Genomic DNA, 288,358 nt, shown 5'->3' with positions numbered 1-288,358 from the left:
CTTTTCACCGCGAACGTCTCCCTTCCTTTCCTACGAGTTGGTTCCCCCGTGAGTCTTATGCCGTTTCTTCTTATCTAGCGGTGCTGTTTGACCCCTTCTAGAGAGATGCCAGCTACGAGATAACGTCCGTTACGACGTTTCGCATCCGCGCGTTTCGCGCTCGCCTGATAATGAAGAAAAGGCGGAAGTGAAAACTTGACCTGGCATTCTCTTATCTGACAGTTGCATTTCTTTGTGCGGCGGAACGTCACGTGATCTAACGAGCTTCGTTTCACGACGTAACACGATTATGTGCCTACTCGTACTTTCTAAGGATCGACGAGTTTCCGCGGAGCTTCCTCTCGAGCTTTTCGCCTTCGCGTCATGTCCATCATGACTTCCCCTTTCCATCGATATTATTTTATCATTACTCATGTCATCATCTTTTGCATTATATCAATTTTATTTATTATATCGAAAACCAGCTGTTTTTGTCACATTTACATTTTCCTTCCTTTCCGTTATATTCACGTTTTTTTTTCTTTCTCTCTCTTCCTTCGTCGAATTTATTTCTCTCCAAATTTTCACGATTCATAAGAGTTACTCCTTTCTCTGTCACATGTAGGTCATCCGAAAAATTTCGTTTCCTTCGCTTTTCATTCAGTTTGCCTTCTTTCCTCTGTACTTTTTCTTTTTCTCAAACTAGAACTCCACTTCTTTGTCTCGTTTATTATCGGGTCTCCACTTCCTTCTTTCTTCATCAATATTTCTTGCGCTTTACATTTTCACATTTTCTCTCTCTTGTATATCACGTGTTTATTTCTCTTTGAGTCCCCTGTGTTTTTCCTTCTTTCAACACAATCCCTGTTATACAACCTTTTTACTTTTTCCTTCTTGTTACGTTTTACCTCCTTTTTTGTCCTTTTTGCCTTAAAACGACGCTTCATTCTTTGCACTCGAGACTCCGGAAACGCGATGCGTTTTTCGTTACGCAATTCCCGAGTGAAAATCAGTTTTCTTTATCTAAGAGGCTTACTCGCGCTTTTTTCTTCACCTTTCCTTTACATCCCCTCCCACCCCTTTCTCATCTCCCATCATCTCTTCGCGACACCCCTAAAAAGAGCCTTCACCGACGAGTGGAACATCTTCTGCTACTCATTATATATGCGACGAATGCTCGCGTCTCCTCACTCGATTTCCTTTTATCGCGTGAAGAAATCGATCGCTTTTCTTTTACTCTCCTTTATTCTTTTTTACTCTCTTCTTTACTCCTGAAATTTTCGTTCTTCGACTTTCGCGCTTTCTTATCGTCTAGCGATCTTCACGGAATGACTTTCCCGTCAGAACTCGTAACAAACGCGTCTTCTGATATGTCATCATAATGCAACGTCTTATTAAAAAAAAAATCGCCATCAGGAAGTCGAGCTTTCTTAAGAGGCTTCCGATTCACTCTCTTAGTTTTTTTCTTGTTGATCGCTTTCCTTTGATTTCTCGCCTCGCTGGCACGTTTCATTTTTTCCTTTGTTACATAAATAGAAGAAATCGTCATCGTTTTGTCGTGTAACAGTTTCTGCATTCGTTTATAGATTGAGGAGAAACGTGGCACATTTAAGCTCTATCGATTAACTTGTTATAAATATTTTATAGAAGAAATAATCGCGCACAATATTAATTCTTAACAGATGCTATTTATTATAGAAATTTTCATATTAATTATATTCTATTCTGACATTTTCCACACACAAGACATTTTATTTTTTTAAATCTTCTAAATCTAATAATTAATATTACATATAATTTTTATTTTTTTATGTAATAAAAAATATCTTTAAAAAATATCTTTATTTCTTTATGTAATAACCTTGTAATATCTGTTGAAAATCGATTTTTAATACCGAACAACTTATATATGAGCTTAAATTATTAATTAGGTTTCTAGAAAATTAAGATCATTTCACCAGATTCATTTAAGATTTCAATTTCAAAGATATACTTTTATTTTCATATTTTATTCACATTTTCAAGTACATAGCAAATTTCTATTTTTTCTTCGCGCTCGTGTCGTATTTGACTAGCAATTTCACAGATAATAGGTCATATTTTAAAATGTGATCCGTCATGACGTTATATTCAAAAAGCGTTCTCCGAGACTACTAGACGTGCAGATCCCTGTCTAGATAGATAGATTTGTGCCAGGATGTCGCGAAATTCTTTCGCCCAAGTGTACTGTTACTAACCGCGCAATCGCGTCTACTTTTCACGCCATCGCGACAGAAATCCCAGCCGAGTGTTTTATATGATAATGTACAAAGGATAATATTTCATTTTTTAAGAAGCTTTGCCACATATCTTATCTAACCGACCCAGTTGACCCCCTTGTTCTTTGCAAAAGTTCGTTTCTCTTTCTCAAAAGATACTAGTTACATAAAGAAATTTAACCAAGCCTCGATTTATTAATCTGATACAACAGTTTTCTTCACAGGGAAATACGGGTGACATAGTTTCAAACTCATTTTTAATTAATTAAAGATCCAAATCTACTCTAACAATATGAAAAATTGAATAATTGTTAGGAATTTTTTTTGAAGAATATGTGAAATGATCCTTTTGACGTTTTACATATGTTTTTATTAATATTTATATTGTTATGATCAAACCCACGAATGGGCCAAAGGAAAAATGTGACTTATTTACCCATGACACACTTTTATAGGTTGAATCAAGCGAACCGTGAAGGACCTGACACAGGTTAGCGAAATGGTCCCTTTAACTCTATATATATATTTTTTTTTTAAACTGCTCACCGGCCTTTTACTTAAAGGAATTTAATCATTTTTACATAGGACAAGTTGTGCGATCTCGAGATGTAGAGAAAAAAATAAGTTAGACAATTAAATGAGTCATTAAATTAAACATTATACTTTTTTATCTTTAGAAATTTAGAGAGAGATGAAACATGTGCACATTTATAAATATTTTTAAAATATAATATCTTAAACTCGATAGAATTTTATAACTATGTGTGAGTATAGTGCGAGTGTATGTGATTTCCTCGGGTGTTACATTAGTTCGGAGATCATCAATATGACGGAGAAAAACTTTACATTAAGATTTTAGGCTCTGACCGATCAATATAAATATTTGTAGCTGATTTGAAAATAATTAAAAGAAATAATTAAAAGAAAATAATTAAAATAATTAATAGAATAAATAGAATATAAATAAGTATTAAAAAAAATTAAAATGTGTATCTATGAATGTAAGGCAAAAGAGTAAAGGATCAGGAATTTCCGAATTGGACGATGGAAGCAATTTCTTCTAGAGCACCTACATAGGAATTCCAGTGGGAAAATGATAACCCGAAAGATATCAGAGGTTGAGGACATGAGAATGACTTTGTATCAATATCCTGTAGTTCTTCATGGCCCAGAGCTCACACAGAATACATCTTCGGATATCGATTCAATAATGAAAGAGAATTGCGACAGGAAATATCGCAATAAATCAGAATCGTTGGATTCGAATTCTCCGCGATCATCCGCCATTTCTTCGGGATCGCAAAATTGCTCCTCGAAATCGTGCAATCCCCTTTCAAAGTCGGGCAGGTCTCTCGCGAAGTCTTCGAGAGCCTCTTCAAAATCAGCGATTCTTTCCTGAAATCGCTGAATTCTGAAGGAAAAAAAGAGAGGAAGGAAAATCTAACAAAAGATAATTACAAGGATGGGGAAAGAAGATCTAAATTTCTAATCGAATTATAAAGATATACCAGTTGAGTTTCTTTGATAGTCCGTTCAAAGAACAGCGGATTTTATTTGAAAGTTTTAAAATTTTATGTAAACTGACCACCTTTAGGTTTCATTTTATCACTATTATTTATTAGTATCCATAAATTTTAAATATTTACTACATCCATGGGTTAGTTATATTTTTTGCTCGCTATTACTATTGCTAGAAAGATTCAAGCCTTTTAAAGATTGAAGGTTATCTTTGGCAGTTTTTATTAGAAGAAAGAAAAAATCGTGGAGTCCACCGGATAAAACAATACATTAGTAATTTTAAATTTTGAATATTTAACTTCTTTTTATTCATGTCTCTATGTAGCTTGTTAAAAAATGCATGGTTCGACGATGTGGTATACTGTAAATACTCTTCGTATAATTGAAATATAAATTCGAGATTTAATTTTATTCTAAAAAGGTCTATAAGATATTTATGGAATATTAAACCTAATTTCATTAGTGAAAATTGGAAAATAACAAATGAGTATCATTTTAAATAAATTAAAAATACATCTTTTTAGCTTTATATATGTTTTTATTAATGTTTAAACAGTATGTATTTTTAAATCTTGAATCCATTAGCTTTTTGTTTCTATTCAATATGAGCTTCTATATATAACATATTTAAAAATGCATGGTTTGACAAGGTAATATGTTGCTTCTAATATAATAATTTAAAATGAGAAAATTTGTTGAAATATTTAAATTTATTTAACTAGAAAAAACTAGTTTTATTCTGTAGGCTATTCATGGAATACCAAATTTAATTTTGTTAGTAAATATTGATTTTGTTAAAATAAATTAGATGTTCTAATTTTGTTGAAATTTTTTTACTTCTTCAAAATTAGGAAAATATTAAATAATTGTTTATATATAATTCTAACTAGGTTCACTGTCACTACCTAAAAAAGTATTCTATTTTATTTAAAAAAAATTGAAATTATTCGATCTATTAATTTTCAATATCCATCACATCAGCTTTGAAAATAATGTACATACTCTTTCAGAAAATATAAAAAAATGATTTATTTTAAAGTAGACTGATATTTAATGCTTGCGAGATTACATTTTAGAAATTTCTCATTTCTATTCTTTTATAACTATTTATTAATATTTATAATTATTAAATGATATCTATTTTATTATTAACTTTTGTTTTTATTTATTAATACAAGTACTTTTCAAGTCTCATTTAAAATAATCTCCGATAAAATAATATAAACGTAATAAATACGTAAAATAATATATGTTGTAATTTAAATTTTGAAATTTTAAACTTTCTCTTAATTCAAATATATTTGTATCAACAACTATTTAATATGGCTGAAATAGATAGACTTTTTGGATTTCATCAATCAAAACTTGCGCAACACGGCGCAAGTTACGATCTTCAGAGATTGACATTTTGCTCGAGAGTGAAAACTTGTTCCTAAATCCATTTAACTTCCGTGATATTTCCGATACATTTTTCTGGACGGACAGAAAGTAATTATTTCGATTCCGGAGGGAAATGCGGAACGTGCACAGGACGCTCGAAGGCGATCTAAAAATCAATAGTCACGCTATGCGATTCGCGGAACTTTCGCAGGCAAAAGCACGTCTAAAGTTTATACTTGTCGCAGAGCAACGATATATCGCGGTAGAAAACTCGGAGATCTCGGCGTCATTTACTTTGACGCGGTCGGCGACTGATTAATGAGACGGCGGGAATTCTAACGAAGTCGCGACACTTTAAATACCGCGGGAGATCTTTGAGCTCTGTGCATGTCGCTGACAACCTACAGTGATTTATTGCGCTATTTATGGGATTATTTTTGCGGCGCGTAGTTTTTTTTTGCTTCTTTATCAGCCCTTTATTCTCCATTTATACGCGTTGTACTGTGATTAAATCTGTGTTCCGTGTAGTGTTTCATTCTCGCGCATTTTTCCTTTAATTTTATAAGCAGGCGCGAATAAACGTATTGTTCTTCAAAGTTCTTTCAAGTTTCGTGCATAGTAAATGGAGAAAACACCTCATAACAAAAATATTTGTTGGATGTAATAAAATTGGCCTGCAAAAATCTTGTAATATTTTTACATAAAAACAATGTTATTTATAAAAATTTTATTAAAATTATTATAACAATCATTTCTAGCAATATTTTATATTAATTTTATTTTTTAATTATTTTTAAAATTTTTTAATTATTTTTTAACACAGTTTATTGTTAAATTCCCTCTAGTTGATTCGACACCAATTCATATATTCGTTAGTGTAAACTTGATATATAACTCAATTAAAAAGAGAAAACTCTAACAAACATCGGTCAACGTGATTTGGCTTGCAAAGCATTAGTTTTCAACTTTCTGAAATTGATCTTAACGAGGCTTTAGTGTACATAAAGAGAAAAAACTTGTTCATTTACATGGAAACTTTTAAACGAAGGTTTTTAAAAAGAATATGATAGTTTTGAAACAAGAGTTACGAAACGCTCAATAGAAAATATTAATTAAATAATATTTTATACATATCATTTATGATACAATAATGTTTTAGTCGAAGAATGATATGAATTTGTGGGAAAAGCGTGGAAAATTGATCCTTGTGAAAAGAACATTACGCAAAATATTATTAAGTTACGGATTTTCAAGGTATTCATTTTTGATCATGTACATCAGCGATATCAAGAGAATCAAATCACAAAAAAATGTTCTCCACATCTAAAGATAACTTGAATAAATTATTACTTTAGGCCAACAGAAAAAGATAAAGCACATCTTCGCTTGGTAAACACGAGTTACTATAGGCATCATTTTATTCTGGTCACAGAGCGCACTTTTTCTCTCAAACGTCTTGAACCTACGGTCTGCCAAAGGGATGATACCGCGGTTGGACGGTGTAACAAAATAGGACAATTGGAACGTGAATTCACCTACGCTGGTAACGCGATGGTGTGAGGTCAACGGTATCGTAGGTCGATAAACCACCGGGCGGGCGGCGATGTGGAACTGTTCCTGGAAGTGGTTACGGCGCCGCATCGGTCGGCCCGATTATTTATGCAGGGAGCGTCAGCCCATTACTTCGCCTCTCATTTGTCAGACGCAGTCGTTTGTCGGAAGTTCGAATCTCGTTACCTGCTTCTTGACCTTCGTGCGATGAGCACACCGTCGCCATTTAGGGTTGCACGATATACCATAATATACCATGACTGGTCTTGGTATTGTCTCCTCTCATCTTGTCTCTTGAAATTCGAGGCAGGATCGTGACAAAATTTTTAATTAGTTATCACAAGACAGTACCAAGATGAAGATTATCAAGATTGTTGATCTTATCAACATTATTGATTCTTAAAAATAGCTAAAATTATATTGTAAATTTATATATGCATATTTGTAAACGCATTTTGACATCATTATATGCAACTGTCTTTTTTAAAATGATAATTATAGTTGTTTGTAAATTTATAATTTTCTTAAAAATTATATGTTTTCTTTACAGAAAATAATTGATTTCTCTCTAATTAATTATTTTACATAAAAATATTAAGGTAAAATAATCAAAAAATGAATATTTTATGAGATATTTTATAGTACATGTAAAATTATAAATAAAATTATAAAATTATAATTATGTTAACTTAAAGTATAAAATAATATTCGTAATATTCTCTAATCAATTTTTGGCTATTCTATCTTTATAATTTTTTACGTGAAATATATTGTAAAGAATCGATTTATATAGACAAATTAGGGTAATTCAATTTAAAAAAAGTAGATTGACCTGCACATAGTTTTATCATCTATAATCAAACTAATATTCCTATTTTTCCCGCTCTAAACCTTACAATTTTTATTTGAAATATTTTTGTTTACCAGACTCTCAGAAATATTTGCCTAAGACATTTAAAATGGGATATGAACATGATATATATAATATTATATATATATATATATATATATATATATATATATATATTATATTTTAAGAAGTAAACAAATATATAAAACTAAATATAAAAAAATATATAAAAATTATTTTAAACAATTGTTCAGTATTAGATAAAAATTGTTGAAAATTGAGATAAAGGCAATATCTCTCTCAATACGATATTTTTACAAATATTATCTTAAGTTTTATGTCACTCTACACTCCATTATAAATCCGAAATGAATCAATAACTTCTTGTCTTATTAAATTTGAATGCTCGGTTTCCAAATATAACACAAGCTTGTTTTGTAATGGAATTATTTCTGACATAATAAATCTTAGTCGTAAGAAGAAACCTAATTTAAATATTGTACAACTTTTTGTTAACTTTTTTAGAGTATATTTTTTACTCCCATTTTTATTTAGTATAAAAATCTACATATCTTTTATATATAATTTTTACTCTTCACACTCTAAAAATTTTATATAGAAATTATATTTATACATTTCTAATTTATATATATATATATAATTTTTATATATATAATTGTCTCTCTCATTTTACTGATGTTTATATTTACTGATGTTTTCATTATACGTTTTCAATTTATTAACGCGTCTAAATGAGCGCTACCTAATTTTGCGTAGTAAAAATCAATCTTCATAAATTATTTAACATAGTCGATCCGGATTATAACGCAAGAGATAACGTCTTTCGCAGTACCCGATCCTTCAAATATCAATGCTAAGCTAGATAAGAGAATCACGCTGCTTTATCGGATAATCGGATTTATTATACCACTTCCTAGAATAAAGCATAGCATATTAAATGTTCAATTCGCTTATGAGGTAAAAATATCTCTTTATTTTTGCTGTTCGATCAAAAGCAGACGTCAATTGTAAATGTATAATCATAAAAAAATTATAACAAGTATTTAATCGTAGTATTTTTTTATATTTGATTTGAAAATAGGTACACATATTTCGCATAAAATTAAAAAATTATATTTTTTAAATGTATTTTAAGAAACGTAGAAAAAAGATAGTTTTTTTATAAATTTAACTTTGCAAATATAAAAATTTGAATCTATTCTTTTACTATACTCATCTTCAAACTTAATAAATGATATAAAATGATATAAAATCACATTATTAGAAAAGCAAAGAAAGTTTTAGTAAATTCGAATGTCCTCAATTTTCACAGGACAAGAAGTAGAAAAAACAAAATAGTTACAAATAAAAGGGAGTTCAATTCTTGCCTATGGAAATTCGGAAAAATTTCGGTAAAAAATGGAATTATCAGACAATTTAAGACATGATCTATGATATACGTGCAGTAAATCACGCATTCCCATTGCAGAGAACTAGGTTCTTACTGCGAGAATAGGATAAACGATCGCGATGAGGAATCGGTGGCGGGGTGTGGGCCAAGTGACTGATGATAAATTGGCCAATTCATCCAATTTATCGTCGCATCCGTTGAGCGGTTTGACGGACATTTATACCGTTCAGCGAGTCCATTTCAGAATCGGCGAGAGGGGCGGGCTTACGATCGGTCAATAAACATTGCTCATCTACGAAATTGCGACAGGGAGCTCGATGTTAACCGATTTGGGAATCATCCCGACAATGGAGCCAACAAAGAAGCTGTCACGTGTATTATACTGTGGCACGATGCGTATCACCCATGGCTGCAAATGTGCACGTGTGTTTGGCCGATATACAAGGACGATGCGAGGACCAAACCTCTGGCTGCGAGAGCTCGCATGATCGATGTGAGCCCATCAGATGAGAATGGACCGGCTAATACTCGCGATAGCATGGACCAGCGAATATGCAGCTTCGCCCACCACCTGGGCCACTACCTATTGGATTGGCCAATTCGATTAACCACTCATTAGAATGGATAAGTGGCCTTAACGGCACGAATGCTACTCCCATCTATTCGATCGCCTGTCTCCATTTGAATTATCGCCCTAAATTATATATCTATCAGATATGCATGTAAGGTAACATCGGTCATCTATTCACTCTATTCACTTTAATCGTATAAAATATTGCAAGTGGCTCTCACAAAAATAAGCAGATATCAGATAAGTTATTTTGTTGAAAACGCTCGCATTTGCTGAAAACAGTGGCAAATTACTCTAGTAATCTTATTTCGTTTTTCTGTTCTTTATTAATGTTGGATGATATAAATTTTTGCATTTACTATAATATAATTACTTAAAAAACGAGAATTACGCTTCTTTAATTCATAAACGTAGCACACATAAAGGTGTAAATACGCCGTGCGACTCGCATATTTAACAAAAATATTTGGAGTCTAGTCACGTTCAATTACCATTAATGCGCATTAAATTCTAACGCCGCGGGCTCTGCACAGGAATTAATGGAATCCTCGACAAACCGTGATAATTGCGCCCCGTTAATTCGCTAATTGCGGTTTCTCCAGTTTCGCGCTTGTCGTTATCATCGGCGTAACGGCAGTGTCGGCGGGCTTTGTAGCTTCGGCGGAGAATAATATCGGATGAAGTACTAGCGGGCAACTTTGTTCAGACGGTTTCGTATTTGCTTGTTGCTAGGAATTTATCGCTCCCGAAGTGGCTTGATTTACTCTTGCCAATATTACCGTGCGAGATCCGCGTTTGCATTTCCGACATTCCCCACTTTTGCAACTTTAAACATCTCAAGAACGGATTAATAAATCTACACGATTCAATTTTCATTCCAGCTTCGGTTCTCACATCGGCATTTTAAAGGAACTTTTTAGGATTGCATGAAACCAGTTCTCTCGATATTGTCTTGTTTTGTTTCGAAATTCGAGAGAAGATAGAGGCAAAATTTTTAATTAAACAAATTTTGAAGCGATTAATACAATAAACAAAAATCTTACACAATTATTTAGTTACATAAAAACTTTGCATACAATACATATTTTCTGATTATGTGCGTTTGAATGATGCCTGCATTTTAGCATCACTCTGTGCAACTCTATGTAAAACTCTATGTCTTCGTAAAAACAAAGAAAATACATATATATTACATATATATTGGAAAATAAACGAATGACAAAAATAATAATAATTATCTTAAATTATATTATGAAGATTATGTTGAATATTATTTTAAATGTAAATATTCAATATTAGATAAAAATTGTTAATAAAATCGAGACAATATAAAAATTCAGTTAAGACTAAGACAATTTAAGTTTTTTGAAAATTTTCAATATCAAATATTTTTACGAATATTGTCTTGTCTTGAGTTTTATGCAATCTCTTGTTCTCAAATATATACATATATAAAGCAGTTTTTCTATAAGTCATTCTATCATAATCTCGAGAATCTCGAAATATTATTATTTAATATCATAAATGATACTATTAAATTATTATTTCACATTTAACTAAATTACTATTTAATGGAATATAGTATGTTGAAATTTTGCCTTTGATAGAAAATAAGAAAATTCGAAGTTATTTATGTATGTATAATGTACATCGAAGTTATTTATGTATGTATAATGTACATATGCACGCTGATGTATGATATATTTTACCTTTTTTTAGATTTTTCCAAAATTAATTAGTGACCATATCGATTAAGGTAAGATTTAAAAATCGACAAGCAAATAAATCTGAGAGCAAATAAATCTGAAAGCAAATAAATCTGAGAGCAAATAAATCTCGCGACAAATGACACAAAATAATAATCATTTTATCTTAGATAAAGATTCATTAAATATATTATTTTAAACAATTGTTAAATATTATTAATACCCAATATTATTAAAATTAATAAAATTATAAAATGTTAATATAAAATCAGAACAAGACAATAGAAGATGAAATTTTTACTATAAAGATTCACTCAAGACCAAAATAAGATTTAAGTTTACCAAATTTTCAATATCAATACAATATTTTTACGCATATTGTCTTGTTTCGAGTTTTATGTAAGCCTAAATAAAAGTCCAGATATTGTAGATAATGTAATTGGAATATTTCCTATCCAAAAAAATAAAAATTCCACATGCATAAATTTAATAAATTTTTTCTCATGTATTTAAGAACCGGTACTCCCTTTCCCCGAAGCGACCTGTATAGGCGCACGTTTCGCGAAAGTAGCGATGCCGGGCGTCGGGCCAGACGGCGCCGGTCTCTTATTCAGAACGCATAAGTTATTCGTTTAGCCTGCGACGTCGCGCGGCACCATCACGACGGTCCGTTGTACGTGGCTGGCGTGTCACGAGAGGCGCACACGGCCGCGCACACGTGCACGGCCTGCTAAAGCGAACTTATACCTGTCTGGGAAAACTGCTTCGCAGTGGCGTATTCAGCGAGTAGGCGAGGAAGACAGTCCATTTCGGTCGGGAAATGTCATTACACAAGTTTATAAACCGAATGGAAAATTCACCAAACTATAAAACGAAACAATTGCAAACAACATATTTTCCGACGGGCCCCATTTTAAGTTTTCGAATTATTTAACGATGCCGCAAGGAATTAAAATATCCAAAATATCGTTCAAAAATTCAGATCAAAAAACACATCTGTTCGCGAATATTTTATACATATGGAATATATGTTGTGCACGTGTATATTTCTCTCCTCTATTTCAATTTAATATTTTATATTTCCTATTTCGAGTTCTATTAAAATTTATCCCTTTTGGCATTTCAAGAGTTAAATATTTTCTTTAATCAAATGAAAAATTCATTTGTTTATTAATATATAGCTTCTTCTTTTTTGATCCTTTGACATTTAAGTATTTATTTTTCATTTTAAATATTAAATTTTAATTTTAATGGAGTTTTCAAACAAAACAAAATGTTGTAAAAACACAAATGTTCTAAAACGAAAAAATCCAAGCAGAAAATATATAGTTGTGAACATATTGCAAATATCGTATCATGTAAATATATATATATATATATATATATATATATATATATTGTATAAATTTTTAAATTATTCATGGGAAATGGATCGAGGATCGAATTTATCTCAGGTGACAGATATTTTAGATACGTCTATGCTTGCAGCTGCCTGCCAAAATACTCGCATGTGCTACGTTTCGTATTTCCGCGAAATGATCGCCATAAGAGCGAGCGCCTAGCTCGCATTAGCATTCTTTTCGTAAATTCAAGCACCGACAGATACGTTGAAAGATGTATTATCCCGCTATGTAAACGCCATGACTTCTCTCGCGTATCAGTTTTTCGCTGTAATAAATCGTTGTTTAAATTTTGACACGACTTTACACGCGTTCGAATTTTATTACATCGCAAGAATTCCGCGATCAATCGATGACATGAAAAATATGCATACCTATTGGCCATTTAGATTTATGCGAGCTTTCAATTATGATAATTTCATTATCTTCTGCTTTTAAGCAGGGTGAGTTTGAAAATGTAAGAAAGGATTCTCTGTTGAAAAATTAAAATAATAATAATGTCACTTATATCTCATAATTTATTTGATCAATATTTTTCATTTGATTAATCAGATATTTATTTATAATATTTTTCACTGCTTCTGTAAACGTTTGGCCTACACATATATATCTCATACGCTTTAAACGGAGACTCTAGAGTAAGATTTTATCTTCTTGCATCTCTATATCTCTGCGTTATTTGTCAAACTTTTTCTTTCTTAAATTATTTATAAGACTATATAGTTCTGATATTTTTTATGAAGACATATTTAATCCTCCATTTTTCGCGTAAAGTATTATCATCTGTATCACACGTGCCTATTACTGAACCCCGCGCGGGAAAAAACTCAGTGAAACATTCATAAACTAGCGAGGAAAAGTAGCTGTGCGAATAAACTCTTACAGGAACAACTTATGAATAATGGTCATAAATGACTGGAGTAGTAATAGTCAGCATTATGTCTTACGGGCATGCAAGAAATATGTAATGGTCGATTATGATTTCGAATTATTTCTTACCAGGAAATATGCGCGCAAATGACGCGCATTATTTATTTTGCCATCATCTTTGTAGCTTCAATTATGCTTGCGAAATATCGTCGTTTAAGAATATCGTCGTCGTAAAAAAGCGAGAAGAGAACAAAAGGAGCTATTATCACGTAGTTATGTATTAACGCGATTGAACGTGTACAAAAAAAGCGCTTTATTAAAAATAAATAATTTTATACATCTTAAAGAAATAAATAAAAACATAATTTAATAAATAATAAAATTAAAATCAATATATTTAAATAAATTATATTATATTCTTATAAATAGAATTTAAATAAATAGAAATTACTATATTTAATAAATAGAAATTACTATAATTAAGAAATATGATAAACATGGTTATCTTTCTATTTGAAATAAAGCACAAATTGTGTAAAAATTCAGAATAAAACTTTACTTTATTTTATTTATATTTATTAACAAAATGTGAAAGAGATTCTAAACTCCCTGAATAATATTTTAGGGTCTAAGATCTAAGTAATAATGGAAATTGATTGAAAGATGCAGTATAATATATTTCCAATCACAAATCAATAATACCTGTAAAATTATCTTTCAGGAAATTAGTAATGGTTCCGTTACTAATCTCTTTTGATGCATTAAAATAATACATTATAATAATAATTGCAAAATAGGAAAATAACAGTTCCGATGAATGTTCGTCAAGTGAATTAAAATTGCAGATTGGTTTTGGGCGAACGTGCTCAATTTATTTGCGGCAAATCGAGCGGGATTAATTAGGGTGATTAATTTTGCAAAAACAACCCAATTAGAGAATCCATCACCATTTTTCGAATACCACATGGCCTCGTTTTCGCGCGAATACGACGAGCGTCATAGTCGCATTAATATTAATAAATGGCAGATATTTCCCCGATGGCTCGTAATTATTTGCGATTTATTACATCAAATGTAAATTGTGATCGCGATTTGTTAATCGCATTTGGCGTCCGTAAAAATAAAACGTGTCGCGGGGGAGCGAATAATGTCATCTGTTTAGATTGTCATATTCTAATTACTATAATATTAAATAATTAAATATAATAATTTATGTATTTAATATTATATTATTGTACGTATTTTTTCTGAATCATGGAAATTACATAGCTTTCTTTTAGAAAAGTAAAAAATTTTACTTTCATATTAGTAATAAAAGGAACTTAATAAGCATTAATTAGCATGAATTAAAAGCACATTACTTTTTAATGTAATTTAAACGATATACGGTTAAGATACAATTTGTCATACGTATGTATATACACATTTTTTTCTCTTTTTATCATGTTTTAACATTTAAAAAGCATTAGCTATTTTTAATGTCAACCGAATTATCTTATTACGAATGTATCGCGTTTTATTGCACAATACATTTTCAAAATTAATTTGATTTTATTATTTGAAAGAGTTTCACTTCGCCAATTAGATCTAAAGTTATATACCGAGTATGAACAAAAGTTTTTTCAATTATATCGCGGTTCGTTGAATTAAGCTTATTATTTTCTTCGCAGCTTGTTTAAATAAACTTTTAACGTGGGAAGCTATCTCGGGTTACTCAGCGAATATTATAGAAACTAAACGTTTACATTTAATTTTCAAAGATAACCCAGACTGCTTCGGATAAAAGTGAATATACACGTGACTCGATTAAACTTTCTCGAGTTTTAATCCTCGGCTTACGAAGAAGCTACGCACACTACGTATGTATGCTCACTCTAAGTTCTCTCTTTGCATTATCTAAAAATATGAAATATTAAAGAAATGGAATATATATATTTGATATATTTAATCTATATATTGCATAAATTTATATTTAATATATTTTATAATGCAACATATTGAATTAATATTCAGATTTACACACAATATTAGCTATATTTATATATTTCATCTTGGTGTATCTCATTTTCTTATGTAATTGCTTGAGTTTATCAATAATTATTTTTCTATCAATTTTTCCGACAGACTATGAGCAAAACATGAGAAAAAAATTACAAGAGTTTTTAGTAAAGCGAAGAAAAGAAAGGAATGGAGCGAAGAAAATCCTCGGGGAAAAACATCCCTTTCAATATTTCCAAAAAGTTAATTTCATAATTGGAATATTTTAATTATTCAAAAATTGACGCAATTATTATATAATTCTAACATAAGCAAATCTGTATAAATTACAACTGTCAGTAAAATCTATTCATTATAAGTGTACTTTATATTAGTTTAAACAAATATGGGATTTATTACATTATATTTATTATCCTATTGAAATTCTATAAATTTATCAAAATGTAGGTAAAGCCTGGGTTAAGTAAATCTCAGGTAAATCTTCAACAATGCAACAGAGGGCCTCTATTCCCGTGATAAACCGCGGGATACTATTATGATAACATTATTTATCGCTCAAATTATATAATGCTCGCCCTCATAAATTACACGCCAAGATTTCGAACGCGTACGTCTCAGCTGTCCTTCGCTTTTCTCTGTTCGTTGCTCTTCCTCTTACTGCATCCGTTTTTCACTCACAGCTCCCTTTTCTTTCTCTTTTCCTCTCTATTACTCTCTTTCTCTTCCCATTCAACAAATTGCTAGGGCGCCTCTCGGGATTTATCGTTTTTCCACTGGATGTTGCTTTATTTATTCCACATTCTTCGTGTATCAAAAGAGGACACGCACACACTAAAATATCATTGGATACACACGACGAGAGAAAAAGAGAAAGAGAGAGAGAGGGAGAGAGAGAGAAAGAGAGAGAAAGGCGTGCATTCTCACAAAGCGATGAGACGAAAGAAAAATGCGATAATACGAAGAGCTGAGGAAAATGACGGAAATCGAACAATGGCGATGAAAGAGATGAGATAAGAGGTAGCGAAGATGGTAGCGGATGCAGGCGGGGAGGGAGGGAGGAGGAGGGAGTGAGCTGTCACAGCTCCTCGGTATGCAGATTTTGCCGGGAGGATCGCGGTATTTGTAGGCGACAGCCACTGAAACGCTTCGCATTTCCTTCGACCGTTTTATGCCATTCCCCGTTTTTGCGAGGGCGATGCATCGCGTCGAAAATTTACGTTCGAAATCCCGCCATCCGCTCTCTGACGTCACTGACGAAAATCTCATAGCGAATATCAAATGTATACATTCCCCGTTTTCATTTTTTTTTTTCGAAAAAAAAAAAAATTTATGCATCGCTATGTTCCCGAAAATTTGTGCGAATCGATAACTGTATTGAGTATTTCGCGTAATATTTCACGTATGCCCGCTGCGAAATTTCAACATCGTTTTTAACAATAATAAAATAATGCTACCAGAAAAACAAATTTACAGAGAATATTATATATTTTCTTGGAATATCTTATAGATTCTTAGAATCTTCAAAAATTATGCAATTTAATTTCTTTTAATTATATTTAATTTCTTTTCTCGAAATTTTATCGAAAAGGATGTTTTAATTTTAATTGATAATGTCAAAAATAGACTACTCAGTGATTACACGACAGTTTTAAAATTTTATTTTTATTTTATATATAAATATATAAATAAGACGCTTTTAATTATTATTATAAGATAAAATATATAAAAAATATTATCATAAATACGTATACGGATACAAAAATATAGATTATATACATAATATAATATATATAGTACATTATATGTATAATAAAATATATACATTATATAATATTGATAAATTCCGCTGAATGATAAATATTTCAATATTTAATTTTACGGTAAAAGAATGTGGCTCGGTATTTCGTTTGATATTTATCAAAATAAATGTATATTTGCACTACATCGTAATGAATAAAAATGGAAGTTTTTGCACATCGTACGCTCGTTATATCCTAACTGGATACGTTGATTAATATTTCTTGCAGTGCAGAGCGATAATTAGCATTGTTCTGGCTCCCACATTCTGAAAGTTACGCACAAAGCACGTCAAAGCGAAATTACACATTAATTTTGACATTGTAATTGGCGGTTACATCGGCATTCACAATGTGGTTACATTGCCTTTGACGTTTTTCGCTCATCGTCGACAATCCATTATATTGTAGAACAAAAAGATGCAATGTCATAGTCAAAATATTTTTCTTCAAAATTCTTGCTGACGATCCCAAATTAATCTCAAAAAATACGTATGATGATAAAAGAAAAAAATAAAATATAAAAAATTTGAATTTATCAAATATTATTAAGTAAACTTTTTATCTTCAGAAAAGATATTCTCTTTTAATCTCCAAAAGAGAATTATCAATTCTTTATCAATAATTTTTTTCTTAAACTCGTGAGAGTTAAATCATTTATCGTTAATTTTTTTATTATTTTTTTATTAGGTTAGGCTATTTTAAAAAAATCATTAAATAAGTTTTTTATCAAATTTCGCAAAACAGAAAAATATTCACAAATAAAGAAAGAAATCTACGGGAATAAGAAATACAATCGATTTTTTTTCTAAAGCACACGTATCTTTCGCTGATTCTCCAAGTGCAATCGCATCTATTAAGATACAGTCGATCGTTTGCATGAGCTCGCATTGTCATTGGACTTGCGGATGAGACTTAACGTTGATTAATGCAGCGTCACCGAGACGGCGCTATTTTAATCCGCTTTGCTAAATTATCGCCATTAACAAATTGCTTGGCCCTAGCAACTCTACGGCACGGTGTCTGACGAGAGCGAGAGCGCGATTCCAGCAAGCTGGAAAGAGACAGACAGACAGAGAGAGAGAGGGAGGAGGGAGAGAGAGAGAGAGAGAAAGGTGGCATCCCTGTAGGATGCGTTCACGGCAGAACAGGTATTTACTAAAGGAGAACGTGCGAACCGGTCCAGAACTCGGCTTTCCCGGCGACTTGGCAGAATCTGAGACCAGATCAAACACTAGATAGGATTACGAAGCTCATCGAAGTCACTGCGATACACCTTATATAATACACAGCGGTGTCAAAGTCATTAGATCGAAACTAAAGCTTCGCTTGTTATTTATGTATTAGTCGTAGCAAAATTGCTTTGCCTATGGTAAAATTTAATAAATATCTTTAATATATCAATAAAGAGAAAAATATAAAATTTTAAAAGTTTCAATTCTTCAATTATTAGCAAGTAAAATTTCTGCCCTTATTAGAAACAATTAAAAATTGTTCTCAATTCCAACAGAAAGTTAATTAATTTAATTAATTTTCGAATATTTTCCTTTTTTCAACTCGTCAGTTATAACAGTAAATACAAAGTTAAAATAAAAATCCAATCTTACTGATAGACCTTTTAGATATAACGATATATATAAATAGAGAACCAAAAACAATTTTTTAATTTTTTTATTAGAGTGTACTCTCATTAATGATATATAGGAAAATCTATTTTTAATTTTCAGACAAGTATATTTTATTTTAATAAAAACGTAAAATTTAAAAGACTTGAATACTGAACAATTTAATATAAAAAATTATTAAACTGCACTTATTTAACTTTTCGCCAAACTTTCATTAGAACGAAAGACTTTTATTAGAACGAAATAAATTTCATGATATTTCACAATTATTGAAAAAAAAACAATGCATTGTTCTTTATTATACATAATGTACATTTTTCTATTCCTATATTTTCCCAAGATTCGAGAGCCAAATTGGAAGTGAAACAAATGAAACTCAGTAGTACATTATTCTTCCTGTAACTCGTTACATTGCTAATAGATTGCATCGGTAAAAAATTCGCAAATGAATTTTCGCTCCATCTCGTATCGCATTTCGCGTACCATTTATTCATGCATATCGCATTCGACTTCATTTACCAAAATGGTAATGCAGACTGATGAGTACTAATTTTCCGATAACGATTTTCAAAATTTCCACTTTATTCGAGCAATTCTCACGCGGTTATAAATGCTCGTAGTATTAATTTTAACTGATATATGACCGTTCTCCGATTTGTACACGCTTAAATTGTGCCGTTAGTTTAATATTAACTTTGATTATCACAATTTTCGCCTAATTATGTAACTCAATCTATGAATTACGAGCTAGAAATAACTTTGACTTGCTTTAATTCGCGACGAAGAGTATAATATTAAACAGCCGACTCGTAAAATGACATACGGACAATTATTTAGCGTTATATATAACGTAGACACAAAGCAAAGTAAATTTGTATTTGCTACATTAAGTGCAGCTAAAATATAATGATATATTATATATATATATATATATATATATATATATATATGTTTTATTAAGTATCAGATTTTTATGCAAAAACTTTTTATTGAAAAAAAATTAATAACTAAAATTTAAATTATTTGATCCCCAATATATATTTATATTGCAACAATATGCATTTTTTATACGAAATAAATGTAAAATAACAAATATATATACAAAATATATGTCAAAATATTCTTCTAAAAAACTATCTTTTATATAACGTTTGTATATATTATTATATGAATTTAATTCATCTTTGAAACTAAATAAAAGTGCATGTTTTATTATTTGATTTATATTAACACAATTAATATAATTAACACAATTATTTTGAAAATTTATAAAATGATTTAAATTATAATTTTTAAAATAAAATGCTATTTTATTTTAATAGTTAAGCTAAGTCATTTTATTTCATATAATTTGTAATATTTTTCAAAAATTTTTTGATAAATATATAAATTTAAAAAAATAACTGTGTTAATTATATTAATATATTATATCAATATAAATAAAATAATAAAATACACTTAAAAATGTATTTATAATATAATATTATAGTTAATTTTTTCCCAATATTTTTGAAGACCGTAAATTTGTTATGCTTGAGAAAGTTATCTTGTATGCAAGAAATGAACTAAAAAATAATAAGAGAGAAACTCTCTAATTTTATAAAATATGTAAAATTGTTTAAAATATATGAAATATATAAAAATATGTAAAAAATATGCAAATATGCACAATATGTACAATTAAATATGCAATTTTATTTACTTTTTTTTAAGACAAATTTTTTTTTTCATTTGTTTCTTAAAAAAATATACAATTACATAAAAATCTGATATCTATTCACTAGATGATAAATCGAATTTTTGAAACAAAAAGAGAGATTTTACATTTCGATTTTAAATTTTTCCAAATGAAACATTGTAGAAATTATAATAAGTAACAAAAATTTTGCTGAAAGTTTTTCCTTTGAATATTATAGTAACTTAATGACTTTAGCGAGATTTTATAATTCACAATTTCTATTATGGAAAATAAAAAAATCGTGAGATGAAAATTTTTATCTCAGATTATAGAGAGAAAGGGATCTGCCTTTAACGTTTCACATATTAATCTTCAATCAACCATATCAGATAAATGAGATCGTTGTCTTGAGTTCTCACGTGAAACCGCAAATTCCTATTTCATTTTCCCGTATATATCATTTTCTTTCTTTTCTTTCCCTCATAATCTTCCAAACGTTCTTCTTACGGCGTCCTTTTTCTCGTCCACGCCAATTCTTCCCATGAAACGCTCATTGTCCTTCCAAATGGCGCTTTTATAGCATCCCTCTCTTTTTCTTGAGCGCGATCCTTTAATCGCGAGCACGCGAATAGATTCTTCAAATCGAGCGTACATCAAAGATTCGTGCTGTGTATGGGCGCGCGTGCGAACGACAGATTCGATTTCCGGCTTATCTGCGAAAACGAAACGTAGACTTCATAAATCCTTTTTGTCGTTTTAAAGGGAACATATTTGTCGGTGACGAATCGCGTTACATTCTTCAGAATTGAGATGAAACCCGTCAGAATAATTCTCACACCGCGGTAAATGTTGTGTACAGTGATTGACGTTCATCGTTCTAGAGCAATATCTGCGAAAAGTAAAGCGGGCTCGAAAGTAATACGGAGAAAATATCACAAGCTTTGCGATGTCTCGCGAAACATTTGTGAAATGGACAAGTACTTAAGGATCTAGTCTACTTTAGCAATATAAAAACTTGATAGAATTTAGAGAAATTTAGAGAGAATTTAGAGAGAATTTAGAGAACTTTTAGAAATTTTTTTTCAAGAATATATATGTCTGTATATTATTGATTGTATGTATGTATGTATACAGTAAAAAATTGTGCGTCCATGTACATATTAAAATTTTCTTGTGTTACCACGTTTTGATTAGTACTTTAATGTAAAATTAACATATAGCTTATATGTTATTATTTTTATAACGTTTTCATGTATTACATTTATATCAACTTTATAACTTAACACTTTTACGTCTCTTAGAAATGGAATATTATTTTGAGTATTTTTAACATAATCATTTTAAATAATCAACATGTCTAAAATCAGTTTAACATTCTAAGAAAAGTTAAAATAAATCTTCCAATAATCTTAAACTTAAACTATCTTAAACTTTGACATACAAAATAATGAAATTTATTAAAATCAAATGTTTCTATTACAAATAATTTAAGTTAAAATAATTACTGTTATATGTTAATGTCCTACAACAATTCTTATGAGTTATTGTAACTATTTTTTCACGTGTAATTTTTAATTAATTTGTATGTTATTTTTACATTACACTTAAAGTCACAATAACAAAAATAAATATAATGTATTGTGTCAATTATTTAACATTTTTAGTTTGTCAATAAGTAACATACGACGAATGAGTTATTTTAACTTAAGAATAAATGTCCCAGTCTATTTTTCGCTGTTTATATTAATATTTTGTGTATATATTTGTATGTATATATTTATATATTGTATATATATTATATATTATATACTGTATATATTTATATATTGATATTTAATTATTTTCTACTTACTTAGTATACAAAATACTCGTGAAAAGTTATATTTTCATTTAATTATGGATTTTATTTTCCAAAATGAAAATAATTCTATTTAAATCTTAAAATAAAGAGACCAATCTATTTTAAAGATATGAAAAATAGATGATTTTTAAAAATTGATGTTTTTTTTTAAGAATATTAGAAATTTATTTTTTTCTTTTTATCTTTGCATATATTTTTATTGACGTTTAAATAGTAAGCGAGTATTTTTAAATCTTACATATTTAGTTTTTGATTAACAATATGAATTTCTGTGTATAACATATTTAAAAATGTATAATTTAATAATGTAACATGTTGCTCCTAATGCAACCGTTTTAAATAAAAACTCAGAATTAGTTTTATTTGACTCAAATCTTTTTCATACAATATTTATAGGATACAGAAACTAATTTTGTTGGAAAAATTGAAAAATGATAAAATAATATCATTTTAAAATTAGATGTTTCAATTTTGCTGAAACATTTTCCAATAAATCCTCGAATATATTTCTCGGATATTATACACTTCTAGAAAATTTAAAAAGAAGGTCAATTGATTTTGACTCTCTAAAATAGACTGGACTCTTAACTGTTCTCCGATCGTATGAAAACAGTATTTTGAGAAAAACATGTTAGTGTAAAGTTTTGCAAATCCATTTAATGACACGCTTACTATCCTATATTTAAAGTCTTAAAACATCAATTTTGCGAATTTTAAATCCTGGAATATATTCCTCGGATATATATTATACACTTCTAGAAAAGAAGGTCAATTGATTCTGACTCTCTAAAATAGACTGGACTCTTAACTGTTCTCCGATCATATGATTCGAATTACTTTTCTTATGAAAGCCAGCAATACACGACTAAGGGACGAGGGACAAATAGTGTCCGAACTAAACGAAAGCGATAACCGGCGAAGTCGTAGTGAAACTTTACAGAAAACAAAGTTATCGTGAACAACTTATCTGAGATGAACGAATAGAAAAAGCTGAAGGGGTCCCATGGGGAGATTTCGCGCACGCAATCGTATACCTACCGCGCGAAAAGCGAATGGAATTTCGCGGAAAAACTGTTTGTACATGACTAGCTTGATAATAAAAACGCATTTGTTCGCTAGGGATTAAAAAAATATAAATAAAAAAAATTTGCGGAAAGATTCTCCTACAGAAAATAATGAATGATAATGCAGCGCATATTAAATGCACATCACGTGATAATTCGAAAAATATAAATAAAAAAAATGACTTCTTTTTCTTAGAAATTAAATTTTTATTATTTTTATATTTTTTATTATTTTTATAGACTTTTATTATTAAATTATTATTGTCATTCGTCATTTATTTTATGATTGAGTATTTATGATTAAGTATTTAAGATCTTCAAAGTTGAATATTTTTGTTTAATTATAAGTAGTTGAATGTCATAAATGCAATAGCCATTTCTCATATGTTTAACATATTGCGTTTAAGAGAGAGATATATATAAATAATTTAATAAAATATATAATTAAATAATTTAATAAAATATGAATAAAATATCTAATTTAATAAACTATATATTGTTTCTAAAAAAAGGGAGGGGAAAATTGGAGGGGAAATAAAATGAATAACGTTCCGAATTGTTTAATATCATTTTTCCAATGCAAGATTATCATACGAAAAATAATCTTGATAAACAGTTGTTCAAGAGAACATCTGCGTAATCCTCGGCGGCGAATAGGGCCGGAAGCTTCGTCGGAAAGGGCGGAATTTCGAGCACTCTCTAAGTACCTTCTTGATTTACACAATCACTCGACTCCGCCTGTCGGTAATCTCCCTTCCCTTTTCCTCGTTCTTGACCCATAATCCATCTCTCCTCAAGTGCCGACCATCTCCCGAACTTCTCCCCCAAAGATTACCACTCTTCTCCTTCCCGCCCCCGCCACACTTGGTTCGTTTACCCGTGCACTTTAGGCATGCTCGTCCCTTTCATCTCAACCAGCATAACTCCTCCGCCTCCTCCCAGATACTTCTTCATGCCGTTAAAGCCTTCCGGTCGCGTGTGCATGGTGTGAAGTTGCACGAACACGTTCGTCGGTTTATCTGCAATTATGCGTTTGCAGGCACCGCGTATCCTCCCGTCCCTTCGGACCCGAATTTGCGAATGGATATATGTGCAAAAGATTTAATTCAAAATATAATCGGATGTATTATTATGCGCGTAAAAAGCGAGCGTTTGGTGTCTCATAAAAAATCATAAAATTGCGAGATTATAGAAATGGAAAATAACATATATTTCTGTAGTTTTTATCGTAAAATCTTTTTTATGAAAAATTTTATGAAACAATACGCGGGAATCATAGTATTCATCGAATTAATTTTACCAAAAAAGAAGCACGTATCATTCGAACGAAAAGTATTAACGGTTACTTTTGTCGTGATATTCATATAGTTTAAACAATGAAATATTATTTTCTAGTTCCACAATATGTTATGGAATCTTTTTGTATTATAAGCAGCGAGCAGAAAGGATTTTTATCAACGCATATTTATTGTCGAATCCTTCTCACAAATGATATTGCTTTCAGAAATTCCATATAGCTCGAAACAAGACAATATTCGTGAAAATATTATATTCATATTTTCGACAGCTTAAATCTTGTTATGGTTTTGAATGAATCTTAAACAAAAATCTTTTCTTATTTCGATTTTATTAATATTAATAATATAATAATATAATATTATAATAAATGTTTATCTAATAAATTAAACACTTGTTTAAAGAATAATACTTAATATCAGTTTTATAATATAAATTAAGATAAAATTATTATTACATTTTTATGTCATTCGTTTATTTCTCAAAACATTATATATGTGTATATATATATATATATATATATATATATATATATATTTTTTTTTCTTTTTCTTTACTTTTACGAAGACACAATTGCATCGACTTATATAATTATAAAGTAATACATATACTATTTACAAAGTTTTATAATATATAGCTAAATAATTGTGAAAAAATTTATATAATTTTTATTTTATTTATTATATTAATTGTTTCTAAATTTGTTAATTTAGATATTTTTATTTATTGAATACAATTTGTTAAGTTCGTATATAATATATATAGTGATTTTTTCCCCATCTAATTTATAAATACATATATTTTAGTATCTTTTTGCTTAAATTAATAATCTTTACAATCTTAGTTTTATCTTGAGATTTAATTAAAATCTTGTCTTATCTCGAATTTCGTGTCTTATCAAGACTCTTGTATCGAGACTATTCTTATTAAAATTATTCTTGATATTTCGTGAAGGCATATTCTCGCGAGATTCTCTTATCGAAATTGTCAAATAACAGACGGCAGATTGTTATAACGCGAGCAATGAAATATTTTATGAAGAAGAATTTAGATTATATAACAAATGAAGAGGGATTTGAATTTCTTTTCGCGATAAAGAAAAAAATACGTGGTAATTGCAAAATATAGCGACTATTAAATTCTTCTAAATGAAAACATTGAATTTCTCACGCTTATACGCAGATATACAGGGGAAAGTTTCAAAAAGTAAAAAGTTAGTTGCGAACCTCTGTTCCTTCCGCATCTGCCTGCATAAACCATCGTATTTACCGGCGTCCCTTGGCGCGTGTACGCGTATGTATGTGTGTTCACGCTTGATTCCGTATTAGTATCCTCTTATACGAGAGAGGAGAAGGAAACTTAATATTCGCTTGTTCGTGCGCAAACACACATTGCCCGTACGCACACAACAAGATTCTCCTACTATTTACCCACCTTATAATCCGGTATAGTCCCGGTTATTCGCATCGAGCAAAAGAGAAAAGCACGGAGATGCGTATCACCCTCTCCTTCCCCTTCCCTCCCCGTTGTTATCCCGCCGACAAACACGGGATCGTGCATCGTTCCCTAATTAAACGCCCTGCGAATGCGATTTGAACTACCTTATAGACGGCTTTAGAAGCGGAGGCAAACGCGCGAGGAGTCGATGTATGTAAGAGAATAGCATGTATGATAAATACAATTTCATTTGTGATATTGTCTTATATAGAACATATTATAAGTCTCAGAATTTCATATAGGTATGGATTTAAAAAATTTCGAACGAAGTTTTCTTAATGAAATTTTCTTCGAATTTTTTTTATAATGTTTCAATATCGTGTGTACGCATATTGTGGGGAGTGTATTAAAAAATATTTAATTCTGTAGAAGTAAAAAATATTTTTCCGAAAACGGATTTTTTTTTAATTACAAAAATATAAATTTCAATTGTCATTCATTGCAGAGACCATAAACAACTTTAGATACGTGTATTAATAATTATTACACATGCATTACGCTAATTGCATGCAATTATTAATCACAATTATTTATAATTAATTATGAGAAAATGAATAATATATATTATATAACTATATTATATTGCATAATAACGAAATTGGTTGAGATAATTAACGTCATATTTTTAGAAAAGATCTTAGAATTAATAAAACCTTCACAGATATAAATATTATTCCGACTTCTCTGTTTTGTTTCCTATATTTTATTTTTCTTTTTTGATAAAAAAAATTCTCTATTGCAATTAACTTAATTGGGCTACTAACACAATGCGATACTTTCGTACAATTCCACTTTTGTTAAGCAAAACAACGTGCTGTTATAAAACACAATTGTGAATTCCGGAATTTGAGGAGACTCAGTAGTCTCGCCAGGCTTTTCGCTCTGACCCACAAATCGCCGTTTCAAACCCGAAGCACTTCTCCTGCAACCACTCTCGTTCTGTATCCGCTAAGCGGCAAACTTAAGCCCTCGAACAGCCCTTTTAAATCCTACGACTTACCGACCTGTGAAAGGAAGCCGAAAAGAGAAAAGGAACAACGACGACGACGACGACGACAACATCGCAAAAGAAACGAAATACAAACTTTCAACGTCAAAGTTATTAAGCGAGCATAGTCAGCGAGCGTTGAATTTCGCTCACAGGTGCACACAAGTACACGCTATCACTTTTTAATGACATCAAATTAATGATATCAAATTAATGACATCATTTAAAAATCAGTATTTATACACTCAAGCGAACCGCAACAAATTGGAAAATCATGAAATGCAAAATTTCATCACTTTTAATAAATGTGTTTATCGATTGTATTAATAATTAATAATCGCTTTCTCGACAGTTGCTTACTTTTAATTTTCAATTTTTTAATATGTACTGAGTAGTATTTACTGCTATCGTTGAACATTGAATTTTTTTTAACTTGCATTTTGACCTTTGATGCAATAAAATGAACTTTTTTGCCATTAATTATTAGCAAAAATCTCAATTGATCGAGATTAAAATACGAAATATTTATATCAAACACAAAGCTGTATCAAACTGAAGATAAAATATTCGTAAAAATATTATATTGATATTGAAAATTTTTGAAAATTTAAATCTTATTGTTAGTCTTAAGTGAAATTCTCTTTAACAAATTTTGGTCTTGTATTATCTTGTCTCGATTTTATTAATAATTTTTTCTAATACTGAAAAATTGTATGTATATTTAAAATAATCTTTATATAATTTATCTTTATATCTTTATACAATTTAAAATAATTATTCATGTCATTCATTTACTTTCCAAAATATTACACATACATATACATATATATTTTTTCGTTATTTTTAGAAAAAAAAAACAATTGCACACAATCAGAAAACTACGTATATTTAGCTGCACAAAATTTTGTGTAGCTAAATAATTGTATAAAATTTTATATCATTTATTTTGTTACATTGTAATTATTTTTAAATTTATTAATATATGTAATAAATGTTAACAATAATAAGTATAATGTTAAATATGTTATAATAAATTCTTATTTATTAAATACAAATTTTTAAATTCATATAGTTTTAAATTCATATATAATACAATGTTTTTTCCCATTTACAATAATTTATAAATATATATATATATATAATAAATATATATATATATATATATATATATATATATATATAATCAAGACTCTAAAACAAGAATCTAAAATTGATATCTCGTGCAACTCGAATTATACATAATATATCAGGAACTAGAATTGTATTAAATAATAAAATTCCATTTACTAGAAATGTCATATAATTTATAATTTAATGTGATTTATTTTAGATCAATAAATTTTAATAAATTGGAATAATTGAAGAATCATATAAGTAGTGATATGTATTATGTTTAATACATTTGTATAAAATTTCAAGGTTCAATTAGTAGCATAATTTCATGTTACGGATAGATTTATTCATGAGTCAGTTTTATTTTATGCTACCGTGCTTCTAAATTAATATCTGTGCATATTCTGCAATAGGAAATAATTCATTAATCTAACACAAGAAATTCTGAATCTATATATACAAGACTACAAATAAAATAATTTAATTATAACGAATACTACAAACCACAAATATATAAAGAGTTATAAATAAATTTTATTTAAAAATTCTACAATATATATATGAGTGTAATATATAGAACACAAAAGTTCAATTACGTGAAAAAATTTTTTTTAAATCCACTTAACAAATTTAAAGAAAACTGAACATATAGACGTTTTCATCACATCTATGTTTAAAATCATTTAATAAAATAAAGTTTTTAATTAAAAAAATGCATGACCAAAGTAATCGTTTGCAAGTAGCCGACGAGTTCGACGACCGAGTCGTGATAAAGAGACGTCGAAAACACGTCTTTCGGTGAGGTGTCGCAGAAGATGAACCGAGGGATGGCAAACGCGAAAGTGACGAGAAGGGAGTGAGTCTCGTTGAAAGGTACAAAGAAAAGAAGGTGTAGTCGAGGGGCCGTCTAATGAGTAAGCGTCTCGGACGAGGATAAGAAGTCGGCCGGAGATTAAAATCGAGAAAAAAAGTAGCGACGATGCGGGGATGAGGGTGTTCCGAGGAGGAACAGGAGAGGGGAGGTTGGAGAGCACGGCGAACTGACGCGTCTTAAAATTTTAATTTCGAGGGATTACACGGGAGGGGGGAGGGGGTAAAATCTATTTTCTCGTGTTCCTCGCACCGTGAGGTACGAATACGTAATCCTTTCGTGAGCGAGGGGAGTATCCTCCACTTTTCCTCGACAAACCCGTGGATCGAAACGTTACCGTAGCACGGAACATAGGAAGCTCAGTATTTTTTCCCGACATCTATTATCTTTCCGTTATATTGCAGAGAAATGAGAGGTGGCAGAAACAATGCAAGCGATTGGAATGTTTTTTTAGGACTGTAGACGCACTAAACAAAAGCTCGAATTCTTTTTTTCGCGTTTGGCAATATTCAAGATGATAGTTTTCTGTTGCAAAAATTTTCGCGTGTTATTTCACTCGAAAGCCTAGAAAATCTCCATTTTCCTCCACTTTACAAGTGATTTTATTTGTGCAATCGAAAAAAAGTCTGTTGCATCGAACAATATATTTTATCTCTTTTTTTGACAATATACGATTATAATAAATATACGATTTAAATAAAAATCTTGATTTAATAGCATATTCTCGTACATTTCTCTTAAATGCTTGACTTTTTCACATGTAACTGTGAATGATATTTTGATTCCTGCGTTTTCGATCTTCGCTTTTTCAACTTGTGCCAACAAATGAGCAAAGAACGATTGTTAATTAGACGCGCCACTTTTTATTTCGTCGAAAGATAAAAGGTTACTTAAAACGAACGAGGCAACAAATGGGATTCTTACAGAAAGGTGCCGAGTTTTTCCCTTTTTGTCTGTGTTTCGCTAACGGCCAGACGGTAATTAACTGTTATAATAGGATTAAAACGCTGCATAATGGCACCAGCCGACTTTTGGTATCGCTCGTAGGATCGCCGACGACAACGTGAAGCGTTCTAAGGATAGAGAAGTTTCATGCAAGAGCAAAAGAGAGCCGCTTACTACATTCGAGATATCAGGGTTGAATACGGATTACAAGAATATATAGGCTTCTTATATAGGATTTTCGAATACGAAATTTATTCACAAAAGAAATCTTTGTGGAATATTTATCATTAGACGTTGAATTTTTATGTAACTAAATATTTTTTTAGAAAGCAAATTGAAAGAGATCAAAGTGGAAAATTGTCTTATAGAAAAAGCATTCTTAAAATGCAATTAATTGTGTATATTTGCCATCATATCATTATTATGATACAATATATTCTAATGCCATCATATCATTATTATGATACAATATATAAGAACATATGCATATATATATGTATATAGATTTTTAAGTATATGTAAATTTGTAAATTCGTGTTATATCGTGTTTTTCATTATATTAAAGAAAAAAATACTAATAAAAATTACATTTTAAATTTTATCACATTTTTGTAACACATTAGAGAAACAAGATATTTTTTTAATAAATTTATTAAGAACAAATAATATCTTTTTTCATTTTGAAACATTTTATATAAGTATCATATTTCAATTTCTTCATTTCTCTTTTATTTCTATAACTTTTGATTACATTAATATTTGTAAATTTATATATAACAGTATATATACAATCTAGTACTATATGTTTACAAATATTTGTGAAATAAAAAATTACAGAAATAAGAAAGAAGTAAAAAAATAAAATGTGTGTACATATACACATATAATGTACATACATATATATACATATACAATACAATAAAAAAACGTACAAATATATATGAAAAATGCTTTTTATGTGCAATTACTATTGCATACATTTATTGTTACATTAAACATAATAATTATATTCGATTTATTAATTTATTACTGCACGCACAGCACGATTGTATGCAGATAATTAGAAGAGAAATGCTTCCATTGTGGCTGCCTGCAAGAACAGCGCGATTAATTCGTCGAATTTATCCGTGGATGTAGCGAAAATCTATTTTGCGAAACATAATTTATTTCGCGGGATATGCCGCGCGTGTCTCGCCTGTGGCATAATTGCATTCTGAAACATCGCAACGCCCCACGCGCGAGTAAAAGTAATACAATAACGCACATTAGTTCTGGATACGCGCAATTTTGCCACTGCTTTTCGTTACAGGAAAGATTACCATCCCCGCTTCGCAAAGTTATTGTGTTTAATTTGTGAAATAAAGCGCTATAAACGTGAAGCAAATGATGCGTCTCCGTTTTTATACACAAATGTACGCGCGCGCGACGTAATCTTCTACTTTTGCGTCTACTTTAAAAGCACAAAAAATCGATCTCTTACACTTCCTGAAAGTATAAAATGTTTGAAGAATATATCTTGCAATTTTATCGAAAAATTCGCAAAATGGAGGAAATTATAAGACTTTGAATAAGAACTTGAATTAATCTAATTAGAATATTAACAAATAATATTTATTATATTTGACCATCGATAGATGAAAAAGTTTCAGTGAAATTGAAATTTTCCAGTTTTAAAACTGACACTACTTTTTGTTATCTTTCAACTTTTTCTAATAAAATTAAATTCAGTATCTCATAAATATCATATCATATGAAAATATAAAACCAAAATTTTTTTTTTCAAATAATTACTATAAAATCATTTTTAAATTTTGTACAGAAATTTATATTAAATAAAAAAAGATAAATATGCAAGATAAAATAAATCATTAAATAATCACATATTGTTTAAGCTTCAATAAAAACATATATAAGATGCCAAAAATATTAATTGCTAATACTTTTAAAAAAATTCATAAAAATCATCAATGTTTTATACTGCTAATCTGGTCCTTTAATCTATAATACGAGTATTCAATATAATCTTCTCATGATTAAAGTAAACTTTATGGGAATTACTCAGAAATTTATGGACATTTATTGTTATTGTATAACTGTATTGCACAGGCAAAAAAACTGTAGCGCGCGTGATTTGTAAAAGTAAACGGTGCAGATAGTCACCCGATGCAATGTCTTCGCGTGCGTGACTGCATAGAAAAGAGTGGCTTACAGTAGAGGAAAAGCAACGTAAAGCCGGTTAAGCCTTTCGAGCGGGCGCTCTGTGGTCTTCGCATTTGAAGTCTGTTGTTTTGCCGTTCACAACCCTACATATTGTCTTCGGAAAATCCCCTACTGGATGAAAGAAGCATTCTTTTCGTCGTCCCCTCCATCCGCGGGAATGCACGATGCGCAACTCAGAGATTTATGGTAAGCGCATCAGTCCTCTCTCCTTCTTTCGAGCTGCATCTCTCAAAAATTCAAAAAGCGGAGGAAATGCGTGAAGCGAAAAATTAATATTATTTATTTCGAAAACAAACAATGGATTCAATGGTTTAATTTAAACATTATTAATTTTAAATTTTCATGAAATCGGAGTTGCATTAGCTTAATGATAACATGCAATAAATATATTGAATAAATGGATAAAATATTTCTAGAAAAATTTGCATAAAACATATGCATAAATTAATCTTAATTAATTTATACATATTTATGACGATGTGAATAAATTGTGTTAATTATTTCGATAGCTTATATTTTTAATTAAACTGTTATAGAGTATTTTGTACATTTAATTACCTCCAATTTTTACTCTAACAGTATAAAAATTTTGTTAAAATATTTTTAGGAATTTTCTTTAAGAAAATTAGAAATTGATTTCTTTAGCATTTTATATGTATTTCTATTGATTTTTAAACAATGGTTATTTTTAAATTTTGAATATTTATCTTTTTCTTTTCAATGTAAACTTCTGCGCGTAGTATGTTTAAAAATTTATTTGATAGTAATTATTTAAAATAAAAAAACTCTATATAGTTTTATTCCATATGATAAAATTATAAGATAATGAATTTAATTTCATTAGAAAGAGTTAAAAAATAACAAAGTAATGTCAAAATTACATATTTCAATTTTTCTGAAATTTTTTCATTTATCAATCGTCGAAAAAATATTAATTATTAAAAATCTGATTAGGTATCCAGTATCCCCAAAAAAGAATGCTCTTTCATTTAAAAAAATTGAATTTTGCAGGAGCAATTTGAAGACATGCGCGCTATCCTATTCAAAATCTTATAACTTCGTCAATTTTATAAATTTTTCAATAAAGCTTGTGAAGGACATACTTTTAGAAAATCGTTTTTTTTTTGACGCTCTAAAATAGAAGGCCTTTAAAATACACAATACAATCGCGTTTATTGAGCGAATTTCAATCAAATTTCGCATTCACGAGGCCGCAAATACGCTTCACGCAGCAGCGAATGGAGAGCTCGACCTGATGGGACTAAATATTCCTGCAGAATCTGCAGATACAGACACGCGGAGCTATTACGCAGCTCCAGCAGCTAGGCGTCAGAGCATCCAGGAACAATAACTACAATTTGTTGAGAAAGAGCCGCAGCTCACGGACTCCCACCGGAGACTTACGCTCCGTTTTCAGTTTCCCCGCCGTTTGTTGAAGCTCTCCATTTTCCTCCCCTTCTCTTTTTGTCTTTCACCTTACTAAACTCTCAGCAGACTCACTCGCAAGAGCTTAATCTCGACAGTTTACGAGAGACTATAGGAATTCCAAGCGCTGGAAAAAATCGTGTCTCTCTCTCTCTCTCTCTCTCTCTCTCTCTCTCTCTCTCTCTCTGCTTCTCTTCATTAAAAATTTGGATGAATTCTATCATGTTATAATTTAAAAATACGACGAATAAAATTTTATTTGACTTTTTAATATATAAACGTAGAAGAGAAGATTATTATATTATATTTATACGCTATTTATTATATGATGTAATATGTAATATCGGGGAAAGCATCACCTTTTCGACCACATACGTTTCAACTTGCACCAATGGCTAGCAATTTAACACACTCTATACTCAAAATTCCATACGAATTTTAAAGGAAGAAAATAGGATATTTTATGTCTATCGCACTTTTCGAAGAGAAGAGGTCAAACCGAGAGAGACTTGCTGAAAGTGCCCGAAGAAAGAGGAGTGGTTACGAGCTTTCACGCACGAATGATCGAGAGCTTTTACTGAGAGTCAGTCAAATGTCCTTCTTTTCAACTGAATGCCACAAACTCTCCTTCTTGAAAAAACTGCGTAAATTCGGACGCTAGCGTTTCTTCAATGTGTAATTATAATATTAAGTACTCTGATAAACTCGACTTAAATAAGCTTGATAATAATCGACTTGATAATAATCGATAAATTAATAATCGACAATCAATTTGCAAAACAATTCAAAACTTGTATAAGTTAAGCTTAAAATTAAGGGAAAGATAACAATAAGAGATAACAAACTTATTTTTAATTTATTTTACTCGTAGACATTTTTTAGAAAATTTTAATTACAAAAATGTAATACTATTAAATATTATGAAATTTGATTTGACAGATAATGGAAAGATAAATATGTTTGATATTTCAAAAATATGTATTTAAAAAAATCGATATTGTATTTTTATTCTAATAAATATATTTTAATTAATATAAAATTATATATTTATATATTTATATGTGTTATTTTTATATGTTATATATAATTAATATGTTATTTATATAGAAATTTTTTATCTTTAATCATTAAATTCAATATAATTTAATATACAATCTTATAAATATTAATATAAATATAAAAGGAAATATTATATCAAACAATATATACTTTTCGGAGTAAAAAAGCCGAAAGAAGAGACTTGAACTTCGAAATAATATTTTGACATTTGCATCTCACGAGTAAATTAAGCGCAGAGCTCGAAAGCTGGAGATTCGTAAAGCAATTGTCTTGACGAAGACACATTAGGTGCAAAATTTTAATTGTCGTCAGGAATCCTTCCTGAACACAAGGTAATCGCAACTCTAGTATTTACGAACACCATCACGAAACAATGTCGCTTAATTTTCGACGCGATCGATGCGAGTAAGTGGATTTGTCGTCACTCTGTTAGAATTGCAAATTTCTAAGCATCGTGAAAGCTTAATTTTTAAGTGCAGAAGTCTTATATACATAAGACGAAATTGCGTAATGAGACGCGCAAATTTATGAATTTTCGGAAATTTATTAGTGAAAAACGTAAAAGAGGAACTATTAAAGAAAATAATATAAAATCTAATCTAATGAAAATAAAAATGTAATAAAATCTGATTGTTATATTTATTATTTATATTGAAAGCTTTCCATTTTAAAAATTTAATTTCCATAAAACCAGATCGCCAAGTTGTACTTGAAAATTGTTACTTAAAAAGTACAAACTCACGACGCATGGGCAAACTTATTTATACAGTTGTGCGTGAAATTTTTACCGAAAAATATTATATATATATATACTTTGAATTCGTGAGGAAATGCTTCAAAAGAATTTCATAGAATCCGAGTGTGGAAACGACATCCAATACATTCGGTATACGACAATATTCGTAGACAAAGAGCGTAACTATAGAATGCGTGCAGCCGAATTCTCGGTTAGTGAAGGTGGTTTCGGGGCATAACGCGAGCCCGCGACAAAGTGAAGAACTCCCTTCCTCTCGAATCGAACTTCGACGGATCCTTTGAACTTCATATCGTCTCCGTTTGCAAGCGGTTTACGTACGTCGGCAAGGAAAGCTCCTTTCCATACGCTCATTAGAAGGACTCCGTTATCGGAGGGCATAGAGCGCAAGTTTGCTTTGATGGAACTTAGTAGACTCCTTCGTGACCAAATTTGAATTCAATTAAATCATAAGTCCAACGGCGAAATGATACTTAATAAGATGAATTAATGAAAACAACTCGTAAAAAACTCGAATTTTTCACAAATATTCTGATGTGAAGATTCTTAGATGCAATACAGCAAATTTTTATTAACAATTTATAGAGTAAAATAATAATACCCTTCGTATTTGCTTAAATTAATAAATTACATTTATGATAAACAGATTGTATTTGAAATTTATGAAGTTTAGTTAGTTAAAATTTATATGATGCTTTACTATTGTTAAAATTATTAATCGCACCAATTTTTGATTAATTGAAATATTCCAATTAGGAGATCAAATTTTTAAAAATATAGAAAAGGGCATTTTCCCCCAGACTTTGAAACATGCTTCATGTAACTATTATAATAATCAACAAAAATAATTTATTTTTAAATTAGAAAATTTGCGATGAAATATAAAAATTCATATTTTAACTAAATAAGGATGTTGATTGAATATTTATTGAAGATTGCACACACATTTTCTTCTATTTCTTCTAAAAAATCATTGACTTATTTATAGTGTCTTGATCTTTGTCATTGCATCTAAAAATGTCTTTTATTCTGCCTTTGTAAGTCCTTTTTTTATAGTTTTGCTCATAGCCTGTCAGAAAAAATGCTGGAAAATATACTTCAACTAGGGCATTTTTGCATTTTTAAAGTATCCTCATACATATCAAATAAAAAACATTTGTGATACAGCTGACATTTATATTTTCAGAAATATAGTGAAAACGTATATAAACATGACAATTATTTATGAAATAAAAAAATGATTAAAAATATTTAGCAACTATATTTTTTTAATTATGAAAATTTTGTCATTTTTATAATGTAAAATCACATTCAGATTTTGTGAGATTTGCCGGTTGATTGTGTATCTATTATCTATCAATTTCCGTTTCAAAAACACTTATTGATGCATTAATTATTTCTGAGCAGTGAGTGACGTATTTTCTCTGGCAGAGAAAATATATATATTACATTTTTTTTATTCTATATTTATATTTTTATATTATATAATTAATTGTGTAATTAATACTTGATAATATTTTTATGGAAGAAAATAGAAGACGAAAATATAGTCTAAACATATCTTGTTTCTAATTAAATCGATTTGCTATTGATATTTTCTCAAATTGAAACTCCACGATATGAGATGTTCTCGAAGCAATTCGGAAAGGATTAATTAGCTCGACCACATGGCAAGAAATATGGGAGGTCAAATCTGAGGAAGCGTTGCCGCAGTTTCATAGCAAATGTTTGATATGCGAAGGTCTTGCGAATAAGCCGCAAGCTCTTGTCGACGGTAATCATGAGACCTGCGCTTTACGTCGTGTACATAGTGTCCGACCGCAGAACTGCTTGTATCACTTGTTGGTGGGTCTTTGCCACCAAACTACCTGCGCCTGAAGAGACCGTAACGCGGAAGTACGAAAACGCGAGACGTTGATGAATCAATTCAACGCCGCGGCCGCGAAGACGTTCTTGAGTCTACAAAATTAAAGCGAGATAGTGGTTGTCCGTTATTAGAGTTTCTTGACTATAAGAGAGGCTTTATTAAACTAATAAATTGCTTTATTATGCTAATTAATTAATTTAATTTAAAGAGAAAATAAAATATGAATATCTACTCGTGCATATATACAATATAAATATAGATATATTTAAGGTAAAAATGCATAACAGATTAGGCAACACCGATTTTATTGTCACTTGGATATTGTTGTCATTGTTATAGAAAGTTGTTACGCACACATATTTATTTACTTATTTATTTATTCATTTATTTAAATTGAAAATAGTTAAGAAATTTTTCTAGAAATTCTTTTTAATTTCAAATTCAATTTTCTAAGTTTCTCAAGAAAGAATCAGAAAATAATTAAATTTATATCATCATTTTCTAAAAATTAATCTAATAAATATGGTTATTCATAACAGGAAAAGGACTTTTTTTACTTTATTCAAAGAAGAAAAATAGTAAAAATTAAATGAATATAATAATAAATGATAATATCATAACAATATCGAATATTATGGAGAACGACAGAAAGAATGATAAAGAGCCCCTTAAATTCGATTACCAAAATTCGTGATAAAAAAAACATGAGAAACTTGATTTTGAATTCCATGGCTTTCTTTCTTTTTCATCTGACCTTTCTTCATCTTCTATCAATATGTCTATCTCTACTTTTTTCGATCTTGCCCGGTCATGGAGGCATCGCAATGAGAATTGTGTTTTGTGTGAGTCCTCCAGGGACGCATCTCGACGGGAAATCTCAAGTCTTTATTGCATGAAAATAAGGAAAACCAATGCTACACTCTTCAACACCAAGAGTTTACATTTTTTATGCGAAGTTAATAAAATTTCTTTGACAATCGACGGAGATAAAATCATAATGATGTTTTTTACAAGCAATAAATGATGTAATTTTTAGATGAACTTCGATTTCTAATTTAACATTTCTTTGTGACATGTTTTAAATCTCAATTCAAATTGTTTTTTATCACAACCACCTAAATTATTATCAAACACGCCGTTAATTTTTCGAATATAAATTAAATATACATTTATATTTATAACAAATGAGAGAATAATTGCTGTAATATATCATTTCAAAAAATAGAGAAATTTTATTGTCTATTTGATAAAAACAAATTTTAATTTCTGACGATATTTTTCTTTTCTGTATTAAAAATATAACTGTAATAATCTGATATATCTATTAGACTCCTGAAGATTTACAGAATATCTTATATATATATATATATATAATATAATATATAATATATATATATAATCATTTTTTTATTTTTACTTATTCTTCTCTTTTTCCAATTAAATATCCGACACAATTCTATGCAAATTTGAACTCCTCAAAAATAAATAATCTGTTCATCCGCGCCTTGTTCGGTACTTCGATCTTTTTGATTTCATGGCGAGTGATTTTTCTTGTATTCAACGCACACGATACCGACGAAAAGCGCAAGAAAAAAAATCGCGGGCGTCCATTAATCCCGAATGATCGACGAGCACTAGCCGATCGACACGCTATTGTGCTACCACAAGGATAAAAAAATCGCAAAAAGAGAGAGAGAGAGAGAGAAAGAGAGAAAGAGAAGGGGCGGGGAAAAATCTCGCGAATTAATTTCAGGTGTATCGGCACCCTCCTCTTGCTGTGGTTTACTGATAAACTGCGGGGATTAAATACTGCAGCGAGAGCGCGGTCGGGATAGGTGGCGGGAAAGGGAGATAGGGGCAAACGGAATAAAAAAATCGGTCTACATCGGAATTTACAGCGCTGCAAATGGAGCATTTTGGATGTACGGGCGGCCGGTCGAATCAGACGAGTAAATTCTAAAAACGGGGGATTTATCGAACGGCTGATTTCAGTGCGAGACCCATGCTATTATTTTTCTACTAGCCATTCCATCGATTTAAGCAAGCGAAAAAGCATCTGCTCATAATCTTAAATTAAATGTTCGTATGAATAAAAATCCTGAGATTTCTTATGAGAAAATATGCATTTAAAAATATTTTAAGTAATATGTAATTACGTAAATGCATCTCATATTATATATTATATTGGATATCATATAATTTATTATATTACATTTAAAAAAAATGTGATTACTAGACATCAGATATTTTATGTAGAAATTTATTATTGGAAAAAATAAATGATTAAGATTTAGATTGTTTGCAATAAATATCCAACGTATTTAAATTGCAACTTATACCAATATATACATTTTTCTCTAAAATATATATAAAATGTATGTCAAATAAATATTCTTATACAAATTATTATTTGTGACAATACATTTTATTAATAATGTTTATCAATGTTATTATATGAAGGATATTCATCTCTGAAACTGAATAAATCCAAATTTCAAGTGTATTTTTTAATTATTTTACTTATATTGATATAATTAATACAATTAATACTTTAAAAATTTATATATCTATCAAAAAATATGTATTTGTGAAAAATGTTACAAATTATATGAAATAAGATGATTTAAATTATAATTCTTAAGTTAATTCTTAAGTTAAGATATTTTCTCAAGATTAGAGAATGCAAATTTGTGAAGCTTGTCTGAGAAAATTATTTTGTATGCAAGAAATGAACTAGAAAATAATATATATATAAAACACACTAACTTTTTTATAATGTAAAATACATAAAATTGTTTAAAATATATAAAATATATAAAAGCAAACAAAAAATACAAATATGTACAAAATATGCAAATTTGCACAAAGTATGCAAATATACACAAACATGCAATGGATAAATATGCACAATTAAATATACATTTTTAGAATGCTTTTTCAACAAGAAATTTTTATTTTAATCTTATCTTTTAATCTATCTTCGAAAACATACAGTTAATAGAAATCCGATGTCTAGTGATTACACAGCAATTTTTTAACTGGCTATATATTGATTAAAATAAAATCAAATAAAGGACATATTTTTACAACTAAATTAGATAAAACAAAATATACAAGAATCAAACATTAATAAAAATTTAAAAACAAATGATTAATTACAATCAGGAAAAATTATTGCCCTCTCTCTTCTTTTTCTTCTTCTCTCCCTCCGCCCTTCCTCCTTGTCTCCTTTCCTCTAGTATTAGCTTATTAATTTAATCTTTCTTAAAGTTTAATATTGATGGTATGTTAATGTTACGATATATAATTATTCTTCAAAATGTACTCGAGCGAACTGTTGGATTTTCTATGCTATCAGATGTCTCTCCAGGGCTTAATACTCTTTCGGTCGACATACCGTGATACAAGCGTATATGACCGGATACATTATACGCATGCATACGCACGTATTTCGCGCATACAATCGCGAAGATATCCGAATTTCGGGGCTTGACAGCTCGACCATTATTTACAAGCCACGGAGCATACCGTTATATACCGGGTGTACGTAACGATAGCGGTGAGTAGACCGAGAGTCGATTACGTGGATTGCATGGCTATGACATGTACAATACCGTGACCGTTTATTCCCAATTGTAGTTCTAACATAATGGGAGTCTGTGTCGATTCCCTCTAATGAATCTTGCAAGACAGAGTATATTCGCTGGACATACACATAATCAGAAGAATGCAGTTATGAAGGGTTTTAAAACTGACGGATTTATACTTATTGGTGTCTTATATGAAATATATGTCTATGAATATTCTCAAAATTCTATGTATGTATATATTTCATATTTAGCAAGCTTCATAATTATTCAAATATTAACGTAACATAAAAGTATTAGAGAATACGTAATAGTTGTAATACGTAATAGTTGTAATTATACAAATTCGAATTTCAATATTTTAATTGTTTCAAGTATCCAATCCGAGTATTGTTAAAAAACTCAAACCATTTTAACCTGCGCGAAAGATATAATCTGAAACTGTATGAATCACAACAAAAATGATCAAAAAAAAAAAAAAGAAAGATTGCCACATTTTATTACAAGCAATATTTAGGAAATAAAATCTATCTTTTCATGCAAATTAAATTGTGGTTGTTTAATCGTAAATTACAAACTATTATATAAAATTCAGCTCTATATAATATTTAGCTGTCGTACAAGTATATTCAAATGATTCTTTCGAAATGCTTTTATCTCATAATAATGAGTATTAATAATCGAGAGACCTTACTCTGAAAGCTATCTATTTAAAATACAGACCGCACGAGCACGATAGAGTAGCATTGATGTTACAAAATACTCTTCACAAGGAAAATCTTCACAAAAAGGGAAAGACTCGAACGCTTCCTTTATGAACGCCAGAAAATCCGCACAAGTATCTCTGTGTTGAGCCAACTTTATTTCAACATATAACCGGATAAATCGGTATAATACATCCCGCATTTGCTTAAATCAATATACATTCATGAACAGATTTTATTGAAAATTGAAATTAACAAAGACTGATTAATATTACAATTAATAATGCACCAACTTTTGATTAATTGAATATTCCAATTGTAAGATTAGTATTTTGAAAATATTAAAAAGAGTGTTTTTCTCCGGATGAAAAATATCTCAGATAAGTATAAAAATAATCTTTTTTTAAATTAGAAAATTCGATAAATAATTAATAAAAAATAAGTACTTTGTAAATTAGAAAATTCGACAAAACATAAAAATTTATATATTTTAATTCATTAAAAAATATTAATCAAATATTTACAAAGATTACTTTCTCTATTTCTTCTCAAAGAAAAAAACATTGACATCTATTTATAATATTTTAATCTTTGCTTCTAACATTATTGCGTCATTGTTTCTAACAATGCTTTCGCCTTTGTAATTTTTCTTTTATACGTTTTGTTCATAATCTTCCACAAAAAATATATAAAAATGCCATAAAAATGCCATAAAAATGTTATAATAAAGTTATAATAAAGTTATAATAAAGTTAGGTGTGAAGCATTTTTTTAAAAAAAGTATATCTTACATATAAGAAAAACATTTGTATAATTATTGTCATGGGTTATATTTTATAAGTTATATCTTAAAATCAGTAAAAACGTAAACAAATATAATAACAATTACTTTTGTAAAATGAAAATTAATTAACATTATTAACTAACAAATTTTACATTTTTTTCTTAAAAATTATTAAGATTTTGTAATTTTTTAAATGTAAAATTTCGCATTCAGAATAATTCTGCGCAGTTTTCTCGGTTTCTTGATTCAGTTATTTATATATCGACTCTTTTTAATGACATTTATTAGCAAACTTGTTATATCTGAACACTGAGTGGGATATTTTTCCTACTGGAACATATTACACCGTTTTACTCTAAATAACGGAATTCTGACTCTTCCATAAAATCATTTTAAAAAAATGATTCCGATAATTTAAGAAACAAACATTCGAAATATAGATGAACGTCTTTCTAATAAGGAATTTTTAAGAAAAATTTAGCTTCATCTATACATTTTCGACATTACCCTGGCCGCGTCTCGCACAGATGGTCGATCGGTTCGTCACCCCTTTTTTACAAGAGACTGGTCTGGCGATGGTTGGCTTATGCTAGAGAGAAACCCACTCGAAGTCGAGGATCCTCCATCCGGCACGTACGTCGAGGTCTTGCCCGTCGCCTCGTCTATGGAGCTCGGCCAGACAGACTTGACGACAGTTGTTAGCGGAGAAGCACGCGACACACTCGATCATCACGGCCGACTTTCCACAGAAAGAAGAGTCCAGAGAAAGAAAGATAAAAAAAACCAAGGAAGTAAGAGAATATCATTGATTTGAATAAACATCTGAGATAATCGGACGAATTTTTTAATAAAATAAAACGAAAAATAATCCGCAAAAAAAGCGAGGATTATTTTTCGTTTTATTGTATTAAAAAATTCTTTCGAAAACTAATAATGAATAACGATGAGAAAAAACACTGCATATGACTTTACTAAGTAAAGCACATTTTGTGGATAATGAGGAATAATATTATTATTTTGTAAAAGCTGTTATCAGAGAATTAAAGGTGCGCGAGAGAGTCGGGAACAAGAGAAACGAGTAATCCCGCATTTCATATATATAACCGGTCGTAATGGCGATGTTCGAGCGGGAGGGCCGCCGATGCTTTTCCCCGGGGTCCTTTGGAATAGCATTGCCCTGGCTTTAGCGGGAAATCACTGTTGGTTATGATATCACGCTACTGAATCCTCCTGGGCTATCCCCGCCTACACATTTCCGTCCTCGCGGACCTCTTTTCCTTTTGGCTCTCTACCGTACATGTATCTATCTTACATTTCTCTCCGGTCGTCATGTCTCGTCCCTTCCGCTCTTCTCGACATCTCCCCCCGGGCAGAATATTGCCGGTAGCGAGCAAACCTTTGGACAAGAGGGGGTTTGCCCGGACAGATACGCGAATGTCAAAAGAATATGATAAATCAAAATACAAGGAGAGAATAAGGAAAATTATTATGCAGCTCTGTGATGCAGCGATGTAATTTTCTTATGTAATGTCGCGGTAATTATAATAACGTTAAAGTACAATAATGTCATTATTATAATAACGTTATAATTATAATAATATTAAGTATATAGAGATATAAAAAAAATAAAATTTTTAACATATGGTTTTTTGCAATTAAACCACAATTGTTTTCATTTTCCATTTTTTTTTAATATTTAATATCCTTATATTTTGATTGAAAGTTAATTTTATTTTAATATTATTTTTGATTTTTTAGATAATAGATTGGAACTAACATTCTCTACTTTAAGTATGTAGATTGCATTTCAACTGATTATACAGTTATGTAATTATTATTTTCAATTAGGTAAATTTTCCAAAAACAAATCAGAATTGAACTTAAATAAATTTATTATTAAAATATTATTAGATATTATTAGATATTAATATATAGTGTATCATTAGATATTAATATATAGTGTGTGTAATTTAAAAAATTTTTTAAACCTTTTAGCTGCTATTTTAATAAAACAACAAATTAAAAATATAAGATCTTTAGTATTTTATTTTTAATTTATTTTTTCGAAAGTAATGTAATGGATTAATGGAAATTTTTTAAAATGTTTGATATTCCAACATGATATAATTTGCGTAATTTTCAATTCGATGCAATACAAATTTTTGTTCCGCATCTAATTAAAAATTATTTAAATCATGTAATGTTTAATATAATTGGACGCAAAAGTCTCATTAATCTATTAAAATTACTTTCAAAAAAAAATAAATTAAAAATACAAGAACTTTAAAGATCTTTTTTTTCGATTTTTTTATATTAATAAAGAAATATGAAGAAAAATAATGTTATAAAAGAAATAAAAAATAATTTTTCAATGAAAAAAAAAACTTTTTCTTCAATGTTTGTTTTCTATTAGAAAAAACTGTTTCTTACATTTTTAAATATTATGCTATTAATAATTATCAAGAAGTTTGCACGAAAATATTTTAAAACCTACGAAAAGTTTAGTGACATAAAAATGATATATAACTTTTGTGCATTTCATATACATATCATTCTATAATTTTATTATCTTTTTTATTCTTTCTAATATTAATTGAATTATGAAAAACAATACTTTATATAATCTACATTAGATTTATATATGTGTGTATGTATGTTGTTTTATACACATAATATATGTAAAACTTTTTCATACGAGGGTTTCTCTAAGATTAAAAATTTTGACATTTACTTTCAATCCTGATATAATCTATATCGATACTTTCAAACAAAAGCCAATGTAATTCTGAAACTTGAAGATAAAAGGAGGAATATCTCGTATCTATATATGTCTTGTATCTATACATAGAACATTTCCTTTCTTCTATTTCCAAGCCAGAGAATGAAATTGGTTCGCCCGTTCCAAAGAAATGATCGAACACGTTCTAAGATTGAACATGGGACAAAAAATCCAAGTGAGAAATAAAAATTTTATTCAACGTCAATCAAATAAATTTATTGCATTAATTAATTATTTTGACAAAAATACTATATTTTTATAATTGCTTTGTAGTTGTAAAGAGAGAAATATATCACATAAAGTAATTAAATTTTAAACGAAGCATTCTTATAAATAAAAAAAATTCAAATGTAATTTAAAATATTAAAGTTTTTCTATGCAGCTTCTCTTTCAAAACATGGAATTCCACTTTATTCTTTCAAAATTTTTCAGCATATTTTTTTCTTAAAACAAGTCAGGTCGGTTAAAAAATCAGTTATAACGCAAAATAAAATAACATGCTGAAATAAATTGACTTGTAAAAATTGAATTCTTCAGACATTATTTTTGAACCATTCAATGTATTAAAAGTCAGATATAACAGATTTTTTCTTTTAACATTTTTGTCGATAATTCTCTTTTCTTTTGTCGGATAAAATAATTCTAAATTATCTCTCAGTTCACATTTTTTATTTTATATTTAATATTAAATACTGAATTTCAATTTTATTTTTAATTTTAATTTTGATTTTGATTTTAATTTTAACTTTAGGAACTAATAAGTCGCAATCAAAGTTGTCTTGTCTTTAATTCTTATTTTTATTTGTATTTAATATTACTTTTATTTATTTATTTATTTAAACTGTAATGCTGTTATTTTTTATGTATAACTGTAATTTTTTAAATAATATTAATCTTATATTAATACTACGATTAATAATTTTAATACTGTTATTGCATTCTTTAGCAAAATTTTGTTTGATCCATTTTATATTTCCTTTCAAAGCTTGTAATTTCTGAAACTTTTTTTCTAAAATCAAAAACAAAAAAATTGTAAGGTGTGATCGATTAAAATGGGGGACGTCTATATATATGTATATTATTTCTAGAAAGCTGTAATATATAAAACATTTACGATTAAAAATCAATTTTTAAATAATTACAGTTTATTCAAGTCACCACACACGTGTCACGTGTAAACCATTCTGTCAACTTTATCAAATTTGTAAACAAATAATATCAAATTAAATATCAAATTTTTAAAGTGAAGAGGATTGAGTTTATATCTTTTGTACATGTGTTCTTGCAACGATCACTGATCGTTAATTGCATTTTATCGATGGAACAATAAGTATTTATTCTAAGAAAATGTAATATCGCAGGATGTCAGTTTGACAAAACTGGCGACGTAGTGGATAAATTCAGTCAGTTTGACAGACCAAGTGGGAATTGAATCTTGGGCCGAAGAAGGAAAGCAGAGAGAGAATGAGAGACTGGCGACAACTTAATGCATCATGATGGTTTCATCCGCGCCACTAAGGGCAATCAGCAATAGACGGTACAAACCACTTACTTGGTCTACTTAAGCGCTGGTTCCGCCCTGCTGGCTTTCGTTGTCTGCCCGAGAGAGGAAGAGAGGAAAGGGAGGTTGGCACACGGAAACGAGCGCAAGAAGGAACCGACCGATGGCTGGGATGGAGCGAAATAAAAACAATCGCAGATGCCTGGCTGCAGTCAGACTCTCGACGCCGTATAAATGGCGCACGACGATTACTTTCGCGACTGGTCCCTCATCTAAGAACGCGAATGGGCGTTAAACCATCATGATAAATTTCGCTCCTTTGGAATCTCCGTAATCAATATTGATGGGTCTCTCCTCTATTTATCATTATTGCACTTGATAACTAATTATTTGTTTCTATATTTGTTTTCAATCCGTGTCTTTAGACTTTGGATAGCTTCCAGTTTTACATTTATAATTTTTGTATAGTGTAAATGAACTTCTTAGATAACTAAAATAAAATGTCTACAATGTCTGATATATAGACGTCCAATTTTGATTGATCATACCTAACAATTTTTTTTGTTTTTGGTTTTTAAACAAGTGTTTCAGAAGTTGCAGGCTTTGAAGGGGAACATAAAATGGATCAAACAAATTTTATCAAAAACATTTTGCAGATTTAGAAGGCAACTTAATTTTTTTAATGGAACTAATTGTTTTATGTAAATACAATTTGTAACTTATAACTATATATTTCTTTAAAAAACTATCTTTTTTGCATCAAAATTGATTTACTTTATTATTCTATATATAAAAATATAAAGATCTTTTTTTTATAAGCAATATATTTACATAAAAACAATTAAAATAGTTTGAAAAAATTTGATCCATTTATATCTCCCTTAAATCCCTGCAATTTTTGCCTGAAGCATTTTTTTCTAAACTCAAAAACAAAAATATTTTAATCGATGAAAATAGAACATTCTATACAATAAGGTACACAGGTTTGGCACATGCGTATTATACACGTTCTTTAATCTTTTCTTTCTTTTATTCACATATATATTTGCATACCATTATTTCTTATAAAATATAAAATATCATATTATATTCTTTTTTATTTCTTTTTTAAATATTGAAGAAAAAATTGCTGAAAATAATTATATCTTTCGATCCTTTTTTTTAATTCACATATTTTGTGCAAAAATTGATTTATGTTTATTTTAAAATTGATTTATGTTTATTTTAAAATTTAATAAATATCTAATATTTGTCTTAAAAAAATTATCTTTTTAAATAATCATTTGTTAATATTTAATGATATTTATAAACATTTTTAATTATTAATCATTGCATAATTATCGCATAATTTATGCAATATACATCAGATATATTTTCCTTTTCTTTTCGGCGTCCTTCTTATTATTTTATAAGCATCTTACTTCACGAGGTTTCCGCCTTTTCCAACCGCTAATGCATCTCTCAACGCACCTATTTCCCTCGCAAACGACGTACAAATACTCTTCTCTCCTTCCTCAAGTATACCTGTTCGCTTGTCGAAAGAGAAAGACGGGAATGGGAACGAAGTGATTCGAGTTTGCCTGGTCCAGATTCCTCTTGTAAATACCAAGTGGTACGCGATGGTGAGTATATATTCTATCACCATTGCATCGGTGGTCTCGTGCACGTCCGTGTGTCCGTGTCTACCGTCTGTTTCTACTTTTACGGCTTGCCGTACAGTAACGGCCCCTCGAATCGCTCAATTCAAGACGAAATTAAGAACTAAAGGCGCTCAAAACAATTAGAAGCAGCAGAATGAATGCTAACAATCGCCATTTCGTTTCAGTCATTAGAATGTTAAATGCGTTATTCGCGCGTTTTTCCGACTTAAAAGGCAGAATGGCACGTTGTTCTTGAAACTTAACATCAATGTACATCGCATATATTAAATTTGTAAATCAGTTTTACACAAGTCGCATATATAATGAACTATGTATTTTTTGTTAATCTAACATTTCCACTATTAAGTAAAGTTCTAAATAGAAGTAAGAGATTCGTGTGATATCAGTTAAAAAGAGTTAAAGAAAGTTAATAGGACCTGCACACGAAAATTATTGCATAATATAATTAAATAATACATAAACTGTTCACATACAATATTGAACTCTATCAAATATTTCTTGATTCAAATTAAATCCTTTTCATGGAAATTCAAACATTATACAGAAAAAAACAAAATAAATAATAAATTGATTATTAAGTCCAATGTAGAAATACATAAAAAAATAAATTTTTCTTTTTCAATGAAAAAAAATATGTTTTTAACGTTTATTTTCTATTCGAAAAAAAGCATTTTTTTAATTTCTACTATTATAGAATAAAATTCTATCAATTAATTAATAGCATACATACATACATATACATATATATAATTTCTAAATATCGAAAAATGCACTTAAATCACTCACTTTTTTAATATTTATTAGAGAAATACAAAAATAGAAATACAAAAATAAATTATCTATATAAATATATTTTTCAGCCTCTCTAGATTTTACATTACCTGCTTAAAATATATTAATTTAATTAATTTATTCAAAACTATTAATTATTGAAAGGTGAAATTTGTTGCGCGCACATGCAATAAATAATGTACATATATATGTATTATGTACACTTAATGTGTATAAAGATTAACGTTTCGTAAAATTTTAATTATACATTTTGCAATGCAAAAATCAATATTGTTGTTTATCATTTCAAAGCCATCAGCATGTGTTCCATCAAAAGAAGAGATGAGTGGCGCGAAATCTTGTTAACTCAAGAGTCCCAAAGTATAGTAGGTGATAATGTAATATACATTCACGAGTGCCAAATCAACCCTTTCTATTGTTCGACAAAATTTGCCAGAAGGCACAATGGAGCGAATCCTCCGAAGGTTTCCTCTCTTTCTACTCTCTCTTTCTCTTTCTCTCTCTCTTTCTCCCTCTCTTTCCCTTCTCATTACTCTCTCTCTTTATCCCTTTTTGCCCCCGTTCTCGTATGTTCCATCCCGTTTCTGTCTCACAACAGTCATACCGGCTCGAAAAGCCTTGTAGATTTATTTCCAGCATTTAATTGGCCCATTTCTCTGGGGTCACCAGCCAGGGCATTCAACAGAGTAGGGGCTGAACTTCCTCTCGCCAATCCCTTTATATACTTAACCCTTTTATTGTGTCGAAAATCCAGTTCACGTATTTATTGTACTTGTTCAAATAACATTCCATCTCATGATTCTTTTCATACAAATTAATATTCACTTCTCAAAAAATCTCAATTATTTTATATCCAAAAAATAAATCCAAGGAACGAGTATTTTTGTTTAAAAAAAATTAATTTTTTCATATACAAATTTAATTTATTATTAAATATTTTATGATTAAATATAATATAATTATAATTTTTATATTTTGTATATAACCTATAAATTTTATATATAACTTTCATTGTATAAAATATTTATTATAAACTTATAAAATATTTTTAATTGTAATTATTCTCATTGATGCTACTTTATATCTTAATTTGTCTCTTGTTTTTGTTTTGTTTCTTGTAACAAAATGTTTATTCATTTTCCTAATTTGTTTATATATTATTTCAATTTTCGGTCGAACTATAATTATAAAATTTATTTTTATTCATTTTTCTAATTTGCACATTAATTAAATTTCAAATTGAAATATAATGACAATCACATAAAAAAGTTGCATCAACCATAATATTAGCTTTTTGCCCGCAAAGACCAATATGTATCCTTCTAAAACCATATTTATTCACCATGTCTTCTTCTACACATATAATAAATGGCGGACGATTGCGGTATTTGCTGAAAATCATAAATTCCATGATGAGGGATTGATCCGTCAGATTGATGGATGTTAAAGTTGCGTCAATATATGTGCGAGTCTCCCGGAAATTGTTTTCTATTTTCAAAACACAAACGCAATTCCGCGTTCAATATGGTCGTAAATCAATTCTCGTATCTGGTCGCAATAATTCCGACGATCTTATTGGATACAGTAGACGATGCTTTCATAAAACGAGAAGAGAAATATTTTACATGCTTCTTCGAATCCCTCGTTCGTCCGTCTCATTTCATCCTGATTTTCCACTTGTCGACTCACACCACCACTACCACCATCATCGTGAAGGACTTAAGCCCATTGATCACGTGCTCGATTACTCGGGGCCGGTTGCTTGCCAGACACTCTCGGGGACAGAGCCATTCCCTTGCATTTGTCAGCCCGTCGATCGTTTCTCTTTCTTCCCGAAACGCTCTCCTCTTCGGAGCAGCAGCCGGACCATTTCTCGAGAACGCTCGCGAATCAATCCCTTCTCGAGCTTGGAACGTAGTTTTCTACCGTGCTGCTTAATGGCAGCGTTCCTTATTATCAATTTTCCTTCACTCACCGAGGAAATTGCCGAGAGGCGCGAGATTTCTCTTCCTTGGTATTGTCGATCGGGATGTTATTGAGCTCGGCTCTCCGTGATAAATGGCGAATTGGTTGTATGAAGATATTAGTTTAATGGCATCGTGTTTAAATGAACTAATAAATTTATCATCGTCATCATTTACCATCAAAAAGAAAAGATTAAAAGTAAAAATAAAGAAGAGAATATTTTGCTAATAATTATAAAAAAATCTAGAAAATCTAAAGATGTAAAAAAACTTTGTTTCTTTCTAATAAAACTTTAAATAAAATTTGATATTTCTTTTCATTATTTATTTTAATAATATTACTTTTCTTCATATTTCTTGGTTATAATAAAAAAATTAAAATTTTATATTTTCAATTATTTTTTTTAGAAAGTAATAAATTAATGATATTTTTGCAGTTGAAATGATATCAAACACGATATAATTCTGACGATTTTCAGTTAGATGCTTAACAAAAATTTTTATTATGCATCTAAAATCTCATTAATCCATTAAAATTACTTTAGAAGAAAAACGATAAATTTAAAATATAAAAACTAATTTTTTTAATATATTATATTAAGATAGTAACTAAATTACATTTTTAAAAATTACACACAAACTATGTTTTTGTATCTACAATAAATACAATATAATAAATACAATTCATTCAAGCAACTATGTTTTTGTCTTTTATCTACAATGAATACAATTCATTCAAGTTTAATTTTGATTTCTTTTCGGAGAATTTATCTAATTAAAAGTAATAATTATAATAAATATAGTCAATTTGATTCCATTTTCATTTAAAATAGTGATAATTCAAACCTATCATAATAAAAAATAAAAAATAATAAAAAATTAACTTGCAACAATTAAAGATATTATATAATATCTAAAAAAAATTTAAGAAAAAACAAAGCTTATTTTTTTTACAAATAAATTATTATTTCATTAAAAAATTTTATGAAAAAAATATTTCTTTTATTTATATCTCTAAGTAAATTATTAAATTAATAATATATATGTATATATATATATATATATATATATACATAAAAAAAAATATATATATATATATATATATATATGTATATATATATATATATTTCAAAAATAACATTTTAAATAAATTAAATAATGTGAAATAATAATCTTAAATAAAGCCAAATAAAATTATAATTTTCCGTATGCGCACAAAAGGAGAGAATCGTCCGGCAAATTTAATCCTCTTTCATTTAACGAGCTGTTAATTAGCGCTCTACGTTTATCACATACTTGATGAATAAAAGGCCCGCCGATTCTGTCCCCCATCGTTCTACTATTTATCGCCCGGTATTTATTGCCGATAACCGAGCACTTTCGTGCTCGTTCGTGGCTTATTTAACGCCACATAAAACTGAATAACGATCGGTTTTATCATCGCTAATTATAACGACTATATTATGTGTCTCATTCACACGCAACGCCGTCTTCCAGATTTATCAAATTTATCTAATTACAATCTTTCGCCATATATGAAGTATCTTAAAGTATATTAAAAAGTATATTTTTAAATATTTGATATATTTAACAGATTAATTACTAATATTGATATATTGATTTTAGTTGCAATTTCGAATAAACTTTATTTAATACTTCTACAAATTAAGACCAATTACTAATATGCACAATACTAAAAATTTAATATTGTATTAAATTACGTTTCATATTAATAAAAAATAATTATGATGATAAAAAATTGTAGAAAGAGGTTGCAGTTTTATGCATACAATTAAATTCTTTTTTTGTATAATATATGTAAAAAAAATTCTTTTGCGTTGAAATAGTTAAATTGATTTAAAAGCTTTCTTCCTATTTTTTTTTTTAGAGAAAAAAATTTATTCTTTATATATTCTTGGCAATATCTTTTCTAATATAAAATATGTTAGTTGTAAAAAAAAAGAAATTATTAAGGACTATCGAAAATTCCTTTGCCTTCTACAATTCTGCTTTGCGAAAAGCGGAAGTATATAATTCGATGTCCACACCGAGAGAAGTTTAACGTTCTCCGAGCGATTTATTACCAGCTCGAGATAGAAATTCTTCGCATGCTTAAGCAAGTTAATTGACAAAGTAAAGCATTAGTTTCTGATTACTTTAGAGGACGCTAAATTTTTGATTGATGTCTGCAAGTAACTGTACGCGCGCTTGGTAATTACCTACATCATATTTTACAAGCAAACTTAATCCGATTAAATTCTAACATTGATCAATAAATTACTTTTTATTAATCCAATAAATTATTTTTCAAGAAAATTTCGAAAATTTCTTTTTCTATATATTAAAATTCAAGAAATTTTATGCTAAATTCGATTTGTGTATGTGTGTAAAAGATATAGATGAGAAATTAAAATCTCTTTTTACAAATTTTATGAAATAAGAATATTTATCTTTATATTTATCTCTTTTCTTTCTTTTATCTCCTTTGAAAATCTTTTTCATGCAAATTTATTCGCGTTAATTCGCCATCGCAAATGATTCGAACAATAGAATAATACATTCTAAAGTTTGACTTATGGTAATTTTCAAAATATTTGTCTTCGCATTTAATGTCAATTCAAGACATTTGCATCGAAATCTAAATTTGCATTATTATCAAAATAAATGTTTATTACAGAAGTGGAATAGGATTATTCGTAGGGGTATTTAGAACGATATCGGCATGTGCGACTCTTGCTTTCTGATTCGGTTCGCGAATTCGAACTTCGTGAAATTCGCAGAAATGATATTATCTCGTTTACTCGTGTGCCCGTTGCATTCCTCCCTTCAGAAATTCCGCAGAGCGATTTCATTTCCCTCCTCTCTCTTCCCTTCCCCCGCGACTAACTCTTCTCGGGAACAGGGGTAGTGGAAGATGGTGAATGCGCGCAATGACGAGAAGGGACGGATGCGAGATTCGTAACTTTTACATGTGTCTGGGTGGGACCGACTTCCGCATTTGTCGACAATGTCTTCCTTCTGTCGCGCGCGTCCTCCCCCCTTTCCCATCACCCCCTTCTCACCCAGTCATTCTCCCATTTTCCCCTCGGGAGTCTGCGAAGTCCCGAGACACTTGGAGAAAGGAATAAAAACGTCGCGAGGGATGAGAGAGGTAGCGGAATACACGATCTATACAAGGTGGAAGTCCGTAACAACGATGTGTAAGGAATAGGCCGGGGAGGAGGGCAAGAGTTCGAGGTCAACCTTGCGGAAAACGTCGAAGTAACGTCCCGAAATATTGCGATTCCGATCACACAGCTCGACCTCCTGCAGCGCGTGTGAAAGAGAGAGAGAGAGAGAGAGAGAGAGGGAGGAGGGTTGGAACAGGGATGATAGTAGATAAAGCCGGAAGCGAGAGAATGTGCAAGTTCCTCCGGCGCAAGAAACCGGAGTTTCGTGACTGACCTGGTCGCGTCTCAATCCCCCTACCCCTTCTTTCCCCGCTCCCCCTGTCGTTATATAAAGAGCAAAAACAGGCGACAGTGTTGGCCTGTAAAACACGCCGAAGGAACCGACTATGGAACCGACAGTTCCATAGATCGCTGAATCGCACGGCCTGACTTCGCTGTAAAAGCGCAAACGCAATAATAACTGTCACGCGTAAAGCGTCAAATATTTTTCACACACTTTACGTATTTCTTCCCTCTCGTTCATTTTTCATTCTAAATAGCTAATATATAAATACGTAAAGACCTGTATAGGATGTGATGAAGATGCGAGATGAATGGCTTTTAGATACTTTAGAAATTGTAGAGTATCTCTTTACAGACTTCAAAATTCTTTCCTCTTTACAGACACAAAATTCTTTCCTTTTTTTACTACTTTTATCAATGTATTTCGATTATATTTTTATTTCCAAATATGTGCTCACAAGTTATTATTTATTTCGCGCATTTAAAAAGATATGCTTTTTAAAAGATATGCTTTTTAAAAAGTATATTTTTGAATATCGATTAATATATGTACATATTTAGCCTCTTATCAAATTTCGAAATTCAATTTGATTCGATATAGGAGATAATATTTGTGATATAATCAAAATATTTCTTTTTGTTATTTGTGTATATTATTTTAATTGTAGCTGATTTTATTTGCAAAAAATTACAGATTAATATAGAAACCTTCCACGTTAAATAATTTTTAGAAATTATTTAAGTATTCATATACAATCAATTTATTCATTTGCCAATTATTTTTTCTGTTCGTATATCAGCTTGTTAATTTTGCATTTGGAATTATTTAATATAACAAATTTCTTCTTAACAATCATATATTTATGTAAAAAGTCTTAAATTATCAGTTAGAGAAAATAATCGTAAGGGATTAATTTTGTAGAGAGAGAAAGAGAGAAAAGAGAGACATCGTCTCATCAAGAGGGAAGTAGATAAATGCGCAAAGAATTTTCTGCCTGGCGGAAAAACAAACTTCGTTGCGAGCTCGTCCGTCTGCAAGTTTTCCGCGTAACCGCAAGGGAAAAGAGGGAGAGGAAGGACGCGGTCGCTGCTGCCCGATTGATTCTTCTTCTTCTCGTAGGAAAGTTCCCGACTGCGAAGCTGCCTGGCTGCTGTTCCCCAGGGAATTTTATTACGCCAGGGACACGCTTATCCCGACCGCAGATTCGCGCTAACATATCTCTTTCCCCGTTCATTTCTCTCCCCCTCCCTCAAACTCCGTCGTCGACCACTCGATAGATTTAGGAGCAGGAAAAAACTTGAGGATCTTTCAAACTTTACAACTGAAGAAACAGGAATTACATCAATGATGCGGGATAAATCGGAGAAATAAATAAATTCAAAGCCTGCGCGTCACATAAAATGATAAAATTACTGTATGGTAAGAGAAATTATATAATGGATACATATATACTTGCATAATTATCTGTGTCCTTTATATAATGGTAGAATTAGAAGAAAACGAATCTAATTATATAAGGAATAATTTTAATTAAAATTATTATTTGTTAATATTATTTATTAACGTGATTATTTTGAATTATTATATTAATATATTATTTATCAATATTATGAATTATACTTATGAATATACTGTATTATAAGAATATATAATATAATATTAATGTTATTAATATTATTATATAATATTAATATATAATATTAATATATAATATATAATATAATATTAATTTTATTAATATTATTTAATAAAGAATACTTTTAATTCTATATTAAAAATATATATATTTAATGTTATATATTATATTATAAATATATAAATATAATATAAATTAATTATATTATAAGAATAATTAATATTATATATTTTTGAAATGAAGAATATAATGTCTTTTCTGTTTTATTATAGTGAAATTTTTACGTTAATTCCTTTTTAAAAAATTTTATGACCGAATTTTATTTATAAATTTTATATCTATATAGTACTAATTTTTTCGTATAAATTTGATATTGCAATGAGACTCCTGGTTCGTTATAAACGCGATCTTTGCAAGAATACAAACAGGACTTTTTTGACAAATAAAGAAAGAAAATAAAAGCACACACACACACTCGTTGTTGTATACTCTTCTCGTGCCAGAAATGAGAAATCCCGGCGGAACCAACAGCAGCCGAGAGGCTGCTTAGCCTGGAATTCCGCCGCGACTAAGTATAATAGAAGTGAAGTCGCGGAAACGCGGCACGCGGCCTACTGTCCTTGTGAATAGAAGCTTCGTTAAGCTTTGTCTGGGCAGAGAGTAGCTTCACCCTCGACTCTGAACTTTAACTCTGCTTGGTACTATATCCGCCTATTCTCTTAGACCTTCTCCCTTCCCGAATTAGAAGCATTGTTTGCGAGGTAGAATGCGAAAAGAATTTACAGCTAAATTAGCCAATTTCGAATTATAATAAATAATAAATAAAATAATAAATAATATAATAAATAAAATACATAAATCGGATTCGTAATTAGGATTGCACAAGACAATCAGGAAATGTTCATAAAAATTCTCAATGCTTTTTGTTCATAAAAATATTGTATTGATATTGAAAGTTTTCGAAAACTTAAACCTCGTCTTGGTCTTGAGTCTAGACGCTTTGTGGCAAAAATATCGTTTTGTCTCGATTTTATTAATAATTTGTATCTAAAAAATTATTTAAAATAATATTTAACACGATCTTTATGATATAATTTAAAATAATTATTATTGATCATTCACATTTAATTATCAAAATACAATATATTTTTACTCATTACGAAAAAGCTATTGCATATAATGATGCCAGAATGTAGATGCAACTCATATACATACAAAAAGAATTAGAAAACTGTCTACATGTGTTATGCGTAAAGTTTTATGTAACTAAATAATTGTGTAAAATTTTATATTGTTTATTTTATTTATATTATATTAATTGAAATATATCTTTTACATAAAATATACTTTCCAAAAGCGCAATCTATGGACACGAATATTTGTAAATATAATAAAAATATCTAAATGTAAATCTAAAAATAGCAAAAGTGATAAAGTGATAATTATTACGCTGATAATAATAATATTAAGAATATTATATAATTTATTTTCTCAGATGTTAAGATATTTCGCTAAAATGACGTATTAATACTTTATTGAGAGGTTTAATACCAAATAATTAAAGGATAAACGTCAAAAGTTTGGATGCAATAAGTACGCTTTTCAGAGGAAACAGCAGGCAACATTAATAAGACCGCGATAGGAGCTATTTATGGGTGATGGATACAGCTCCTTCATTTCTCCTCCTTCATTTCTCCAGGAAAATCCCGAAATGAATGTTCCTTCTTGCTCCTTAAATCATTCGAAGTGGGAATGATGTTCTGTCTTTAAAGAGACGGTTCTCTCGTCGGAGGACGAATTAAACCGCCATTAACCTTAAGGAAGCTGAGAACCGGAAACGCGCGGAAGTAAAGGAACGGCAGTTATGAATGAACGACTCTTCTTCCGTCAGTCGATAAGTTTACAATGAAGAAGCAAGGGTTCAATGTTCAAATTCGATTACCTCCAAGTGGTTGTTTGTGTCGATTGCATTACAAGAGGGACGGAAAGTACACCAATTTTAGTAGAGAGAAGATTCAAATTGGATGCAATTAGACTTGGAAGCATTAGAGGGATTTAGATTAAACGTAATAATTAGAGAATCGGGAAAATTAGATTTCCGGAAAATTTCAGATTTATTATGCTTATTAAATTTTTATCCATTATTTTCTTCGATCCGTTATTACGTTTAGATATTTTCAAATAATCATATAATTTCATGAGATTCAATATCTATATATATAAGTATATATGTATATATACAGGTTATTTGGAGGTAAAATATATTTTTAGAAGGAGATAATATATTCTTTTCATAAATGAATTTCTCAATTTGAAATTTTCAAATCTTCTTAAAATAAAAGTATAATACGTTCCGACAGACAAAATGCTTCATTAATTGCTCAGACATAATGAGCTTATCAGTAAATGTTACGAAAGTCGATAAATGACAGTATACAATCAACTAGGAAACCGCATAAAACTTTTGAGATTTTGCATTTTAAAAAATTAAAAAATTAATAATATTTTTAAGGAAAAAATAGATAAAATTTGATAATTAGTATTTTTAATTAATTTTCATTCCATAAAAATAATTGTCATTATGTTTATATGTTCTTACTGTATTTCTGAAAGTATAACTTATAAAATGTAATCGATAACACATGAAAGGAGAGAAAAATAGCTGTAAGCAATAGCAAAGATGAAGGCATTTTGTCTTGTCGAATTTTATAATTTAAAAAAAATTCTTCTTATTAATTATAATTATCTGAGGCATTTTTTTCCACCAAAGTTCGAGAGAAAACCTTTTGCAATATTTTCAAATAGTTGATCTTAGAATACTTTAATTAAAAATTTATACAATTATTAATTCTAATATTAATCAATCTTTATCAGTTTCAACAAGCGATAAAATCTGTTTATTATAAGTGTATTTCATATTGATTTAAGTAACAAAAATGTGAAGCGTATTACATTGCATTTTACCTTATATAAAATTGTAATTTTAAATTTTCCATTTTAAAATGCTCGTCAAATACATTTTATCAGTTTTCAGATGCATTTATCGTATTCCTATTCCGTTCCAGTTTTTAATTCAACTTTTCAAGTGCTCCAAGATATCTTTTAGAAATATATTTACATGCCTTAAATCCTTATATAGTTTAATCTTTGAAAGATTAAAGTCATATAACAATATAATGGAATAATTAATTTTGCTTTTGTAATTTTACCTTTCAACTTGCAACCTTGATCTTCGTTTTATCCAAATTCTTTACTGGATTTCCAGAGTTCGTAAATTTTCGAGAGTTTCATAACTCGCTGCTTAAAATGCTTCCGACATCTTATGATGCGCACCGTCATCTTTACATCACGCCACGGAGTTCTTACGCACTTCCTCCTCGTCTACATCATTCGTAAAAGCCGAAGTTAACTTTTGTCAACTTCACCGTCGAGAGTCAAAGCTATGTGACGTGAGAGTCGCGTCTACTTACAATTTAAACGCAGTCGCGCATGTTTCGCGTCACTCGTAATTTACCGTCTTACATCGACGAGATAGCGCTTAAAACAGACTCTATTCTAACTTCCGGTCAGGTCTGAAAGTCCCTCGCTAGTCTATGAAGTGCGGAACTCCATGAGGAAAGGAGGAGGGGAATGTGAGTCACGAACGCGCCATTAAAAGGGCGTCGTAACTCTTCATCCCATCACGAGGCAGCGGGCTGATGCCCGAAAACTTTCCAAGTACCCGCTCTATTTTCCTCGTAAACGTAAATCTGGGTCAACGATGAACCGGTTAAACGAGGTAATATCGAGGTAGATACGATTTTATGCACGGATTAGTCGTAAAACGACGGCTCCGTAGTTTTCTCGTTGGTTACAACGAACTCAGAACAGATGTACAAGACGACTGTCGAGTTCGAAGATTGCCTATTGCAGTCTCTGTGTTGACTAATACATACATATGTGCAATAAAAGTTCTTTTAATGAGCGAGTTAGTTTTAATTCGAATAATTGATGCGCATAATTAATAAGTCAATCATTAAAAAATTACATGTGGAGACTCTTATGCTTTTAATTAATATAATATATAACTCATATATTAATTAACGTAAAATTTGAAAAATATCTCTTCTTTCGAGATTTTTATTTTGGTTTAGTTGCCATATTTAATCGAGCATGATACAATGTTATGTGTGTGTGTGCATAAAAAATTATATTATCTTCAACTTATTTAATTTATGAAGCTTTATTTATTTCGTTTACTCGCGAGGAAAAATATTCACAGAATTAAATTTCTTCAGGATTTTATTACTACTTTTATTACTGCTTTTACAATCTTGTTTAAAGCGGATAGACTTCGAGAGAAAGGTAAATCATGAAACAAGTTGTCATTGAGTGACAGGACTTGGTGTAATTGGTTCGAAGGCGATAACGGTGACGGAATTCGCTACCGCAGTTATTACACACGAAACCCGAAACGCCTATCGACCGGATACCGGAAACTTTCAATTCGCTTCCGACCGCGTCATCAAATGTGTAACCTCGTTAGCGTTGGTCAGACTTTGTGTTTATTTTGAGAATGGTGCCTGAAAACTCTCTCTCTCTCTCTCTTTCTCTTTTGGCAAAACGAATAATATCAATCTTTGCTCGCTTTCGCAATTTCCATGTTCACATCATATCGAAATGATCAATCAAGATTACGCAACATTTCCGTACAATAAATATGTAATATATTGTATAAATTGCGCGTGACTTGCTCTATGCATTAGGCAATTTTTAATCTTTTTTTTAAGGTATCTAAAAAACATCTTTCAAATTTTGAAATATCACCAGGTATAAAGCATACATTTAAAAAACCAGCAAAGATATTTATAAAAAAATAAAAGAATAAATAAGACAACTCAACTTTTTTTAATTTAAAAGAGAGAGAAATGAATTGTGATCAAAATATTTTCAAATTTTTTTTGACACCTGCTATGTTTTTTTATAAATATACACAGAAAAAAAATATCAAATCAAAACTTATATACTTAAACTAACGCGGTTCATTGTTTCGTATATACGCAACAATTTATAATCTTCTTAGGAGAATTTAATAATTTTAAATTTCAACAATATTATAGTCTTATTTTAATATTGTAATTGTCACCTCAAGAATATATAATTATTTGATTCTTAAGAAAATTATAATCTTTGATTTAAAAATGTTACTTTCTATCCAACATTGTTTCTTTTCCATTCAAAAAAATTAAATCTTAAATCATAAGAATATATTTTTCTTGATTGAACTATATAAAAAGGCTTCATTCAAGTAAGCAATTATTCAAGCAATTATATTTTTCTTTAATTAACGCAATATAATCTCATTTCAAGATTTCCATGTTAAAAATATTTTCAAAACAAGAATGTCCTTTTCTATGTGGAGAACAACGGGAAGTGGAACCGTTGAAAATCATTCTAATTCTCGTAAAGGGATTTCCCGCATGCATATATATATATATATATATATATATATATATATATATATATCTTCGTCCTTCCACGTAATCTAAGCTTAACTAAACTCGCGGTAATAGTCTTTGCTGTTAATCGAAGCTCTCCGCTCTAGTGTTTCGTATCTCGTTTCCGGAAGTTGTCTTGGACGATGACGGCGTGCATACGGTGCGATTTTGCCGTCGTTATCCATCGGACTTTGTCGATGACCCTTTCCCCTCAGAACGCGACGCAAAGGCTCGATTAAGGCGTTATCCAGTACCGCATGAATATCAAACTTTGGCCGGGAATACTCCATCGCTTCATTCCCTTTACATAACTTTAGTCGAGAATATGCCGAGAGCGATACACCCGACGTCACCTTCAACCTCAGAGTCTTTGATTGAAGTCCGATACTATCTCCGCAGTTACTATTCTTAATTAATGAACTGTGCTACTATTCTTAATTAGTCATTTTCTTAACAAAAATGTTGATTACAGTCTTCAAATAAGAGTAATAATTAAAGATTTCTTTAGCAACGTAAGTTATAAAAAACAAAATAGATGACGAAAATGCTTTCTTATCATTTCTTTTAATTTGAATTTTTTTTCTTTAACATGTAAAGTTATTCTTTCTAAAAAGGGATGCAAATATAAATTTTTTACTTATTCTTTAAATTTACATTTATTTTTTCATCTTTACATATAACCCTCGTAAAAGCATGCCTCATATTATGCTCGGTCATTACTATATCTCGATGTATTATCCTTTGTCTGTTTCAGAAAGGGATCTTCCTGTATAAATTCTCACCCGCTCATTTACTCGTGTGAAGTATCGGTAAAATTAGGTTTGCGCGAAAATGGACACGAGGTACATAAGAGTTTGGCAGCTCATTTTCCCATCCAGACGAAGAGGGATGTTCCTCCCCGGACGCGTGCAGTGCGATATGAATACTGTATGAAGACTGTATTAAAGTTGGCGCCGAGGTGCTATAATACGTTATAATACGGACCACACACACAAACGTACTTGCCATCCCGAACACGGGGAAATGTAGCGGCGTCGCCCATACATTCGTGTTGCATACAATTTACATAATGAGTATCCATCTGCCTGGAAACGTTCGTTTGAAAGGGATCAGATGAAAGTTAAACGCGTCTGTGTTAAACGTGTCCTCGTCCAATGTACGAATTCTCTCACTCGATCCGTTCCGTTTGTGCGTACCTGATCTCGTGTGATATCGTTTAACAAATTTAACGTATCCTGATTCTCAAATAGAGTTACACGAGAAATTAATCTTCATATTGTCTTGTCTTGTCTCGAAATTCGAGACATATCGAAACGAGATTTTTAATTGTAGGATGCGAAATGGCTAAGAACAAGATAAGATTTAAGTTTTAGAAAAAAAAGATTTACTTAAGAACAAGATAAGATTTAAATTTTTAAAAATTTTCAAAAAATATCAATACAATATTTTTATGAATATTATCTTGTCTTGTGCAACTCTACCTTCAAGCATATATAAAGTAACCTTTTTTTTAGTTTTAAATCTAAATTAAAAGTTATTCTACTATACACTGAAAAAAAACTTGGTTGAAAAAGACAAAATTTGTTTTGCCCAACTAAATATTGTCGATACGTTCAAATAAATATAACTAAAATATTCCGAAATAATTTGTTGATGTAAAAAAAGCTTATTCAAATCATCAAAACAGAGAATTCAGTACAACGATGTACAGTTACTACAACAGAATATTTGTTTGCAATATTTAACAAAATTTTTTTTTCAGTGTATAATTTCAAAAATCAAAGCGGTATTATTTATTATATATTAGCGTTATCATCATAAATTATTATTAAATTGCTATTTAATATTTAATTAAATTATTATGTAACGAAATATTTTTGAAATTTTGTATGAAGCATTTGATAGAAAAAATATTTCAAAATTATTGACATATATTTTTATGATTTAACGCGCATTAATGCTATAATATATTTTATATTCTTCTAAACTATTTCAGAAAATGAATCAGTGACCGTACCGATTAAGGTACTTTAATGATCGACAAGCAAATAAAGCTGAGCCGTGACGAGAACGTTATTTTCGTTTACATTGCTTTCCAATCTGTCGAGCTACTCGCAATTTTCCATCGAAGTCCTCCTATATCCTGTTTACATCCGCGATATACGCTCATTTCCACTTAAAAGGATCCCCGCACATGATATGAATACGCATAAGGCAATATTAAACTTCGCACAAGACTATCCACCGCGGATACATATCCCTTCTACCTCGACGAAATGTAAGAATGATTATAGAATATATGTATATTCCATACAAGAACAGAGCTGAGTCCGCAGATTGTCTTTCCCTTACTACATTTATACTTTAGCATTTTATTTTTAAATTTTTATTTGTAAATTGTTTTATTTGTAATTTTTATTTGTAAATTAGAGATATTCAAAGAAAGAGAGAGAGAGAGAGAGAGAGAGAGAGAGAGAGAGAGAGAGTTCTTTTATACGCATCTAAATTATATTTTTAGATGAAACTAAAAATAACAAAAAACATACGTTTCAGAAATTTAAGTAATTTTAAAAAAATAAATTTTGTTTTCATTTTTAATAAATAAATATGTTAGAAATATATAAAGAAACATCTATTAATTAATCGAATATCTTACGTATGCGATATATATATGTATTTGTGTATATATATAGAATGTCTCACATTCATACTATTACTTATTCAATCAATTTGGGATCGATTATTTCTTTGTAATAAATTATTCAATTTTTTACAATTTTTATATATGAATTCTCTTATAATCTCAAAATCCCAAATTAAAATACTGTTAAGATTTATTTGAAATTAATCTAAGGATATTATGCTAATATTTATAACTTTTTTTTAAATTTAGTTTATCTATATCTTTTTCAATTTTCAATTAAAATATAATTACAATTATAATTACAATTATAATTACAATTACAAATATAATTACAATTATAATATTTTTCAATTGAAATATAATTTTAATTGAAAAATAATTATAAATGTTTCACTCTCTCTCTCTCTCTATTTTTATTTTTCGTAGAAAAATTTGCTTTTAAATTAGCGAAAGAGTTCTATCAGAAAATAACGCAAATTAATAGAAAAACACGTGATTGCGATGTGTACACGCATAAATACTTGCGCACATTGCACAAATACCTGAGTATACACATCTACGTGAAACGATGGATCCATGCATATAATGTCGGCGCGTATATTTGGCTGGTGAACAGCCAGGGATTTTAGCATGCGGGCCAGACCAGCCTTTAATGCTGAAATATCGTTGGAACGTCGCAGTTTCGTTGTCATTTTGCCGTACGAAATTTCGGGGTCCTTTTGCCGAGAGCGCAAAACCCTATTTAACCGCACATTCAGAGCTGCCCTCATTTCGGCTGCTTTATTGTAATGTCATATGTCATTATTAAATAGCTAGTGTGAAGAAATATTTTTAAGTTTTAAAATGTGTGTCGCGATTATATTTAAATATCAGATTTTTATTGTATATTTTTCTAATTGCATGATTGTAAATGCATATTTTTTTAGACAGTAAATTAGAAAGTAAGATTAAAATATAAAAATTTGTCTCATCAAAAAAAACTTTCTAAAAATATTAATTGCGCATATTACGCATATTTGTGTATTTTACGCATATTTGTGTTGTACATATTTTATATATTTTCAATAATTTTACGTATTTTATATTATAAAGTTAGTATTACTTTTATATTATTTTTTTATATCACGTGTCACAAATTTACAATTTTCAATCTTGGAAAAATATTAGTTGCTTATTGTAATTGAAATTATAAATGTTAAAATAAAATAATATTTTATTTAAATAATTATAATTTAAATCGTAATATTTTCCGAAAATTTTTTGATAAATATATAAATTTTCAAAGTAATTGTATTAATTGTATCAATATAAGTAAAATGATAAAAAAATCACTTAAATATATATATATATATATATATATATATATATATATTCAATTTCACAGATAAATAACATGTATCTGTAAAATTGAATGTTTACATAATAACATACGTAAACATATTAAGACTTTATAGGAACAGATTTTATAAGAACATATTTTGACACATATCTTGCATATATAATGCATGTTATTTTGCATTTTATAGAAAATACATATTGATATATATTGATATACACTATTATTTGATATTCACCATAGAAAGTAATAGTATTGTAAATGATTTAATCTTAATAACTTTCTTACTAACTTTTTTAATAACTTTCTTACTAACTTTTTTTTCAATAATAAATTTCTGCATAAAAATCTGATATCTAATTATATCTAATTAGTTCGTGCAGAATTAAATGATTTTATATTTATTAAATTTATAATTATTAAATTTATTTATTATTATTAAGTGATTTTATAATAATTATGGTGATCTGATATGGGTATCTGATTTCTTTTCTGTCAAAATGATAAATTTATACGAACAGAAATTTAATGAACTTTCAACGAATTTTGCATAAAATGAGAGCAGCGTTTCGAATCGAGTGGTACAAAACGATAAATTGTTAAGAGAAGAGACGCGGCCGAAAGAAAATGATGAATGAAATTGTTTCAAAATAAAAGTTCATCACTCACCAACAATGATGCGCAGCAGCGGAATTGTTGATATTGAAGCTATGTTGTCTGTAACATACAAATATAAAAAAAAATTATAATAGTATTTAAAATAATTAATATTTCAAAAAATTATTATTGTACATGTCGAATTTTATTTCCGATGCGTACAATTATAAGTAGATATATAAATATGACATAATTTTATAAATAATTAATTTTTAAGAAGCTTTGTAAAAGCTTGTAGAAGTTTTATAAAAAATTTTTATAAAAATTTAAAAAATTTTTTTTTATCTAAATCATTCAAATAAATAAATCAAATTAATACGCGTACGCGATTTATAGATAACAATATAAATAATAATACTCACCATCAGGTTGTTCCGCTGGTGCAGGATGCCTCTCCTAGGCCTGCTCCTCCTCTCAGATCATCAAAGCTGCGATCTATAACGTACAAAAAGAAAATCTAAATTGTAATAACGTCCAAAATAATTAATATTTCAAAAAATTATTAATGTACATATTGAATTTTATATTCGATCCATATAATAATAACCAGATTAATAAACTAATTTAATAAATTTTAGAAAAATAACATTATTAATAATTCTTTAATAATTTTATAAAAGCTTATACCTTTACAAGAGATTACCTATAGCTTTTATTTAAAAATCTTTTTCTTCAATTCTCTCTTAATTAAATCATATAAAATCATATAAAATTACGCGATTAATTGTTTAATTTAAATTATAATAAACATATTTAATATTTAATTACAAAATAAATTATTTACCAGAAGGTTGCTCTGCCGAAGCCCGATGCCTCTCCTAGGCCTCCTCCTCCTCTCACAAGTCTTAAACGCGCGATACTTTTAGCGGCACTCCCGCATTCACGTGCGATATTTTTATATCGCTACTTCCGCACTTTTACGCGCGATACTGAACGGCACTCCCGCACTATTCGATACGATTAAAAATTTTCTGTTTTGTCGCGCGATGTATATATTTAATATATATATACTTTAAACGGCACTCCCGATTTCGGTACGAGCGAAAATCCCGTTTCACTTTTACAAGAGTCATCTTCGAGTCAACCGGTCGGGAATTCAACGCATCTTACCTCCGAACAAGAGTTAAGTCCGAAACGGAAGAAAACTATCGATTGATGGAATCAACGCGAATGAAGTTCACTCGACTCTTGTCCGCGCCTAATATCCTATCTCAGACGGAACAAGAGAAGGGATCCATTAACGACGATTCCAAGCAATCGATCGAATCCTAACCGATCCGTACCGAATTGGAGCCCGAAGCAGAGCGTGACCTCAATCAGCCGGACTTTTGAGCAAAAGCTCAAAATCGCGCGCCCACATACACAGTACTGGCATCCGCATGCGCGCCGGCATCACCTAAGTGCCGCGTTGCACCAGGCGTGAGACAAAGATCGTTGCAGCAACGACTCAATGAACATCCCAGTTAATTGACGTCGGAAGATGACAACTCGATGACAAATAAATGAAATTGGGATTGCGAAAAAGTCCAACGCGAAAACGCGATGACGCGATAACGCGAAAAAGCTAAACGCGAAAACGCGGTAACGAGACGCCGCCGTCCGCGACACGTTGACGGCACCGACGACGAAAAGTCGACGACGCAATCTGCATCCAGCGCATTAAATGCGCGTGTCATATGTAATAAGTATTAACGTCATATACAAATAAAGTAACAAAATGTATATAATTTATCTAATGTAAGTAATAAATATGTAAATTATTTATATATATATATATATATATATATTTTTTTTTATAATATATTATATGTAATAATATAATAATATATTATATGTAATAATTTAATAATATATTATATGTATATATACACTAATACATTATTATATTTATAAATGACGTTAAAATATAAACATCAAAAATCATTAATACTTTTACGTTAACATTTTTTATTCTTTAAGTATTATGCTTTTACGTTAACATTTTTTATTCTTTAAGTATTATGGTTTCTTAATACTAATCTTTTTTATATATTTTCTCTGTTAATATTTTTGATAGAAATTGTTGTATCTATTTCATATTATATATATTTCATATTATTATATTAATTTTGTTATTATAATATGTTAAAATATAAGAAAATACTTTTCGAGCACACTTTATTCAGCATAATAATTTTAATAGGCAAACCGTACAGCTGCTTCCTCTATGTGTTAAGCTCAGAAACAGTAAGGCACAACATTTTTACCAGCTAACAATAAAATAAAGTTAATTCATTAATTTCAAAATGTATTAATATATAAATAGGTTGAAATTTCGTAAATTTGAAAAAGAAATTTGTATTGTTATATAAATAATAACATTTTAAAAATTTTATTTGTTGTACTTAAATGAAATATATATAAAATAAAATAGCTGCCCAAGAGGCAGAAACAATGGATTTATTTACATGCATTTATAAATCCACTGCTTCAAAATAAAAATTTCGTCGAGTACTCACCGGTATTGATGCGCAACAGCGGAGTTGTTAATATTGAAGCTACGTTGTCTGTAACATACAAATATAAAACCCAAATTATAATAACGCTTAAAATAATTAATATTTTAAGAAATTATTATTATATATGCATTGAATTTTATACGTAATTATAAATAAATATATAAATATGAAATAATTTTAGAAATAGTTAATTTTTAAGTAGAAACTTTTATAGAAAGAATTTTTATAAAAAATTTCCTACTTTATTCTTATTTGAATCATCCAAATAAATGAATCAAATTAATATATGTACGCGATTTATAGATAACAATATAAATAATAATACTCACCATCAGGTTGTTCCGCTGGTGCAGGATGCCTCTCCTAGGCCTGCTCCTCCTCTCAGATCATCAAGGCTGCGTTCTATAACGTACAAAAAGAAAATCTAAATTGTAATAACGTCCAAAATAATTAATATTTCAAAAAATTATTATTGTATGTATTGAATTTTATATTCGATATAATAATAGCAGATTAATAGAATAATTCTATAAATTTTAGAAGAAAAAGCATTATTAATAATACTTCAATAACTTTATAAAAGCTTATATTTTTATAAGATTATAGTTTTTATTTAAAAACCTTTTTCTTCAATTCTCTCTTCTTTAAATCATATAAATAAAAAATCAAATTACGCAATTAATTGTTTAATTTAAATTATAATAAATATGTTTAACATTTAATATATAATTGCAAATAAATATTAATATATAATTGCAAATAAATATTTACCAGAAGGTTGCTCTGCCGAAGCCCGATGCCTCTCCTAAGCCTCCTCCTCCTCTCAGTCTTAAACGCGCGATTACTTTTAGCACTCCCGCACTCACGTGCGATATTTTTATATCGCTATTTCCGCACTTTTACGCGCGATACTGAACGGCACTCCCGCACTATTCGATACAATTAAAAATTTTCTGTTTTGTCGCGCGATGTATATATTTAATATATATATACTTTAAACGGCACTCCCGGTTTCGGTACGAGCGAAAATCCCGTTTCACTTTTACAAGAGTCATCTTCGAGTCAACAGGTCGGGAATTCAACGCATCTTACCTCCGAACAAGAGTTAAGTCCGAAACGGAAGAAAACTATCGATTGATGGAATCAACGCGAATGAAGTTCACTCGACTCTTGTCCGCGCCTAATATCCTGTCTCAGACGGAACAAGAGAAGGGATCCATTAACGTCGATTCTAAGCAATCGATCGAATCCTAACCGATCCGTACCGAACTGGAGCCCGAAGCAGAGCGTGACCTCAATCAGCCGGACTTTTGAGCAAAAGCTCAAAATCGCGCGCCCACATACACAGTACTGGCATCCGCATGCGCGCCGGCATCACCTAAGTGCCACGTTGCACCAGGCGTGAGACAAAGATCGTTGCAGCAACGACTCAATGAACATCCCAGTTAATTGACGTCGGAAGATGACAACTCGATGACAAATAAATGAAATTGGGATTGCGAGAAAGTCCAACGCGAAAACGCGATGACGCGATGACGCGAAAAAGCTAAACGCGAAAACGCGGTAACGAAGCGCTTGCCGTCCGCGGCACGTTGACGGCATCAACGACGCGAAAGGGTACTTAGCTTCCTCTTCAGGCTCCTTGAGATTTATTCTAAATTAAAAAATTTAAAATAAACTTCAAGGCACCATCCAAGTACTAAGCCCTCCCACCACGACAAGGTGTACCACATGGGAGGGTTATATTATATATAATATTTTATATATAATATAATATATAATATATTTTGTAATATACTATATAAATTCTAATTCGCAAATAAACAATAAATAAAAATTGCTGTTTTCTCATAGCACTCATATTCACTCGCGAACAATTAATTATATTTAGTCATATACTATAGAAACGATCGCGAGACCTTTGTACGGCACTCCCGATCGCGGAATAATTAAGAGAAATATACATTAATATGATGATAACTCGATGACAAACAAATAAAATTGGGATTGCGAGAAAGTCTAACGCGAAAACGCGATGACGCGATGACGCGAAAATGTTAAACGCGAAAACGCGGAAGCGAAACGCTGCCGTCCGCGACACGTTGACGGCACCGACGACAGGAAGTCGACGACGCAATGTGCGTCCAACGCATTAAATGCGTGTGCCACATATGAGTCATTGTGCGACTCGTAGCAATGTTGTGCAAATGGGTACTTAGCTTCCCCTTCAGGCTCCTTAAGATTTATCCTAAATAAAAAAATTCAAGATAAATCTCAAGGCGCCATCCAAGTACTGAGCCACCTCACCGCATCAAGGTGTACCCATGGGAAGTTTATATATAAATTTATAATATAATATAATTTATAAAAGAGAGAAATTTATATTATATATAATTTTATATAATTTGTGTGAGAAATTTATTATATTTAATAATGTAATTATATTATTCAATAATGTAATTCAACAGTAATCATTACTGTGCTTCTGATTCTTGTCATGTACATATATACACGGGATAAGTACGTTTAGTCAAATAACATTTTTTGTGTAAATCTGTTTATATTATTATATTCAAAAATATTGAATATATAAAATTATGTTATTGAATAAAAGAGACATGATGATAATTTTATTACATAAAAATAAATTGAAATCTAATTCTCAAAAATGTTACAATAATAAATGAGAAAATTAATATATATAATAATTATTGCCAAAATTATTGCTATCCTTAAGGTTGTAACAGAGTTGATATTAATACATAAATTGCTGTTAACTCTTTTTCTTATTATTTTCCTGCAAACACGCGAAATATCGACCAAAAGATAACAACAATCCAGATAAGAAATATATCTAATTTTAAATAAAAAACATCCTATCTTTAATTCTATCTAAATCACTGAAAAGTTTATTTATTTTAAAAAATATATATAATATATCATTATATTATACATACATTTAATACCATAAATTGCAAAATTAAGAAGGAAGTTCTTTTTTTAATTAATATTCCGCGTAATATTATTTGTTAAAGTATCCAAAATAATAAATTATTGTTTTGTTATATTAAAGAAAATCAATTTTTACGATCAATTTTCACGTCTCTTTTTACGAAAATTATTTCCTAAATGATATTTGGAATTATAAAAATAAAACATTCTAATTCATATGTATGAAATATCTAAATAATATATTATTGTGAAGCATGTTATAAAATATTATTATCTATATAAAAATATTAATTAATACAGAAACATTTTATTTTATATATCTTATAAGTTACCTTACTTTTTAAAATAAAAATCAAAATATTTTATTTGCGTTATATTATACTAATATAATTAAAAAATTTAGATAATTTAAATAATTTAGAATGAATCATTGTCGAGAAAATAAAAAAAAGAACAATATATCTGAACATAATATAAATGATAAATATTTTATACATTATTTACCACATATGTTGCTCCGTACACTTCCCGATCATCGGAATAATCACATGAGATACGCTACTTCTTTATATCATTAAAGATAGAAACCACGAGAAAAGTGATACAGTTTACTCGACGTTTATATGAAGCCAATACGCTCGTTATAAATGTTATCTTTATTGTTATTGTTGATAATATATATATTATACGTATCAATCGTAAAAACGAAAAATTAATGTAATTGAAAGTTATGATAAATAGATAATAATCTTTTATTTAATAATTAATTTATATTTGCATTTTACGAAAATTTAAAATGTATTGGACGAAATATATATTTGTCTCCAAATCTTTATTAAATTTAAAATATATTGGACGAAATATATTTGTCTCTAAAACAAAATTTATAATGTTTATTATCGTTTTAATTTTGACTTGCAATTATAAATGATGGCATTTTAATAAAAATTTATCGTCACAATAAGTTCCGAACTCGTTTATCAAGATTTAAAGATTTAGTAATCGTTAATTATAATTATTATAGCAATTTATGTTTCGATCGGATCTTAGAAAGAAAATTCGACAATATACATGAAGTATTTCGCACCACTACCTTGCTCTTCGAATATCGCCGTGCGAATGATATCGAGGCCGAGACATGTAAACACAGCGCGTCATACGGCCGAACGTGTTATTGTCCATTCATTCATCCATTCGTGCTGAAATATTTTACGTATATACATTAACATATACATAGAATATTGTAGTATGTTTAGGAGTATTTTAGATTATATAAATTAATTAAATGATATTTGTTAAAGGATTGATGTACCATGGAGTCTTTCATTATGTTAATTACTTCGATCTACAATTCGATTGTTCTGCTGTGTGTTTTTAATTCAAATTTCAAATTATATTTAGATAATTGAAAAACAGAAGGCTAAAGCGTCGCGAACGAATTACATTTGACTCTAATATCATTAAAGAAATAATTTCTGCTCATAAAAATCGATTTCACATCGAAACGGTAATTTACTATTTCAGATAAGTTACTATGATTCTTATTCGATTAACTGAATAAATTATACGAAATATGCGTTGATAATTTCCATCGCGATATATATAAATATTATGTTATTCATAAAATTAATTATATTATTATAGTAAATAATTTTTCGATACTGCGATTGCGATTGCCTTTTAGGAAAAAAATTTAACGGAACGTCTTACTACTTTGCTCTTTAAGTGTTGTTACTTGAATGATAACAAAGCCGAGACACGTATCATTGGCGCGTCATACTCTGTCAAGGTGTTATTATTTTATTACTGAGATATTGATATATATTATGATATATATATGTGTGTGTGTGTGTGTGTGTGTGTGTGTGTATGTAAAATAAATATTTCGAGATCTATCGTTTCATTATATATAGTTATATTATTAATGAAAGATAATTGTTAATGTGTTAAAATATAATGATAATTTCCAATTCCTTCTTTCCACTGAGCGAATCATAAAATCATAATAAAATTGGACGTTGCTAATAATTAAAACTCTTTATAAAATAAAATAATATTGTGTTCAGACTATAGGAAAGTTGTTCGAAAATCGTTTCAAAAAAATACATTAAAAATGTGATGGTATGCCTTCAACCAATAATTATTAAATTATGAAAAAATTAATTAACATTGCTAATAATTATGACACTGTTAATAATTAAAATTTATAAAATAAAAGAATGCGGTTCGGTCTGTACAAAAATATATACTCAGTATCAAAGTAAACAGTCGTTCTTTGCTCTTCTGAGAAAGAACGCAAAGGTCATTGCACATTATTAAATAAAAAAATTCTACGCGAAAGTCTCCATAAATTTCTCGTAACTGTTCTAATGAAACAACAGTTCCGAATAAGTCTTTATTAATGCGTATTAATAAAAAAACTTTTTATCGATGTGATGCAAGGCATTTTTTAATCGAATATCGACTTAGATTCGGCTTAAATATGTTAAATATATTCATTAAATATATATTCATATTTTAATTTTAATTTAATATAATATTACATATTCTTTCTAATATTTTTAATGTTACATGCCATCGTAATACTTTAATGTAATTTTAACGTATCAAAAATCCTATTAAATGGACTGTAAGAATTATTAATTAGCGTGTATATTTTTAATAAAATTATATGTTTATTATATTTTAGAAAAATAATACAGAAAATAATAACAGAAAAATAATATTTACTTTATTACAGGACGGTATGTGGTTTTTTAATAATATACGTATAAGAAAATATATTTTATTTAAATGTCATTAAAAAATTTTTTATATAAATGAAATAAAATTATAAGAATTATTTAAAAAATATCTTATGTCTTACAATTCTTTTAATATATATATTTATACTGAAAATATACAATATTCAAGTTAAGTAATTTATATATTTTCACATATATTTCTCTATGTACAATAATAAAAAAAAAATATTTTCACATATATTTCTCTATGTACAATAATTAAAAAAAAAAATATATATATATATATATATATATATATATACTTTGAAAAAGAGTTAAATACGATATGTTATATTGGCAAATATGTATTGTAAGCAGTAAAAAAATACTGATATCATCGCTGATTGATCAGATTACAACGATCGACTGCAAAATCGTTTTGGGTAACAAGAGTATGAGCAGACTGCCAATTTTGGATATTAAATGTCAATAATCGTAAGAGACAAAAGCCCGGCGCTTAATTTCATCCCGGCATCACGTCATATTCTTAACTGTAAACGAACGGAGAAGAACTTCGAAGTCAGCGAAGACGATATTGAAGAAAGTATCGGGCAAGAAACGAACGCTCGTATACGTAATCCGCATTTCCGACATTCTGCACCAATACCATTACCATTACCATTCCAAGGTATGGCTGTGTCTCCTCTCCCCTCCCATTTCACCGTCATTCTCACCCATCTTTCTGTCCACGGCAAGTGGTAAACCGTATTTCCAAGTCGACCAAGTAAATCACTCGATCGTCTCTGGATAATCAGGTATCTTTTTCCTATCTCTATTTTTCTTTCTTTTCGTTTTGAAAGATCAATTTTGAATGATTCCTGTGATTGATCAATTTTGAATTCAACAACATTTTGTAACATAAATATTATACAAGAATATAGGACCCACACAATTTAAGAGATTAGAGTAAAATTAGAATAGAATTTAGATAGAAGGGAATGAGATGAAGTCTGAGTAGAAGAGAAGAAAGAGAAAAAGAATAGGAATCATCCAGAGAGGTTTGAAGAGAAAAAAAGGAAGAATAACAGAAATGCATTGTTGGAAAAAGTTTAAAATGTAAGAAAAGAAAGGATACAGATAGAGTAGAAGAGAAGGAAGAAAAAAACAGGAAGCAACTAGAGAGATTTGAAGAGAAAAGAAAGAATAATGGAAAGGAAAATAATGGAGAGGAAAAAGAAAGATGAATCGAAGAGAAATAGATTGGATTTCGCAAAATTTGAAAGCCTGAAATGGAAAAGGAGAGAGAGGTAGAACGAGAATAATTAAAGAGAAAAAAAGAGAAAATAAAAGAAGAAAGGCTGAAGAAAATAGTGATACGAGAAAAGAAAACGCAGGAACTGACGTTTGAAATGGAAAAGTAGAAGTAGACAAAAGACAAGACAAAGACAAAGCGAGAAAAATAAAAGAAAATAAAAGGAAGAGAAAAGAAGAAAAAAGAAGAGGAAGGAAGGAAGATTTCAAACGGAAAAACGAGAAGTAAAACTATATTGTAATAATGGGAAAAATGAAATAGATGCAGAGATAGGATCAATTAAAGGCTGAATTTCGCGTGATTTGAAAGTCTGAAATGAAGAAGATGGAGCACAAACTAGAGGAAATCCGAGAGAGAAGAAACCAAAGAGGGTAAAGGGGAGAAAGAGAAACTAGAGCAAAAGAGTTAGAAGAGGGAATAAGGATCTATACGAAATAAGAGGGGAATGAGGCGAGGAGACGCGAATAGAGAAAGAAGAGATGGAGCAAAGTAGTAGATGGAGCAGAAGAGAAAGAATATACAGAGACATAAAAATAAGGGAAAAGAAATAAAAGACGAAGTACAGAAGTGGAAAAGAGCAGGAGACAACGGAAACAGAAGAGAGTAGAAGAGAAAAGGAGTTACAAAAGTTAAAAAAAGCGAGAGAAAGACTAAAGAAAATAAAATAGAATAAGATAATATAGGATAAGTTAAGATAATTAGAATAAATTTGAAATATGGGTGAAAGAATGAATGAAGATAAGAGATTTTTGTAAACCAAGTACCTCATCTAAAGCTGAAAGGATTATGATCAATAAATAATAAATAAATATTATGAAAGAATATAAGAAAAATATAAAAAAATTATTAATTTTATTTTTACAAACATTTATAAAACAAATATTTATAATCTACAATATTGATGATAATATACTTTTCTAACGTCGATAGTTAATATAAGAGAAATATAAATCATCTAAATTAAGAATAATTGTTTGAAATTTTTAACACGATTAATATATAAATAATCTTTAATTGCGACACGAAGAGAAACAATTAAACAAATTAAAAACTATTTCTTATCTAATTTTTTCACAGGTATTAAAATAAAACAGAAAATAGAGATTTGTATATTCAAACATAAGTATTATTTTAATTTTAAATTTATTTTAATTTAAAATAAAAAAAAACAAAATTATAAAAATTATGTAACAAAATTACAGTGAAAATAGCTGTAGTACTTCACGGCAAACATTCTTTTCGAGAAGCAAGTCACGTTTAAAAGATCCTCGAATTTTATGATGTTCGGCGAAAGATGAGAATCGTGAAATGCACACCATAAAAGCAAGTCGATAATACCAATTATATAAGCAATTGTATTAAAAATCATGGCTTTTTCGTCGTTCGTGGTTCAATCTCATAACTGCATATCCGAAACCGTTTTTTGACAATCATTCGTTTGCAAAAATATTAAGCTTGTTAATCATAAAATTGTAAAAAAATATATATTCATAAATATATATTTATTAAATCTATTAAGTAAATCTATATTAAATATTGTATTTTTAAAAAAATTTAATTTCTAAAATTAATTTTTTAATTTAATTTCACAGAGAATTTTATTTTTTACATATATATATATTTATATAAATCGATCTGTATTTCGAGATAATTTTTGTAATTTACTTAAAAGTAATAAATATATGTAATTTGTGCGAAATTTTAAATTTGTCGTTATTAATGGAATATGAGAAAAAAATTATTTTATTATTTACATACAAAGATATGATTGTCAAAATACAGATTTCAACAATTATTATAGTATATTTATTTGGCAAATAACAGCAGATGATATCAGTATTATATGACACGTGCAAAAATAATAAAATTCATTCTCCAAATGCGTATCTTAAATTACCTGCACCTATTTCAAAAAAAATTATAAAAATTAATATTTGTGACTATTATTTTGAGTATTTATGCATTTTTACATTATGATACATATTATTTAATTATTCTCTTATTTTAATTAAGACATAATTATTATGTTTTATATATATATATATATATATATATATATATATATATAATAAATATTTATTTAATTTCGACAAAAATATTTAACAAATATTTGATAAATGTTTTACTTTGTATACAAATTATTAAATGTTTCATTTATTAAATATATTTTACATATATATAAATATCTTAATTACAATTCTCTCTGCATGTATATTATACTTTTGAGATAAAATACACATTTAAATAATGAATAAATTTGTTGCTAGTCAACTGGTATAATGCAATTTACTGTACCTGTGGAAATCCGCCGGAAATTGCCTCGCATCAGCGACGAAGATCGTAAATGTGCACTTTGTTGGACGAACTTTGAAAGTTGATTCGCAGAAAGCTTCGCTTTCGAAGAAACGCGAATTCACATCGCAAGACGCGTGTTAAAACGCACTTCGCGTGCACGTAATAAATAGCAGAATATTATCCCTTTACACGTTTGACACTGTGCACGCATAATGAGCGAACGAGAAGAGTGACGACGACTGTTTGACGGTCACGCGGAGGTCGTCACGTATACCTACCCACGTAGACCTACGTAGTATCTAACAAAAACAAGCATATTTCGCCGATATTATTTTTTTTAAATTTACAATACGTTAATATACACGAGTTTCACATAGAAACATAAAGAACATTTTCGCATATCTGAAATATCGAAATCTATACTCACTCGAAACTGCCGATTTCAAAACTATGATACGCAGCGGGAATCATAATCGATAAAACGCCATTAATAGCGAAGGTTCACGACACTTGATGCATTCTGCCGATCGCCCGTCACTTTAATTAGCATTCTCGACAGAAATTTCCGTCGTTATACACTTGTAATTAATCAAATTCGCGATTATTAACAGAACTACGCGCTCCGTGCGCGAACCGGCACGACTCATTGAAACTGTCATGGCGGCCGGACATGCGCGGTTGACAATTTTATTGCGTTGAAAAACTTCGCGACAAAAATCGACTGAGGAATCGTGATGAAAGTGAAACGCACTTTCTAGTCAACTGCTACGATTATTGGCGTTTTATCTTTAACATTTTTTACAAAGATTTTAAACGGATACCTCGAAATATGTAAGAAATTTGAGAATTTGTTATCCACGTACATACAATTTGAAAATTGGCGCGTATATTATTTTATTTGAATAATCGTAAAACAAGTACGAATAGAATATAAATTTAAATTATACAAATACATGAAAAAAAAAGATACAAGTATATAATTGCGAGAGAAATGGTCATCTTACATAACATATTTGTTCCAATTTTTTTTATAAAAATATATTTATCTTAATTTTCAAGATCTTCATTTTAATATTATCCTCATGATATTTATATAAATGTTTTCCATCTTCTTTCTCTCTCTCCCCCCCCCCTCTCTCTCTCTATATATATATATATATGTATATATATATATGTATAAACCGTTTTTTATTTCGAAAATATAAATAAATATCTAAATAATTATATTATCGTGAAACATTTTGTAAAGTATTAAGATATCTATTATAAAAATATTTTATAATATAATAAATATATTGTAATATAATCATTTTTATAATATATAAAAATATGGAGAGATATCATTTATATATTTATTCATTTATATATGTATTATTCATACATTTATTCATAGGAGCGAATGTTGGTGCAATCATTCATATATTCATTCATATATATATATATATATATATATATATATATATATATATATATATGAGTAAATGAGATTGTGGAGACCTCTATTGGACAACTTGAAGAGATTCGTTCTCTTATCTAATCGCTTACAACTGATACTACAGTAACTCAATATTAACTTTCATGTCGATAGCATACTATCAAGAATTTGTCAATAAAATTTTCAAATTTGGCAAAAAAAAATGTTTTGGCAACACAAAATACATTTTTATTTTGCTGTCAAAAATATAAGAAATTGAATTTTCTCTCTCTCTTTCCTTTTCATTTTAGAAAAATATCTTATATAATATTATATAATATTTTAATTATTACACATTATTTCTTACATTTCATATTTTTTTAACATGCAAGATTTTTTCAATTCATCAACTACGTATAAATGTCACTATAAGTATCGATAAAGATAATTATTATCATTGTAATCAAAATAATTAACAATAATAAATAAAACAATTGCTTAAAAAATTTTATCGACATAATAGATAAAATAATTGCTTAAAATTTTATTGACAAATAATTGTTACCATTGTAATCAAATCTCTCAACATTTTAATTTTTTTAAACAAGATTATAAACAAATGCGTTAAGCTAAAATTGCCGAATACTGCTTAGGACATAATTCTACGTCATTCACGATATATCGATAATTTTTCCAGACTTTCGGATGATTAAAACAGACAGTTCCGCCGCCTCGATGATATTGAGTGTCCTGAAAGATAATAAAATAAATTTAATGAAGCATATATGTTTTCTTAGTAAATTAAATTAAAAAGATGTATGTGTAGAAGAAAAATAGATTTTGAAAATCATAAATTATGTTATAGAAGTCTTTGTTACTTAATAAAAAATAGATGCGACCAATTTAATTAATCAATTTTAATAATCAATTTTAATAATATAGAATATAGAATATTTTAGAAAATTGCTTTTTTTCTTTTTATTTGAATTAATTTTACTAATTGTTCTATTGTATAGTTTAGTGACATAATTGATAATAAATATGATATATAAATATGTAGAATATAAAATATATATAAAAATATATAATAAAATTTAATAAAATATAATAAAATAAAATATAATAAAAATAAAATATATGTAAAATACATAAAATAAAATATATAGAATACATAAAATGTTATACATATATAAATAATATGATAGTAAGAGATTTCTTTCTAAATATTTCTCTAAATTTCTTCTAAATATAAGGCATTTTTATATATAAAAGATGCATGCACTTACCGCTCGATTGATATCACCGATACAAATCCAAGTTTGATTAGCTTTATTTTCAGTTGCCACCGCCCACTTTGAATGATCGTGGCTGCTCTTAAACTCAATATTAAACTCTTGCACGGGAATTAATATAGATTTGATATTGTATACTCTACAAAAGAATCAACGCTTAATTAAATCAGATGCAAATAACATTTTTTAAACACTCAAAAAATAATAAAAGCATTATTACTTTATGCGCTCACAATCTGATGGTAATTTACCCCGTCCATTCAACCACGTTTCCGTTAATAAATTAGATTGCAAAGTTGGTGCGACAAATTTGTCATATAAATCTATAAATTAACATTTATAAAACTATGTTAATCATTGTGATCTATATATAAAATTATAGCAAATTATTAATTTTATGAATATATGAGAATATTTTGCTTGGTCGTCTGCCAATTGTAGCTAATCATAGTTACCAGCCAGAAATTAAAAATTTTTAAAATTTGACAAATATACCGCCCAGACAGCAAATAGGCCAAAAGACGTTTTAAAGATTTCTAGAGGATTTTAAGACGTCTTTTGGACATGTGATCTGGGAGGATGTTTCACACATTAATATTCATATATGTTACAAGTTTTCTCTGAAACTTGACGTCGTACAAAAAAATATCTCAGACACAATTTATAAACTTTTAAGAGAAAGAGAGAAAGAAAAAGAGAGAGAGAGAGAGAGAGAGAGAGAGAGAAGTTAATAAATATTAAATTTTAATTAAAAACATTTTTCAAGATTGTACAAAAATAAATCTAATTCTTTAAATAAAATCACCTTAATTTTTTTTATTCAAAACGTATTTTTTGCAACATATTTCTTATTCATTAAAAATTACAAGATAGAATAAAAGTAGAATAAAAATTGCATTGATCTTTACATAATCTTGAAAAATGGCCTTAATTAAAATTCCAGATTATCAATTTCTCTTTACTCTCAAAACTCAATAAATTTTGTCTAAAACATTTTCTATACAATGTAAAATTTCGGAGAAAACATTTTGTAATAATACTTCGTGTAAAAACACTTTACAATAATACTTTGAGTAACACTTTATGTAATAATATTATATATTGTAATAATACTTTGTAATAACAATTTATGTGAAGTATTTCTTGCATTAACATACTTCTTACTTCAAAAAAACATTGTTCATTAAAGTAATCCAATACAAAAAAAAAACAAATATAGAGATGCGTGTACCATGCGGCCACTTGTCGCTCTTGGCGAATGATGTAAATGTAATGTTGTTAAATGATTTTAGTATCAATTTGCTGCTGAAGGGTGCTTTTCTGATTCGCTTTTGGTTGGCTGCGTCTGTAAGCACTGAATATGACTGGGCGAACGGGCTAGGTGTGTTTTTCCTATATACTAGTATCTCTCTGTAGATCAGCTGTTGACCGATTAAGTTGAATTGATCGCCGTTCACAGAGATGCACAGGAAGCTCTGTCCGTAATTCTTCCCGGATGATGGATAATCGTACTCAGACCGATTTCCCGGGGCCGGATTCTTCTGCACATCTTGTCCCTAAGGGATTTGCAGTATTTCTTTCATTTAAGGTACCTTAGGATTTCATCTATACCACTCATACGGTATTAAATTAGATTAAATAAGAAAATCGAACCACTCGAGTAACTAAGAAGTTCTTAATAATTATTACAAAAGGATTAGAGAAAGAATAAATGATAATTTTTACAAACTTTAAAAAATTCTTGAATTATATTAATTTGATAAAATAAACAATTGTCATCTGATCTATTTATAATCGATCTTTCTTATTAGTAAATATGATGTAAATAAATTATTAATCGTATGATATAAATAAATAATTCTAATAAAATAATTATAATAAATATTAAAAATTATTGTTTATAAGAAATATTGAATATCGGAAAAATCAGTAGTTAATCTCGATACTCTGATATATTCAAAATAATACTGCATACCCTCTTATGTCTTATGTCATTACCGCTGCTGGGTACAGGTGGATAATTCGGAACACTATGTATCAACCAGAAACCTTGTTGCATGTTCGCTACCACAGCGCCCTTCGTATGGCCATATTTTCCATTAGAAGGTCTATTAGGCGGATCATCATTATACAAAATCCAGAAAGCTTTCATAGCCTCTGTCTGAAAGTTCATAATCATATAAACACAAATATTACATACTCATTATGAAACATAATTTAAATTTTTTTTTAAATCCGTCTTTTATTTCAAAACTAAAAAAAAACTTTACAGTATTATAATTTTTGAAAAGAAAAATTCTTTAAAATATATAAAAAAATTAATAAATATATTTAAAATTTACTAAAATTACAATTAATTTCTATATTTGTAATTGAAATTAATAGAAAAGAAATAAATTTTATATACAAAATAGTAAATATAAAAAAATTGCACTACAGTGTAATTAATTTATTTAATAAATAAATCTGAATAAAAAATCTCAAACGCATGACAAGACGTATATGATGTATTTTCTCTTACATCATTGTATAAAGGTGACAACGTGTTTCCTGGTATAGAATTTTTATCACTAATTTTCTTCGTAGATAATTGCCAACCCCCGTTAGCCTTGTTAATAGTTTCGCTAGTTATATATAAGTATGCTAATCCGCTTCTAATCAAAGGATTGCTACTTTGTGACACCTTTGGTAACTTATAAAGTACATACCTACAAATTGTAATAATTATTCATTGAATTGTTAATAATTATTAATAGCAAACATTATAATTATAAAAGTTATAAGGTAGATGGAAGATCGGGACATTGTCGATTATTAAAATCAATATAAAAACATTCAAAATAATTTCTTATTTAAAATTCATTATAATTCATTAGAAATAATATGTATTTATGGAAAAATTTTATTGTATGCCTTTAAATAAATTCAAATATATATAAAAAGAGAAATAAATGAGAAAAATTTAATTTGATCCAATTAATAAATTACGAGCAAAAAAAAGCAATAAGTAATTAATATATATAAATGTATATAGATTTATATAAGTATATAATTCTTGATATTATTTATATAAAACATACTTATTCATAATTCTAAAATCTTTTGTAATTTTTCACAAATTTTCATAACTCACGACAATTGATTTTATCTTTCAAAAAATTGCTAAAATCTATGAAAGATATAAATATCACATAGATATTTCAAATGCATTTACCAATCGACGATCTGATTATTTTCATCCCTGCATGAAGGAGTTGCTGCCGCATTCCAATAGATAACAGACAAAATATTTACGCACAATAATAAAAACATTTTGTACGGAATGTTATCAATGCTCAAAAATTCGTAACGACTGCGAAAACGCTAGATCTACGGTTTAATCCAGACGTTTATGATGAATGGCGTTAATTTAAAAAACGATAACAAACGCAAACTTCTGAATTTATACCGCTGTACTTGAGACAATTACGTCATAGAACAAAGCTGCTGTAATTGCGCTGATAAATAGTTCGATCTACATTACTTTCGGTTCATCGAAGCAAAATTCGTCGCATATTTCTGTCTAAACGCTTTCTGAAACATGTGCGAATAATATAAATTTGCAGATGTGATGACATTGCTGCAAAATAATACATCTTTTGTAATCATGCAAAATAATACATCTTTTGTAATTATGCAAAATAACACATCTTTTGTAATCATTACCAGTAATAATTTGAACTTCCAATAAGAAACAATAATGTATTTTTTTACTTTTTATACCTATTACGTAATAACAATTAAAAATATAATGGTTTATGCGGAAATTTTGAAATATTAATATTCTTTATAAATTATAAATTTGAAACAACAAGCTCAGATATTATACATATAATATACATATAATAGCTATATTATATTTAGAAATAATATACCCATTTCGCAAAATATAAACGTTACTATTTTTTATTGAAAATTCAAATAATTTAATAGCTTTAACAAAAATTTCGAAATAATTAACAAATTTGCATACTAATAATAAATTATAGTAATTAATAGGTGTTCAGTTAAATTCTGGTAAAGAACAATCGATTCTACATGCGTAATAAAAATTTTTATCTTATCATCATATGCGACATCACGTTTATGAATAAAAGGAATGGTACGAATAGTCTAATGCTCTGTATAATAGATATTTCGCAAACAATTTTGACTATAATAAATATTTATTCTTCATTATTTCTTTTATTAATCTCTATACGTTTTAGTTTTTCGCATTGAAAAAATTCTAATGATTAAATCTTATTAATTTCTATTAACACACTAACTTTTAGAATTAATATTAAAACTAGAATTTGTTTCCTGTAATTTTTAATATGAAGCAAATTTATTTTATATAATTTTTAATATGAAGCAAATTAAAAATTTTTATTATTATAAATAGAATTGTATAATATATTTTTTAATTTCCAATGTAACAAATATATTCACATTGCCATATCTCTCCCCCATTTTTAAATCAAATTGTCAAAAATTAATTAAAGTTTTAAAAAAAGGAATATATACATATTCTTTTTTGAAACACTTTTAAAACACTTTAATTGATTTTATATGTTGAATATATAAATTTTATATATTGATATTGATTTTATATATTGAATATAAATTTTATGGATCCTCATTTTTATACGAAACATTTTTTAACGAAAGTTTTGATTTTCGCGAAATATCAATGCATCGTTTAAAATGAATCACCCTGTATATTCACCACACATACGCTATTGGAGCTTCCAGAGTGGAGCAGCGTCGTAAATAGGAATTGTATTTTAATATTTTAAAATAAAATATATGTGTGTGCGTGTGTGAATCTGTTCGGAAAAGATATCATAGTTTTTACCTGCTTGCTCAGCCTTTCTTGCGATCTACTTCTTCAACCGATGATATCGACATTATTGCAGATCATGCACATTCGTCGTACGAATCTGAATCACAGCTCGCCAAGTTTCCGAAACAACACACGAGAAAGGACTGCGCTGACCATAGAGGTCGCTGATGACGTCATACTTTTTACACGCATAACATTGTCATTGCACATAAGATATATCTTTATCGTAATAAAACAATTAAGCATGTGTCTGAAATAATTGTAAAATAATATTTTAGAATACCTATATATCTTTATCGTAATAAAACAATTAAGCATGTGTCTGAAATAATTGTAAAATAATATTTTAGAATAACTATTTATATAATTATTAAAAAATATTATTGAATAATACATAAATTATTTAAATTATTAATAATATTCTTTTAAAAAAAAGGTAAATCATATAGATTCCGAAAAAATGAAAAAAAGAAAGATATATATCAATTAAAAGTTTGTGTTTATTACTAAATATGCCTTTCAATTTTATATATTTACATCCATCTTATGTAAATAAGCTTTCAATATAATTCAAAATTCTTTGTTCGAATTTATTAATATTCTAATTTATTGCTTTTATTAAGAGAGAAACTATATGCATACCTAACCTAGACGTTTGTCATGTTTTTTTAACTGCATTCTCTTTTTTTCTCCTTTATTGTTATATAAGTAATTTTATATAATAAATTAAAGAATAAACGAATGCAATTGTTTTGAATGTGATAGCGGGAAATCAAGGAAATCGAATCGAAAAATTCGAGTGATCGACTGCGATCAGTCAAATAATGAAAGAACATCTGCTTGAAAATATATTCCACAAAGAAATTATGTATATGTGGCCTCAAAAATCTTGTAATCGTTTTAAATAAATAACATAAAATAAATCTTGAAAGAATTTTAAAAAATGTGACAAATAAAAATTCTTTAGAAATTACAAAATTAATGCTAAAAATAACATTATATATATGTAATCTTTTTACAGATCTTTCTTATTCTCCATATTTATTCGTGTAATTTCATAAACATATAAAGATACATGTCTTTATATATCTATGTGTAATTTATCTACCTCGACATTCTCCCTCGAGACAGTCTGCAAGGTATCCGCCCAGGTGCCCGAAGATGTGCGGCCGGTCCTGGAAGCTAGTCCAAGAATACTGGGAACTGGGACCGGGTGGGAGAAAACATATCGTTGATCGTTGGGATGGTATGGCGGATCCCGAGTACACTGTGCGGTTTCCGGAACCTGATGCGAAAATATCTGATGATGAGGATATCGTGGCGAGCTTGAGCGAGCAAAGCTAATTAATATTATTTTAAACAACCGCAAGTAATTTTCCTTACACTCCTGCGTGTCTCGTCAAGAGTTTTCTCGCGGACGTTCTCCCTCTCCCTCTCTCTCTCTCTCTCTTGTACAACCTGTACATACCTCGCGAGTGAGACAGAGAGGAGATGTAATGTGGCACGACAACGTGATGGCATCGTCTCGACGGAGCGAGTCCACAAGTGCCGCTGTTACGAATCACGCTGCTACATCGTCGCTTTGACAATCAGCTGATGTGCGATGTCCCGATGCATTCTACCAGGATGGACCGAGAGATGCTTAAATTGTCGAATCTATCGCAATGGTTGATAAGAATCGCCCGCACGATTTAATCTCGCGAATTTGAAGCGATTTTACAAGAAGACTCTCCCTTTCGCGGATGATACGAATACAGCTTGTAATGATAAGAATAAATCAACCCATATATTTTCTTAATATCAGTATGTATATTATATTTATATATCTTATAATAATGTAGCATATAAATTTAGTTTAACATTTTTATGCAAACTTCTTAATTTCGTAAGTTTTCTATGTTGCAATATTTATTTTATATGTATATATATATATATATATATATATATATATATATATTTATTTTTATATATATATATTTATTTTGATATAATTTTACAGAGTGCGACATGATGCATGTCTTAGAAAGCTAGTAGGACAAAGCATCTGCAAAATTATAAGCAGGAATCTTCTATGTGCTAATTATTGAATGATAAAAGAAATACGAAAATGAATAGAGTAGAAAGTGCAGATGCCGGCAAGGGCTGGCGGGAATGCGCCAGCTGGTTGACAAGATGCGGTGCATTACGAGCGGATCACAAGGCCAATTGGCCACAGGCAACAGCGTTTGACTTGGCCTACACATTGCGAGATGGTGTATTGCTTTGCAATTTACTGAACATAGTGGACTCGGCTTGTATAGACATGAAAGATGTGAATCAGAAGCCACAAATGGCACAGTTTTTGTGCTTGCGTAACATAAAAGTATTCCTATCAGCATGCTCGAGCGTCTTCGGTCTCACTGATCCGGAACTCTTTGAGCCATCTATGCTGTTCGACTTATCTAATTTCCATCGTGTCCTCTGCACGCTTTCCGCCTTATCCAACTGTCCACGATTCAGGCGAAAGGGTATACTGTAAGTAATTTACTATATATTTTGTCACACAAAGAAAATTATCGCTAATAATTATAAAATCATGAGAAATAATGAGAATAAATCTTGTTTATTGTAGCGGATTTTCTGTTGGTCATGGAAGATCTCAAGAAGACATTTATAAGGATTTGCAAAGTGCTGGCGTAGGGTAAGAGTTTTATATTAATATTTCAATAACTTACATAACTTAATTCAATAACTTTCAATAACTTTCAATAACTTCAATAACTTAATTCAATAACTTACATAAGTGTACATAGTTTATTGATGAATATTAAGCTTCGAAGAATGTTATACGCTAATTTTGAAAATCAAGATTTATTCCTTCTAAAGAAGAGAACATTTTTTTTTTATAACAGATGAAAAAAACAATTATTCTATTCCTTAAAAAATGATAATAAAACGAGGCATTTTAGTAATTTTTATTAATTGGTTTAGCGCCACGCCTGGATTGGTGGCGTTTACCATAAAAACTAGGGCTGTGGACGTAGATGAGTCTCAGGTTTATCAGGAATTGCTTTGCTTCTCGAGCAATTCTCAGCGCGATTGGCCTTCTGCGGAGAAGGTACACGTCGTTTCAAAACTTTGCAATTTTAAAAACACTTTGCAAGTAATACCAGCCATCATTGTATCATTGTTCTTTTGAAAAATGTGGGCGTAGATATCTTAATCTATAAATATTAAATTATTCAAGGTGACTGAAACATGTAAATGAACAAGATATTATATCCTGTGATTAAAATTTATCACTTGCATACTTGCAAATTTATCTCAATTTTAATTTGATTATTTCTAATCTATTCTGACACTAAAATTTCAGCTCATTGCAATTATATAATAATTATATTTTTTCTAAGAAAGGATTTTTCTTATTTTAAGGATTCCAAATATTTTTTTACACTTCACATAAAATATATTTGAACTATTACATATATATTAAAAATGTATTAATAGAAAGATATGTTTATGTGTACACACAAGCATGAGAGATACAGTGATGACATTGTTTCATTATTTATAGTGAACTTGACACAGTAGCAGTATACATATCAATTGCAATTGGCGTCTTATCATCAACAAATTTTATATAATTGTGCTACTTATAATTTTATTTCCGCCGAAAAAAACTTAGCAACTTCTGTATGCATGTATAGTGCATGGCTGTGTTTTTTTTTGTTTTTATGCTAAAGCCGCGAGGATGAGGGTCGCCGCAGAAGGTTTAGAAGACGCGAGGGTGACGAAACGGTCGGCGGGGGGGATAACGAAGACCCGGTCGGCGAGGAGGACGGGTACGGAGCTTTTTGCAGTCACGCGCAAAGCGAAGAAATCTACCAGGATCTTTGTAGTCTGCACTTACCACCTCCTCCGTCCGTTACTCAGGTCATCATCGCCGTTATTTTCAATCAATTATGTTTTAATCAATGTTAATACTTTACTTTCATATTCTAATTGTGGGACACTAGATGTTCTATTTTCCTCGGTAATTATTCGAAACATTTGGAAGAAAAATTAAAGAGGAAAAAATATATATTAAAATATACAAAAAAATTGCATGAATATATTAAGTATCAATCTCTATTATTAAAGATGAAAAAAAGACTACTGAAATCTATTTTATTTATTATTCATATGCATATTTATAGCATTAATTTTATTATCCTTCATATGTGTGCTACGCTTAACACAACTTTGCACAACTTAAACTGCTGTCAGTTTGTATAAAAAACCTTATCGAAATAATCTTGATATAGGATGGTGCCATTTCCGGAGGTGAGAAGAGAGATTATGTGATCCAGGAACTTGTGGAGACTGAGCGAAATTATACAGAGGTTCTCAGTAGTTTACTCAGGCATTTTGCGCGTCCGCTATCATCGTTACTTCGGCCCGAGGATTCTACGCGCATCTTCTTCGGCATCAAGGAACTCGCAGAGATCCACGTGGGCTTCCACAGTCAGCTGCGCAAAGCGCGAAACGGCGCCGCGCTTGCCCAAGTTTTTCTGGACTGGCGGGAGAAGTTTCTCATTTACGGCGACTACTGCGCGAATCTTACTCTTGCACAAAATACTCTGCAGGAAATTTGCGCGCGTAACGAAGTAATCAATCAAGAAGTTATCGTAAGTTTTGCAGTGCAACTCGTGGAATTGTGAAAATTCAAGACAGGAGATTGAAACTTTAATATTTTACAAGTGTACTCTTAAGAATCTCTTTTACAGAAAGGAGACAATTTAATAAAATTTATTTAATATTTAGAAATATAATTCCACAAAATATATAATCTTTAAATAGATTGCTATTATATATAAAATCAGTAATTCGTATAAGTAGAGTTATAAATAGAAAAATATACAGTTTTTTTTAACAAGCCTTTTTTAAAACTTTATTTTCTTACAGATATTCAATATCTTTATATTTTAATTATTGCAAGTTGATTTTTCATTAATTTTAATGTCGTAAATGATAGATTTGAACTAATCACCATTATTTCAAATAGATCACATTTAAATTGGCCATATAGTTATTTTATTTTAATTAGATAAACTCTCCAAATCAAAACTGAACTTGAATGAATTATCTTTATTAATATTACTAGATAGTAAAACACAATTGCATTTTTTAAAATACACTTTAGTTACTATTTTAATATAATAGGAAATCTAAAGTTTTTATTATTTATTTTTAATTAATTTTTTTTTTCGGAAATATTAATGGATTAATGATATTAAAATAATATCAAACATCATATAATTTGAATAATTTTCAATTACATGCATAATTAAATTATTATGATCTAATTGAGAAAATTATCTGAATCATGTCATTGATGCAATTTGCCGCAAAATCATTAATTCATTAAAATTACTCATTACAAATTACTATCATTTCATTAATTCATTAAAATTACTTTTAAAAAAAGATAAAAATATAAAAACTTTAGTTTTATTTTATTAATAAAAATTGGAGAAAAATATTATATTTTAAAAAATATAAAGAAACTGAATTTTGTTTCAATTTTTTTTCCATTAAAAAAAATGGTCGTTTTACATCTCAAGTGTAATAGTAATAACAGTGACAGTTTTAACATTGACATTTATTACAGAGATGTCAACAAGAAGCTAACAATGGTAAATTCAAGTTGCGTGATATACTATCTGTACCGATGCAGAGGGTACTCAAGTATCACTTATTGTTGGACAAGTTAGTGGAAGAAACCCCGCGTGAATGGGTTGAAGATTGTCGTGCCTTGACGAAGGCAAGGGAAGTAATGGTCGATGTCGCTCAGTATATAAACGAGGTAAAACGCGATTCCGATACACTGGACATCATAAAGGATATTCAAGCATCGATAATTGATTGGGATGTGCCCGAAGATGCGCAGTTGAAGGATTTCGGTCGATTACTTCGTGACGGAGAACTAAAGGTTTGCTCAACGTTGTTTTAAAAAAAACATATCTCTAAAATTAGTACAAAAATATTTGTATAAAATTAGTACAGTAAAAACTTTAATTGTTGTTTAAATTCAAAGTTAAAATTTATTTAAAAAGATTAATATAAAAAATGTAAATTAAATAAATTTCAGACGAAACTTATAATTACACGGTTTTAACGAAACAAAATAGTTAAACTTGATATGATCTCATCGTTAATTCAATTCTACAGGTGAAGGCTCACGGTGACCAGCGGATAAAGGCTCGTTACGCATTTGTATTCGAGCAAGTAGTATTGATTTGTAAAGCGGGCAGAGGAGACCAATATTGTTACCGGGAAACTCTACGATTAGACGATTATAGATTGGAGGATCACATAGGACGAAGAACGTTAGGTAGAGATTCGCGTTGGTCCTATCAGTGGTTACTTGTACATAAGCAAGCGTACACGGCATACACATTATACGCAAGAACGGAGGAGCAGAAGCAGATGTGGATAAAGGCACTGCAAGATGCGATGGACAATGTCAATCCTGCAGCTTGTCGCAATACCAATCACAAGTTCAAGTTGACAACGTTCGATGCTCCTAGGAGCTGTCAACGGTGCGGAAAATTTCTCAAGGGCCGCATATTCCAGGTAAATGATCAACCAGGTGGCGAAATACCAGTTTTTAACCATTTATGCATTATTGATTATTTGTAAAATTGATTTTGTAAAGCTGAATTCAAGCATGATGAAAGTTTACAATGATTTACAAAAGTTCTTTTTCTAATTAGTAAAAAATATCTTAGAGATGTAAAAAACTGTTCTTTTTCTAATAGAAAATCGTTGAAAAAAATATTCTTTTTTATTTCCTTCTTAATATAATATTTTTTTTCATATTTTTTGTTAATACTAGTATACTAGAAAATTAAAGTTTTTATATTTTTCATTTATTATTTTTCGAGGTAATTTTAATGAATTAAAGACTTTTGGCAATTACATCAAACACCATAATTCGAATAATCTTCAGTTAGACACATAATATTTTCATTAGGCATCTAATTGAAAGTTATCCATTTTATATCTTGCTATCATTTTAATCGCAGAAATCTTATTAATCTATTAAAATTACTTTTGAAAAAAAATAAATGAAAAATATAAGAATTTTAGTTTCTTATTATATTAAACTAGTGATTAAAGTACATTTTTAAAAATTGCAAACTATATTTTAATAATTATAATAAAAACAATCCATTCAATTTCAAATTTAAATTTTACTTGAAGAATTTACCTAATTAAAAATAATAATTATACAATTATTATACAATAATAATTATACAATTAATAATTATAAAATTATCCTGTCAATCAGAATGGGATCTACATTTTAAATAATATTTATTTTAATCTGTCATCTAACAATTAAAACTAAATTCAAACAATTAATCATTAAAATCTAAAAATGTTAAATACTTAATACTTAAAAAAAATTTTTAAGAAAAACAATATTTCTTTTTTTCCTACAAAAAGACCGCATTTTATGAAAACATGAAAAAAGAGTTTTGTTTTTTCTCCATTTATATCTCTACATTTTCTATACACTTTGAATGCAGTAATATTATTTTACAGGGTTACAAATGTGAGATATGTCGCCTAGCCGTACACAAGCAATGCATCGCACATTCAGGTCGTTGCGTGCCCACGGCACCGCTGTTGACACCATCTCCGCCATTACCTTGTGAACGCGCTCTTGCTGTGAAGTTATGGTTCGTCGGGGAGATGGGTAGAGATGCGGCATCCAACAAACTAGAATCTCGCGAAGATGGCACATACATGTTGCGTGTCCGTCCAGCTGGACAATCACGTCTCAAGCACGAAACCAATTACGCGCTCAGTATCAAGTAAGTTCAAGTATATAACAATAATTTTTACTTGCAAAAAATACTAGAATTTTTAATTTTTATTTTCATATTATGTTTAATTGAGAAAAAAATATTTGAATCGTTTGTATTCCATTGTTTTTATTAATTTTTAATATATAGAATCAAATTATTAAATACAACTTTATTGATTAGATAAAACATTTAAGTATTTTATCCCTATAAAATTCAACTTTTCTTTTCCTTTTCTTCCTTTGGCTTTTTATCTTCTTTTTAATATTATTTAAATTTGTTTTAATGTTTTTTTAACGTTTTTTATATATATTATATATTTCAATACTCGGATATTTCAGAGCGGAAGGGACGGTGAAACATATTCGAGTGTTCAAACGTGATGTGGATGGTGCGGATCTCTATTATCTCAGCGAATCCCGATTCTTTAAGAGCGTCGTCGAGTTGGTCGAGTATTACGAACGAGCATCGCTATCGGAAAACTTTGAAAAGCTGGACCAACGTCTACTATGGCCGTATCGGCGAGTCTTGGCTAAGGCACTATTTGACTTTCGCGGCTGCGAACGCAATCAATTGAGCTTGCGACGCGGTTGCCGTGTTGTAGTCCTAAGCAAAGAAGGCGATGCCAAAGGATGGTGGAAAGGAAAAATAGGTGATCAAGTAGGATTCTTTCCAAAAGAGTACGTAGAGGAAGAATAGAATTATTAAAGTCTAATTATTTAGATCATTGCATCTATTGAATTTTAAATCTTCTGATTGATTTTTACATATTGTTTAATATCTGTAATTTTTTATATTTGGATTAAGAATGATCAAATCCAGATAATCAAGTGAGATTAATCATATTGAATCAATCGATGCATATGAAAACATAACTGAAATGCAATAATATGAGTGCTTATACAAGCAATCGATAAATAAAATCGATAAATAAAATTTCGAAAGCAAATGATTAGTGATAGCATGTTATATTATCAGCAACATGACAACAATAACACAAATATAATGATTCTCATTCGTTGCACATATTTCAAACAATGAAATTTTTAATTGTAGTTTACGAAATAACGCTAAAATATTAGTATTTAATATCTAAAAATTGTTATGTATCGTAAATAATAAATCGACGATGTCATCATGAGTTATCAAGTTGTTATGTTGCTGTCAAAGCCCCCAGTATATGGATTAATATGTTTGATATTACAATACAAATCAGTGTTAATACTTTATCAATTTGTTCTCACAATTATAATTTACGTGAATTCTACAAACAATGCTGTCGCATCTTGTCTCTAGTTTTCAAATTAGCTGCTTCGGCAATTATTAGCAAGCAAAGTCATTTGACTAATTGAAAAATGATTGAAATGCTTATTTATACCTTTATTAATATGGGTTATTAATATGGGTTTTTCATCTTTGTATGATTTTTATAGTTTTTAAATTGCCCTTTTTTATCTAAACTTTAAATTTTTATTTTTATAAAATTTATAATAGATGTTAAAATATTGATATTGACATATGTGTGAAAAGAATAAATATTATAAAAAGATTAGCGCACACATACATACACACACACACACATATAACATGAAATTGAGAAGGCATGTTTTTGAATTTTATTTCCAATAACAATTTTTTTTATATTCTGCACCAAATCATACAAATGCTTCTTATTCTGGAAAACATAATCAAAAATTTTATCTATCATATATATCTTATTTTTTCACAGCTCTGTAAAACAATCAATATTTTATACGCAATGATCTAATCTAATTAATATTCATTAACCTCTGGATGGTCAATAAATGCGATACACCGTGGTAATCACTTATGGTGCAATCATGATAATTCTATTATACCTCAATAGAAAAAAATTAGAAAAACGAGTTTACTCGCGAAACATTTTTGCATTGTATAAGTAAAAGAAAAAATCTAAATAAAACTATATTTCTCGTGCATCGCACGCGCACACAACTTCGATGTTACTTGTTCTCTTAGATTTTACAAAGCCCAAATGCATTATACGTATACCGTTATAATGCATACTGGCGCTACGCTTAGATAAATATTCTTAGCCACATGTATAGAATTATAAAGATGACAATTATTTTTTACTGCGACACGGCGTTTCTGGTTATTATTAGGAAGTGATACACATCATAAAGACTAAAGTTGTTCGAAAATGCCTTTAGAAAAATATATATTTTGTGCAGGCACCACATACAGAATATCCTTAAAAAGATGGGAATTTAATTGTCATTTTAAGAAATCTCGAATTAAATTTTTTTAAAAAGAAAATAAAAAATTATACCAAAGAATTAAAATTTAAACTTTTGGCTGCATAATTCTGCACTTCAAATATGTTAATTAAAAGATGTTCATTATCGATTTCTGCTCTTTTTATAATCATATTGTTTATAATGGCCTATATATTGGAAACAATTTTCTTCTTTATGATCAAATTTTAGAGTCAATTGCTAGACATTAAATTGTATATATACCATAATCCTTTATGTACAATTATTAAGAGATACTTCTAGTTATATTTACATTAAATTGCGAACAAATGCGTATAAATTACATACAGGATGATCGGTAATTATAACGAGTAAAGGGAACAATTTCTCATTATATAAAATCAGTTTGTTATATATATATGCGATATATATTTTTTATAAATTATGTTCATTTCATATATGTACTAATTATAATTTCCCTTGGCGAGCGTTTAATTTTATAACTTTTGACAAATTTTCACTGTTCGTTTACTTTCATAATTTTATATGTTTGAAAAGAGAAATACTAAAAAATATTTTAATATAGTTTTTTAATAACATGTAATAATATAATGATAGCATGTAATATTAATGATAAAATTTTGTTTGGATTGTTATTTGGAGCCATGTTTAATTGAAAACTCATGGAAAGAAAGCTGCCTGAAAATTCTTATATCTCAACTTATTGCAAGCTCAATTATGGTGCCAATTAAAATTCTGTCCTGAGAAAAATTAATAATGTTTAGATTTAAAGCTGTGAATATACCAAATTTTATTTAGTAACTTATAAATTTTTTTATTAAAACATGTTGCTCCAAATAATTGAATTAATTAGTTATGGAAACTTAATTTGATAAAGTTGAGAAGTTATTCCTTCTGCACAGTTACATTACTCGTTATCGAACAACTTCTATATAAAGATATAAAAAAAAAATATATATATATATATATATATATATATATATATATATATATATTTATTTTTCGAGATATATATATTCTAAGTACGAGAAATTAATTTTACTATTTTTTTAATTGTTAGATATATTTTTCTGAGTGTGCCAATAAGAAATTCTATCAATAAAGGATCTTATCGAGATGTTATAGAAATGCTTATATGACAATTTTTTTCATCAGTTTTATTATTAATATTATAAATATTATAATTAAATATTTCAAATCTCCTTAATCATTAATTTTAGAATCTGATTGCTTACGATAAACAATAGAAGCGACCTTCTGCTCTATTCTCTTACAGCCGGCCATCGAATATAGATTATGCGGCTCGGGACCGAAAGTTAAATGCGACAGCGCTTCTTCTATCATTTCCTCCTTTGGTGTGACATTTCGCTCGGAAAAAGCCCTTGTCAAGCATTTTCTAACATGCACCTCTTCCAAAGGCAGAAAAGGTACATAGTGATCGATCACGCTGGTCTGTATAGTATCACTATGATGTAAACCACCTTTTTCATTGAACGCGCCATTGGCTATCAATTTTTCAAAATCTTGCAATCGAGTATCGTCCCGTTTCTTGCCCTTCTCCCATAGACTCTTGAGATGCTGCACTATTTGAGAACTGCCGGTATTTGACAAAAATATGAAAATGGCCTTGTTCTGATATACAATCTTGCTCTGCTTTGAAGGTTTATGATACATGTTATAATCGAGAAAAGGAACCAGTATATTTAAAAGGCCTTCTGGCATTTTATCCACTTCGTCGAACACGAATAAGGATCTCTCGCATTTTTTTAGAGCATTAGAAACAGCTTCATACAGCTCTTCCTGTGAAAAGAGTTCATGTTTGTTAATTCACTTCTGACATTATCATCATATTATAATGAATTTTTTTTATAATATTAATTTTTTCTTAATTTATCCTTCCTTAGTAATATAATTTATTATTATAATATTATAATGAGTTATTTATATTATGTTATCACTATATTATAATGAATTTTAGTTAAGTATACCTTATATTCGTCCACCTTTCGTTGCAAAGGGAAATCATTGCGACCATTGAAAAAATAATAATATTGGCTTTGAACACCATTCTTATAAAATGCTTTGGCAATCATTTGCGCTACATAATTCTTGCCAGTCCCTGGTGTGCCATGAAAACTCATGACCAATGCTTTGGGTGAATCTTTATTTCCCAAATGTCCCCGCAGTGCATTTATAATTGTTTCCTGAGCAATTTGTTGCCCATATAATCTGGCAGCGAGCATAACTTCTAATTCTAATAATTTAAATAATTTAAAATAAATAAATACATTATTAATAATAACTTCGTTTCATGATTTTTGTCTATATTTGTAGAAAAGAAATAAAGTGAGGACAGAATAGAGAGCTATAATTACAAGTAATTTAACGAGATACTAAATCTTATAAACATAGTACATAATATATAGAATAGGCATTTCTATTTGAAAAATATCAAGAAAAATATTCTAAAATCTTGCTTAAATTATAAAATTAATTCTTCTATGAAAAAAAATCACATTGCTAATCAAGTAAGGAAAAAATCAGAAAAGTAATAGAAACAAAAGAAAAAAAATTCTATTTTTTAATATATATAAATTATAGAATATATATATATATATATATATATATATATATATATATATATATATATAAAAGATAATTTATAAAAGATAATAATTTTTTTTATATTTATATTTTTATCAAATTTAAAAAAATAAGAAATTTTTCGACATTCACAGACGAGTTCGTACTTACTATCTAAATCAGAAGGAATATAATCATATGTACAGCATTCCATGAAGTTGCATTTGAACTTTTCATAACCATAATAACCTGCACTACCCAATAACGAACCACCGATTGAGCCTATTATACCAAGCGTAAGAAGTTCGCATCGTGCTGTTTCAACAATCGCGAAGATAAATAAAAACATCAAACTGCAACCGACAAAATTCATATTTAATTGTTCGTATTTAATTGTCAACTGCTATATAATGGAGCTTGGTTAACGTTCCACACCATGCCTGTGACAGTTTGTGACAGACGATTTTTAATTTATATCTATACATCACACTTATAACGTTGGATTTGTGCTTTCGAAGTGAATAATATCATTATTTAAGTAGATACATCAAAAATTAACAATGCAAGTTTAGAGTTGAGCGAAATTTCAGCTTGAAAATTTGAAGATCTCGTTATATTTAGAAATTGTATTTCATGAAACAATTATGTGCTTTCTTGAGCTTTTTGTAAATAAAACATTCAATTTTTATTTACATTACAAAATGAATAGATAATTGTACATATTCTATCATATATATAATTGAGATAGATATTCTAGATATTAGATTATGTGCATTTAGGGCGCATTCACACTTTGACAGAAAACGTTGGCAGAAAAATAGAAAGCCAATCAGAACTCGTGCTGGTAATAAGCAGTGTATAAGCAATACATTAGATAGGCAAAAAGTAGAAATTGCGATTAGCGCGAATTTTGATGAATGTAAATGCGCCCTAATCCTAATCACATCGAAACAACTTGTAGTAATAAGATCTTAAAAAATTGTATTTATATCAAAATGGTGTATTTATATCAAAATGTTAAGATAATTTAAATGGATTAATTTATTTTCCTTATACATATGCTTATCGACCAATAAATTTTCTTATGCTTATACTTATGCACTATGCATAAAAAAATTAATTGATCCATAGACATGTGCATAAAAAAATTGATTGGTCCATAGATATATTCATAAAAAATAATTAAAATTAATTTATTTATTTTCTTGTGTTTATGTTTATGCGTTTATACAAAAGTTTGTGTTCCCAGTCTTAGGTCCAGTTCCACAATTTAGTTAATCCGAGTTTAAGTAGCGAATGGACCAATCAGGACCCAGTTTAACGTATTAAACTCGGATTAAAGGTGCAATTTCATTGACGCTAGAAACCAGCGGCAAATTAAAATCATTAGACTTTCTCTAGATTTGGCGTCAATAAAATAAAGTTCAACAGTTTCAACTTTTTCAGTGTGTAAAGCGGCCTTTTCATTGACGCTACTTTTTAGCGTCAATGAAATTGCACCTTAACAGTTGGCAGCCCTACGAGATAGGCTGTGCAGCACTGCGCGTATATAAAATAAATTTGAAATCGCTTCTAGCCGAACCATCTTCACGCGATCGACTTTATTTGAATTGCATGGCATCGCATCGAATTATGATGCGGCGCCGATTTGTTCGAACGTAATTCGGGATATCGCGATGCTGTATAAGCGTCGAATGAGCACGAATTGTCACGCAAATATGATAAATCAAATCTACTCACCGTTCACCGGCTGTTCCACAGACCGCTCCACTCGCTCGCCTCGGGACGTCCCATTCCGATCTTGATGCACACGATATCATCAACGCGAACGCGCGACACTTTATTCGGCACTCCCGATACTCGCTCGCATCCGATAATCATCATCAAGGGCGCGAATAACGCGACGCAATTTCGCTCCATCTTCGCAATGACGCCATCACTGAATATCGTCAAAAATCGCTGTTGCGCGTTTCCATCGACACACTATAAAAGTCGCGCGATCATCCTTGGACACTTTTGACGCTCGTTCACTCGCGATATTCGTTTAAAAACGGTTAAAAGACGCGAAAAATGCGGACGTACGACGATCCGTGTAACTGCGTATGACTCCGATTCACGTATGACGCGTATGACGTAGCAGTCACGCGCCAACATGGCGGCCGAACCAGTACGCATTCGTTTCTGCGCACAGGTTCGACCGCCATGTTGGCGCGTGACTGCTACGTCATACGCGTCATAGCTACGTCATACGCGTCATACGTGAATCGGAGTCATACGCAGTTACACGGATCGTCGTACGTCCGCATTTTTCGCGTCTTTTAACCGTTTTTAAACGAATATCGCGAGTGAACGAGCGTCAAAAGTGTCCAAGGATGATCGCGCGACTTTTATAGTGTGTCGATGGAAACGCGCAACAGCGATTTTTGACGATATTCAGTGATGGCGTCATCGCGAAGATGGAGCGAAGTTGCGTCGCGTTATTCGCGCCCTTGATGATGATTATCGGATGCGAGCGAGTATCGGGAGTGCCGAATAAAGTGTCGCGCGTTCGCGTTGATGATATCGTGTGCATCAAGATCGGAATGGGACGTCCCGAGGCGAGCGAGTGGAGCGGTCTGTGGAACAGCCGGTGAACGGTGAGTAGATTTGATTTATCATATTTGCGTGACAATTCGTGCTCATTCGACGCTTATACAGCATCGCGATGTCCCGAATTACGTTCGAACAAATCGGCGCCGCATCATAATTCGATGCGATGCCATGCAATTCAAATAAAGTCGATCGCGTGAAGATGGTTCGGCTAGAAGCGATTTCAAATTTATTTTATATACGCGCAGTGCTGCACAGCCTATCTCGTAGGGCTGCCAACTGTTAAACGATAAATTTTTTCGATCTAACCTAACCTAACATCTCAGTGCTTTGAATGTCGAATGTAAACGCAAGCGTATGCTGCCTGGATTTTATCATGCTTTCAAAAATAATATTTAATTATTTCATTAGTGTATTACATTTTATTACGTAGTATATTAATCGTATTAAATGTGTAGTTTTACACATTTTAATGAGAAGCATATAATATAATTGGTTAGGTTAGATTAAATTAAAACAAGCTGCTGTGATTCATTTAACGTAATAGGATTAATTTAACGAATGTGCAGCTGTTGAAGTTACATGATATTTGTGGACACATTTTTAAAGTAATCATGAGTGTCTTATCTCATCTTGATTATATGAAATTAAAATATAAAATATTTATGTATTCCACATTAACGTTATTCATTACAAGTACTATATTACTTTTCTTATATCTCAATCATATTTCATCGATGAAGCTTTTCATATATCGCAGACAATATGATACTGTGTGTGGAATTTTACACAGGTAATACATGGCACAAAAATAATTTGTTCTCAAGTATTGTGCGCATTTCTCAAAAATAAATCAAATTAAATTATTTTAAGTAGGATCCAAAAATCACTACATTGCCAGGATCGTATCTTATTATAACTGCGATATTATCACCTTTTAATATGTGTGCGCAGTATTACATACATAAAATATATAAATTTATTTGAAACGTACGGAAATCTTTATCTTATATTTATAATATTTATGATATAAAAGAAAATTGCAACTCTAATGAAACAGAGCGGTGGAATAATTGGTTGATACTTATCCTGGTCTACAATATTTATCCTTTTTTCATCATTAGATTTTTGGTGCTTTTTTTATTATACAGATGTTATCTGTAAATATAGTACTTGTAATGTTGCTTCTGTATCACTGTAAGCACACAACGTGATAGCATTTGCAGGTAATTATGTTATACTTATATATCATAAGAAAGAGAAAATAAAATTAAAGTTGAATACTGAATGTGCTCTAAAGTAAATCTCATCCAAATAAATAAATGCATAAATGTGCGCCCCACATTCCTCATGAAAAAAATACATAATATTAATTTTTATGTATTATTATTTTTAGATTTTTATTCTTTTAAATTCTCTAGATGCACTTTTCATTTCTCCTCTCTTTCTTTCCAACTACTAAATAGATCTATCATTTTTAATATAGATCTGTCATTTTTAGTGTATATTATTGCAGTAAGTGGAATAAAGAGCAAATCTTTTGGCGCATTTAAAATGTACAGGAAAGTTTTATCTGATGCGTTTTTTTCAATAGAAATATCTGAAAAAAATGCATACATCTTTTTTAATCTTAGTCTTTCTAAATAAAAATTAGAATAATAAATTTGCAAAATAATTTGCTTCAATATATTTTTATTGCAAACATATGAAGCAAAGTGCTCAAGGTGCATCACTATAAAAACATCAATAGAATAAAAAATAGATCGCATACAAAAAAATTAAAATATTTACATTACATATTTGATATTTCTGCAAATATTTCCATTATTTTGAGATTGATTTGTTTCATGATATATTGCAATAATTAAAGTATGATTTCTGATATAATCTGCCATGAGACTGCAGAGAAAGCCAGCTTTAATTCTTTATTTTGTTCAATATTTTTAATAATATAATAATTAAATTAAAGTTCTATGAAAATATACTTGAAATACTAAATAAAAAAGATTGTTTCTTATGTACAACCTTATACCTTATAGTTTAAGTAAACAAAAAATTATTGTTAATAATATACATATATAAATTGATAATTAAATAAAACAATTAATTAATTAATCGACACAATCTACGTTTTTTTTTAGCTTTATGTCTAACATATATATATATGTATATATATTTTTATAAATAAAAAATGTTTCTTTCTAATATAAATTAAATAAAAAGTATAATATGCCTTTAAATACTTTATATACATACCTGTTGCAATAAACCAATAAAGAATGCTTTTACATTCCTCCTTGTACTTTGGCATACATATCCTTTATGCCAATTATCTCACAACACGCTTTTATCGCATGATGACAAACAAGCCCATTATCCTTCATGAATTTTCTTTACAAATATTTTTATATTCTCAAACTATGTAAAGAAATCATGTAACACTGAAAAATACAAAGTGATATTAAAAGAGAAGAAATAAATTTTATATTATATAGTATTGACAATTATTTTCTTACCAGTGTATTCCTTATATGTAGGAATATACATTAGTCTTTGACCAGCCCTATTTTTAACCGTCTTTAGGGATGCTTTGGCTTTTGATAACGCAAATCCAGCTAATCCATTTCCATTTCCAGTTACTATAAATGAACTGATTCTAGTCTTACGTGCTAAATTACCGGTCATACAAGTTATCATTTTGTTTTCCAAAATCCAGATTTCAAAACTTTCAAATGTATCTACAGAAAACAAAGATATTAATTATATAAGATTCTAATATTTAGAACTGAAACATAAAAAAAAAATTGAAAATAGACATCGTATTACATGATTTTTGTATGTGTGTGATTTAACCATTATAATCCAATAATAGCATAAATATTAACCTTTTCCAATAAGATCTGATTCAATGCTTCTGCCATCCATTATAACACTTGTCCAACCACATTCCAGTGGCAATAATTTTATTTGCATTGGTCTGGTCTGACTTTGTGGTAATTCCATAAGTTTTTGCTTTCTTTCAAAATTTACAAGCAGTTTTTGCTGTTGAATTAATTCTTTTCCTCTAAACACAGGAGTGTTTAGACCAGGAAATTGTATCTGAATTTTTCCCATGTCAATAATTTGCTCCTTATTTAGGAGCTTTCTCTTTTCACTACTCTTCTTGCTCTATCTCTGCGTCTTCCTGCATTACTGATACTTGTCACACCCTTTCATAATTCATCTTCAGGTCCTATAGAACAAAAGCACAAAGAAATACAAATTATTTTCTACTGTAAATATAAACTATTATCAAAATGCTATATCCATAAAAGTTCTACTTACTATTCGCAAAAAATATAGAGTTTCTCACATTATTTAATAAAGTGACTATTTTTAATAAATGTGAATGACTGACAAGCAATAAATTAAACAATATTAAACAATAATATACCTGAAAAAAATTTCATAATTTTATTGGAGTTAAATTGATAAATTAATTTTAAATACACATTATATGTTAATTACATATAATGATTTAGAGACAATGATATATTTCATTTGCGTTACCATTGTTTATAAATTGAACATTTTTTATCAAATTATTTACAACTCTAAATATGTAGCATAAACATAAAAATATGAACTTAAGGTGCAATTTCATTGACATTAAAAAGTAGCGTCAATGAAATTGCACCTTAACTCGAGTTGTGGAACCGGGCCTTAAAAGTAAACGTATCTCATGTAAACAAATTTTAAACTACGATTGTGTCGCTCTCAACATAGAGTGCGGTGTTCTTCATAATCGCTTGAAATCGCACGAGGATTCTCGTGAGAATCTCTATTCATTCTTCCTGGAATTATGCTGCCAGCGCGAATATAACTACCGATGTTAATACAAAATTATCAGAACATCTATCAAAAACATTGACCGAAGAGTGATAAGGTCTATCTATTTGTTCTGAATACATTTATTATTCTTCCTCAAGTCGATGCGTATACTCGTTTAAGAACCGACAGAAAGCGATAACGAATCGAGAAAGGTGCTGAGTCAGCTGAGGAGTCCAGGAGTCATTTTCGAGGAAAGACGAGCTGTTGAATTTTCGACGGAAATTCAAGACAAAATCGCAAAAGCCGTGAAAAAAAATCCACGAAATGGCAACTAAAAACGTTAAGGATGATACTTCTTCAGCTAGTTCATCGAGCAAGCTCTTCACCCGGGCAGAAGTAGCAAAACATAACGATCACAAGGATACGTGGATCATCATTCATAACAATGTTTACAATGTTACTTCTTTCCTTAATGAGGTTGCAATTTTTTTCTTACTAATGATAAATTAGATTTTTTATTATATCAACTGATTACTCTTATCTTAGAGTCTCATTGATATGTTAAATATAAATATTGATTTATCTTCTTTAAATTTAATTCATTGGAAATTTAATATTTAATTCAATGCAGATATGTTTAATATATATTACTTTTATTATAAATTAGTTTCAGTTTAAATTATTTTTGTTAATGTATAGCACCCTGGAGGTGAAGAAGTACTCTTGGAACAAGGTGGAAATGATGCTACTGAGCCGTTTGAAGATATTGGGCATTCCACTGATGCGAGACAAATGATGGAATCATATAAAATTGGGGAATTGATAGAAGTGAGAATAAATTTTACATTCAAGATTATTTTTCTTATTCATTTTTAATATTAAAATATTAAATGCATTTTAGGAAGAAAGGAAACAAGATAATGGGAAAAAAGATAGAGATTGGTCTGCTAATGGCGAAGATAATTCTAGGTATGATCTTTCTTCTATTTATGTATTAAATCTTATTTTAAAACCTCTCAATATTAATAATTCTCTCTTCTAACATTTCAGTTTTTCTAAATAACTATATTTTCTATATCAAACAATTTTTGCTTTTTTTCTTCCTCCTCAAAAGTACTAAATTTTTCCTTAAACTAAATGATCTATCTCTATCTTATTTAATTTTCTTTAGTTTTATCATTATACAGATGGTATGAAACTTGTTAAAAGAAACAAGTTAAAAAAGATTAAAAGATCTTGTTAAAGAAAAACCATAAATAATATTTTATGATATCATTAATATATAATATTTTAAATTTTATCCAAATGTGGAGACTTTTGTATTGGTTAGAATGATAATTATTTCAATTGACAATTTGCAGAAATGTGATATTTTTACATTTTTCTTAATAATAAATTACTGTTAATAAATTAATTAAATAAATTTTAATTTGTATTACATTAAATTATTACATTTGTATTATATTAAAATGATACAACTCTATAAATCTAATCATATTCTAAAAATACTTTATACAAATAATTTTACCAATGTTAATTCTTTATTTGCAATATCAATATGCAACATATGCTTTATTTTCTACAATTACTTGTAAAACAGTTTGTTCATTGCTTTATTTTTGCTTATTTTTCAAAAATTAATTTTTTTATTATTTATAAAATAATTTACTTCTGTTTAATAATTCTCATATCTATATAGCTATAATTAATATCGAGTATTCATGCCATCTAAATTCATGAAGAGAGAGTTTCCTTTTTTAAGTATTGTCATACTACATGTGTGTAAATAGTCAATCATGCTGCATCGTGATGTGATTGGCAATTGCAGTTCTTGGCGGTCCTGGTTGATCCCGATCGTTCTTGGGGTATTCGCGACCCTCGTCTATCGCTACTTTGTCAGCACCCATTAAGGCGTAACAACTCGGGACCCTTTCTTCACGTTATTTACTTGTTAATACATATGTATATCGATCGATATTGATCGCTATGATCAATTGTTGTACATTTTACCCGAATGTATGTCGCGCACTTATTATAATTGTTTTGTATGAACCAAATAGCATTTGCTGGCCTAGCAGTTGAAACTGAGAGAGAAAGAGATCGGCCAACACGATGTATTATATAAATAACGCGCATTTATATATTTATATGTATACATTCGTATACACACATACTGGTATATATATGCATATGTAACATGTAGCGTTTATACGCGACATTGTTCCCTGCAAAAATTGACGAAATATACTAATTTAATTCCTTAGAAAGAAGGACCTCAAAAAAAAGAAGTAAATCCCGTCCGTCCTTAAATCCTTGAGCGACAAAATAGTACAGACGCACACAAGAAAATAATGCTTATTCGCAAAAATTACTCAATTTAATTGAGGAGGATCACCAATAAATGGAACAAGTGACAACATTTGAAAAATACTTTTATATAACAAGTATCTATATACGATGAATTATATAATCATATTTACTTATTTTTCTATCAATTTATGTACCAATAAAACGTGATAGTTCTCAAATTGTAATGGTATAATATCGCGTGCAAGTTGTAGCATACAAATCGAAAGTTATATATATACATATAATACATATATATATACATATAATATGTGGAAAGCAATATATATATATATATATTTATATACAAAAACTTAATGTAAATTTATTTGCGTTTTATTGTATCTATTTGAAAATGATCGACTCAATAATACCGAATCAATTCAAGTTATATAATTAATTAAATATTGTTAAAAATTCTGCACTTATATATAATTATTATATATTATATATAATTATTATATGTTATATAATATTATATATTAATACATATTATATAATATATTAATATTATATATAATATTCATAATTTCTTATACATTGATTGCATTATAGTCGTACATGGACTATAAATAAAGAAAAAAATATTTAAATGAATTTTTAATAATTTTAAATATAATTATATATATATATATATATGGAGAAAATTGTCGACAAATTTAATAATTTAAACTTGAATTGACTCCTGAGTTGTATTACTTTTAAAGAAATGTACAAAAGAAACGCAAATAAACTTGCCTTTAAATAGTCCTATTAAAATATTTTTTTAAACGAGAGAAATTTACACACATGTATTGTATTATTAAAAAATATAAAATTTGTAAATTAAGATTCTCTATTAGAAATTATATGTAAATATTTATTTGAACTCGAACATGTGTAGGAATTCAACGAAAGGCAAGATTAAAATTAAGCGACTGAGATGCTATATATACAAGTCGTGTGTCATCGACATCCCGTCGTAAATGCCGGCTCGGCTCATCCTGCTCCTGCATGCAAGAAACGCGTGATAACCGATGGAGGCTTCCACATTGGAATAAGGATTCGCGGTGGCGTCGCCCTGTCGTCGATATCGAGCGAGTTCACGACGCGCGCGTCGCGTCGCGCCGATTCTCCTTCTCCCCGCGTTCTCCTCGCTTCATCCACTATCCCGGTGGCTCTAATAGACCTCACCTCCAACGAACGCCCAGTAAAGCGCGAGAGCTCGATGAAGGTGTGTCGTACAGAGTAATACTTTGACAGAGGCATCGGCGATAATCTATTAAAGAAAAAAAAGCGAAAATAGATATTGGGAGCAGAAGGATCCTTAGAGATCTCCTTCGGCAACATCCAGCAATAAATCCAGCATCGAACGCTATTAAGAAACCGAGATAAAAACGCGATAAAGAGAAACGATAAGGACCGGTCCCGGAAGGACAGAGGTCGAGACGAGGGTGGAAGGCGAAGGAGTGCGAGTAAAGGACGAGGACGACGAAGCGTGGAAGGATAGCAGTTGCGTAAGGCGCGAACGGCGGTGGTTGCATTGAAAAGTAGCGGCGTGGTGTCATGAGAGGCGGTCTCACGATCCGCCCTTCTTATCGGTCCCTCCAAGAGTCATGCATGTCGCGCCCCTCAAACGAGGTAAGTGCGTATTAATCGCTGGAGCAAATTCTCCAGGGAATTGCTCGACGATAGAGAAGCCGGTCGCATCAAAGTTTAATTCTTTCGCTGCTGTAGGCGCCTTTAGGCGGTTTGAAATTGTGATAATTGTATACTGTTGGCGCCTTAAAGCATTCAAATATCACCTATACACTGTGGGCACTTTTAGGCGCTCAATATCTATATTATCATTATTCAAATATCTTGATATCTATACGATGCGTGATAGCAAAAAGTTTTTCTATTTATAGTGGTCACAGCTAAATATATGCTGTCTATCACGCGTGCTCTGTATTAGACTTCGTCGCAAAGGGTTAAATGGAAATATCTTCGGAGTTTTGCTTTTTAAAACGAAAGATTGATTAGATGGCAGTTAATTAATTAATTTATTTATAGAAAAAATTATTAAAATTCATTTAAGTTCTGTTCTCTTTATTTACATTTGTCCCGTACAAAATACTGTAATGCAATTAGCTGTAAGAGAGATATATAAGAAATTGAATTTACGATTACAAGATTTAGACTCTCAAGTAAAAACAATTAACTTTAGACTCTCAAGTAAAACAAATTTTAAAATTTCGCGTTTTAACAAGAGCCAAATATAAGATGGTAATGTATTAGTTTCAAAGAAAAGTAATTTTCCTTTGAAGCTAATTAATTTATAATATAAAGTTTAAATTTTTCTCGCTTCTACATCAAATCTAAATAAATTTCAATTCGAGATTTATTAATTTTAACTTTCTCACTTCCTTGAAGAAACGAGAAAAATATTAGGGTAAAGTCGCTGAATCAAAGGAAATTGAAAAAAAAATTTATTCTATTATTATTTACTGTAGCTCCTTTGCGTATATAATTCTTCAATTTCGTATGCAACAACTTAAAAATTTTGATATAATATTTCCATTTGAAGAAAAGTTCAACTAGTAGTCTTCTCAAATTTCTAAAAAGAAATTTAATTAAATAATTAAAGATTAAATAATTGTGTGCAAACTTGTTTCGATTAATGCCCGAATATTTTGTCCATATACACTCACTTTATCTGTAAATGAATTGGTCTTTCTCGTTACTTCTCGCACTATTGAATAAACTGGAATAAAGAACTGTTTAAAAAATTATGAATAATAGATAGAAACTACATTTTAAATATAAATTAATCAATTTTCACTTTACATTTTACGATATCTCCATAATTATTATGAAGAAAAGCAAAAATGAATTAAATTGCAATTACAAGATTAATTAATTTGTTGATAAAGTCAATTATTTAAATAATTTATTCAATTATTAATTATGATTTGTATAATATCTGCTAATTTTGCTAGGAAATTTAAACTTATTACATCTCGATTTTATGATAGATAGGATTATTAATTAAACGCACACATGTTATATGCATCATATGACTATCGGAAATATCCGATTATTATGTAATCTTGTACAAAATTTCGATTGATGATTCATATTTCTGAGAGGAAGAGAACGATATTAATTTCTTATCCAAATAAACTTTTAATAAACTTTTTTCAGTCAGTAAGACAAGTAACTTCCGCAGAGACAATTAATTTGAATAATGATAATTTTAGACAAGATTATAAATTAAGATTAAATTATTTTGTTATATATATAAATATAATGAACCAATATAAAAAGAGATTGCATATTTCTAAAGTCACTACCAATCGCTGTCTTCTTCCTTTATCTAAAAATAGCGATGGAAAACGAAAATATTCTTGCAAAACTATTTTTATCATACACAGATTTAGCATATCTTGCATTTTATAGGACTATTATCCGAGGCAATATTATCTCAATCTGTTCCGAGAATATTGTCTGAGATTGCATTCTGCGAATATAATCAAATCTATCAACGATGTAGGAAAGAAAGGAAGGTACACTTGCACTCTGAATTCATAAGAGAAGAGAGAGAAAAGAAAAAAATTCAATTAGAAAATAACTCTATTATATAATATACATATTTTTCAATATATCTATATTTTCTTTCTTACATATGATAAGCATGAGACAAACAGTTTATCGATGTTGAATGAGTAACGATGATCATTTTCTGACTCGAACTATCATTAAAAAGCGTATTGGAGGTATTCTTATTAATTATAAAACAAAAGGAGTAGTTGAAGGTCAGTAGGAAATATGTACATGAAATGTACTTTATGATCGATGAAAAACGATATCTTTGTACAAACATTCCTCGCGAAAACAAAAAATATTTAGAGTTCAATATCATTAGTGAGTGAGAAAAAATATTTGGATCTCCATCATATATGAAAACGAATATTTACAATTTAATATTTTTTTCGCATAAAAAAATACTGAAATTTTTTATAGAACATATTATCAATTTATTATATGTACATGTATAATCAGCACACAAAAGAAATTGAAAAAATCCATAAAAGAGATTCTTTCCTATGAAAATTTCAGAAAGCACATTGTTATTAAAATAAATAAAGTATAATAACGGAGAATAATAAAATTCACGTTCTCGCAATTTTTTCAATTCAATATTCAGTGAATAATGCAATCTTATTTAATAACTTGCATCATTTCGAAACAAAAATATAATAAAACTACTAATATCAACAAAATTTAATTTAAAAATAAAAAATAACGAAATTAAAATCTAGGCATAAATTTGAATAAACTAATTGTATTATTTTCATTTTTAAGTCAATTTCTTTAAATATAAGTTTAAATTTTCTAAAGTATCTATTTAAAAAGTGGAAATTTTGGAATCTTAAAGCGAAGAACGTAGCTTTCTTCTATGCTTCAATATCTGAGCCGCCTATTGAATCGAATACTTTCGAGACCGATCTAGATTGAACTTGCAATCGAAGGCAACGAATATGTGAACGCATTCGAATAACAAGTTACGAAAAACCTGTTGGTCGTCCTCGTGGTCGAAATATTATGTGCCAAGAAGGTATGTCCGGTAGTTACACTCTTGTGCGCTCAAATATCGCGACGTTTGCTAATTATAAATCGTCTTGCCGTTAAACCGCTTATTTCTTCTGTCAATGAAGAATGAATTTTACGAGGCATGACTCGGAAAACTCATTAGTTTACAGCCGTCAATCACTTTTAGATGCGATATGATCATTGAAGAAAACGGCATTGTATAATCTTATGTACTGAATCTTTGTACTGAATCTTTGTACTGAATCGAAAGAGAAAGAGAGAGAGAGAGAGAGAGAGAGAGAGAATATAATAGGACAAAATGTAATCGGCAATAAGCAAATGAGTAATATCAAATCAGTAATAATCAAATGAGTAATAAAATCAAGTGATTAATGATAGTAATTACAATCATAAATCAACTATAAAACTAGACTTAAAAGGAAAACATCATCAATTGTAATTGAATTATTGCTCATCAATTGAAAAATTATGATAGTTTTCAAATAAAATTTGTATTCGTTAATTAAGTAAATAATAAACTTTTAATATTAATCACATCAGGTAAAAATTAGATTTATATTTTTGAGATATTACTCTTACTCCAAACAATTTCTCTTTTAATATTTTAATGATTTATTTGTCAATTATTGATAATAAATACACACACATATATTTATATGTATATAATGCATGTGTGTGTATTGTATAATAATATATAATTGATGGATTTTTGTAGCAATGTCAGGCGAAGGTTGACTTCAAAAAATTGCATCTCTCATCAACGTTTATTTTACGATCGACTGTCCAAGATGAGAAACTCTACGTTTTGAACGATGATATATTCTCTACTTAACCCTTTGACGACATCATCGTCATCTTACAATGATAAACGATCCAATATGTCATACGAATGTCATAGATTGTCATTCCTGCGAATTGCAAAAGATTCTAAATCGCAGGAAAAAGCATAAAAAAAAGTATGATCTCATTGTATATACTTATAAAAAAATTATACCAAAATTTTAAGAAGAATTTATCATTTTCGAATAATCTCTCTCTCTTTTTCTTTTTCTTTCTTTCTATATGCGTAATATTAATAAGATGATAATATAATAATTCTATATTAATAGCTGTTTGATATTAATAGCCGTAATATGCGATACATGATTATATTAATAATCGATAAAAAAAAGGAGCTACTGCTTAAGGGGAAGCAACGTGTTATGATCAGACGGACTTGGGATCTGGATATCGCGATATTGCGAGACACGATAAACGTGAAATCGGATAGACGAGGCTCCAGCTCCAGGATAACACCGGATAACAATCACGTCGAAATTATCGACCGCTTTCTCACGACTGTTGCAGCGTAATTGTTGCAGGCACGATAAAGTCAAGCGTCCATTTGCGAGGGCCGCTTAATTCGCGATTAATCATCAATGGAATGATAACAATGCTATCACGCTCTCATACCTCAAACGTGCCTCCTCTCTCATATTCTCTTTATTTACTTTGGAATTCGTCGACTACTCACAATTAACGTTTAACGAGTTGCATTTCATTGCATTTCGTTACATTTCAATAATAATAAATCCATACACATGAAAATAATACTTTCGCCTCAAAATAATTTCGCGCATTTTGTATAAAGTATATATTCTATTTAGTGTAATATTATTAAATTTATGTATACCGCCTTTTACCGCACTTTCTCTGAAATTCGATGGAAATCGATTAGAGGATAAAAACTAAAGACATATCATAGTTATATTGCTAGAGATCGTTCATAATAAGTTTTACAAGTATTCCACTTGATTGTAACGTGAAGACTCGTTTTATCCGCATACGTGACCTCTTACATACCAGGAATAGATCTGTGATGTCATTCAAAGTAAAGCTCTCTTTCTACGTCAACGCAGGTGCTTTCCCGATAATGTTAATGGATTTTCCTACTTACGTCCCGCGAATGTCGCCCCACGAAACTCCCTAATCTCAATAAATGGATTAATATGAATATTGCTCAACCCTCCCAATCAATATAATCCACGTCTTATCGACTATGTTAAATTCGATTTTTCTGGAGAAATAAAACAATAAGACTTATCATTAGGATTTATCTCAGGAGCACATTGGATTCTGAATGAAAAAATTATGCGAGAGCTTTTTCACTTTAATGATTAAAATCTTAAAGGTAGAGATGGATCCGAGAATTAAGCTTTTATTAATTTATATAGGTTTTAAAAATCGATATTATAATCTTCCTTTTTTTCTCTCTATTAAACTCAATATCCTTCTTTTAGAAGATGATCTATCCACCCGAAATAAGCAATTAATAAAATATGCAATTATAAAACATTCTTTTTAATTATCCATCGAATATCTTAAAATATATCGATTAAAAGTATGTATATTATATGAAATAATAAGTAATCGATACAAAAATAACGTGTACATAAATGAGGTTTTTTAAATTATTTAATATAAAGTAAAAATCCTGCCTTACCAAAAGTTATTAACTGACTGATGCTATATATGTTACTTTAAAAGTCATTTTTGAATGCATTGATGAAAGACGGAATTTATTACTACAAGCTACAATTTGTGCAAAACACATGTTAACTGATGTTGTACACGTAATTTAACTTGTCAACACTTCATATAAAAAAACATTTCGCCTCCGACTGTATCCATTATGACCAGTCTTGCTTAGATCTCATCTTTCAACGAGAAGCATCGAGTGCTGTCAGCTATTGTGCGCTACTTTATTTAGCATACATCCATTGATGAAAAGTGGCGCGTGCATGAGTTTGCGTGCAGAGAATGATTGGCTTAAACGAAACGTACATTTCTCTCTCATCGTCGCTCATTCTTTCTCTTTTTCTTTCTTTCATCTTGCAAACTTGTTGAGGAGTTCGTTTCTATTTGTAGCCGGCTTTAACACACTGCATTTTGAAACATTAAAAATAAGCTCGTGATCGCCCACGTAAACAAATATTCGGCGCGAATCGAACAAAATTGTAGAAAAGAAGGAAAAGGATATAATGGTAAAGACAAAAGTCATTGGATCGCTAAAATCGTCCACGTGAATTTCATTCGTGTGATTTGCCAGGTGAGAATTGGGCAGTCGAATTTAGCGTTAAATTACATATAGCATGACGATCATGTGATGATCTATCAGCAGGAAGCATGATTATCATATTACGTCCAATTTACAATTTTGTAATAGAGTTATTTAAATTGTAAAAAATGTTGAAGTTGAGTGTTCAAAACTTTTAGCGATTAATTATCGATGCTTCTTATTTATTATTACATTAATTCTAAAATAATTTAAACGAAAGAATTTATTTAAAAAATATAAAATATTAATCTATTTATGCATATATATATTTTTTTTATTATCATCATATTTATATTTTACATAGTTTTAAGAATGATAAAAAAATAAATTTGATTATTGAAAAACAAAATGAATAATTATAAATGACAAAATTTGAAAAATAGAATATCAGATATTTGATTTTTCGTGACATGTGTAAGTCATTGCGACGCAAGAGCCGGCTTATTCAATGCGTAATTGCTACGAGTACATTAACACATTCGTGAGGCGATACGTAGGCGCATGAGCGATGAAAGATCGAGCAAATCGATTTCACCTCATTCGTATTTAATGTTGCTGACACACGTAACGATGATGTGGATATTTTTGAAACGGAAAAGAGGATGTGCCGCGTTTGCTCCAGAATTCCTGTCTCTTTTTCTCTTTGGTGTTCTCTGATTTCACGAGATGACGCAATTCCATATAGCCTCCTCCGCACTTACTCTCATATTGCATAATCGCCCTAAAAAGGGCTAAAACTGAGATAAGAGGGATGTATAATTTATTCGTGAGGAGGTTTAACAGATTAGCAATTTTAATTGGAATATCAAAATTAAAATATAACACAGTATAGATATAAATATTAGTAAATCTATAAATAAAGATTTAAATAGAAATTATTATAAATAGAAATTTTTATAAATTTGCAAATATAGTACATTAATATGTATAAATTAATTCCGTGAAATGTCTGATTATAATACTTTGTTTTCTCTTGAATCTTTTCTTTCAGTTCAGACAATTATAACAATATCTTTCTGTTAATTATAATCAACTATATATTCAACTTTAAAATTTACTTTTAATAGAATTTCAAGATTTTAAATTTACATCAAAATTGACATTTAAAAGATTTAAGACGCTTAGAAATTTAATGTCTTTTCTTTCTTTTCTGATATTTACAAAAATCTTTATTTCAAATTTTATAGAAAACTTTCAGGCTGCCTATTCTTTTCTATCCTATTTTAGAGATCCTTCTTCGATTTTCGAGTTAACACGTTTTTGCATTGCACGGAAAAAGACTGTTGAACGGGAAATACTAAACGGGATGGGTTATATGATCGTTTATGCGTATCGATCGATAGAAGGCGGAACGAATAAAGTAGCGAATAATGCAACAAACACCCGCAATCGGCAATTTGTTAAAGTAGCACAAATCGCGAAACTAAAGTGATCTTGAAAAAAAAATTATATTTCCAGCATGATACTTACAAAATACTAACTCGATATTATCGATATTATTATTGTTATTGACTATTTGCTTGTAATTACATTTGAAATTGAAATAGTTTATGTACATTCATGTATTAATGTATTAAACTATAGATACAATTTAAGAAATTATTGTTAATGATTTTCTCAAATTCTCAACACAAATTTTCTCTGAGTAGTCATAGAATTAGTCGTAAAATATTAAGAAATATCATCAGATTAATCAGATATCAGAAAAACAAAAATTTTAAATTTTTATACATTTTCTTTTTTATGCTTTATTTGTAAGATTGTACATATAATTATATTATTATATAATTATATAATTATATTATTATATACACATTATACAGTAATTATATTAGAAAATAATTCATATAATTATAATATAAAATCGTTATATATAACGTAATATGTTAATCTCAATTTATAACCATAATTTATAAAAACATTTTCAAAAAAATTTTTTTTATCAGAATGTATAACTTAATATATTTCAAAAAATTATATATTTAAAAAATTTTTTAAATGTATATTATAGGATAATACTTATAAAAAATTTAGGACGCGCGTGACGTAATTTTAAGCATGATACATAATGCAACGCGTATCAGCAGCTTAAGCTTAACAATAGCTTCATATTACCGCGTTAAAACAACCTTTTGAATAGAATTTTAAACAAAATCTTTTAAAAAGGAAATATTGGACTGTCGAATATGTATTCCGAGCGTCAATATTGAGCGACTTAACAAATCTTGCGGTATTCAACCTGCAATGTATAATAGATGTTTTCCTTTAAGGAATAAATTATGATAATGATTATGTTATTTAGCATCAATTAACTCGAATATTCAAGCTTGCTTCTTGTAAAAATATAATTTCGCGCAAAAAATATTTCCATTCCAAAGTTAAATTAATTGTTCTGCGAACGGTAAGAAATCTATTTTGACATTATATGTGCAAATAATCTTATCTTTTAAAAGGAAATTAGTCGCAGTTCCTTTAACTTACAATTAATTTGCAAACTGAGATTATCATATGAATTTAAAAAAAAAACATAATACTTATGTAAATTTCTTATTTAAAATGGGTTAAGTTTGTAATTTTTTTGCACAGATAGATCGGAAATTAACAAAGATGCATAATAAAAAATTAATTTTTTCAAAAACAAACTAATATCTTTTTCAATATACTAAATAAATAGAAATAAAGAATTTTATACTGTTTACTATTAATTTATGCATTTATATTTTATATTGTTAACTACACTATTTTTTATGCATTATTAAATATAGTCATAATAATATTAATGTTTTTCATTTTAATAATAAATATACTTTTTCATTGTATAATATTATATATTATTATATATTATATACTATATATTATATACTATATATTATATACTATATATTCTTTTTAAAATTCTATAAAATTTGAGTGACATTGTATTTTTTTTTGTTACTTATTTTTTTCAAAAAATTTCACGTGACCTAACCTTTTCATTGATGCGAATCGTATTATGTAATCTGAATAGAGAATAAATGTCATTTCGATCATTCTAATGTTTTTTGTTCATTAATCCACTATTCTGATCGTGCGAATTATACAAAAAATTATATCGAAGATAAAAAATGACCCAAATGAAATATAATAGAAATAGCCTTTACAATCACATTAACACGAGTTATTCTCGCGCATGGAATAAAGAAGTCCACCGAGAATTATAACTAGATTAATAACTTATGTTTCCTTCATATACGAAATGTCCCATAAGTATTCTTCTCAATATCCTTTTTTTCACTATTAAAATTAGATATTTAATATATATATATATATATATATATATATATATTAAATATATATATATATATATATATATATATATATATATATTAAAAGAAAAAGAGAAATGATTTTCTAATTATAAAAATTGATAATTACTTTTTCATAAGATTTTATCTCTAAAAATAATACTTATTAAGTAATACTATAAATTTCTCTATTATATTTTATTAAATTAAATTAGGATTTTACAAATCTTTGATCTCCTATAAAATTTTGTATAAACTTTTTATAACATTTCAAAATAAATTTATTCATATAATATATTTTATGTAATATATTTTTTATGTATGTGTTTTCTAATTGCATCGTCAAATATGACTTTTCTCTAAAAGAGAATAACATTTTCTTGCTATCACTTTTAGAAGATAGTTTACAAAAATTATTATTATTCTCTTATCTCCGTTTAATTTCTCGACTTTTGTGTGAAGAAACAATAAAATGAATACATATAACTCTCAACGTTTTCCAAATGACAAAGATTTCTTACGATCAACGCGGCCTTGTTCATGAAACTATAATAGTTCGCTTTCCGACACCTCCGCAAACGGGAACTATTCCGCACGCGCTTCAAATTAAGGGCAATTGGATCATTGTGACACTTTACAATGAATGGTTATGGTTATTAATGCAATTTGACCTGTAGCGGCATGTTAATATTGCGAAACACGTGTCATTTTAACCTGGTATCATGTACTTCTCGAGATATGTATGTACATATAACGAAATGTATGGCAAAATTGTAATATTATCTATGTTAAAATTAATATTCGATTTAATTAAATTGAACCAATGTAATTAGTCAAATGTATGCAAATTTCTATAATTAAGTAATTAATACATTTAAATATACAGAGAAAGAGAGACATAATGTTTAAAAGAAAAAAATATTTATAAAGAAACAAAATATTTATTTATTTTTTAATTTAAAAAGTTAGTTCTATTTTAATCTAGAAAGCATATCTGTTATTAAAAATTAAATATGTATTCTGAAACACATTACATATGTATTATTCTTTTTTATATATATTTTATTTCATTATATTTTATTATATTTTATTTTAGTTTGCAATTTTCTAAAAATATATTATACAATATATTAAATACATTAATTATTGCTCATTTTATAATATTATAATATTATTAAAGAATTAAGTGATAATGTCACGTTATGATCAAACATAAAATTCGGAGAACAAAACATAATAGAGGCATTTATTAAATATAATATATATCGCTTGTATGCCCTAATAAAGATAAGACAAGTAATTTATAAATTACTTGTGTAACTTATAATGCATTTATTAAATATAATATATATCGCTTTTATGCTCTAATAAAGATAAGACAAGTAATTTATAAATTACTTGTGTAACTTATAATGCACTTAAAGTTATTATTACTTATAATGCAATTAGAAAATTAAAAAAATGTTTTCCAAAAAAAAATAATTTTTGTGAAAAAAATGAATTTCTCTTTTCCGATTTTTTAAAAATATTTAATATCTTTATATATTGATAATTGATAAGTTAAATTTTTATTATTTCTGATTTTTTAGATGATAGATTTGTATTGTTATCATCATTATTTTAAATATAGATCTTATTCTAATTGGTTATATTAATGGCTATGTTAGCTGTGTAATTGTTATTTTAAATTAAATAAATTTGATAAATTTTTCAAAAACAGATTAAAATTAAACTTAAATGAATTATTTTTATTATAGATACAAAAACACAATTTATAATTTTTTTAAATGTATTTAAGTCATTATTTTAATATAATAAAAAAAATCTAAGTTCTGATATTTTTAATTAATTTATTATTCTTTTAAATAATTTTAATGAATTAAATGGCTCAGATGTCAAATAATACAAATCCGAAAAACAAAAATTTAAGGCTTTTTGGTCCCCTTTTATTATACATATGCATAAAAATGATTTAACTATACAAATTTGATTGATCTTGAAGAGAAAACGATTTGTTACAGTTATATTGATCGATGATAGATCGCATTGTCTGGACCTCAAATCTACTAATAACTCGAAATTAAGTTTGGATAGACTTGTATCACTTGGCATCTGAGCAATTCAATTAATGATATTTTTACAAATAAAATGATAAGCATTACATAATTCTGATAATTTTCAATTAGATGCATAATAAAAATTTTTATCATATATTTTTCATTAATACCAATATTAATAAAAAGTACCAGGGAAAATAATATATTAAACAAATAAGGAATAAAATTTAAATTTGTCCCTTTCAAACATATTTTTTTCAACGTTTGTTTTCTGTTACAAAGAAATAGCATTTTTACCTCTTAAAACTTCTCAAGTTTTTATTATTATATCCTTTAGACGATTCTTATATTTAAATACACATTGAATTAGATTCATTTTTTATTTATTTAATCGTTTTTCTTAATATCCTGTTTGTTGTTGATGATGCCGTCGAGAATAACTATTGCTCCGATATGTGTTGAACGCCATCCAATCGCTTGCTTTGTTGCCTCGTACGTGTTACTATTGTTGTCGTATCGGATTGCTGCTTCACAGAATTTTGTAACTCAATCTAATCTAATTCACGCCATGCTGACACGAAGAACAATAATTGTCGCGACAAGACGAATGAAATCACCAGCTTTCACATCACCCCGCACTACCATTCTCATCATCGTATTCGTCGTTTGAAATCGTTGTCGTTTGAAATCGTTAAAGGCGTATGTACAAACACAACGACGGCAATTACATCATTAAACAATACGCCGGAATATCGGTCGCTTTTAAATGAGCCTGGATTACGAGGCTGTACGACTCTGCGATGACGATGATGACGACGATTAGAAGGAGTTGCGACGCAATTTCTAGTTGTCGATGATACATTTCGCGATGAAATTAAAAATTTATCCACGTTATTGATCGGATATTAATCAACGTAATGAAAATCTGATGATGTATTTTTTTATTAAATATTCGATGAAAAAGTATATATGTTATCTCTAATTCTTCAAGAAATTATCATGTGTCGAAATATCAAATGATGCGCCTATCAACAAATTGAAAATATATTTAATATCATCGCTTATTTTGATCGATTTCTTATTATTATTGATCATTAAATTCAAATATATCTTTTGCGAATATCTAACTCCGGAAAACGTCGAAATAAGTCGGAATAAGTTATATTAAAGACTTAATCTATTTTAGCAATATGAAAAATTGATTTTTAGGAATTTTTTAAAGAATATTAGAAATTAATATCTGATTTTTTTGTTCAATTTGAATCTCTATTTCTATGAACATATTCAGTATATTCAAAAATGTATAGTTCGATGTGATATGTTGTTCTTCGTGTAATTGTCTTAAATGAAGATTTGGTTTAAGTTTATATTTCATAGGATATTTTTAAGATACTGAGACTGATTTTATTAGAAAAAATAAAAAAAATAACAAAGTAATGAGTCATTTTAAAATTAGTTGTTTCAATTTTGCTGATATTTTTCATTTTTTTAAAATCAGAGAAATATTAATTTTTTAAAATCTAATTCTAAAATTCCATGTCTCCAAAAAGTATTCTCTTTCATTAAAAAAATTGAATTATTCACACATTCCATTAACTTTCAAGATATCCGTCACACCAACTTTGCAAATAATATTTCGAAAAAAACGCGTTTAACAAAGTTTTGCGAGATTAAACAAGTTTTGTAAACCTATTTGAAGATTATATCCTAGAAGCACTATTTTATTCAATGTTTTATAAATGTGTCAATTTTGCGAATTTTTTAATAAAATTTGGAAAATATATTCTCCAGACATTTCAGATCTCGTTCATATTTTCAGAAAGGAAAATGAAAATTGACTTTTTTTCTTTCTTAAAATGATTGGGCCTTTAATTGAACATGAACGCGAACATAAAATTATTTCTCGCTATTACCAATTTTTTCCGTAATTTTATTGTGTCGTTATATTTATTGTTTACATGCACGCGTATTCATTATTATACATCATTTCCTTGCTTCACATTGAAAGGGCCACTAATGGTGAGTTGGCAATTGTTACAATGGCATTAATAAAATTTCAAGTAAAATAGTATACCAGAATAAATTACAAGGCAACGCAACAAATAAAATCAGCTTACGGTGCCAACTAAAAAAAATATGCTGCCGAAAATGTAAGACAGCGAGTTAGCCAAAGGAAATAATTTAAAGTCACCTTGATGCGTTAGTATAAATTATTCGACTATATCAAATAATATTGTTAAAACAATATTTGCAGGGAGATGTCTCTGCAACAGCCTTTTCATACATTGTTTGCTTACAAATTTGTTTCATTATCGAACAAATATGAACAAGAAATTGAGGCTAAAACATTATAGTCACGTAATAATGCTAGAATCACGTAAAGTTGATAATCAATTTACAGAAAGGATGTAAATGGTATTCACGAAGATATTTATCTGAATTATTAAAAAAACTCACAGATGGACTATTGCTATCATATAAATTGAAAGAGTGATCTGACTAAATTCAGACTGTTATCACTCGATTTTTCAACTGGATTTAATCGCATAACTAAATCGAATGGCCGCGCGTACGTATAATTCAATCTATTTAATTTAAAAAAATCTTTTTTTTTAATCTTGCATGTTCTGAAAAAAAAATATTTTAAGCTGAATACATTACTCAGTTAGCTGAACACACACTATATTACATATTTAGAAATTATATAAATTAAATATTTATATACACACACACGGATATACATACACACATATATATACAAGCATGAATAATAACACATAATTTATAATTGATTTTTTAATAAAATGAAAAGCCATCCCTAATGCGTATAAATTGTCCCAGACCTTTGTTATTTTAATTAGAATTCTAACAACTACAATGACAAAAGACTTAATGAAATATTAATTATTTGTTAGACGAGGACTTATTTCTACGTATACTGTTACAAAATTAATTAATTGAGAATATACTAATTAAATAATTAGAGAAGAACTAATAACAATTAAAATAAAAACTAAATTGACAATTTGATCTCATTTTATTTTGATTTTTATTTTCCGCAAAGACTAAATTAATTAATAATTTTTATTATATATAAAAAAATAAACGTAAAGAATTCAAGTAGGTAGTAGTAATCAAGATTTAAATTTTCAAATTTGCATATGTGAAAAATATTTATATATCTCATGATTTAGTTCGACATAAGTGTGTGTATGTATGTGTGTGCATACACTAATTCTTCCATTTGGATTTATATCTAGTTTTTTCATGATCCCCATCTTGTCCCACACTTGATCTCAAGAAAAGTTTTGTTATTTTCTTGAGGCTTTTATTCTTATGTAATATGTATTATCGTATACGTCAACAATTCTTTTCTATTGAAGAGAATTAAGAATTATATTTCTTTTTCCCTTCTCTCATACTCGTAGTCTGTCAGGTCAATAATCGCACGCAACACACACACACACACACACACACACACACACACACACACACACACATACATATTGTTTCATAAAATTTCAACGAATTCCAATTAGCTTTGCAATGTTCTATAACAAATGGCTGTTACAATTGCTGAAGGATGCTAATCGATTAATTATTTAATAATAAATATCAGATATGATTGTACAATTTCAATTATTTATTATTATCTCCAAAAATAATCAAAACGTTTGAACTCTTTGAATTGCATAAAATATTATTATATGATACTTGTTATAATAAGCTAATATATATTCGTTAAGTTTTATTGATAAAAATTTAAATTTAAGTTAAAAATTTAGTTGTATTTATTTTTTTATATAAACAAAGATTTACACGTATATATATGATATAATATTACAATATTATATTATGTTGATATTTATTTTTTGTTCAACAACTATTAAATCCGAAAGGAGCTATTGAAAGGATTATATTTTATTATTATGTTTTATCCTGAACTTTTTGGAAAAATACTTCTTTTGAAATAACTGCATATTGCCTCTTTTTCTATCAAAGGAATTACCCTTTCTTGAGAAGTATGTGCTTATTTATTCTGTCTGTTGATAAAAAAACCCTTTGTGAGATTGATTTTTTAAGTTGATTCTTAAAAATCAATAAGTGTTATCACTCTTCATGTTTTAAAAGATCTTTCAAGTTTTTAAAATCTTTGCTTGTATGAATGGAGATTCAAACATTTGTAGAATTTATAAAGCTATTTACAAATATATATTTAATTAAACTTTTTTACAATTACTTATATTTTTTATAACATATTATATTATTATAAAGATTGTGTGCAATTGTCATTTTTGATAATTTTCTATAAAAAAGAATATATTAGCTTTAAATTTGAACGATCAATTGGAATAAAATCTTATTTCGATCTTTAATTTCCAGTACATATAATGTTGAAAATTAAATTGAGCGAAAGGAGAAGCTTTCTGACATACAAAATGTTAACTAAAACATTAACTTGTCCTTCAATTTTCATAAAATCTGCGTATAATTTTCGATGAGGGACCGTCCATATAATGATCACGTCAAAATGCGCTTTAATGACCCAGTAAGTGATGTAGACGTAATCAACTTCCATAGTCGTATTTCGTGATATCGCGCAATTATTTGCACAGATTGTCTATATACGTGTATATGCGCGCATAGTCTTAAATAATATGCATTGTTCGAATGCTTTTTTGGCACGAGAGGAGTTTCTCGTTAGCGTCGGAGGGAATTTCCTCATTTTTGGACCGCGACTAGAATACAACAGCTGTCATTTGAAATAATCAAATCATATTAAGTCGAGCGAACTGCTACGTGACTAAACCGGTGAGAACCAAAATCGCCGCTCAGAAATATACACAACGCGCGCTGCAAAAGTAGACGAAGAGTTTGCGATTTCTCGATGGTGACCTCAATAGTTCCGACAATTGTTCGAGCATTCCAGTTGACGGCAAGAAATAAATTTTTCCGTGTAATTAATTTTGACGAATATTAATTATTTTCGCGCATTTTAATTCTACAATAAAATTATATTCTCTTTCAAGAGGACTGAAAAAGCTGCACGATGCCTCGTATGCATTCGTTCAATTTGCTCGTCGATGAAACAGAATTCGGCTTTCGCGAACCACGCCGAAGTTGAGGAATGCAGGGGAATTTGCGCATCCGATGAGATCGATAGCGCGAAGCGGCAATATCTAAGCGAGGTCACCTTGAGGAAAGAGAGAAGCGCACGCACCCCCGCCTCGAAATTCTCGCGCCGCCATATGAAAGCAAGCGAATTTCGCGGGCATTTCTCGTTATTTATCTTCGGCGAAAGAGAAGCCGGTGCTCTTCTGGCGTCCCGCCACGCGAACTATTACGGTCGCGGCGCGACGACTCGATAATAATACGATATAATCGTTTTTGTCACGTGGGAATACGCGGCGAGATTCGTCGCCTCAGTCACGAAAGGGATGCGGCACGAGCCGGTCGGTTTTCTCGTCGCGCGACCACCCTCCTGTGATTATCCGCGTCCGTTGATTTGCTCGTTTACGACACCCGGTATGACAAATTTATCGTTAATATCAAACACATGAAGCTGATTGAAATAGATTCATAAGCGGACTTTTTAACTTCCAACAGATCAGTGAAAAAAATGTTCCACTGTCGTCTCTTTAAAGAATCGTGTATTCGTTAAGTGTATTCGTTATATCATATTTGCCTGATTTAAAAGAAAAAAATATATATGTATATATATTAAAATCTATGTTGAAAATAAAATATCGCAAATACATTTCGTGATATCGATTGTTAATTTAATAAAAAAAATCACGCAATAGAGGACATTAAGTTTTGGCAAGTTAACGAAAATTATTTCCTTCATCTAATATTTTTGATTTAATTGTATATAATTATATTTATAATCTTTTTTACAATTTAAATAAAATGATTTTATTATATAAATATCCTTATAAAACTCGCGTAATAAAATAATCATAATAAAAACTCTGTAGTCATCAGCACAACAAATAATTGCAATAATTCGTATCGTTAATCTCGTAAAAAATTCACATTACGCTAACTAATGGTCCCGGAAAGATCAGAGTCAAAAGTAGTTCTTGCGTTTATGTAAGGAGCGGCGGAATTCAGAATTATTTCGAGCCCGGCGTGTCGCGCGCGAATTATACACGAGGACAAACCACGTGGTCCAAATCCATCTCACTGGGTGACTCTAAACTTAGGAGTCTGCACAAACTGAGAGTAACAAGTTCGGTTCGGTTGTTTTCGTGGCGCTTTCTACTATTACACAATCTTTTTATAATTTCTTACATCTCCCTCTATAAACACGCAAAAATGATGGTCCATGAATAAAAAAATATAGCAATTCGCGCGCAACTCATTAAAATTGTATAAACTTTTCAACTAGAAACGTATTTGTAGGGATTAGCCGAGCATTGATCGGAAAAGTTCAGTGAGTGAAAAAAAATCATGCGATAAATTCCGGTTTTTACTGTCCCAGACTTTATTCAACAGAATAAATTGGCAAAAATTAAAATAAACTAATATGTGTAAGACTAAAATATATTTACGTAACTTTATGCAACAAGATATTTTTGCTTTAATAAATTAATAAATAATAACTAATCATTATAATTTAAAAAATAAAATCAATATAATAAGGTTTTTTTAATTCAAATCAATATGTGAAATTTTTAAAACAATAATTTTGAAGATATAAATATTACTAAATTCTATGTTTTTAATTAAAACTGTAATAATAACAAAATTAAACATTTTTTTATCAATATAAATTTTTTCGCATTTACCTCTCAGAATCTCTTAACAAAATTAATTTATTTGCTATGTTAATTCCTAATCTATTACGGATTTTATTTTAGATAAAATTTAAATTAGAAAATATTTTTAATTAATAAACATCGACAAAAAATTTTTTATTTTAATATTTTTAATAGAAAAGACCAATTTTTGCCAGTTTTTTCTGGAAAATATAGTTTTTACCTTTATACATAGATTTTATCAAAAAAATATGGAATTTTGCCAACTCTGCTGTTGTTCCTATCGAAATTTGAGAAATTTGTTTTTTTGACAAATGAAATTTTCGATCTTAAGCCATCTTAAAACATATTTACGAAGATCTATATAGAATCTAAGCGGAGTCCAATTTTGTAGAATTAGCACTGTTATCAATAGAAATATAATTACAAATTATATAGCAATTGATAAATCTATTAAATATATAAAAGCCAGATAATTAAATTTTGTACTATAAATTCATAGGCATATTATTGTTTTTTTTAATTTTAAAGTTACATAAATTATTTTTTAACAAATGTATACCAGTATGCATGCTTTACACATGTAAAATACACACATACTTTAAATAGAGTTTATAGTCCCCCTAAAAAAATATCCTTGTTTTCAAGTTTTTGAAAATTTCTTGCGTGATATTCTCGTACTTTGAGCGTGGCTCACGTGGATTTGTTTTATTGCGTTCATCGAACTTTCATGTATACGCCTGTCGACCAGCATTATCGATTGCAACTATAAAGCACCAATTGCAACACCCTATCGCAGTGTTTCCCAAATGGCATATTTCATGAAATGCTGGAGTTTCGTTGAATGAAAGTAGTGGTTTCCGCGAACAACCGCACAATGATCTTAGGTAGATAGAATTCATTCAATCAACTCGGTTATTCTGATTCGATCTAATTTTAAAGCTCCGATAAAAGGACATGATTGGGATAGAATTGCTTTGTAGTCGAAATAAATTGCGAAACACTGCTATCTTGAATCGTTCATTCGTCGCATTATGAAAGAGTATGACAAAGTATCATTAATCAGATTGCAGTACATGCTCCAATTTCCCTTACTTACATGTATCGCAGAAAATAGGAAAAGATCGACCATAAATATAAAATATTATTTGAGGAAAAACTTATGGAAATAAATATTGTGTGTTGACATTAATATGTTGTTTAAGATTCTCGTTTATGGAAATTCTTATTCTTCCTCTAATTAGAATCATTTAGAATTTTAGAAAATGAATATGTATCTTTAACCAAATCGTTCTACTGTTTTAGAATTGCTATAAAGTTTATATGACTATAAATAGTCTCTGTGAAGTTTACCACTTTAAAACAAGCAATTGTGATTCGTTATTGTATTAAGAGACAAAAGGGAAAATTTATTGTTAAAATTTTGATAAAATAAAAATATATTATTAAAAGATAACATATCATCCTTATAATATTTTTTCAATATATATATTGCATTTTTTTTTAACATGAAGGAAAATTTAATCAAGCAAAAGTATCTAAAAAAATCAGTAAATGCACCTTGAACGTTAACTAGTTTACTTCAGCAAAGTAGCGTTAATCAAGAAGATAATAAGATTATTTGTCAAAATAATCCTATGAAAATGGAGTTATATATTTCTATCAGAATATAAACAAGGATTAGTGAAGCTTAATCTTGACTCGTTTTAATATATTTTATATATAAACAATTTTAGCTTTGAGAATTATAATTCACTTTAATGAATTGATAAAATGATAAATCGAATTGATAATCATGCACAATAAATCTAATTAATATATATTTTTAGATATACACACTTTCAATTTTTGATAATAATTATATATATCACTGGAAATTAATAAAGTGTACTCTTTGTCAGAAGAACATAAAAAAACTGATGATGATGGTAAAATAGTTATAGTATTCGTGCAAAATAAAATTACACTACTATTTTATTTAAATAGTATACAATGAAAAAATATAATTATTATTTAAATATACTATTAAGTAAAGTATACTATTTAAATAAACTAGTAGTGTAATTTTATTTTGCGCGAATACTATAACTATTTTATCATCATCAATTTTTTTACGTTCTCCTGACAAAGAGTACATTTTATTAATTTCCAGTGATATATTCAGTCGTATTCAATGTATATAAATAACACAGAGAGAGAGAGAGAGAGAAAGAGAATATCAATTATAAAAATTGTATTTTTCTTTCTAGCTACCGTGGGACATGATCCGCAGACGAGCAATGGCAGTCAGCCGCAGCTGCAACAGCAGCAGTTACAATCCGGAGGTTGGCTGGGGGGCGGTGTCGGTGACACTGGCAGCGGACTGGTCTGCCGATCATCGTCAGGCAAATCGATCAACGGCAGCGGCAAGCCGTCGTTATGTCATCATCCTCAACAACAGCAACAGCAACAACAACAAGGCAAATCTGGGGGTGTGGGGGATGACGAAGACGGGGGTGGAGGGAGCGGAGGGCTGGAGGGGACGGACGCAGAGGCGAACGACGCTGTTCACCTCAAGAGACGGGTGGGACTCGTCAGTGGGGTGGCTCTAATCGTCGGCACGATGATCGGCTCCGGGATCTTCGTATCGCCGTCGGGTCTGCTGCTGCGTACTGGCAGCGTCGGCGTCAGTTTTGTCGTGTGGACCGCGTGCGGTCTGCTGAGTCTGTGCGGCGCCCTCGCCTATGCCGAACTGGGTACCATGAACACGAGCAGCGGTGCCGAGTACGCGTACTTCATGGACGCGTTCGGCGCTCCGCCTGCCTTCCTCTTCTCCTGGGTATCCACCCTGGTGCTCAAACCATCGCAAATGGCGATTATCTGCCTGTCATTCGCCCAGTACACTGTCGAAGCATTCACCGTCGATTGCGAACCACCCAGTGAAGTGGTCAAGGTCGTCGCCTTGCTAGCAATCGTCTTGATTCTCTTGATCAATTGCTACAGCGTCAATTTGGCCACTGGAGTACAGAACGCCTTCACCGCCGCCAAATTAATGGCGATACTCGTAGTAATTGTCGGCGGTTCGTACAAATTGATACAGGGTAACACGCAGCATCTGCAAGCGGCATTCGATACTATCGACGGCACCACTATCAATTTTGGCCGCCTCGCCACCGCTTTCTACACCGGCCTTTGGGCCTACGATGGCTGGAACAATCTCAATTATGTAACAGAAGAAATCAAAAATCCTTCCAAGAATCTGCCTAGGTCCATTATGATCGGCATACCACTCGTCACGCTTTGTTATGCGCTGATCAACGTATCTTACCTGGCAGCCATGTCGCCATCGGAAATGATCGAGAGCGAGGCTGTAGCAGTGGTAAGCATTAATGTCGATGAGAAAAGATATTATATTTTTTCGCAATAGAGAAAAAAAATTATCATGAAAAAGCGATAATAAGATAATAGAAACACAGAACATGTTCGCCAATTTTCTTCAATATCACTTTAGAAGTTGAGTCGTAGAGTAATCTAGAGATAGTTTTTCAAATTCGATACATACTAGGATTATTGTTTTCCAATCAATTCATTTTATCCGGCCATTTCTATGGATTAAGATGCTCTGTGTTTTGCAGACGTTCGGCAATCGGGTACTGGGCGTGATGGCGTGGTTGATGCCGCTTTCCGTAGCGATTAGCACATTCGGATCCGCTAATGGCACTCTATTCGCCGCGGGTAGGCTCTGCTTTGCTGCATCACGAGAGGGTCACCTTCTCGACTGCTTGAGCTACGTACACGTGCGACGTTTTACTCCTGCTCCAGGCCTCATCTTCCATTCCCTCGTAGCAGGTATTACACAATGAAAGTCATTATACCCTGATTCTCTCTCAGATTGTGTCTTAGACATATCCTAATTAATTTTTCAATCTTTTGTATCACTTGAGATTTTACTTTATATAACATACGCTGTATTTTTTCAAGGTGAGATTGTCGCTATCGATTATTTTGACTTCAAGGTATCTAGACGCATTAAGCCAAGTCATTGATTTCGCAGGCGCGATGGTTCTCTCTGGCAATATCGACTCGTTGATTGATTTCTTCTCATTCACTGCATGGATATTCTATGGCGGCTCAATGCTCGCTCTACTGGTGATGCGGAAGACCAGACCGAACCATCCGCGACCGTACAAATGCCCGCTAGTGATACCTGTGCTTGTGCTCATCATCTCTGCATATCTCATAGTGGCGCCGATTATCGATAAGCCGCAGATCGAGTACCTGTACGCGGCCGGCTTCATCAGCGCAGGCATGCTCGTCTACCTCCCGTTCGTAAAGTTTGGATATGTGCCCAAATTCATGGGTAAGTATACGCCACTATACAGTGTTAAAATAAGTCCGAGCTGCAGAATTCATAGATGCCCAGACATTTCACAGTGTAGAATAATCGTTATTATCTGATTATAAATTGAAATAAACCTTTAGAAAAAATAGAAATATATTGGATTCTCTCAAAAACATACCTCTAAAAAGCATATTGCATTCCTCATATACAATAAGTCACTCCTGAGTAACATGAATAGAGATAATAATCCAATCATGCAATATGTAAAGCTATAAACGTAATACTCTCTTTCAGCGATACAGAAAGGAAATATCTTCTATGGTCCTGAACTTAACAAAAATGAGAGTAACTCACTAACAAAGCTCCATACAGTCTATTCTTGAGAGATTTCAGCATATATTTGTCAATAATTAAAATTCCAATCTCAAATTTTAGATGTAAAGGTTTAAAATTAAACTTGAAAACATCTAGAGAATTTTTTTTAAAATGTCAGATTATCATTAAAGCTTAAAAATAAATCTCACGCAAAAAGTCTATACGAAAAACTATTAAAGTTTAGAAATTTTGATATATATTGAAATTTAAAAGGAAAGATATTTAAATTTTGAGAAATTGTGCAAAAATTGAAATTCTCTAAAAAAAAAAGTTAAAATTTAATATTTGAAACATCTGTTTTATTCTTCTGCATGCTTTTAAATTTCTTATTGAATACTCGTGTCTGTTTTCTGATTGCAGAAGGTGTCAACGCTTTTCTGCAGATGTTACTAGAAGTGGCTCCGACGGCGGTTGCCTTCGACTGATTTCGAGAGGTACAATTCTCCAAATCAATGTACAGTTCTCTAGGATGCCGAATCATTCCATTATGGCATTGCGTGAACTGTATACACCTGAATAATAATCCTATTTTAAATACAGACAAGAGCATTATATATCCTATATTACAAAGCTCAAGGCTGGCCCAAAAAAAAAACAAATTCATAAAAAAAATATATATTATATAAAAATATATATTATTTTATTACTTGTTATTCTTCGTACATAGTACAACATGCAGAAAAAATGTTATTGTTAGATAATAGATAGTTGATGTTGTAACAAGACAGCAATGAATCAACAGAAAATATTTTAAATGTTTACAGTTACAAATTGACTTCTCTTTTTCTTTATACATCCTTCTTTTCCTTTCCCATATTTTTTAAAAATATTACTTAAATTGTTACATATCATTTTTAACTCCCAAAAAGTTTCAATATATATTATTTAATTTTTACTAATATATATTTTTCAAGAATTAATTTAAATAAAAATACAAATTAATTTAAATAAAGCATCTAATTTTAACAAAGGATAGTTTCGATAATTACAAATCAAGTTTTTAGTCTTCTAATTATCTTTTTTACAAGATACTTTATTTAAATTTGAATAATTTTGGTCAATTTTCAAGAGATGTTTAAAATATTTACCAATAAATTCAGTTCTTCCGTTTGGACAAGGTATCTTTTGGTACCTTTCCATAAATGCTTAAAATACCACTATCTTTCTTTTGCACTTTTTTAGATTTAGGTTTGAGTAAACTGCTTGCAAGTCCAGATGTATATTTTTCTTTTTTGTTCCGTTCTTTCTCTATCATTCGACTCTTCTTTAATGTTTTATAATTTGTTCTTTTATTCTTAGGAGGTTTCGCGCCTAAACTGATGGCAAGTTCGACCTTTGCTCTTTTTGCCTTTGGTTTCTCGAATCCAGACATACCAAATTTAATAATGTCATATCGCAGCCTTTTCATCTCCTTTTCTTGTTGCTCCTTCAGTTCAGCAGGCGTTTGCTTTATTTCAGAATTCTTCTCTTCCTTATCTTTAGGTTTTAGCTTTCTCTTTGGAGCTTCGTAATTTACAGAAATATAATTGCTTGTTGCATTTTTCTTAATTTGGGATCCACGCGTTGGTACAAAGTCCTCCATCTTTCTTGTTTAATCTCTTTTCTTCAATTATAAAAATATATATTATTAAAAATATAAAAATATATATTATTAAAGATATATATATTATTTTAAAAAATATATAAAATGTATTATTAGAGAAAATATATTATTTAAAAAATACATATTATTAGAGAAAATCAGCTTCAATTAATAAGAAATAAGTTAGAAGAATATTATAACCTAAAAATAGTAGTCTTAAAAGAGGTCATAAAATATATTTAAAAAAACATTTTAAACATATCTTTAAAAAAGTAAAAGTTGGCATTATCAATAATTATGGAATTCTAACTTATATCAACTTACAATCATAATTACACACAAAATATTGACACTTTCCTTTCAAGACTGCTCCAATAAAGATTGCGTTCGAACATCTACTCGTCTCTGATTGAGGTCGAAAAGAGTCAGATTTTTTGAAGCACTTGATTGACCAATCGGATTAAAGGAATTTTATTCCTTTTGCCCTGATTGGTTCATCAACTACATTATCCGAATTTTTGAACGCAGTTTCTTTTTTAAAACAAGCCTAGCTTTCTAGCTTTTTGTACAGTCAATGACTAATTTTAACATGACTGCCGTTTATTTCGCGCGTGTTCCGCGTGTTTAAGCACGGTTACATAACCTCAACGAAAAAAAGGAAAAAATACAAATTGATTTAATTTCAAACGTGCGACACGTTCTTGAGAGACAGGGGAGATTACGAAAATCGAATCTTGCTGAATTTTCTATCGCGATGTCACAATATCCGCCTATTGAAGTTCGTCTAGCGGTAAACAGAGTGGATTTTAACTTAATAACAAACGAGGGCATCCAACCGCGACTCTACACACCCGGCGAGGAGATATCCAGTCAACCGGATTTCCTCAGGTAGATTACTTTTCGTTTACGAGAAAATTCGATTGTTAATCTAATATAATTGTCTTCAGAGGTCACGGAACTTACGTTGATGAGGAGAAGACGTTGCGCGCTTCGGTCGCTGGAGTTCTGGAGAAGGTAAACAAACTTATATCCATCAGGCCACTGAAAGCGCGCTATAATGGCGAGATCGGGGATCTCATCGTGGGTAGAATAACAGAGGTGCAACAAAAACGTTGGAAGGTCGATGTAAATTCCAAGCTCGATGCTGTTCTGCTGTTATCCAGCGTTAATCTACCTGGTGGTGAATTGGTAAAAATTATATATATGAATTCTAAGATTATACCGGGTGAGTCAGTTAAAGTGTTATATCTCGGAAACGAAGCGTTTTAGAGAAAAATGTTTCAAACAAAAGTTGTTTGACTCGAAGTGGGACATAAGATGATGCCATTGGTTTGACCTCTGATAATTGTTTGAAGGTCACATGAAGATCACCTTTAATTTTTTAAATGGAACCCCCTATTCTTTATTGCTTATTTTTATAACTTATCTCGAGAGCTTTTTAAAACACTATAATAAAATATTTTTTCATTAAGTTATTAGATGTTTTATGTTATGTAAAATTAAGAAATTATTTCAAGCCTCAATTTGAAAAGTACTTAATGAAAAAATACTTTATTATAGTGTTTTGGAAAGCTGTCAAGATAAGCTATAAGAATGAGTAATAAAAAATAGGGGATTCTGTTTAAAAAATTAAAAGTGATCTTTATGTGATCTTCAAACAATTATTCAAAGTCAAATCAATGACATCAGCTTATATCCTCCTTCGAGTCAAATAACTTTTGTCTGAACATTTTTCTATAAAATACTTCGTTTCTGAGATATAAGTCTGTAATACTTTAACTAACTCACCTGGTATATACATATATATAGATTCTAAGATTATATATTGGTAAAGATTGTATATTAAGATCTATTTTTCTTTTTATTATAAAACATTTATGGGAAAATGTATGAAAATAATCCTTTTTAAGATTTTGAAATTAAAGATTCAGTCTACTCTAATAATAGTATGAAAAGTTAATGAGTTTAGTAATCTTTTTTTTTTCTTTTTAAAAATATTAAAAATTGATTTTCTTTGGCATTTTACACCTGCCTTTATTGATGTTTAAACAGCAAGTCAATATTTTTAATCTATTTTTATCTTGGATATTTATCTTTTTTTTCTTTCTTCAAAAACAAGTCTCTTGTAATGTATTAAAAAATAGTTTGAATGTGACATGCTGCTACTCTTTGTATAATTGTGTAAAGTGAAAAAATTTTGTTTAATTTTATTATTAAATAGTGGAATATATTTTTGATATATTATACCTAATTTCATTAGTAAAAATTCAAAAATAACAAAATAGTGTCATTTTGAAATTAGATATTTCAATTTTGTTGGAAAAATATTAAATGTATGTAATATTATGTAATAGTTTTATATTATATATATATTATATAAAGTGTTCTTAATTTTTACAGAGAAGAAGATCTGCAGAAGATGAACAGACAATGCGTAGGTACCTACAGGAAGGAGATTTAATTTGCGCAGAGGTGCAGTCAATTTTTGCTGATAGTTCCCTCTCCTTGCACACGCGAGTGTTGAAATATGGCAAACTATCACAGGGAATAATGCTGAAAGTACCACCGATGCTCATTCAACGCAAGAAAACGCATTATCATAATCTGGAAAATGGTGCGACTCTAATACTCGGTTACAATGGCTATGTATGGATCGGCGCGAACATTCAGAATGTCGATAAATCCGAGGGCGGCTTCACCGAGGATCTGTCGAGAATCCCGCTGGAAAATCGTGAGGTGTGTGCGCGATTGCGTAACTGTATTTTGATTTTGGCGCAGTGTAACATGCAATTGTCTGACACTTCCGTAACGTATGCTTATGAAGAATCCACCAAGTATAAAGTGCAAGAACTTTTGCAACCTGAAGCGATGGTCGATGTATCGTTAATGACGCATCAAAGACTTGCGCGATCTATTATAACAATCTAATAAATCCAATTCGGTGTTATCACTGAAATAAAGAGATAATAAAGATTATAGATATCATGATAATAAATATAAATCCCTAGAAGAAAATTAAATGTGATAAAAATAGTGATTTTTTTCAGTTATAATTCCGAAATGTAAAATATGGGAAATAAAAGAGAATTTTGTATGTAATATTGTATATGTAGTATTGGCACTTTTAATAATTACATAATAACAAGGACGATATTTGTAGGACATATCATATCAACCTCCCATTTTTTTCTGAGAAAATTAAATGTGTCAGACCAAATTATAACACATTGCAGCAATATCGAAAAGAATTATATATAAGATACTGCAGTATTTTTCATCAATAGATATAGATTTGACCAAGTGGCCTCAGGTGTAAAAGGTAATCACGGAGAAACGCTAATCTGAGTATTGATTAAACAAATAGAGCCTGGAAACAAGTAGTCAGCAAGTAGAGCTGAGAGACATGGACGCATGTTTCAATGCCTTCGATAAAGACGGCGACGGATTGCTATCCATCTCAGAGTTCGATCTCATATGCCGCGCGTTATTTCGAAATGATCGCGGAAAGATCTATGGCCTCGAGGAAGAGCAGCTGCGCGAGGTGTACTCGATATTTGATTTCAAAGACGACGGCATGATCGATAAGGAAGAATTCGAGGTATGTAAGGATGCAACGAAATATATCGATCTTATTATTTGTTTCAGATAATATTTTAAAAATTATTAAAAAAAAAAAAAAAATATATATATATATATATATATATATATATTAATTTTATATAAACTATGAAATATCTTGCAAACTGCTCAACTTTTGGACATCCTATTCTTACAACTTTTTATGCCAAATATTACAAGAAATTGATTTGTATAAAAAAATTAGAGTAATTCCATTTCAAAATCATGTAAATATCAACCTATTTAAAAGAAAAAAATAAGTTGGTCAACATATGATTTTAAAAAATGATTTGTGTAAAAAGATTAGGGTAGTTCCATTAAAAAACAAACTAAGCTCATATTCACATGACCCTGACATGAAAAATATTCTTAGTTAAAATTCGAGATTATTAATTTTTTTTCTCTTTAACTTTATATTAATACTTGTTATATGTTGTACTGCTTTCTTACTGATTTATTTTTCTATTATAGGTTTGCTGGAATCGATGGATCAAAGTATGCACGCGCCCCAAGAGCGCTTTTTTAATCGTAGACGTACAAAATGACTTTATAACGGGTTCTCTAAATATAAAGCATTGCGCTGCACAGCATGACGGATCGGAAGTGATCGAACCGATTAATCGATTGCTAGAAACCGTGCCATTCGACGCGGTATTTTACTCTCTGGACTGGCATCCCGTGGATCACGTGTCTTTTATCGATAATTTGCACCTCAGGTAGTCGCAAAAGGCAACAGAAATTGTAATATAACAATTAATACTGTCTTTAGATTGATTTCTTTTAAATTCTATTTAAAAACACTTTTTTGTTAAATATACAAATATTATATAATAATTTGATATATTTAAAAATATATCAAAATTATTATTTACTAACATAAATTTTGGATCAAAAAGACACTTGAAACTTTGCATCTTTGGAAAAAATCAAGAGATAAATTTTAATTAATTCCTCCTTCATTATTTTTTGCATAAAAATACTGAGACAAGATAATCTATAAAAATGAATATTTTATGAGATATTTCTCGTAGTTTATATAAAATTACGTCAAATTGAAATATGAATTATCTCGTAAGTTATTCAACTTTCAGTCATCCTACTCCTATAACTTTTTAAGTCAAATATTGCGAATCGATTTGTATAAAAAAATTAAAGTAGTTAATATTTAGAGTGATTTAAAAGAAATAGATTGATCTCTATCACTTTAAAAAATGATCTTAGTTAACACATTTAAGATTATAAACTTTATTCTTTCTCTATAAATTTTATCTGAAACATTCGATTTCCATTTGTATTATAAGGGAAGTGGATATCAGCAGCAATATCTCGAAGGAAGCAGCGCGGGTGTACGACACGGTGACATTTCAGGGGCCGCCGTTATTAAAGCAACGTTTGTGGCCGCGTCATTGCGTGCAGGACTCGTGGGGCGCCGAGCTTCACAAGGACTTGAAGATTGTCAACAATGCGATCAAGATCTACAAGGGCACTAACCCAGAAGTGGATTCGTATTCAGTATTTTGGGACAATAAGAAGCTAACCGAGACCACACTGTCATCGCAACTGCAAGAAAAGGGCGCGACTGACATTTACATCTGTGGGCTTGCCTATGACGTATGCGTGGGTGCTACAGCAGTTGATGCGCTTACCAGTGGTTACCGCACTATACTTATCGATGATTGTAGTCGCGGCGTAGATCTCGTCGACATCGAGAAAACCAAAGCCACAGTGATAGCCAGCAATGGCGTAATAGTGAATTCCAGCCAAGTGAAGGCGATGATGGAGGGAAGAGATCGACGACCAGAACTAGGCTACAAGCTCGCTCTGGAAATTAAGCATAAATTGAGATTCGATGATGAATAATTCTAGAGTAAATAGTTCTATAAATCTAAAAGCTTTACATTGGTAGACACTAATATAAAAAATCATAGATACATCTTATTTCAAAATATATTTCTCAGTGCTTTAAAATAGCAAAAAATTAAAAAGTAAATGAAGAGAGAAATATGTAAAAATAAATTATAATGAATATATTTTTTCTTATTGAACGTTAAAGTAGATAAGTATTAAATGTGTCTAGGAAGATGTAAGCATTTAAATTTGTCTTTAGAAAGATTTCTTTAAAAGCGATAAAAGATAAGAGCATATACATGTTAGATTTAAGATTTTAATTAGTGATACTAGCATTTAAATTTTTTCAGCTCTTTAGTGAAGTATAATATTATACTTATTCGATTCGAACATTTTAATGGCTCAAATAGAAAAAGAGAAAATATTGATCTAAACTATATATATATTAATCTATTAAAAAGTATTTATTGAAAGATAAATAAATATATTTTTTGTATTAGCGATAATTATAGATTTAGCTATATGCGTATGTATGTACATACATATATTGTTATTAGAAATAAATATATAACAAAGTTTCCATAATATTCTTTATTGTGTTATATAACAAAAAGATTGAAAATAAAAATTAAAATCCTTAAATGCACTATATATTAAAATGCACAAGTTTAAATTATTGTAATTTTAATCAAATTTAACTAAAATATCATTTGAAAAGAAAGAGAAGAAATATAAGAATAAGAATGATTTCGTCTTACTGCTTTTATAATTTCTATCAATCGTAAAATAAATTTTTAATTAAATAAAAGATTTATGCATAAAATATCTTTTATAAAATTTATTATAAATTACACGAAGACCTACACACAAAATAACTTTTATAAAATTTGAAATAAATTCACATGAACATCTAAAAGCGCATGTTACACATCGCACCTAGTCTTAACTATGCTTACCTAACTTTACAGCTGTTTACATTAACAGCTGTTCTGTGTAGAGAGAAAAATTGAATTATACACTCTGTTATTTTGTGCAAATATCACTGGACTATAAATTTGTATGTAATCAAATCGAAATAGAATTGAGTCTTGATAAATATTTTGTAAAATACTTTATATATTAAATTTCATAATATAACCTCTCACTGGTAATTTCATTGCAATTTTATTTTAAAATTATAATAATGCATACATAATGATAGTCACATCTTGGGACACATCTAACATATGAAATAATATAATTGAAAATAAATAAATTGAGAAGTGTACATAATTTTATATATTATATAAATTAATATTACATAAATTATATTGTGGGATTATATTTTTTCTATTATTTTTATAATTATTATATAATAGTTTAAAAAGATACTTGTTACATACTTATTTGCTTATTTTATTATTTATAATTATATAATAATTATTAAAATTTATTATGTAATTATTTATTTTGTGGAGGACATATTTATTTCTTATTCTCAAATAATTGTATATGATATATATTTACAATGTATACATAAGATATAATAGATCTATAGATCTCTTATTAAAAGATTTCTTAATTTTTTTAGCAGGAAATTTTGAAGATAATGCCTAAATATTAATATTGATATTAAAGTGAAACTGTTATATATTAAATAACAAAAGTGTATGACTCTCAGAAGAAAGATCATCTATCTAATTGAGTAAATTTATTGATGAAATTGCCTTTCATATTTGTAACAAGGCTATATTTCTTTAATAGAATGCCTTACTATGCAGTTGCCAAAGGTCGAAAACCTGGAATTTATGCTACATGGTAATAAAACTATATAACTCAAGGCTAAATTATTGGCGAAAGTTAATTAAATACAAGATTTTTTTATTTTCAAAAGGGATGAATGTAGTACTCAGGTTCTTAAATTCCCTGGATCCATATATAAAAAATTTGCTACGGAAAATGAGGCTAAAAACTTTATAAAAGAACGTTCCTCTTCTGCTGCTGGAACAAGTTTGACCAAGAATCTTGTCTCGTCGAAAATCGTTAAACCTATAGAGTAAATGTCAATAATAATTGTTCTTACTATAAAGCAAGAAAAAATATAAAATTAATAAAACTTGCATTACAAAACAATATTATTTATATATATATATATATATATATATATATATATATATATATCTTATTTGTAGATCAAAAGTTCTACCAAAACAAATGTTTTCACTTGGAGGCAAACAAGCCACAGTGGCTCAGACAAAATCATTATCATCGTATTCAAAAAGAACTTTATCAATAAATAGCAATACCAGTGAACAACCAAGTAAAAAAAGAAAAATTTTATCAAATAATCCAGACTTTACTTCAATTCAAACCTCTGATCAGGTAAGAAGCACCTTAACAGATAAAAAATATAATTTACAAATTAATAAATTGTATTATAAGAATTTTACATACAACTTAATAATTTTGGGATTGTACAGGATAGCAAAGAGGATTTTATTGTGGATGAAGATGACTATGTAAATGTCTTCACTGATGGCGCATGTAGTTCCAATGGATACAAAAATGCACAAGCTGGCATCGGCGTTTGGTTTCGAGATAATCATCCATTGTATAATTTATTTCTTATTCTTATTTCTTCTTTATATTTTTTTAATATTTAATAGATAAGTTAGACAATAGCTATAATTTCCATAGAAATGTATCTCAACCAGTGGTGGGACGACCCACCAATAACATGGCAGAAATCCAAGCTGTCACAGTAGCTGCAAGACAAGCTAAGAAGGCAGGAATAAAAAAGCTTAAGATCAATACCGATTCGAAATTCGTCATCTCCTGCATCACACAATGGATGCCAAGTTGGAAGAAGAGAGGATGGAAGACAATAGAAAACAAGCCAGTTATAAATAAAAAAGAATTGTTGGAAATGGAAAAAGAATTGGAGTCACTGACTGTTGCTTGGGTAAGTAATTGTTAATTGAAAATTTCATTATATAAAATTAAAATTTAATAATCTACATATAAAATAAAGGTTCAATTAATAAATATACTTCACTTTAATAAAAATATTACACAATAAAATTTAACAATTTTTAAACAAATAAATAACGCATGATAAAATTAAACAATTTTTTTTTCTAGAATCATGTGAATGGACATATAGGAATTTATGGTAACGAAATGGCAGACAAGCTGGCAAAAGAGGGCTGCTTGCTGTATAAGTCAGATTAAACAATAAAGATACATATAAAAAAAAATCCTATTTCACATTAGAATATTCCCCTATATATAAGAGAAAATGACATTTGTATTATATTTTATTTTTGTATATATTAACAAAACGTCTATAAAGAATATTATACGGACTTAGATGTTAATTTATGAATTTAATCAAATATATATAAGGGGTTTGTTTTGATAGAGAAGTAAATTGCTTAAGAAATAAAAACTTAATGAAATGTTGCAAAAAAATTGTTTAATTATAGACTACATATAGAGATGCTATATTATATACTTTTATATACATAAATAGATTATAATTCTAATTCTAAAATTTAAGATATTCATTACTAAATTTAATGTATGTAATATCATTTCTTGTCAAACGAAGATAAATAATTAGAGACACAAATGCTTATTTAATTACAATTATAAATCTCTTACACTGCAAATTACTAATAGATCTATGCTACGTAAATAGATTCTTTCTCATGGCACATATAAGAAAAATATTTATTGCTAAAGTTAGCAACTCTTTAATATACAAAGTGCTATTTTTCGGTGGAAATATGCGCACCCTCGTTTATTGTCTGTTGGCTCGATGATCTTGTCGAAATTTGCTTAAGAAGAATGTAAATATCTTCCGGAGACACTTGCAACGCCAACAATTCCAATATGATGCTGAAAGAAAAATTATAATAGGTAAAATCGCATGAAAGAGTTGAAGGAAGTCTTAAACTCTGAAGGGTTATCTCACCGGAAAACGCCAGGAACCGCCGAGATCCCCGTTATTTCAGCCAATTCGATCAATTCTTGCTGATGCGATTGCGGAAATGCCATTTTTCACAGAATAGTTTCGTCTGTTTTCATAGATTTTTGGATTTACCGCGCGAAATTGTGCGTAGATAACTTCGTTGAATTTTATACATAAACTGGAATCAGCTGTCAAAAAGTAGGGGTGGACAACTTTGAAAAAGAAATAGTCCTATCGAAAGATTATATTTTATATTTATCCCTGATTTCCCAATTATTCAGAAAATCCACTTCGGTGAAATCCTTTTCAAAAAATGTTTCGAGATAAAATTCAAGAAAAAGCAATCGAAACATTTTTTGAATTATAATTTTGAGAAGAGTTTTATCAAAGCGAGTTTTCTGCCAAGTTCCTAGCCAATCAGAAAATCACAAAAAGAATAGAGATACCTCATACGATATGATTATCTCTTTCTCTAATGATAGGATGGAATTGACCAATCATTGATCATTTCTCCAAAGACTGTCATGGTTACATTCTTCAAAAGAATGGCTGTGATTGGTCAATAACATTTAGTAACCTACCTCAGAGCAATTAACTCGTATCATTTGAAAATGCCGTAAGATTCATTGGTCACGTGACGAATACGAAGGGAATCACAGGATTCAAAATTTAATCGAATGACGCAATCGATAGTACAAAAAGAACATATGATACATGTGTCTATAATCATGCGTGACTTTCAGCACATTCCAGATCATTGTCTAGATCGAGATACTTCGCAAAATTAAAAAAGAAAAACGCCATTTTGGTGCGAAGATTCCTTTGTTTAAACTCACAGAAGACCGACGCTTTTATCATTAACCTAAGCGATAAATACTAATATTTTAAAAAAAAAGTAAGTTTTGCAACGAACATCTTAAATTCGCTAAAAGAAACGAAAATTAATCTTAAAAATTTTCTGATTTAATCTGGATTCATTGCAATTCTGAAGCTTTGTCAGTTTTTAGACGAACATCTTTTATATATTTTATAATTAATACTAATTATATGTTAGTAAATATAGTTAAATTGCAAAATATTAATTATTTTAAATATTAATCAATATAATAATGCTCGATCAACGTGTCTATTTTTAACGGTTTTTTTTTCCTTCAAGATTTTGAAATGTATTCGTTCAAAATAAGTATTATGTTATAAGTAAAAAATAAGTTAAAAAAGCAAAGGCTTAACAGAAAACTTTTGATTCCATTTAGAATGAAATTTATTAGGAAAAAATTAGAAGAAATGTTAATAATGAATAATAATAACAGATATAATATGATCAAAATTAAAGTTAAAGTTCTTATGTTTATATTTTTTCAATAGAATGCCCTACTACGGCGTAGCTAATGGTCGTAACACTGGAGTTTATGATAATTGGTAAAAAAAATCATTGTACTAAATTATTGTACTCTATAACTATAAACTGCTTATTAGACTAATAGATATATAAACTAATATATTAAATTGAAAATAAATACAAATTTCTTTGTTACAAGGGAGGACTGTAAAGAACAAGTTCATAGATATTCTCATTGCGATTTTAAAAAATTTGATACACCAGATCAAGCTTGGGATTTTGTTGACCAACGTTCTTCATCTTCGAATGGAAACAACTATGTTAATGATGCATATAAATCTAATAATAAAGCCATAGCTTGTAGAAGTGACAATCAAATTGCAAAAAGAGATAATTATCAAGAAGCTAGAGCTTACAAACGAACTGATTACATGGTATAAATAAGAAGAAACTCTTGAATGCAGAGAAATATTTTCTAAATATATTTTACTTCAATAATTTTGTGAAACAATTTCATTAAAAATACTTTTATTTCTTGTATATATATGTATGTGTCAATTCTAAAAAAATACTTTAAATTTTCTATCAGATAAAATGTTATAGTATTTTTAAAGACATTCTTTAGTATTATTTCTCTTTTAAAATCTTATCGTTTTTAAATTGAAGTAATTTCTTTAATTTACAGGAAGGAAGAAACGGTGTCATTGTACGTGAACGAACTTATACAAGTGGTCGACATGGCAATGGTTATTATGTCGAAAAACGTACACGTACTTACTGGGAAAGTTAAATGATATAATATAACAAGATATATAATATGATATAACAAGATATAATAATATAACAAGATATATAATATGATATAACAAGATATAATAATATAACAAGATATTGAGAAAAAACTTATAATAATACTCATAATATAAAGTCAGCATGAGTTATAAATTCAAACAAGTTGATATCGATTAAAGTATGTTAGTTTCAGATTTATGATTATAGAGATAGAGATGTATGCAAGTTTATTGTTATCAGCATGTTTTTTTTTTTTTTTCTTTTCAAGATATTACACATAGGTGTTAACTAAGTTTTACATTTATATGCGAGTTTTATATGTGAAAGCGTATGTTTGAGTAATCTCATTGCAGAAAATATCAACTTATTGCGTACACAATATATGTTTGAATTTATATACATTTTTTCATTTAATAAATAATTTGTAATTATACAAAACCAATTTTTTCTTTAATAAAAATATATATAAATAAATTTTGTTTTTAATTAAATAAATTTTATTTAATTAAGTTTGTTTCTTAGTTTTATAATATGTAATTCTATTATAAATTACTTATAAATATATTAATTATACTAAATAATATATAAATATATGTAAATCAATAATTTTAAATACATTTTTCGGTTTTTTAAATATGATTTAGTGTAAAAAGCTACGATATATAAAAGCAATACATGTTTAAAAGTGGGAGCCATCATTACGTTCAGCAGAGAAAACAGTTTAACAGCAATCGAACGTGATTGGTTTCTACTTTTAGATCCAGCAAATCAACGTCGAATGTTACAAGAATTGACAACAGTTTTCTCTACTGAACGCAGCCAATGAAAATATAAATTCCCTAAAACTCTCCCTATTTCTAATATGGCGTGAGAATGTTTACGGTTGAGATAAAAGTGACCGTCTGGCAGCATGGGCAAACAGTGAAATAGTGTCACAAATTGAAAAAAAAAAAGAAACAAAGGTACAACATGTTTTATCACGTGAGTTAATTTTTGCACCTTCCGAATAATTAATTATTAATTATTTAAATTAAAAAATATTAACTGTTGGTTAATTTTTTTAAATGAACAGATCTCGCTAGAACACGAGATTCTATTGCATCCGCGATATTTTGGGCCCCAATTACTTGATACAGTAAAGCAGAAACTTTATACAGAAGTGGAAGGCACTTGTACAGGAAAGTAAGTATCAAATTCTTAGTATTTTGGTAAATCAAATTTCGATCTTAATCGTATTTTTTTATAGATATGGCTTCGTTGTCGCGGTTACAACGATAGATAACATAGGAGCTGGGATCATACAGCCAGGACAAGGCTTTGTAGTTTATCCAGTCAAATATAAAGCCATTGTGTTTAGACCATTCAAAGGTGAAGTGTTGGACGCAATTGTGACCCAAGTAAATAAGGTATAACTGTTTTTTTGAAAAATATAGATCTACAGTATTGATCAAAAGTATTATATCATTTATAAAAACAGAGAAATTTGTTTTAATGAACATATATATAAATATTATATATAAATATTATTAATTTACATTTTATACTGTTATTTTGTACTTTAATATCATAATTAAAATTTATGTAATTAATAACAGAAATATTAAATATTTGATTCTTCAAAATAGCCTTTCTAATCTTTTCAATTAAATTTAATCTGATAAATTATAATTGAATGTGATAGCGATGTCCAAAAAATGAGACCTTAGAATCAAGAACAGTTGTAAAAATATTTGTAAACATATTAGGATTAAATTAAAAAAAAATTTTTGTCAAAAATATTAAGAATATTCAACAGAATGGAAAACAGACAGAGGCTAGTTTGAAAAAATTTAATATTTCTGTTACTATTTAATATAATTTTAATTTTTTACAATATTAAAACACAAAATAATCGTAATAAAAAATAATTTGATTATATATATATGTGTATATATATATATATATATATATATATATATATATATATATATATGTAAGTGTTGTAATATTTTTGACTACTACTAAATATCGATTGCCTTTCGAAAAGATAATTGTTATAAACAGTTTGTTTCAAATTTTGCTTATAATATTTGCAGGTGGGAATGTTTGCTGAAATAGGTCCACTTTCATGTTTTATATCTCATCATGTAAGTAATTAACAAATATATATGACATATTGAAGATTTCATATTAGAGAAGTATATCTTCAAATTTTTGAAAAATTAGATATCAAGATATCACATTTCTTCAATGAGATAAAAGAGAGATTATTAAAATTGAGTTTTGTATCGAGGTTTATTTAAACTTATTATAAAATCAAAGAAATGTGTATACAATTAAAAATTTTTCTGAAACTAATGTATTACTATTCTGCACTTAGTTCTTATTAGTTCTTATCACAAAATTTTAGAGATTTTTATATCTCACATGAGAATCTTATTAATCTCATAATTATGAAGATATATATTCCTTTATAAATGAGATATTAATATTATGTTTTCTTATCCAGAAATATATATATGAAAATTGCATTCCTACATTTAAAATCCAAAAACGTTTTTATATCATTTCTGTGAAGTGATTTCGGGCTTATACTTCTACAATGAAATCCTCAATATGCAATTATAATAATATATAAACTTACAATATTTGAACAATAATAAAATTATTAATAATTACATATTGATAAGATTTTAATAATTAATAAAACAAATTATTATATTTATAATATAAAATGAAATTTTAAAAATTTAAATAAATTGTTTATAGTCAATCCCAGAAGATATGCAATTTTGCCCAAATGTGAATCCAGCTTGTTATAAATCAAAGGAAGAAGTAAGTTATTCCACAAAGAAATTTCATGTATTTTATAACAAAATTTTTAAGTTTGATAAAAAATAATGTTTGGAATATATTTTTTAGGATGTAGTTATCCAAGCAGATGATGAAATTAGATTAAAAATAGTGGGCACCAGAGTCGATGCTACAGGAATTGTAAGTATTAAACTTAAGGAAAATTGTTTTGTCATATTAAATATTAAATAATTTTTCAGTTTGCCATTGGAACGTTAATGGACGATTACTTAGGTAAAAAGATGACTAATGTTTCCAGTTTTAATGTGTTTAATATATTATATATAGCTTATTTTTATTTTTACAGGACTTGTATGCAATTAATATATCTGGATTCTGACATTTGCAAAAAATGTTCTAAGTTCCAAAACAAAAATATCTGAAAACAATATAAACACTTAAAGAGAATTTCTTGTATTTATATACAATAGGGAATAAATCAATTGAATTTAAAAAAATACAAAAATATAGAAGGTAATAGTGTATAAAAGCTGTCAAATAACAATTGTAATATTAGATATATGTAACTCTGCCTTTTTATACATTTTTAAAGTAATGATAAAAATTATATTTATGAAAAATATATATATAATTAATAAATAATATATGTATAATTAAATATAAATTACATATATTGAAGAAATATTTAATGTCATCTTTATTAACAATCCAAAGTGTAAAGCAAATGAGATATAGTTATATTAACAAAATAGTGCTGCACTAATTTTGCTACATTTTTTTATGTATATTTTTTCTCCAACTATATTACATAATATAATCTATGTTTTTTTAAATATAGAAATATTAGTGCATAATTATTCGGACATTAAAAATAAATATGGGTAATTCATACAAGATACAATTTATATACATGTTTTTAATTCTTATATCTCTCTTATTTACTATCAATCATTGTTATGCAATGATACATTTGTAAATAAACTAATATGCCAGCATACATTTTCAGAATTATCGATTCATGAAAAAAGCATTCTTGATTCGTTGTGACAATTTAAATAAAATTACATAATTCCACGACGATTATTGCCGAGTTATTTATTTGAATTCATATAATTTTAAATCGGAATTCAATTCAATGAAGTTCTTGTTGCATTATCCAGTAGATTTTTGAATAGTGCTAATTTCGGTGCCATGCGTAGATCATCTTTTTTTGCAACTATGTCCTGATCGGGCATCACTTTATCTGCCACATGCTTGTAGACTTTCCCATCGCCATTAATATAATAAGTAGAGAAGCCATCATACCATCTAAAATTATTACGTACATTTATATTTCTTCTTAGATTATTCTCATATATTAAATATTAATTATTTCTCATTAGAGTGCAATTATTAGAATAGATTTTAATTTAATTCCAAAGTTGAAATTCAAATGTCGTGTTTTGCTGAAGACAAAATTAATGAAAAGATTTTAATAGAACTAAAAAGAATTATCATACTTATTTTACTGTTACTATTACACTGATGTGTTTGTACAGTATACTTACATGTCGTGGTAAGCATCTATGGCATCTTGTATTTTCCAAATTTTATATCTCCAAAACATGGAGATTACCTTCCAGCCTGTGACACCTCGTATACGCCAACGAATCTTTATAGTACCATCATCACTATGCGTTGTAAGCTTTAAAATATTGAGCTTGACGTGTGCAAATCTTATATGACCAATGACCCTTAACAATATCAACTGTTTTGCATAATCTGTAATTCCCCTGTAAATACACATATATTTTGTAGAAATTCTTAATAATTCTTATTATAAATTTTCGACTGCTTAAAATATTTAATAGTTTACCTTGTCGTTACTCCTCTAATATTATTAATAAAAATAAAATCCTTGGTGTATATTGAAAAATTCTGAGGTTTTACAAACAGGTTTGGTAACTGCAAACAATATTCTAATCAGAAAATATTTTAAAAATCACTTTATACAAGGTATCAGAATTATTGTACTGTTTTTTCAAGAGCAGATATCTTTACTTTAAAAAAAAGTGCAATAATTCTAGAATATGTTTTCAATTAAATGACATACATCTTTACTAAGAGTATCGACTATGCTTTGCAATTGTTCCTGTGATGGTTTACCCTCATTATCTTGCAATGGTGATGGTTGTGGGCTTGTCTTTAAAATGTTCTTATCATCAGAAGTTAATAAAATATTCCTGTCAATATTTGATTCCCAACTATATAAGTTTTCTAAAGAACTTAATCTATTATTATCTAGAAACGAATTATTTTTATCATTTCCTACAACGTCTTGTCTCTGAAACACAGTAACATTGTTTGATGCAATTCCTATGGGAGTTATGTATTTTCTGTTTTTTGAGAGGGCAACATTGGATCTCTGGGATCTATTATGAAGCCTATGCAAGCTCTGACCCCAATACGTTGTCTCGCTCTTAGTCTTGTCATCAATATATTGTCTGTTTACTTTCTTATTCCATTGATTACAAGTGTCAAGAGATGCAAATGATAAATTTGGATGCAATATACAACTCACATAAGGTATCGATGGTTTGTCTGCAGTATTTGCTCTTAGTGATAATGCTCTTTGTGTACCCAAAAACTGAAAATTTATATATATATATATATATATATATATATATATACAGTTAGCATCGACATAATTATAATATAAGAAGAAACAAAATATATAACAATTAATGTATTCCTATCAATTATAAGTAACAGAAAAATGGCAACTATTAAGTTTAAGTTTACTTTATACTATATTGTTATTTTTCTTCTCATCATATTTATATTATTTATACTTATATTCAAAATTGAATTAATTGACTTCAATTTAATTTGTAATTATTTGTAAATTATTAGATTTTATTAATAATATTTATTATTATAGATTGACAAAAATTATGTTACTTGATAGATTCTTTTGTCAGAGAAAAATTCTGTCCAAACAAATTTATAATAAAAAGAAAGAGATTGATATTATTTTAGAGCATTTTCTATACTATCAACAATTTAACAAAAATTTTATATGTTACAAATCATCGTAAAATCGCAAATTGAAATGCGTTTCGCGTCTCGATGAATTAACCCTAAAGTCCACTTTAAAGCCAGATTGCATACGATTATGTAAGCAGGTTCGAAGATTTGGACAGCAGTTTCCCGATATCGGGATCCGGATTAATTCGCGGAACAAAATTTAAATCGATAGATTTACGACGTACCTGTTTTAGAAAAACGGATGACTCAACGTGTTCGCGAAGCCGGTGACGGTCGAGCCTCGACGACGGTTTCCGTCCGTTGACGAGCGACGACAGTCTACCGGGCAACGAGCGAAAGCACGAAAGGGACATCGTTGACGATCTGTCGTTAGATCAACGTCGACGACATCTTCGACGGCACACAAGCACGATTTTACAAAAGCTGCGCGCGTGCTTCTTAACGTGCATCGACTTGATCGACTGCTTGTGATCTCTGGAATTCCATTTCGTTCCGATAGAGGACGCACTTTTCGTCAGCGCGATCGAGAAATTCTCGATCGATTGTAAATCGAAGTCAGTTAGCGATGTGTTATTTTAATACATGTGTCTTTATGTAGTTGCACATTAACTCATTAAGAAAAGGTCTTTTTATACTTTGAATTATATATGTGACTTTGCTCATGTCTTAGCTATGATTTTGCAAAGAATTCAAAAATCATCTACAAGGTATTAATTTCATTAATTCAATTTTAACACATTTCACTTTATTTAAAATAACTATATAGAATAAATAAATATATATATTTTTTCTTAATTATATATTTAGTTATTATTGCTAAAAGTATTACTTTTATCTAAATGATAAATAATAGTAATTATACAGAAAATTGCAATTCCAAATAACAATTAAATAAAAAAAATAAGTAAAAAATAAGTTAAATTTTTATGACAATTATTATTAGTTTACGAAATTTTGAAATGAAAATCTTTATTAGATATAAAATATAAATATAATAAATAAAATACATATAGATATAAAAACACAGTTTGTGATTTTTAAAAACATTTTACAGATATCACTTTAATATGATAAAAAAAATTAGTTTTTATATTTTTAATTTATTTTTTTGAAAAGAATTTTAATGAATTAATGAGATTTTTGCGATAAACTGATCAAACATAATATAATTCGAATTTTCGAGTTAAATGAATAATAAAATTTGTATGTATTACTGGGAAAATTATCTGAATCATGTCTTGTTTTATGTAATTTGTTGCAAAAATCTCATTAATTTTTTTTAAATTTAATTAAACTACATTAAACTACTTACATTAAACTACTTTAAAAGAAAAATAGATTTAAAAATATAAAAACTGTAGACTTTTTTATCATATTAAAAAAATATTATAAAAAAACCTAATAAAATAAACTAAATTTGATTTTCTTTTTTTAATAAATTTTTAATAAATTTTTTAATAATCATATTCTTTTCTCATTCTTTATTTTTTACTAGAAAAGTAAAACGGTTTTTTATATCTCTAATTTTAAATAATAATGTGTCAACTTTATCGAATATATAATTGTTATTTTCTATAACAAATATCTTTTTATTTTCAGAAGATATAGTAATCTTGTGTCTATTGTATAAAAAAAATTGCACATTCGTCATCTGCATATTTTTATGACACGTACGTAAGTACAATCTATATAAGTTATATTAAAAAATATATAATAAAAAATAAAATATATAAATATAATAAAATATAAATATAATAAAATATAAATATATATATTATATTAACTATACGAAGTACTCAAACATATATAATTTCTGTAATATAATCAGAAATAATTAGATAAAAAATTAAATAATTAGATAAAAAATTAAAATTAATTAAGTAAAAACATATATTTTACATTAATTGTACGAAATAATTATGTATCATTTCTTTATAATGTTGACATAATTAGAAATAATTAGATCAAAAGTTAAAATTAATTAATTTCAATTAAAATTGAAAAAAGCAAGATAAAAAATAATATTTAAATAACATAAAATTTCAATTGTATATTTTGAAAAATTTTTTTTATTGGAAATTTTCATTCAAAAGATTAAATTCACTATTCTTGATAGGAAAAATTAACATGTAAAATATATCAAATATGCGAAAAAATTTTTAATTAAAATAAATAAATATATATGTTTTTACGAAGTATATGTATAAACAAATATTGAAGTTAAATTTAACAAAAATATTATACCTTATTGTTTAATATAATATGCCTTTTTTCAAAAATACAAATATAATATTTTTTTGTTTAATTTATTAATCTTTTACATGTGATTATGTGTATATAAAAGATGAAGAATTTCTTAGAACACATACAATTCAAAAATTCAATTCAAAAAAGCGATTAAGAATCTAAAGATTTTGTTGCTGGATCATCACACGCATAATTTTATATAAGTTATGCATGCGTTTCAATAAGACAGCGTATTTTTCTATGGGAATAGCCCAGGAGAAGTCATAATATGTCAAGAACATTACGGCATGAATATCAATAGATAAACACGGCCGATATCTTTTCGAGGGTCATCCGCGCCTCGTGAATTCGTCGTCCAGGCACGACGATGAACCAGACGTAGTCGCATTTCCCTTATTTGTATTCCGCGGGGGAGAGAAACGCGCGTGTGATGGTGGGCCACAAGGTAGAGAATCACAAAAGAACCGTACAGATAAGGCACGCTCACCTTGGCGCCAAAGGTGACTCGAGAGAGCTGGTCTATAAAAGAGACGGACGCACCTCTCGACCCGAACAAACCGTATCGAAATGTCTCGCCTGATCGTCGTCGCGCTCGCGGTCCTGGCGTTCTTGCAGGCATCGACCTCCACCTCCGTTGACCTGTCCAAGACCAAGAATGTTCTGATCGAGCTCGCCGACGAGGACATCGTACCGAAGACAGCGCTGGTAAGTCGGCTTGGGAGATGATCTTGCGGTTTGTCAAGTCGATCTCGAGATGTAAAATAGAGTCATTTATAAATAATTGTGAAAATGAAGCGATTAAGTTTAATTTCTACCTTTTTAAAAAAAATATATAAAATTATAAAATACAAATTATAAAATGTACGCATGTAAATCGGATTCTTGTTTCTTTTTGGATTTTTGACTTGAATTTGAGGCATCAAGGTCTGAAAAAAAAATTTCCGATAACTTAGCTTCTTGATTATTTAATCCCTTGCAACATTTTTTATTTTTAATTTCAGACAAAAATTGTGAGGTTTCAAAAGTGACATAAAATGGATCAAACGAAATTTTTCTAGATACAGAAGGCATTTCGCAGATTTAGAGAGCAATTTAATTTTTTAAAATAAAACTACTTTAATTTTTAAATAGATATTTCAGTTTTAAATAAATTCCTTGTAACATCTTGATGAAAAGTTATAAAATATCCAAAAATTGAACAGTTTATGAGAAAAGAAAACATATGCAATTTGCAACATGCAATATGCTGTATACTTTTTCTTGAAAACAATTATGCCTTTTCTTTCATTAATTGATTTATCTCATTATTTTATGCATAAAAGTATTATTAGTAAAATCATCGAAATTAAATATTTTATGAAATATTATTTTATATTAAAATATATGTCAGATTAAAATATACATAAAATATCTCATAAGCCATTTAATTTATGGCTATTTTTTAACATTTTATAAAGATGTTGCAAGGAATTTATTTACATAAAAATAAGTTTCATTAAAAAAATTAATTTGCTCTCCAAATCTACGAAATTCTTTATCTAAAAAAATTTCGTTTACTCCATTTTATGTCACTTTTAAAACTTTGCAACTTTTGTTAGAAATAATTTTTTCTGAAATCAAAAACAACAAAATTCTGGAAATAATCAATTAAATGGGATATATAACATATATCAATTAAAATTTTTATTTCCAAAATTATCGGTTATTAAATTTTTTAGCGAGATAATTCAAGAAAGTATTTTCAAACTTAAATTATAAATCTTTTGTCATATATGAGAAAGAAATTATTGTAAAATTTTGCAGAGGAGCAATTATTAAAAAATTTTTTTGATTATTAAAAAAAATATGTGTTTTATCTCGTATCGTTAACTTTACAGAAAAGTTTGGTGCCTGAGACATATGTTGCTGGATTTATTGGAAATCTCGAGATTGGAAGACGATATCCCGATGAAACGATTTTCCGTCGAGTTATCGAATTCAATAATCCAACAACCACCGTTCAATCAAATACTCTAACGTTGACTGTTACTAATGGTAAGAAAATATTAAGCAACAAAAATATTATTGATTCTGTTTTTGATATGAAAACATTAAACACATGTGCCTAAAAATTGAAGAGACATACTAACGAGAAAATATTTATTAAATTATATTATTAAATTATATTATATAAACACATAGCTGCACATTTGATTTATTATTTTTTAACAATCAAGTAATGACTTTGAATATTTTTTACGTGCAGGAATCCTTCATTACATTAGCGTAATAAATGACAGCGGTAGCTACGCAGTTGTATGCGATGAGCCGAACACTCTGGGATCATCCAGAGGCAATATTAACATTCGTGCCTCTCCGAAAACGAAATCCTATCTTACAGTAGTCACGGCAGTGCATTAAACAAGCATATGTAAAAAAATATAATAGCTTGTTATAGCTTGCGCATTAATAACAAAAAAATAAGAAAACATTTGTTTCTTGAAAAGAGATTTATCAACTGTGATAAAAACAATTATGTATCCTTGTGTCTGTATCCTGTATTCTTGTATGCACAAAAATAAAATCCCGATAAGATAATAACAATCATCATTATTCTTACTCTATAATCTGTTCAATCTTACATCGAAAAGATAATTCTTTACATCGAAAAGATAATTTTTATTTTTTAACAATTTATGTACCAATTATTTTATTAATAAAATATAAAGATAATATATAGTAGACACACACACACACACACACAATTGAATTTTCCAATTTCCGCAAAATGCAGATAAAAATAGTTAATAAAGAAGATGAAAAAAGAAGATATAATTATTATAACAAGCGTTACAAGCATTAAAATAAATTCTTCATGCAGCACGCGTATCAGCGCATGAGCATCATTACACATGATGAATGCAAATTTGTCACTATTTGTGTGACGTTATAAATATGTCATAAACATATAAAATATTTATAAAATATTTTATAAAATATTTATCTATATATAAATATTTTTTCGCGAATAAACATGCGATTCACGTGAAGCAATTTTTATTTCAAAAAGTAAATCTATTCGAAATAGATTAGATAGTGTAGTGGGAAACAAATATATGAAACTTCAGGGATACGCCCTATGAGTTGATTTTCTCTAAATAGAAATATTTCTTCCTGTCACATTCTTACTTCTTTTTCTCTTTAAAGAGATATTTGCATCCTGAAAACTTGAGATTTTATATCGATACCAACATATTACACATGTAGGAATTCTTATCCGAAACGAACGGTGTCGTAAAGTTTATTTGTCTCTCTTATTTTATCACCGAGTTCGCATGCAAGCAAATTAAGGACTATAACTAAAGTATCCTGACATTCCACAGAACCAGCATCAATGCGTCATCAAGATTTTCCTCTCGAGCTGTTTTCTTATTTGATCCGCTAAATATGCAAAACAAACACATCTCGTCATGAAACGAATCCTTATTTCTTTTTTTACGACTGATTGTGAGCATTATTTAAGGGCTCAGTATAGAAGTATGAAAAATTAATAATTTTTAGAAATTGTTTAAAATATTACAAATTAATCTTTTTAATATTGTACATCTACTTTTCACTAATGTTTATATAGTCAATATTCTTAAATTTTAAATATTTAGTCTTAAATATGTATATATATATATATATTGATATTTCTATTATTTTTTCCTTTTATTTATATGTTTTGAAAAATCTGTTTAAAGTTTTGCAGGTTTATTTGAAGATACGCGCACTATTCTATTCAAAGTCTTAACTAAGTCTTAACAAAGTCATAACTCTGTCAATTTTGCAAATTTTTCAATAAAGTTCGAAAGACATATTCTTCAGAGACATCACAATTTCAAAAAATGTAAAAAAGAATCCTTTTAACCTTTTAAAGTAGATTCAGCCCCTAAGAATCATTGGTCAATAATTATCTTGAATAATCCTTTCGATTGTAAAAATGAAAAAAGTCAATTTTTTTTCCATAACACATTATCTAATTAATCGTGCTTATAAAGGAAAACCTTATCATTTCACAAGAATAAAATTCGAACTTTAAACATCTTATATTTACAATATTTTGTTATATAAGCTTCATTTATTTATTATAAACATACCTGCACAAAGTTTATGTTCTATAAAAATTCTATATTTCTATATGAATTAGAAATCACGTTACATAACACATTATATGACAAATTATTACCACGTCATCATTATCTTTTTCTCATCACGTTCTCTATACGGTTGTGTTTCGACTGTCTGATGAAGATGATTCCTACAGCTATATGGACTCGTTAATAATGCACTGTGTCTGCAAGTAGTAATTTTCTTTTTAGCAGTGCAAAAAATGAACAAGCTTGTAGGCGTTTCCACATGTTCTTCTTTTGGAATTTTCAACATGGCTCGTTTCATACCACGATCTTGTGGGCGTGAGAAATTTTTGTCCACATGCACGCGGTTATGGCTCTTCATTTAAAAAAGTGTTCAGCAATGAACAAGAAAAAAGAAGAAAATACGAGTCGATGAACTTCGAATAGTCTCGTGTAGGTGCACTTGTCCATTATAATTTATTCATTGAACCCTTTTGTCAGATGAACATGTTCGCACACGAGACGATAACAGTGCATACATGTTCTTCCTCTGGTTATTGCAATATTTACGACAGTGCAATGTACCTTTCGTGTTTCAAGAATTTCGTCGGAGGCATGCGTAATAATAGTGTTTCGAAAGTGGGGATGAAATCGCATTGAGAATCGTGGAAAGACCCCAGTGCCTCTTCGGTCAATGCCATGGATTGTCCAAACGAATATAATGATGACAACATTTATACAGGTGAGTGATTTCGATGAACAGGAATAAAAATGACTCTTCCAAAAAAAGAAGAAAATTGCGTATATTTGAACAATTTTAATATTTTTTAAAATAATATTTGAATGTGGATTTTTAACTCTTATTGACTTTGTCATAATAAAACATTTAGTTTTAGTATTGTCTTGGCAATTAATTAAAAATCTTGCTTTAATCTTGTCTCAAATTTTAAGACAAGACAGTCTTGATATTTCGTACAATCCTAATTCTAATCCATTTTAAGAGTCGAGAATCATTATTATCGATTTTTGCTTAATATTGTTTAGTACTTTTACATAATTATGACTGAAAAGATACTAATAGCGTTGAAACATCCCACATATGATATTCTTTTATACAATCTAAATGGTTGTTTATAAAATTTAACATCTTTTCTTTTCCTTGATTTATCTTATATTCTTCTATACATATTTTTAAATACATGTTTCTTTCATGTCATTAGTTAATCTTTTTCTACATCATAGTAATTGAGTAAATGAGATTAATTTATTCTATTTTAATATTTGTATTTTTCGATAGAGTTTCGAGATTGTCAATTCTTTTATAAAATATATAAAATTTATTAAAATAGACTGTGTGTATACGTGCAAAAGTTAAAGTAAATAATTAATAGTCTAATTAATAGTCTTTTTACCTAATAAATTCTCTACAATATACAGGATGTCCCAGTTATCTTCCGTCATCTTTCAAAGACAGATTCCTGGGATCATCTAAAGACGATTTTTCCTCAACGAAAATATCGAGACACTAATAATTTTCGAATTATAAGTGATTGGAAATAAAGGGGTTTTCGTAAACTAAGCTTTGTAGAAATAAAAGATTAACAAAAACCACACTCTTCGATTAATTTTAAATAGAGTTTACTTTAGTTGAGTTTTAATTTAAGATTTAATTGCAAAGATATATGATGACAAAAATCGGGAACATGCAAAAAATGATGGCCTTCATTGACATTTTTGCTGAGGAAAAATCGTCTTCAAATCCCAGGAATCTGTCTTTGAAAGATGACGGAAGATAACTGGGACATCCTGTATATATACTTTGTCAATCTTATATGTAACATTTATCAATCTTAACTTAACTTTTAATTTATTAACATTTAACTTTTAATAATTAATATTTATATCGAGAAATATTGATATTCGAATAAAATCTTTTATTACATCAAGGTTTCTCATTAATTAATTATAAATAGATATAGAATGGGCAATCGGTCTCAATCGTTGCATGTTGAAAATCGTTGGTCTGTGGCCGCAGAACAGCAAGGACACTCGTGAAGCGTTATTATCAAAACTTCGTTTGCTATTCAACGTCATTACGTTAATTTTTGTACTAACAATACCGGCTCTAGTATCATTGATAAGAGTATGGGGCGACATGATGCTGATGATCGATAATTTGCAATACACTTTACCGTTGTTGATTACGGTATTAAAAATCTCCATCATGTGGTGCAAGAAAAAAGGTACGTATTATATATTCAATAAATATATTATATTATATTATATATAAATATATTATGTTATATATTCAATAAATTATATTTATCTGGATTTCTATTTTTGTCCTCTTTTTTCTTTTTTCACTGTTTTATTCAACTCTTATATATGTGCAAATAAATTCGTTGATTTCCAAATTTCTTTTAGCAAATCTTAAAAAATAAAAAACGAATATCGACAACTATACATCTAAAATTAACTATTACAAATAAATCAAATATTAAAGATACAATTAATAAAATAAAATTGCAAGAGAGAATAATTTCAACAATCAAACTATATTCCATATATTGATATATCTTTAGCTTTTCTTTTGTAGCTCTATCGTCGTTAATCGATATGATCATGAGCGATTGGATTAGAGTGAAGGTAAAAGAAGAGCGAAGAATCATGTTAAGACGTGCTGAAAATACTCGTGTGCTCGCTTTATGCGGAGGTATAATGATACTTTTCGCGGTGCTGATCACGATCCCGACTTTTTTCGGATTGACGGTTAGGCATGTGACAAATTTTACCGATCCTGGCAGACCCTTGTTGATCCAAGCATACTATTTGCATGACGTATCCAAGAGCCCGCAATTTGAACTGACGTTTCTGATACAAGCAATCGCGTTGACCTTATCCGGTCTCTCTTACACCGGAATCGACAACTTTCTCGGACTACTGATCTTACATATATGTGGCCAGATGGAGAATCTACATCTGCGACTACTGAATCTAGGAAATAATTCAGAATTCACAACAACTTTAAAGTTCAACGTCAAAGATCACATCCGCTTGATCAGGTGTTTACAATATTCGTATATAAATAGTTAAGTCGTATTATTGATGAATTAATATCCTGGTAGAAATAATTTTACAATAATTTACATATTTCTATGAAAAAATTTTTAACATTTTCTACAAATTTGTGAAAATTGTGATTTATAAATTGTGATTGAGAAATTTTCATGGCAAGTTGTAGTGAATTGTAAAAAATATTTACAAATTATTACAAGTTTCTATAATTTTTTGCGAACGTTTTTATAAGTGATGCAATAAGTTGTAAAAATTATAATAAATATAGATTATCACAAAATCATAATTCTCTACAACATTCTACTAATTATATTAATATTTTTATAAGCGATAATATCCCAGCAAACATCAAATAATTATAACTTAGTTATAATTCTCATAATTATAATTCTTATAATTTCTCACTCAACAATATATATACATGCTACACACGCGTTATATTGCATTTACATTGTTGAATAGGAAATTATGATTAATAATTATACAACTGTTGCTTGATTTGCTGGTATACATACATACATACATATATATATATATATATATATATATATATATATATATATATGTATATATTTAAAAATATCGTTATATTTTATCTTTACAATAAATGTTGTAGAAGAGGATGTATTTTTCATATAATTTGTATTTTAAATATTTTCTCGATATATTTTACAAACAATACATTACTTATGAGATTACATTGCATTTGTAGATCTGTCCAAGTCATCGATAATACATTCGATTTAATGCTGCTTGGTTTGTTATTTCTTTTTGGTATATTGTTTTGCCTTCATGGATTTTTAATAATTAATGTAAGTAAATAGAATAGCATGATTTAAAGAGAAACATGGTTTAAAATAAATGTTGATATGCAACAAATACATTTTATTTATCAAATATACTTATCAAATATACTTATCAGCATCTCTAAGCATTTTGCTATTTACCAGCATTTTTCATATATAGAATTATTTTTGAATTTAAAACGATAAATTTATAATGTAATACAAATTTAATTTATAATAATTTAGATTGTTAATCAAACGGGTCACTTGTCATTTATACAATTGACTTCATATATTTTGGCGAGTGTATGTGTTTTAATGCATATGTGTCTTTACTGTGCGGTTGGTGAATTTCTCGTGACTCAAGTAAGTAAAATAGTAATAATTTTATAATGATAACATATACATAAGAATAAATTTTTTATAACCTGGTTCTTTCTAATTTTTGCCGCGGACGGAAATTATTAAATAATTATTACGTATATAATTTTTTTAAATTTTAATAATCATATTCATTATTCACGCACGCAAAGTATGTACATCATTCAAATTAGCATAAATTATCAATTTGACAATTCTTTATTTGTAGCAGAAGTGATAAAAGTTACAACTTTTTTAAATTATCAATAAATAAATTTAAATGTATATGTCTTTCTATAAAAAAAAATTGTTATATAAAATTTTTTCAATAATTGATCCGACTAAAAAAAACGATTTTATTTTGTTTTCCATTCAAATTAATTTCAAGGATTAATTAGCATGTAGTAGTATTTTCTCAGTCTGAAAAGATACATCGTGCCACATATGAATATGTGTGGTATAATCTGGAGCCAAAGACAGCGAGAAATTTAATGTTAATCATGCTCCGTACGAAGAAATCACTCTATATTACGGCAGGGAAAATCTTTCCAATGACGATGGCCACATTTTGCAACGTGAGTTACACATAATAATAAAAAAAAAGAATATATATATATATATATATATATATATATACACAGGGTGTCCGGAAAATCGCTCGCAATTCTTCTTGAAGTAATTCTGGAGGTAGATTTCCAGATCTATATTTATATAGCTTTTTCCCCAAAAAGAGAGAAAAAAGCTATATAAACATAGATCTGGAAATAAAGAATGATCTCCCGAAGAACTGCGGGCGATTTTCCGAGCACCCTGTATATACATACAGAATGTTTCATATAGAAAGTGTATTACAAGATGTTATCTTCGAAATTTCGACATCACATGTTTCAACAAAAAATATTTCGAAAAAAATTTATAGGCTTTTGAGAGAAAAAGAAATTAACAATCTTGAACTGTAACTTAATATATAGCTGCTTCCTCGTATTTTTTCTTAAAAACTACTATATGTTTCTTTTCAATATTTTTATAAACAAAATAACAAGAAAAAATTTTTCTTGTTATTTTGTTTATAAAAGCATTGAAGCAAAATAATTGAAAAAATGAATATTTTATAAGATATAATATTTTATAAGATATTTCATCATATGTAAAATAATGTCAAATTAGAAAATAATTAGATCTGTAAATAATTAGATTACAGTCTCATAAACTCAATTCATAAATTCAATTTTGAGCCATCTTATCCTTATAACTTTTAACGCCGAATATTACGAGAAATCAACTAAATATATTTAATATTAAAAAATTGGTTTTATTTCAAAATAGTTCTCTATTTTAAAAAACTAGGTTTACTTTTTTACATAATCTTGAAAAATGATATTAAAATTAAAAAACTTTTCTCTTCCAAAAACCTTATTTATTAAAAACTTCATGGAAAACATTTTTTTATGATGTCAAGTTTTAGAAAAAACACATCATAACATTACTTTATATGAGATATCTTATATATTTTATTTATTATAAATCGCATATTAATATAATTATCTTATTAATATTGTTAAACATATAATTTTTAATGATACATATTTATTCTAAGATATTAAAATAAGTTATTTGTGGAATTATGTATAGTTAATTTAAATAATTCTTATAATTAAATCTTTTTAACCTAACCATTAAAAAATAAAATGTTTCAGTTACTTAAAACATCAGCAGGCTATGTATCTGTATTACTTGCTAATCGAGATTAAGGATAATGAAATTAAAGCACAAGTTAATACATAATCAATAGTTTTGTATGTGTATTATAATGCAAAATTAAACACTAAATTATTTATATAAAAATATAGTATGTAAAAAGAGAAATATATATAAAATATTAGAAATAAAATAAATTTTCTACATATATCATATTTTATTGATCCTTAATCCATCAATTATCGATTATACAAATAAAAAGATACATATATTATATGCAATAACATTTATACAAGTATATTACTATATAAGTATATTAAGATAATATACAAGTATATTATTTTACATTCACGAATTAATTAATTTTTTTTCTAGCTGTTTTTTAAGCAATGCGTTTCCTTTGGGTTTCAATTTACTATCAAGTATTTGTTGTCTTTTTTGTTTCTTTTGTTTCTTCACTTCAGCATGCCTTTCAACAGCATAATCTATCTCCCCTACTAATTTAATAATTCTTGCCTAAAAACAATAAAAATATATAATAAGAATTAATAAAAATTAATAAAAAATTCCCACTATTTTACATACCGCATAATTACGTTGTTTATCCAAACGTGCTTTTTGTCTTACTCCAAGTGGCGTTGGCCTTCCATCTTTAAATGTATAATCTGGTAAATTAGTTAATGGACTAAAAGTATTTGGATTGGCCGTTAATCCATGTCTAAAAATATAAACAAATGTAAATCAATATGTATTAATATCACAAAAATAAAACTGAATAAAGTAATTAAATGGGGATTTGATATAAAAATTTAAAATATATTACATATAAATTAATATTTAAAAAATTTATTTTTTATTTATTAATATTTTTAAATTAGATATATTTTATCTAAATTTAGTAATATATATAATTTTTTTATATTGAATGTTATTCATAGAATAATATATATTTTATAATTTTTCTATATGCTTAAGCAATTTTGAAAAACTCATACTTTTCTCTCCACCTCTGATTCAAATATCGTGTGCAAGATTGGTGAAGTCCATTAACCACATTATAATCTGCAATAAACAATAATATTAAATATAATAATGATGAGATATGCTCATAGAGTATATACTTTTAGCCTATTAACTAATTTACCAAATTATACCCTCAAAGACGGAAGACTAATGTCTCTTGGAATAAGATAAAAAGCATGCTTAAACAATGTAATTTTACATGCTGTACAGTATGTACAGCATGTAAAATTTTGATTAATATTTTATTAATACTTATTGTATATCTTTATTTCTAGGGAAGAATTATCAAATTAGTAGAATATAGATAGATTATATGCTATTGAGAAGCATGCTCAAATATAGGAAAAAGAAAAGGAAGACAACGAATACTTGATAATAAATTGAAATCCAAAGAAAACTTATTAATAAATAATTATATTATAAGAAAATTATTCACAAATATTATATGCTAAAGTGATGAAGAGTAAGTGCACTGATAGTTCGTCAAACGAATGAAAGAAAGAATTATAACATTTATGATTATTTTTTTCCTCTTATAATAATATTAACTCATTATGCTAACATAAATGTCGCTTAACACGAAGTATAGTTCCAATGGTCGTATTCAATGAAAACATTGTATTAATTTGACGATAATACTTAACAATTCTCTATTTCTTATTTAGGTTATTTAGGTTATATCTCAAGCATAAACTTTATTCATATAGTCTGGTCTGAGCATTGCCATAGACAGGCGAGCGCCTGCTGTAGAGAGAGAAGTACTACATGGGAGGCCTATGTCTGTCTCTTTTGCTAGTATCTCATTGGTAATTTTGTTTCCCGCCTCGATGAGCGGGAACCAAAGTTACCAATGAGATACTAGCAAAAGAGACAGACATAGGCCTCCCATGTAGTATCTCTTTCTTTACAGCGGGCGCCTGTCTATCGCTCAGTCCAATGTATATGTCGATGGATTAAGCAAACTGCTACGAACGCCTGATAATTAAATGTGGCCAAAATATGAAGCTCATATTGAGTTTACAAAATGGTATTTAATGATAAATGCATTTATTGAGAAAAAATTATCATTAATATAAAATTAATGTTTACGAAAGAAAAAAAAATTAAAATTGTTACTTAAAAATAAATTAAAAAGAAAATTAGACAACTAATATAGTAACATGTGTGCAGATATTGAATAAATTTATATTAACAAAATAAAAAATTCAATTACATTTAATGGATTATATGTATATGAATATCTGTATAATTTATTTATTACAAAAATTAACAATTATTAGTAGCAATTAAATTCGTTTTAGTTCGCGAACTTCGGAAGGCATCCATGGTTTATAAACATATCCATCAGCTTCCTTGCTGGCCATATATGTGAAGAAGGCTCTCTTAAATGATGTAGAAGGGAATTTTCCAAATTCCATAGTGCTCCACATGGTACGAGCATAAGAAACGCGCATTTTACGTATTTTACTGTGAAAAATCGCTCTTGCCTCTTGAATCTGCAGAACACAATTCAATTTTACATTGCCAGATAAATAATCATTAAAGATTTAAAAAAATTAAAAATTTATAGCAATTACATTAAAAATAAAAGATAACAAATTGAAAAATCAAGGAACGTTATAAATTTTCTAAAATGGAATATCAGAAGTTTAATATACGTATGTTTTTTATACTTGAATTCACAAATATTAAAAATGATAGTTGATATCGATAGTTGACCTTTTTCTTTATCTCTTCGGCTTGATTATAGGTCAATCTTTTCAGTTGATACTTTGTCATGTGCAATGATGGTTTCTCAATCTTCGGCATCTTTGTCATCTCTAATAATTGCCACATGCGAACAGTCGCTTGCATCAAATTTTCTAAAAAAATAGAAAATTTTAATAGATAAAGCAAATAAAAGGTAAGAAATTTAAGTGTCTTAAAAATAGCATTTTGTGAATAAATTACTTTTGTCGGTTTCCGAAAAAGTAACACATTGCCTGTACATAATCCAATCTTGAAGTTGTGGCATCAGATAACATTTCGGCAACTTGGCGAATATGTATCCTTCTGCAGCCATTTTTTTCAATTCAGCCTAATGTTTTGAATTTAAGATATATGAATTCATATACATAAAATGAATATCATTTAATCATGAGATGATTAATTGATAAAGATATGAATATATTTCAAAATTATTGGATTAAGAAGATTGAGATAAAAATACCTTTATTATTGCCATAAAATCTATTTTGCTGTCCATATGTTTCTTATTGTCATTTATCAGATGCATCTCGTCATCAATTTTCTTGTCTGTCTTATCAATTATTTGTTTATATGATACATCTTGTTGCGCAATCTCATCAGTAGCTTCTTCCAAATATTTTTTCTTTTCATAAAATACTTCATTAGTAACATTTGTATGGGATATATCTTTGCGATGTTTTATTTTGTTAATTTTTTTGCTTGGTGACTGTGATTCTATTATCTTTTTAGGCGTTTTGTCCTCCACATTCATATGATTTTCCTTCATCTCATGGCACAGCATTAATTTCTTTTCGTCACAAACTTCTTGGTAACTATGATGTAAACAAGATATATCTTGTTCATTGTTATCTCCATAAATCAACCTAAATGCTTCGTCTCTGGCTTTCTTCCTACGCTCTATTTCTTTCTTTAACGCAGTGTCTTTCCTCGGTAATGGACCTGGAGAAATATTTGTCGGTGACCAATGTCGATGCGGAGCAACAGCTTGTAAAATGTCTTCCCTGCTCGGCTCTGGTGTTTGGAAAGGTGTTGACATTTTCAAACCATCAATTATCTGCTGAGGAAGTGACAACATAGAAACATTTTCTGCCACATCCGATATACAATACTTGATATTCTCTTTATTGTCTTCCTGCGACAACGTCTTTACTCCTGAAATGATGAATTTTGTGTCTTCTATCATCGGCCTGGAAATGTCGACAATATACATGAAAGGCTGCTTTTTTAAGGTCTTTAATCTTTTTTGGCGTGTGCTCCATTTAGTTCTCTCTTCATCTCGTTCCACGATTTTTCTTTCATATTTACATTCGCACACAGGCTTCACAACTTTTAATTTGCGAGGCCTAAAACAATTATATTATGTTCTATAATATTAATATCAATAAATATTATTACTGTTATCAATCACATTTAAATAATATTGAAAATTCGATATTATTTATTATGTTGGAGATTGGATATAATTAGATATTAAGATTTTTTTTGCTAACCTGGAATTTCGAGCAAACTTCTTACAAGGTGTCCAGCAAGGAGCATTATTCTTGTGCTGTGTAAAGTAATCCATCAATGCTGCATCTTTCAATGCTATTTTCCATCTTTCCTCTGGCAATTTAGATTCTATCAATTTCCGTCGAGTTTCTGCAATATTTTTTTTCTGATGTATGAAATGATTTTCTTCCTTTATACCGTTGCTACAATTGCATGATTTTGATTTCTTCTGTATCTTCTTTATCAGACTTTTGGGACCAGAATATCTTTCTATTAGTTTCAATCTTTCATCTGTAACGTCATTAATGCACATATCATATGGCGATTCGAGAAGATCATATTCCGGGATGTATTCATCACTTCTTCGGGGACTGACAGGTGGTGTGAAATAAAGAACACCATCGATAATTCTATTCTCCTCCTCCATTTTCGTCTTCTTAGTTCCTCTCCCATCTTTTTTCTTCTCCACTAGACCACTCACGTTATACATAAGAATTTTCTTCTTGTTTCTGTTTTCCCTACACTGACACGGTCGTCCCCCAGGACGAACCGCTATCGTTTCCAAAGGATAATCTGGTTCGCAGAGATAAGTCAAGGTCTTTTTTGCTGGAAGTTCCTGTTCTGATTTTGTTCTCCAACCATAAGGTTCCTTACTGATAACACGGCTCTCTTCATCTACAGAAGAATCAACCATTATCTCTTTTGGATCACGTCGACTAGTTGCCAACAATTCTTCCGGGAGAATCGCCGGTTGAATATTATCTAAAATTGCAAAAGATTTGAACATATTCTTTAATCTCGCCATTTCTTGTTTGCGATTGTCGAGTTGTTTAGTTTCATCCATCACATTCTTTTTGTCTTTTTTTATAAAGCCATATTTAGATAATTTATCAATTTTATTGGATTGTTTAACTGGTTTGTGAAATAATAAAGATAATTTTGTTCGTTGCTTTTTTTTTGTTCCGCATATCGATTTAGAAATTTTACTTGAAAAATTTGAGCTATTCTTGGTAACTGTTACCTTCTTTGGTATCCATTCTTTTTTCTTTTCCATATTTTTTCGTTCTCTCTTTTTTGTATTTTTTTCTTTAAGCTTCTTTGATAATTCTAAGGAGATTTCAGACATTTCTTCATTATTTTCCTTATGTAAACTATTATCTTCAACTTTCTTTAATTCTTGTAAGAAAGAGATATCTTTTTCTCTTTTTTGCATATTTAATGATGAAGTCACAGGCAATGCTGGGGAAGTCAATTTCAAGGTTTTCTCATAATCTGTTTCTATTATTTTCGAGGGGGCAGTGCGTAATATGTTCCAAGGATCATCATAAGCACAATAATCACGATTGGGAGTGAATTTATCTTTCTTTTTCTCTTCTATCTTCGTTGCAGCTTGAATTTCCACTTCGACAGATTCTGCTTTTTCTTTTTCTGCTTTTCTTTTTTCTTTTTCTCTTTTGTCCCTCTCCATCCTTATTATCTCTTTCATAAAAGGATTATGTCTACATGATTTATCATCAGGATATGTTTTGCAGGAATATGCACCTATCTCGTATGGTCTATACTTCTTTCCAATGCACAATCTTGTGTCTTTTGTCCAAGGAATGTCATCTTCGCTAATAGAAGAATTTACATCCTTGGTCATTCGTTTAATAGCGCATGAACAAGATGGAACATTTCTGACTAATTGAGATGCTGTAAAATCGGATATTTGCGATAATACGTGCATGTTGTCCCTCTGAATACCTGATATATAGTATTGAGTTTGGTTGTTTTCTTTGGTAACACCATTGATAATGATATTTGTCTTGATCTCATTCTGCAAAGCAGTTAAGTTGATTGGCGACCCTGTTGTCGGCTCTGGAGAATGCATTGTCATGGATCTTGTGACGTACCTATCATAAATAATATCCTTATATTTTAAAACGTGACATTACTGAGTTTACTATAAGTTTTAAGTTTTTTTTTCAAAACTTTAAATTTTAGAAAATTTTAGAAAATTGTGAATATTATATAAAGATACATGAAAATTATATAATATTTTTATATAAAATATAAAAATATTCGAAAATGTCAAAAAATGTAGAGACAATCAAGAAATTAAAGATTTCAAAATTTGAATATTTATAAATAGAAGTTGTGGAATTAGTAATAATTGTTGGAAGCAGTAAATATTAAAATCCATAATTGTAAAAATTATAGTTTCAAAAATTTTAAGATTAATTGATAAAAACAAGCAACTGTACATTATAAAGCTATTCTTAAAAATCAGATACAATAAAATGTTATAAGACATCGCTTACTTGTTTTTTTCGTTATTCTGCACTCTATTGTCAATCGGCGTTCTGCTTTGTTGTAATTTCTCGTCAGTCTTTCGAGTCTGTCGACATGAGCAACAACTGTCACAAACAGGTCCAGGAAACACCAATTTCATGGTAGTCTGTATACTTTTCATCAATTCATCAGCTTTTTCCTCCATCTGCTTAAAATCCTCATCAGCATTTTGCAGCCAGTCCTGCCATTTTCTTGACAAATTTTCTCTACCAGTGGGAAAGATCTTTTTGGGTTTATCATCAAGATTCAGCATTGCAAAGAACTTTTCGTCGCTATTACTGGGTGTCACATTAGCCATGCCAGTGATCTCATAAGTTACAGGACAACTCGATGGACTTTTATCCTGTAAAGACGCACCAGCTATTATGTAGTGAGCATTCTTCTCGCCCAACCAGGATTTTTTTTGGTTTCCTCCTGGTAGTTTTGGTCCTAAAATATTTTAATTTGTTAAAAATAATCCAAATAAAATATTTTAATTTGTTGTAAAAAATTAAAATTTTTCTTTTAACTTGTAATTTGTTACAATATTTTATTACAATATGAATATAAATATAAATATATATATATATGTAATTTTTTATGATATTTTCGTCTCCAATTAAAATTAACAGTAATAAAAAAGTATGGTTGTAAAAGTTTATACCACAAATTTTGTATTCCATAGTTCCTGGTTTTCCAGTAAGTTTGTCGACTATAAAATCAAATTTTTTACTATCTTCTAACATTCCATAAATATTAGGAGAGGATTTTCCCGTTTTTAAATTTTCCTGTTTTGAGAAATTTTCATCTTCATATGTTATTTCTTCAATATTCATTGTATCTATTTATAAATCAATATTTCAGTAAATATAATATTATAATAGTTATTTATTATATATATATATATATATATATATATATATATTTACAGTGTTAAATGAGCTAAGTATACATATTTAGGGTTATCATCATTTTTTATTTAAATATTACCTTTTGCATCAAACTTAGTAGAGGAACTCTTTTGCAAATCCTTTGTACTGGTTTTTTCAAGATAGTTAGTACAAATGTCTTTTCTTTGCTTTCTAATTTCAGATAGTATTTCATCATTAATAAAAAACTGATTGTGTTGCTTGAATAAGATTATTTTCGGAATTATCAATAATTTGTACTGCTTCTGCCATTTCTGCAAAGCATTTCGATAACTGACCCAATCAGGACGTTTAAATAATTCTTCCTTATAAGGGCAACTATTTTTCTGCCTTACCAGACATACTGGTGGTTTCGCTGAAACAAAAATAGCTGTATTTATTTCATGATTTTAATTAAATACTGTTTATTAATAAAGTAATTAAAGAAATTTACGTTTTGGCGGCAAACTTGGCATGATCATTGCTGGCAATCTCTTATGCAATTCCTTTAATGTTTCTGGCAGTGTTAAAAATGCAATAGCCGATAATATTATTCTTTCATTACAGTCATAAAATTTTTCTACAAATTAAATATTTTGTAATTATTATAAACAATTCTGCTCAAGAATATTTATTTTTATCAATTTAAAATAGAAATAGAAATATACTATATTTCTCCTTGTAAAAATCATTTCCTGTCAATATTCTATAAATTTCTCGCAAAAAATCAACACTATTCAAATTGCATGATTTATGTAATTCACATATAATATTCGGCTTTAATTTAAAAAATGTTGAAATAATGCCAATAGCTATTAATGTTGTTTGTGTGCCATCTGTTTTTGTCTTTTCGTAATCGGCGCGTATCACATTTTCCAAATTTATTAAATTCTTCATCTACAAATTTTTATATAATTTTATGTAAAATTAAATTTTATGTGAAAATTTTTATGTAAAATTAAATTTTATGTGAAAATTTTCCGAAATTCGAAATATATATGATTCTTTTATATAATTATAATTTATTCTTAATAAAAAATTTCTTGAATATTGAAATAATATCTCATGAGAGTCCATTGTCATAATTTTTCAATTGATATAAGCATTAAAAATTATATTCTTCTAAAAAAAAATCTCTCTATTTAAGATCAATTACTCATTTTTACATCATACTTGAGCCAGAGAAAAGTCTTGATACCATCGTGGATACTTTAGATTCAATAATGTTTCCATGTTGATTTTAACTATAATAATTAAAAATAGTATATTCTAAAATAATATCATTATATTCTATTTAATATAAAATAATATGATATTCTATTTATAAATAATATACATACTTAAGAGATTATATAGTGGAAATAATCAAATTTTAATTAAAGTAAATTTACTTGTTCTCAAGCATTCGTATATAAAATGTGACTTAAGAGCACTGTTCTAATATTGAACAAGACTGTAATTATTTCAATATTTTATATATTTTTATTTGAAGAATTAATATAAAAGACTTACATTTTTTTTTTCCAATCTTCATTGTCTTGTCGCTTGTCTCATTATAAATTCTTTGTTTTTCTGTCCAAAACATATCTTTTGCCAATGCAATTTCATCTTCTAGATACCATTTTATAAAACGATCATTTTTATCTAATCGAGAATAAATCAATTTCCTATTCTTTGATTGTTGCCAATCTTCCACCTCTGATGCCTTTAACTTCCTCTTTTCTCGGGTGAATCGGGGTGTAAAAAATTTCATTTGCATCTTGGATACTGGACATTCGTGCACAGAAGTTATTGCAGGTAATGAAGATTTGTAGGGTGGTTTTTGTTGATCGTATCTCGAGAGAGGATCGAAGCGATCCAAGGAGCAACAAAATCCAAATGGTTTCATTCTTGAATCTTTTCTTGTCCATCTATAAAAAATTAAATTATATTTAGTAAATAATTTCATGTTATATATAAATAAATTAATGATTATAAGTTATAATGATGATAAGTAATATAAACTGAGAACAAATTGAGAACAAAAACTTACTATATAAAAATCTAATTTACATTATAACACTTTAACATGAATTACGTAAATTATAATAAAATAAGAAAGTATTTTTTCTAATCGAGAGAAAATTACAATGATATATCAATATTTTTTTCTATTAAAAATTCTATGTAATTATTTTATTTTCTATTAAAAATTCTATATAATTATTTTGTGTTTCTCTATCGAAAGAACATTTACTTGTTAGTGCGGTGAGACGAGGTTTGTATGCTAGAAGTTTTGAACATTTTTGAGACAGAAATCTGAATGACTCTCACTAATAAAATATCTTATTGAAGACTAAATTTATAATACTTGTAGATTTAACAGACATTACAAAAAATTATTTTAAATGATGACAGGTTATGTCTGAGTGTACATGAAATTTTTGAACTTTATTTTGTTTATAACATGTGAATGTTATTGTTAGCCAAATAAAATCAAATAATGATAAATATATATATTTTAAATTATTAATTATAGCATACCATTATTGTAATTATTATCATAATTATAGCATACCATTATTGTAATTATTATCATAATTATAATTATAATTATTGTAATAATTTAAAAATAATATATATATATGTACTTTTTATAAATATATATGTACTTTTTTTAAATTTTTTAATTAAAAATGAAAACACTCTTCAACTCACAAACATATTTACGATAGATTTATAGAATAAATAACTTTTCACCTAAAATACTCATAATTCTAAAAAAAATAAGGTAAAAATATATCGAAAAAGCTGTGCGTTCGAAAATCTACTTGTCGTAATAAAATAACCAAATATTTGATTGACCAATCGAAACAAAGGAAGCGAGAATTTTTTGTTCTCATTGGTTAATTAAACTCTATTTAGCTTTACAAATAAATTGTTTAATGAATCACGAGAACGAGACAATACGATCATGTGACTTTCCTTTTTCTTAATATTTGGCCAACGGTGATTCTGTTTTGAGCAGGATGTAAACATTCCGGTCATCGACTGGAAAATAAATCCAGATCAGACAAGGGACACGTGTGATGTGTTTAACATGTCCCGTCATATGATCATATATGTATATGTATATGTATATAAATGTACGTATATATAAAGTGACACCAGCCATCTATCCACGTGTAGTATGATGGTTTTGATGGTCCGTGATAAACGAAAGTCGAAATTAAATTTGTAACAATATTTTACAAGTAATCCTTTTTTAAAATAATTTATTATTTTCTGTTGTCCTTCGTCTATTTGTGTCCATCAATATATATCGTCTCACTATAAAAATTAGTAAGTATATTTCGTAATATCATTTTTTACGATTGTATCTTGAAGTTTCAGCTGAGAGAATCTAAAGTTTGAATATAAGATGTTGAATAAAAAATTGCAATAATATAATTCTTGCTAAAATAAAATTGCTTAATAAAATTGCTAAATAAAATTGCTTAAATTTATAATTCTAACAAATATAAATGAAAATACTCGAAATAATTATTAGAATTAAAAACATGATGTGAAATTACATTCGAATTTTATTTAAATATATAACTTAATTTTTTTTTAATTAAGCTTGAGATTATAAATTTTAATTTTATAAGAGTTATCTAAGAAGATTGCAATATCAATATTTTTCATCTAAAAATTCACCTTTGCTAATGTTAAGATAACAATATAATCTCTTATAGCCATTGGTTTAGCTATCTAATATGTTATCAGCTGATTGTGCTGACAATTTAAACTCATTCATGTTCCAATCATTCTGATACAGAGATATATATACAGAGATATATATATAGAGAGGCGTACATTTGTCGCTGCAGCTATTCAGTTCAATAAAATTATCAAGAGGCTGCAAAATGTCGAAAAAAACAAAGATTATAATTGTTGGAGCAGGTCCATCTGGCATTGCAGCTGCTTGTAAGCTATTGGAGAAAGGAATAAACGATTTTGTGATATTAGAAGCTAATAATAGAATTGGTGGCAGAATATGCACTCAAAATTTTGGTAAGTAATGTTTTTTTTAGACTTAATTAATCAGAAAATATTTAGCTTTTTATAATTATATTTTTAACTACTCTCTATTTTTTTAATTAAATTTTTCAATTTTCCCTTTTAAAATAATTTTTTAATTGCACTTTTAAAAATTTGAATTTATTTACTAAAATTTCGAATTTAACTACTCTTTAATTTTTTCAGGCGAGAATGTGGTGGATCTTGGAGCTCAATGGGTTCATGGTGAAATTGGAAATGTAGTATTTGAATTAGCTTCTAAGCATAATTTGTTGAGCTCATTTTCCATTCTGATTGATCCCGCCAAACATACTTTTATTACGGGCAATGGTGAAGTGGTACCTAAGGATGAAAGTAGCGAGGCTCTGACAATTTTTTTTAATATTGTAGATAATTCAAAGGAAAACCTCGAAAAGGAAACAGGATCTTTTGGAAATTATTTCGTAAGAGAGTGAGTAATTATTTATTTTTAATCAGAATAATTAACTGCAATATGATAAATTAGAAAAATCATTTAAAAAGTAAATATAATAATATATTTTTCGTTTTTCTTATTTTTTGTTAACAAAAATATCAATATCATAATGAACTATATGCAACAAAAATCATAAAAAGTTACTTGTTATTATATTCTAAACATTTTATTAAATCTCAAAAATATGCAAAAATGAGTCAGTTAAAACTAAATAGTGGATATAAATGTGAACGTGTTGTTAAGCAATATTACATTAAACCAAAAGGTTGGATTCAAAAACAACAATCAAACGATTTTAATACAATATTATTTAGCACAGTTAATACACACTCACACTTATTTACATCTTTACATTCGCTGTTTGACTTTAATGTTAGCCCATTTTTTTTATTATATTTTTTAAATTTATATCTTTGAGTCATGCGAAATTTATTTTAATTTATATCGATTCACAAAAATTTATGAAAAAGAATATTCATTAAACAACCTCGTACACGAGAACATCAAACCCGAGAAAATCATACCGAAGAAAAGAGCGATTAAGATTTCTCGGGTATGATTTTCTCGGGTTTGATGTTCTCGTGTACGAAGTTGTTTAATACATTATAGAGCCTAAAATTTCTTTATCTAGAATATTCATTAAAATTTATGAAAGAGAATATTCATTAAAATTTATGAAAGAGAATATTATTAACAAAAGCGTCGATATCACTTTCTCGAAACCATGCTTGTAACGTGGGATGTAGATTTGCGCGGACAACCGTACAAACATCCTTATCTGGCACGATACATCTGATAAGAGAAGCAAAAATCATAAAGACATTTATTTGTTCCATTACTTTCATATTAATCATAAACGAATAAAAAAACAATATTCTATCAAACATTATTTATTAAAAATTTATTATTCACTAGTTTATTATCTATATCTGATATATACACACCTTACACGATTGTTGCAGCATTGATTTTTCACGTATTCATATCTCAACAAAGAATATATATATTTCAAGTATTTCTCATCTAAATTATTATATATCTCATGTATCTTTGCAATATTATTTATTCTTTCAATGTATCCTCTTGTTAATATTGGTATAATATAATCGACCTAAAAGTAGATAAATTACGATAAATACAATATTTGATACAATAAATTGATACAATAAATTGATACAATAAATTTATTAATTGTTACAATTAATACTCTACAAATTTCTTTGAAAAAAATTACCTGTTTAAAGCAATCGTCTATAAATTCTTCAGCTCGACTGTAGACGCCTTTTTCTTGCTCTTGCAATATAAGCACGCCGATTCGGGGTTGCTTGGATCTAAATATTTTTGTAATACATTCCGCAGTTGGTAAACCATCGTCCGCAAAAGTTAGCATAACTATGCAGCCATATCTTTGTTTAGTATTCTGAAAAAATAAATTATAATTATATTTTATTATTTTATAATTATATTTTAATTATATTATATAATGGGTAGTCATGAAAAATATTTTCATTTCAAAGCTTGCTTTGTTACTGAATTTTTAAGAATTACAAGTAAAATAACCTTCTGTTGAATATCATATGGTGTGCATTTTAATTCATTTTGTTTCATTCCGGATTTGCATTCTCTAGTTAAAATAGGACTTAGAACTAATGGTGCTTTTGGTAGATACCCAGGTTGAATTATTTCAAATCCTAAATATATAACAACAATTAATATAATAAAATATAATTATATATTTTTTATATTCAAATTTGGCCAGACTTATAATTTATTTCTTAGTATCAGAATAAAAATCCATCCCTATTGTCTATTTTACCTTCATTCGTGGCACATTGTGATAGAACATTGATTAGATCACACACATAATCCTTAATTTGATTTATTATATCAAATCGTTGCATCTTTTGCAAAGCACTAAAAATTTTGTCCATTGTTGCTTCTGGAGATTGTATATAAGTCAGAAGCACGTAATATGTTGGATCTTGAAGACCCTTAAAGTCATAATCTATGCACTAAACAATAAAATAATTATACATCAAAATTATTATAATATCTACAGTACAATTATAGTAACACACACACTTTATATATATTTGTGCTTATTATAATTATCAAATTTCTGATAATCTTACACGTATCTGCTCCATTGTTAAACCCATGTATGCTGCAAACTCTTGCCAGCCATCGTACATTTTCCCTGCTGCTGTTGAGCTCAGCAACAAACATAGCTTCTGCAGTGTAGCTTTGCCAACATGTTCGAATAAATATCCAGCATGAATACGTGATGATATTTTCTGGATATTCAAAATGATAATATCTAAATTTGGTGGTCCTTGTACTTCATTCCTCAGCTTCTCCAGTTCTGGGTCGATTTTTCTGAAATTATATTCCTTATTTTATATATATATATATATATATATATATATATATATATATATATATATGTATCGGAATAAGGGTATTGGAATATATAATTTTCTCTCTTGAGATAATAAGGAAAAAATTTAAAATAAAATACCAAAATATTGAGAGTTTATTGTTTGAATTGTTTTGTTGTTACCTTTTTGTAAACATTTTGCCAGATCTTACTAAATGATAACGATTTGTCATGAATAATTAAAAAAATTTTGTTTTATTTTTACTACACTGTTTTGCAATGAATTATGAAAATCACAAATTCATTATATTTGTATAATTAAAATATGAATTTTAAAACTATCAAAAACGTATCACTTGTAATTGAAGGAGAAATTGTTTCTTTCACGTGACAAATTGCCAGATGTTGTTAGTGATAGTCAATGCTGATCAAAGCCTCCCCACCACAACTTAGTACAAGGTTGATGAATCACGCTTAATGCTTACCCGCCTATAATTTAAATCATGAAAAACATGATAAATTTTCTGCATTTGTCTAACAAAACTTGATAATATTTTTTCATCCAAATAATTTATGTTAGCAAAAATATCGGTACAGAGGAAAAAACAAATAATTATATAATATTAAATAGATTAGGGGAAAAGATATTTAACATCTTTAGAGTGAAATATTTCTATTGTGAATAAATTAGATATCAATATGTATTAATATTAATAATAATAATATAATTATTATTTCTGACAGATATTATAAAATTTTTGATGAGAATCATTTTACAAGTACTACTCGAGCTGCCGAATATTTATCTTGGATGGAAAAGACGGAAAATTCTGTAGAATGTAGTGACACATGGTTCGACGTTTCCGCGAAACGTTTGTCGGAATATTGGGAATGTGAAGGCGACCTTTTGTTAAATTGGAAAGACCGTGGTTACAAAACACTCTTTGATCTGTTATCGGTAATAAATTATTTGATATAAATTAAAAATATTATACGTCATATAAAAATAGTTTCTAAGTTTCTAATAATGCATCTAATTGCTTATAAGAAAAATAAAATTTAATGAAATAAAAAATACATTTTGCCAAAAATATAATATTAATTTTTTAAATTAAATTATAAGAAGATAAAATTAATTAAAAAATAAAATATTTAAGAGTGAAATTAATATTTAAATAAATCTTTAACGAAACACATTTTATATTAATTATTTCATTAAGTGTATTATTTTCCAGAAAAAGATTCCAAATCCAGAAGAATGTCTGCCAGTGATGGAGAAGATAGAGTTCGAAAAAGTTGTAACAACTATTGACTATAGTTCCAGTAAGGACGTTATGGTGACTACCAAAGATGGAAGCGAATATTCCGCGACGCATGTTATATTCACTGGATCTCTGGGTGTTTTGAAGGAGAAACATTCTACGATGTTCGTGCCTTCCCTGCCGCAAAAAAAACAAAATGCGATAAAGGTAATAAAAATGTTAAAAAAGATAATGTAAAATTATGTATGTTCTATGGCGGATGTTAATTAATGTCATTCTTTATCATAGGGATTAAATATTGGAACAGCAAATAAGATTTTCCTTGAATTCTCGTACATATGGTGGCCAGAAAATACCGCTAGCTTCGATATTATTTGGCCGGAAGAAGACAAAAAGGAATTCCTGAAAACTTGTGGTCAAGTAAATAGATATTTAAATATAATTTTATATTTAACTATAAATTTATAATAAACATTGATTTATCAATGAAAATAACTTTGAATTTTTCTTTGTTTTTACTGCACTAATGTATTAATCTTGTCAAATATTTGTAATATTTTAGAGCTGTGAATGGCTTTGCGACGTGTTTTCGCTTTTCACTGTAGCTTATCAGCCGAATCTTTTATGCGCTTGGATTGTCGGAAAAAATGCGAGGCACATGGAAACTTTATCGGACGTTGACGTGTTAGATGGATTATATCTATTGCTAAAAAGATCATTCGGAAAACGTTATGATGTTGTAAAGCCAACAAAAATATTAAGGTAATTTATCAAAATTAATTACAAAAAAATTTAAAGAAAAATATATCTCAGATACATCTTAATTATATCTTTCTAACGTTTAGATCCAAATGGTACACCAATGAATATTTTCGTGGCTCATATAGCTTTCAAAGCATGATTTCCGAACAAATGGATGTAAAACCAAAAGATTTAGCCGAGCCAATAATGATGGATGGAAATAAACCTGTATGTAATTTTATAAAAATTTAACATTTTTTATTATTAATATTTATGTATCTAGATATCTAATCTGATCTGAGATATTTAATCTAATCTGAGATATCCTTCTCTTCTTCTGTTAATTTTTTATTTTGTCAATATAACACTTGAGTTCTTTTATTTTAAGATTATTCTATGTATTTTTGCCTTATATAACTTACAATATAAAGAAACTTTATTGCCAATGACGAAACATAATCATTATATTATTAGGTAATCCTTTTCGCTGGAGAAGCCACACATGATCATTATTATTCTACTGTGCATGGTGCAGTGGAAACTGGTTTCCGCGAAGCGAATCGATTAATTGACTTTGAAAGGTAAAATATTATTAATTATTAAAATACAGTTTGCCTTTTCATATCTATCTTATTAGAGCTTTTCTAGCATTTTTTTTCACTAATTTGATCAAATTTTTCCATTTTGATAAAAAAGAAATTTTTATCTATCCAATAAAGTTTTACTTTCACTATTATTGCTTTATATGATTATGCATTAGTTTTGAATATTTTGCTATTTCATATTTGTATGATTTTATATTATGTTACCTTGTTTATCAATGTTTTAATTACATATTTTAATATTTTATTTTTAAATTTATTGTTAAATTGTGGAATGAATATTGCCTTGAATTTGTTTACCACTTGAGTTTTACAAGTATTACAAATATTTTGCAATTATTTTCATATTGACTGCATGCTCTTTTTTTAAAGGCAATTAAATTCACATCTCTAATTGCATCCTCTACTACACTCCCCTAGCAAATGCAAATGGATTGTGGAAATCTATAAGTATATAATAAATAATGTTTATACATAGACAAATATTTAATATAAAACCGTCATACTTAGGAAACTAAAATTGTGTATATATGTATATACATGTATAATGACATATAATGTATAAAAAAACTGTAAATTTTTAAAAAGATTAAGAAAATATAATGATATAAGATATGTCATTTTTTTCATCGCACAAAAATATTTTTAATTATTTATTATGCCTATTAATTATTATTTGTTATTGTCGCGTTTTTATCCAACTAATTATTAGAATATATTTGAATATGAATAATACTTATATTAATCATATATATAATAGAATATATTTATATATATAAATTAGAGAATTAAAATCATAGAGAAAAAGAATAAACGATGGTTCACCTGAGATTTGACGAATTGATTCGGATGACGTAGAATGCGCAATGACTTAGATCAACTGGTTAACAACTTCAACGAAGTTCGAATAGATGCGGGTGCAAGAACGGAAAGGACAAGAATTGTAATAGTAGGCGCGGGAATCGCAGGGTTGGCAGCGGCCAAGACTCTAGAGGATGCGAAATTTACAGATTATCTTCTCCTTGAAGGTATATTTATATTAAAAATTTCATATTTCATTTTAATTTATTTCACTTCTTTAATTCACTTCTAAAAATACAATTATTAAATAAATGAAATAAAAATTTAGATAAAATTACACATAAATTATATATATATATATATATATATATATATATATATATATATATATATATACAGGGTCTACCAAAAGTGTGGAAACCCCTAAATATCTCGGAAAATATACGTTTTACAGAAAAGTGTTTCCAACAAAAGTTGTAGGGTTTAAGAAGATCTATATACTGATTCTATCAGTTTGACCTTGGATGGCGTCGTCAAGGTCAGGTCAAGGTCACATTGACTTTTTTAAATGACACCCCCTACATTTGATTGCATATTCTTATAGCTTAATTCAAGAGCTTTCCAAAACACTATAATAATGTTCATTTTTATTAAGTACTTTGCGAGTTATGAGGGTTGAAATAATTTCTTAATTTTACATAAACCATAAAATATCTAGTAAACCATTCATTTTTCGATTATCTTACCTTCATACTTTTATGTACAAATTAATGAGAGGAATCAATTGGTGTAAAGAAAACACATAGTTGTTTCTAAGAAAAAATATGTAATTTGCAATTAACAATTCCATATTTTTTCTTAAAAACAACTGTATGTTTTCTTTACACCAATTGATTCCTTTCATTATTTTGTACATAAAAGTATGAAGGTAAGATAATCGAAAAATGAATGGTTTACTAGATATTTTATGGTTTATGTAAAATTAAGAAATTATTTCAACCCTCATAACTCGCAAAGTACTTAATAAAAATGAACATTATTATAGTGTTTTGGAAAGCTCTTGAATTAAGCTATAAGAATATGCAATCAAATGTAGGGGGTGTCATTTAAAAAAGTCAATGTGACCTTGACCTGACCTTGACGACGCCATCCAAGGTCAAACTGATAGAATCAGTATATAGATCTTCTTAAACCCTACAACTTTTGTTGGAAACACTTTTCTGTAAAACGTATATTTTCCGAGATATTTAGGGGTTTCCACACTTTTGGTAGACCCTGTATATATATATATATATATCAAAATGAAAATAAAACAAAATTTTCTAAATTATTTTGTCATATTTCATAGCTCAAGATGTAGTTGGAGGAAGAATTTATTCTGTTCCGTGGAATAACAATTGGATAGATTGCGGGGCGCAATTCTTGCACGGCGACAAGAGTAAATTGGCACAATATTGTCTCGACAATAATTTATTGTCAAACATTCAAGGTACAGACGGCGAAGGAATCTTCTTGCGTAATGACGGAACAATAATGAGTGAGAACTTGGTTCATGAGATTGATGATTTTTTACGAACTATCTTTGATGACCTCAGTGAACTTCGATGGCCTTTGAAGAAATACGAGACTATTGGTTCAATCATTAGATGTAGGTTCGAGGAATATTTACGCGATAGAAACGATTCTTCGATGCGAAAAAAGATGGAAGAGTTATTCGATTGGAACGTACGATTTCTTCTGGTGGATAACTGCTGCCATTCATTGGACGAATTATCAGCGAATTTGTGGGACAAATTTAAGGTAAAATTTGATCAATGTGTTAATAATAAAATTAATAATATATAAGCCCTCTATATAAGAATTATTTCTATACAGTATATTGGCGGACCGGAACATTTGCTCTTCAAGTGTGGCTATAGCTCTCTAACAAATCTTCTTATCGAGAATTTGAGTAAAGAAAAGGTGCGAGTGGCTACTCCCGTGGAGACCATTCACTGGCGGGATTCTATCGAATCTCAGGATTCTCCGATCATCGTGATGACTTCCAAAGGAACGCAAATTATCGCCGACGCCGTTATAGTCACCTGTTCACTCGGTTATTTAAAGGCAAACTATCAAAAGATGTTTCAACCATCATTACCGAGTCGTCTAAGCGTCGCCATTGAGGATCTCGGTTTCGGAACGATTAACAAAATCTTTTTGGACTTTGGCGACTTACCCTGGTGGCAAACCGACGTGAAAGGTTTCCAACTACTCTGGCACAGGGACGATCACCGATCCTTGCCAGAATGGACCAGAGACATCACGGGATTCGATGTTCTACCGACTCATTCGGCCACTCTTGTAGTATGGGTCGGCGGACGAGGAGCGCGCATCGTCGAGGAATTGCCGGAATGGACAGTCGCGCAAGATTGTATGAATCTATTGACGCATTATTTACGATGTTACAATATTCCACCGGTGAGAAAATGTGTCAGAACAAAATGGCATGGAAATGAATACGTGAGGGGTGGATATAGTCATATTACGAAGAGCTGTGAAGAGGACGATGTTTCGCCCAAGACGTTGGCTGAACCAGTTTGGACGACAATATTGCAGAATAACACGAGGAAGGTGAGACAAAGCACCACCAAAATGCGAAACTTTTTCAATCTTAAATCTGAAATTTTATACTTCTATTATTCCAAGATATCAAATTTTCATGTAATAGATTTTTTAAGATTTTACTGCTATCATTATACTGCATTAAAACGACAATATTGCACAATCAAATTTAAAAAGAAACTAAAATCTATATTATCTATAATATTAATTTATTAAATAATTTTTTTATAAATATGACAGAATTTACCAGTCATACTGTTTGCCGGCGAAGCTACGCACGATAATTTCTACTCGACAACACACGGAGCTTATGAAACAGGAATCCATCAAGCCAAAATATTCCTGCAATATCACGCGAGTGTCAACTGAAATATTTTGATATGTAAATATCTTAACATAATAAATTGTTTTAATTATGTTATCGAAGTATTTTTTTTTTATTTATAGCAAGTTATTTAATAATAACAGAAAGAAGTTTTTTTGCTAATAATATATATTTGCTATAATTTTAAATAATTTCGTACTATTAATTTAATTTTTTTTACTTGTTATTCAATTATTAATTAATTTAAAATTTTTTTTCTTTTGACTTTTATTTTCCAATTCTACTTCTACATCTTCAGCGTTATTTATATATTGAAAACTTTCGTTTTCTAGTTCATAAAAACGTCATTTTTGTATATTGATGGGTAATACCGGATTATTTTTTTTTCCTGTTGTTTAGAATATTTCTCTTATCGTTAATTTTTACGGTATAGACTGGTTTATCCGCTTTGATCGGTTACGTCAGAACCGAAGATTCCCAATAGAATAATTGTATATATAGTGATGAAAACGAATAGTATCTGCTTGACGCTTATCCTTGACGAACGCGTTTCTTCATATCCTTCCTTTTTTTTCTTTGTTTTATTTTGCGACGTTACGGCATGAACACAAATCTTTTTCAAAAGCATTCGAAAATTAAATTGCAATTCATAATCAGCAATTATTAATTAACAAAATAAATTATAACATTGTGAATACGAGAATTGTAAAAATAATTAAAAGTGACTTTATTAAAATAGTATATATATATATATATATATATATATATATTTATATATTTATATATTTATATATATATCATTAACAGTATAAAATTATTTTATCAAAAATAAATAGAAAATCTGTGTGCGCTTCGTACTTAATATCGTATTCTCCATTTGTGTTAAGAAAACTTATGATATCTGTAATTATGCTGATGGCTTAATCATTGATAATTATTGGAATAATCAGCTTGTTTTATTACAGTTGAATTGCTTATGTGTAAAATTGCAACGTTGACGTCTCGGTAGATCGCAATAGAGTCCGACCCGAGTACTGTTAGGACCCCTCCCCTTCCTAATCTTTCACGTATTCTCTTCTCCTTCTTATTCTTATCTCTCTCTGCATTTTTGTTTTTCTTTTATCGTCTCTTCTTCGCATTCTCCGTAAAATCAGAAAGGAGAGATGGAAGTCGCATGCGGATCCCGTAATCGTCTCATCGTTGCTTATCTTCGAATGTCTTGACATTAAATATTTGATATTCTCGCGTTTCTCTTCAGTGATGGATCTTCGCTTTAGGGTATTTGTTGTAATCTTCCTAATCGCAGCCTTCATCTGGCAGTCTACCAATGGGAAAGATTCAGGTGGATTATCATTGACAAGCGTTACTATCAAAAACAACTATAGATTATTTTGTGTTTTGAAAATTGTTGTGATGGTGATTGTATCATAAATTTAAAAAATTTTGAAGAAAATGCGGGATATATATATATATATATATATATATATATATATATATATGTCGTTTATGGATAATATATCTGTATTATTGATTCTAAAATCTGTAAATCTGATCTATGCATTTTTAAGCTTTTTTCTAAAATTCATATTGAAAAATTTAAAAATTCTAAGAATTTATATCTCAAAATATTATATAAGAAGCTACATTAGGTTTATATATACATAAAGTATACATATCCACATATACAATTTGCCTTTTATTTTTTAGGTAATAGTGGTTCTTCAAAAAAAAAGAAAAATGCAACCAAGATTCAACTTAGTGAAGACATTGCAATGAATCCTTTTCTTCAGCAATCCGTAATTCTTTCTGGTATTGAGGGCAATCCCTTTCTGTCGATTCATGTCAACAATAGCCAAAAACCATTCAGTACAGTACCAAATATATCTCTATCACAAGAGAATAATATTTTCAACAGTACAGTGCCAAATATATCTCTATCACAAGAGAGTAATGTTTCCAACATTGCAATATTTACTAACAACAATCCTTTCTTGAACTTTGGGACTGATACAAGGGTTGATACGGCACCAAAACCAGTTACACAAGCACCTGAACCAGTGACTAATATACCATCATCTTCAGCATCAGATAACCCTTTTTCAACATTTTATGCACATAATCCTATTACAATTAAACCTGCATCCTTAGGCACACCATCATTGTTGGATTTAATATCTATCACGAGTGGCTCAACGAAAACAATATCAGAACTTAGTAAGTAAAATTTAAATACACAAAAAATTTAGAAATGTAACAACAAAAATAAATATTTAAGAATCTCGTAAATGACCTGAAACAACATCAAAGATTTTTATATATTATGTGATATAATGTATATAATGTATATAAAATTATGATTATATATATACATATATAAATTTTAGAATGCGACGAATACGTGAGAGAAATCGTAGGCACGACTGAAATAATGTCGCTTGTCGGCACATCATCTGACGTGATTAAAGTGAACAATATCTGTCGGGATGCAAATCGCCTAGTTATCGGTGGTACCGAGGCGAAGATCGGCGAGTTCCCACACATGGTCGCCTTGGGACGCATCTCCGATAGGACGTTCACTTTAATGTGTGGAGCGACACTGATCTCACATACTTGGGTACTTTCTGCTGCGCATTGCACTTATGGGCCAAAGTACACACTTCTATTATATATATATATATATATATATGTATATTTTTTTCTTCCGCTTTTTGAGTTATTTAAAAATTTTGGTGGAATAGATTTGATTTTTTTCTATCAATCATCCCATTAATGACTGTAACTATGGATTAAATAGAAATTCAAAGATGTCTCTTAAGATTAATTCAGAATACATTACATTCATAGAAAAATTAAAGTATATTAAAAATACTAAGAAAATTTTACCAAAAGAGCTAAGAATCAGAAGATGATTTGTAATTATTTATGGGATGGTCACAATGAAATTAATTCTTAAAGATTTTCTTTCTTGCAGTGGCAGTCCGACTGATGCACGCATAGGCTTTCACAAATTGACAGATCAACAATCCACAGGTGTCACAGTTGCCATCAAAACCATGATCCGACATCCGAATTATAAACCACCCGCAATGTATGCGGACATAGCTCTGGTGGAACTCGCGAATGCCGTTACATTTAGCATGACAATACGACCTGCATGTCTTTATCAAAAATACGATAGTGTACCAGTGAGCGCCTGGATTAGCGGTTGGGGTGTTACCGAAATCGGTAAGTAATATAATTTTTTCAAGATTTGAAAGATACAAAATTCCTGGATCAAAACATTTTTAAAGAGAAAGAAATACAGAAATTTAAAGATTTAAAGAATTTTTTCTATCTATTAATAATCAAAAACTATTTCTAAATTTTGAAAATTCTAAGAAATGTGGAATACCAGTTTAGTGACGAAGTTTAATGATGTACTTTCAGCTGGAGATTCGACCGAGGAATTGCGGAAGGCTCAGCTGGATCTGATAGACAACTTAGCGTGCACGATACGGTACAACAGTTCCAAAGAAACTCCATATGGTGTCACACCGAGCATGATTTGCGCCGGTGATCCTAGTGAAGGCTGGATCAAAGATTCTTGCCAGGGCGATTCCGGAGGTCCTCTACAAGTTATTCATCCTAAAAATCTGTGCGTATTCCAAGTGATTGGCGTCACCAGTTTTGGTCAGGGCTGCGCGATCATCGACACGCCTGGTGTTTATACTAGAGTATCCCATTATATTTCCTGGATAGAGGGTATCGTTTGGCCGCAATAATTGTGATCTATTAGGTTTTTACGCGAAAAATATAAAAAAACATTATTTATTAAATTGTATTCGGTCAAATTAAATCTTACAATTAATTAATCAAATTGACTAGTTAGTCAAATTTAGAATTAAGAATTTTATAACATTTACAATTTTTTCAATTCTCTTATCAATTTATAATATAATATTTATTCATCATATATGAGAATAATTTTAAAATTTCAAAAAAGTTCACACATGCCATTTATATTTTAATTATCATTTAGCAAGAGAAAATTATCAATAATTGTGAAAGGCTAATTGTATATGTTATATTTCTATTAATTATGATAGTGCAATTAAACAGTTTGCAGTTATGACTAGAATATTAGAATGTATATAAGAAAAGTCACGAGAAGATATGAATTATAAAATGCAGAATTGATGATCAGTTTCATTGACTTTCTAAATCTTAGAAATTAAGAGATCTTGCTATCATGAATGGTTCGCCATGTGAGTCCATCACCATATGGCTTATGACTTGATGGGAATAGAACATGCCACCAGCTTCTATAATAACACACAAACAAAAACATGAAGATAATACTCATCAAATTGGACAGTAAAAATAATAACATGAAAACATTCGATATATTTAATGAAAAATATTTGTATGTGTTAAACACAATTTGTAGCAAAATTTCTAATTTTCTTTATAAAGATTTCATTTTATATAACTAACTTAAAATTGAAAGAATATAGTATAAGACACTTTGAAAAACAAAGATCTTAAGTACATTGAATGTTGCACTATTATTAATATAAGAATAAAATTATTTTACAAATATATTTATTGTGCTCATTTAATTAGCTTTCCTGATTATATAACTCACTAAATATTAATCAATTGTATTTTAATTAAAGATTCTCTCGTAAACATTTAATTTTAATATTTTAGTAAAACTTTGAAACCTGTTTTTTATTCCCAGGAACAATCTCCAATTTTCCCTTGGCCCGAAATCATAAGGATTTTGATAGAACTTGCCCTGGGCCCGATATTTTTGCGATTCCGTGCTATTGATACGCGCTTCGATGCTCGTCTCTCCCCGGGTGATTAGACTAGCGTGCCACCAGGCCAAAGCACCCAACGCTGTGAACGTGGCGATACAAATTAGACCCGCGAAAATTATCAGTCTTCGTTGCCATTCCTTGATCTCGGTTTCTGCTGCTTGCCTCGCTATTTCTGCTAGCTCTTCCTTGCTTAAATGATCTAGCGATTCCATCTGCATTAATTAAAATTGCAATGTTTATTATTTTTCGAAAACAATAGTTGGACAAAGTACATGTTCATTGTTCAAATAACATACCACAGGAATTATTTCCGAATTATTAAGGCGCACCGGATGACCGTCCAATTCCGGTTCCTGTTCAGGAAAAAACTCCTCGTATGCGAGTCGCACTCCAAATATCATAATAAACGTAATACCGACCACAGTGTAAACCATGTACAAAAAGAAATACCGATGATTATAGTGGCCGACACAATTGTTTAACCATGCTGCGTGCTGATTAAGGAAAGCCTATTGCAAGATACGCTGCAGAACGCTCAGATAAATTCTCACTCGTAATAATTAATCTATGGGAAATAATAAAAAATAATCAAAATATTTAAATTGATTTCTGAAATATATAAGGATACGACAATGATGATCCATCTTGAGAATGCATTTATTGCAGACAGAACAGTGATGTGTTCTGGGTGGCTTTGGCTTGATACACTTTTTGCAGATACTCACAGCTTCCGGAATAAGGCCACCCTGTGGTGGATAACCTGCTGGTACAGTCACACCCATGTAATAGTGAAAGCAAACATTAACCAGCAGCCAGTTTCCAACTAATAGTAGAATTATTGTCACTGAAGGACTTCGATCCCACCACCAGGGTAAACCCAAGTAATATGCAATGTATACAATACTGGCGGTTAGCAGGCTTACCATTATCACAAATACCTGTGGGCTGCAATGCTTAGTAAATATATTGTGAATACAATGATGTTTGCATTAGATTGAATTTATGAATTTATTTCTGTGGTTTATACATGTAAAGCATAAACTGTATGAATATTATTATATTAAATTTTAGAAGTAAAAAATATATAGCTATAATTTTTAAATATACTATAGAATGATATTTTAAAATATATGAAATATAAAAATGAATATTCTAATTAACATCTTACCGGACCCAAACAGGCAGTGAAATTTTCAACAAACCAAAACATAGGTTCCATAAGTATATCACAAGCGTAACTCCAGTTTAAAAAATCATTGTAGAATAAAGATTTGAAGACTATTTGTAACTGCCACCATTTCTGCTTCAAACTAATCCTATAAATAAAAATTAAATTAAATTATATTTATTAGGAGATTCTTAAATTATACGAAAAAGTAACAATTAAACCTGAAAATAATTTATCACAATGTTTAAAAAATTACATAGAAACAATGAAAAGAATTAAATGAATTAAATAGAGAAAGATGCGTAAGAGATAATTTTGATAAATAAATATAAGACTATTAATATAAGATTATTAATAAAATAGGAATATAAAAATGTATTGATTTACTTAAGAACATTTGGCGCCTTCGCTAAAGCCCATTGTATCTTTGCCATTTTCGCTTTTCTTTTCGAATACACTCAAATATATTCATAATTCTAGCATATTAAAATTATATTTCACGAATGTGTGTGTTAACACATGCGATCTTTTTCATCATATTAGTTGCATTTGATTAGGTAACGATTGGTAAACATTGTAATCACATCGAATTTATCAATAACCTCGATAATACGGCCGCCATATTTGCCTCCCAAAAAAAAAATTAACATACAGGGATACATGTATTACTAAACATATGATAATAATTATTATATAAATGATTTTTTTACAAATATAAAATTATTACTTATATATTTCTATCAAAAGCTGATCGTATGAAAAAAGAAAATTAGGATGCGTTCGGAAATCTTACTCATGAGGTAGCTTTTAATTGACCAATCACAAAACGAGCCAAGATTTCTTTGCAGGATAGGTAAGATTTTTGAACGCACCTTTTTCCCGCCATATTTCATATCAGCTGATATATTTGAAAAATAAGAACTATTCATTCAGAAATATTTATTGATGTATTCATAAACAAACGTGCAATTCACGATATGTTAATTGATGAAAATGCATCTTTAATATTCTGTTATTTTTAATAATTTAATAAACAAGGAGAACGTGTACATATAGAGAGTTTTTGAGGTACAAAGGTAGATTTATTTTCACAGGTATGCATGTTAAGTATACATGCATCTTAACAAAGATTATATGTATATGTATGTACATACTACACGCTAACTTGGTAAATACGCGAAGGATGTATTTTGCGTTCATAAACGCTGAAAAGTTCGCGATATATGCGAGAATAAATTTCGCGAAATATTCTTAACAAAGTCGATATAGTTCATTTCTGTGAGAGATTAAATTTTAAATCTCAACAATTTAAGAACAAGTGTAATAATAATGGTATCGATACGTTTTATATCTGCCACAAAGATCATACAATAAAAAGAATTCTACAGAAAAGCTTTCTTTTTTAGAATTAAAAAAGGACTCTGCAAATCAAAGTATTAAATAATTAAAAATTTCACGTGACTCAAACATGTTAGAAAATAAAAGTTTTGCATACAGTTGAAATCGCGAATACAAATTCAATGCAAGATTGCGGCAATCGAAGGATTTAAAACTTAAAAAAATTGCAAAGCAAACAATCTCTAATAATATTAAGATAAGTAATTTGAAAAAATTGCATTATCACTGACACATGGCAGACAATGAATTTTTAATCTTAAGTCTAATAATAATTCTATATTAATATTAGAGTAACATTATGTATAATAATAAGGTACAGGATAATCACATGAGGCATTGACCAGGTGATAACAGGATAATATTGATTTCCTTTCACTTGGTCCAAGAAGAGTATCGTTTCGTAATCGATGGCTAAAACGTCCAAATTTGGCATTCATAATGATACATTAAGATTGAAAGATTAAATTTGGAAATCTTAAAGAGAGAGGCAGATTTATAAGGCCAAAGGATCAATTGATTAATGTATATATAAATATACTATTGAAGATCCAGAGGCTCTGAAACATTTGATAATACTTTATGAATATCATAATAATTTTGTAAAAGGAAAATTTATAAAAATGTTTAAGAATATATTTTATGAAGTTAAATAAAAAATTCAAAAAATTTCAAATTGTGTAAATTATAAGCCTAATTGTATAAATTATAAATCTCCATTTTTTAAAATTCATATTCATTACTCGTATTTTTTTACACGAAACTGGATATTTTGAACAATTTACTTGTGTCATAATTAATTAATAATAATTAACAATTTTATAATAATATATAAATATAATATATAAATCTAATATTTTCATATAATTTTTTTCTTAAATTTCCAAAGCTGTGAAGCTTCAAGAAATTTCAAAGGCAATTTAAATTGTCGGTCTTTCAGATCTATCATTGAGTGACATATTGGAAGTGTTGTATATGAAAGACTGGGTAGATGTGTGTAAATTGGATACATACATATTTACAAAAGACACGTGCGAAAGGGTTCTTCAGCGTCTTTTCTTAAAGACAATGTCTCGAACAATAACACTCCGATTCTGATTTAAGTTTTCTTTGCAACAAACGATATCTTAAATTATTGCATTTTACCTGTAAATTATAAGTTCGATTCGCGAAGAATTTAGATCAATTTTCATTTTCTTCTTAAGATTCTTCAAACGTCTTCAATCAATTTTTATCGTTTTTCGTACGCGCAATTATTTATGATCCTTGATAATTTGCATAGCGTATTATTTGCGAGAAGAGAGACGGATAAATCGATGGAAAGATTCACGATACTTGGCGTGCCTCATAATCATTGCTCAAAGCGTAATTGATAATCCGATATTGGAATTTACGATAATAAATTAAGATCTCATAATACGGTGTCCAGAGTGTCGAGACTTCGTAACAGTTGTTCGTCCTTGGAACACCATTGCACCAACTCTTCGATGGTCACTACGCCGTCCTTATTCGCGTCCATCAACTAAAAATACATATAAGACATTATTAATATAACTAATTATACTTATTAGTAACAATTAATAATATAAGTAAACTACTGAGAATATTAAATATTGTGATTAAAAATATATAAAATTAAGAAAATCCTGTAAATTATTTATGTATTATTAAATTAATTATATAATACAATAATTAAATATTCAAAAGAAAATTTAAATTTATTTTCAGAATAAACGATAAATTTTTATAATTGAAAAAATGTTAAAGATTTGAAAAAAAATTCTGTATTGATAGTAATTCTTGTCTGACATTTAGATATTTTATTTCATTTTCAATTATTTTTAATTCAGATATTTTTCTTTCTCATCATGCACAGGGATATTGTGTTAATACTTACATGGAAAATGCGATCGACGTGTTCGCGAGCGGCCACGTGTGGCTCGAGAATTTGCGGTTGCGTATAACGACCCAACATCTCGTAGATGGACCCTACGACATCCAGCATTTCCTCTTTACTTATCAGACCATCGCCGTCCAAATCGTACAGTCCGAACACCCACTGTAGTTTCTCTTCCACCGATCCCCTCGATACCTTCGACAGTATAGTGAGGAATTCCTATTCGAAAAGTTTAAAAGTTAGTTCAAAACTGTTTTTTCAAGAATTAAAACATATCCATTCAGTAAGAATTTAAAGGGTTTGAAATCGTGAAAACACGTCCGAATCTCTCTAATGTTTCTCTTTCGCTTACCTCGAAACTTATCTTGCCCGATGGTTTTCTCTTCATGGTGTTGAAAACATAATGAGCATACTGACTTGCGTCTAAAACACATGGTAATTAGAGAAGAATGGTAATAATAATATGAATAACTTTTTTCTCAGAAATATATTCACTTAAAAAAATTAAAAAATTTATAAAAAAGACTAAAAAATTAAAAACTTATATATAAATAAACAACCATCACAGAAATTAACTATTTCAAAAGATTCATGTAAATTTTTTAATTTAAAATTAAAGCGATATTGTCTTTTCGAAAGACGTAAACAAAATCCTTACATTTTGCTACAAAAAGATTAATATATTTTCTTTATAATTAAAAATTGTGACAAAAACATTTGTATTTATCAATGTTAGCGATCAGCATCAGTAACCATCATCATCATTATTATCGTTATCACCATCCCTTCATTACCTCCCTGCGGAAAGAACTGTGAAAAGATTTGCTTGAAAGCATCCTCGTCAACCAGGCCGCTCGGGCATTCCTGCTTGAAGCCTCGGTAGATCAGCTGGATCTCCTTCCGCGAGAACCTGGTAGTAGCCGCGAGAGTGGCGAGCTCCTCCGGCTTATGTCGACCACCGAGAGCTACGGCACCCCCGGAGCTCCCTAAAACGTCCCCGAGTCCTTCAAGTTCTCCTTCTGCAAGTTCGCAAACCTTTCACTCCTAAGACTGCGCCGCGTCTTCGAGATGCTCCCTCTTACACCCTCCCTCTTGTCGAAGCGTGCGGGGAGAAGGCACTTTTTGCTCGAAGGACCAACTCTAGCAACTTCCCGTCGCACTTGACGAGGGAGGGCAATTTTATTTATTTCTTCTTTTCTACTTGAATGAGAAAGATACAGAGGGGGGTCTTTTCTTATTTTTTTTCTTTTTTTCAAGGAAATTATCGTGATCCTAATAGCTCTGAGAAAAGGGCAACTCTACTCTAGGGGACCTACACAGTGCAGATTTGCAGACGGAGAGAAGTCGTGAGAAGCGAGAGACAACAGGGGTGAAGAAAAATCGCGTAAGAGTGGTTTGCATTACACAAGGTCGCTCGTTTTTTTACAATTAAAAGAATCTGTAAATTATGTTTATTCCAAAAAAATGACAACTAATATTTTAAATGATTCAGATTTAGAAAAATTGAGAGAAATAAAATAATTTCATATTTTCATATAGCATAATATTTAATATTTCAATTAATTTTGTAAATATAATTTTTATGTAATTTTATAAATAATTTGACATTTGTAATTTGTAAAGTAATTTTTAACGGACGACCTTGTCTCTGCAGTGCGAATCGCTCAAGTTTGAGAAAGATTGTGAAAGAGCTCGAAGAAGATTGCAAAATTGTATTCTTCAAGTGAAGAGAATCCATACTATTTTACGGTGCTAGGTGAAGATTTTGCTCCATAAAATTTAAGATAAAATTTAGAGATACTTCTTGCAGCATAAGTGTATACTTTTAATGTTACTTGTACTAAGTGCGTATTTTCATAATTGCTAAAGAGAAATGATATATTATGCGAAAGTAAAGAACAATTTATGCATAATAATTTTGTAGATGCAGACTATAAAAAAACACAACATTTTACTTTCATTTTATTTTCATAAAAAACCTCTTTGCAATGATGTTAATGAACTACTATGTTAATTAACTACCATGTTCAACGCTATATCATTAACAAACAATAATAAAAGCTCACTATCAAAGAGCTTAATATAATTCTAGAAGAGAACTATGAACTTTCAAGCATAACACTCTCTCTACGATAATATATATAAGTTTTTTTTTTATAAAAAATAAAAAAACAAATATCTAAAAACAGAAAATATAATAACACAAAACCAAGAAATCTAAAAATGCAAAAGGTCTGGACATTCAAGTATTAAAAATCTACAAACTCAAATTGAGAATTCTTAAAAAAATCTAGATTTTAAAAATTAAAAATTGTAAAAAATAGACTAGTCTATCCATTAATTTGAAAAATCGAAAGATTCAAAGAAGATCCAGGGATATAGGTGAAGATTTGCATCGCAAATTTAAGTCACCTAATGATTAATGATCATATGTTAAGAATCACATTCTCCTTTTTCTGGTAATGATCGTATGTCAAGAGATAATCACTTTCTTTCTCTAAAGGATCGCGATGTTTCGATCATCCTTTAGGCATGCTGCGACCATTAGCTCTAGTCCCGGGTATCCGGGGTTGCTATGGTAACATTGCAGCTCCTACCCCGTACTTCCTAACCACCCCTTCTTTTTGCGAAAGCTGCGTGAATACGCAAAAAGATTTTGATGCCAAGATAAATTCTTCAAAGCACAGATTTTCTATCTATAAAAACAAGGTAATCTCTCACTAATATTTTACATATCAGTAATATTTTACATATTACTATTATTTATATGACGAAATAAATAAAAAGTTAAAGTTAAAAGTGTAGATAAAGTATAGATATATTAAAAGTTTAGCTAAAATGTTAAAAATATATAAAATTATAATACTTTCTTTTTAACTTCTTAATGTACTTAATATTATATAATTTTATATTTAATAATATATAATTTTTTAATTTACATTTTATAATATTTAATTTCCTTTCTAATTTCTTGATATTATTTAGTTTTATATTGAGTACTATATGAATGCTATATTGAATACTACATGAATACTATTATACTAATCATTTTAAATTTGCAAAATAATGCAGGAGTGCAGGAGAATTTAAGAATCTAAAAGTGTAAAGAAAGAAAGAGAGAGAGAAAGAGAGAAAAAGAGAGAGAGGGAGATCTAATCTCTCTCTGTCTTCTTCGATTTTTATTTCTTAAAAAAGATTTAAAGAAAGAGAGAGAGCTCTAATTTCTCTCTCTCTTTCTTGAAATCTTTTTTAGAAATAAAAATCGAAGAACCTAACAATCTAAAATTCTAAATTCTATAATATTTTAATGGAAAAAGGTTAAATTTTCTTTAATGTAGAAGAATTTCAAAAAGTAATATTAACAGATAGAAAAGAGATAGATAATTTAAGCAACTAGAAAATTTGAAAATCTAAAAAGGGGAAGACTAGGGAAGACTATGAAAATTCATCTCTAGGGAAGACTATGAAAATTCATAGATCCAAGGATTATTTAAAATATTTATATAGAATCTAAAAAGTGTTGAAAAGTTCAAAGATTTTGATTACAGAATCTGGAATACGATATCGCTCTAGAGAGATAGATACATCGATTAGCCGAAAAATATGAAAGAGAAGCGGACAATTCCACGAATTTCGAAAGCCAGGGTATTTAAACGCCAAAGAATCCCAAAATCGATAGCAACAAGATCTGAAAGATTAGAGAAAGAATGATATCCAAGCATATCACCCGAGAAGGCATCCAAAGACTCGTACCAAGTCGAAAGATATGACCTTTGACACATTAACAGTCCTGGTGCGACAAGGGTTGGACTCAGACCTACGCAAAAATTACCATTCACAGAACACGGGATTACTATGTACACACGGACAAGACAGACAGACAGACAGATAAACAGATCAGGCAATCTGTGTCCATGGGGCGAAAGGGAAAGAGGGGAAAAAAATTATTAATTTAAGAGAAGAAGAGAAGAGAGGATCCATCACTGATCATCGCACCTTGGTGCTGCATTCGGCAGTTATCACCCCCGGCTGTCGCTCCACTTGTCAACGACGCTCTCCGCTGAGTAGTCGATCGACTGGTCCAAGTATCAATGGCTGTGCAAACGTTGTACAAACGTGTTGAGTATATCGAACGGCCACGCACAAATACGGGGTGAGCAAGTAGGAAGGAGGAAAAGCTCGATATCACGCGCAGCAGCCTTTTCTCTCTTTTTTTTTACATTCACTCTTGCCTCCCGGACTTACTTTTATCGCGACTCTTACGCGCCTTCATCGGCCAGCAAGCGCGCACAACACTTCCTGCTCTGCCTGCCCTTGATATATTGGCGGCGGGATGGGATTATCGGGATTCAATTTCACTACCACTGATCTGCGCGACGCATTCCGAGACACGCTTCCCGACGAGGAGCTCCGCTCACGCACGCAAAGGGATGAGAGAGCGAGAATGAATCACAATGCAGTTGTGGATGCTGCGCAAGAGATACGCCGTTGGCTGCTGTTGCTGCTGGTGCTACTATTACTGGTGCTGCGGACGCGCCGATGTCACACTGAAGCATCGAAGGGTTCTTGGGAAAGCGTGTCGCACGTCGCTTTCTCAGCGCGCAAGTGCGACGATCTTCGACAGCTTACGGTGATGACAGTTCAATGAAAACTCCGAGTCACTTGGAACGAAAAGTTTCGAGTGATTTGTAATGTAAATTTGAAATGTAATTAACGAAAAATCTATATTACTCTCATTTCAAAATATCTGGAAAAATTTGTATCTTGCATGAAAAATGTAAATTTTCTAGCTTTCTCCAATGAGAGAAATTTAGTTAATTTAACAAGTTAGATATTGAAAAAATAATAAATCTTTGGAAAAAATGTTTGATTTAATAAAATTGAATTAAATCCTTCTTATAGAAAATTAAAAAATTTTTATCTATTTCAACTTATTTTCTAACTCTAGCCAATTAGACATAAAATAATTTTTTTTTAATTTTTGAATTTCTAATTTTCAATAAAAGAATCTAGTAAAAAAGGCAGATATCAAAAAATTAAAAGTACGATTAAAATTGAAATTGACGGAAAAAGATTCTCTAAGCAGTTAACAACTCTACGAAAGTCTTGAAAATAAAAGTCTTAAAACTCTTGAAAGCCTTTTTAAAAGTTGCGAAAGCTCCGACAAGTTAAAAGCTTTCGCGAAGCCCTAAACATTGAATCTCACAAAGCAGAACTGTATAGTATAACATAGTTGCTAACTATTTCATTTAAATTTAGGGTTTTATGAACATTTTTCTAATATTATTGAAATAATCTGTGGTGAAAGCAGCTGACAAGTTGAGCTATTTTAATTGTTAGCTGTCTCAATTTAAAAATAAATACTTGCTCATTAGCGAACGACATAATTCAAAACATAAATAAAAAAATATCAATACATCCGTCCGACAAATTATAAAGTTATTAAGCACAACTCTAATATGCGTATCGTGAGATAATAATAACAAAAGTTCTTTTTTCATCCCTCAAATTGAAACTCAAATATAATTTAGCTATTAAATTAGTGATTTTTGCAAAAGAAATAAATTTTATATTTTTCAAAAATTTACCGAAATCCGTTTGAAATGGTCTAGTCTGTGATGTTTCTTTCTGGATAATTAGTGCATCAATTCTCTAGATAAATCGACGAAGTAAGACAAATCAATCCGCATCGGATTTCTGCAAAAATAGTAGACAGAGTTATTAATTCACAATATTATCGCCTTTACGTCACACATCAGAGTATAAAACGTCGATATCACCTGGAATTCGTACAGTTAAAAGTTTCAATATATTTCGATTAGAAATAGATTTCTACGATGTAAATGTATATATATATATTTAATATATAAATATATAAATATATTTAAATTTCTCATTTTTTAAAATAATTTTGTCGGTTAATCAATCCACTTCTGCTCATCCCTTTTATCACGTTTATTTTTCTTCGTTTCTCAAACGTATCGTGAACTTCTGTCACACAGTGTATATACGTTTCAATCTCGACTATTTGCGTAAATTATTTACGAGCACTCGGCTCGAAAGTTCGCGACTTTTTCTATATAAACAAACGCGACGTGCCAGTCAATATGCAAAAGTAGCACGTGCGAGAACTCGTTCACTTGCGACGTAGTTTATCGAGACATGTTGCAAATATTATTATAATTAATCTTTATCATATAATTCATTCTTTTCTGTTTTAATCTATCTCTCACTCAATCTTAACATAACACAAACTTACCGATTTTACAAAAATACAGTAAAACTCAACCAAAATAATCGAGCTTAAACAAACTTTTTTCTCGCACGTGTGCATAATCACCATAAATATAATTATCATAAACTTTGTTTATAAGTTTACTACGAAAGAATTTTAAAATTTGATGAAGAAAAAGCAAAAAGAAAAATTAAGTAGCACGATATTCACCGTCATATCATATAATTATGGCGTGTAAAAGTTTCGCAGATAGTGGTGATAGGAAGAAAAGTGATACAAAACTATTCCAAATCAGCTTTATACCTTCGTACTTGCTCTATTACCTTTTCTAAATTACAATTCTAGAGGTATTTTCACAATCGGGATTGGCGCTCCGTTTCTCCCCCGATGATTGAAGCAAATTTACCAAGTTGTCGATCAATAAAATTTGGATTTTATGAACCAATCGATCGATAGCTCCGTCGATTGGCCCGGATAGTATCATACGATCGTGCCAATTTGATAGAGACGTAGTCCCACCCTGAGGGGGATACTTTATGGCGCTTCGCGCTAAAAGTCAGTCGGCTCGAATTCGAAATCCGCTTAGGTGAGTGACAAAGCAGACGAAATTCCGCCATACATAGCAGCATCATGAACGTCGGCGGTGATATCACGCAATTATCGTACAAGGAGCTGCAGGCTCTGGCTCTGAGGTATCACATACCGGGTAACGTCAAGGTGAGCTGTCATCGTCATCACCCGGTGATGACGCCGTTCCGATCGGCGCTGTTCCCTATATTTCTCCTTCGTTTTAATTCTACCGTCTGTCATTTCCCGCATGCTCCGGAAGCGGAGCAGGATTAATCCAAATCTTGACGATCGCGCTCCGATCATGGTGATTGTAATTCAAAGAGTTTGACATCCTCGTTGAAGTTAAAATGCGGTGAACGATTAGTCAAATCTCAGTCTAATTACGATTTAGGATGATTAGGGCAATTCTAACCAAGATCTTGACTGCTCTTCAAGCTGTCGATGCAATGTCAGAATCATCTTTGTCATCGAGTGGGCTAATCGCGATTAACGGATATTCGATCTGTAGCTGTTTGAATGCTTGTTTGCGTCTGTCTATTTGCTCCAAGTAGATATGATCGATGTAAAAAGGCTGCTTGCATTTGACAAACGGTTGAACAAATTTACTCCTTTCATCTATATATCTTCACAATGTGAGAAGGTATGCGAAATTTTAAGCAAGTTTAATTACATGCAAGGCCCTTAAACTTTCACATTTTCGAAATATAATTATCAGATTTTTTATTTCGACGATGTTTTTAACAAGCTTTTTAATTCTCGACCCTCTGAGAGCTCATCCTTTTATTATTCATTTAATTGTGTCAAGAATATGTCGGTATGCGTACAATTTGTAACTTACACTTTTCGAGGATTTTTCCATCACGTAAAAAAATTTATTCCTTTTCTATGTGCTTTTTTTATTTCCCTGTTTTTATATTTTCATTTTTCGAGAACTTGACATTTTTGCTTTATCAAGATTCTTCATTGCAGAAGAAAGCATTGATCAAAGTCTTGCAAGCCGCTAAAAGCGGAAATGAAGCGGAGTTCAGCCGACTATTGCAGGAATTGAGAAAGAGCCGTAAGAGGAAGACGAGGAAATCGAAAGATTCTAGACTCGGAATAACATCGACGCCATTGCATAGTCCAGACTATATGATGGCCGATGATGACTATTATTGTCAACAGCAGCAACAGCAGCCTCAGCAACAACCCTATCAGTGGGTGAGTTGCTATAAATTTTCATTTATAATTCAATCGTACATTTGATCGAATCATACATTAATCGATCCGCCAATATAATGTCATCGTATAAATCATGTTCTTGTTCTCTTTGCCTTGGTTTCTATGAAGAATTAACAAATATATTGCGTTTCCATACGTTTTCACGAAGTAGCGATCAAGTGGCGATGATTAACTTCGGACAAAGTGCTTTCCGTTTTTGCAGATCGGTGCCGAAGAAGAAATCGTGAGCAAGGATGACGATAACAAGATCCCGCACTACGAGGAGTTCAAGCAATTCCTGCTCAAGAGAATTCAACGGGAATTTCAAGCTTGCGACAACAACAACAATCAAGTGCAAGATCTGAGTATCATGGATCTGCGAACCACACCAATGCCGCCCAACCTGCAAACAGTCGCTCTCGACGAATCGAGTTATTCCAAAGCGAATTTAATCAATCATATGGATCCTTTAGCAATTACGTCAAATGATAGGCCGAGCTACGAAATGCTGAAAGAGCCCGAAGGTGGCTCGCAGGGCTCATTCCTGCTAAAGAGGATGTTACAGGCACCAGTGGGTGCCAATTTAGGCGAGATTGCTAGCTCGCTCTTTTGGGCTAGCAATCTATTGGATAATTCTGATACCTTGACCGCTGAATCGGAGAACAACGAGAACGAGGATCAGCTCGAAACTAACGTCAAAGAGTACTACGGTTTGCTGAAAAATACCAGAAGCGAATTTCTACTGAACGAGGAAAATCTGATGTCTCAGGTTCCGGAAACAATCACCGGCGATGATCAGTACAGATTTCCTAGCGATATAGACAATCGGCCGAACCCCTATCAGAACTGGACGATCACCAGTGTCATGGAGATGCCTGATACTGATCTTCAGTCTTCCAAAGTATATCACGCAATCTACTACAACAACACAGATCCTACCGTGGCTACCGCAAACGACAATAATCTAGCTCATCAGTATCAAACTGATATCGCATATAACAGTGGCCAAAACTTCTTCAATCTTGACGCGCAGGATGCGACTGGTACGGACATGATAGTTAACGATCCCAACGATATTTATTATCTGCAAAATTTCGGCAAACACAATAGTGAGATGGGGACAGGTTATTTCCGCAACGTGGATACTTTTGGACAAAACAATGCACAACAAAATACTTACGCGAATGATCAGCAATATCAGTATCATTATCCTCGATTTATTCAAGAAACAAATAATACGTTAAATGAGAGACTGGATCAGCAGCAAAACAATGTTGTGACAGGGATGGAAAATGGTGTTAATCACGATATTGATGCGATGAATATGCAGAGATCAGCGAATGGTGCGCGTTTGTTCTATTAATTTTTTTTCCTGTTATAAGTAAATAAATAATATAAACATAAAAAAGATATAATATAACAAATAAATCTAAAAATATAATAATAAAAATATATAAAATTATTATACATGAAGTTTTCATATATGTTAAAAAGAAGAATATATTAAAAAATTAAAGAATATATTAAAAAAATACATTTCCACATAAAATATTTCATAAAAATATTTTTCTTCATCAATCATTTCAATCATTTTTTCATAAAATATCTTTTCAAAAAAACAGACATTCTATTTTTCGGTTTTCTTCCTGACGTTTTAATTAAGCCATATTTCGTCAATCAGGAACAATAGAGTCATTTTGGCCGAAGTGGACTGGCGAGACCAACAACAATCTGGAGAACATTCTGAACTATCATGTGTCCAAGCAAGTGGATTATGCCAAGTTGAGTCAGACGTCCTGCGTTTATTGCTACGTGGCCCCGATCGTCTCGCAGCGATCTACCTTAATGAATAACGGTCACTGTTCGGTTGAACGAAGATACACGGCCGAGCAACGGCAACACTCTTTCTCGCCTTATTGGATGTTGTATAATGACGCATCGCAAGGTATGCGAATGACGAATGTATCCAGCGATTCGTTCGTGCAACATGACACGATGACAATGCACACAACCACCATTCCCAGCAACGACATACTGAAGGAGATCGTCGGCGATGTCCCCGAAGCCCCTATCAATGATGTGTGGATGAATCAATACGAGTCATCGTCTATCGGCGACGATATGACCGTCCCAATCTCAGATTCGCTCTTCTGTAATGACATTTCAAACGCGCCAACGAAGACGTAAGAGAGGCTCGCTCAAAGTATTTATGATAGTAAACAGATTAGTAACTAGATTGAATTTTTGTAATTGATACGAATAACGTTCTCTATAAGTCATAAAATCATGATAAACGATTATCATTTTATACGATCAAGATTCTTTCAAACTACGACAAATCTTTGATTATTATTCCGACTTGGAATTGAAACAATTAAAGTTCATTATTTTGCGTGATTGCGTATAAGACTTATTAACGCACTCTTCCGCGTCCGCATTACTTGCAATAAGTGCAATTATTTTGCTTAAAACGAGAACGATATTCGAACAGAGATCATTAGCAAACAGAGAAGAAGCTGAAATCATTCAGAAGATAGATAACTATATCTATCTTCGAATGTACATTTCTTCAGCTTCCAATCATTAGATACACTTTATTTTGAACGAATAAAAAAAAAACATTTCAAGGTTCTGTATCTTAAAAGGGAGAAAAGGGGGGAGGGACAAATGTGTTCCGTAGATTAGAGATAGATTAATAAAATGCTTATATTAATTAAATACTTGAAAAATATCACGCGAGATATCGCAACTTTGAAATATGAAAAGGATTAAAATTTTTTTCATGTTAACGAGGGAAAAAATTAGGAGATTTTTATATTATATATAGAACATATATATATATATATATATATATATATATACACATATACATTCTATATACATTATTCTATATATTATATAAAAAATAATAAGATAAAATAATTATTAGGAGAAATAAGAAAAAATTATATAGATAAAAATAATCAATAAATAAATAATAAAAGATTCTTATATATACATATATATATATTAATTAGAATATGTGCAACGAAACTGCAGAATATATTGTATTATATATTAATATATAATGAACAAATAAAATTCATGCATCAAAAAATACACCAAGCGTCTAATTTACATTTATAGGTTTAAGAATTATAAAATATATAAACAAATTAATTGGCAACCATTGACCATAAAAATCAATAAAAATTAATACAAGTCCGATTTAAAAAAAATTGAAAAGCACAATATTAATCTGATGCTAAATTTTTTCCGACTCACCCGATATGGCGTCAGGTTGAAACTGCGAACGGATGTAGTTTTTCAGCTTCATAGAAATCGATTCCTTTCTTCGTCCTCCGACCCCATACGCTCTGATTTCGCTGTCCACATCGCTCGAATGTTTCTTCCGCTCCGAAGATCTTCCTGGTGTCACGTGTACACTGTACATTTCCACTAATGTGGTTGATTTATAACAGTTGAAGTTTAATGATCCTTTAGGAAAATAATTACATTATTAAATAGATAACATTTTAATAAAAAAAATTGTCTTTTTAAAAACTTCAATTAATCTTAATAAAAAGATTAAAAGGTAAATAGAAATAGAATTGAAAAAGTTTTGAATAAAGCATACATCTAAGAAATTTTAAGAATTCACAATTTTATGATATAATCCTTATAAACTTCTTTTTAAAGCATATATCACAACACAGAATATTTGTACAGTGTACAAAATGCTTTACAATACATTTTCATAAAAATTTCGTTTTAATTCACTTATTTACCGCAAGAAATACTTTAGGTTTTCCAAATAAGCAATTGCTTATATATTGCGCTTTTCTTTACTGTATCACGTTTATTAGAAATTCGAACGAATTTTATGCGTCTTTGGAGATACAAATTTTTCTTCTCAACTCAAGAGTCGAGAAAGTGAAATCAGTGATACGAGTCGGCGCGTCGTTCGCGAAAGACTGCGCTTGAAATGCGTTAAAGGGAAGCAAGTAAATGCAGCAGCAGGCAGTCGCCTGTATGTATATGCATATACATGTCGAGATATGTACATACAACCGGCTTGCATTCGAGTCGCACGCTTTTAATGAGGTACTTCGTACATGCGGTACTAATTATTCAACGGACTTCAAATACTTTTCTAGTACTTTTCAACAGCGAAAACACGATAGCTTGATTAATTATCCTATATCTTAATTAATTGTGATCTCAATTCAATAGAAATCGATTATTTCCCTATAAGCACACAATATTTCTAGAATATTAATAATTATAAATATTATTAACAGTTATTAACAATATTTATACAATATTCTAGAAATATTGTGTCTTATAAGATTTGCACAAGGGAGAATTATTATGTAATCTATATATCTTGCAAATAAGTTTTTATAAAATAAAGCTTGTGCATGATTTTAATTTTATTTTGTATAGATATAATATATCAATCGAAAAATTATATTAATCTCAAAATATATCGGTTATCTATATATACGATTTCTTAAGAACATTAAATATTATGCAAAGATTAAGGAACAAGTATGGAGGATATATTAATACTTACTATAATACAAATAATAGCTTGTTTTTATTATGATTATCATAATAAATATCATAATTGTATTATGATTATCATAATTATATTTCAGCAAAGGTTTAAAATGCTTGAGAAAAAAGGTATAAGCTTATACTAAGCTTTTATTTTTTCAAGTAGCTGAACGTAAAATTTCTAAATTCATGTTTAATTCTTGACGACCGCTGGTTTCTGCGTTTCTTCAAGAGGTGGAACTGGAGAATAAGTCCCATCATGCCAGTTTCCCTGCAAATCTAACGCGCGATTATGATCGACGATATTCGCCAAACACTCCTCGATCGCCGCATCCACGTTTTCCGCAGTAATGAATGTGACAGCTTCCTCCTTAGCTTTCTTGATCTGTTTGTCGACATACTTCTTCCGTTTGATCTCATGCTTCTCTTTGTCTAACAATTTTCGCAGATTATACTTCTTGCGTTTTTCTCTTACATTCGCCAACCTAACTTCTCTTTGTTTTGCCACCTCTGCATTCCATTCATCATTTATTGCGCTACATGTCTGAAAATCTTCTTCTTCAGCTTGCTTGATACTTTCCTTGTCTAATTGCACTTTATTTTGCATTTCAAAGTGGCACAAATACGATCTAAAAAAGAAAGAAAACACATTGCCTGTTAATTTAAAATAAGCTGTATCTAGACTTGTAAATGTTTTATTAGACAAAAAACTAGAAATATAATAAAAGAAATAAACAGAATTATAGAACCAATTATACATGTATATATATATATATATATATATATATATATATATATATGTTTATGTATACATATGTATATATATAGATATGTATATATGTATAATATATATACAAGTATAAATACCTAAGTGATGTCATATATGTTCTGTAATTATTATTTAAACGCTGAAGCTCCAGAACTTCTTCCGTAGATATGACTGGTCTCTTTGGTATTCGGAACATTTTGGATTTTACTGGAGGTAACCAAATCGGCTTTCTTTTCCAACGTACACATTGCGTATAGACAGAATTTGGGATAAAGGTATCGCAAAATCTTGTGATACCTGTTGTCAGAGTGTTTGTGTTCATTATCCTCATGGCTTGCATTATATTTAGTACTGTAAAAAATTTATTTATTAAGATTTATTTATTAAGATAACCATTACCGAGCCAATTAATAGCCATATCACAATATATTATTTTTTTATATACATACTGAAATCAGTAATTAATTGTTATATGTAATTTTATATGCTATTCTATTAATAAATATTTCTTTGAACAAAATTTAACAAATATAATATTGCAATAACGCTCTTTATAAATAAATATTGAAATTAAAACAAAGAAGATGCAAAAACTACAGGAGCAGTCACAGATAAAAGAACTTAACATAATAATATTGTGGCAATAACACTTAAATAATAAGTTACCATTATATGTCACCGCAAATTAAAATAAATTCTTTCTCGTTTCGTCGTGTTTCGCTTATTTTTAATTATGTTATTCTTCAATGATTCCTTCCTCTGAGAAGGTTATGTCTCCTCCTGCGCGTTGATTCGCCGAATATCAATGGCGCGTTTAAGATGTTGTGTTTAAATGTTGAGATCGCGTCCTGTAATTTAAATAAGAGTAAAATGCTTTCCAACATAACAAATATACAATTAAATGTTCCAAGGAGAAATTTTTCAACAGATAAGAGATAAAATCCGAAATTTTTTCAACAGAAAAGAAATAAAATTCGAAATTTTTTCAACAGAAAAGAAATAAAATCTGCATAACAGAAGTCGCGATAGGGAGAAATAATTATAGTTTATAGAATATGTTTATTGAAAATGATCGTGTATAATGCGACGCGTATCTATAATATACAACAACAAAAAAATTTTCCGCAAAATACATTCGCTCAAGCTCTTTTTCTCTTTCTCTCTCTCTCTCTTTCTTGCGTTTTTTTTCTCTTATTTTCCTTTTCCTCTCGAAACAATAATAGTGTTCGCACTATATATTAATTACCCTAATTGTAATATTAATGCATATTTAATTATCCTCATCACCACGCAATACGACAATATGCATTCAACATAAACACGAATAAATCTTATCTCAACAATCGTTCTAAAAGTATTATCGCCGTACATGGTTATTATATATCGTTAGTGTTTTTTTTTCTTTTTTTTTGTTATTATTTTTTACAAATATGCCTGAACGCCGTAGAAATCACTTAAAATATATCTGCATCGACGATAATCACAGATATTAATTTGTATCTATACAATCTTGTTCTTTTTCCTGTTTTTTATTTATTACGCCATTCGTGGATCAAACTTAATTGATGTACGGTTAATTAAGATCCATTACAAATCAAGAATGGGATGTAATATAATTTTATTTACATATCCTAATTAAAACGGAAATAATTGCGTAAAAATAATTATATCTCATATTCGAGTGTTCCGAAAAATTCAGAGATTCTCTCCAAAAAAACTACTTCAACATTTATAATAATTTTATTAATTATTAGCATAAAAATTTTTATTAATGCATCTCATTCTCATTTCCTTCGGAACACCCACATTGAAATCTCATCATACTCATGTGTTATACATATTTTTAACGTTTCATCATAACATTATATCGTCGGGATATCTTTGGCTTAAACGCAGACAGTTTGTTCTATTTGTCTCTCGAAGAAACGTAAAGGAAGAAAAAATCCATTCATTTTGTAATAATGTTCAATCAAGATATCATTAAAGATAATAAACATATTTTATAATTTTCGCCTTCACAGATATTGAAGGGCTCTAGGCAGTATCATGCTAAACTTTGTACAGATGATAAAATGTATGGAAAACATGGAAAAATTATATTTAGCACAAAGATAAACCCCATTTATGATATTTTAACATCACATTTATAATGCAAAATCTTCTATTTAAAAAAAGATACATTCATCTGATAGATCTAAAATTTGCATTATAAGTTGGCAGTCTTTCAATGTACAAGAAGACTATTGGTGATCTAAACTACTATATCAATCGATTACTTATATTTAAATCTTCTTATCAATGTGAATATTTGATTATTAAATAATAAGTGAATTATTAATCCCGTATTTAGCATGTCAATGAGCCCTTCAATCATTAATTTAGAAAATTTGTTTCGATCCACTTGCATCAAATAGATTCATAGAAATATTTAATGCACATATAAAAAAATGTGTGGCTTGTTTCAAATCGTTTGCTTAAGAACTTTAATTTTGTTCTGTGCTATCAAGTCATATTTAAAACATTACAAAATGATCAGATTATTGTTACAAGTTGGATTATCATTTAGAACCATGAAATTAGTTCATAAAATCTTTGCAACCTTAGACTCTTAAAAATCTCTCTCTCTTTTTCTCTCGGAAATATATATATCGTAGAGCCTTGGTGCCTCGTTTCTGAATTTTTATATTCTTACACAATCGAAGTCTGAACTTTTTATTAGCTTCTTAGACCTATGGATAGCTCGAAATATTATATCGTGGTTGAATCTAAATTCTTAGATAAGCGGTAGGTTCTTGAGAATCCACGCGTTTAATCGCTCTGGAATTAAAAATACAGTCTTGTAAAAAGTCCTAAGTTTTATATCTGTTCTTATATGCATGAAAACGATGGCACATGTGTTCCTAGCTTGGCTGTAAGCAAGAATCTCTTGTCGATAATATACTTGAGCTGTGTGTACATTTCATTGGTCGATCAAAGGAAGGCATTATACACAGTGCATAGGATTTGTCCCGTAATTTGCGAATTATCTTTTTTTAATTATAGATTCCTCAACAAATATTCACAACCATTGTTGAAAAATCCATTGTTGAAAAATAATACGATAGTCAATTATTGGACAATTTCTATCAGACTGCAGATTTCTTCAAACTTAACTTAAACGGTAATGTTTATTCCTCGCCTGTCGCCTCAAATAATTCTTCTCAAATTGTGAAAAATTTATTCATTCGCAATATGAAGACTAAATTGTAACAAAGGAGTAGCAAATGTTATCATATTATAATCAAGTAAATCATTAAATATTTTTCTTTATCCTTCCTTTTTTCGCAAACATAATCAATTAAAATACATATATGCTGAATACACATACACGTACAAGATAAAACATTAATATCATCTCTAATAGTTAAATATCTTGTACATATATACTATCCAAATTCGTCAATTCTCTCTTCCTTTTTTCTCGATTTACTTAAATCAATTTCTCTGTATCTTATTATTAAATGTATATTATAAGAATATTTTGTACGACTATATATTTTAATAAAATAGTTGATAAACAGTAGGTACAATTATTCAACAGTACTACGTTGTAGTAACATCTGGTTGATAAGAAGAAATGCACAACTGAATTCATTCGTTTAAATTAAATTCAATTTCTGATAACTTTTTACCAATATAATATATATGTAACAGATTCTTAAAGTCTCATCCTTCTATCAGGAACCTTTTCAATTTTTTTCTCAAATTTCATTTTCAGATTCAGATCTTTAAAATTTTAGCTTTTGGATATATATATACACATATACATACATACATACATACATACATATATATATATATATATATATATATATATATATATATATACATACGTACATATACATACATATACATACTATAATATCCATTAAGTGTATGTTATTTTCCTGAAGTTCTCAATATTTCTCCTTCAACAATAATAGTAATAATATTATGATATTATAATTAATAATAACTAAGAAATTAAAAGATTTTATCTCACCAGAGATAAAAAAGAAGAACAAGAATGCTTATTAAAACTTCAAAATCTCTATGTAAAATAGTTTTTGGTTATAAACTGTAAAACAGACAATAAACAAATTATATTCATTCATAATAAACAAATAATTTTAACATTATTGTACCAATTTCTGCCAATGCTATATAATTATATCTCTAAATTGTGATAAATATACGATCTAAATCTATAATCTTCTCACAAATCAAAAAAATGTCACAATACATCCTCTATTTGTGAATTTAAATATAAAAAGTTATCATTACGAAGTATTATGACTGTGTGTGAATAATCCTTATGAATTATTTATATTTGCTACTTGGCAGAAATGTATTTAGAGAAAGTCTTCCTACTGTATACACGTGCATAAAGATAATTCTTATATCCTAGGATTCTTACATCATTGGATCTTTAGATCCTCAGATTTCAAGATTCCTGGATTCTGAGATCCCAGGAGTCCAAGATTTCTGGATTCCTAGATTCTTGGATTTCTATATCTGGGATTCTCAGATTTTAAAGCATGAAAATAAAAAATTTAAAATCAAAAATTTTTCTTCCAAATTGTATGATTATTAAATTTTAGAATTTGCGTTAAAAAAAAATTCATTTTTTTTCTTTAAATATAAAAATATTAAAACACTTTTATCTTATATTTACAAATCCAGGAACCCAGAAATGTAAGACTTTTTTCTTGCCTGATATAAATATTGAGCTTAACATTTGCGATAAGTAATAATAAGTGTAATATAGATAATAGTTTTCACTTATATCTTATAAAGCTAATCTCAAAGAACAGGGTCGTGACTATGTAACGGTTCCGAAACTGGTATCACTGAGCTTAACGGACTGCGCTTCGCCAGAGGAATTTCCCCATTTCGCGTACCTAGCAAAATAGAAGACCGTCAATCTATTTTATTCTGTTCCTTTGTCGGTGAGACGTGTCGTATCACCTCTCTCCGTACAAAATTACATCTCGTAAATAAAAATAACGTTTCTTTCGCTTTTGTACGTTGATGGTAGTGCAAGGCCGTGGCACATGTTTTATTCTACAGCAGGGGTTCTCAAACTTGAAACACTTTCAAAATTAAAAGAAAAAGAATAAGAGAACAGAGAATAAGAAAAACGACAATGTTTTCAGAGCAGCAGAATTTTTAGTATATTGTTATTAAATGGCACTATGGAATAATTCAATATTATTAAACTTTTGAAAAATCTAGCATAATTAAAATTTTTTTCATTGTACACAAGGTAAACCAATTTTTAATATTTTCCATTAAAACGGAGCGTGTGATAAATCATTAAATTGTACTATAAAAAATTTTACATTATTGTTTGATAAAAAAATTCAAAATTTATATTTTTAAATACATATATGCAATAAAAGTTTCATTTCAGAAATAAAGATCTCATACATTAAAATCAAATGTATTAATGCAAACGCATCATCATGCATTATATAAATCTAAATAAATCTAATACTAGATAAATCTTAAAATTTTAATCATTTAGTGTAATTAAAAGTCTTCAATTTGACATATATATAAAATTAAATTTTTGCATACAAAAAGTTAAATAAAATAATATTTATATGAATTAATATTTGCAATAATTTACATTGATTTCTCTCTTCTTCTCTTTAACAAGAGTTACTAGCAAATAAGAAATAATTAATAAAGATGAGAACGACTAAGCTTTACTTTGTACATTCTACGATAAAATATACAATATGTAAAATATATACATTTTCAGAATACATACAAGTATTCTATCTGTGAGAGGGACCATCTGCAATGTAAACTAGAAAGTTTGGGAACCCCTGTCCTACACAGATTATTATATATCACGAGTTGTTAAATATATAAATAACTTCCGCAAGTTCTCTCTGAGCTTCCTATGGCCGCGCGCGCGCGCGAATTTTCTTGTCTCAATTATTTGATCATTCCCATCTGATAAATTTGGTTCGTCCGGTTTGTTCACTCGCATTTCAAGGATGAAATTATTTGAATGATCATTTATAAAATGTTTATTACACTTGCGCACTTCATTCGAACATTATGATGTTCTTTTTACTTTTCGTAATTTAAATTGATGGAATTATTCGATCGCTCGTGGCCCATCGATCGGCATCGTATGTAGCACCTCGTCCAGTAATTGAAGCGCTCTATGTAAATGTACCTACCGGAAATAAATGTGAAATATTAAAATATCAAAAATAGAATTTTAAAATAGATGTATAAAAAAATTTGATGAGTAAAAAATCAGAATAACAAATTCAATACGTAATTAAATTCCTTCTAATTTTAATATTTCATTCTTTGCATCTCTTTATTCTACAAAATGATAATAATCTAAATAAAAGAAATATTTGTATATTGCTGATCTTTAGAATTTATTATTAAATTGTATTGAGATTTTCTTTTTGTCATGTATTTAAAAATATCATTTACAAAAATAGATTCGTGAAGTAAAATTATAAAACAAACCTCAATCCAGCATGGTGTTTCTTTTATACTTTGTCGCGGATAATCTGGACCCCATCCCTTAACAAAACTCAAACGCAGGATACAAAGTCTTCGTAAATCATCGACTCCAATTCCCGCAGCTGCGCTGATACCTGAATATTTTATTTATATGTCTTATATTGTAAACATATATTTAACTATACGTTATAAAAATTGTATCATTAATAGATTGCATTATTAATTCTATCATTAATAAATATTTGCGTTTATAGATTTCCTAAAGAAGCTATTACTTTTGGCGATAGGCCCTCCATGCGTCAGATGACCGGCAACAGCTGCAGCTTGCGCTGCTGCGGCAGCCTGGGCAGTGGCGGCTTGACCTCGCATTTGTTTGTGACATTGTCTCAGATCAAAAACTTTAATATACGCCGATGGATAAATTTTATGTACCGCATCACCAGGTGCGCGACCTGCCTCTCTGTCCAGATAGTAAGACTGTACAAAGACGCTGTGCTCGCTTTGACATTTTAACCAAACATCGCCTTCACCTCTTAAATCCAGCACAACGCCTTTGCCTAAAATATTTATTTTAATTGAGAATCTTTACGATATTTGTCTGAAAATATTATTACTAAAAGAGATAATTACCTATGTGAAGACGCGCTCTCTCGCTTTGTTCTGTCCTATGCACATTGCTCAAGGCACCTAAACAGAATCTATTTCCGCCGCTCGGATCTACGTAGCCATCTACGGTGACTGTGGGACAACTGCTGCTGACTTTAAATGTCTCTCCGACTTGGATGTCCAACTCGAAGTAACCCACGGAGCACCAATATTCCGGCGCTGGTTGCGTGGAAAGCAATCCTCCGATATTTCCACCAACATCATTTCCATGGCCTCCCCCTTCATTCAAATATTAGATTTGATTCTTAATCAAAATTAATAAAAGAAAAGGCTAAGGACCATAGCGCAGGTTGTTAGTACGTAATTAAAATCAAAACATAAATCTAAGACAGAAAATTTGTGTATTCTTTAACAAATTTGATGGCAAAAAAAAGAACATTATCCGTCGAAGAAATAATTCGAATACAATAGGCGCGCACAGTATAAAATAACCGAAAATCAAACAAATATGTTAAAACGGTCGAAATATCTAATAAAACGCAAAGACAATAGAAGAGAATAAAGACATTCAAAAAACAAAAAATGCTTGTATAAAAATAATAAAATAAAATAAAAAATATATGCAAGGCAATGACATGACCACGGTCCTTAGCCTTTTTTTTTTTTATCAATTTTAATTTATTATCTTACGTTAGGACCGTTATTCCTCTTTTGTTTTTGATTCTTAATGTTATATTATTTAACTCCAAAGCAGAAAACGTTTCCTAACACACTCAACTTACAGTACGATGCTGTATGAAGATGTCGAGGATCTGGAGGTTGCATACTTTGAGTGTATGTGAGAGTATTGGCACCGGTCCATTGCGGTGTCCCGGAATTGTATGGTGCTGTGCCCACGGGGAATCCATTTGGATGATGAAGATGTACAGGTGATACGGGTGAACTTTGTCCTTCACCTATTTAATTAGACAAACAAATAATCCAATATAATGTGCAAAAATGTTAAAAACACTGAAAAATTCAGACTCGGTATCCTTGTGGAATCTGTGTTTAAAAGGATATAGTGATTCTCTGTATTGATGTTTAATTGGCGAGTGCGCTATACACGTTTTATATACCTAAAGAGGCTGCTAGCGCGTCGACGGTAGGAGGTTGATTGATGTCTTGCGGGGGTGTGTTGGTACCGTAGAACGTATCGGCGGTCGATTGTCCCTGTGCGGGACTCAGGATCTGCGCACCGGACGTTCCGCTGGACGCGGCGTTCAGCGATTGTTGTTGGCTACCTACGGTGTGACTCATTGGATGTACTACTGCTGCAAAATCAAAATTCATACACGATGCAGGCAACATAAAATATTAAAAAGGCACAAACGTGGTCCTCACTGTAACTGTTTTCCAATTACTCGTTCGCGTGCAAACCAGTGTTTCCCAAGGAGGCGACGTTCTAATAATTTGATTTTTAGATTCCAGGATATTAAATGACTGATCTCTGGTCTTACAAAAATCTTAAATTCTCCAAAAATCATAATTTTATTATCATTTTGAATATATCATATATGTGTACATGTATATTTGCAATTACAATAATAATCAAAACATCGATTATTATTATTATACATATGTCATTGATCTTTTTATTTTTCTTTACTTTGATTCAATACTAAAACATCATTTCAGATAGCCCTTGCTTCAGAAATCTAAATTCAAAGTTCACTTTATGCATTCACAATACAGACATTCTATAATTTAGGAAACTCTGATCCCATAAATTTAAGAATCACAAAAAATGCATACTGGCAACATACTAGCAAAGGCTAATCAGCGACATGTAATTGAAAGCTTTTTGAATAATACGGCTGTGTACAATGAAATACGTACGATGATGCATATTACGGCCTGCCGAGTGATGAGATGTGGGAATCCAGGTTTGCCTGGGGCAATTATTGTCGTCCAGTTTAGCGTGGGGATTACCATTATTGCCACTCCCACCGGCATTAAACATACCCTCAGTACTGGCTGTGCCGAACAATCAGAAGGAAAAAAAAAACAATGAAGCCAAAAACAAAAATTGAATTACGCAACAAAAGGAAGAAGATTGCGAAGCAAATTCTTGCCTGCTACAACAGTCTACATTCGGTAGCAGTACATTCGAAAGCTGGCTCGTTAACAATCAATTTAATAATTAACAATCGCATATCGAGAACGACAAATTTGTAGCACGTATGTTTTAGCACAGTTGGAAGTATGGTCCACATCTAAATTTTTCTAAAATATAATCATCACACGTCGAATTTTTCTCTTAGATTAATTTAAAAAATTTATTAACATCTCCTTTCAGATAAAGATGTGTTTACACATGTCAACGTTGCATTGCTTCATTAAGGTGTACTACCATCTATTATGACCAAACATTAATTGCACACAAATTTACGCCGTGTAAAGCCAATTGATAAAAATTTTGATAAAGTAAAAGCTTCAGAAGAGATGAGAAGATAAAATCACCTAACATTCAACTTACTTGGATTGGGAGTTGATAAGCCCGGTATAAACCCTTGTTGGGCTTGTTGAGCATTGTTCGAAGCGGTCGATTGGGGAGTCGGTGGATGATGCTGAATCGTTTGATTCATTTCACCGTCCACGTCCATCGCGGATCCAACGGCGGCCGCGGCCGCTGCGGCAGCGGTACCTCCACCGCCAACTGTGTACTCATCCTTGACCAATCTGCCACCAGGTCCCACACCCACACCGGATTGAAGAGTCAGTCCGGACAGGTCTGTAAAGAACGGGTCTGTGCGGGGGAAACCAACCCATTCCATCAAGACATCAAGAAGACCACAATAATCAATAATTTGCTCTCTAGCATTCCGTAACTTCTCTAGCATTTCCGTAAATTCGTTAACCAATCCTAGGATGCTAGGATACGATTTACTTTTATCTCGTTGGATAATTATAATTAGATAATTATAATTGGATAATTATAATTGTAAACGAACTCAAAATGAATTAAACGGAATGATAGTGATTAAAGAAAAAAACGAACAACAATAAAAAAAAATAATATTGCAGAAAAGAATCAAAAAGGAGATAAAAGAGGTATGAATAGTATCACATATATAAGAGATATGAATACTAGACATAAAAATAAATTGTTATATGCGAAATATCGCACATACCTATTCCGGGCGACACCACTCGTTCATAATGATAGGGATTCACACATACGGAATCGCACTTCAAATCGAAAGCGAACTGGCAGTATTTTACATGTTTCAGTTCGTTCTTGTGCAAATCCGGCCATCTCCAAATGCGAGCATAAATTACATGCGGAAAACCTTTGCGTCCTGCCACTTGTAATCTGCCATCGAGAGTTCTTTGGATGGTAACACATTTGCTGGGATGTGCTCCATTAGTGGTTATTGCAGTTATCAAGCTGTCCAACTCGTCGCGTTTCTCCTGTTGATTAAATTTTATTGTATATTAATCACACTACAATTTCAAATTGAAAAATTATTGAATATTACTATAATATTATTATAAAGTATGTGCAAACATAATTTTTATAGTATAACAATATCATTTTTTGTAAACTTTGTATGAATTGTGTTATACAACATATATGTATATGAAATTTACTTTGAGCTTCTTCACTAGCGATTCAATTGCGCGTTTGCTGAAGCTTTCACTTTCACCACCTTGACGATGACACATCAATGAATGTACAATGCTCAGGCAAGCGTCTGCACTGGTCGGTGCACTGGGTGCAATTCCGGTCATTTCTCTTACTGTATTTCAAATTACATGTATATATAACACACATATATATAAATTAATTGTAGTAAATGATAAAATATAATTTTTTTAAATAACTTCAAGTATACAATGATTTTATTTTAAAACTTTATTCTTTGTGAACAGTATATTTATATAAGAATATCAAAGAATCCATCATAAAATCACTTAAATTTCTTAAATGAAATGATTAGATAAATGAATATTGAAAATAAATTATCAAATAAAATAAGGAGAATAATAAACAGAAATATATATATAATAAATATATTTCTGAGATACACTTACATTCTGGATTGGGTTGCATGGGGGGCGAGGGATACAAATGACCTCCCCCGCCCGCCAATCCAACCATCTCCGTAAAAGCCGTGGTGGATACTGCCACTCTTTTTCCCTCAAATGGATAGCCTTTTCTTTGGACTTGACACAGTCCAATCTTTCACACTCTATCATCTAGCGATAATATTTCACCCATGCGACACAGTCCACTTTCCTGTAAGTAAATCTATTTATTTTTTATCACGTATAACTATCTAATCTATATCGCTCTAGAACTAAAGTGTAAAGGAAATTATTGCATTACATAATATCAAAGAAACGAAAAATCCAACATCACAATATTTACACAAAATTTATTTCTGACTATATCATCCTGGTTTCAATTGATTCCACTTGCCTTTGTTATATTATCTCCAACAATCACTTTATAATCATTGTCAATAATATCAATAATAATCAAACGTGGCAGAAGCAAAACCTGCCTTTGTTTACCTAACATTAGGAGACACCTTATATCGTTCAATCAATCATCATGCTCGACAGTCTATGTCAATAAACTATTAAAGTAGCAAAAATAACGCAATGAAACGACTTACATTCCAGGAGAAGCACGCATGCGAGAGCAGAAGGAGCGAAGGTGAGTTCACGACGTCTGCGGGAAACTTGTACAAGAATACTCGCGAGACATCGGTGACTTCGCCGAGTCACAGGGTGCGAGACAGCCTCCCACGGCGGCGAGTACGCACGATGACAGTTGAGCACGAGGAGACGCTCGCGCACGAGCGCTTGTCAAGCGTCGTCGGGCGTCGGCGGCTTTGCAACAAGCAGCAGAGCGCAGAGATCCAGCGATCGCACCACGTGCACCACGTTCGAGGACGCGATACGCGCGACAGATCACTACACGCTGCACAATTCGAGACGAGTCGTTGCACCGTTTCGCATAGGTTAGCGCATCAATAATATATATCCCGGGGCGCGGATGGTGTCGCTGCGAGCAGCATGGCTAATCTAGCGCCAATGACAGCATTCAACGAACAGTTGGGCAACATTTCGCTAGATTTTCCAGTGTAATTTCACGCTGATTGGTTGGAACTGAGAGTGGAAACCAATCACGTTCGATTGCTACTTTTGCGGCCAATAATATCCGTCATACTTTAAGGCGGATTTGCATGATTTTCGCAAATACGTTGGTAGCATTGCTCGCTTCTTTCGCTTCTCATTGGACGATGTGTTTGGAAATTGCAGATTTTAAGGTAAAGCAGCGTTTAATTGACCAATCAAGACGAGGAGTGAAGATTTCTTGTTTTGATCGGTTCATTAGAAATTCATCCAAAGAGGATCAGGATATCGGAGAATTTGCAATGATTCTGTAGAATTAAGATTTGAATTATAAATAGTAAATTGACATTATATAATTAGTATTTTTTCCTATTTATAGTTAAAATTATAGATGAGCTAAATGAAAAAAGACGAACTAAAATAAAAATATAGCGAATTGCTAGTATAAATTTGCTTAATCGAGATTATGTACTTGTAATTTATTGCTCTAGTGTACAACATTTATCATTCTATCACGTAATTCATCATCATAATTTTACATAATTACGAGAGAATTATTTAAAAAATATGACTCGTTTAATGTCTTTCCGTTTAAGCGTGTATTCTACAAGTGGGGGTGTAACTCAGTGGTAGAGTGTCTGCTTCGCATGCTGAAAGTCCTGGGTTCAAATCCCAGCTCCTCCAAAACTTTCTTTTTGCCTTTCATTATATACTTTATAATTTACATAAATACTTTTTTTTATTAGAAAAGTTTCGGATGATGAATCTCTCATCTTTTTTCTCTTTCTAATCGATTTAAATATTATGATTTCAGATATTTATATAAATTAATTTTCAAATCACACAAAAATAAAAATCACACTTAAATATAACATACATTACCAAATTTTACATTGTTATTTTGGCAATGCTCACGTTGTAAATTATCAAAAATAAAAAAGTATTGAATAATTCAAACCTGTGTGAATTATACACAAATAATAATAATAATAAATATTATATTATACAAGCTGCATAGAGACATAATAAAATGTATAACTGGTATTAGCTTTCTGATAATCAAGGAGAGAATTTATACTTTATTATTATTTTTTATATATTATTTTTATTATCATTATTTCTATTTTATATCAACGATATTCATATAATATCTCAGATAATATTTCAATCTGCGCGCGATAATTACAATATACAACATTACGCAATCAAATGAATGCACCAATAGGTGCAGCTAAATGCATCACGTGACCTTGGATTTGGTAACTTGCGATCAGTCTGCACGAAGCGTCCCGGATGTCGCGATCGTTTCGTGTTCGCGCGATCTTTTCACCCGTTGGATGAGTATCGTGGACGGACAAGTGTCGAAAGTGTCAAATTTATGCAAATTTAGCAAATCGTGATATCGTTTCGTGGCATTAATCGCGATTGCGACGCGTGTGACTCAATAATTCCCTCGGTAAAATTCGCAGTGTCAAGTACTCGTCGCGTCCCGTGGCCGGGACTCCACTTTTGGAATCCGCAGATTTCGCGCGAATTTCGTTATCATTAATTCCGATGAGTGCTGCAACTGTCACTTAGCATCCTTAGCGAAATATTTATCGAGGAATATTGGGAGCATCGCGACGATCTATTCAACCTGCCGCTTGAGATATTTCCGCCATGACACTTGAATTTTCGACGCGATCCCGGCGAATCGCGCCCTCGCCTAATTCGCCTACATTTTGGCCGAATTTCGGGTGCGAACGACCATCGCAAGTGTCATCCAGCATCCGAGGCGTCGAGGAGCCTCGGGAAGCATCGATGGAGCCATCGAATTAATTACTGCAACGAATCTATCGACGCGGGTAACAGTTTGGGATATTGAGATATTGAGATATTTCCGCCATGACACTTTTCAAATGTCTGATACTGGTCACTTCGCGCCTTCTCTACCCGTTTCAGTCAAATTCCGCGCGCGAACGAGTGTCGGGAGTGTCACGTGTCTGATGACGGACTGTCATCTCGTTAATCGATCGCGCGATTGCGATCTTCGGTCTTCGGAATCCAGAGTGCTTTATTCGTGGAGGCGAACGATATAGAGTGAATCCCTTGAAATATTGTGATTTTGCGTTCGTCAAGACACTTTAAATTCCTGCTAAATCACTCCTTGCTCCGCCTCTTCCTCTGGATCGAAGTTTGCGTACGAATTTCATGTCGAGAGTGCCGAATCAATTATTCAGTGTTAATTAAATCCGCGTGATCAAACATTCGTGAGTGATATCGATCGAGTTCTATTGTGAACAGCTGTCTTCGAATGTGCGCGTGTGATCCAATGTGATAGTCGTAGGATTATCATAATTATATCGAGAACAAAAAATAATCATCAACGGAGGCAGGAGATTGTTTCTCGTCTACAATATTTAGCTGATGTAGTGAGATGGTGAGTGTTTACATTTTCTTAACTAATATAATTAAATAAATAAATGAATAAATAAATAAAAAAAATATATATATATACATATTGTTCGGTATTTTGAAAAAGATTAATTTTAAAATTCAAATATAATATTAAAATTAATATTTTAAAAATATTTTTAAACAATTTGTAAAACTATTTTCAAGTTTCTTATATATATATATATATGTTCGAATATACTAACGTGATCCTCAAGTAACATAAATCTGACGTAATTGCGAGACTTTGGGCGAGTTCTCCTTTTCTAGAAAACGTAGTATATTTTCCAGAGCTATAAAATAAAAAAGTAGATCTATTTATATTTATTAATTAAATAGATTGAATCAGAAATTTTTGCAAAAATATATGTGTATTTTATTTTACATATTATTTAAAATAGAAACGATATATATGTTATTTTTATTATCTTTATATTACCTTTTTTATCTGTAGAATCCATAAACATACTAATGATAGAAAATCGATTTAATCGACTTAAAGAGTACAGTAGATGTGTGAGTAATTCTCTGTCTTTAGAAGTGCAAAATTCTTGTTCACAGCAACGTATAATGAGACTGAACATTGTGGCATCCAATTTATTGCCTATCACTGTGAATTGAATATTTTTAGAATATATTAAATAATTATTTGTAACGAAGCATAATAAGCAATTATTTGCTATTTTAATGTATAAAACATTAGATTGTTCTATGTAAACTTGGAATTTTATTTTTAATAAATTTAAATAAGATGTCAAAATATTCACACAAATTAGAATCAATAGAAATAAAATTAAAACAATTATTAATAGAGATAAATATAAGAAATCCTTGAATTTTAAAAGCAAATAATATTTATAAAATATTGAGATACTATAAAATCGCATTATGAAACTTACTTTTACTCATGTCTTCGTGTGCTACACATCTTAAAAGTTTCGCGTGTAATTTCAAATTAGTATCGTCCTTTAGAGATTGCCATAGACGTAAAAATTCGTAAGGTGATTCGATATTTTCCAATTTCTAAAAAAAAATATATTATATACAAAGTATTATATACAAGTATTATATACAAAGTATAAAATATATAAATAATATAAAAATTATATATTTGTTTCATCTTTTAATTTTCTAAGATCTTAAATCATACCTCAAGTTCCATTTCCAATTTTTCGCTATCTTTTTGATATTTATTAGATGTAATTTTATTCGTTACACTCGTTTTAATCTTGCTTTCATTTTCAGGAGAAATTATTTTTTTACTTTTATTTAAATCTGATCTTGTTATTGGCGCATCTTTCTCTTCTTTTGATTTCGTTTTCCTCTTCATTTCCATTTTGGTTTCATTAGAATCGATACTTTTTCTCGGTTTCTCACATTCGTTAAGTATCTGAATTTTATTCGACGTTAAACTCGATTGAGTTCTACTCTCCTTTCCAAGAGAGATTAATTCCTTGTTTTTATTTAGACACGATTTCTTTGTCGATATACTTTTCTCTTCAACCGAGCTTGTTTTCTTCTTCGGTTTCATCCTCGTCTCGTCAGGATCGACAATTTTCCTCGGTATCTCGCTTACTTCGTCGCTCGAAAGTTCCTCGATTATGACAGTGGAGGGTTTCGTTTGACGTGACACGCACGAAAAAATGGACTTCTCCGGCCTACCTTCTGCGCCACGTTGTCCGGGAAATAACTCGCGTGAAATCGCAAAAATATCGTCGCTGTTGATAGCGTCCAGATGCGATTTCGGCGTTTTATTTCTGCCGCCGAAATCCTTTGCAACAGGTGATAATTTATTGCCGCGCGAAGAGCCGCGCGTTGTTTTCCCGTTGCTTTTATTTGCCGCGACATCCGCCGCTGCAGCTTTGTTACTCCCGGTTTCCACGCAATAACTCGCCTTTAAGTGCGGCTTCGTCGCAACACTTTGCGACGAGCCTGGCGCTCGGTCGCAATAACATATATCGTTGTTAACACGCTGTTTCGGACACTTGATGCCGTTCGTTTCCACGGTTCTCTCCGACTTTACTCCTCGCACGACCTTGTCTTCGTCGCCGCTGATATTCTCCTCTTCGATGCTCATCCTGGGGAAATGTGGCGGAGAGAAAAAAATTAACGACGGCAATATAATATCCCGGCTTTGAAGTTTATTATTCTAAATTCGCTCGACAAAGTGTTGAATCTAAAAATTGCATTTCTACCTTATTTTTCTCGACTCGCACGGTTTTCTCAGCTTGTTTACGCCGGATATCGCCGTTTTGTTGGTCGGCTCCAATTTTAAAACGGCTTCATAATCCGGCAAAGCCTGTACACGAAATTAAACATCAGCTGTTTATATAGAAATTGCGAAACGTATTAGTTACAAGGAATCTGAATACAAATTTCGATTAAAATTTCCTTTGCTCACCGGACAACCTTGTATCGTATTTATCGCGTCGTAAAATTTCTATTTCTCGACGTTAAATATTACGAATTATAAATTAATATGAACGTTTATGCGTATAATTTTTATACCTCGTACGCCTTCTCGAGATGCTCCAAGGATAATGCTCGACGAAGTAGCGCTTTAACATTTTTGTAATCCATGGTAAGCACCGTGTTGCAGTCGTTAAGCGCCTCCTCGTAACGTTGCAACTTTATAACTAAATGCAGTATAAATTCAATGATCTTATTATATAATACAGAGTTAGATAATATTTTTAAGAAGTATTAAAATCGCGAAATAATCTATTTCTCGTAATGATTTTCTTTTAATCTAATTGTTTTATTAATTTTTAATCTAATAGTTTTATCTAATAATTTTAGGAATATTATATAATTTTATTCAAAAATAAATTCGAAAGAAATATGTACACAATAAAAAATTGTGCATCCATCATATGTCAGTTATTTCCTTGTGTTACCATGTTTTGATTAATATATACTTTAATGTAAAATTAACATACGATTTATATGTTATTATTTTTTATAACGTTTTCATGTGTTAACTTCATAACTTAACACTTTTTATGTCTCTTAGAAATAGAATATTATTTTGAGTATTTTTAACATAATCATTTTAAACAATCAACATGTCTCAAAGTCAGTTTATTTCCAAGAAAAGTTAAAGTAAATCTTTAAATAATCTTGAATTTTGACATACAAAATAATCAAATTGACTAAAATGTTTCTATTACAAATAATTTAGGTTAAAATAATTATTATTACATGTTAATGTCCTACCAACATTTCTTACGAATTATTGTAACTATTTTTTCATGTAATTTTTAATTAATTTGTATGTTATTTTTACATTACACTTAAACTCACAATAACAATAATAAAATAAATAAAGTATTGTGTCAATTATTTAACACTTTCAGTTTGTCAATAAGTAACATACGATGAATGATTATTTATTTTAACTTAAAATTTAGAGTGGACTTTTGGGACACGTGAAAAATGTTATAATTAATTTATTTTATTTTTTAGTGTGTAGATAACGTCCTTTTTCGATGTAATTATTAATTATTATTAGTGAAATGCATCTCATAGCTTACATGTCATAGCACGATTGTTGTACGCATTTAGATTCGATTCTATCTCGATGCTAGCGTTATAATGCCGAAGGGCTTCCTCGTAATCAGCTGCTCTGAAGGCTTCGTTTCCCTTTTCTCTCTCTTGTTCCGCCATTATATTTATTTCCGTGCCAGTCAAAGAAACTATCAATAGATTAAAAGATTTAATACACGAGATCTAGAGATTTAATTCTATTAAAATTAACAGGAGAGATCGATGAGAGATGAAATTCCATCAACTTTAATTAGAGAAACGAAAGTATTTGAAACACCCTGTAGATTCGGTGAATCTATTATCGTATCATTTAAATGCTCACTGAAACATAGTTTTTCGTTCTTTTAATAATCCCATCGTGAATTTAAATAAGTTATAAGCTTACGTTTATTGACGGTCGCTTTATGTGCCATCTTATTTATTTTATTCCGCTCCTTTTGCCGTTCTTGTATTCTCTTCATTTCGGTCTGTCGCTGCTCGTCCTGCAGGTCTATTCTGTTTATTTCCGTGTCGACATCGTATTTATCCCAAGCCGCATAATCGCACGAAGATATTCGTTTGGGCTTATCGCGCTTTTTCTCGTTGCTTTTCGTTTTTTTATTCTGCAAATGTGGCATAAATTATTATATAATAACTTTTTTTTATTTATTCTATGACTTATTTATTTAGTCATCTAGTTTTATATCGATTAATAATTTATGATTTAGCTAACACTTTAAGAATGAATAAATAAACTAACTAATTATTTAATAATAAAATATAATAAAATATGTAACTAATTAATTAATAATAAAATATAAATTTTGATATATTATATTTTGAAGGGAGACAATATCTCGGTACATTATGTTTGTATAGTTTAACAACTATGTATAATAACATACTGCGGCAGTATCCAATTTAATCTCTCGAATAGCCGGTTGTATAGCGCAGAAATCATTGGCAAGGACAGCTCTTCCTTTGTCCAAGTCCTTCTCGCGAGATTGCATCTCACACGTCCAATTGCTCATGTCGTCGTCGATTTCCTGCCGTTCGTCCGAATTCAACATATTTCGCCTCAAAACTGGCTCCGCTTTCCTCAAAATAGCGCTTGTCGGATTAATGCTAATGAGACGTTTCTCCGCGTGCTTTGTCAAATCTGGATACACACCTTCTTCGCCAGAACTGGTATTAACCCGCGCACACACAGAGAGATGTTTATGACAAATCGTTAATAAACGCGTGCCGGAAAATAACGGGTTTAATGACGTTTTAAGCAGCAGGATTGCAAGGCTCGTAAAGATTAAAAAAATTACCGATATGTACAATTATCATTATATATCGAGGACCACAATATAAATTGCACGTTTCAGATGAAAGTATAATGATATATTTACGTAAAAGATATATCTTATTTAAAAAAAGATTATTATGTAAAAGAAATTTGACATCCACTAATCGGATTTACAAGATTAATCTCTCGAAACTTTTTCACGCGCGAGCAAAATATCATTTTATTCTCGGGAGATAAAAATAGCAGCAATTAATTATCACCGATATTATCGCATGCATTTTAAAAATTGCTCACCGTAATACGAGAACAATTCGTTCCAGTGTTTTTCCATCGGTGCACCTGGATATGAATTCGTACGAGAGATGCTCGATCGGTATGTTGTACCTCTCCAACAGAGTCTTCTTGTCGGATTTTTGCGCCACGTTAATTACATCTACCTCCTCGTTGCCCATGATAACGAATGCGGGGAACGATCGACCAAGATTACACGGCAAATCGTGCGCGCGGTTTACCTTCGTTGCCCTATGCGTTCGGCGGAGACAACAGCTGATTAGCAATCGAACCGGATTTGTTGGATCTCTGAAGGCGGATGCCAATCACGTTCAATTACTATGTATTCCTATACGGTTGTCTCTGCTCGGACGCGATCTTTGATTCGTCAGGTTGCCATGGATACGCGAGTTGTTGATTTTCTACACGTCAAGTCATACCTGTAACACTTTGCCTCGATCGATGAAACCTGAAATGTGTACCTCGTCCGTTCAATTTTCACCGGAAAGAGAACCGAATATTAATAATATACCGTTGACAAAAATTAATTCCAATTTCTTCTTTCGTCGACGTTGCATCTTGCATCAATCCTATAATTCATAAAATTGTTAAATCAATGTTATTATATAATTATGTTTCAAATATAATTTATTTTATATATATATATATATATATATATATATTTTTTTTTTTTAAACTTGTGTTATATTCAAAGAGTATGAGTAACTTGAAATTGGTTTAAAATATAATTAATAATTTTTAATAAGTGACACAGAGGACACAGTGTAACACAGTAAATCATTTCATCCTTGTTTACATTCGATAATTATTCTTTATTATATATTTATATATTTATTCTTTATTATATATTTATTATTTATTATATATAATATATTTCGAATAATTGTCTATTATATAACGTGTCCAAAATTACGTTTTATCAATTTACGTTTTATCAATTTACGTTTTATCAAATTTACGTTTTATCAAATCAATTTCAAGTTATTCATACTCTTTGAACATAACACAAGTTCTTAAAGACATCAAAGAAGGAAAATTAGAATAAAAAAATGTATAATCCCTCTTGTATAATCTGATGTTAAAATTGTATATATCCCGCGCTTTACATTTTTTCGCGAAGAAAAGCAGAATAAATAATAAACTCGAGACGCTAGTCGTAATACAAACACTGAGAAAAAATCTGGTTGCATTAATTAGAATTCTGGTAGATTCAACCAGTATGTCTGTTGGAAAATGGACGAACCAAAATTCTTGTAGGAATTACCAGATGAATCTGATTAATTTCTTCCTGTTAAATTTACCAAATTTTCTGGTTAATAATACTAAACTCATCACCAAGTCGTTTAAAATTTTTTCCATCTAATCTCAAAAGTCTGTTTAATATTCTGAATTCCAACAAGATTATTGAATAAATTCAATCCAGATTATTGAATAAATTATTTTAAATTCAGTTTGTTAGAAATTAAACTGATAAACAGTGATGCAAGAAGAGGATGCAGCTCAAACACAAACAATCAGAGAGCCAGCGTCCTCTTTCTGGCACTACTGCTCGTAAGAGAAAAAAAATATACTTTGGATTTAATACTATTTTTTTATATACATTTTATGGCAAATATTGAATACAAATTAAGTTAAGAGTGGCAAGCAAGGAAATTAATGTAACAAGAAATTTTATAGATCCAACCAAAAAATACTAACCAAATCCTTATAATAAAATTTATTAAACGTTCTAGTTATAAAAAATCGAGTCATACATCGAGTCATAAATTTAACATCAAGAAATTAATCAGATTCACCTGGTAATTCCTACAAGAATTCTGGTTCGTCCATTTTCCAACAGACATACTGGTTGAATCTACCAGAATTCTAATTAATGCAACCAGATTTTTATGTCAGTGTTTATATTATGACTAGCGTCTCGAGTTTATCATGATAACTAGAAATTCTTGTTTGATTTAACCAAAATGCCTTCAATCATATCTTGTCTCATCATATCACGTCTTGTTGGTACAATCAAACAATTTTTCTCAGTGTATATATATCCGAAAGAAATAAATTCGCACCTCCACCTCCCCGCGCGCACAGACCGTACGCGAGAGTGTAATAGATGCATCTTTCTCCCTTCTGTCAGATAGTTCCTCTCTCCCTGTCCCTCGCGCAACACGCGCTCGTGCACGCTTACCTGTTAACACGGCAGTCGGCTTGTATAGCGCGCCGCAACGCGAACGCGCAACAGTGCGCGGCGCACGAAAGAAGCGTGCAGTCGTCGTTGTCGTCGTCCTCCTCCTCGTCGTCCTCGCCGCCGCCGTCGCCGCTGTCCGGAGCGAGCGCAGCCAAGTGCATATTAGACGAGGCGGCCGCGAGCGTCGCGCATTCGCCGGCGAGCGCTCGACGAGAGTGGTAGGCGGTCGCTTATCTCGCTCTCTCTCCGTCTTTTTCGCGCGCGCGACCCGTTTGTTCGCCACCCGTGCGCTCGTCGAGTACGCACTCGGTACGGAAAGTACACACCGCGATAACGCGAACGACTCTCCGAAGTGTGACTTCTCCGAAAACACCCTTCTTGTGTGTGGGATTTCGAAATTCTACTACTCTTCTTCACTCGTGTGCTCTTTAAAGTCGAGCTTAGCCAGAGTGCGAACTTGGATCGACGTTGTGATCGTCGAATCTCGGAATTGTGAAGCAGTGCTTGAGAGAGAGAGAGCTCTGGCTTTCAGTGGATTTGTTGAATCTCCAAACATTTTACTTCGATCTCATGTGATATGGCAACTGAATTATCTTTGTTTCTTGTCGAACTAGGATTGTTAGATTCCAATCATAGTCGCGCAAGTGTCGATAATCGTTGATCTACCAGGTAATTATTCTGAAAAATTCGCCAAGAGATTTCAGTGCTGCCTTTGATTAAGGATTATAAAGTTCTCGCCAGCCGTTCTTTCGAGTCGATTACAAAAGTTAATTTTCTTTATTAATTCGCGCGCGGCTTAATTAATCTAATAATGCCGGCATGTTCGATTAGTTGAAGTGTCTTGGCGAATATTCGACCAGTAAAATTGTATTATTTCATCCACGAGTCGTGGGTCGGCCTTCCTCGACGCGATTGTTGTTAATCGACAAAATTAATTTATGCAAAACTCCCGACACGTTCATTAAAATCGCATGCATATAAATGCATAGAGATTTCGGTGCGCAATTATGGATCGATTCTTCCGCAACGTTGATTAATCTCTACCGTACTTTTAATTGATTCTCCGTGTTTTTCTAGATTACCGCATTCGCTCCAATATACAAATTGATAGACATTTGAGTTGATAAATATTCGCTAATCGATATATCGAAATATAATCGGAATTAATTGATGAAGATTCTCTGAAAATGATTCATCGCGATTATATTCATCGGAGAAGATCAATTTCGTTGAATAAACATCCGGCACATTTGCGTGTCATCTAATATTTACATATCGTGAAGTGGCTAAAGAAACTGATACACGGTTTCCGATTGCTCTTCTATCGTGAGCAACGAGTCAATTTCCACTTGCAGTCGACGACTAGAAACGATTGCGATACATGCTCAAATTTAGATACGTAGGTGTCAAGATGAAATTTAAAATATGTGAGTGAACATATGACGCGAAATTTTCTTCTCTTAGAAACGTCATTTTGTTCGAGAAATATATATTTTCGTTCCATTTGACGTTACTTAACGTAACGTGATTTGATTTGGCATAATTTAAAACGACTCGGTATATTTTAAGAACGAAACGAAAACGAGATAATTTTATGGAAAGAACGTTGCATGTTCAAAATAAAATTTTAAACTGTGAAATATAACATTATTTTGTAATCGAATATTCTTAATGCACTTCATTAATGACTTCGTATTTATTGTTTTTTCGGAAACGCGCTGAATCGCGATTTTTTTATGAATACGCTATCGCAATAAATATTGATATTGTTGAAAAGTGTCATAATCACGTAACATTGTTTTGGAAATCTTACATTTACCGGATTCTTGAATGAAAAAAAAAATACGCGAGATTTTTTGTCTCTTTTTATTTGAATTGTTTTACAACGTAAAGTTATAATTATAATTTATCGCTATAAAATTATATCAAAAATATAAAATTATAATTTATAAAAATATAAAATTATAATTTATCACCACAAGTATACAATGAATTTAAGTACGAGTTTATTTAATTTTTAGATTCCATTTATACGATTTACGATTCGTATTTAATTCAATTTGACACGTGTCACAATTTTAAAATCGCGCTTTGTTCAACATTATGACGAGTTTCGCGATAAGCCTGCTTTTTGTACAAATCTCGCGTGAATAACAACGTCGTGGTGCGCGCCTTGAACGATAATGAGATTTAATACGTGATACGGGACAGCGTTATCTAATCTAGGAATTATTTAAAGCGTAGCAGAGAGACGCGAGAATGAGAAATAAACGACAAAGTTTGCGACGAAGAAAAATTCAGGTGATTCTCGAGCGTTTTTTTTTATCATCCCGCGTATTGATTATTCCTCCGTTAATTTTCGTTCCTCCTTTATTATGTTAAATGTTTCTTCTCATTACGTCAATCATTTCTCCGCTATGTTAATTGCTTTTCTCTCAATTACTTTCCCGTTACGCTATTTGCTTGTTTGTCACGTTAATTTATGCTCAAGCTCCTAACTTTAATTAAATAACTGTGTCATTACCAATGGAAAAAATTGCAATTACGAAATTTATAAAAGTGTCATTTGCGCAATGGTTTCTTTACTCGACGCAAGTTTTCTTACTCATTAAATTCAGGCAAAGAGAAGAAAAATAAAATACTCAGATTTTGCGGTGGCAGACACTCGCGCTCCGAGATGATTCAATCTTTTAATTAAGCTCGCCGTGTCTCGAAACGTTAAAATTAGCCCGTAACATCGTCGCAAAAAGACAAAAACACGGAGGAGAAAAAATGAAATTAAAACTCGCACGTTGCCGCGGGGGATGAACGCACTGAGAAAAATCGTTTGATTGTATCAACAAGACGTATATGATTGAAGACATTTTGGTTAAATCAAACAAAAATTTCTAGTTATCATAATAAGACTCAATTTTTTATAACTAGAAGGTTCAATAGATTTTACTATAAAGATTTGGTTAATATTTTCTGGTTGGATCTATAAAATTTCTTGTTACACATTAATTTCTTTGCTTGTGCCACTCTTAACCAAAGTATTTTTTTTTTTTCTTACGAGCAGTAGTGACAAAAAGAGGACGCTAGCTCTTTGATTGTATGTGTTTGAGCTGCATCCTCTTCTTGCATCACTGTTTATCAGTTTAATTTCTAACAAACTGAAATTAAAATAATTTATTCAATAATATCTGGATTGAATTTATCCAATAATCTTGTTGAAATTCAGAATATTAAATAGACCTTTGAGATTAGATGGAAAAAATTTTAGACAACTTGGTGCTAGTGAGTTTAGTATTATTAATCAGAAAATTTGGTAAATTTAACAGGAAGAAATTAATCAGATTCATCTGGTAATTCCTACAAGAATTCTGGTTCGTCCATTTTCCAACAGACATACTGATTGAATCTACCAGAATTCTAATTAATGCAACCAGATTTTTGCTCAGTGCACTGTTTATCAGTTTAATTTCTAACAAACTGAATTTAAAATAATTTATTCAATAATCTGGATTGAATTTATCCAATAATCTTGTTGAAATTCAGAATATTAAACAGACTTTTGAGATTAGATGGAAAAAATTTTAGACGACTTGGGCTAGTAAGTTTAGTATTATTAACAAGAAAATTTGGTAAATTTAACAGAAAGAAATTAATCAGATTCATCTGGTAATTCCTACAAGAATTCTGGTTCGTTCATTTTCCAACAGACATACTGGTTGAATCTACCAGAATTCTAATTAATGCAACCAGATTTTTTTCTCAGTGCACTGTTTATCAGTTTAATTTCTAACAAACTGAATTTAAAATAATTTATTCAATAATCTGGATTGAATTTATCCAATAATCTTGTTGAAATTCAGAATATTAAACAGACTTTTGAGATTAGATGGAAAAAATTTTAGATGACTTGGTGCTAGTGAGTTTAGTATTATTAACAAGAAAATTTGGTAAATTTAACAGGAAGAAATTAATCAGATTCATCTGGTAATTCTTACAAGAATTCTGGTTCGTCCATTTTCCAACAGACATACTGAATCTTACATACTTGAATCTACCAGAATCCTAATGAATGCAATCAGATTTTTTTCTTAGTGTGCGCATCCTACTTTTCTCGCGATCGTCTGCCATCCATCGCGCGCGCGCGCGAGCGAGGACACGCGTGCGCGATCCGGGCGCGTGTGCGTATGCGTGCGTGTCTGTCGTTTTTTCGTAATCGCCGACGTGTCGGCGGCGCCAAGCTAGAAGACGCGGAGGAAGGCCGACGACCCGTTATAAATGGAACCAGAGAGACGGCATTTCTCGAATCGCTGCTTGTGTTGTTATTCGCAGCGTAACGTCGGGACGAGCGAGCACGTTCGAGAGCCTCGCGCTTTCGAGGTGCGAACGAGGGGAGCCAGCATCGTAATTCCGAGTCGCGAGCGTGCCGTCAGGTTCGACGTCCGGAATAAGCGGAGCAGCGGAAATATAAGGAAACGGAGGAATTCGGGGAGAAAAGAAGAAACCGGGGAGAAAACAAGAGAAAAGAAATGCGCTCTCGTGATGAACTTGCCAACGCTCGATTAGCGTTTAAAGCAGCGAAGCGTATTATTGTCGCCCGCTGAGAGAAAGTTGACAGTTGCAAATCAGCTGAAATCCTCGGCTTCCACTTGTAAAAATAAATACCTCGAGAAGCAGCGTTAGTCTTTCGAAAATACCGAATGATTTCATGTTATCGTCGAGTAGTCGGTAAACAGAGTCAAGTGCGCAAAGATTTTCCGTAAAAGCTGGCCGAGAGAATCTCATTCTTCGTAGAAAGGAAAGAAGAGAGGGATGAAACTGCGTCTCGTGCGTCTCGTCAGCGTCAAAATACCAGGGAATCGTGATAAGATAGCGACGGCCTCGTTCCCGGTTAATAAATAGTCATCGAAACTCGACGAGACAGGTTGCGATCTCTAGACGAAGGACGATTGCGACACCGGCTGCCGTTTCTGTCTCGATCCAACCCGAATCGGAGTCGCGAGTGTCAACTTGATTCACGGGGTTTCGCAAGAATCAACGTCGCGCACGACCGGAAAAGGGATTGTGTTACTCAATGAGCTTTTATAGCGTCATTAAAGATCACGTGCGAGGAAGAATCGCGCTCGAATGTGTCGGGATTCGCGTAATCGCAGTTACGTTCGTTCACCGGTTGGAAAACGACGAGAGCGAGAGCATCGGCTGTCTATTCATCAACCATTCAGCCACCATTTCTTCCTAGTCGTCGGGGATTAACGGGGAAGGTTCCAATTACCGTTGCCATTAATAGTTCCGTATCTAACCGCCGACGACTTCTCGAATGATTAATTGATAACTGCAATTAAATACCTAGTCGAAGCGAAGAACGAGAACGGCTTTAAACATCTTTACTTATCGAGCATCAGACTGACATCTTCTCTCCTTACATCTTTTGCAATTCTTTGTTTATCTCCCACATCGACAGAAGATTCCAAGTTGACGTCGCGATCGAAACATTTTCGATAATTTGGAATTTCATCGCCGAGGAATTAATCTGAATCGATAATTGATCGATGTATTATCAATCGAACAATATATTATCGAAATAAGTAACATCGATCATTTTATTAAAAATGAAATGAATAACGAAGTTCTGAAAATTAACTAGTGATTGATCATTTCTGTAACTCTCATAATCGAACTGACGACTGACCGATCGCTAGAATAATTAATTAAACAGTGCCGTCGCGATTATCGTGAATGCCCGGTGCACGTGCGATCACATAAGTAAGTGTCCCGACGAGGACCTGAATGTGAGTGCGGCGGTAAAGTGCAAAGTGATGTAATTGGTGCATCCGCTGCGGAGGCGATGTGTGATACCAGTTCGAATGACACTTAATCTACGCAGCTGATGACAAACGTAAATAGGATCAAGGTGGTCGTCCTCGGCGGCCCCAGAGTCGGCAAGTCAGGTGAATCTCTCTCTTTTATCTCATTTTTGTTCCCGCTCGAAAAGATAACCCCTCGTTCGTTTCATAAACCATTAGTGCCTCATTTTTAATAATAAAATTATAATTGCATCCATCAAATTAATCTTGCGCAAAGTTTTCTTTATTCTTTATTCAGTTAAGGTATAAATAAATAAATATTATATAATATTATAAATATTTTGTATTTTTTTATTTTATATTTTTTATTTTATTTTATTTTATTTTATTATATTTTTTATTTTATTTTATTTTATATTTTTTATAAATATTTTGTATTTTATATATTTTATATTTTTATAAATATTATATAATATAATATTAAATATTATAATATTATAAATATTTTATTTAGGATTATATTTTGTTTACGAGTTGTAAATGAGGAAAAATTCACTTGGCGCGGAATTTTAAAAATATAGGTTTACAAAAGCGATTTGCACGTCGAAACTTATTAATTCGCGCGCTCGTTGACGAACAATAAATAACGTCCGGCGAAAAAGGAGAGAGTAGCGCAGGTCGATTATGGCGCAACGTCGTGAAATATTGAATCACGTCGGAAGGACGTTCATTATGGTGGACGATACTAATATCGCGTCGCCGTAGAGCGTGTAATTTCTACGCGTTGTCTAATAGCGCACCGACGCAACGCATTGAATGAAAGTGCCGTTAAGATGGATACGCATAGTCCGCGGAATAATACGTTGCATTAGTTAACCCGACAGTCGCGCGATGCATACAAAGCGAGCAAACCAACGGCGATAAGGCGGTTCGCCGACCTCGAATATAAATCCTATTAATAACCGCTAGGACCGGCCCCATCCCTTAATAAAGAAGAAGCGCATTCTCCATTTTATTCCATTCTCATCTCCGATTCTCTCTCTACAATTTTATATCTTTAACAAACTATAATTGTTCTTTCAAGTGCATTCTCAGAGCTGTTTTTGATAATGTTGATTGTGAAGATTCTCTTTAAGATTGTTTAGAAGGTGTCTATTCCAGGAAAAACTTGGAAGGATTTTTTTTTAATCAGGGAATTTGTAAGGAATTTTATTGAGAGATTTAAAGAATTTTTTTTTTAAATTCTCTAATAATTTTGCTCTTATAATGTAATCAGCTGATGATCTAATTAAAAAAATTACGCGCGCGAATATTAAAATATAATATATTATAAATCTATATTATATCTATTTTTCTACTTATTTATTTCTGTTATATTTAATATCTTAACAGAGACTTAGAATAGACAATTTATTTTTTATTGTTTTTATTTTCTTATTAATTTTAAATAAGAAAAAAATTAAAGATGTTATGAAAAATATCTTACAGAATCTTATTTTGCGGAAGTTATTCAGTATATTTTCAAAGCACTTGAAATTTAAGTGGCTCTTTATATTTCTTTGGAATGAAAAATAAGAAAACGATACAAATACCTTATTTTAGAAAATTGCATCCAAAAAATTCTCTTGGTATTTTGAACAACAGAAAAACTTTAAGGATCAGGTAATTTACAGGGATTTTTTAATAAAATTTAAGCAGATACTCTGTTAGAAATTAATGATATTTTTTAGATCCTTCTTAAATTCTTTAGCCATTTTCATCTTTGAATGCTGTCTATTATATCCTCGAAATATCATAATCATTCCTTTAAAGGATAATTTGTCCGTGTTAATATTCCATATTCAATCGCAATTTGCTTCTGTATCCGCACATTATATTATCAGGCTCGATCGCTGCAAAACACGCGACATGTCCCACTTTTTGCGACGAAAACGACGTATTCTCACGCCGGGGCGGATGCGAGAGGATGAGAGCGCTATCTCGACGGGAGAGAATCCTTAAAAGTCCTTCGTGGGACCCCGCTGGGTATAATAAGGACCTCCGTGAACGCGCGTTATCGGATATCGCCCCGCGTGAATGGATGGGGGAGGGAGGGAGGGTGCGTCGCGCCACGAAAAATCTCACAGAGTTGCAGCAGCAGGTTGCGCGAGATCCGACATCCGATACATCCGTCCTGTTACTCGTGGTGTTCGATCCTGGATTCCGAGTTTACGCAGTAACATACCTTCCTCCGTTATCGCGTCTGATATATACGCGGTGAACCGAAAGAACGTGTGTGCGAAGTAATTTGAACCTCGTAAAGAGGCCGAAAATCTTCAAAAACTATCTGAAAATTTGAATTTTATTTTTCTTTACGATACTTGATCTATTCGGAATTGTTAGAAAAATATGTATCAATATTTATAGTCTTCAAATTACATATTTTCGAGCTTGAAATATCTTGATAAAGTGTCACAAAAAGTCGATTCTTTGTCCCTTAAAAATAACTAATGACAAAGAATTATAAAAAGAATCGTACTCTCTTGCGAGAAACGCAAGATTGTTATCCACAGTCATTTATCTGCATTAACGCTTATTGAGGAGACAATTGGAGGTCCGCTATCAAGAGCCGAGACGTGTTCATAAATTCATTTGGTCTCGACGACTTACCGTGTCGCAAGAAAAGCAGACAGACGAAAAAAGAATAGTGGCTCGTGGAAGCTGCACTTTAATGAGTTTCTTTTCTGCACGATCAATCCGAGACTTTTATTAGACTCTTTAATGTATTAACATTATAATTTACAGAGATATAAAAAATTTAACGCGATAATTTAGAGAGATATATGCAACTTTTTCATCTGATACAATCAAATTATAATTTAGAGTTTCGTTTTTGTAAATTATATATTCCGTTATTTTTTGTTTCGAAACACTAGTATTTTTTTATTTTTTTAAATATATATTAATATTTGTTTAATAAATAAATTAATATAAATAAATAAATTAATTAATTAATATTTATTTAATAAATTATATAATTAATATATACTAATATTTATTTAATAAATAAAAAGTTTTATTATATTATTTTTATTATACCATAAAATTGATGCTGCTTAAAATAATCATATCAGAAGTGATTAAAAAGATTAAATGGAGAAATGAGATATTTTATAGCGCGAAATATAGGACTAATTTGGCCGAAATATAAAGTAAATTATTCGATCATTTCGATAAATTAAAATGTAGATAAATAAAAGTTACGCTTCAATCAAAGATAGTGTTATCTTCGGAAAGGAAATTTCTACGAAACAAGAGGATGCGCTCGGTTGATTGCATCCTGATCGTTTTTTTTATCCTCTATTCTCTCTCTCTCTCTCTCTCTTTCTCTTTATTCCCCTTCTTATCCACGGCGATCGTGGTCGTAATTACTATTTTCTTACGTTCACCAAGCGGCTTATCCTCCAACGATCTATCTATAGAATCCCGCGTTGGCAACCATCGCACGTCGGCGAATGGCACCGCGAATGACTGCGTTTTGCTCGTACCGTTGAATCTTCCACATTACACACAATTCTTCGCAGGTGACTTAATCGGCTTCCCTCTTCTTATTCCTCTTTTTCATTCTCTTCTTCCTGTTCATTCTCTCCTTCGCGCATTTTTTTTCCATCTTTTGCACACGTCTTTACTTACATAATCGATCGAAGAATTCCTTTCTCTTTTGGACATTGATAGATATATATATATATATATTTAAAATTTTGCCACACGACTTCGTCGGTCGATTCTTCCTTCGATTATTTATACTCTTGATAATTTCCTTTCGCGTTATCGTTGCTCGCGAGTTTCATCAACATCGATATCTGACACTCCGCGCGGACCCTTCATTATTCTTTATAAATACGGGTCCGCCATATTGTCGCATTCGTCCGAGTTAGCCCTACGAAGAGATAAGAACTTTATAAACGTCCTGCATCTGGCACGAGTGTCGGGTTTCTCTCACGTTTGTGCTTCAGTGCGACGGGGAGCGTGCTTTCATTAGACTCGGACGCTTGGCACAGATCACTGTTGGGACCATTAGGCATTACGAGCAACATTCTCGTGTCCACATCAATTATTCCGGTTCGCGCGGCGTGTATAGGATTACGCGTGACGTCGCCTCGGTTTGATGACAGTCGTCTTTAAGGGAGAATGGGTCCCCGCTCGATTACGTGGGTCTTTCTGCATAGGACTGATGATTCACGATGTCTTTGCATGGACCGTTGAAAATTCAACCCGTCACAAGATTCGTATTTCTTATTACGTAATTAATTTGATGTACAGCTAATTGCGATAGCGTGTCGATTAATCTTCTATTGTAATGACAATTCAATGTACAAAGTATATTAAAAGAAATTTGCAGAATTATTTTCAAGAATTTAATAAAACTTTTTCCATGTCGTTAATACTATATTTATGCAAATATTTTTTTTCTTACCTAAGCATATGAGATATATATATCTCATGTTTATTTTTATTTTTAAAATAAATGTTTTAACTTGTTAAAAATAATATTAATTCATAAATTTCATTCAGAAAAATATTTTAATTAATTTTTAAATAATTTAATTTAAAAAAATATTCATTAAAATATTAATTCATTAGAAAAATATTCATTCATTAAAATATTAATTTATTAAAAAATATATATATACATAAAATATATATGTACATAAAATATTTTTAATGAGTTAAAAATAAGAATATTTTTCTGGAATCAAATTTCATTGGTTCATCGACTTGTTGCGATCGCGTGTTGAGCGTAAAGAGCTGAAATATCGTCCAGCTGCGCGGAAATATTTTGAAGATGTGTAGTCTATCTCTCATCTCGACAAATAGTTCACGAATGAAGTTCTACATTCCGTTGCTGTTCGTGTTTCTACCTTTCCTCTCCTCTCTTCGTGATATTTTCCTCTTCTCCCTCTCCTGATCAACGTTGTCGTTGTCATCGTCGTCGTCGTCGTCGAGCTAAACTCGACGACAGATTTATAAATGGTGTATCTAGCGGTAGGGGACGGCACGAATCTATGTACTCGATAAGTCTTGCGAGGATCGAACGGCGACGACGACGATGCGAGAAACGTCGTCGACACGCTGAATCCTAGAGCACGTTTCGCGTGCAACGAAATTTATGAAGCAAGAAATTTATCGGCGTTCTACGAGAGAACCCGTTCCGATGTTTATGGTTTCTTTATTAACGGACGTAGGAGATGAGTTAATAGCGTTTCAACACCTGCGCGCAAACATGCGTCTGTTGCTTAGAGAGACGTGTCTAAAAATAAATACACCCTTTAATATCGTTACTTGTAATTACGATTCGATAAAACGTTCTCCCCAAGCTCGCTCCGATTATTCGCGCACTGAGAAAAATCGTTTGATTGTATCAACAAGACGTGTATGATTGAAGGCATTTTGGTTAAATCAAACAAGAATTTCTAGTTATCATGATGAGACTCGATTTTTTATAACTAGAACGTTTAATAGATTTTATTATAAGGATTTGGGTATTATTTTCTGATTGGATCTATAAAATTTCTTGTTACATTAATTTCTTTGCTTGCCACTCTTAACTTAACTCGTATTCAATATTTACCATGAAATGTATATAAAGAACTAATATTAACGTTAAATCCAAAGTGTATTTTTTTTCTCTTACGAGCAGTAGTGCCAGAAAAAGGACGCTCTTTGATTGTGTGTGTTTGAGCTGCATCCTCTTCTTACATCACTGTTTATCAGTTTAATATCAGTTTACCGAATTGAATTTAAAATAATTTATTCAATAATCTGGATTGAATTTATCCAATAATCTTGTTGGAATTCAAAATATTAAACAGACTTTTGAGATTAGATGGAAAAAAATAGATGACTTTGGTGCTGGCTTTAGTATTATTAAGGATGTTTTGTACTTATTTTCAAAATATTGAGAATTTAATGAAAATTGTACATAATGCCCTTACATATGTTTAGAATCTTCAGTACAGTTTTTCAATCGATTCACTAAAGCGTTCACAAGTTATAAGGATTTTAATTTGCATCGAATTAACATGTGTTCTTATGGGAAACGTATAACCACGTCGTCATTCAAATGACAAAAACACATGGAAATAATATTCAAAATTTGTTTAAAATTTGCAAAAGTTATATACAGAGGAAATGTTTGGTCACATAATATTATACGAGTACTAACTGGTTAAAAAAATATTAAATATAATTTAATGAAGTTTCTCTGCCTAAAGTTAATCATTTCGATCAACAAAATTCGGAATATTTCAGTAAAAACGCAATAAATATTAAAAAATACATCTCTGCACTGTAGCTAAGATCAAATTGTAATTGTTCCACACAATTTCTTATTCAAGATACACCAAAAGTGTATATATTCGTCAATATTGATTTTCAGCTACTTTTTGCTGGGATTGTACATACAAAACATCCTTAACCAGAAAATTTGGTAAATTTAACAGGAAGAAATTAATCAGATTCATCTGATAATTCCTACAAGAATTTCTGGTTCGTCCATTTTCCAACAGACATACTTGTTGAATCTACCAGAATTCTAATTAATGCAACCAGATTTTTTTCTCAGTGCGAGATCATTTCCGAAACTAATCAATATTTTTTTTCCTTTGTTGCAGCCGTGGTTGTGCGGTACTTGACGAGGCGATACATCGGCGAGTACAGCTCGACCAGTGGTAAGTGTTTTTATCTCCTTTCTCGTTTCTTTTTCAGAATAATTGCCAATATTAAGCGTGAGTAATTACGTCCATTTGTTGCTAATTTCGAGGCATCGCTATTCAGAACAAATGACCCATCCGAGTTCCCTTCTCGCTCGCGCTATCGACTTATCTCTCGAGGGGCGGCGCCGATTCGCGCGCGAAACGCTCACCCCAGAGTACAAAACGCGAATCTAAATCTTGATCGGTTCTCTCCTCGCGTGCTCCGGCGGATGGCGACGGAAAAATCCGCCGTGAAATATTCTCGCGCTTAAAACCGGACTCTAATTCAAGGGTATCCGTGAAAAATCTTAATCATGGCGCCTCGCAACCGTCCCGAGGGCATTCTAGCGGTCACAGAAATACACGAGCTATAAAGGGAGGAAAGAGGGAGGGAAGAGGACAACGGGGTTTAAAAGGAGAGAGAGAGAAAGAGAGAAAGAAGAACGAGAGAGGCAACAAACAGCGCTGGACCCGTGGAGGGCGGAGATTTAAACACTCGATATGAAATAGAGCCTATGGGGAGGGTCCGCAGAATGCAGATCTCTCCCATAACTCATGCAGGCTACTTCGCCGTAATAATTGCCGTGCATGCCCGCGGACGTATAAGCTACGGCGAGTTTTGCGGATATCCGAGCCTCTCGGAAAAATTCGCCGTGAAGTATTGTCCCTTTAACCCTGAACCGCCGGCCACTCGTATTTTTCTAACACCTAAGGCTGCGCCGGTTGTACATCCCCGGTGTCTGTTATTCGAGTACCACGTCATTTTATCGCGCTAGTTATGGGGATATTATATTTCATTTAAATAATTTCAATTTTATAGTTTTTTCCAATCAAATAAATATATTTTACACGTAATTATATTTGCTTATAATAATAAGCAAATACAATTATGTGTAAAATATATTTATTTGATTATAAAAAACTATAAAATTGAAATTATTGCTTATAAATAATTATATTTGCTTATTACTATAAGCAAATATAATTATAATTATGTGTAAAATATATTTATTTGATTAGAAAAAACTATCAAATTGAAATTATTTGAATGAAAATTCGTCGAGTTAAATTTTTTTTTCTAAAGGATGCTAACCCCTTTTCTAACAAAAAATAAAAAAGTGAAAATTATCGAATATTTTTTACTGTACATTTTCAGACATTTTTTGACATTTTGAACGAATAAATTTTTTATATCGGTATTTCTCTTTTTTAAATAAAATTTGATTATTGATAATCTAAATATGTGTAATTTCTAGCAGTTTGAATGAAAAAATATAAAACATTTTAGATTGAAATTTATAAATCAATTTGCAGGAAGTTTCTCTTTACTTTTCTCACAACTGCATTAACGTAATGTGCCGAAAGCTTTTCAGTACAATAGCGCCAATCATCGATTTATCGAATTTCTCTCGTGTATAACTGGCAGTCAGAATCAATCTTGATCTTGATCGATTTAACCGCGATCGATAAAGCCGAACGAAAGTGGATGAGTGTCGGCGCGAGTACTCTCTCCTAACATTGGTATTAATTAATTTCCTGGGAAAATGATGGATAATCACTGTTGAACATAACCAGGAAGCGGATAATCTCGCGTGTCCCCCTTGACCGAGAAGGGGGATAATCGCTCAATCGATCCAAAGATGACGCTGTGGGCGCCACGATTCGATCGCCGTTAATCGAGAATTGATAAAAAATATAATAAGAATGATGACGGATAAAAAAACTGCGACGCATACGTGACAGCCGTCTCGAGACATAAAACTGCCTTGTATAAAATAAACCTCGAGTAAAGTGTCAGGAGCCACGAACGAATATTGGAACAAGTGCCTCAATTATAAAATTGAAAGTATTTTTTATGTATCCTTTTTGAGTTTCTCTTGAAGCACATTTTATAGAATTGGTACAAATCGTGTGAAATTTGTAGAATTTTTATGCCGTTTAAATTTCGAAAATTCGAGAGGAAAAATAAATTTGGAGAGGAAAAAAGAGTTTTTGAATTTTTGAAACTTAAAAATTTTGAAAAAATCGCTTGGGACTTGGACCACACAAACGGTACGCGATGCAGTGGCACATTTTGTTTCTCTCTCGGCGCATCTCGTGTGAAACGAATCGAAAATGCGTCGACACTTCGTGCGACTCGTGCGCGGATTATCGCGTACACTTTCGTTCCCGGTCGTTGGAGAATTACTTTTCCGAAGAAAACGCCCTCAAACGGTGAAAGCGGGGCCATTGATTTCCTTTGGCTAGACCGCGTAGGTGATGTGACGAGCAAGATTATGGAAAAAAATTCTTTGACATTTTAATACAATTGGTCTATTTCATCGCACACATATATATATTTGGATATATTAACACATAAACAATTATTCTCAATAATTAAAAGATCCAACGAAATATATTTTAATTAATTATTATCAATTGATTCTACAATAAATTTGTTTGCACAAATTTAAGAATAACTGTTCAGGATAAGAAATTTTGAAAATATAAAAATTTGAAATAACACAATTGAAAAATATCTAGATATGTATGTAGGTGGAAAAATCCGAGACCTATAAATTTAAACATTCAACGATGACGAGTACTTTCAAAGTACCACTTATTACTGGCTTCCATCGCACGACTTAAATTTGATCTCTCGAAGAAAGATCGAGGATGATCTTCCTCGATCTTTCCTCGGCAATTTCGATTACAAGGCATTTGTACGAGCACACCATCATCGTTTTGCGGGACTCGGAAATAATCGGTCCTTTTCATCTCTCGCCACGATACAGTGAGCGCGCGCGCGCGCGGGCTTGTTTATTATTTCGATCTCGATTAACAATGCAAATCTCTTCTTGCGTGGAATAATTCTAGGCAATGATTTTAGAAAGCGAATCTCGTTGCATTGTCGATCCACTCGCGCGCGCGGATGGGAACGTTTTGTCCCAAGATTGCATCGTGCATCCCGATAGATCGACGATCGATAGATCACGTAGCGAAGATGAATCTCTGGTAAAAGTCAAATCCGCGCGATCGGTGACAGTCGTACCTCCAGTTACATATTCCACGAAAGTGTGTCACAATCTTTTTTTTTATCCGCATCAGTTTTTACGGCTTTTTGCATGTTTAATTTTTCAGGGATATTAAAAATTTCTTTGACTCTTATCAAAGATTTCTCGTCCAAGATATAACTTTCTATATCATCCGATATGCAAATTTGTCTTGTATTTAGATTCGATATCTAGATTCTCGCATCTCCGCTTTTATCTGAATATCCATTTGTTAAGTTCCATTTTGCAGATTATCTCTAATATACCTTGATCGTTGATTTCTTTCTACAAGCATGCACAGAAAAAAGGACATTCTTGTTTTGAAAATATATTTAGTTTTAACATGGAAATCTTGAAACGAGATTATATCGCGTTAATTAAAGAAAAATATAATTGCTTGAATAATTGCTTACTTGAATGAAGCCATTTTATACAGTTCAATCGAGAAAAATATATTCTTATGATTTAAGATTTAATTTTCTTGAATGGAAAAGAAACAATGTTGGATAGAAAATAACATTTTTAAATCTAAGATTATAATTTTCTTCAAGTAGAATTAAATAATTATATATTCTTAAGGTGACAATTACAATATTCAAATAAGACTATAATATTGTTGAAATTTAAAATTATTAAATTCCTCTAAGAAGACTATAAATTGTTGCGTATATACGAAACAATGAACGCGTTAGTTTAAGTATGTGAGTTTTGATTTGACACTTCTTTTTTTTTCTGTGTGGAAGAGATCTTTGCGCGTCTGATGTGCAAGATTCAAATTATATCTCAGGATCTTGCAGGCCTTTTTCCGCACATGTCGATGTGTCTTTCACGAAAGGATGCGATGAATTTTCCGTCGCAACGCTTGATCAAATCGTTTCTCCATCAGCATTGTCCGGCAATAAAACTTTCTCGAGCGTAACGGCCACTAATATAACGAGCATCCTTATTTGCTTGTTTCTGCGCTTCTCCAGCTCTTCGTTACCGACACTACGAGGTGTTTATGAGTTTATTTATCGTTTATTTATTACGTTTACCCTGTTAGGGCTACTGTGTTCAACGTGCTTCCGCGTCTTCTCTTCTTGTTATTCTTCTTCTTCTTCTTCTTCTTCTTGGTGCACGTGCTCCACAGCTCCTAGCATTCTAATCAGCTCCGAGGAATACGAGCTTTCCCTTTTTCGCTCGTCCTACCAAAGATGTGAAGCTAAGAATCGGAAAATTTCAAAAATATAAAGAACAAATACATCGCGAAAGATCTTTCTTTCTCTTTCCACAGATTAAATATCTAAAGAGTAAGTTTTAAAAAAATATTGAAAAATATTCTAAAAATTTTGAAAACTTAATTATCTCTTAAAATCATCTGAGTATTTAAAATTTTAAGTACCTAAAAAAAATAACATATAAAACTGAATAATGTATATTATAAATAAAATGTACAACAAATCGCGTGACAGTCTTAAAACATTCAGTTATCCCTCTATTTTTTGGTCGCAAATTTCCAACAAAAACCAAGTGTCATTGTCAATAATAGTAATGACACAGCGGTGAATAGCAGCGTAACTAATTAGAATTGTCGTTACTAACTAGTCCGGCACTTTCGCGCATTAGCCGCGTTTTCTATTCTTGGGAAAATATCGCTCAAACTTTTCCAGAGGAGATCGACCGTCTATAAATGAAAGAAAAATTAAAAGAAATTGTCGTTGTTTTCGATTTATTTCGCAAAACTTGTAAGATATTTTCAGCGATAATATCTAATGAAAGATAATATCGAATTAATATAAGATAAAATGTTCAAAATTGTGTTTTTTGTTGCAGATTTCCTCTACCGACACAGTGTTACTATCGACAATGTTACAACGGAAGTCGAGATACTTGATACTTCCAGGTGCGAGGTAAGTTTCTATAACAATCTACATTTATCAATTATGACCCCAATTAAATCCCCAAGAATATCTATTGTATAATTTTATCAAAGAATAAAACATCAGGATATAAAATCATCTAAACTTTTTCAAAATCACCTAAACATTTCAAAATTTTCACATATAATATCATGTGAGAATTTAATTATTTTTTATTAAATTATTTTTTTAGACTTTTGAAATTTTTCTTTCTCGGATATAATTAACTTAAGAGTATAAAAATATAACTATAATCTTAATAAAGAATTATATATTTAAAGATTCTCGAACTTTGCTGTCTCACAGTATTCGAGATAAAAAAGATTTTCATTTTTTTCATTAAATTTTCATGGACAATAGTAAGCTGATTTGACAGACTGATTCACTCAGCTAAATTATGTTTGCGTGTGCTCTCGTGGCAAGAATAATAATGCATCGGTGCAACGGTATTCTGTGCAAATATGTATGCTGTATCCTTTCGTGGGCCATTTTTTGCAAAAAGTCCTGCGTGCTCTCTCGAGACGAATCCTCGCGACGCGTTCCAAGACAGGATCTTTCAAAAGCCCAGTCTAAATATATCTTCTTTCAACGGAAGCTCCCGTAGGCCTCTGTAGCCCTTAAGGCCCACGTCCATCATATGTTGGCGAAATAACAAGAGACTCGCGAATTGCAAAGATGATATTTTGATATTACAAATGAATTTTGAATTTTTGTATAATCAGTAAAAATTGACGATTTTTATCTAAATAAATTCAAACAATTTCGCGGCTTATAAATCCTAAAAAAATTTAATGATAATCGATAATAATTATTTTATGTTGTGCCGATTGTATAATATATATAAAATATTTTAATATAAGATAGAAATGTTTTACCGTATTTATTATTGAAAAACCTACTAATATTTACAACACGTGTAATCATACATAATATGTAAACTTTTTAATACATATTATAAATTTTGAAAATATATATTTTTATACGTATTTTGTCCGATAAAAATGATGTTTAACTTAGAACAGATCTTCTTCCGCGGACTATCAGTTACAGATCTACCTGACTTGACCTTTCTTAACTCGATTCTCCTAGAATAAAGTAACGAACGTTGAGCCGAGGCGGAAATCCTGCGAGTTGACCCGTTAGTCGTATATTTGAATTGAATAACGATCGTCTTTAAATTCGAATCTAGGCGACTACAACCGCGACTGCACGAACAGCACGTGGCTTCACCTGTCGTGGCTTTAATACTCGTTGAAATTCCAGCGGAGTCGCCTTATAGCATGTAGGATGAGGTATTGTTCTCCTTTTTCGAGGAATCACCGTCGCTAAACTCGAACATAAATTGCGTAAACTCGCGCAATGATAAATTGATCTTGACTCTTGACCTTTAACATTTTTCCACCTATGTTCTATAGATTTAAGGATCTATCTATTTTATAAAACTTTAAGACTACCAAGTTTTTAGATTCGAAATTTAAAGTTCTCGTATGGCCAATCGAGCTTTTAAAATCTTATCTATCTTGTCAATATTTTAAAACTTTAAAAATTTTAAATTATGCAATGTTTTTTCAGTTATTTAAAAGAATCGAATTTCTAAAAGTTTAATTGTAATTTGTTAATTTAAAATTTTGAAAAATTCTCAGTTAAAAAAATTCTCAGTTTCCAAGACTTAAATTGCAAGAAGATAAATTATATTCTTTAAACGATAATTACTTTATAATTTAATAATAATGCAGCGAAAGAATAAATTGCAATTTGTTTTCGCGAGTCCCTTTCCGGCTCCGATTTTGTCATTTAATTATTCCCTTAATAAACGGTGAAAAAATTTATAAAATATGTTTCCTGGATAAATATTCCAGTATTGCGATTTTCTGGCATTTTTTCAAAGTAGTAAAATAATTGCATGTGTTTATTACATTAAACATATATCATACTTAAAGAGCAGACTTTCATTAATTTATATTTTACTATTACATCGGAGAAACACATAAACAATAAGTATACATGTATCAAATCCGTTTTTAATGACATATAATTTGTGGAATTATCGTATTTAATTCCTTGCTCTAGAAATTGAAATATTTCATATTTAGGAGTGATCTCTTCATCTTGACAGCACTTCTTTAGACGCATAATTCTCGACAGGATGCAGATTTTATATAAAAGACACTTTAAAGTGAATTTTCAAAAATCGCGCTTCTCATGAACTGGTTACACGCACGTTTACTACACCGACACGTTGGTTGTTCGGTAGCCCCGCAACGAGACTCGATCAGGCCCGGGTTGTTTTTAGCAAACTGGTTTTTCTACCCGGGGCTCACAATTACCGGCTTCCTTTTTTGCACTGCTCCCCAAATGTTTGCACCTGTCGCTTAAAAGACCGCAATCCGCAGGATGGCACGCTAGATCTTTGAATTCTACGATTCGTTGGATCCTTCATTGAATCCTTTTCATTAAATTTCCTTCATTCCTAAATTTTTCACGTTGTTAGATTTTTGAGATATTAGATCTTTCCGATTTTTCAATCTTTTTGTTTGTGTTTTACATATTTATATTTACACAATTAGAAACTTGTATTTTTGCATCGATAAATTTTAGACGTATACTTTATTATTTTTCGAGAAATTCAACAAATTTTTAAACTTGGTTTTTTTTTTTAAGATTTGATTCCACATGTTTTTTTATTTCATCTCCACATGCATGTTCGCAATAATTTATATATTATTTAAATTATATATAGAAATATATGCTCGACACCATGCGCGTTGCCCCATTAACCGATATTACACGATTCGCTAGCAAACAAAGCTTGTCCATTTAAAGACTTGTATGTAAAACGTGTAAGAATGCATGCACCGTTACCGTACGGATAAAATAAGCAATCTATAACAGGAAGTGATACTAATAATTTGTACGTACATAAAGTTATATTTTAAGACTCTTAAAAAGAATGCCTGGCAATATATTTTTGTGTTTATATAAATTTGAATTTTTTGGGATTTTTTATTGTTTCAAATGAATACGAATATCTCGAATTTTATTGTTCAGAAAAATTATGATAGGAATGTTGTTAACGAGCAAGATCTAGAAAGATTGATATCGATGTGGATCAGTATGGCAGTGATCCAGGAAGTCGACACAACTTCGTGTAGAAGAAGCGGATCGTTAAGTACGCTGTCAACGGTCATTCTTATCTAATTCTTCTGTACCAATATATCACGTCCGATATGTAAGATTCCATTGTGAACGAGACTTTTAGGTCGATCCCCTTTACTCTCGGTAAATCTCCACGAAACAGCTCGGTATACGCTAGGATTAATCAATCCTCGACAAGACGCTGTTTATCATGAGTACAACATTTACGAGCGATATATCGTTTTCATCTCGACGATTTTTGATACCAGATTACCACGATTATCAGTCACGTCTAACCTGAATAAATCCGAGACGTCTATTAACGATTAAAATTTTTTTTTTATATAAAAATTGTGAAAAAATTATGCTTTTACTTGCATGTGTTTCAACAATTCAAATAATTTTATTTCACGTTTAAAATCTCTCAAATTTTTAAGCTATGAAATTGTTATATTTTTAAGCTATCAAGATTCCGATTTTTTAAAACATTCGCGTGTTTTTAAATTTTCTAAAGAGATTCTTCTAGCCTCAAGTTTTGATATTCCTCAAGTTGCTCAAGCTCTTAAATTATCGAGCCAAATTCTCAAGTTCCTCGAGAAAGAGAGAGAAATATTGAACTATCTGAACTATCTGAAAGTCGTGCAAAGGATATTAGAACAAAGTCTATAATTCCTCGCTAAACTAAAGCTTCGATCGCGCTACTAAAATGCATAACGCATTGGATGTTCGCGGTGTAATCTTTCCAATTATCCACATTCCTCTCACTTTTACCGATATCCAATCGCGATATTACATTCACCCAACATATTTAACGCAAAGAGAAGCGACGTAAATTCACAGACAAGAGTTCCTGTATTTTGACGACACGATACGTCGAATATTATCGAGGCTGCTTTACAGACGTCTCGTTACCAAATTAAACTCATCTTTCTATCTATTTTATAATCGATATATAAAAGTTATAATATATAAAAGTATATATAAAAGTTTGAATACATGTCACTTTATTAAATTATACAATTTTTTTATTACAATATATAATAACACTGGTCAACAAAAAAAATAATTTTAACTTTTTCCTTTTATAATTTTGCAGTTTTGGGCTTATTTAAGTGTACTGATTTTGAATACGACAGTAGTTTTTTTTTAACAGCTCTTGTTTTTTAATATTTTTAGATTACCCCCTTTAGACATCACATGCAGTTTTTTTAAGTTTTACTCGACTCAAAATTATTATTTTTTTTAACTTTCGATTCGGAGACGTTTGTTTACATAATCCAGATATTTTTTGTTATATTTGTAGCGAATACATCTTTCAAAAATATCGAAAACCTATTTCAGAATTTGTTAATTGTAATATCTTATAAATAAAAAAAGTAGAGCTGATACAATTAAACTATTATTTTTTTCGTAATCAGTGCCTTAGATATAACCTATAATACATGTTAAATATCAGGAAAAAATTTGAGTGTTGACCAGTGTAATTGATAAGAAAATTGTTAGACGTACTTAATTTATAAAAACATTTGAAATTTTTGAAATTCAGTTTGCAATTTACTTTTCCCATCAACTTGAAATCTTAACTGGGCAAAACGATGCTTCCTTTAATAACGAAAGCTCCCCATCTCGACAATAATTAATCGCGTTGCACCGGACGTGTTAGGAAGATGCGGTTTAAAGGGCACATAAAGCCCCGCATTTAAACGCGCTCTAATCTACGGAATTATCCGTTTCCGACATTACTACGTAACGTGCATCCCTGATATTCCGATACGAGCGGACCGCACGAATGCGCAACGATACTGGGTGCGATCTACCGGCACTTTAAAGTGCACGAACCCATTGAGCGCACGTGGTCAACGTCCGCCTCGCAATTTTTCAGCTAGACACCCCGTACGTACGCTCTCTCGTGTAGCGGATACCGATCCTCCGGTCGCGGTTAAGATACGCTTGAAAATCGGCCGACCGTACAAATGTCCTTGCAAGATAAGCGCCATGCAAGGCTGGCCATGGCGTATCTGCATTCGCTAACAAGGAAGTGCTTGGGATCTGTCTCTCAATTTTTATTTATCACGCGCATGATTTATTACGCGTATCGATATTTTTAACATTTATTTTTGGAAATAATTGAGTTACTATTTTTTTCGGTTATATTTATAAATTATTAATGCGTAGGATCGAACTTCGTCGAGAAATACGCGCGAGATAAGATAAGTAATTTTCGATAATTAAAGATTAATGATAAAGTACACCTATATAAATTTTACCATATGAATATATATACATATGTTATGTGTGACACGTGATGATTTTTATCATAACCGGTCTTCATTGATCGCATACTAAATTAATGCAAAATTTCAAATTTAATCGTAGTCGCGCGTTATTCAGATTAATTTCGTATCAATTTACGAGTGAAATTCGAAGATACTATAAGATTTACATTTTATCTTCGAAAACAACATATCTTTTTACAACGCTAATAAACGTCGCTATATTTTAAAGATGCAATATTTCATGGCGACGAAAAAATTGCGTAACGTTTCCCCTTTATCGGATATCTTTCCCTGGCCCCTCGATATCGGCGTCTATGAAACACGCTTGTGTTCACGCGAGAGTTTTACGTGCTTGCAGCCATTCGTGCCAGTTTAGCATGCGTACCTTTGACCGTCTTACGCGTCATGTTTAATGACGAATACCGTTCTAATGCGATGGGCAGTCCCGATCCACCTCATTAAGCACGCAATAAGAGGATCGAACGAAGAAGAAACTGTGGCAAAACTGTTTCGGGCGCGAACGCGAAAAAAAAAGGAAGAAATTAATATTCCAGCAAACAAGAAATTATGTCAAAACAGGTTGATGATTCATAGACCTATTATTTATTTAAAGTTATTTTATTAATTATTATTTATTTTTTTTTACTTGTAAAATTTATTTCATGTATCTCTTCTTCTGTTCTTTTTCTTAATTTAATTATGTCTATTATTTTATTAACGCGATAAAAATTCACTCGCAATATGAGTGGAATTCGCAGAGCATCCGGCTCAACCAGAGAAACGGTTCACGAAAGAATTCGGCGACGCTGGTTTTGAGGTCTGGTCGTTCCTTCTCTCGGTTTTTCTTGGAAAACGTGCGACATGTGGTATCGTCGATAGCAATTAGCGACGTGCAAAATGGCGCCTTAGGCACGCGTCACACGACAAGTCGGGAAGGAAACCGATGAGGTTCTTTTTGCAACCTCTTGCAGCCAGCCGGTCCCGATACGCGTATGTGTGCGCGTCTGACGAACCGGCGCGCGGATCGTGATGTCAATTACTAACGAAGACAGTCGGGCGGACTGTCACAGGCACTGTCGGCCACAGTGACAGTGGCACGCGCCTTAATTCGCGTTCACAAGACCTACGAGAAACGGCTATAAATCCTTCCCCGGATGCCTGCAACGTTTCTTGCCATCATTGCCTGCTAATATCGTGTCTCCGCGAATCTCGACTTAATTAATCCGTCCATCTAATTAAACGTTTATCGAGCGTTATTTTACACCAAGTAAACTCTGGATCAGAACCGTGTAATTTATTTTTTACTAATTAGATTAGAATATATTCCGTTGAAAAGCACACATGGAATGTCTCGCGATTTTTAGAATGCGCACTGAGAAAAAAAATCTGGTTGCATTAATTAGAATTCTGGTAGATTCAACCAGGATGTCTGTTGGAAAATGGACGAATCAGAATTCTTGTAGGAATTACCACGTGAATCTGATTAATTTCTTCCTGTTAAATTTACCAAATTTTCTGGTTAATGATACTAAACTCGCCAGCACCAAGTCGTCTAAAATTTTTTCCATCTAATCTCAGAAGTCTGTTTAATATTCTGAATTCCAACAAGATTATTGGATAAACTCATTCCTGATTATTGAATAAATTATTTTAAATTCAGTTTGTTAGAAATTAAACTGATAAGCAGTAATGCAAGAAGAGAATGCAGTTCAAACACCCACAATCAGACAGCTAGCGTTCTCTTTCTGGCACTACTGCTCGTAAGAGAAAAAAAATATACTTTGGATTTAATGTTAATATTAGTTCTTTATATTCATTTCATGGCAAATATTGAATATGAGTTAAGTTAAAAGTGGCAAACAAAGAAATTAATGTAACAAGAAATTTTATAGATCCAACCAGAAAATACGAACCAAATTCTTATAGTAAAATCTATTAATAAACGTTCTAGTTATAAAAAATCGAGTTTTATTATGACCAAAAATTCTTATTTGATTTAGTCAAAATGCTTTCAATCATATACGTCTTGTTTACTGAGAAAAATCGTTTGATTATCAAGACGTGTATGATTGAAGGCATTTTGGTTAAATCAAACAATTTTTGGTCATAATAAAACTCGATTTTTTATAACTAGAATGTGTAATAGATTTTACTATAAGGATTTGATTAGTATTTTCTGATTGGATTTATAAAATTTCTTGTTACATTAATTTCTTTGCTTGCCACTCTTAACTTAACGCATTCAATATTTGCCATGAAATGTATATAAAGAACTAATATTAACGTTAAATCCAAAGTATATTTTTTTTTCTCTTATGTACGAGCAGTAGTGCCAGAAAGAGAACGCTAGCTCTCTGATTGTGTTTGAGCTGCATCCACTTCTTGCATCACTCTTTATCAGTTTAATTTCCAATGAATTGAATTTAAAATAATTTATTCAATAATCTGAATTGAATTTATCCAATAATCTTGTTGGAATTCAGAATATTAAACAGACTTTTGAGATTAGATGGAAAAAATTTTAGACGACTTGGTGCTGGCTTTAGTATTATTAACCAGAAAATTTGGTAAATTTAACAGGAAGGAATTAATCAGATTCATCTGGTAATTCCTACAAGAATTCTGGTTCGTCCATTTCCCAACAGACATACTGGTTGAATCTACCAGAATTCTAATTAATGCAACCAGATTTTTTTCTCAGTGTTGATACAATCAAACGATTTTTCTCAGTGCGGATAAGCTGATATCGATCGTACTTTAATTGCTACGATCCCGCATAAGGGTACATGCATTTCGGCGTGTCGCCGTTAGGCAGACGATAATTTTATTTACTGGATTCTCGTTACCTTCTTTGGTATCTGGTAGACCTCCACTGACATGGCCGCCAAGATAAATGGCGTGCAATGCACTCTTAAGTCCTATTTACATCCGAGAAGGACGATTTGTGACGTACGCGATCAAATGATTTATTTCAATTTTAACCCACGAGATTAAATTTCGACCCTAATTCGTGTAGCACGCATTGACCCCTTCAAGGTTTCATAAAAATCTCTCAATCATCTTTCAATAACCCGACACTTTAAAACTTTAGCAGTCAAAATATCTTATCCGTTAAATTCTGAAAATCTAGAGAGATATCGACTCGATGATTAAAGTTATTCAAGTTTCTCTCGCGAATGTTTTAACGTTTGAAAGATCGTCAGACGATCAAAGACTCCTTCTTTTAGACATCAAACTTTGTAATAATAATCGCACTTTCCTATGTAACCAGCATGCCAAGCCGATCGCTCTCGGCCCGAGTCAGATTTCACAGAATTTCCGCTTGGCTTCCGAGAGAGATTCTCGGAGTTGCAATATCGATCACGAGAATCGCGGTAGGTGTTCTCTCTCTCCACGCGGGTATAATAATAACCCGGCTTAACAAGGGCACGGGAGTTCAGGTAGGCGCTCTCCAGCGGAATCGGCCACGTAGATAGGAAGTCGAGCAACAAATGGGTAGGTGGCTGCTGACTGGCTCTCAACTCGGTTGGCTTTCGACCTCGTCGACCGCCACGATTAATACTTCCATCGTGCATTGTTCCTCGTCACGTAAATCTCCGACCGGCGAGATAAGGCTCCACGGAAACCATTTATAAGACCGATTTATATCATTACTAACGTGCGCGGCTTCGCAAATATTCTCGCGTCAGCTGATCGTCTTACTGTTTCCTCGTCTCGTAATCGTCTTCCCTAACTAACGATCGAGATGGAACAATCACAGTATCTCTCAATTCAATCTCTCAATTAATTATTTAGAAAAATTTAATAAATATATTGAGATATATACATATTTAATAAATATAATAAACGTAACATATATATATATATATATATATATATATATATATATAATTATTTATTATATTTATTATATAAATATATAATAAATATATAATAAATATAATAAATGTAATAAATATATAATAAATATATTACGTAATGATTGATTCTGAATAATTAATTGCTTTACAATAAATAATCAAATATCAAGACAAATTTCGAGATAACCGAAACTAACAATCATGTCTCGCTGTCGTATAATTTTTTATTACGTATACGAAATGACATTCCATTCACGGGAAAAAGATAAAAATCAGCTTTACACAGATACTGTTTTCGTAACGTGTCGTGATAAGAGAAAAGATTCAACGTGTGCTTTATATATTTTTCTTCTTGTATTCTTTACATATCACCCGATCAATTAATTCCATTTCGATCTCTCGATAGAGAAGGGAAAGTTGATTAACCACGACCGTGCCCGGCAACTGACGTTAGTCATTGCAACCGGTCGTACGTCACATTTTTATAATCTACATACGATTATTCAGTCTATAATTTCGATATATGGGTCAATGTCTCGGGCCGCAATAAAGTATCAATCGTACTTCATCTCATACCGATCGCGCGGACGTTCTACTTTTGGTAGATTAATTTTTCTCTCCTTCTCTCCCCCTCTCCCCCTCCCCCTCCCCTTCTCTCTCTCTCTCTCTCTCCCCGCCCCTCTGTCTCGCTCGCTCGTCTCGTCTCGTTTTGTTTTATTGTCATTTTCGCGTGTCTCATTTCTTACAATCTACATATGGTTTTGCGGGTCAATGTTGCGCGGAACCGCAATAAAATATCAATCATACCGCCTCATCTCTCGGAGAGACCAATCCGCTCCGCTCCGGGATGCTGGAGCGCCGCGTGGTGCCCAGGTGTGTTCCGCCTCGCGAATATGAAGAGTGCCAGCAGCCTGGTGACACACTTCCCCAATTCTCGCATTGTTCTTCATCCGCGTGCACGTACGAAATAAATCTCCGAGTGAGAGGGTGGGAGCGGTGGGAGGGAGGGAGGAAGGGAGGAGGAAAGAGGGCGAATCCGTTGGCTGGCTGGTCCCCCTGGCCTCGTGACCGGCACGTAATTGCGATTGCTTTTCGTGGGAGGGCCGCTGGATAATTGATAATTAAGCGCGTGCCCCTCGCCCCCGGGAATGAAGCACGGGGTTAGGAGAAGGAAGAGGAGGAGGATCGAAGAGACCGCGAATGCAACAACGATGAATGGAACCCATACGATACCGGATGCTGACGATGTTTGATTGGTATTCTTGTCTTAACGTCGTCGTCATCCTACACTTTGAATCTGCCTTATCTTTGTTTTATTTTAATTTTGATGAATATCGAATATCTTAGATACTTGAGAATAATTATACGTATTTTATCGACATTGAGTAATCTCAATTTTGATTTTCTCGGAGAAAATCAGGAGAAAATTAGGGGAAAATTATTCGCTAAAAAATTGTGTATGCGATTGTAAAATATTTTTATTTAATTCGCGGTAAAATATTGTAAAATATTTTTATTTAATTTTTATTAAATTCGATCTTTTATTGAAATTAATATCGTTGATTTAAAAAGTATCAAGCTTAATTAAAAATATCGATTTCGTTTCTCTGGAATGTGTATACACGTCTCAAAAAATTCTTAATTATTTTTATCTCCCTTCACCTCGATTAATATTCGCGTCATTTTCGCGATTGTCGGAAATTTCGAAAAATGATTCTACGAGCCGTTACACTCGCGGTATGCCGACAAACGACACTCGGTTTCGATCTCGATGACGAAGTTTCGAGTCGACATTGAAATTCCATTGTCGGCTTATCTTAATTTCTCCACTACACATGTGTGCAAACAAGAGTCGCGTAAACACGCGCGGTATCTCGAGTATCTTTCAAAGTGGCTACAATAGCGTATGGCTTTCCTTGTTTCTTCGAGAATAACAGTGATCGTGTCGAGAAACAAAAGGAGAGATGAGGTGCGCGATATTTAAAGTCGTAGTATTTATGTACGATACGCGAAACATTTATATACGAGATAAATAAAAGTTAAATAAAACGATAGAGTTAATGACGTTATTATTTTGCGCTTGTTAAGAAGAATACAAAATATAATAATTAAATACTTATTTTTAACTTGCCCACATTTGCAATAATATCCGTCAATCTTTATCACATACATTCGCGATCGTAATAACGCGTAATTTCAGAATGTTAGAGCAGTAATTCAGTTTATTACAATATCGTTACTTTTCACTCTTATCCACTCGGGGTGGTCGTCGCTCGTTTCATCGACCATAAATTACTGCTGGTTCTCCCTCCTTCCATCTCTCTATCTTTCCAGGGGCGAACCCGGTAGGAATTCTATCGTTGTAAAACTACGAGTAATAACACTGTAACTCATTGTCAATAGCCGGGCAATAACGCGGCATCCCGCGGCGTCGGATTAGTTGGTGTCGCTTTCGTGGAAACATGCATTGTCGTGCGAAGAAAAGATCCTCGAGACACGTTCAAAGTTCTACCTTGATTCGAACGGTTACATGTTATAGGAAAATCGGAGAAATTACTCGGAAATATATGCAAGACTCCTTCAACAAAGTATGCGAATAACACGTTGAAATAAAAACAAAATTAAATAAAAAATTAAATAAAATTAAATAAAAAATTAAATAAACTTAAATAAAAAATTAAATTAAATTGAATAAAAAATTAAATTAAATTAAATGAAAATTCAACTGCTTTCAAATGCTATTAAAATTGTGCTAATAATTTAAAATTATTCTGCATGAAATTTCAAGACCATTTTTTTTTACAAAAATATATATAAAATTAAGATAATTGAATCTAGTCTTTTTCTCTTAATTAATTATTAATTAATTCTTCATCCAATATTTTAACTCTGTTAATAATAAACTTCTAACAACGTTACTTTATTCCGTATTGCACAACTAAATGTCAAACGAGGGAGAGTGTTCTTCGCAGATATTTTTTCCACGAACCATGAGCGTGAATCATGATGCTGGAATCCAAGGTTTCAGATACCCGGGGATCCACTGATCTCGGAATGCCGTTCATGCAGAATATGCGATCTTCTAATCGAGGAGCATTATTAGCCGATAATATTGGCGCTATTCGTAAAGGCGAATAGCCTTTGGGATCGCTATCTGCGCCACGAACACGAAGGAACATAACTTCGTCGTCGGAGCGATCGTTGCTTATCCGGCGGGATCGCGTAGGTGTTAAAGCGCATGATTCTCGCCCACTTGAATCGATTCCGAATGGACAGGACGATCGTTCCTATCGGGTGTCCTGTTAACCGTCGCGTCGTTTAAAAGACCGCCGGTCGAAATATACAGTCCACGACTGTATTCTCATCTACCTACCCGCCTTAATAATTTTCCAAATTGTTGCAAAATGTTTTGCAAAATACGAGACTTTAATTTTGATTTTATTAATACAGTTAATTTAATTAATATCACATTTTTCAGCTCGGAAAGTTGTGTTTATAAAGTCTCCGTTTTAATCTACTTAAATATTTTAATAAATTTTACGGTATAAATTGTGTTTAAATTAAGGAGATTTATAATAATAAATTAATATAAGAAAATTTATGTATGTCTTTAATTCAATTTATGTATATTGAATTTCATACATATTGAATACTTACATTTACCCTAATTTTAAACTCTTATAAGAGGTATTTTAAATATTTATCAATCAAAATTAAATTGGATGTGAAAGTCTATTTAAGCGAAATTAAATATAAATTGGATTGTTGCATGTACGAGCTTGCTTTATCGCACTTAACCGCGAAGCACGATGTTAATGAATAAATCGCGACGCATTTTTACGGGGCAAAGTGTATTAAAGCGTTATTTAATCACGTTCTGCATTATTTCATAACTGGACGGATCACGTCGGCGGCGTTGTGCAACTCGCCGCTGATGCACTCGCATGACATGCGTGAACGCAATTCCGGCACCGCGTTCAATTGCTTCGAATACAATCGGTCAATAAATATTTATGAGCGAGGAGGTTCGAGCCATGTCTCACACGACGCGACAGATGCACGCCTGCCGATGTTTTACGTCGATGACGTCTACCCGATCGAGGTTACGCGACAGATTTCGTATTCGTTTAAAATTACCAGATGACAGATTTTTAAAAGATATATGCTAAATTCTGCTTTTCGCGCATTTCCTTAGAAAAGTCTAACATAAGTAATGATATCAAAGCAGATATCAGCTGTTTAACACAGGTCCAAGCTACTCAAGTGCTTTAGAGTACATTCTTGTCATAGTACACATTTAATACATATTTTTTTCATAATACATATTTATGAAAATTAATTTAATGACTTATATTGTTGCATAAATGTTATATATTACAACGGAGTTGTAATATATAACATGTAATTTATAATATTCAAATAAAACAGAGCACACAATAATTAAAATTTTTAAAAATAATTACGCATATTAAAATGTTTTAATTATTTTTAAGCAAATATTTAATAAAAAGAATTATTCAATTTCCAAACAAATAAAAAATTTTGATAAGTTTTTATAAACAATGATATATGCGTAATTCTCATCAATGATCTAAATAATTATATATTTTGAATAATGTCGAATTAGTTTTTTTATGTATATTTATATAAAAATATTTTTTATAAAACTTATTTAAGTATATTTTTTTAACACTTTAAAGTAAAATTTAGAATATTTTGTATGCGTTGTATTACACAATAATCAAATTGATCGTTATTGTGTGGATAAACAAGCAATTTTGCAATTAATAAAATAAGTTATAAATTGCTTACCTCATGATTTCTGTTGTTCGATGCCACTTAAGCTCCTTTCTTCTCTCTTGGTCATCCTTTATTGCTTCTTCGTGGCACTCACACGGCACTCACTCGCGAACACACGCTTAATTACGACCGCGCGCGCATTAATTAGCGAAATATGACGATCTCTCGATGTTGACGCAAATCTTATTATATTGTAATGGAAAAATGACGATGAGAAATGGATAAAGCTTCATGTTCAGAAAACCGTGCAATCAAATTTATGCGCATTTCGTTGCGACGACTTTACATTTATCACTAATAATGATCGTACTGACCGCATTGATATCAAACTGATATAAACTTGATCGATGAAAAGTTTAAAACGCGAGATGTTCAAATACAAATGTTAGAGAAACTATTATATTAAACCATTATATTAAAAAAATATTTATAAAAATTCTTATAAAAAAATAATTTATCTATAATTTCTATTCTCTTTTTTTTCATGTCGTTTTCTTTATAAATCAAATTTATAATTGCGTTCTCGCTCAAGTCTTGCCGAATAATCAAAGTTACGACATAAATAAACAATGTTTATATATCGCGAAGATCGAACACAATATAACATTTATTTCGTCGTCGCCACGAAATATTTAATACTACTACGAAATAAATTCACAATGGAATATTTTATATTTCCGGAATTTTTTAAAATTAATTTTTAATTAATGATGTATCACAATTCTTTTCTCTTAATCAAATTATCCGATTCTGTAATTTATATATGTTTTATTCTGAAAATAATTGATAAACTACATTCAAATCGGAGATCTAAAAGCGTGAAATATATGTATACATACACATTATATTTAATATTTATTATTCCTAGAGTATGTCTCTGCGATTCTTATTTCGAAATTGTTAAAGCAAGTATTTCTCGCGATAATTTAATTAAAGGTATGCGACAGACAATTGAATTTTATTTTAAATTATTATATTTTATTACGATATATATTTATAAAAGATCATACTTCTTTAATAATATATTTTAGATATTCTTTGCTTTTCGTGTTTTGAATTCTTCACCGATTTAGATAATTTACAAATCATTTTTAAATTGAGAAAATATATTTTATCGAATAATGAAGTGAAAAATCATTAAAATATTATATATATATATATATATATATATATATATACATATATATATATATAACAATAAAATGATACAATCATTTATTAATAATTAATTTGAAACTTTAGAAACAAAAATGTAAAAAAAACTAACTACTTTTATCAGAGGATTGAATGGAATCGTTATCGAAAGCTACCGAGATAGAGAAAGAACTTTCTTGATAAACATGACGTGTGTTAATACGTTAATTCTACGAACGTTGACTGAATAATAATGATCTTTCGCGTCTCTCTCTTTGCTCCTACGCGTCGATTCTTTCCCCCACTTACCTTCCCCCACTCACCTTCCCCCACTCAGCGCCTTTCGTTGTGGAATGTGTCTCACTACGTCACAGTGACGTATCACTTCGGTATGTAAACAAGAACGCGTCTTACAAAGAAATAGTAATGTGCGTCGATACCGTAGCCGCGGACGGATTCTGCTCGTTGACAAAATGAACACCTGAGCTCCTGCTTCACACACATCCTTATTTTTACTGTGCAATACGCAGATCGTCTACAAAGGTAACACCACTGCATACTCTTGAAAATGATTTACAAATGATACGAAAATGACGGAGAAATATACATATAAAAAGCTGATAATATCGTCCTCGATGAGGAGTGATTATTGGAGATTTTTCGGAAACCGTAAGTTTCGTCATTTTCGTATCATTTGTAAATCGTTTTTGTCGGACGCGATGCTTACCTTCGCCAAACCATTTGATTGTTGACATTCCAACTTGTTATTTTTCATAATCTTTTATTTAAACGTTTCGATTAACGCGCGATTATATCAGCATGTATGTTTATTTATCACAAGGATCGCATCTATAGCTTTTGTCGTGAATACGCGCGTGCTTTTCTTTTATAAAATAACGCCAATATCTTGTCAAAAGGAGATCTCGTTGCATAATTTAAGATGCAACTCCAGAGAAAGATACATCGTGTCGCGACAAATGTTGACAAGCGCGTAATCATCATTCGCCAACAGTGGACACGCGCCAAATAAACTTATATATTGCATCTGTATAACGATAACAATGCGCATTGTCAACAACTACAAAATTACAGAATAGACAAATGAAATAGGAGAATCTTGCATAGATAATTATAGAACTCATTGATATAATATTTTCGATTCCTAAACACAATCAATGAATTCCAGATTTATACTTTGTAGCTATACTTGCTTTTTTATATGTATTTATAAGCGTTTATATCTAAAATAATGATTTTTTTCGGGAAGTAAGTTTTATTAAATAAAGAGAGAAATATTTTAATGCGCGTAATAATAAAATAAAATAATAAAATAAATTTTCTACGTTTAAAATAAAATAATAAAATAATAAAATAAAATTTCTACATTTAAAATAAAATAATAAAATAATAAAATAAAATTTCTACATTTTAAATATTTAGTGATATACATAATGAGTCAACAGGCCATATATTTTAAAATTGTTTTTTACATTAATTTATGTATTATTATTAAATTGTGAAAAACACCTTTAAAATACATGACCTGTTGCTTTTTAGCTGATTGATTATACAAAATTAGTTTAGATCATTAGTATAAAACACTAAATCTTTAAACTATAGAAATTTTATTTAAAAAAAATATTTGTCTTTAAATAATTGTAAAATTGATTAACTACAACACGGTAGATGTTAATAATAATTTTATAATTTTAAATCTTCGAAATGTTCCTCACAGACCCTAAACCTTTCGGATTTGCGTAATTTTAATATTCAAATGAGATTCATAAATTTCAGGCAACATAAATCATGATTCACGGTCGTTAAATATCAGCAGGATTTTTAACCACATAATTTTTGATGCGATGCAATCAACTTTAATGCTCTCATTTTTACAGCGGGATATCAACAATTCTTAAGACGTTACAACATTGCATTGCAAGGTGCGCATTCGCCGTTGTCGGAATTCCTGCGGCGTTTATTTACGAGCACGTTACATGCAATGTTAATTCGACAGATTTAACCGTAAATAACGCCCGTAAACACGCGGATCCCTTACCTCCCTCCCTCAAGGTATATGTTTATCGCGGTCTATAAAATTCAGTTTCTCGCCGGATGTATGGCAGTTTAAGTGATGGCGGAGATTTACGGACGCGAGTTGAGGAATCAACGTGCGGCGAATTTTCAGCGCGCTTGTCTCCGGCACATTTTTTTTTCACAGTCATTAAAAACAGTTTTATTCGCGTACGTAAATAGATGTAGCCTGAAATAAATACTCTCTCTCTCTCTCTCTCTTCCTCTCTCTCTTTCCAAGAGCTAAAGATATTTCGAGACTCAAAAATTTTAAACAGAAAAGAAAATTTTACACTGAGAAAAAGATCTGATTGGATTGATTAGAATTCTGGTAGATTCAACCAGTATGTCTGTTGAAAAATGGACGAACCAGAATTCTTGTAGGAATTACCAGATGAGTCTGATTAATTTCTTCCTGTTAAATTTACCAAATTTTCTGGTTAATAATACTAAACTCGCCAGCACCAAGTCGTCTAAAATTTTTTCCATCTAATCTCAAAAGTCTGTTTAATATTCTGAATTCCCACAAGAATATTGGATAAATTCAATCACAAGATTATTGGATAAATTCAATCACAAGATTATTGGATAAATTCAATCACAAGATTATTGAATAAATTATTTTAAATTCAGTTTTTGTTAGAAATTAAACTTGTTAGAAATTAAATAGTGATGCAAGAAGAGGATGCAGCTCAAACACACAATTAGAGAGCTAGCGTCCTCTTTCTGGCTCTACTGCTAAGAGAAAAAAAAATATACTTTGGATTTAACGTTAATACTTTCTTTATATACATTTCATGGTAAATATTGAATACAAATTAAATTAAGAGTGGTAAGCAAAAAGAAATTAATATAACAAGAAATTTTATAGATCCAACCAGAAAATACTACCTTATATCAAATCCTAATAATAAAATCTATTAAACGTTCTAGTTATAAAAAATCGAGTCTCATCATGATAACTAGAAATTCTTGTTTGATTTAACCAAAATGCCTTTAATCATATGCTTCTTGTTAATACAATCAAACGATTTTTCTCAGTGTACAATTTTTTTAAGGCCTTTAATAACATCTCTCCTATAATTTTGCTTTAGAAAGAATTTCAAATCCAAAATGGATATTCTATTTATATAGAAATCCACTTTAGAGATTTTCTCGATATCATCTCTACAGAAGAATAGAATGTCGTACGTGTAAACGTGCTGAGATATCTAGAGATTCGAAAGTAGATATGTCAAATTAAATCCGATTCGCGATTCTTGACTGTCATAGTAATTGGCCGTCGTGTTTCTCCGATTGTTTCAGGAGAACGGCTGTCTCTATTCGCATATACGATGGGGCGAGGCCTTCGTGGTTGTCTACAGCGTGACATGTAAACGTAGCTTTCAGGAAGCTCGCGGACTCCTCAAGCAACTCGCGGATCTACGCCTGCCATCCTACTTCACTGCCCTCCTCCTCGGCAACAAGAGAGATCTGGACCATGCTCGGTAAGCATAAATCACATTGTTACAAATATGATTAACGGTTTCGTAAGAGGCGGGCGTGTACCTTCGTATAACGTCCGATGATGATCTTCAGTACTGATATACGACCAAATAAACCGCGCATCATACCTTCTCTTCGAGCATGAAAGACGGTAATTATTGATAAATCAATGCAGCAAGGTAGTAATTCTTCATCACTTCATCAGCGTGAAAAAAATTTTTTTAATTGTCCCTTGCGCGTGATTTATCGTATTACAGTCGATGATTATTTTTATATTATATTGCAATTAATTGATCATTTCTTTCATAGTAGGTTTCAGTTTATTAATAAAAGTAAATAGAACGTATAGGATTCGATTATATTACAAGTACTATTGTTTCAATCTGTAATTGAATAATAGATTACACGACCGTGATACGATGAATAATACCGAATAAATTTCCCTTGACAATAACATTAAAAAAAGCTAAAGAGGAGGCTTTTATTCGTAAGTAATGTCGTGCTTATACATGGCCCATTTTTACTCGCGGCCTCGCAAGTCTGGCACACTTGGCCGATTGGCGTCTTAAGGGGTCTTCACACGTGTATCCTTCTGCCAGTTTGAAATATTTCATCGATTAATGAGAATCTTTTTTTTCTTTTTTTTAATTTAATGCACTAAGAGAATCATATATAATGTAATTAATATAATATAATTTGTAATATTGGACTGGATGAAAAAAATATCGAAATATCGATAAGGAAAAAGAAAATCCGGTGTTAAAAATTTACATAAAAAATTCGATTCTCGAGTCGACCGGAAATCTGTCGTAAGAATAAAAATTTCCCATCTCGGGAGATGGATGATTTCTATTTCAAGACTTCCGATCGATTTGAGGATCGAATTTTTTATGCAAATTTCTAACGTTCGATTTTCTTTTTCATCCAGTCCAATATTAAAGTGGGAAATTTTTATTCAGCGCTAAATATGCGCGATAAATACGCTGCCGAATCTCACTCTCGAAGACAGAGATTTATCTTGTCGCGAATCTCATTCGACGTCCCGATACGGATCATATGAGGGCCGCTTAAATGGCGCAAGAATTACAATATCATTTCGCGTCGCGCGATCTCCGATCGCCGACTTCGTGTATCGCCCTCGGCGGATCGTCGATTATTCGATCGTTCCGATTTTTTTCTTCATCGTCGCGCTTACCTACCGATCGCACACGCGCGATTCGCTATGCGTATATGTATATATGTGTATTCGGCCTATTAATCCCTGCAATTCACTTTCCATCCGCGAGTAACAGGATCCTCGGTGTTCGTTTCCGAGACGAGGTGAGACTTCGCGTGCGCCACGCGATTCGCGTTTTTCCAGACAGCGCCTCTCGTGATATTCGATGCTTTATTGGGTTGCTCCAAATTTGGTTGCCCCGCTTAAAGAGAATAATTTGAATATTTCGACAAGCTATGATTTGATATTATTATTGCATCTCCTTTTCTTTCTTTTGTACATTGAGAAAAATCGTTTGATTGTACCAAAGAGACGTATATGATTGAAGACATTTTAAATCAAATAAGAATATCTAGTTATCATGATAAGACTCGATTTTTTATAACTGGAACGTTTAATAGATTTTAGTATAAGGATTTGGTTAGTATTTTTCGGTTGGAACTATAAAATTTCTTGTTACATTAATTTCTTTGCTTGCCACTCTTAATTTAACTCGTATTCGATATTTGCCATGAAATGTATATAAAGAACTAGTATTAACATTAAATCCAAAGTATATTTTCTTTCTCTTACGAGCAGTAATGCCAGAAGGAGGATGCTAGCTCTCTGATTGTGGTTGTTTGAGCTGCATCCTCTTCTTGCATCACTGTTTATCAGTTTATCAATTTCTGACAAACTGAATTTAAAATAATTTAGTCAATAATCTGGATTGAATTTATCCAATAATCTTGATGAAATTGAGAATATTAAACAGACTTTTGAGATTAGATGGTAATAATTTTAGACAACTTGGTGCTGGTGAATTTAGTATTAACCAGAAAATTTGATAAATTTAACAAGAAGAAATTAATTCGACACTGAGAAAAAAATCTGGTTGAATTAATTAGAATTCTGGTAGACTCAAGCAATATGTCTGTTGAAAATGGACGAACCAGAATTCTTGTAGGAATTACCAGCAAATCTGATTAATTTCTTCCTGTTAAATTTACCAAATTTTCTGATTAATAATACTAAACTCGCTAGCACCAAGTCGTCTCAAAAGTCTGTTTAATATTCTGAATTCCAATACGATTATTGCATAAATTCAATTCAGATTGAATAAATTATTTTAAATTCAGTTTGTTAGAAATTAAACTGATAAACAGTGATGCAAGAACAGGATGCAGCTCAAACACACACAATCAGAGAGCTAGCGTCTTCTTTCTGGCACTACTGCTCGTAAGAGAAGAAAAATATACTTTGGATTTAATGTTAATATTAGTTCTTTATATACATTTCATGGTAAATATTGAATACGAGTTAGTTAAGAGTGGCTAGTTATAAAAAATGAAGTCTTATCATGATAACTAGAAATTCATGTTTGATTTAACCAAAATGCCTTCAATCATATATATCTTGTTGGTACAATCGAACGATTTTTCTCAGTGGATTCATCTGGTAATTCCTACAAGAATTCTGGTTGCATTAATTAGAATTCTGGTAATTCCTACCAGAACTCTAATTAATGCAACCAGATTTTTTTCTCAGTGTATATTTCGATTACACCTGTACAAACCGTTGAAACTCGTTCGGGGGGAACTTCGGAGAACTTTTGTCGCTTTGAAATTTTTTGCACCACTTCCTCTTATTTGAGATCGGATTTTTTGCGACGCGCGCAAGTTTTTTTGCTAGCGCGGCACTTGTTTTCGTAAAAAACGAGTTCGATGAACCGAATATTGGAGACGATGACGGAGTAAGTTAATCGGTCGACTGGCACGTCAACTCCAGGCGACTCATCCAAGTCGGTCAGGCGACTCGGACAGGTAAACAGATCTGGCGAGGCAAAATATCGCGAACGGTTTCTAGATGAACGTCGAACGACTCGACCACTACCGGGTGTGTCTCGAATCGGTGGCATCTGCGGTCTGCGCTATCACGTGTCGTGTTTCGCATATCGGCGTCGAGAATCCGGCGGTTTGACACGTAAATATGTAGATAGATAAATGAGTGTCACACACATACCAATAGAGATGTTTCGCCGATTAAAAAGAGAACCGCGAATAGGACCGGCGAGTATATCAAGTTATTATGTAAGCTTCCTCCCGATCTATCGTGTTTCTCGGACTTATGTAAATTTAGCGAGATGTTGAATTGAAAATGAGTTTGAATATACGGAAATACAGGAATTTCGAAATTGATATATTTCTACTGTAAAATTCATAAGGGAGAAAGTCAAGAAGAGAATTATTAATTTCTTTATCGATAATTTAAGCGAAATAATCGGCGATAAAATGAGAGATGCGAGTAGTTTTTACGAAACGACTTATAATTTCTTACGCGTTCAGCGGAACATAATTTTTCATCCCGATGTATAAAACGGAACGTATTGATTGACGAGGAAAATGTAACTAGTTGAAAGACGCGCGGATATAAACAGGTGTGGCTTGCGTGCTGTTTCTCAGATATCGATACATCTTGTCGCATTTTATGCAACAAGTCGCTCAAAGTGCATCATTGCGTTGCGTGATTCGGGCGAGAGAAAGCTAGGAAATACTAGTACGCGCGCATTTTTATTTGTAACTTGAATAAAGATTGGCGGCGGCGGCTCATTAACCTTGTCGGATTGGCTTCTCGTGTGTCCGCTGAGAATAAATATACGTTAACAGGACAGCGCAATGCGTTTAATGAATAAATTCTCGAATCCTTCTAGATACATTTAAATATCGATAATTTCAAAGTAGATAATTTTTCTTTCAAATAAAATGTAAAGTGTAATATCTCAGAGGTTTGATTTTATTTAAATCTTACATTCCATTAATTTTAAGTGATTGTAATTCTTCTCTAATGTAAAAAAAAAATCTTTTTTCTACACAGAAAAAAAGGATATTCTTGTTTTGAAAATATATTTAGTTTTAACATGGAAATCTTGAAATGAGATTATATTGCATTAATTAAGGAATCAAGAAAAATATATTCTTATGATTTAAGATTTAATTTTCTTGAATAGAAAAGAAACAATGTTAGATAGAAAGTAACATTTTTAAATCTAAGATTATAATTTTCTTAAAGTAGAATTAAATAATTATATATTCTTGACGTGACAATTATAATATTAAAATAAGACTATAATATTGTTGAAATTTAAAATTATTAAATTCTTCTAAGAAAATTATAAATTATTGTGTATGTACGAAACAATAAATTCGTTAGTTTAAATATATAAGTTTTGATTTGACACTTATTTTTTTCTGTGTATGATAGAGAAAAATATATATTATTAAAAAGTAAAATTTTTAATTTAACTTTTTATTTAAATTTCATGTCACGTTGATGTAAAAATATTTCAAATTAATTCGTTAAAATTGTTTTCTCATTTTTTAATACATTTTTATAGTTGATGTAAAGATGCTTTTTATTTTGATTTATTACCTTCTACTAATAAATCATTTTCATCGCTCATTAAATCGCGAAGATCGCGTGTCCATTATTCTAGTCACGAAAGAAATGCGTAGATGAATAGAAATTTATTCGATATTCTTTTCTCCCATCGAACGGAGAGGAATTTTCTGCACGATTCTCGCAGGAATGCGGATTGTCGTTAACGAAGATACGCTCCTTTTCTCGCCTTACGAGCTACCTTCTCGTCCTTACGCCTCCTCCTTTATGGAGACTTTGCATACCGGGAGAAATCTTACCGATGATCTAGTAACGACGACAACATTACAATTACACACGATACTACTGAGCAGGATGTCGAAGGAGGTGTCGGGAGGATATCCTTGAAGGAATTCAAAGACTCCCTTTATCTCCTTTAAATTAAGAATTTATTTATTAATTTTAATTAAATTTATTTTAAGATAGAGAAAGAAAATGTGTAATTATTATCGGTGATAAATCTAATAATTAAAATTTGGCTTGAAATTTATCTATTCCAAAGAGATATCGATTCTAAAGTTAAAATAAGCTCGACATATTTGTTACTATGAAGATTGAAGTATCAAAAATTACAAAATAGATCGATTTCTGGAAAATGAAATTTTACAATCACACCTCTCTCTTTTTTTCTAAAATACCAAATATCGCGTGAGCAATCAAATGGATAGATAAATCGAGATGCAATAGAATTTGACGGATATACTCTCGGCATTTTAGTCTTTTAACTTCGAGTCAACCTTTAGACAACGAGGATTACGAGGCAGAGGTCGACAAGTTTTACGGGGCGCATAAGAGCGTGATCAAGGTACATAAAATGTCGTGGAATCGCTGGGAATTTCGTAGCGAAATAACAAAGAGAAAAGATGGCGAGACATCTCGATAGTTATGAGCGAGTAATAAAAATATCGCGCAAATAAAATGTCACAAATCCGTCGATGTCGCAAGCGATTGGTCGTCGACGGCAGCAGCAACATTGCTGGCGGGAAAAGAGCGATTCGATTTACGTAACTGGCATTTTGATGGCATGCGAGAGATACACACTCTTCGTAACTGTCACGATTATCGTTGAGAAATTTAATTAAACCGGAATTATTCGATATACATACATACATACACATATATATATATATATATATATATATATATATATCTTTTTTATAACTTTATAAGATGAATCATAAATTACAACACGCCTTCGCTTACATGTCACACGCAAGGAGAATGATCAGCTTTAAATTAATCGCACTGGGTGTGATATTATTCTGTATGTAAGACTTTTAAAATTTGATAAAAGTAGCTTTAATCGTAATAAAGAAAAAGAGAAACTTATATACGATTGATTAAAATTAGAAAATTTTAATTTTCTAGTTTTAATAAAATTGCAATATTTTTCTACAAATTTTAAAATTTTTATTGATTTCTGAAGTTTCGATAGTGACAAAGTGTAAAATTTAGAGCGTAGGATTCTTCGAAAAATAGCTTGATAGCTTAGCTTTAAATAAATAGTAAAAAATGTTGAGGAAATTTGCGAGAATTCTCAAATGATGATTTTCGAAGGGACACGAAAATCGAACTTGGGAGATCGATTCGCGCGACGAGGGAACATCCGGTCTCTATCCAGTAGCCACGCTCGTCGTCTTAATGGAGTTCATAAAGATTAGAGCGAAGTCCGCTGCAGGGCTGGTGAAACCGCTCTCCTGAGAACGAGTTTTCGCCGCTTTAGATACATCCCGTCGTTCGGTCGCGAATATTGCGCACCGATAACGCAAATCTCGAAATATCATTACCAACAATCTCTCGCAGCGAGGCTGATAGACTGGTTTGGGAAGAGATACTTCCGTTTTAAAATACTTTTTTTTTTCATTTATCAGAACTTTTAATCCTTACGATTCCGAAATCTTCGAAATTTTTATATTTTAAATTTTTTTCTTGAAGAAATCCTTTTTAAATTTAAATTTTACTTAAATTAAATTTTTAATAAATTTTACTTGAATTAAATTTTTTTTATTTAAATTTTACTTAAATTTATTTTTATTTTAAAGTCTTTTGATTTATAACTATATTTAAAACTTCTTTTCTTCTATAAATCTTTATCGTTTTTTAATATATATCTTATGATCTATAATTCATATATTGAAACACATAAATAAAACACATAAATATCTCTTTCGAATTAAGAAAGAACGACAGAAACTAACGCTCGCTGCTCGTAAAACAACTCCAGATTGTTACTCGTAAAATAAAAGGGAACAGATTAACGGTCATGACTATACACATCAGATTTGTACGCGATCGCGTCTAATCGGGCGTCCTCCCACGTGTCCTTTATATCTTCCCGCGACGCCCTTCTCGTGAGGATCATATGTTCCTGCGAATTTAATTGTCTCCATAAATATCGGAGTTCCTCTGCCCCACGCAGAGGCGCCTTCTTCAGGCTGAAAATACACAGCAATCCTCTTCTTTCTTCCCTCTTTTTCTTCGCATTCAAAGATTTACGAATTCAAGATTCTTCTCGTCCGCACCCTTTGTGCCAATTAAAATCCTACGATCAAAATATTAATTCTTAAATATTCGAAGAGAAATTTGAAAAGTAAACATTCTAAAACATTTAATAAAATCGTAAAGTTTAAAATTCTATAACGAGCATAATTTTTAAACTACTCACCAATTCTGTGAAAAAAAAATATTGAATACTTAATACTTCTGTGTAGATTGCGAGAATACGATCGATCTTAATTTCGAACAACAGGAAAAAGTATCGTACTTATTATAGGGAACATGATATAGGATGCAATTATGAACGTACAGAAATATATAGTTTTAATAAGGCACTTGTTAACCCCAACATCATAAATATCCTGCGGCGTCGGACGCTCTCATCCTGGCGAAATTCCAATGACTCCGCTTCCTCTCGTAAACGTCCGGTCTTTATGCCGTTCAATCACCTCTCTCCAAGCAATGTCTGGTGCTTGCCAAACTCGTAGCATCCGTCGTCGATCCAGTACATTTCTGCCTCTTTGCGAAGATTTAATTCGAGCCTTGGACGATTCCATTGACTTGCAAAAGCGCAACGTCCGCCGCGATATAAATCTGCGAACGCCCGCAGCATCCGGTCCGCGTTTCCGCCGTTTCCGATCGATGTTTCAACACATGTGATTCGAGTGTTCCGCGACATAAACCACTCCCGTGAATCATGCGAAACGGCTATCCTCGCACAACTGGCAAGCGTGGCGAATTTCTAGTTTGTTACAAGAAGACAGACACGTACGATATGTCACAAATGTCAAAGCTTTACTGTTTCGACGATTATAAAATATTCAAATTTTTTAACTTCAAAATAGTATATGAATAATTTAAATAATTTTAAGTAATTTTAATTCTGCGAAATCTATTTTAAAATTTTGATAATAATTATTTTAATAAAAATATATCTATTATATAAATTTGTATTGTGCCTGTGATAAAAGAAAAGTTTAGAGAAACATGGAAAATTTAAAATTAGAATTTTAAATATGCGAAGCAAATATATTAAACATCCTAAATTTTTCAAATTTATATTTTTGACATTTACGTGGTTTCTTTTAAACTTTATAAATATGATCATATTTCATTTATCATAGATAATGTTAAAGGAGGATCAATGAATATTTCTGTTGCAGAGAAGTATGCGTGGACGAAGGCCAACAATTGTCCTTGGCGCATGGATGTCAGTTCTACGAGGTAAGCGCCGCGGAGAGTCCTGCGGGGGCGGCATTGGCCTTTCAAGCACTCCTGCGGGAGGCGAGATCGGTCCAGCTCTTGCGAGCGTTACCGATTCGCCGGAAACTCGGGGTACACTCGGTCTCGAGGGTCCTCGGGACGATCTTCGGCAAGAACACCACCAAGGACCGTAAGAAGAGGCCGTCGTTGAGTATATGACGCCTTCTATGCGCCCTCCTTCTCGGTGGACGAGACGATCCGGGTAGAAGGACCGACATCGTCGTCCTCAGCAGCAACGTCTACTCCAATCGCTGACGAGGTCCTCGGCAACAACGAAGAATCTCCCTTTGTGCTTTCCTGATTTCTGAAGGAAATCCCACTGAAATCAGAAAATCGTTTTCGATTTTAAAAGCTTCTTTTAATAAGAAAATGATTTTTACGAAGCATTTTGATGACAAAATGCATTCACTAGTAACAAACAAGCTGCCGAAGTCCTCGAGCATTCGGGGTCTAAAACTCCGAGGATGTAAGACTGATTTTCTGATATGAGATCGACGCATAGGATCTAATATTCGAGATGCCTTGGAAGCCTGAAGCATGTGAATTTAATAAAAAAAAATATCTAAGCTTTTCTGCGACATGTGACAGTCGGAAGATCCAAGTTCCGAGAAGATTCGATTTACTGGAGGGCGACATCATTCTTTAAGAAAACTGTATTTCGAGTGTCGAAAGAGGACGTTCGCGTGATGCTCACAAGTGTGATTCCGCTTTTGGTGATGTTTACGGATTCTCCCGAGAGAGAAGCGAATCAACGCGGGATTCAGAAATTATTCGTGCTTGATGTGTGCGTTAAAGGTACTTTTTTAAATAATGCTATATAGCGTTTTACAGTGATTACAAGTGACTGGCAAGTTGTTCCTGAACGGCGTAATTCTTAAGATGATTTACTGAAAAAATGATTTTTCGGTTGCAAATTTTGGTCTCAAAACCGTGAGTGCAAATTTTGTAATTTGGGATAATACTTGCACATCATTTGGCATCTAAGTTATTACGTTATTAACTCTAAACAGTATAAAACAGAACCTGCACGTATTTATTTCTTTTTATTACATTTATAAATCTAACTTTAAAAAATGTTTACACATTATTTGGATTAACATTTTTTGTTAAATGTCATATTTCTGCAATCAATTATTTATTAATCACAATTTGAAAATTAATTTTTGGTTTCTTCCTTTTTATTTTAAACGTACACGAGTAAAATATTTTATACTGTTTAGAGTTTTTTTTTTTGATGCTCCGAGAAAAGAAACCCCATGAGTCTTTCAAATTTCGATATTTCCACTAAGTGGAAGAAATCACGATTCGATTCGATTTCTGCCTACCGCCTTAATCATTTCTCAAAGATATTCGCAAGCGGCTCGCGAAGAGCGATTTTAATATCTTTATCGCCAGGCGTGATTGATTCGATGACTTTTAATGTTCCTAAAGAAAGTAGCCTAAGTGTAAATAGCGCGCATGATAGCTTATCATTACTCTGTGAAAAGTATCGCAGACTTCAGTAATTAAGATTTGCATATGAGAAGAGAAATAATGAGTACGAATGTTAGAGTGTTGAGCCCATTAAAAGTCACTTGTTATTTAATTTATTAGCAATCAAGGATAAAAATCACGATGAAAAAATATATACTAGGCCATACATGTATATTAAAATTACAATATTATATATATAATGTTGCAATTTTAATAATCAGCAATATATTTGACAAAATCACACAAAATTGAAAATTTTTTCCAATTTCTTGTTTTATCACATCACAATCTATATTTTATTTTTTGATATAAAAAATAATGGCTTTAATGGGTTAAATATATTGATCGATCATTTGAATGACTGCCATGTTCATCACTGACAGATCGATTATCGCGGGTCTTGTCAACTCTATATCGTAGAAAATGTTGGTCGTTCGCCTTTTTTGCTAAGCCTTGCAATCGCGTATGCGCGATGTTTTATAAATCTTTTTTTTTTTTCTACGACAAGCATAGAGACTTACGATCGACTTTTAAAACTCACGTAATTCATAAACGCTTTCAGTGCCTTTCGACTCATTATACGGTGTTTCTTTCCAACAGCTGACACGCTTAACGATGTGAGTGTTTAGAAAATTCTATTTTATATTTAAAAGAATGGATAGTTAATGAGCGATGAATCGTGCGATCCTCTTTTAAAGCGTCAGCTTTCAGTGGAAAAAAAACCGTAAAATGAGACTTCAGAGTTGACTTCCTCAAAAAAAGGAAAGACTCAGCGGAGTGCGTATCTACCTTTTTCACGATACATTCCACTTGAAATTAGCATCTAATCTATGTGTGAATGCGTAATTCGATTCCAGGCAGATGTCGATCGCTGTATTCGAAGTGCTAGTCACTTGTTATCGAGAGAAGATAATAATAAAGGAGCGTCTTTTGTTAAACTTTGTCATAAGTCACCTCGTCACAAGTCACCTCGTCACAAACCACCTCGTCACAAACCACCTCGTCACAAGCCATCTCGTCACAAATCACCTCGTCACAACTTATCTCATCACAAGTCTCCTCGTCGAATCCTACTGTTCCACAATCTCCTTCCCGTCTTCGTGAATCATCGATGGTCATCGAGGGTAAGTTATCATTTTTTTAAATATAATTATTTTGATAAATAATTCTACTTTTATTAATTCAACAATTCTACATTAATTAATTCTACATTTTTGCCATATAAATTAAAATAATTCTGCGATTTATATATTTTTTTTTGTATATATAATATTTGCAATTTAAATGCTGATTAGATCTGAAAATAGCTCGTATAAATACTATTGTTTTATACTCGTCAATTTTTTATACCGCGAGTTCTCGGGAGGGGAGGGAGGTGTTGATTTGGTGAAAAATCGGCCGGATAATCTTGCGAATCGCGAGAGCGAATTTAGCGAGGGCTTCGTTAAATGAATTTGCCGCTGACCGAATAACTAGCGATTCGGGCCAAGGTTTCGTGTTCGTCCGTCTCTCTCGGGCCGCGATACAGAAATAAAATACGGCTCCCCCAGGTCCGCGATGTATGCATTCCCTTGCGATGACGGCACGATCGCTCGCACCTCCACGGAAAAATGCAAAAAGAAAGGGATCCAACGGGAACGAAGGGTCGAATATCTCGCAAGATGTGCGAGTCTTAAATTTTCGACGATAGAAATTTCAGCAAGATTTTAACATCAGATTACCATAAGAATAATGCTAACATACATATATAATAAAACATATTAATCGCGCGTATTTTGAGGATTTAATTCTTTAACATATTTTACGAATAACTTAAGGTGTTTTGAAATTTAATTTAAAATTTTAATTTAATTTTCATTTTCATTTAAAAATAATTTGAATTTTAGGAACAATATTTTATGTCTATAAACGTTCTTTAATAGATTAGAAAAAATTAAAGAAGAGAGCAGTGTACTAGGGCAAATTTTTATATCTTGTATATATCTTTGTATCAAAAAGATACAAAAATATATGCAATATATTGCCGAATTTTAGAAAATTTTCATTTCTCAATTCATGAAATAATTTCATATCTGAATTATTCAGAATCCACATCAATCTTTATCAATCACCTATATATAATAGACGAAGAAGTCGCGCGAAACTTTTTCTCGTACCTTGACGTGACATTACGAGGTGATAGCAAGTACAAGATCGAAAATCTGATCGGGTTTAAGATTTCCGAGCGTTCGTCGCGAGTCATTTAAGTCTCTAAGCGCTAGAGAATTCCCCGTAGGCTCTCATATTACCTCCTTGCGTCCTTTACACCCGATCCTTACCCCCGGACAATCCCGCCGTTCCTCTCGTCGACGTTCTTCTCCGGCGTCTTCCCCGAAGACAAACGATCCGGCTGTACAGGTAAAACGATGCCCCGATGTCGTCAATTTATCGCCACGACGACGTTGCGACGCGTGGGGGACTGTGTCGCTCGAGAACTATATTGGTTCGACCCCGAGTCCGGATAATTCCAATTTGCGTATTTCATCTAAGAAATCGAAACCTCCTAAGCTCGAGATTCCCTCCTCGCATAATCGGAATGATCTCCGTTGCTCTCGAGAAATTAGAATTTTTTATTACGGAGTAAACATATTCCCATTTATTATATAATGTAATATATTATCATTTATCTTTCTCTCTTTTTTTGAATATAAACAATTTTTGTTATGTATTCTTTATAGGGAATTTAAAAAAAAAGAAAATTTTCACAATTCGAAACTATTTAAAATCATAATCTTGCTTTTAATTTAATTAATTCAATTCATTTTGCAATTTTTTTTCCAAAATGAATTGCGCACTAAAGTTTTTTATATTAAAAAATAAAAATTATATATATATATATTTTTTTTTCTTTTAAAATTCTATTCGAAACTTTCGTTCTTTCATAATTCGGTTTGTAAAAGTTTTCAATATTCAAATGAGATCATCGACATCTCACGCGTCGCGAATATCAATTTCCAAGTAATATCTCCGCAATAGAATGTAAATATTAATTAGTAAGATATAAAGCGCATTAAGGAAGCATCAAATTAATTTCCGATTAAAATGTCACGCGCGCGCGGACACACATGTAGTAACCGAGACCCGAAGCGCGGGTGGCGTTACTCGCTAACGAGCGCAATTTAATCCGGCGCGACTCGCGATATCACCGATAACGATATCCCGGGCTTATCTCGGAGAGAACTGCCGGCTCTCCGGCAAGCCGCATGCTCGGTTCGCGCGCGAAAAAATGGCGGGTCGTGAGCGAGCGCGACTTTTCATTGCCTTAATCAAGCCCGGCTCGCTCGCTTTCGTTTTGGCCTCCCGCTTAATTAATGGCGCCATTGGCGACAATTAGAAATTCAGATTCATCCGAGCATGCGCTCCGCGAGGCCGACAATGACCACCTGCCGATCCCGCAGACCGACTTTCGACAGGGTACGATAACGGAGGAGAGTACGATCGAGGAACGCAGGTGAGAAAGGGGGCCAGGCGGGGGCGACGCGAAAGAGAAACAGGAGAGACAGCAGCCCGGCTCACGGCTATCGGCAAAAGGCGAAAGCGACGATTTCCATCGGTGTTATCCGACTCGCGACTCGGTGAAAACGATGCTTAGGCTCCCTGGCTCGCGCCTGGCGATGCGAGGACCCTCGGTCGTGTCGTTGAGAATAAATCCGTTCCATGGATGTCGCGCGTACATCCGGCTCTTGTTTCGCTCAGACTGGCGATACCGGGGAATCTCGGGGAGATAAGTTGCTTTCGCCGAAAGATACCGAGATTCAGGTGTATCGTCGCTCTTGAGAGCACGTTTCTATCTGCCGCGGAATTAATATGGAATCGGAGACTTACATCAGATTACACGCTTCAATTGTATCTATCCACTTCCATCTAGCTCGAGGAATTGTGAAAATGTGTATGTAACGCGAGAATCGGGTGACCACGCATCTGTCGCGATAAATGTCGTCCTTACGTAAGTCTTCAGCGTAATCCTTTACGTAAGTTTATCTCTATAAAAGTTATATCTCCTAGACTTGGCACGAGATTAAATTTCGACAAAGATCTTTCGCGTCCAATTATAAAATTAATTATAAAAACGCAATTACAAAGTTAAATTATAAAATTAATTATAAAACAGCAATTATAAAATTAAATAAATAAATAAATAAAAAATTTAGTAAAATAACGAAAAGTACATGAATTTTTGTCAAATAACGAAAACCAAAAAATTCAATAAAAGGCTTAAAGGACTAGCGCAATGGTGAAAAGATGCGAAAAAAACGGTTATATTAATGTAATAAATCTAATAAAACGTTTATTTGATTTAAGTGACAGTTAATATAACCGTTTTTTTCGCATCTTTTCACCATTGCGCTGGTCCTTTAAGCCTTTTATTGAATTTTTTTTTATTTTATCCTATGGACCTTTATTTAATCATATTTATTAAATAACGAAAAGTACGTGAATTTTTTAATCGAAATTTTTCTCGTGCATTTCATGAATTTCGAAGTAGCTTTCAGACTCCAATACTAGAAGAGATTCCGCGATAAGAACTTCGATTACCAGATGCCCCGCATTGTGGCGTACGAGATGCAGGAAACGGTATTCCTTGTGACCGGCGCATAAATATGTGTGTGTGTGTATGTGTATGTGTGTGTGTGCATTTCATACACGTTACGCGTCAGCATACGTTGTACGCGCCGGCTACACTCGCTCGCGTCGTGACTGCCAAGGTCGTAAGGTCGACTCGCGTTGCACCTTGCACCTCCGTCTTGGGACGAAGGCGAGGAGGAACCAGCCTGCGAAGTGTCTGGCCTCGGGCGAGAGTTTGAAATTTAATATCGCGCGCATAGCTCACCGTTCTCCCCCGGGCCTCCTTGATCGGGGCCGGCCTAGGCTGCACGGTCCTTCGTAGATTATCCCTCAAAAGAGATTACCGAGAGATTACCGCGAGAAGGGCAAGCGCGAGAGGCCACGAGGTTTGCGCTCTCTCGGGATCCATCTCGAAGGGTTAATCTTCGCGCCGGGAGATACGCTCGTTGCATGCATGGGATATGGCGTGTCTCATCGAGCTTTATAACGTCTTAAACGTGCGCGATAACGATGTATTAAAGAACGATTATGAACATCGGAGAAACTCTGACAGAACTTGTCCTTGTAATTTTCCTTATAATCGTCGCCAAAATCTATGACTTTTGCTTATGATTATCGGGTGTTTTATTATTATTATCCACATTTTATCAGGAGTATAAAACAAAAGAATTCAGCAAAAGATTTCCACGTCTATCTATTCCTCGCTATTGATCTTTGTTCATTAAACGATTTATCAGACAGATCTTGTCCAGGATAGTCATGGTCTTCCTCGATGTCTAGTACCCTGTGGATTCCAAAGTCGAGTGTTTTAGACAGTTTCCAAAATCTCAACTTTCTAAAATATTTTGCATTGCTTTTATTATAATCCCTACATCCACCTTATTATCCCGCTATTTTTCTCGTCATTAATATTCGCTAAAAAAAAGTGCTAAAGTGTTATCGACAAGCATAATCCGATGCATATATATAAGTAGAATCTTTATTATTTAAATTGATTTTCTCCTTAGCAAACATCGCTTTGCGAGATGCACGACAACGATGTGATATTCTCGCGAAACGTCCGACTAATCCGAGATAAGAGAGCGAGCAGAGTGCTAATAAAACGGTAGCAGCGCGAGAGATAAACGTTGCGTTAAATCAACGAACGGAAACGAAGAGAGTACGAATATTTCTAATTAATGGGCGACGTTACCACATGGCGTCGAAGAGGCAGGCGAATCGCGATAAACGCGCGACAGGTATTCCCGGCCATATGTCGCAATAAACGCGCGTCGCTTAATCCCGCCGCTTTGGAATTTCTCGTCGCGATGCGATACCGCGCGATAAATAATTAACGTCACGTCATGTTAGCGTCACGTACTCTCTTAAATGGAATCAGTGTATTATCACTGAAAAGCAGTGAACAGTCACTGACGATCTCAGTTATAAGTATAACATTGCAGATCAGAGAAATTTTACTGACAGAATTAATTAGTATTGCAATCGATAATATTTTATAAATACGTTTTATGTATGTATCATAATTTTATACATGAGATAAATTTTTTTCAATATTTTATTTTAGAGAAATATATAAATTTAATCAAGAATTTCGTTCATTTCTTGCAAGTTTATATTTGAAGTTTCATATTTTAAAAATAAAAAGTAATATATTTATATATGAATTTGAATTCTAGTTATATGTGTTTTATTTCAAATATATATGTATGAGTGCTTCTTTCAAAAAGTAATTTAAAATAGAAAAATTTTAAAAATTATATTTTGCAAAGTATAATTATTATTGATTTTTCAATGCAAATTTTTCTGTTATAATCAGTGGGACATGAGATGGAGGAACAAACTAAAATTTTTGCTGAAATTTTCATTGATTTAATTTAAGAAGAAGTACTACTATACATTTTCATCCTTTAGTCTTCTTCGACGGATTCATATATATAATATATAATTGAAAAAAATTATATATTATTAAATTTATTAAATTTATTAATTTCCAAGGAATAGAAATAAAATTAAGTAAGAAAGCGAACGAAAGAGAATTGAAATGAAAAGCCCAATTATACTCATAGAACCTTACGAATCTACGATTTAAGGATCCAATGTTGCAAGGATACACAGTTGCGTGAAAGATGTAAGAATTCAACACAACAATCTGGACATCTTGGGAATGTAATAACGTGGAGATAATAATGTAGAGATGTAACGGTCCGATGATCTCTCGAGGCATCTAGTTTCTCCCGAGAATTTAAATCCCCGCAGCTGCCATTTCGAAATTCTAAGCGTCGGATCAACGCTCGCTTGTAGGAAGCTGCGTCCGCGTTCCGCGTAGATCATCATATTACACCCGGTAATTGGCCGGTTTGTTTGTTTACGGCACGGAGATTACGTTAACATCCTCGATGCTTCCCGCCGTTGTATGCTTTCACCTAAACTCCACCTCAGCCCCGCCGCTTATCCGCAAACTCGCTCGCTAAAGTTCAGGGCGACTCGCGTCGTTCGATCGCGCACGTCGGCGGCGGTGACTTTATCAGATACCTGCCGAGAGAGAACGATCCGAAAGATCAAACGGCGGGTCTGATTGTCGGGTAATTGGCCGCACCATTGTTCATGGCTGAGGGAGTACGCTAAGGTTCCTCATCGAAGATGATTGGCGTGCTTTCACCTAACTCCGCACCAACTGCTCATTGTCTTAAACGTTCGCTTGCATACGCAGCCTTCCTGCCGATCGATCTACATTTGTACGGGAACGAGGCGGTCTGCGAGTATCTCGAGGGAATATTAGCAGTCAAGAGCGAAAGCCAAAAGATATAATAATATCGAAACGTAATTGCCGAGAGATATAATCATGACTATATAATCGCGTCTCTGGGTATAATAATTTAAGGATTAGAGAGAAACTTGAAGCACACTGTAACAATTTAACGGGAAAAGAAATATCCTGCTAGTTCTCACGTCAATAATGTTTCTTGTAAAACAAAATCGACTTGAATACGTCGTTACATTAAGATCGAGACGATAGTAGAGGGCATATAGACATTTTCTTATTCGATACTCGCACCTCTGGACGAGTCCGGAGCCTCGGATCGACTTATCCGAGTAAAATCCAGCGCGCGAAGAAGAGGCTTTTTAATGCGGAGCTTGTTCTCGGAAAATTCGCGATTATCGCGATCGTGCTTCTGAGCCAGTGATAATTAAGGTGATTATCTTACCACCGCGGTACTTTCTACGACGAACAATGGGAGCTGATAAATAGCAACCACCATCGAATGCCGGGCACCGTTTTAAACGAGCATTGAAATTACGGTTCTTCAGATAACCAGCGATGATCTCTGCGAGGCCTCCTCAGGTTTATCGTGTAAAATACTATACTCTCGTCCAAATTAATTACTACCGCTAAATTAAGCACGTGATTCATTTCGGCAGTGCGTTATCTGATATATTAAGAGAGAATAATGATCCTTTTTATTAAAGATATAATTTCTTTGTATATTTTTTCTTCGACAGAAAATTTAAATTAAACATTGAAAAAATTCGTTAAAAAATAATACGGCTTGAATAATTTAATGTATTATAATAATATATTATTTTTAATATATTATAATAATTTAAAATATTTTAGCATTTACTTAATTGTAGATTTTTTTTTGAGAAATTTCGAGAGAGGCAACTTTTGTTTAATGAATTTAAATCGACGGAATCCTTGAAACTGTTTCTCGCATATTTGAATGCACGGAGCCGTATCTTTTTCTCGATATTAGTCGTAAAGTAATTACACGGCAAAACGAGAACTTGGAAATACCCAATGGCGCCAGCTTTTTCAACGTATCAATTATCGCGATATAATTACAATGAAGGCCGCTTGCGAGGGGGCAAGCAGCCAACGAACGCTGACGTAACGGTTTGATCGCTCGGGAAACCTAAGCGTTCAACCTAATTCTCCGATTTGCGTCGAGGTGGAAACGGCGAATGTATAATGCCGTGTGAGATATGCATTTTTACATGAAAAATATACCTACGTTACATTAAACGGGCGCTGTGATATTGACAAACGTTTGCGTCGAAAGTGGGAATTTCTCGGAATACTCCGGCGCCCGGGGCACCGTGTAACTTGGCGGAATTAATAATCGCGGCGAAATGCAAATCGCCTTCTCGCGCTTGCGAGCGATCATCGTCGTAATTAGACGCGCGTTTATGGCCGACCACGTATTTATTACGAGCGATATAAATCGGAATCATTAAAGAGATCGGCGGTTTTTCCGCGTATGATTTTGCCACGATATTATATTTTATGTTAAACGCCGTTTTTCCAACTGTCCGTTCGTGCTCCGATTCGGAATTGGGACAAGATTAAGTGGCGAGTATAAACGAGGCAGTCTAATTTTAAATGAAGCCGTCGTAAAAGTCTAAGCGTATGCGAGGTCAGTAATAGATTTGATGCGAGCGTCTAATAATTAACAAATATTTACTAATTAAAAATGTACAATTTTAAAAAAATATTTAATAATATTTAATGAATGTAATCCAGCTTGAAATTTGCTTTCGATTTTTGCGGAATACATAACATTGTTCAAATATTTAAAATATTTCTTAATACGCGTATTCTTATAAACCGATAAAGAAATTTGTGTAATCAGATGATACGTTTTTCGATAGATATTTTCTTTTCTTTTTCTCACGTTTCATTTTTTTTACACTTTATTTGTATGAATCTTGGATCGAAATGTCAAAACCGATTAATTGCAGCGTCGCAAAGATACTCGAGTGGTGATAATCCAGAAACATGATTCGCTTATTGCGATAACTCGCGGGATTAAGGCCATTAATTGGAACGTTAGCGAAAAAGTCGTTCGTTTAATTCTACCTTTCGCGCGACCTGCTTTTCTATAACGCTACAGATTTCTTATTTACGCGCATATTTACGACAAATCCGATTCGCTGTAACCAAGTATCGATGAATTGTAATGTCGACATTTTTACACGGCATTATCTTCTTACCTAAAAGGAGAAATCGGACAAGAGTCACGAATATAAATTTTACCGGATATACTTTTTCTCGTGATTCATATTTTATTACGCTAATATTACATATTTTATTCCTTATTCTCTCGTATTTTCTTTTTTTAATCGCGTCTCTCGTGGATATAGAATTGAAGTTGATTTATTAGTGAAAAAAGATCGGTGGGTGTTTTTAAATACGACCGGACATGTCGCCCACGTGTAAACCAGAAATGAACTTGTATGGTGCGTCGCGTGCACGTCTAGGAAGAGCGATGTTGAAATGATGAAGAAACATGACGGTACCGTTTCTATTGTAGCCGACGTGTTATTGCTTTTATTATAGTCTCCGACGAACGGTATAATAACGACGGGAGTCTCGGGGATGCGTCTCAAGTACGGTACAAGCGATATAGGCGCACTCAATCATACGGTTTTGAGGCTCGGATCGAGCGAAGAGCTTCCTCTTTCGATCTGGTGCCAGGTCGTGAGATGTCTAAGAATGCGAACGGTCCAAGTTCTTCTCAAGATATTCCTCCTCCTCTCGACCCGATTGATAAATGCTTGGTTACGCAACAGGTGTACTGTTGAATACACCGGAAACATTTTCGTTTCGAAAGATTAATCGCGCTGATTGTGTCGTGATGTATCTTGAAAACGTATCTCCTACGTTAGGATCTTTACAATGTAATAGTAACGAGTATTTTTTTATCATATTGTTTCGAAAATGGCAAAAATCTCGTACCGATAGAAATCTTATTTGAAATAATGCATATTACACTGAGAAAAAAATCTGATTGCATTAGAATTCTGGTAGATTCAACCAGTATGTCTGTTGGAAAATAGAACCAGAATTCTTGTAGGAATTACCAGATGAATCTGATTAATTTCTTCCTGTGAAATTTACCAAATTTTCTGGTTAATAATACTAAACTCGCCAGCATCAAGTCCTCTAAAATTTTTTCTAATCTCAAAAGTCTGTTTAATATTCTAAATTCCAACAAGATTATTGGATAAATTCAATCCAGATTATTGAATAAATTATTTTAAATTCAGTTTGTTAGAAATTAAATTGATAAACAGTGATGCAAGAAGAGGATGCAGTTCAAACACACACAATCAGAGAGCTAGCATCCTCTTTCTGGCACTACTGCTCGTAAGAGAAAAAAATATACTTTGGATTTAACGTTAATAATAGTTTTTTATATACATTTTATGGCAAATATTGAATACGAGTTAAGTTAAGATTTTTTGCTTTGCCTAAACAAAGAAATTAATGTAACAAGAAATTTTATAGATCCAACCAGAAAATACCAATCAAATCCTTATAGTAAAATCTATTAAACGTTCTAGTTATAAAAAATCGAGTCTCATCATGATAACTAGAAATTCTTGTTTAATTTAATCAAATGCTTTCAATCATATACGTCTTGTTGGTACAATCAAACGATTTTTCTCAGTGTACAATTTGAAATTCTTTCAATTTCTATAAATTTTAATTTTGCATATTTTATCATAATAGAAGAAAAATTATGCATGTTTGAATTCTATCTTCAATATTAATTTTTGCACATTTTATCATAATAGAAGTACAATTATATATGTTTTAAGAAAGAGATTTATTTTTTAAAAACGTGAAATAAAGTTAAGAAATTTTATAAATAAAATTTGTGAAGAAAGAAATTTTATTTAAACAATTTTTTAACTTTATTTCACGTTTTTAAAAAATAAATCTCTTTCTTAAAACATGTATAATTGTTTTTATTATGATAAAATGTGCAAAAATTAAAATTGAAGATAGAATTCAAATATACTTGCGAGAAGAGAAAATTGTGGAAGGCGCGACGTGGAGAGAAATAAAAAGCGAATGATATTAATAACGCATGTTCTCGAGCGCGTATAAGCGAGGGAGAAACTGACTGAAACGGCTCGCATGAGCGGACACGCAAAAAGGTTTTCGGCGCCGCCCTTTCGCCGATGCCGATCTTATTGTCTCGTATTCGAACACTCGGTGGCGGTTTCTACCCCGCGGCCGCGCGAGCGTTTAATACGATTTCCGCATATTGTCTTGCGCGCTTGAGAAAGAGAGAGAGAGAGAGAGAGAGGAGGAAGGAGAGAGCGATCGTTCTTGCAAAAGCAGCGCGTTTGGTGCAAGCGCGCCGCTTTATGAGATCGCCACGGCATCGCGATTATATTGTTACCGTGGTTGTAGGTACACACTCGGGAGAGCGGACTATCCATTATATCCGCCGGATAAAATAGAGATGTATTGTCCTTATAAGCGCGGCAAGTTGTACTCGCCTGGGCGGTATAGCATCGTTTATCGTTACCGGACCCATTAAATGGTCATTGTTTCAGTCTTTCCAATCGTGGATAAAAATTTTACCGTAAGAGATATCGGTAGCAAAAATTTGTTGAATAAATAATTAAATATATAATGTGTTTAATTTAATTTTTTAAAATATTATTTATAATTTCTTCTCTCTCTCTTTCTCTTTCACATACTCGATATCTTGCTCGATGCGACTCGTTTTAATCTAAAAGATAATCTCGAGTGGGAATAAGTTTCTCTCCCTCTTGGCGGAGATTGAAATGAGAACTTTCGATAGAAACGTTCGCTTCTTTAGAGGAGACCTTTACAATAGCCTGATCATTCCGTTAGGTAATTATCTCTGCTAAACGATGACACGTTTACTACATCGCGAGATAGGCCGGAGTATGATGTAGTTCTCTTGACGGAGGAAAAAGACGAGAGTCGTTCTCCAACTCGATTATAACGGTGCTCGCGAGCGTTTAAATAGATCCATCTAGACATGTCGAACAGATCTACGAAACGAATCGAATCGACGAGAGAAGAAAAAGATGAAATTCAACGCGAGTGATCCAAGACGCGCGTGGTCAGCCATTGTTCCGGCCGAAACACCATCGCTTCTCCCCACTCGTTAATTTCCCCGATCGTCTCGTATTCCTGGCCGATCTAATTGCGCGAATTCCATTTTCCGGAATTATATATAATGATTCGATTATGCGGCGGAACCTCCATAATACAGGTTTTCTTGCCACACACGGAGCGCGATCCTCTTCGGATGTAAACCAGTTCTCGGAGCGGTTAATGAAACTTCGTGTCGCTTACCCCAATGCCCTTTTCGTTAAATATTACTGCGTGCAATCCACTTTTCGCGCTCTAATCACGAATTTATCATAAATCGAGCTCATTTTAAATCAATTTATAAAGGACTCTATTAGACTCTATTTGTTTTCAATTTTTTGCCATAAATTTATTCTTTATTTATACACAATCGCCGGCTGTTTAAAATTAATTACCGTCTTTCTGACATGTACATATATGTCAAGAAAAGGGAAATCGATTTTCTCCGTAATTGTCAAAGCACCTGTAACAGGAACGACGAGACGCCTCGCGTATACTTATAAAAATAAATACGTGCTTTGTCGCTTTTTGTTGAAGCGTCGCGCACGGAAGGGTTAACATGGAGCACCACGTCGCGTAAAGTGACGATAGACGCACGCGGGTGTTATGTATTATATATATACGGTCAGTGAGTGTGACCCAGAAACACATTATCGCGATACGCGGCGACCCACTCATGTTACACGTCCGACAATCCGGAACGATGCGCTGCTCGTTCGCTCACCATTATCATCGACGCTCGCTTAGAGCGTCACCATCATCATCATCAACTCGGCAAACTTCTCTCTATGTCGTCACCTATAATTAACGTTATATCATTTGGCCTACTTTTTATCCCTCTAACATGGAAGCGCAGAGGTTAACTCTCGTAAGCGTATAATTTGTTTGCGAGAGAAACTAGGAATAATTAAAGATTGTTGTCGTTTCATTCTGCAATTACTTTGAGATAGTTGGAAAAAATATGTACGAAGTAGAAAATGAAATGGAAGTAGAAAATTAACATGATCTCGACATCGATCTTTGTAGATACTTGTAGATACAGATCTTTCTCGTAGATATATGCGTGGTTTACGATAGAAAATAGTTAACCCATAGAAAATTAATTTCAAATTTTTGGCTGAAAAATAAAATATAAATTATAATTACTTTGAGATTGTTGGAAAAAATATGTACGAAGTAGAAAATGAAATGGAAGTAGAAAATTAACATGATCTCGACATCAATCTTTGTAGATACTTTGTAGATACAGATCTTTCTCGTAGATACATGCGTGGTTTACGATAGAAAATAGTTAACCCATAGAAAATTAATTTCAAATTTTTGGCTGAAAAATAAAATATAAATTACAATTACTTTGAGATTGTTGGAAAAAATATGTACGAAGTAGAAAATGAAATGGAAGTAGAAAATTAACATGATCTCGACATCGATCTTTGTAGATACTTGTAGATACAGATCTTTCTCGTAGATACATGCGTGGTTTACGATAGAAAATAGTTAACCCATAGAAAATTAATTTCAA

General features: G+C 30.7%; 26 protein-coding genes and 1 non-coding gene across 55 annotated transcripts; 14 read left to right on the top strand and 13 right to left on the bottom strand.

The window, feature by feature from the left end:
* Positions 1 to 80,249: 80,249 nt before the first annotated feature.
* Positions 80,250 to 85,988, bottom strand: LOC105249606 (plancitoxin-1). Its single transcript, XM_011255193.3, has 8 exons — positions 85,889 to 85,988; positions 84,227 to 84,585; positions 83,534 to 83,720; positions 82,988 to 83,173; positions 82,244 to 82,568; positions 81,233 to 81,335; positions 81,007 to 81,151; positions 80,250 to 80,470 (listed from the first exon to the last, which is right to left on the bottom strand). Exons 2-8 carry the CDS (start codon positions 84,322 to 84,324, stop codon positions 80,345 to 80,347), a joined length of 1,170 nt encoding a protein of 389 aa, XP_011253495.1. The 5' UTR covers positions 84,325 to 84,585; positions 85,889 to 85,988; the 3' UTR covers positions 80,250 to 80,344.
* A 1,135-nt stretch (positions 85,989 to 87,123) lies between these two features.
* LOC105249605 (protein vav) lies at positions 87,124 to 95,720 on the top strand. Of its 3 annotated transcripts, none has more exons than XM_011255190.3 (9): positions 87,124 to 87,679; positions 87,876 to 88,390; positions 88,488 to 88,556; positions 89,599 to 89,788; positions 90,160 to 90,522; positions 91,506 to 91,826; positions 92,066 to 92,470; positions 93,446 to 93,717; positions 94,050 to 95,720. In XM_011255190.3, exons 2-9 carry the CDS (start codon positions 87,984 to 87,986, stop codon positions 94,405 to 94,407), a joined length of 2,385 nt encoding a protein of 794 aa, XP_011253492.1. In that variant the 5' UTR covers positions 87,124 to 87,679; positions 87,876 to 87,983; the 3' UTR covers positions 94,408 to 95,720. The 3 variants fall into 3 exon arrangements, with proteins under 3 accessions (XP_011253492.1, XP_011253493.1, XP_011253494.1); XM_011255191.3 differs by lacking the exon at positions 89,599 to 89,788 and adding an exon at positions 88,847 to 88,973; XM_011255192.3 differs by lacking the exon at positions 87,124 to 87,679 and adding an exon at positions 88,847 to 88,973 and having other exon boundaries at positions 88,306 to 88,390.
* A 1,411-nt stretch (positions 95,721 to 97,131) lies between these two features.
* Positions 97,132 to 99,178, bottom strand: LOC105249604 (torsin-like protein). The gene is made up of 3 exons (XM_011255189.3): positions 98,721 to 99,178; positions 97,955 to 98,220; positions 97,132 to 97,766 (listed from the first exon to the last, which is right to left on the bottom strand). The coding sequence occupies exons 1-3, from the start codon at positions 98,920 to 98,922 to the stop codon at positions 97,170 to 97,172; spliced, it is 1,065 nt and encodes a 354-aa protein (XP_011253491.1). The 5' UTR covers positions 98,923 to 99,178; the 3' UTR covers positions 97,132 to 97,169.
* Positions 99,179 to 102,293: 3,115 nt separating this feature from the next.
* Positions 102,294 to 104,537, bottom strand: LOC112639635 (28S ribosomal protein S5, mitochondrial-like). Of its 4 annotated transcripts, none has more exons than XR_003123600.1 (5): positions 104,463 to 104,537; positions 104,024 to 104,370; positions 103,655 to 103,876; positions 103,395 to 103,579; positions 102,294 to 102,333 (listed from the first exon to the last, which is right to left on the bottom strand). XR_003123600.1 is itself a non-coding variant. In XM_025414280.1 (4 exons), the coding sequence occupies exons 2-4, from the start codon at positions 104,250 to 104,252 to the stop codon at positions 103,557 to 103,559; spliced, it is 474 nt and encodes a 157-aa protein (XP_025270065.1). In that variant the 5' UTR covers positions 104,253 to 104,370; positions 104,463 to 104,537; the 3' UTR covers positions 103,355 to 103,556. The 4 variants fall into 4 exon arrangements, 1 of the variants encoding a protein (XP_025270065.1); XR_003123599.1 differs by lacking the exon at positions 102,294 to 102,333 and adding an exon at positions 102,727 to 102,738; XR_003123601.1 differs by lacking the exon at positions 102,294 to 102,333 and adding an exon at positions 103,002 to 103,037.
* Positions 104,538 to 104,928: 391 nt separating this feature from the next.
* Positions 104,929 to 107,369, top strand: LOC105249602 (cytochrome b5). 2 transcript variants are annotated; one of them, XM_011255188.3, is made up of 4 exons: positions 104,929 to 105,425; positions 105,648 to 105,776; positions 105,850 to 105,917; positions 106,739 to 107,369. In XM_011255188.3, the coding sequence occupies exons 1-4, from the start codon at positions 105,273 to 105,275 to the stop codon at positions 106,761 to 106,763; spliced, it is 375 nt and encodes a 124-aa protein (XP_011253490.1). In that variant the 5' UTR covers positions 104,929 to 105,272; the 3' UTR covers positions 106,764 to 107,369. The 2 variants fall into 2 exon arrangements, with proteins under 2 accessions (XP_011253490.1, XP_011253488.1); XM_011255186.3 differs by having other exon boundaries at positions 104,932 to 105,425; positions 106,777 to 107,366.
* An 847-nt stretch (positions 107,370 to 108,216) lies between these two features.
* LOC105249598 (b(0,+)-type amino acid transporter 1) lies at positions 108,217 to 131,852 on the top strand. 2 transcript variants are annotated; one of them, XM_011255179.3, is made up of 4 exons: positions 108,217 to 108,914; positions 129,318 to 130,426; positions 130,683 to 130,896; positions 131,102 to 131,850. In XM_011255179.3, exons 1-4 carry the CDS (start codon positions 108,890 to 108,892, stop codon positions 131,503 to 131,505), a joined length of 1,752 nt encoding a protein of 583 aa, XP_011253481.1. In that variant the 5' UTR covers positions 108,217 to 108,889; the 3' UTR covers positions 131,506 to 131,850. The 2 variants fall into 2 exon arrangements, with proteins under 2 accessions (XP_011253481.1, XP_011253479.1); XM_011255177.3 differs by lacking the exon at positions 108,217 to 108,914 and adding an exon at positions 125,727 to 125,833 and having other exon boundaries at positions 131,102 to 131,852.
* A 263-nt stretch (positions 131,853 to 132,115) lies between these two features.
* Positions 132,116 to 134,465, bottom strand: LOC105249599 (uncharacterized protein C1orf131 homolog). 2 transcript variants are annotated; one of them, XM_025414358.1, is made up of 3 exons: positions 134,310 to 134,465; positions 132,853 to 133,367; positions 132,116 to 132,276 (listed from the first exon to the last, which is right to left on the bottom strand). In XM_025414358.1, exon 2 carries the CDS (start codon positions 133,344 to 133,346, stop codon positions 132,861 to 132,863), a length of 486 nt encoding a protein of 161 aa, XP_025270143.1. In that variant the 5' UTR covers positions 133,347 to 133,367; positions 134,310 to 134,465; the 3' UTR covers positions 132,116 to 132,276; positions 132,853 to 132,860. The 2 variants fall into 2 exon arrangements, with proteins under 2 accessions (XP_025270143.1, XP_019882594.1); XM_020027035.2 differs by lacking the exon at positions 134,310 to 134,465 and adding an exon at positions 133,671 to 133,761.
* On the top strand, positions 133,931 to 140,404 carry LOC105249601 (nicotinamidase). 3 transcript variants are annotated; one of them, XM_025414356.1, is made up of 7 exons: positions 133,931 to 134,234; positions 134,294 to 134,534; positions 135,747 to 136,082; positions 136,711 to 136,944; positions 137,436 to 137,680; positions 138,266 to 138,831; positions 140,383 to 140,404. In XM_025414356.1, exons 1-6 carry the CDS (start codon positions 134,101 to 134,103, stop codon positions 138,822 to 138,824), a joined length of 1,749 nt encoding a protein of 582 aa, XP_025270141.1. In that variant the 5' UTR covers positions 133,931 to 134,100; the 3' UTR covers positions 138,825 to 138,831; positions 140,383 to 140,404. The 3 variants fall into 3 exon arrangements, with proteins under 3 accessions (XP_025270141.1, XP_011253486.1, XP_025270142.1); XM_011255184.3 differs by lacking the exon at positions 140,383 to 140,404 and having other exon boundaries at positions 138,266 to 138,914; XM_025414357.1 differs by lacking the exons at positions 133,931 to 134,234; positions 134,294 to 134,534; positions 140,383 to 140,404 and having other exon boundaries at positions 135,907 to 136,082; positions 136,631 to 136,944; positions 138,266 to 138,919.
* A 14-nt stretch (positions 140,405 to 140,418) lies between these two features.
* LOC105249597 (ribonuclease H1) lies at positions 140,419 to 142,048 on the top strand. The gene is made up of 6 exons (XM_011255176.3): positions 140,419 to 140,609; positions 140,686 to 140,847; positions 140,984 to 141,173; positions 141,272 to 141,402; positions 141,489 to 141,753; positions 141,933 to 142,048. Exons 1-6 carry the CDS (start codon positions 140,509 to 140,511, stop codon positions 142,020 to 142,022), a joined length of 939 nt encoding a protein of 312 aa, XP_011253478.1. The 5' UTR covers positions 140,419 to 140,508; the 3' UTR covers positions 142,023 to 142,048.
* Positions 142,049 to 143,482: 1,434 nt separating this feature from the next.
* LOC105249596 (ribonuclease H1-like) lies at positions 143,483 to 145,281 on the top strand. Its single transcript, XM_011255175.3, has 4 exons — positions 143,483 to 143,659; positions 144,130 to 144,183; positions 144,303 to 144,537; positions 144,789 to 145,281. Exons 2-4 carry the CDS (start codon positions 144,131 to 144,133, stop codon positions 144,891 to 144,893), a joined length of 393 nt encoding a protein of 130 aa, XP_011253477.1. The 5' UTR covers positions 143,483 to 143,659; position 144,130; the 3' UTR covers positions 144,894 to 145,281.
* Positions 145,282 to 145,740: 459 nt separating this feature from the next.
* Positions 145,741 to 148,261, top strand: LOC105249595 (DNA-directed RNA polymerase II subunit RPB7). Its single transcript, XM_011255173.3, has 8 exons — positions 145,741 to 145,876; positions 145,968 to 146,077; positions 146,142 to 146,301; positions 146,971 to 147,021; positions 147,644 to 147,709; positions 147,797 to 147,868; positions 147,928 to 147,961; positions 148,035 to 148,261. The coding sequence occupies exons 1-8, from the start codon at positions 145,865 to 145,867 to the stop codon at positions 148,049 to 148,051; spliced, it is 522 nt and encodes a 173-aa protein (XP_011253475.1). The 5' UTR covers positions 145,741 to 145,864; the 3' UTR covers positions 148,052 to 148,261.
* Positions 148,262 to 148,564: 303 nt separating this feature from the next.
* On the bottom strand, positions 148,565 to 151,184 carry LOC105249594. 2 transcript variants are annotated; one of them, XM_011255172.3, is made up of 6 exons: positions 150,940 to 151,183; positions 150,249 to 150,314; positions 149,781 to 150,011; positions 149,544 to 149,632; positions 149,236 to 149,460; positions 148,565 to 148,996 (listed from the first exon to the last, which is right to left on the bottom strand). In XM_011255172.3, the coding sequence occupies exons 1-6, from the start codon at positions 151,066 to 151,068 to the stop codon at positions 148,816 to 148,818; spliced, it is 921 nt and encodes a 306-aa protein (XP_011253474.1). In that variant the 5' UTR covers positions 151,069 to 151,183; the 3' UTR covers positions 148,565 to 148,815. The 2 variants fall into 2 exon arrangements, with proteins under 2 accessions (XP_011253474.1, XP_011253473.1); XM_011255171.3 differs by having other exon boundaries at positions 149,781 to 150,314; positions 150,940 to 151,184.
* A 2,234-nt stretch (positions 151,185 to 153,418) lies between these two features.
* On the top strand, positions 153,419 to 155,559 carry LOC105249593. Its single transcript, XM_020027036.2, has 3 exons — positions 153,419 to 153,667; positions 154,840 to 154,996; positions 155,208 to 155,559. The coding sequence occupies exons 1-3, from the start codon at positions 153,530 to 153,532 to the stop codon at positions 155,360 to 155,362; spliced, it is 450 nt and encodes a 149-aa protein (XP_019882595.1). The 5' UTR covers positions 153,419 to 153,529; the 3' UTR covers positions 155,363 to 155,559.
* A 2,182-nt stretch (positions 155,560 to 157,741) lies between these two features.
* Positions 157,742 to 163,093, top strand: LOC105249611 (odorant receptor 43a). The gene is made up of 7 exons (XM_025414288.1): positions 157,742 to 157,798; positions 159,030 to 159,299; positions 159,653 to 160,118; positions 160,844 to 160,943; positions 161,163 to 161,282; positions 161,696 to 161,851; positions 162,974 to 163,093. The coding sequence occupies exons 1-7, from the start codon at positions 157,756 to 157,758 to the stop codon at positions 163,025 to 163,027; spliced, it is 1,209 nt and encodes a 402-aa protein (XP_025270073.1). The 5' UTR covers positions 157,742 to 157,755; the 3' UTR covers positions 163,028 to 163,093.
* A 209-nt stretch (positions 163,094 to 163,302) lies between these two features.
* LOC105249591 (39S ribosomal protein L52, mitochondrial) lies at positions 163,303 to 164,691 on the bottom strand. Its single transcript, XM_011255170.2, has 4 exons — positions 164,560 to 164,691; positions 163,970 to 164,036; positions 163,560 to 163,692; positions 163,303 to 163,490 (listed from the first exon to the last, which is right to left on the bottom strand). Exons 1-4 carry the CDS (start codon positions 164,612 to 164,614, stop codon positions 163,323 to 163,325), a joined length of 423 nt encoding a protein of 140 aa, XP_011253472.1. The 5' UTR covers positions 164,615 to 164,691; the 3' UTR covers positions 163,303 to 163,322.
* Positions 164,692 to 165,250: 559 nt separating this feature from the next.
* Positions 165,251 to 173,227, bottom strand: LOC105249610. Of its 6 annotated transcripts, none has more exons than XM_025414202.1 (13): positions 173,150 to 173,227; positions 171,965 to 172,362; positions 171,626 to 171,696; positions 171,121 to 171,349; positions 170,907 to 171,032; positions 170,535 to 170,828; positions 170,209 to 170,385; positions 169,535 to 169,994; positions 167,237 to 169,126; positions 166,207 to 167,089; positions 165,948 to 166,074; positions 165,717 to 165,859; positions 165,251 to 165,493 (listed from the first exon to the last, which is right to left on the bottom strand). In XM_025414202.1, the coding sequence occupies exons 2-13, from the start codon at positions 172,338 to 172,340 to the stop codon at positions 165,284 to 165,286; spliced, it is 4,986 nt and encodes a 1,661-aa protein (XP_025269987.1). In that variant the 5' UTR covers positions 172,341 to 172,362; positions 173,150 to 173,227; the 3' UTR covers positions 165,251 to 165,283. The 6 variants fall into 6 exon arrangements, with proteins under 6 accessions (XP_025269987.1, XP_025269988.1, XP_025269986.1 ...); XM_025414203.1 differs by lacking the exon at positions 173,150 to 173,227 and adding an exon at positions 173,010 to 173,028; XM_025414201.1 differs by lacking the exon at positions 173,150 to 173,227 and adding an exon at positions 172,689 to 172,765.
* Positions 173,228 to 173,396: 169 nt separating this feature from the next.
* On the top strand, positions 173,397 to 183,759 carry LOC105249609 (spermine oxidase). Its single transcript, XM_025414207.1, has 13 exons — positions 173,397 to 173,773; positions 174,252 to 174,487; positions 174,680 to 174,944; positions 178,090 to 178,303; positions 178,581 to 178,814; positions 178,896 to 179,027; positions 179,170 to 179,369; positions 179,453 to 179,576; positions 179,823 to 179,929; positions 180,809 to 180,978; positions 182,100 to 182,551; positions 182,627 to 183,364; positions 183,596 to 183,759. The coding sequence occupies exons 2-13, from the start codon at positions 174,340 to 174,342 to the stop codon at positions 183,722 to 183,724; spliced, it is 2,913 nt and encodes a 970-aa protein (XP_025269992.1). The 5' UTR covers positions 173,397 to 173,773; positions 174,252 to 174,339; the 3' UTR covers positions 183,725 to 183,759.
* Positions 175,259 to 177,784, bottom strand: LOC105249590. Its single transcript, XM_011255169.3, has 7 exons — positions 177,529 to 177,784; positions 177,101 to 177,344; positions 176,785 to 176,980; positions 176,529 to 176,659; positions 176,203 to 176,388; positions 175,913 to 176,079; positions 175,259 to 175,760 (listed from the first exon to the last, which is right to left on the bottom strand). The coding sequence occupies exons 1-7, from the start codon at positions 177,576 to 177,578 to the stop codon at positions 175,634 to 175,636; spliced, it is 1,101 nt and encodes a 366-aa protein (XP_011253471.1). The 5' UTR covers positions 177,579 to 177,784; the 3' UTR covers positions 175,259 to 175,633.
* Positions 183,760 to 184,520: 761 nt separating the features above from the next.
* On the top strand, positions 184,521 to 187,522 carry LOC105249589 (serine protease snake). 2 transcript variants are annotated; one of them, XM_011255167.3, is made up of 5 exons: positions 184,521 to 185,022; positions 185,388 to 185,894; positions 186,065 to 186,329; positions 186,652 to 186,905; positions 187,107 to 187,522. In XM_011255167.3, the coding sequence occupies exons 1-5, from the start codon at positions 184,941 to 184,943 to the stop codon at positions 187,439 to 187,441; spliced, it is 1,443 nt and encodes a 480-aa protein (XP_011253469.2). In that variant the 5' UTR covers positions 184,521 to 184,940; the 3' UTR covers positions 187,442 to 187,522. The 2 variants fall into 2 exon arrangements, with proteins under 2 accessions (XP_011253469.2, XP_011253470.2); XM_011255168.3 differs by having other exon boundaries at positions 184,524 to 185,022; positions 185,829 to 185,894; positions 187,107 to 187,519.
* Positions 187,523 to 187,777: 255 nt separating this feature from the next.
* On the bottom strand, positions 187,778 to 190,264 carry LOC105249588 (palmitoyltransferase ZDHHC16A). 2 transcript variants are annotated; one of them, XM_011255165.1, is made up of 6 exons: positions 190,038 to 190,264; positions 189,651 to 189,798; positions 189,111 to 189,420; positions 188,779 to 188,969; positions 188,384 to 188,694; positions 187,778 to 187,981 (listed from the first exon to the last, which is right to left on the bottom strand). In XM_011255165.1, exons 1-6 carry the CDS (start codon positions 190,082 to 190,084, stop codon positions 187,891 to 187,893), a joined length of 1,098 nt encoding a protein of 365 aa, XP_011253467.1. In that variant the 5' UTR covers positions 190,085 to 190,264; the 3' UTR covers positions 187,778 to 187,890. The 2 variants fall into 2 exon arrangements, with proteins under 2 accessions (XP_011253467.1, XP_011253468.1); XM_011255166.2 differs by having other exon boundaries at positions 189,111 to 189,427; positions 190,038 to 190,057.
* Positions 190,265 to 191,911: 1,647 nt separating this feature from the next.
* LOC105249586 (Kv channel-interacting protein 2) lies at positions 191,912 to 204,436 on the bottom strand. Of its 3 annotated transcripts, XM_011255156.3 has the most exons (8): positions 204,212 to 204,334; positions 198,531 to 198,639; positions 197,188 to 197,603; positions 196,939 to 197,037; positions 193,737 to 193,961; positions 193,295 to 193,365; positions 192,943 to 193,161; positions 191,914 to 192,567 (listed from the first exon to the last, which is right to left on the bottom strand). In XM_011255156.3, the coding sequence occupies exons 3-8, from the start codon at positions 197,213 to 197,215 to the stop codon at positions 192,457 to 192,459; spliced, it is 753 nt and encodes a 250-aa protein (XP_011253458.1). In that variant the 5' UTR covers positions 197,216 to 197,603; positions 198,531 to 198,639; positions 204,212 to 204,334; the 3' UTR covers positions 191,914 to 192,456. The 3 variants fall into 3 exon arrangements, with proteins under 3 accessions (XP_011253457.1, XP_011253458.1, XP_011253460.1); XM_011255158.3 differs by lacking the exon at positions 196,939 to 197,037 and having other exon boundaries at positions 191,915 to 192,567; XM_011255155.3 differs by lacking the exons at positions 196,939 to 197,037; positions 197,188 to 197,603; positions 198,531 to 198,639 and having other exon boundaries at positions 191,912 to 192,567; positions 204,212 to 204,436.
* Positions 199,645 to 203,746, top strand: LOC105249587. Of its 4 annotated transcripts, none has more exons than XM_011255160.3 (4): positions 199,645 to 199,894; positions 200,717 to 200,947; positions 201,153 to 202,290; positions 202,629 to 203,746. In XM_011255160.3, exons 1-4 carry the CDS (start codon positions 199,808 to 199,810, stop codon positions 203,132 to 203,134), a joined length of 1,962 nt encoding a protein of 653 aa, XP_011253462.1. In that variant the 5' UTR covers positions 199,645 to 199,807; the 3' UTR covers positions 203,135 to 203,746. The 4 variants fall into 4 exon arrangements, with proteins under 4 accessions (XP_011253462.1, XP_025270014.1, XP_011253466.1 ...); XM_025414229.1 differs by having other exon boundaries at positions 199,649 to 199,763; XM_011255164.3 differs by having other exon boundaries at positions 199,808 to 199,894; positions 201,171 to 202,290.
* A 1,127-nt stretch (positions 204,437 to 205,563) lies between the features above and the next one.
* On the bottom strand, positions 205,564 to 207,099 carry LOC105249585 (probable 28S ribosomal protein S26, mitochondrial). The gene is made up of 3 exons (XM_011255154.3): positions 206,922 to 207,099; positions 206,354 to 206,606; positions 205,564 to 206,115 (listed from the first exon to the last, which is right to left on the bottom strand). The coding sequence occupies exons 2-3, from the start codon at positions 206,593 to 206,595 to the stop codon at positions 205,680 to 205,682; spliced, it is 678 nt and encodes a 225-aa protein (XP_011253456.1). The 5' UTR covers positions 206,596 to 206,606; positions 206,922 to 207,099; the 3' UTR covers positions 205,564 to 205,679.
* A 4,832-nt stretch (positions 207,100 to 211,931) lies between these two features.
* Positions 211,932 to 218,438, bottom strand: LOC105249584 (mothers against decapentaplegic homolog 4). Of its 5 annotated transcripts, none has more exons than XM_011255151.3 (12): positions 218,042 to 218,438; positions 217,455 to 217,659; positions 217,011 to 217,159; positions 216,551 to 216,830; positions 215,896 to 216,165; positions 215,256 to 215,393; positions 214,496 to 214,687; positions 214,160 to 214,333; positions 213,402 to 213,656; positions 213,047 to 213,328; positions 212,775 to 212,905; positions 211,932 to 212,466 (listed from the first exon to the last, which is right to left on the bottom strand). In XM_011255151.3, exons 2-12 carry the CDS (start codon positions 217,519 to 217,521, stop codon positions 212,386 to 212,388), a joined length of 2,019 nt encoding a protein of 672 aa, XP_011253453.1. In that variant the 5' UTR covers positions 217,522 to 217,659; positions 218,042 to 218,438; the 3' UTR covers positions 211,932 to 212,385. The 5 variants fall into 5 exon arrangements, with proteins under 5 accessions (XP_011253453.1, XP_019882599.1, XP_025270076.1 ...); XM_025414291.1 differs by having other exon boundaries at positions 211,933 to 212,466; positions 214,496 to 214,690; positions 217,455 to 217,671; XM_011255150.3 differs by having other exon boundaries at positions 211,933 to 212,466; positions 214,496 to 214,690.
* Positions 218,439 to 219,116: 678 nt separating this feature from the next.
* On the top strand, positions 219,117 to 219,188 carry Trnaa-cgc. Its single transcript has one exon. It is a non-coding gene; the product is annotated as a tRNA-Ala (tRNA).
* A 1,962-nt stretch (positions 219,189 to 221,150) lies between these two features.
* On the bottom strand, positions 221,151 to 226,356 carry LOC105249582 (sperm-associated antigen 1). Its single transcript, XM_025414247.1, has 10 exons — positions 226,051 to 226,356; positions 225,368 to 225,647; positions 224,869 to 225,085; positions 224,471 to 224,632; positions 223,446 to 223,573; positions 223,133 to 223,236; positions 222,088 to 223,015; positions 221,837 to 221,960; positions 221,377 to 221,547; positions 221,151 to 221,230 (listed from the first exon to the last, which is right to left on the bottom strand). Exons 1-10 carry the CDS (start codon positions 226,206 to 226,208, stop codon positions 221,151 to 221,153), a joined length of 2,352 nt encoding a protein of 783 aa, XP_025270032.1. The 5' UTR covers positions 226,209 to 226,356.
* Positions 226,357 to 228,396: 2,040 nt separating this feature from the next.
* Positions 228,397 to 273,902, top strand: LOC105249583 (ras-related and estrogen-regulated growth inhibitor). 2 transcript variants are annotated; one of them, XM_011255149.3, is made up of 6 exons: positions 228,397 to 228,898; positions 232,553 to 234,168; positions 240,678 to 240,734; positions 245,603 to 245,679; positions 264,269 to 264,450; positions 272,738 to 273,902. In XM_011255149.3, exons 2-6 carry the CDS (start codon positions 234,108 to 234,110, stop codon positions 272,994 to 272,996), a joined length of 636 nt encoding a protein of 211 aa, XP_011253451.1. In that variant the 5' UTR covers positions 228,397 to 228,898; positions 232,553 to 234,107; the 3' UTR covers positions 272,997 to 273,902. The 2 variants fall into 2 exon arrangements, with proteins under 2 accessions (XP_011253451.1, XP_019882598.1); XM_020027039.2 differs by lacking the exon at positions 228,397 to 228,898 and having other exon boundaries at positions 232,308 to 234,168.
* The last annotated feature ends 14,456 nt before the right edge of the window (positions 273,903 to 288,358 follow it).

This window comes from Camponotus floridanus, unplaced genomic scaffold (genome assembly GCF_003227725.1).
Source record: "Camponotus floridanus strain SB8 unplaced genomic scaffold, Cflo_v7.5 scaffold8, whole genome shotgun sequence".
Taxonomy (NCBI): Eukaryota; Metazoa; Arthropoda; class Insecta; order Hymenoptera; family Formicidae; genus Camponotus; species Camponotus floridanus.
This window is presented reverse-complemented; position numbering and strand designations above follow the sequence as displayed.

Excerpts from the sequence above, each read along its gene's own strand:
- LOC105249601 (XM_025414356.1), top strand. The coding sequence starts at position 134,101 with ATGTCACAATATCCGCCTATTGAAGTTCGTCTAGCGGTAAACAGAGTG. Across the intron at positions 134,235-134,293 it reads AGTCAACCGGATTTCCTCAG|AGGTCACGGAACTTACGTTG; the intron begins GTAGATTACTTT and ends AATTGTCTTCAG. Across the intron at positions 134,535-135,746 it reads ATCTACCTGGTGGTGAATTG|AGAAGAAGATCTGCAGAAGA; the intron begins GTAAAAATTATA and ends TAATTTTTACAG.
- LOC105249585 (XM_011255154.3), bottom strand. The coding sequence starts at position 206,595 with ATGCAAGCCATGAGGATAATGAACACAAACACTCTGACAACAGGTATC. Across the intron at positions 206,116-206,353 it reads ACATATATGACATCACTTAG|ATCGTATTTGTGCCACTTTG; the intron begins GTATTTATACTT and ends TTTCTTTTTTAG.
- LOC105249609 (XM_025414207.1), top strand. The coding sequence starts at position 174,340 with ATGTCGAAAAAAACAAAGATTATAATTGTTGGAGCAGGTCCATCTGGC. Across the intron at positions 180,979-182,099 it reads AGATTATCTTCTCCTTGAAG|CTCAAGATGTAGTTGGAGGA; the intron begins GTATATTTATAT and ends CATATTTCATAG. Across the intron at positions 183,365-183,595 it reads TGCAGAATAACACGAGGAAG|AATTTACCAGTCATACTGTT; the intron begins GTGAGACAAAGC and ends TAAATATGACAG.
- LOC105249590 (XM_011255169.3), bottom strand. The coding sequence starts at position 177,578 with ATGACAAATCGTTATCATTTAGTAAGATCTGGCAAAATGTTTACAAAA. Across the intron at positions 176,389-176,528 it reads CATATGATATTCAACAGAAG|AATACTAAACAAAGATATGG; the intron begins GTTATTTTACTT and ends TTATTTTTTCAG. Across the intron at positions 176,080-176,202 it reads TAGACGATTGCTTTAAACAG|GTCGATTATATTATACCAAT; the intron begins GTAATTTTTTTC and ends ATCTACTTTTAG.
- LOC105249605 (XM_011255190.3), top strand. The coding sequence starts at position 87,984 with ATGAATAGAGTAGAAAGTGCAGATGCCGGCAAGGGCTGGCGGGAATGC. Across the intron at positions 89,789-90,159 it reads CTCCTCCGTCCGTTACTCAG|GATGGTGCCATTTCCGGAGG; the intron begins GTCATCATCGCC and ends ATCTTGATATAG. Across the intron at positions 91,827-92,065 it reads TTCGTGACGGAGAACTAAAG|GTGAAGGCTCACGGTGACCA; the intron begins GTTTGCTCAACG and ends TCAATTCTACAG.
- LOC105249606 (XM_011255193.3), bottom strand. The coding sequence starts at position 84,324 with ATGTTTTTATTATTGTGCGTAAATATTTTGTCTGTTATCTATTGGAAT. Across the intron at positions 83,174-83,533 it reads TGTCACCTTTATACAATGAT|ACAGAGGCTATGAAAGCTTT; the intron begins GTAAGAGAAAAT and ends ATGAACTTTCAG. Across the intron at positions 81,336-82,243 it reads GAGCGACAAGTGGCCGCATG|ATTTATATGACAAATTTGTC; the intron begins GTACACGCATCT and ends GTTAATTTATAG.
- LOC105249589 (XM_011255167.3), top strand. The coding sequence starts at position 184,941 with ATGGATCTTCGCTTTAGGGTATTTGTTGTAATCTTCCTAATCGCAGCC. Across the intron at positions 185,895-186,064 it reads GAAAACAATATCAGAACTTA|AATGCGACGAATACGTGAGA; the intron begins GTAAGTAAAATT and ends TATAAATTTTAG. Across the intron at positions 186,330-186,651 it reads CATTGCACTTATGGGCCAAA|TGGCAGTCCGACTGATGCAC; the intron begins GTACACACTTCT and ends TCTTTCTTGCAG.
- LOC105249593 (XM_020027036.2), top strand. The coding sequence starts at position 153,530 with ATGTCTCGCCTGATCGTCGTCGCGCTCGCGGTCCTGGCGTTCTTGCAG. Across the intron at positions 153,668-154,839 it reads TCGTACCGAAGACAGCGCTG|AAAAGTTTGGTGCCTGAGAC; the intron begins GTAAGTCGGCTT and ends TTAACTTTACAG. Across the intron at positions 154,997-155,207 it reads AACGTTGACTGTTACTAATG|GAATCCTTCATTACATTAGC; the intron begins GTAAGAAAATAT and ends TTTTACGTGCAG.
- LOC105249611 (XM_025414288.1), top strand. The coding sequence starts at position 157,756 with ATGGATTGTCCAAACGAATATAATGATGACAACATTTATACAG. Across the intron at positions 160,944-161,162 it reads ATGGATTTTTAATAATTAAT|ATTGTTAATCAAACGGGTCA; the intron begins GTAAGTAAATAG and ends ATAATAATTTAG. Across the intron at positions 161,852-162,973 it reads CGATGGCCACATTTTGCAAC|TTACTTAAAACATCAGCAGG; the intron begins GTGAGTTACACA and ends AAAATGTTTCAG.
- LOC105249586 (XM_011255155.3), bottom strand. The coding sequence starts at position 204,380 with ATGTACAGTGTACACGTGACACCAGGAAGATCTTCGGAGCGGAAGAAA. Across the intron at positions 193,962-204,211 it reads TCAACCTGACGCCATATCGG|AAGGAGAACTTGAAGGACTC; the intron begins GTGAGTCGGAAA and ends GCGAACTTGCAG. Across the intron at positions 193,162-193,294 it reads CGGGCAAGATAAGTTTCGAG|GAATTCCTCACTATACTGTC; the intron begins GTAAGCGAAAGA and ends CTTTTCGAATAG.
- LOC105249591 (XM_011255170.2), bottom strand. The coding sequence starts at position 164,614 with ATGTTTTCATTGAATACGACCATTGGAACTATACTTCGTGTTAAGCGA. Across the intron at positions 163,693-163,969 it reads AATCAGAGGTGGAGAGAAAA|ACATGGATTAACGGCCAATC; the intron begins GTATGAGTTTTT and ends TTATATTTTTAG. Across the intron at positions 163,491-163,559 it reads ATAAACAACGTAATTATGCG|GCAAGAATTATTAAATTAGT; the intron begins GTATGTAAAATA and ends TATTGTTTTTAG.
- LOC105249597 (XM_011255176.3), top strand. The coding sequence starts at position 140,509 with ATGAAATTGCCTTTCATATTTGTAACAAGGCTATATTTCTTTAATAGA. Across the intron at positions 140,610-140,685 it reads CCTGGAATTTATGCTACATG|GGATGAATGTAGTACTCAGG; the intron begins GTAATAAAACTA and ends TATTTTCAAAAG. Across the intron at positions 141,754-141,932 it reads AGTCACTGACTGTTGCTTGG|AATCATGTGAATGGACATAT; the intron begins GTAAGTAATTGT and ends TTTTTTTTCTAG.
- LOC105249582 (XM_025414247.1), bottom strand. The coding sequence starts at position 226,208 with ATGGGCAACGAGGAGGTAGATGTAATTAACGTGGCGCAAAAATCCGAC. Across the intron at positions 223,574-224,470 it reads CAACAATCGTGCTATGACAT|TTATAAAGTTGCAACGTTAC; the intron begins GTAAGCTATGAG and ends TACTGCATTTAG. Across the intron at positions 221,548-221,836 it reads ACACGAAGACATGAGTAAAA|TGATAGGCAATAAATTGGAT; the intron begins GTAAGTTTCATA and ends TTCAATTCACAG.
- LOC105249610 (XM_025414201.1), bottom strand. The coding sequence starts at position 172,735 with ATGTTCAAAACTTCTAGCATACAAACCTCGTCTCACCGCACTAACAA. Across the intron at positions 166,075-166,206 it reads ATTTTATGGCAATAATAAAG|GCTGAATTGAAAAAAATGGC; the intron begins GTATTTTTATCT and ends TCAAAACATTAG. Across the intron at positions 165,494-165,716 it reads CCGAAGAGATAAAGAAAAAG|ATTCAAGAGGCAAGAGCGAT; the intron begins GTCAACTATCGA and ends TGTGTTCTGCAG.
- LOC105249598 (XM_011255177.3), top strand. The coding sequence starts at position 125,746 with ATGCGGCACGAGCCGGTCGGTTTTCTCGTCGCGCGACCACCCTCCTGT. Across the intron at positions 125,834-129,317 it reads TTGCTCGTTTACGACACCCG|CTACCGTGGGACATGATCCG; the intron begins GTATGACAAATT and ends TTTTCTTTCTAG. Across the intron at positions 130,427-130,682 it reads AGAGCGAGGCTGTAGCAGTG|ACGTTCGGCAATCGGGTACT; the intron begins GTAAGCATTAAT and ends TGTGTTTTGCAG.
- LOC105249604 (XM_011255189.3), bottom strand. The coding sequence starts at position 98,922 with ATGAATTTTGTCGGTTGCAGTTTGATGTTTTTATTTATCTTCGCGATT. Across the intron at positions 98,221-98,720 it reads TATTCCTTCTGATTTAGATA|AATTAGAAGTTATGCTCGCT; the intron begins GTAAGTACGAAC and ends TTAAATTATTAG. Across the intron at positions 97,767-97,954 it reads GAAAGGTGGACGAATATAAG|GAAGAGCTGTATGAAGCTGT; the intron begins GTATACTTAACT and ends CTCTTTTCACAG.
- LOC105249587 (XM_011255160.3), top strand. The coding sequence starts at position 199,808 with ATGAACGTCGGCGGTGATATCACGCAATTATCGTACAAGGAGCTGCAG. Across the intron at positions 200,948-201,152 it reads AGCAACAACCCTATCAGTGG|TGCTTTCCGTTTTTGCAGAT; the intron begins GTGAGTTGCTAT and ends CTTCGGACAAAG. Across the intron at positions 202,291-202,628 it reads TATGCAGAGATCAGCGAATG|GAACAATAGAGTCATTTTGG; the intron begins GTGCGCGTTTGT and ends TTCGTCAATCAG.
- LOC112639635 (XM_025414280.1), bottom strand. The coding sequence starts at position 104,252 with ATGGGAAAAATTCAGATACAATTTCCTGGTCTAAACACTCCTGTGTTT. Across the intron at positions 103,877-104,023 it reads ATCAGATCTTATTGGAAAAG|ATACATTTGAAAGTTTTGAA; the intron begins GTTAATATTTAT and ends TGTTTTCTGTAG. Across the intron at positions 103,580-103,654 it reads TACATATAAGGAATACACTG|TGTTACATGATTTCTTTACA; the intron begins GTAAGAAAATAA and ends TGTATTTTTCAG.
- LOC105249583 (XM_011255149.3), top strand. The coding sequence starts at position 234,108 with ATGACAAACGTAAATAGGATCAAGGTGGTCGTCCTCGGCGGCCCCAGA. Across the intron at positions 240,735-245,602 it reads CGAGTACAGCTCGACCAGTG|ATTTCCTCTACCGACACAGT; the intron begins GTAAGTGTTTTT and ends TTTTTGTTGCAG. Across the intron at positions 245,680-264,268 it reads TTGATACTTCCAGGTGCGAG|GAGAACGGCTGTCTCTATTC; the intron begins GTAAGTTTCTAT and ends CGATTGTTTCAG.
- LOC105249602 (XM_011255186.3), top strand. The coding sequence starts at position 105,273 with ATGGCAACTAAAAACGTTAAGGATGATACTTCTTCAGCTAGTTCATCG. Across the intron at positions 105,777-105,849 it reads AAATTGGGGAATTGATAGAA|GAAGAAAGGAAACAAGATAA; the intron begins GTGAGAATAAAT and ends AATGCATTTTAG. Across the intron at positions 105,918-106,776 it reads AATGGCGAAGATAATTCTAG|TTCTTGGCGGTCCTGGTTGA; the intron begins GTATGATCTTTC and ends TGGCAATTGCAG.
- LOC105249599 (XM_025414358.1), bottom strand. The coding sequence starts at position 133,346 with ATGGAGGACTTTGTACCAACGCGTGGATCCCAAATTAAGAAAAATGCA.
- LOC105249588 (XM_011255165.1), bottom strand. The coding sequence starts at position 190,084 with ATGGCAAAGATACAATGGGCTTTAGCGAAGGCGCCAAATGTTCTTAA. Across the intron at positions 189,421-189,650 it reads TCACTGCCTGTTTGGGTCCG|GTATTTGTGATAATGGTAAG; the intron begins GTAAGATGTTAA and ends TGCAGCCCACAG. Across the intron at positions 187,982-188,383 it reads TTCCTGGGAATAAAAAACAG|AAGCTGGTGGCATGTTCTAT; the intron begins GTTTCAAAGTTT and ends GTGTTATTATAG.
- LOC105249595 (XM_011255173.3), top strand. Across the intron at positions 146,078-146,141 it reads GAAGGCACTTGTACAGGAAA|ATATGGCTTCGTTGTCGCGG; the intron begins GTAAGTATCAAA and ends ATTTTTTTATAG. Across the intron at positions 147,710-147,796 it reads GTTATAAATCAAAGGAAGAA|GATGTAGTTATCCAAGCAGA; the intron begins GTAAGTTATTCC and ends TATATTTTTTAG.
- LOC105249594 (XM_011255171.3), bottom strand. The coding sequence starts at position 151,068 with ATGTCCCTTTCGTGCTTTCGCTCGTTGCCCGGTAGACTGTCGTCGCTC. Across the intron at positions 149,461-149,543 it reads ATTAGAGGAGTAACGACAAG|GGGAATTACAGATTATGCAA; the intron begins GTAAACTATTAA and ends GTGTATTTACAG. Across the intron at positions 148,997-149,235 it reads ATAGATGCTTACCACGACAT|ATGGTATGATGGCTTCTCTA; the intron begins GTAAGTATACTG and ends TAATAATTTTAG.
- LOC105249584 (XM_025414291.1), bottom strand. The coding sequence starts at position 217,521 with ATGGTTGGATTGGCGGGCGGGGGAGGTCATTTGTATCCCTCGCCCCCC. Across the intron at positions 214,334-214,495 it reads CGCGCTAGCAGCCTCTTTAG|GTGAAGGACAAAGTTCACCC; the intron begins GTATATAAAACG and ends CTAATTAAATAG. Across the intron at positions 213,657-214,159 it reads TCTTCATACAGCATCGTACT|GGGGAGGCCATGGAAATGAT; the intron begins GTAAGTTGAGTG and ends ATTTGAATGAAG.
- LOC105249596 (XM_011255175.3), top strand. The coding sequence starts at position 144,131 with ATGCCCTACTACGGCGTAGCTAATGGTCGTAACACTGGAGTTTATGAT. Across the intron at positions 144,184-144,302 it reads ACTGGAGTTTATGATAATTG|GGAGGACTGTAAAGAACAAG; the intron begins GTAAAAAAAATC and ends CTTTGTTACAAG. Across the intron at positions 144,538-144,788 it reads ACAAACGAACTGATTACATG|GAAGGAAGAAACGGTGTCAT; the intron begins GTATAAATAAGA and ends TTTAATTTACAG.